Source organism: Loxodonta africana, chromosome 19 (assembly GCF_030014295.1).
Source record: "Loxodonta africana isolate mLoxAfr1 chromosome 19, mLoxAfr1.hap2, whole genome shotgun sequence".
Classification (NCBI taxonomy): domain Eukaryota; kingdom Metazoa; phylum Chordata; class Mammalia; order Proboscidea; family Elephantidae; genus Loxodonta; species Loxodonta africana.
Window position 1 is genome coordinate 10,352,497 of NC_087360.1, and position 239,671 is coordinate 10,592,167.

Genomic DNA, 239,671 nt, shown 5'->3' on the forward strand with positions numbered 1-239,671 from the left:
GCAGGATGAATTGGCCTTTTTCTTTCCTATTCCTACCTCTTGTCCTCAGGGCCTAAGGCTGAGGCAGTGACCCGGCTCCAGGCCTGTCCTTACCTGCTCTCTGGGAGGCAGCTTCCACACCCTTTGGCAAGCCTCGGTTGTTTCAGGTAACAGATGGAATGACCAAACCCCAAAAACCAAACCCATTGTTACTGAGTCAATTCCGACGGGCAAGGGCCCAAAGCCCTCCATCTTGCTGTGTGATTCAGAACTCTTAGCGAGAACATTATGGGAAAGTGCTTGGCATACAGTAACCAACCCTTTGCCGTCAAGTCAATTCCAACTCATAGCGACCCTACAGGACAGAGTAGAATTGCCCCATAGGGTTTCCATGGAGTGGCTGGTGGATTTGAACCGTAGCTGAATTCATAAGCACTGTACCACCAGGGCTCTGGTGCTCATTAAATGGTGGTTTCTGTTTTCTTGACCTAGAACAGGGTACGTCCTTCATTCCTGTCCTCTTTGGTAGCAGATTTGCTTTGGTGAAAAACCGTCTCCCTAAAAGTCAGTGAGACACTTGGGTCGATCGTACCTGAGTAGCTGGGGGGTACCGGGAGGCAGAGGCAGGATGACTTGCGTGTAGTGTCTCCACCCAATGACTCTTCTAGCTTTTGTTTTTCTTTTCCATCTTGATGAACAAATTCTAATATAATCCTAATCCTTCACGGAATAAACAGAACAATGACAGTATCGCAGTTTTCATGGTTGACTTCCTACACTTTTGTCAGTAGAATCAACAGCAAATCTGACTCTGAAATCAAACAGGTTTGAGTCCAAATCCAGGCTCTGACATTTATCAACTGTGACTCTAAGCAACTTTCTGCATCTGTAAAATTATTAGAATGAAAGTATCTACTCATTAAGTTGGATGGAATACAGAGGATATTCTTTCAATTATAAAGAAAATTTAAAAATGGCTGCAGCAGTACATCAACAGGGAACTGCCAGAAATTCAAACCTGATTCAGAAGAGGACATGGAACTGTACCAAAAAGAATTGGTTGACGTTCAGCCATTTCAGGAGATGGCATATGATCAAGAACCGAAGGTACTGAAGGAAGAAGTCCAAGCTGTACTGAAGGCACTGGCAAAAAATAAGGCTCCAGAAATTCACAGAATACCTATTGAGATGTTTCAACAAACAGATGCAGCACTGGAGGTGCTCACTTGTCTATGCCAAGAAATTTGGAAGACGGCTACCTGGCCAACCAACTGGAAGAGATCCATATTTGTGCTCATTCCAAAGAAAGATGATCCAACAGAATGTGGAAATTATCAAACAATATCATACACAAGTAAATTTTTGCTGAAGATCGTTCATCATTCGAAAGCAGTTGCAGCAGTACATTGACAGGGAACTGCCAGAAATTCAAGCTGGAATCAGAAGAGGACATGAAAGGAGGAATATCATTGCTGATATCAGATGGATCATGGCTGGAAGCAGAGAATACCAGAAAGATGTTTACCTGTGTTTTATTGACTAAGCAAAGGCATTGAACTGTGTGGATCATAACAAATTATAGATAACATTGCGAAGAATGGGAATTCCAAAATACTTAATTGTGCTCGTGAGGAACCTGTACTTAGACCAAGAGACAGTCATTCGAACAGAACAAATGGATACTGTGTGGTTTAAAGCCAGGAACGGTGTGCATCAGGGTTGTATCCTTTCACCATACTTATTCAGTCTGCATATAAAAATCAAACCCATTGCCGTCGAGTCGATTCTGACTCATAGCAACCCTGTGGGACAGAGTAGAACTGCCCCATAGGTTTTCCAAGGAGTGGCTAGTGGATTCAAACCTCCAACCTTTTGGTTAGTAGCCAAACACTTAAACCACTGCATCACGAGGGCTCCAAATTTGTATATGCTGAGCAAATAATTCGAGAACTGGCTGTATGAAAAAGAGGGTGGCCAGGATTCGTAGAAGACTCATTAACAACCTGCAATATGCAGATGATACAACCTTGCTTGCTGAAAACAGAAGGACTTGAAGCACTTAGTGAGGAAGATCAAAGACTACAGTCTTCAGTATGGATTACACCTCAACATAAAAAAAAAAAAAAATCCTCACAACTGAACCAATAAGTTATCAACATCATCATAAATGGAGAAAAGATTGATGTTGTCAAGTATTTCATTTTACTTGGACACACAATCAATGCCCATGGAAGCGGCAGTCAGGAAATCAAAGGACATACTGCATTAGGCAAATCTGCTGCAAAAGACACCTTTAAAGTGTTAAAAAGGAAAGATGTCACTTTGAGGACTAAGGTGCACCCGACCCAAGCCATGGTGTTTTCAATTGCCTCCTATGCATGTGAAAGCTAGACAATGATAAGGAAGACTGAAGAACTGATGCCTTTGAATTATGGTGTTGGCAGAGAATGTTGACTGTACTGGGGACTGCCAGAAGAACGAACAAGTCTGTCTTGGAAGAAGTACAGCCAGAGTGCTCCTTGGAAGTGAGGATGGCGAGATTACATCTCACTCTGGACATATTATCAAGAGAGACCAGTCCCTGGAGAAGGGTATCATGCTTTGTAAGGTAGAGGGTCAGCGAACAAAGAGGAAGACCCTGGATGAGATGGATTAACACAGCGGCTACAACAATGGGCTCAAACATGGCAACAATTGTGAGGATGGCACAGAACCAGGCAGTGTTTCATTTAGCTATACATAGGGTCGCTATGAGTCGGAACCAACTCAACGGCACCTAACTAACCTCATAAAGTTGATGTTGAGGGTTAAATGCTATGTTGTTGGGTACCATTGATTAGATTCTGGCAGAGCAGAACTGCCCCATAGGGTTTCCAAGGAGCAGCTGGTGGATTGGAACTGCTGACCTTTTTGGTTAGCAACCAAACTCTTAACCACTGCACCACCAGGGCTCCAAAACAAAAAACAGAAAACCTGTTGCCATCAAGTCGATTCCAACTCATAGTGACTCTATAGGTCGGAGTAGAACTGCCCCATAGGGTTTCCAAGGAGTACCTGGTGGATTCAAACTGCAGACCTTTTGGTTAGCAGCTGTAGCTCTTAACCACTATGCCACCAGGGTTCCCACCAGGGCTCCAGGGCTCCTTAAATGCTATAGTTGATAAAGAGGCAGGCACAGAGAAAGCACCCAGTAATAGGTATTATTATTACCTTTATTATTAATATTACTCTTTTCCCTTAAAACTGCAGAAATTAAAAAAAAAAAAAACTGCAGAAATCACTTCCTAATGCTTGAAAGCATCGAGCAAGGAATTTTACTGAAGTCAGACATGTCTGCTGGTAGGAATACTATCTTAGAATCCCCCACAACACTTAGCATAAAGATCTAAATACAAAGTAGGCACAGAGTTAAAGACAGAAAGAAATCAAGGCACAGAAACCAGAGCTATGAGTTTGGAGAACCTGTGTCATGGTCTTCATTTAGCCAGTAATTCATAGTGTGATCCTGGGCCTCACTTTCCCCATCAGAAAAAGAGGACCTGGAACTGAGACCCCTTCTAGTTCTGAATCCCACTGCGCTGTGGCTGTCCACTCCTGCACTTCCAATTCTTTCCACCAGATGGCACATGCATGCCAAATTGCACAGGCTACTTTCCGAATCCGGAAAAGGTAGAGCTCATTTTAATTGCCCTATTTTTGTTTAATGAAACCTAGCAAATAAGGTGTTTTTACAAGCTATGTTTTTATATTTTCTCTTTTCAGGTTTAAAAAAATTTTTTTTTTTTTAGCAAATAAGGTGTTTTTACAAGCTATGTTTTTATATTTTCTCTTTTCATGTTTTTTGAGGTATAACTTATATATTATAAAATTCACCTGTTTAAAGCCTACAATTAGATTTGTATTACATTCACTGAATTGTGCAACCTTAACAATTAATTCCATTTCAGAACATTCTCGTCACTCTGATAAGATCCCCTATAAAAACAAGGTATATTTTTAAGTTAAAAAATTTATTAAATTTTAAAACATCTATAAAAATAAAGATCATGGTACCCATATATACATATCACAAGGGGCCCTAGTAGTGCAGTGGTTAAGCGCTCAGCCACTAACTGAAACAACGGCAGTTCGAACCTACCAGCTCCTCCTGGAGAGAAAGACATGGCAGTCGGCTCCCATAAGGATTAAAAAAAAAAAAAAAATTTTTTTTTTTTTTTTTAAATCCTAAGGGGCAGATCTACGGTGCTCTACAGGGTCTCTCTGAGTCGGAATCAACTTGATGGCAATGGGCGTACGGATCACACAGATGGAAGTGATGTTACCATTTTACAAGCGTAGATAGACCTGAGACTGCGTGTACATTTCTTCCTGTCCTCCCTGACCCTCGACCTCTCCAGAGATAACCATTATTCTGTTATTGGCTGGTATCTTTCCTTCCATATTTTCATACATTTATTGTACAGATGTGGGTAGATAAGCAAAATATCTTATTGTGGTTCCTTTTAAATTTACATAAATGTTATATTATCCATATGCCTTTGTAAGTTGTTTTTTTCACCTAATGGTTTGATAAATACACCGGAATTGCATTTCACAAAGGGCATACCAGTTTGTGCTCCCACCACCAGCGTGTGAAAACGCCGGTTTCCCTTGCCAACACAGTGTGTTCTCAAACTTCTCACTCTTTGACAATCTGATAATGAAAAATGATATCACAGTGTAATTCTAATTTGTGTTTCTCAGGTGATAAATGAGATTTAGCATATTTTCATCTGTTTAGGACCAAGTTGTGTTTATTTATTTTTTTGATCCCTCTGGTCATATCCTTTGGCCATTTTTTTCATATGGTAGTCTTTTCTCATTAATTGAGCATATATTAAAAATATATATATATAAATTGCATATATATATTAACCTGATATATATACACATATATAATTTCCTTGTACATTAAAGAAATTAGCCCTATTCCATAAAACCCAAAAAAAACCAAATCCATTACCATTGAATCAATTCTGACTCGTAGTGACCCTATACGACAGAGTAGAACTGCCCCATAGAGTTTCCAAGGAGCAGCTGGTGGATTCGAACTGCTGAGCTTTTGGTCAGCAGCCAAGCGTTTAACCACTGTGCCACCAAGGCTCCATTCCATAAAGAGGTGGGCAAATATTTTCTGCAGTGCATTGTTTGCCTTTAGACTTTAGGTGTAGGTTTTTTATAATGAAGATTTTTTTTTTCCTTTCTCCACTCCAAAACTATTTAAAAATTATTCTACGTATTCTTCTAGCATTTTCACGGTTTCACTTTTACCATTCAAATCTTTCATACATTTGGAATTTATTTGTATGAATAATGAGGTGTCCAATTTTATTGTATGTTTTCTCTTTGCTCCAAAGGTTATTTACTAAAGAATCCATATTTTTCACACAAGTGGACAGTGGCATTTTTATCATCTATTAAATACAACAATTTACAGGTTCCATTCAAGAGCAGGGCAGAGCTGGCAGCTAAAAGTAAGGAATCGCATAGCTGGGTGGGTTCTCTGTTCTGACTCTGGACTTGCTCTGCACAGGCTCTCAGCTGACAGGCTCTGGAGACGGCATTGTCAGCTGCATTTGGCTTCTGGATGCCAAGAAGGCAGCCCTGGATTGGAAATTAAGGAGCCTCTCTGGGAGGCAGTGCTGCTGTGCAATCAATTCTTTGGGAGGATAATGCAGAAGAGATAAGAGATTAAAACCAGCCAGGACATTCACAAGCTGATTCTAACATTTTTACGGAAGTCCAAATGACTTAGAATAGCCAAGACAATCTTGAAAAAGAGGAACGGAGTAGGAGGACTTACAGTATCAGATTTCAAGATTTATCATAAAGCTGAAATCATTAAGACTGTGTAATTGGCATAAGTTTAGACAAGTAAATTCATAGAACAGAGAGTCAGGAAACAGATCCTACAGCTATGGTCACTTGATTTATGGCCAAGGCCCAAGTGCAATTCAATGAAGGAAAAATGTTTTTTCTTCCAGTAAATGGAGCAATAGGTTGTTATTTTGTTGTTAGGTACTGTCCCGACTCATAGTGACCCTATGTACAGCTGAACGAAAACTGCCTAGGCCTGAGGCAGCCTCACAATCATTGCTATGTTTGAGCCCATTGTTGCAACCACTGTATCCATGCATCTTATTGAGGGTCTTCCTCTTTTTTTGCTGACCCTCTACTTTACCAAGCATGGTGTCCTGCTCCAGGGACTGGTCCTTCCTGATAACATGTCCAAAATATGTGAGATGAAATCTCACCATCCTCACTTCCAAGGAGCATTCTGGCCGTACTTCTTCCAAGACAGATGTGTTTGTTTTCTGGCATCCATGGTATATTCAATATTCTTCACCAATACTATAATTCAAATGCGTCAATTTTTCTTAGGTCTTCCTTATTCATTGTCCAGCCTTCAGTATGGATTATACCTCAACATAAAGAAAACAAAAATCTTCACAACTGGACCGAACAAATAAGCAACATCATCATAAATGGAGAAAATACTGAAGTTGTCAAAGATTTCATCTTACTTGGATACACAATAAATGTCCATGGAAGCAGCAGACAAGAAATCAAATGATGTACTGCATTGGTCAAATCTACTGCAAAAGACCTCTTTAAGGTGTTCTAGAGCAAAGATGTCACTCTGAGGGCTAAGGTATGCCTGACCCAAGCCATGGTGTTTTCAGTCGCCTCGTATACATTTGAAAGCTGGACAATGAACAAGGAGCAATAGGATTTCTCAAAAAAAAAAAAAGGAAAGAAAGAATCTGACCCCTACCTCACACCATGCACAGATACTAACTCAAGATAGGTCATAGACTTAAATGTAAAAGATGTAAAGGGTACAAGCTTCTAGGAAAAAACATAGAGAATATCATTGTAACCTTGGGGTAGGCAAAGATTTCTTAAAGGAGGTACAAAAAGCACTAATAATAAAAGGTAAAACTCTTTAATTAAAAATTTATTGACTGCCTACTGGACGCTCCACCCTATGCTAGATACCAGAAACACACCCATAAAAATGACGTCAGCTCAGCCCCTCAGGAGCCCAGTCTAATGGGACAGACAGGTGCCTACTCAAGCAACTGTACTGTAGCCTGTGAATGGCGTAATCACAGGAGGCAATAGGGGTTAGGAGGGATCCCATACAGAGTCGAGGGACGTCTTGGAATGTGTGAAATCCAAAACTGATCCTTGAAGGATGAGAACAATCAGACAGGTTGTCGCAGAGAGAAAGAAGCATCATTTCCAAAGGCCTGGCAGGGAGAGGGGTGGGTGGATGGAACTGCAAAATATTCCATTTGGTTGGAGGGATGGGTGGGGGCTTAATATGGTCCCAAGATTGTGTCTGCGTTGTTCATCTTTCTTTAATTGATCATTTAGGGCACAGGGTCTCCGACTTCACTGAGCACAAGAATCACCTGCAGAACTTCTATGAACACTCCAGAGTCCCACCACAGAGAGTCTTATCTGGTGGGTTTGACGCTAGGCCTGGAAATCTGCATTTTAACAAGCACTGCAGATGATGCTGACACCGCCAGTTCTCTGACCACACTCTGCAAAGTACTGACTTAGCACTGAGAGGTTCTTCCCCTGCGGAAAGAGGAAGTACTGTCTTAGACAGTCTGAGGGGGAGAGAGCTGAGGGCTTTCCTGCAAAATCAGGTCCTCCTCTAGATACTAGCAGGACTCTATGCAGGCCTCTGAGGGATCAGGCTTCCTTTAGGGTGGAGGAAGCACCAGCTCCTGGAAGCTGCCTAGTAATCAGGCAGTCTGGAAAATATCCCGGCATGCTCTGAGGACTCTGGTCCAATCCCCGCCTTCCTCATGAATATGCATGAGGACCCAGATATCAGTTGGGTTTCCTAGCTGCCTCCTCCCTTTCCTGCCCAAACCCCACACTTCTACACACACACAGACACACAGACACACACTCACACGTGTCTCAATCTCCTCCCTCACCACAATATTAGTTCTGGCGACACCTCCAGCTCCCTGTCAGAATTGACAAAATAATGTGAAAATACTCAGGGTCTGAGGACACACCCACAGGAGGTTTCTGGGCTCCTCACTTGGACTGGGAAACCAGTTTCTGGCAGTAGTATCACAAGTATTTCTCCAGTAATAGATATACTCACGAGCATGTATAAAAAAATCAAACAAAATGAATGTTTACCAAAACCCACCCTGAACCTTCACATAGCAGAGGCTGTTGATTGCCTCCCTGAGAGTTACACGTGCCCCCTGCTCGCTAGCAGAGACCCTAGTTCCTCTTCCCCCTTGGGGGCGTGACTGCCAATTGTCTAAACCCCACAGGTGGCCAGCTAAAGGGTGAGGACCTCAGATGCTCACTGAGGTTACCCAGAAATACAGGAAAATAAAGGAATCCCAAAACTTGCAGGTAGAGATTAAAAGGCTAGTCAAACAAACAAACCTCCCTCATGAAACAAAACTGGAGCTAAATGTTAATACTTTAGAACTTATGAGAGCCGGAGATACTTAGGTACATCTGGTGCCTGGAAACTTTATAACAAAAAGCTAAATAAATGCAGAGCCTACAGCCCAGCCCAGCAATTCCACTCTTGGGTGTACACGTAACAGAAATGAATGTCTAACAAGAATATTCATACTTGCCCAAAACTAGAAACACACTGTATTGGTTTCCTGTGGCTGCTGTAACAAAGTACCATAAACTGAATTATTTAAAACAGAAAGTATATGTAGAACAACAACAACAACAAAGACCAGGCTTGCTGGTCTGACAGACACTGGAGAAACCCCAAGAGCATGGCCCCCGGACACCCTTTTAATTTGGTACTGATGTAACTCCTGAAGTTCACTCTTCAGCCAAAGATTAGACAGGTCTATAAGGGCCAACAATAACACACATGAGGGATGTGCTTCATAGTTCAAACATGTATAAGAGACTAATGGGGCACAACAGCCCAAAAGCAAAGAGAAGGCAGGAAGGGTCAGGAAAACTGGATGAATGGAAATAAGGAACCCAGGGAGGAGAAGGGGAGATTGTTGACACATCAAAGATTATGTCCAAATCAAGTCACATTCACAGGTACCTAAGGTTAGGACTTCAACGTTATCTTTGTGGAGGACACAATTCAACCCATAGCAAGGTATACCTGTTGCCATTGAGTTGATTTCAACTATAGCAACCCTTTGGGGCAGAGTAGAGCTGCCACATAAGGTTTGCAAGAAGTGGCTGGTGGATTCAAACTGCCAATCTTTTGGTCAGCAGTCGAGTTCTTAACCTCTGCGCCACAAGGTATAATTTACATAAAACAAACAAAAATACCCATTTTAAGTGTTCAGTGGAATAAGTTTTGACAAATATAACCTATGTAACCACCACCCCAATGAAGATACGGAACATTTCCGTCATTTCAAAAAATTCCTTCATACCCCTTTGGAGCCACCCCCAACCACTAGCACCAGGCCGAAGAAGTTGTCTCTTAAACAAAAAAAAAAAAACCAAACCCATTGCTGTCCAATTCATGGGGAGAGTAGGATTGCCCTGTAGGGTTTCTAATGAGAGGCGGATGAATTTGAACTGCTGACCTTGTATGGGGTCGCTATGAGTCGGAACCAACTCAATGGCACCTAACAACAACATTCTCAAGGTCGTATTTTGGCTCTCGTGGACATGTTTTAATTTTCTTCAGCTTCAACTTGAACTTGCATATGAGCAATTGAAGGTCTCTTCTGCAATTGGCCCCTGCCTTTGTTCTGACTGATGATATGGAGTTTTCCATCCTCTCTTTCCACAAATGTAGTCAGTTTCATTCCTGTGTTTTCTGTCTGGTGAGGACCACGTGTACAGTCACCTTTATGTTGCTGAAAAAAGATATTTGCAATGCAGAAGCCCTTAGTCTTGCAAAATTCTATCATGGGATCTCTGACATCGTTTCTATCACCAAGGCCATGTTTTCCAACTACTGATCCTTCTTCTTCATTTCCATATTTCGAATTCCAATCCCTAGTAATTATCAATGCATCTTGATTGCATGTTTGATCAATTTCAAACTGTAGAAGTTGGTAAAAATCTTCAATTTTCTCATTTTTGGCATTAGTGGTTGCTGCAAAAATTTGAGTAATAGTCATATTAACTGGTCTTCCTCATAGGCCTAGGGATGTTATCCTATCAATGGCAGTGTTGCACTTCAGGATAGATCTCAAAATGTTCTTTTTGGCGATGAATGCGAAGCCATTTCTATTCAAGTTGTGGGAAGACATCAAGGATATCACACGTGAAGTAAGCAAAAGGTCATTAAAAAGACAGAAAGAAACAAAAGACCAAAATGGATGTCAGAAGAGACTCTGAAACTTGCTCTTGAACATAGAGTAGCTAAAGCGAATGGAAGAAATGATGAAGGAAAAGAGCTGGACAGATTTCAAAGTGCAGCTCCAAAAGACAAAGTAAAATATTATAATGAGTGTGCAAAGACCTGGAGTTAGAAAACCAAAAGGGAAGAAAGACCTGGAGTTAGAAAACCAAAAGGGAAGAACATGCTTGGCATTTCTCAAGCTGAAAAAACTGAAGAAAAAAAATTCAAGCCTCAAGTTGCAATGTTGAAGGATTCTATGGGCAAAATATTGAATGATGCAGGAAGCATCAAAAATAGATGTAAGGATTACACAGAGTCACTGTATCAAAAAGAACTGGTCAAAAAAAAATTTAATAGAAAAAAAACAAAAAGAATTAGGCATTCAACCATTTCAGAAGGCAGCATATGATCAAGAACCGATGATATTGAAGCAAGAAGTCCAAGCTGGACTGAAGGCATTGGCAAGAAATAAGTCTCCAGGAATTGATGGAACACTAATTTAGATGTTTCAACAAACAGATGCAGCCCTGGAGGGGCTCACTCGTCTTTACCAAGAAATTTGGAAGACAGCTACCTGGCCAACTGACTGGAAGAGATCCATATTTGTGCTCATTCCAAAGAAAGGTGATCCAAAAGAATGCAGAAATTATCGAACGTTATCATTAATATCACACTTAAGTAAATTTTTGCTGAAGATCATTCAAAAGCAGTCGCAGCAGTACATCGACAGGGAACTGCCACATATTCAAGCTGGAATCAGGAGATGGAAGGAGGAATATTATTGCTGATGTCAGATGGATCCTGGCTGAAAGCAGAGAATATCAAAAAGATGTTTACCTGTGTTTTATTGACTATGCAAAGGCATTCAACTGTGTAAATCATAACAAATTATGGATAATGTTGCAAAGAATGGGAATTCCAGAACACTTAAATATGCTCACACAGAACCTTTACATAGACCGATAGGCAGTTGTTTTAACAGAGCAAGGGGATATTGCATGATTTAAAATAAAAAGGTATGTGTCAGATTGCATCCTTTCTTCATACTTATTCAGTCTATAAACCCAGTGCCGTCGAGTCGATTCCGACTCATAGTGACCCTATAGGAGAGAGTAGAACTGCCCCATAGAGACGCTGAGCAAAAAATCTGAGAAGCTGGACTACATGAAGAAAAATGTGGCATCAGGATTGGTTGAAGACTCATTAAGAACCTGTAATATACAGATGACAGACTTGATTGCTGAAAATGAAGAGGACTTGAAGCACTTACTGATGAAGATCAAAGACTATAGCCTTCAGTATGGATTACAGCTCAGCATAAAGAATACAAAAATCCTCACAACTGGACCAATAAGCAACATCGTGATAAAAGGAGAAAAGATTGATGTTGTCAAGGATTTCATTTTACTTGCATCCACAATCAATGCCCATGGAAGCAGCAGTCAGGAAATCAAACAAAGTATTGCATTGTGCAAATGTGCTGCAAAAAACTTGTTTAAAGTGTTAAAAAGCAAAGATGTCACTTTGAGGACTAAGGTGCACCTGACCCAAGCCATGATATTTTCAAGCGCCTTATATGCATGTGAAACCTGGACAATGAATAAAGAAGACCCAAGAAGAATTGATGCCTTTGAATTATGGTCTTGGTGGAGAATAATGAATAAATATACTGCCAGAGGAACAAACAAATCTGTCTTGGAAAGTATACAGCCAGAGTGCTCCTGGGAAGCGAGGATGGTGAGACTTTGTCTCATGTACTTTGGACATGTTATCAGGAACGACCAGCCCATGGAGAAGGACATCATGCTTGGTACGGTAGAGGGTCAGTGTAAAACAGAGAGACCCTCGAGGAGATGGATTGACACAGTGGCTGCAACGATGGGCTTGAACATAACAATTGTGAGGATGGTGCAGGACCGGGCAGTATTTTGTTCTGTTGTACGTAGGGTGGCTATCAGTGGCAATCGACTAGACAGCACCTGAAAACAATAAATGTTTATTATAAAGCAGCACAGAAGCCAAAGTACAAGCCAGAGATAGCCATTATGAACACATCTTGACGTAATTCTGCAAGTATGAGTGCCTCCTGTGTGCCAGAGTCTGTGCTAGGCGCTGGGCCAGGAATTTGTGACTTTCAGCAGCTGCTGGAAGTAAAAGTGGGAGGAAGGGAAGAGGTTGGTGTCTAGAAACTCAAGGAAAAGCAGCATTCAGTTGGGGAAAACCCCTAGCTTTGGGCAGTAGGGCCGGGGACAGGGACGGGAGGGGGAGCAGAAGGTGGTGAGGGAGAGGGTGGTGCTATTGGGAGGGTGTTCATACCGGCTTCTCAGACTTGGAAGTAACTAGAAGGTGGGATTCCCCTCCCTCATCCTGGCTGGGACTTGAATTTGGCTGAGCTGGGAGGGCAGGGCAACACTTCTCCCCTGAGGCTTTATCAAAATTCCACTGATGTCTACGCTGAATCGTCTAGAGCCAAGAAAGGAAGTTTAGGCCAAGCCCCTAGAAATTCAGATTCGATGAATCTGTATGTTAATGGGAATGGAGGTAGGAGTTGCCCAGGACCAGAAATTTTCATTTTTAACGACTCTTTTTATGATTCTGCAAGGAGCCCTGGTGGCGCAATGGTTAAGGGCTTGCTAACCAAAAGGTGGACAGTTTGAACCCACTAGCCGCTCCGTGGGAGAAAGATGTGGCAGGCTGTTTTGGTAAAGATTCCCGAAAGGTAAAGATTACAGCCTTGGAAATCCTATGGGATAGTTCTACTCTATTCTATAGGGTTGCTGTGAGTTGGAATTAATGACAACGGGTTTGGTTTTGGTTTTAGTAAGCCAAGAAGGGTCCCTGGGTGGCTCAAACGGGTTGCCTTGGGCTTCTAAACTAAAGATGGGGACACACTCATAGGCCCTTCAGAAGAAAAGCCTGGCAGTTTGCTTCCATAAAGATTAAAAAAAAGAGCCAAGAAAACCCTATGGAGCCGTTCTACTCTGTTAGAAATGGGATCACCATGAGTCAGAATTGACTTGAAGGTAATGGATTTAGTATGCCAAGAAGTAGGTCTTCCTCAAATCTTATCTAAATCTTTACTACTGTCACTATAATCTCCAAACCCTGCCTGCCCTTTTTGGTAAACTTTCTTTTTTATTTTTGCTACTGGATCAAACTCTTTGCTGTAGAGTCTGTTCCAACTCATAGAGACCCAGTAGGACAGAGCATAACTGCCCCATAAGGTTTCCAAGGCTGTAATCTTTATGGAAGCAGGCTGCCACATCTTCCTCCCAAGGAGCTGCTGATGGGTTCGAACCACTGACCTTTCGGTTAGCAGTTGAGCACTTAACAACTGCACCACCAGGGCTCCTTTGCTACTGGGTAAAGACCGGTAAAAATAAGGTACCCCAAAGGGTTAAGCAAAGTTTGAGTTTGGCATTATTTCTATTTTATTCCTTGCTACCTTGGACCATGTAGAACAGTTGACCATGTGGAGGGTCATCGAAAAAGAGAAAGACCCTCAATGAAATGGATTGACACAGGGGCTGCAACAATGGGCTGAAGTATAACAACAATTGCGAGGATGGTCCAAGACAGAGCAGTGTTTTGTTCTGTTGTACATAGGGTCGCTATGAGTCAGAACCAACTCGACGACACCTAAGAATAAAACCCTGTTGTCCCCCGCTGTAGCGTTTAATTTCAGAGGAACTTCTGGGTCACGCATGCAGGAAAATAAAGTTAGCTCTCCCCAGGAGACAGGACTGCTATTCTCTTGTTTACGTGTTCAAAGCATTGTTACCAATTGCCAATCTGACACAAAGGGTTCTTGTATTTTCCAGAGTAAGAATACATGCGAAAGACAAATTTTATCTTCAGCAAGCTTTATTTTGCTCGAGTCAAGCAAAAGGAGTCAGCAGGGACCTAAGCCCCTCCAAAAGACTGACTCGAAAAGGGAAGCAAGGCTAGGGCTTATATGGGAATAGAGTAATGAGTATTTAGTGGGCTTCTTTCAAGGGGCGGGTACTTCTCAGAATGGCAGTGCATGTTAATTAGGTTGCGAGGGCATCTGGAATCCAAGATGGAACCCGCTGATATTCAAGATGGAGTCCTCTCGGCAGTCCATGGCATCACTTATTATGGGGTATAGCGCGAGCTCACTGATCTTTGGCAGTATATCACCATCTTCGGAGGGCTAAGGAAGGTTAAACAGTAGTCATACTTTGTTCTTCTATGCATGCAGGAGCCTGTAAAGGAGGAAGGGACTAGAAAACCACTAAGAAGGAGATAGTAATTTTTGTTTCAGCTTTATCTCAGGTTGACAGGGTGCGGTTCTTGTTTACCCAACTTCTAGATAGTAATCTTTTAACAGCTCTTTTGTTCCGCCAGCACAGTTAACCCTATCTGTCTCAATTTATTTATACCAAGTGCTGGCAAGCGTGTGGAATAACTGGAACTCTCATGTATTGTTGGTGGGAGTATTAAATGGTACAATCATTGTGGAAAACAGTTTGGCAGCTTTTTGTAAAATTAGAACACAGACTTACCATGTGACCCAATTCCACTCCTCAGTATTTATCCAAGAGAAAGAAAAACATAATGTCCCCAAAAGACTTGAACAAGAATGTCCTTAGCAGCTTTATCTATATTAGCCAAAGTCTGGAACCAACGGCAATGTCCATTAACACAAATTGTGGTATATTCCTAAGATGGGATGCTACTTAGCAATAAAAGGGAAAAAACTATTGATATGATCAACAGCATGGATAAGCCTCAGAAACATGCTGAGTGAAAGACAATGAGCCCTGGTGGCACAGGGGTTAAGCGTTTGGCTGCTAACCAAAAGGTCAGTGGTTTCGAACCCAACAGCCACTCCGAAGAAGGATGTGCCAGTCTGCTTCCATAAAGATTACAGCATTAGAAAACTTGTGAAGCAGTTCTACTCTGTCCTACAAAGTTGCTATGAGTCTGAATCAATTCGAAGGCAATGGATTTTGGTTTGGTACTCTATAGTTACAGAAAGCAGATTATTGGCTGCCAGGGAACAACAAGTGTTTGAAGTGAATCGACCCCAAATAAAATGAAACAGAAACCCTTCAATCATCATGTTGTTTTTTGAAGCAGTATAAAGAAAAGAAAGCACAGTTCTTACATTTATGACTCAGATAACACAGATCACCATTTGTAACTCGTAACGAACATGGGAGATTACCCATTTCTGTCGTGTTGATTCCAACTCACAGTGACCCTACAGGGCAGAGTAGAACTGTCCCATAGGGTTTCCAAGGCTGTAATCTTTATGGAAGCAGACTGCCACATTTTTCTCCCAAGGAGCAGCTAGTCAGTTCAAACCACTGACCTTTAGGTTAGTAGTCAAGTGCTTAACCACTGTACCACCAGGGCTCCTTGTAGTAATGATTACATATATCAAAATGCATTGCACTGTGCCCTTAAAGAAGCCTTGGTGGCGCAGTGGTTAAGTGTTCTGCTGCTAACCAAAAGGTCAGCACTTTGAACCCACCAGCCATTCGTTGGAAACCCTATGGGGCAGTTCTACCCTGTCCTGTAGGGTGGCTATGAGTCGGAATCAACTGGATGGCAAGGGGTTTGGTTTTTGGTTCGTGCACTTAAAATAGGTAGTTTTTTTAATGTGTAAATTAAATTATGCCTCAATAACATTGAAAAATGGGGTAAAAAAGAAAAACTGCATTTATGCCACGGACCATTTGACCAATGAGGCATACGAAGCAATCAGCAAGGTACAAAAAAACCCAGAAAAGTCACTGTTATCAAGTTGACTTTGACTCATAGTGACCCTGTAGGACAGAGTAGAACTGCCCTATAGGGTTTCCAAGGCTGTAATCTTTACGGAAACAAACAGCCACATCTTTCTCCCTTGGTGGGCTCTAACTACCAACCTTTCCGTTAGCAGGCTAGGGCTTTAATCACTGCAACTCCAGGGCTCCAAAGTACCAAAATCTGACTCATAGCTTTCTCTTCAACACATTGCATATATGGGAGAAACAGTCCTTCCTCAAGTCAGGACGCACTTTGGAGAAATGGGGAATTTTCTCTTCTTCTTAAAAAAGTAGCCTACTTACAAAATAATTTGATATAAAAAGTGCAAGTTCTGTGTAAACCCAACCTTCCAGAGGCCACCACTGGTCAGGGATGGCGCCTCCAGGTTATTTCTAAGCCTAGTCTAACGTTTATTATTAGGTTAACCGATTTAACATACCCAACATTATTTAATAATTATCTATTTACAAATACGGAGCCCTGGTGGCACAGTGGTTAAGAGCTCAGGCTGCTAACCAAAAGGTCAGCAGTTTGAACCCACCAGCTGCTCCTTGGAAACCCTGTGGGGCAGTCCTCCTCTGTCCTATAGGGCCGCTATGACTCAGAATCGATTTGACAGCAATGAATTTGGTTTTTCGGCTTATTTACAAACACAGAATCACATTGACATACTTGGATTTTCAACTTTTTTTTTTTCCACAAAACAATATATTTTGCATATCTTTCCACACTCGCATCTTCTTTTACTTTTGGTATGGTTCCATGCAACCATTATTTAACTGGTTCCTTTTTGATGGGCAATTTGTTGCTATTTCTTATTACTGGAAACTGTAATAGACATTCTTGTAATTACCTGGCATGAGTATTTTTATAGGATGAATTCCTTGAAGTTTCTCGGCCAAGTTGCATGGTCAAAAGGCGTAAACAGTTTTCAGGGAGGGGAAACTTCATCCCTTTCTGTTGCTCTGGCTGCAGGATATGTGTGTGGGGGACAGTGACATGTTCTCAGGGATTCAGGTTCTTATGTTTTTCTCAGTCCTAAACCAAAAACCCAAGCCCACTGCCATCAAGTCAATTGCAATACATAGCAACCTTATAGGACAGAGTAGAACTGTCCCCATAGGGTTTCTAAGATCACACAGTGGTTAAGCACTTAGCTGCTAACCAAAAGGTCAGCAGTTGGAACACACTATCTGCTCTGCGGAAGAAAGATGTGGCAATCCATGTCGGTAAAGATTTACAGCTTTGGAAACCCTCTGGAGCAATTCTACTCTGCCCTGCAGGGTTGCTATGAGTTGAAATGCACTCAGTGGCAGCGAGGTTTAATCTTTACAGAAGGAGCCCTGGTGTCACAGTGGTTAAAGCACTCAGCTGCTAACTGAAAAGTTGGTGGCTGGTGGTTCAAACCCCCCACCCACACCACAGGAGAAAGATGGGGCAGTTTGCTTCTGTAAAGATTACAGCCTTGGAAACCCTATGGGGCAGTTCTACTCTGTCCTAAAGGGTCACTATGAGTTGGAATTGACTTGACAGCAATGGGTTTTTTTTGGTTTTAATCTTGTGGAAAGAGATTGCCACATCTTTCTCTCGGAGTGACTGGTAGGTTCAAAACGAAGACCTTTTGGTTGGCAGCTGAGTGCTTAACCAGGGTTTCTTGTTGTTGTTGTTTTTTTTCATTAGATGAGATTTTTAGTTACAAGACATAAAAACCAGCTATGACTGATTTAGCAAACAGCTTTTTGCTGAAATGATCCTGTGTCCTTCAGGAGATCGCTGCAGAGTTTTGTCATAGTTAAAAAAAAGTAGTATCATATGTGTGTAAATTTTTGTATGAGAAATTAACTTGAGCTGTAAACTTTCGCCTAAAGGACAATAAAGAAAAAAAAGATCATCTTTGCTGATTCATGAAAGTAATAATTATTTTTTTTATTCTTTATACTGCTTCAAAATACAACCTGATGATTGGAGGGTTTCTGTTTCATTTTATTTGGGGATTTACTTCAGACACTTGTTAGCTGCCATCGAGTCAACTGACTCCTCTATGTACAACTGAACAAAATGCTGCCCGGGCCTGCGCCATCCCCACGGTCAGCTGGGGATTGGACCGTTGTATTTCATTGGCTGGTTTTTCGGAAGTAGATGGCCAGGCCTTTCTTCTTAGTCCATCTTACGTTGGAAGTTCTGCTGAAACCCGTTCAGCATCACAGCTGGTGCCTGTGCATGAGGATCGTTGGTCAGGAAGAGAATTCTACCACTGAATCGCCTCCTTTTTCAGGTACAGTTGGCGAACAGGAAATTGTCTTTCTAACTGAAATACATACCTGTGTTAGGTGTGGCTCGAAAAACCATTGGCACGATAATAACTACCTTTGGAGAGAGCTTCTCCCAGTCTTCTTTTTGGTGAACAACATTCTAGGCCTGGGAGGTAATTAGGGAAGAGAGGATTGCTGTCTTTTTGTTTTTAAAAATTATGTAATGACTCAAACATACAGAAAAATAGAGAAAACAGAACTCTCTCAATTTGTAATTTATTTCTTTTTCCTTTTCTAAATACAAGAACAATGTAATGTAGAAATTCAACATAGGCATGTCGTCATCGTATAGAGCTTTTCACGTGCATCCCTCCCGGAGCGGTAGCTAGGAAAGGGATAATCACTACCTAAAAAAAATGATGAAATAATGGAAACATACAGAAAAATAGAGAAAGCAACATGTTTTTCTCCTATTTTTAATGACATTTATTCTTTCTTTTCTAAATACAAGAGAGACCCAAATGAAGAATCCATTGCCTGTGAGTTGATTCTGACTCACAGCAACCCTATAGGACAGAGTAGAACCGCCCCATAGGGTTTCCAAGGCTGTAATCTTTATGGAAGCAGAGTGCTGCATCTTCCTCCCGAAGAATAGCTGGTGGGTTTGAACTGCCCACCTTTCAGTTAGCAGCTGAGCACTTAACCACTGTGTCACCAGGGCTCCTTACAAGAGAAATACAATGTAGAAATTCAGTGCATAAATATAGAAAACACAGAAGAGCATATGAGGAAAAAACATGCTTCATCTCGCATTCCAGTCTTTTCTGTCCATTCTTTATTTCTTTTTATCAAATGTTTATTTTTCTGTTTTTTTCTTTGGTGAATCTTTTTTTAAAATTTTTTTTACGCTCTAAGTGAAAGTTTACAAATCAAGTCAGTCTGTCATACAAAAAATTATATGCACTTTGTTATATATACTCCTAGTTGCTCTCCCCTTAATGAGACAGCACGCTTCTTCTCTCCACCCTCTATTTCTGTGTCCATTCAGCCAGCTTCTGTCTCCCTCTGCCTTCTCCTCTCCCCTCCAGACAGGAGCTGCCTGCATAGTCTCATGTGTCTACTTGATGCAAGAAGCTCACTCCTCACCAGTATCATTTTTTTTCCAGGGATCTAGTCTAATCCCTGTCTGAGGAGTTGGCTTTGGGAATGGTTCCTGTGTTGGGCTAAAAGAAGGTCTGGGGACCATGACTTCCGGGGTCCTTCTAGTCTCAGTCAGACCATTAAGTGTGGTCTTTTTATGAGACTTTGAGGTCTGCATCCCACTGCTCTCCTGCTCCCTCAGGGGTTCTCTGTTGTGCTCCCTGTCAGAGCAGTCATTGGATGTAGCCGGGCACCATCTAGTTCTTCTGGTCTCTCCGTGAATCTTTTTAATGACTGTGTTTTGGTAAACTTTTTTATTTGAAATAGAATAAATTTACTCAGTATATTTTTGTTTTATCTTAGTGCGTGTTTATATATATATTTCGTATATTTAATGCATTAATAGAATGAATATTAATACACATATTTTCTGGTTTTCCTTAATGTTTAATAACCGTGCTTTTTTGGTAAACTTTTATTGAAATATAACATACAGTGTAAAGTGCTTAAATCTTAAGTGTACAGTGTAATGATTCTTTTACTGAATAAGTGTTGTTACTTGCTGTTGAGTCTGTTCCAATTCGTGACATCCACATGTACAACAGAACGAAGCATTGGCTGGTCATGTGTCATCTTCCCAGTGGCGTTCGTTGTTGTAGTCACCGTGCATTCTGAGTGCCTCCCAATCTAGGGGGCTCATTGTCCAGCACTACATTGGGCAGTATTTTGTTATGACTCACAGGGTTTTCATTGGCTAATTTCCAGAAGTAGATCACCAGGCCCTTCTTCCTAGTCTGGCTTAGTGTAGCAGTTCCACAGAAATCCGTCCATCATGGCTTACCCTGCTGGTATTTGAGATACTGTTGACGTAGCTTCCAGCATCACAGTAACACACAAACTACCACAGTACTGCAAATTGACAGATGGGTTTACTAATAAATACATCCATGTTAACCACTTTGCAGGTTGAGATACAGAACATTTGCAAGACTCAGAAATCCCACTCGTATCCTTCTGCAGTGTATACCCTCCAAATGTAACCACTATTCTGATTTCTCTCATCTTCTGTCTGTTTTTGAACTCGGTATGTTTGGCATCACACAGCATATACTTCATGTTGTTGTCGTTAGGTGCTGTTGAGTCGACTCCAACTCATGGTGACCTTATGTATAAAAGAAGGAAACATTGCCCAGTCCTGTGCCATCCTCACAATCGTTGCTATGTGTGAGCCCACTGTTGCAGCCACTGTGTCAATCCATCTCATTGAGAGTCTCTCTCTTTTACACTGACCCTCTACTTTACCAAGCATGATGTCCTTCTCCAGGGACTGGTCTCTTCTGATAATGCGTCCAAAGTAAGCGAGATGAAGTCTCGCCATCCTTGCTTCTAAGGACCATTCTGGCTGTATTTCTTCCAAGACAGATATGTTCGTTCTTTGGCAGTCCATGCTATATTCAATATTGTTTGCCAACACCACAAATATACTTCATGTTTAAAGAAAAATATTCTATCCTGTTACAAATATTGCTTTGTAACCTGCTTTTCCTGCTTAGTATCAGCTCATGGACATTTTACGATTATAATCTGCAATAAAATCATGATTTTAAATTGGTGCACTGTTTGTAGTTTTTTTTTTTTTTTTTTTGTAGTACACGCTGAAGTACACTTAAATAATTATTCTCCTGTTTTCATTCATGAGGGAAGAGGAGCTCAGAGTCCATTCAGGGAGCAAGTGGAGAAACTGGGACTCGAACCTGCGTCTCAGGAGGTGGCTATTCTACTGCAGAAAGCAAAGTGCTCAAATATGGTCAGAACCTTGCCGAAGACTTACCTAAGGGTGTTATACCAGAACAAGAATGACTAATAAGTATTAATGGCCCATGACAAAACAAATGCCATTAAATTATCTTAATAGTCATATTAGTAATGTTTGCACAGTATTATTCATGCAGATACTATTAGCCTGTGTGGGGGCAGTTGTTGGGCTGAACATTGGGCTCAAAGCTCAGGTCTCCGCCCCTCATTCCAGATGTTTAGGGGTTGGGACTTTCAGGGGCACGCCCCCATGGGGGCCGAGGAGCCAATCGGCGCGCGGAAGGCGGGGCCCTGGGAGCGACAACTGTGTTATCCAATGGGCCGACAGCCGAAGCTGCGGCTGGGCCAATGGGCGCGCTGCTCGGCGGCCGTCGGAAGTGGTGAGGCGGCTCTGGGGCCGCGGTTGAGCGCTGGGGCTAGCTGAGAAGGTCCGAGCTGTGGCTAGCGGTCGGCTCGGCGTCCCTCCTCGCTTCTCAGGTGAGGTGTAGCGGCGGCCCCGCGTCGGAAGTCGTCTCCCGATGGGGAGGAGGCCGCCTTCCGGGGCGAGGATGTGTGGGGGTGGGGCCCTAGGCCCCGGAGTCGCGGCCTTAAGGCCAGTCAGGGAGGCCGCGCTTCTCCTCAGGGAAGCGGAGCCTCCACCGCCCCGGCGGCGCCGCCCCCTTCCTGGCCTTAGACACCGCGGCCCGGGCGGAGCTGCGTCGGGCCCCGGCCTGGGGAGTTGAGGGACCAGGTGTGCCGACCGTCGGGCTGCCAGCGTTGGGGGTGAGTGGCGGGTGGTCTAGCGCGGCCTGTGGGCCGACTGACCCGAGTTCGAGTCCCGGCTCTGGCCGGCGTGTAACTGCCTCTCTGGATCTCTGCCATTCACCTTAGAGATTCGTGGTCGGGAAGAAAGGATCATACGTGTGAAGCGTTTGGTACTTAACTAAACGCTGGGTGAAGGTTAACCACTATTACTGGAGTGCTGTGCTCTCTCCACGTCCCGCCCTCACCCCTTTCTGGGAAAGAGCACCCTCGACGTCGCAGAGGGAGGGGCAGGTCTGCACCCCGCTGGCAGCTCCGTTCCCCGGGCAGAAAACCAGTACCCGAAACCTGGAGACACCTGGTCGACGCCTAACAGGGGCTCCTTCCATGGTGGAAGACTTAAGGGGCCAAAGCAGTTCCATGCTTTCTCCCGGGGACGCCTCACAACGACGCTTTGAAGTATTAGCAACTGTTAGTGGGAGGAGTCTAAGGCCCAGGGAGGGCAAATCACGCATTTACTGAGTGGCAGAACCAGAATTTGACGCCCAGAGGGGCTGATTCCAAGCCCGGCAGCCACGCCAACCTCCCTGAAGCTACAAAACTGGGCCTTTCCTGCATCCGAGACTCAGGTCTTGGTTTAGAGGTGACCATTTAGTGGGCTGGAACTGAGCACAGCTAGAATCGGTCCCTCAGCCCTGAGAATCTAGGCACTTCCCTTCAGAGAAGTGATTTGTTTCCATAGATAGTTGGTTTTTATCCCTTGTCTCCTAGCTAGCGTTTCATATCAGAGTCGATGTCCTGAATCATGTCACTTCCTGGTTTAAAAAACCTTCCTTAGTTTACGGGTTTGGAATAGAATCCAGTAGCATTTCTGGCCTACACTGTCAGGCCTGTCTTGCCGGGTTCTCCTTGTTTGTTGTGTTCCTCATCTGCCTTTACTTTCTCTTTCCTTGTCTTTTTGCCCTTCCTACTTCCTGAATGGGTTTTCCCCTCACTCCCATCCTCTTCTCAAGGCTGGCTCTTCTCCCTTTCAGGTCTTAGTTTAAATGTCATCTCCGCAAAGAGGTCTTCCCCGACCACCCTATCTAAAGGAGATTTTTCTCCACTCAATCCCCATTTGTGTGTGCTTTCCCATCAAAATATTCACCTTAAGTTTTATTTATTTGCTAATTGTTTTTCTTGACCACTAGGGTTCTCCGTTAGGTCAAACATTATTTTTCTTTAATTTATAAAGTATCCTTAGTGCCAGGGCGCTAAATGTCTGGCAGGTTTTGAACACTGATAGTTGGTTTGGTAATACTGACACCATTCGAGGGCCCAATTCACTGAAAAACAAACCAAACCCATTGCCCTCGAGTCGATTCCGACTCACAGCAACCCTGTAGGACAGAGTAGAACGTGCCCCATAGAGTTTCCAAAGAGCGCCTGGTAGATTAGAACTGCTGACCTTTTGGTTAGCAGCCACAGCACTTAACCACTATGCCACCAGGGTTTCCAGAGCCTGATTACAGAGGCACTATTCAAAACTATTTTTAATCATGCAAAACCTAGTGCCATCAAGTCAATTCTGACTCATAGCAACCCTATAAGGAATTAAATATTGAATGTAAAGTTGCCCTGCTGCTTTCTGCATTGATGTCTTGTTTAAAAAGAAGGAATGACTGACTACCCTGGAGGAGGAACCTGGCAGACACCATCTCAGCTAAGTGATTGAAGTTTACATCACCAGTAATATTAAGTCAGTTGATGTCATGTACCTTCTGATATGATGCACCAAGATGGACACAATATCACTTCTATGGTATTCTTGCCAAAAATGTATAACCTAAATTTAATCATGAGGAAACATCAGGCAGAGCCGTACTGAAGGACATTCTACAAAATAACTAGCTTACATGGTTAAAAAAAAGTCAGAGAAAATAAAGAAGAACCAAACCAGGTGCTGTTGATTTTGATTCATGGCGACCCCATGTGTTTCAGGGTAGAACTATGCTACATAGGGTTTTTGATGGCTGTGGTGGCGTAATGGTTAAGTGCCACGGCTGCTGACCAAAAGGTCGGCAGTTTGAATCCATCAGGCACTCCTTGGAAACTCTATGGGGCAGTTCTACTCTGTTCTATAGGGTCTCTGAGTTGGAATTGACTTGATTTGTTTTTTTTTTGTAGCACAGTGGTTAAGCATTTGGCTGCTCACCCCAGAGTTTGGCAGTTTGAACCTTCCAGCCCCTGAGCAGGCAAAAAGACCTGGCAATCTGCCCCCGTAAAGATAACAGCCAAGGAAATCCTATGGGGCAGTTCTGCTCTATCATATAGGGTTGCTTTAAGTCTGAATCAACTCACCAGCATACGACAACAACACGATCTTTTGGAAACAGATTGCCAGGCCTTTCTTCCAAGGTGCCTCTGGGTGGATTTGAGCCATTAACTTTTCAGTTAGTAGCCAAGTGCTTCACAGTTTGCACCCCGCAGAGCTCATAGAAAGATGGGAGAACTTTCCCAGATTAAACAAGGTTAAGGAGAAGTGACAAATGGCAGTGTGTGATCCTGGATTGGATCCTGGGCCAGAAAAAAGGGTATTAGTAGGGCAGTTGGTGAAATTTGAATAAGGACTATGGATTAGTTACTAGTATTATAGAAATGTTAATCTCCTGCCTTTGATAATTTTACTGTCATTATGATAAATTTCAGGGAAGCTGGGCGAAGGGTATATGGGAGTTCTTTGTACTGTTTTTTACAGCTGTTTTTGTAAATCAAATTATTTTAAAATGGAAATTAAAAAATAATAAGAAAAAACCCAAGTGTGTTAGGTATTAACTAATGCACTGGTTTTGGTGACATATTCTATGCACCAGTGTTCTGTTTTTGCTTTATGCATGTCATCCTTAGAGCAGAAATGAAACTGAAAGTTCACTCTTCTTCCTTTGTGGTTTTTAGGAAAAGCTAAAGATGGCCGAATTTCTAGATGACCAGGACACTCGACTATGTGACAACTGGTAAGAAATTAAATCTAAGAAATGCTCTTGGAATGAGTTGGCTTACTTGTTGACAGGCTAAAATTGTAGTCATATAATATATTGTGCAAATATCTGGGCCTAGAGCTTTTGAACAATTTGGGGTAAGGTGCCTGTTCTGGTAATTTTGACAAGATGGTTGGTTTAAGGTAGCATAGAGTAGGGACTAGAGTGATGAAATGAGCCTGGAGTCAGGATCTGCTTCCTGCCCTTACTTAGCTACTCACTTTTGGCAGTCACTTGGCTGCTTTGGAGCCTCACCCTTCTGATATATAAAGAAGGGAGCTTGCCACCTTTTTGTGTGTCTGAAAAATAACAGCACACATTTTTTGTGGGGGAGGGAAGTGACAACTCTACAATTTCGAAGATTTCTTTCTGGAACAAAATGTATCTCTCCATTTATTTGTATTCTGCTTCTCAGATCGTAAATTTAAAAAACGCAGTGAAGGCACAATGAAATGTACTGTTGGTCAGGTCAGTGTTTTTTCCAAAGTACAGGTAGTCCCCAGTTTATTACGTATTCAAATTACGGCAAACACACTTACGACTGTCTTTATCGTAGCTAATATATACTACGTACAGTGTCGCAGTGCATAATTTGCTGGTGTTATTGTGCTCAGATGTTCACTTGGAGATGTTCAATCTTATGATTTACTGTTCAAAACACTCCTGTATTTATAAAGATACTGATAGTAAAAGGCAAAAATAATGAAAACTTAAAAAAAAAAAAAAATGAGATATTCTATTTACGTCAGAACTGACTGACCAACGGAGTTGTTGGAATGGAACCCTGTCCTAAGTCAGGGGCTACCTGTATGTTTCAAAAAAAGGTCTAATAGAACTCTTAAAGCAGTCCAGGTTCCTTGCTTCAAGATTCCCAAACTGTTAGTGAAGCCTGGGTACCTCCTTGAATGTAAAGCTTTCTATTTCACTTTTTAACCCCTGAGATTGACAAGAAAGAACAGCTCTTTGCTGCTGAAGTGAAACCTAGCAATAGGTTTAATAATCAGCTGGTTCTTGGTGGGTATTTCTCAAGAATTTATCTTGGTATTTTGGTGATAAGCAAGTGCTCTTACTGAAAACTGGAAAAAAAAAAAAAAAAGGCAGAGGAAAGCTGTCAGTGCTATATTTAGCTTACCAAATTGTGGTAGAAAAAAATGGGACATGGCATAAAGGAAGTAGTTCAACTCAGGTTGGTGAAAGAGTCGAGCCAGGTAGCAATTTTTCTTGTTCTTCCTTTTCTTTCTTTTGCTCAACCTAACTTTCAGTGGATTTAGAGTATAATTAGAGCAACAGCATGGAGTTAAGATTTCATTTACTTGAGGGTGTCTTGCCTTATATTTCTTCCTAATATGCCACTTGCTGCCATTTCATGAACTATTTTGGCTTTGTTTACAGAGTAATCAATGAAAGATAATCACAAGAAACATCATTGTGATTTTGTAAGAAAACAGGCATATTGGTTTAGCATTAGTTAAGATATTCTTATTTTTTATTAGTCCCCTTTGAAGGACTCTCAAGCCTAAGCAGGTATGCTGCGGAAGTTTAAAAAAAAAAAAAGGGAGGAGCTAATGAAAAGATTAGTCAAAGCCAAAGCAATTTACGTAAAGAAAAAAGCCGATTAGTTTGCAAGGCTGACTAAGCCGATGGACATCCTATCTAAGTAACCGCGTTTAAAATTCAGGTTTTAAAAATTTTTGTCTTTAGAGCCTTATCCCTACTGTTTTTCCCTAAGAAAAACGAAGGTGATTGAAGATCCTTTGGTACACGTCATCTCTGTTCTCTTGTGTGTGAGGTGGGGGCTGCTGCTGCTATGAGACGGAAATGGCAGCTCCATGTTAGAAGGCTTCAGCTTTTTCCATGGATGAGGAATTGATTTTTGGCTGATTGTGTTTCAGTACTTGGAAGACAGCTGAGAATTTTTCTGGAAGTCTTGGCTTATCTTTCAATCGTTTCTATGTAAAATGAGATTTCATCTTTAACTTGTTCTCCCTTCCTTTTTATCTCTATATGGAGTCGTATACTTATTTATTTCACTATTAAAACACCTTCTTTTATCTATAGGTAAGAAGCAAGTATTAGTATTTCGTCTGGTTGGAATGTTTGGTGGGAATATTTTGGCAGTTATACAGGTAGTCCCCGACTTATGATGGGGTTCCGTTCTGACGACTCTGTTCCAAGTTGGACCTGACAGAAATCGAATACCTCATTTTTTTTTAATGTTTTCATTACTATTGCCTTTTATTATTAGTATCTTTATAACTATGGCAGTATTCTGAACTGTAAATCATAAAATCAAACATCTGTAAGCAAACGTGAAAATGATAACATCAGCAGATTACACGTTGCAACATATTACTGACAATAAAATGTACACAAAAAAAAGGACAGTCGTAAGTGTGGTTTGTCGTAACTCAAATATGTTGTCAGCTGGGGACTACCTGTAGTTAAAAGGGAAAAAAAATCTGTTTTCATGTAATTTTTGTGAATATTGTTTATCTTTTTCTTTCAAGGTGAAAATACGAAAAAGTGAATGTTTGGTGGTCTTACCTGACAGCTGCTTTTGATTCTTGCTTCTTCATTATGCTATGATGATATCGTCCTTAATATTTTAGTATCCTTGTGCTTTATGTCAACAGGTTATCCTGGACAGCCCTGTAAAAAAAAAAAAAACTGTACACATTTATTTTTCAGTTTTTGCTATTTAAAGAAAACTGTTGTCAAAATAATGAAAAAGAAACCCAGAATCTCTGTGCACCTTAATCAGAAATTACTGATTTTAATTGTCTTTTAACCATTTTATGATATTATAATGAGAATTTTTATGTGTAAACCCAAGAGTGAGAGATTACTGAGTTAAACAGTATATAATTTTATGGTTCTAAAAACACATTTTAGGATGTTTTTAAGGAGTTTTTACTACTTAAACAATTAGTGCTTAATGCATTAGAGTACTATTTCACTATATCTTTAACAGTTGGATTTACTAATTTTAGTTTTCATTAATTTGATAGGCTTAAGATGGTAACAGATTTATTTATAGCTCTTTCCACTTGTATTTTTAACATTTTACAGTTTTTAAAAATTTTAACTGAATTAAAAACCAGTGGTTTCCTTAGGAAGCTAGGAATATGGGAGAAATGTGGGAAGTTAACTCTCTCAGGCCCTTGGTAGTTTTCTCTTTGTCCGTTAGAGTTTCTCTGTCAGCTCTCCCAGTTCATTGTTCTTTGGTCACCTTCCAGCTTTGCTGTGAGAACTGCTTAGGGGTCCTGAGCCTGTTAGTTGTACCATTAGATGAACATGAATTTGCATTTTTTGGCATCTTGCGTGGCCTTTCAGATGGAGAGTATGGCTATGGCTGGAGGCACATCAGTCATCATACTAGGAAATACTCCTTAGACTGTATGAAGATTAAAGCTATAAAAGAGAAGTAAGCTATCAGCAGCTTAGCGTGAGAGAGGGTCCTGCGGCACTCAGCTTCAGAGGCAATGTAGGATATCAGAGATTTGCCTGACTATCCTGCTCAGTATTTTATTTTTCTGGAATCTTAGTCTAGGTGGCATGCTTTTAGGCACAATCCTTTACTGCAGTCTGTAGCTGGACTGTGAGATTGAGGTTTTCTGGTGGTCATACCTAAATGAATAAAAGGCAGGCCTTGGAACGCGGTGTGCCTGTAGTCGGAGTATATTGCATTCTTCTCAAGTTGAGGTGGTCCTGCTCTTTCATTTAAGGTTATCACTTCATTTTGTCCCCCTGTTTTCTGCAAGTTGGATATGATGTTTGATTGGATCCCTTAAACTAAAGAAGAATGGCAAAAAGTGTGAGGAAACAGGACTGGAGAAGGGGTTCAGGACTTCATTTTTATACAGTTCTGTGGACTAGCATCCAGCCTGCTTTGAAAGGCATATGTGGGACATAAAGGAGGGAATTTCCCCTTCCCTGTGGATTATCCCGAAAGCTGGTGTCTGTTCCCATTAGTTCTTTTTGGTTTGATTTTTTTATAGAATAAAATCCAATGAAATTAAGCTACTTGAAAGTAAGAGTGAAAATAAATGGTAGTCTTTTTTTTTTTTTTAATTACCCTGGAGTGTATCATTCTGCTTTGGAGCATGGATAGTTCTGGAAAAGCCTAGCTCAGCTCTCCTTGGCAGCTGACTTGGTGTTGTTATGACTGGCCCTGACGTCTAGAAAGTGACGCTGGGCTTTTAGAGGTAGTGCATAGTGCTAGTAGCTCTATGCTAGTAGCTAGTAATGCACCGGCGTCTCAGAGTCTTAGGATTTAATCGCTGTTTTTGAAAAGCAGAGGTGGTAACAACCTTAGCTTGTAGACTAGATAGTCACTAAAGAGAAATAATGGAGACCAAAGATTGGAAAGACAGATTTTCATGTTATACCCTTGTGCAAGAGAAGTTATACATCAGACAGTAATGCTTGCCTTTTTGTCAATTTCTGTAGCAAAAAAGAAATTCCTGTGTTTAACTTTACCATCCATGAGATCCACTGTCAAAGGAACATTGGTGTGTGTCCTGTCTGCAAGGAACCATTTCCCAAATGTGACATGGAGACTCACATGGCTACAGAACACTGCCAGGTGAACCACCGAGCACCCAGATGTTCATCAGTGTGTTCTACTTGCTGTTACGCATTAGCAAGTGAGCATGTTGTCACAAAGCCAATGTACTGATTCTTACTTCTTACCCTAGGTGACCTGCAAATGTAACAAGAAGTTGGAGAAGAGGCAGTTAAAGACGCATGAGGTTAGTCTCCTGGCACTATGAAGGAGTGACTTAGCACGGGGCCAGTCGTACCGAGAGGACAGAGCCACATGCAGAGCAGAAAGCCAGTCTGGTGGAGTCTGTTTGCTAGCAGCCCACATTCACACTGCCTCTCAAAGCCTTACTGTTTGACTGCAGCCAGGTTCAGCTCCGTGGCTCTTGTGCCACATGCTCAGGCCTCAGTCGTTCCTTTGGAACTGAGTGTCTCTCTCAGTTTTGTGGGGGTTTGGCTCTCGGTGCTGCAGTGAGTGCCAAGCCAGGCCTGGGTGGCAGTGTGGTGCAGCCTCTTTGGCACACAAGTGGCTTTATACCTTGTAATTTCATTTTGACTTCTTCGTTATGGTACTTTACACCCAAAGAAATTCCTCAGAGATCATTTGGTGAAAGAGAACATGGTATCATTTTGTCCTTAGTTGAGATAAAACTGGCCATAGTTGAATGAGTGTATTAAATATTAATTTAAAAATCCCAACGACAGGTTAGGTCATGGTTACCCAGGAGTTTGTATACTGGTATAAAAATTCATCAAGCTTTGCAGTTAAGATTTGTGCATTTTACTCTGTGTACCTTAAAAAAACCCTTATTTTATTAATTTATAATTATCTTTAATCTTAAAAAGTAGTTCATGGTCAGTGTAGAAAATTAGGAAAACAGAGGAAAGTATAAAAAGAAAACAAGAACTATTCATAACCCACAGCTCAGAGAAGAACATCTCATAAATACCTTGGCACTCTGGCTTCCATTCTTTTTTTCTGTGCATTTGACCTATGTTTTACTAGCCTCACCAGTCTGGGAGGGTGGGGGGTAATGACTGAGGTCACAGTGACAAAAACAGTCAGTATTTCTTGGACTCCAGCATCTACCTGCTATGTTAAACACCCCCAACAAACTGCCCGCTCTCCTAGCTTTTCTCCCAGCCATTTCTGGGAGTCCGATGGTGATACACCAGTCACTGTCAAGGTACAAGTACAGAGCCTTCCATAACATTCTTGCAAGTCAAGACTAGGATAATTTTAGACCAGAGATTTAACTATTTAGGGTTAAAAAAATTCTTTTTAATAGTTTATACTTCCTTTGCTGTTCTGGGGAGTTGCTAACACGTTCTAGGGTTGTTACTGTATTGTATGATGTGTGCTAATGATTATTTGATCTTTTGCTGCTGAGTATCTTAAAACAGTGGCATTTTTTTTCTGTCAGAAAGTTTTTTTCTTTCTAAATTGGTATTCCATCTACATGGTATACAATTTTAAAGCCACGAAAGGATATATGTAAAAAGTATCTCTCCTCCAGCTACCTAGGCTCCTTATTAGTTGCTTGTGTTTCCTACAAGAGATATTCCGTGCGTGTACAAAGAGTGCTAAAAAAAAAAGTTTGGAGCAGCATTTGAAATAGAACTTAGTTTAATTGGTGTGAAAGGAAATTTTTGCCCTTTGTCACAGTGGTTGTAAAGTACCCAAACTTTTGAAATGATGTTACATGAAAGTTCTGAACTTAAGCTCCCAAGTTTTAGGATGTGCATATCATATAACATATTCCTTTATATCTTCTTAACATATTTAGTGTTTTAGCAACGATTTCCAAGTAAGCTTAAAAGTTTTTGAGTATATTTACATTCTCAGGATTCCTGGCTTAGCTGATCAGTTGAAAGCCAGTGTTAAACACAAATGTGCAGATTAGAAAATCAGTGTTCTTTCCAATTTTCAGTCTCGGTTCCTGCTTACAGGCACTTAAGACTGGAGTACTGAGGGAAAGTTAGGTTAGTGAAGCTTTGATAAACACATCTGAATTGCTAATTTTCTTGAGATTTGCCCCTGGGCTTTTCTGGTTGGTTTTGGGTTACTGTTTAATGTGTGTACAAAATGATGATAGTTGGGGTGACTGAATAGATTCCTTTTAAGAATTTTCCTTCCCTTCGTAGAACCTTGTGGGAGGGACAAAACGGGAAGCCATGGCCCTTTTTTTTTTTTTTTTTGAACATTTTATTGTGGTTTGGGTGAAAATTTACAGAACAGATTAGTGTCCTGTTCAACAATTTATATACATTTTGTTCCATGATATTACTTGCAGTCCCCTCAGTGTGACAGCACTCAACCCCCTTCCTCCCTGGGTTCCCTATTTCCATTCGCCCATCTTTCATGCCCCTTCCTGCCTTATGAACTTTGTTTTCTGGCAGATGCTGCCCTTTTGGTCTCGTATGGTTGATTGTTCTGGGGAGCACATTCCTCACAGGTGTTACTGTTCACTTTATAGGCCTGTCTATCATTTGATCTCTGGGAGTGGGTTATGAGTCTTAAATACATAGAAAAACATGGCAGGTAAAGCTAGGGTTGGGAGAAAATATTGAAGTAGCTGCTCTTTGCCTTCTTGCCTCTTGCTGAAACAGGGCCTCCCCCAGATATGCATATTGACTGGCCTATTCCTCTGTGTTACAGGAGACCGAGTGCCCCCTGAGGCTTGCCCTCTGTCAGCACTGTGATTTGGAACTATCAGTTCTCAAACTGAAGGACCATGAAGATTACTGTGGGGCCCGGACGGAGCTGTGTGGCAGTTGTGGGCGCAATGTCCTGGTGAAGGATCGGAAGACACACCCTGAAGTTTGTGGGAAAGACGGGGAGGAGAAGAGAGAGGTGGTTGCCCTGCCACCTAATGCTGATGATGAGCTTTGGCGTCAAGATGGAATGTGGACGGCATCCCATCTTAGACAGATTGACGCTCTGGTCCCACCCATGAGGCTGCCCCGGAGGCACCTGAGATCCTTTGAATCAGACCTTGTCCACAGTAGGACTACCAGCCAAAGGAACATGCCAACCCAGTTTCCAATTCAGAATAACCTGCGTGAGTTGTATTTGGGGTCAAACTGGAATGGTATCAGAATCCCAGAGAAAACAGAGTACAAAGAGGCAGAAGAACAGGTCTCTGGGGCCAGATTTTAATTATGAAACGAAACTGTAGCTGGATAACACTGGGAAGGATACCCAACTTTCCTATAAAATGGGAATAACAGAACCTGTCACCACTGGGTTACTGTTAGGGTTAATAACGATGATGGTGACGACAGTGCTGTGAATAGCTAACCTTGAATATATCGTATGTGCCACAGGTATATGCAAAGTGCTTTTCATGTATTAATTTAATTCTCACAACAGTCTTATGATGGGTCGGTTTTATTCTCATTTTACAGATCAGGAAGCTGAGGTACTGAGAAGTTAATTTGCGTAAGGTCATATGTAGCCCTGGTGGCACAGTGGTTAAGAGTTATGGCTGCTAACCAAAAGGTTGGCAGCTCAGATCCACCAGGTGCTCCTTGGAAACTCTGTGGAGCAGTTCTACTCTGTCCTGTAGGGTTGCTATGAGTCAAAATTGCCTTGACAGCAGCTAATAAATGGTAGAGCTAGGATTTAAATTCAGGCAGTCTGACTCCTTGCTGTAAACCATTCTTTGATAATACAGAAAATACATGTAAAGTATTCACAGTGCCTGTCACATAGTTATGGCTTAGGAACACTGCCTATTAATAATACAGTTAGGAGGATAACGGAGCTTTTTCTCACGGCAGACTAGTGTTTGGAGCTCTGTAAAAACTGGAAGTCTGTGGGTGCTGGCAGAGCTGGGCCTCTCGTTCCTGCCCAGATGCCTGTAATCCTTGAAAATTTGCTGGGCATGGGCTTAAGCCGCAGGCCAGCAACATCTCAAATGTATCTTGAGTGTTGGTTGTTGGTTTTTTTTTTTTAAGTTGAAGAACAAGAAAGGCAGGAGAGGAATAGAAGCCGCCAGCCCCCCAAAGAAGGTGGTGAAGATAGTGCAAACTTGGACTTCATGTTGGCCCTAAGTCTTCAGAACGAGGGTCAGGCCCCCCACATGGCAGAACAGGACTTCTGGAGGGCGGTATGTGAGGCAGACCAGTCCCGGGGAGGGCCCAGGGCTCTGAGTGACATAAAGGGTAAGTGTCTTTATTCTACACTAGCCTCATGGCTCTTTCTCATTCACATTTTCCATTTCTTTGTCACTCTTTGCTACATTCTGGCTTATTTCTTCTAGTTCACTGATTTTCTCCTTAGCTATTTCTAATGTGTTGTTTTAATATGTCCATGGAGGTTTTTACTTCAGTGATTATGTTTTTTCATTCCTAATACTATTTGATTCTTTTTTCAGTGTGCCTAGTTTTTTTTTTTTTTTCCAAAAAGCTTTGTTCTTTTGTCGTATCTCATTCCCTCTTTAACATGTTTAGACATGTTAAATATACTTACTTTTGTGTCTGAAAATACCAGTATCTAAAGTCTTTTTTTGGTGTGTCTGCTGACTGTCACTTCTGGTGACTTACTACTGTGTGTGTGTGTGCGTGTGCATGTGTGTGTGCGTGTGTGCGTGTGCGTGTGTGTTAATGTCCCGTTTTCTGCTGTGATCCTCTAAGAGGATTAGGTATGCTTCTAGCAGGCACCAGGGATCATGACCAACTGGGGTAAATTTAAGTTTTTGCCTTGGGCTTTTTAAAATCATAAATGTGAATTTATATAAAAATATAGATGTAAAAAAAAATTAAAACCATAAATGTCGATTCTGGCCTCAAACCCATGGAACAATCAAGCTGTAGTTACTGAGCCTTAATAGAAACTTCACTCCCTTCTACCGAGAGCCAAGGCTGAATAGGTGCATTTCCTTACCTCCTCCCACTGTTGACCCTCATTTATTCAGCAGTCTCACTGTTTTGGGAACCCCGGGTTTAAAAAGTCTGTATTTACTGACTTAACTTACTTTTAGTCCACAGTTTTGGGTGTTTTGTACTGGGAGAATGTCTCATAAGATTTGTCCGCCAGTAGAACGTAGAATCTACTTAAGTTTTCTCTGAGGATAAAAAACATGCATGGAAAGCTCTTGGATTAGTGCCTCGGGCTGTTTCACATGGAAGTCTCATCCCTAATTAGAGCAGCAGGTGAACTCCTACTTCCTACCACTCGGGAACGTGCTGACAAGCAAACACCCTGTTCCATGTGGAAGCTTGTGCCTAGGGCTTGCCTCTTAGAAGGTTTCCCTTGGAGGATTTACAGCCCCGCAAATTGCTACATCTAAGGAATATCAGAGAAAGTCAAACTTTTATATCAATCCCCATGAGGGCGATGAAAGGTTGAAGTCCGATCCGTTTTGATTGTTTTTGAGTCTGACCGTGTGGCCTGGTACCTAGGTGCGGCCGGCGAGACCATGTTGCCTTGTGAATTCTGTGAGGAGCTCTACCCAGAAGAACTGCTGATTGACCACCAGGTGCGTTGGGCACTCCTCAAGGGCTTTCAGGAGAGCGTATGTGCAGGCCGTGGTTGGGGTTACAGGCTACCTGAGGTCTTGAGCAAACTATGTTAATACAGTGCCTGTGACAGGAGTAGCAAGTGTGCTTTTCCCCTGGTGTGAGTGGCCGTGGGCATGAACTCCGCCATGTCCCCTCACAGAACAAGTAGTGCTCCCTCCATACCTGTGTCCACCTCCACTGACCATCACAAGCCACGTTCTGATTTACTGGAGCCATACTAAAGTATTTGCAGTTCCCCGGGAGGGTCAGGGATCTTTTTTGCAGATACTTTCTCTGCCTGGAATACGTGTGGCCCTCTGCTCTGCCTTTTCAGCACATCCAACAACGCTGGTCTCTTACTTGTAGGGTTAGTTGAGATATGACTTTCAGGAGACTTTCCTGAGAGACACTCTTGACAGCGAAGTTAGGGGTCTCACCTGTCTGCTTCCCAAAAGTCCTGTGTCTCCCTAACCCTTTTTAGCTGCTGTCCCAGTATGAAGCATTATTAAAACTTGTTGATTTCCTCTAGAAAATGTTTTAGGAATATAGTTTTTTTCCTTAACCTGTGATTTTTTTTTTTAACCTATGTTTTTTGCATGACAGACAAGCTGTAACCCTTCATGTGCCTTACCTCCGCTCAGTACGGGCAGCTCTCCCCTCAAAGTGGTGGAGGACCCTGATGTCATCTTCCAGAAGTTTCTGCAGCAGGCTAACCAGTTAGAGTCTTTGATGGGCCTGCCCAATTCACCCCCTGTGGAAGACAGCATCATCATCCCCTGTGAATTCTGTGGGGTGCAGCTGGAAGAGGAGGTGCTGTTTCATCACCAGGTAAGATTCCTTGACCCCACATTGACCCCGTGTGAACCTGAGGCTTGCAGAGCCTAGAATGCTCTTTAGCCTGTAAGTCACATTCCTGCCTGACCAGGACTCCACATGCTTGCTTCTGGCCATAGCCTGTTGTATGAGCTGACCGAGGCCTTCGCTGTGCTCTGGCGGCTGAAACTGTCACGTCACTACGCTGAGGACTGAGAGCCAGGACTACATTTATGGGGGGGCTTGCAGGGGGGTTAGAGGTGTTTTCCTGACATCACGGGTTGCATCCTTGTTTTGGCTCTTCCTGTGGTGATGGCGATTGAGATTTGAATTCTAGGATGCCTAGAAGGGGTCTAGTTTTGGACAGTCATGTCCCCTCACCGGGGACATCTGTAAATGAGGAAGTTGGACCGGACAATCAGAGGTCCTTTTCCGTTTTACAGTCTAGAATTCCAACCCATTAGTGGCACATACACTTTCTGTCCAGTTTTGTTTGTTCTCGGGAGCTAACACTACAGGTCTCTTTAGGGTCGTTTCCGTAGTCGATGCCATATAGCTATTGACAGAACACTATACATTTCATTTCTGCAAGCAACTGCTTGTCTCCTAGAGGAGACTGTGAAATAAGCAACCACACAAATACTCTGTGGCCAAAGTAAAATGCTTTTCTGGGCTCCCAAGACCCAGAAGCCTTTCCTTCATCCCTGCGCAGCTCACAAAGTGCCACTGTCACAGCCTTAGGTGAGAGAGGGAATGACTGCTCCATTCCTGAGTCCCAGGGCCTTCCTCTCAGAGGCCATCACAGCTCCCTCCTGACAAGGAACCCGCTCTTCCTTCCTCTTCTACTGCCGTTCCCTCTTCCACGAGTGGCTCAATCCAGAGGGACTCATTCTGGTTTTCTTGTCAGGACCAGTGTGACCAACGCCCAGCCACCGCAAACCACCATGTGATGGAGGGGTTTCCCAGACAGGATTCCCGGCCTCGAGAAACCTCACCAGAGCTGCCCAGGAGGCGTGTCAGACACCAGGGTATCAGCCACAGCCACGGGTCCACTGCTGGCTCAAGCCTGCTTACCAGTTCTCATCTGCTCCTGTGTGGGGGTTACCTGAATCCCAAAGTGCCGAGGCCACTAGGGTCTCATGGGGGATTCTCCTGTGGTAGTTGTGGTCCACATTAGACTGAGCTGGCCTTATAGCTGAGTGGGTTTAAAGGGTAATGGCTTTGGGATCAGTCATGGGACAAGCTTGGTAGTCAGTGCTTATTCAGCTCTAGGTCCCCTATCTGTGCACATAGTGGGTTGTTTGGAGATAATCTGCAGACCTTAGTATGGCTGCCTTTGCCCTGCTCCTAGTTGATACAGTGAAACCTGTGAGAGCCAGAACTCCAGGGGACTGCCTAGTTTTTCCAGGTCTCGCAAGTTTTCCACCTTTGACAGAGTGCAATCTTACTACTTTTTTCTCTCTCCTTTTAGTAGAAAATATTGGGGTTTGCCTTCTGACAGGATTTACTGTATGTGCTTAGGGTACTCAAACATATTTGTATTATTATTTCAGGCCCTTAAAAGCCTAATCACTACAAAGCCCACTAGAAGTTATTTTTAAAGCTTGTATGCACACTGTTGTTCACCAGCTTGAGGCTTGAATAGTTAGGAGGCTGTAGGAGGGGCGTCGAGTAAGGAGTGTGCAGCTTTGTCCTGGAAGGGTGGGTTCCTCTGTCCAGCATACTATTGCTCCTGCCCCGAATCCAGCACCAATAGCAAGAGCAGGCTTTTCCCCTAAAGCCCTCATTCTCTTCTTAGGAGACCTGTCTTCTGGCTACATGGATGACACCAAGCAGGAAACGGCTAAAGGGCCCACCTACCCTGGGCCCCCCAACAGACCCATTAACAATATGATGGCTACCTATAACCGACTGTCAAAGTCCATGTCAGGCCCCAGGCCTGGGTGCCAGCCCAGCCCTCCTCGTGTCTTGAAGCTCAACAACTCTGACAGCCAGGACATCCGGGGACAGAATGGCAATGGCCATAATGGGGCCGTGGCCCCTGGGCACATTTCAGTGATTCACCCTGTTCGAAACCTCTACCCAGAGAACCTTGTGCCCTCCTTCCCCCGCGGGCCTGCAGGGAGATACGGAGCAAGGTGAGTGTCAGGAGCCTGGGAACGGAGCTTGGGGCAGGCAGGAGACATGGGAAAAGGTCAGGTCACTTCGGCCCAGCCTGGTGTCAGACAGGTCTGTGGGGAGAGGAAGATCGTGGCTTTTACCTGTGGTGCCTTGTGTTCCCACATCAGCAGCTTCTGTTCCCTTACGAGTTTCCAACCTGTGCTCAGGGGCATCTCAGGAACTATTTCTAATCCTTTTCTTTCAGTGGTAGGAGTGAAGGTGGCAGGAACTCCCGGGTCACCGCCCCAGCCGCCAGCTACCGTAATAGAACTGCAAAGGTAAGCGGAGACCCAGCACATGATACATAGTGAGGACCCTGGGTGGGACCGGTGTGGCTCTGGCAGTCAGAGAAAGAGCTGGGGATCAGGCTGGTTCCGGCTGAAGGGCCCTGGACTCTCCTCTTGGCTTTGGAGGAGGAGGTTTCTCTAGAAGCCTGACCTTTTCAGGGCTCATGGGAAGATGTACTGCTCTTGCACATTCTACATAAAATGTGTTTGTGTTCTGTTGGTCCACAGGCAAAAAGCCCCAAACAGCAGGGAGCTGGGGATGTGGAGGAGGAAGAGGAGTAGTCACAGTGTCGCGAGAACCTTCCCGAGGCTCCTATCTTCCATGCACAGCAGCACTCGCCGCAGTGCAGGTCCCGGCTCTTTGGGCAGAGATTTTTTGGATTTTAACTTTTTCTAGGTTGTGGCCATTTTGTGTCTTTTGAGATTGTGCTGTGGGAGTTTTGGGGTTTGAGGGAGGGTTAGCGGGGAGGCTGTTGAAAATGTTTCAGCTTTAGCTGCCACCTTTGGCAGCAGTTATGTCCTCTCGGCCCACCAGGGCTCCATCTTTTGACATTCTGTCACCACTGCTTCTTGGTGCTGTGTGGTCCTGGTGGGACGTAGCAAGGGTTCTGGAAGCCTGGTACCCGCCGGCGAAGGCAGTCTCTTCTCTCGGGGAGCTGAAATGTGGGGGCTTTGGGGTAACTTCTCACTTATACTGCCCCTCCCCACTCTAGAATTTGGGCCTGTGGTATGTGGGGAGGAGCTCTGGCAAAGTGTCCAGGCCAGTTGCAATATGCAAGTTAGAAACCAGGCTTTTGGAGACGAGTCGAACTAGAGGTGAGTGGACCAGGGGCTTTGTTTGAAGCTGCTTCCTTGGCATTTGGCACCGCTGCCTTGGGTTCCTGGTGGGGAGCACAGCTCCTTTGTCTTCACGGCCCCCTAGTGGTGAAGGCTGGGAGCTCCCTGTCACAGTCAGGGCCATGCTGGGTTCTGCCCTGAGCAGGACTGAGGCCTTAGCCCCATGGCTTGCCCTGAAAACCATGTGTCGGAGCCCCACACCCTCTTTTTATTTTACTATTGTTATTCTTAACTTCCTTGTAATAGAAATAAAGTTTGTACTTGGAGTTCAGCTGCGTCTCCTGACTCCTTCACCTGTGCGCTCTGTGGAGACTTCCGGGAGGCCAGAGTGGGTGGAGGCAGCCCTGAGTGCTGGGGGGCAGTGAGCAGGACTGGGCTTTCTCAGGGTTTCCCATAACTAGCAGGTCCAGCATGAGCTTATTCTCCAAGGCCACTGGACATCTAAGGTGAAGTGTCTCTTCTCTCAAATCGGATTTTTGGGAGACCGACAGGTTTGCAGCAGCTCTGGTGATGATTTGGGGAGGGGAGTTTCTGCCAGCTGAAGAGAGAAAAGCAAATTCTCAAAAGCCTCAGTCCCGAGAGTAGCTGGGCCTTAGCTGAATTCTCCATTACCTCTCGGCACCTCACAGCTTACACAGGACCATCTAACACCTGAGGTCATTCTGAGCTTCCCACAACCTGGTGAAGGGTGGGGAGGGCAGGAAGAATTCTCCCCTTTTCATAGATGGAACATGAGACCAGGGAACTGCAGTGACTTGCCTGAGGCCATGCAGCTCACTCAGGGCAGAGCCAGCATCAAAGCCAGCTCTCAAAATGGTTTCACCGAGTGGAGGAAGCTCCCCTCCCTTCAAAAAAGTACACACTGTGTGATTATGCCTTATTATAATTAAACTTACAATAAAACAAAGTCACCAGGAGTTGATTACTCAGAGACACTCATGTCTCAGGTGAAAGGCGTCAGGAGGAATGAGACTTGCCTGCTGCTGGCCCTGTCGCAGTTCCAGGGGACTGCAGAGGTAGGAGGAGGGCTCCAGGGCAGCCTCTCCCCACGGGGCAGAGAACAGTTCTGTTGTCCTATCACTTTGTATTCTGGGTTGGAGATAAAAAATTAGACCTGATTAAAAGGAAAACTTTGGGTTCCCCCCCGTCCTCTTTTGCTTGGTTAGACATTGAGCGGTATCTCGTGATTTGGGTTCGCATTTCCCCGGTGACCAATGCCCAGCATCTTTTCACGTGTGTATCGGCCACGTGTAGATTCTCTTCCTGGGAGAAATACTCTTTAGATTCTTCCCTCATTTTTTAACTGGGTTATTGATCTTTTTAATTACCAAGTTGTTAAGAGTTCTTTGTATATTCTAAACACAAGTCCTTTATTAAACACATGATTTGCAAATATTTTCTCCTGTAAGTTTTTGTACTTTCTCGATGGTGTCTGTTGAAACACAACAGCAGTTTTAAATTTTGATGAAGTCCAATTTATATTGCTTTTTCTTTTATTGCTTGTGCTTTTGGTGCCATATCTGGGAATCCATTGCCAAATCTAACATTGTGAAGATTCCTCCCTGTGTTTTCTGTAAGGTTTTAGGGTTTCAGCTCTTCCATGTAGGTCTGTGATCCATTTGGAGTTAGATTTGGTTTACGATGTGTTGTAAGGGTCCAGGGTCATTTTTTGCATGTGGAAATACAGTTGTCCCAGCACCGTTTGTTGAAAAGACTGTTCTTTCCTGAGTAGTCTTGGCACCCTTGTTGAAAACTACAGGTGTATGGGTTCATTTCATGACTGTCATTGTTCTGTGTGTTACCTTCGTGCCTGCACCACGCTGTCTTGATTACCATTGCTTTGTAGTAAGTTTTGGAATCAGAAACTGTGAGTCCTTCAACTTTGTACTTCTTTTTCAAGATTTTTTTCAAGATTGGCTATTACGGGTCCCTTGCAATTCCATGTGAATTTGAGGATAGGCTTTTCCATTTCTATAAAGAAGTCAGCTGGGACTCTGATGGGGATTGTGTTGAATCTCTATTATCATTTTGGGGAGTATTGGCATCTTAATGTTAAGTCTTCCAATCCATGAACATGGGATGTTTTTCCATTAATTTAATCTTTAATATCTTTCAACAATATTTGGTAGTTTTAGGAATATAAAATTCACACTTTTTGTTAAATTTATTCCTGGTATTTTATTCTTGTTGATGTTATTGTGAATGGAATTGTTTTCTTAATTTCATTTTTAGATTGTCCATTGCAAATGTACAGAAATACACTTGGTTTTTGATTTTGTATCTTGCAACCTTGCTGAATGTGTTAGTTCTAATAGTTTTGTAGTAGATTCCTTAGGTCTAATTGCTTCTTACATGAACTTCCAATCCCTGTTTTCCCCTGGCACTTGGGGCCTCCAATTCCTTCCCTTTATCCCTTTACAGTTTTTTGGGGGGGGGGGGCAAATAAGTTGCTTTCCCATTATGATATGCTCTTGCTAAGTCGTTTCTTAGTCTTCCACCAGCGGTTCTCTTTCAGAGACTGTGGATTGAAATGATAGAGTTCTCTGAGTTTCATAAAGATGAAATATGTGCCTTGATTATTTCTTGATTTCCTTGGTTAAGGGTACTTTTATTTTCAAGAAACCATCCACACAGTCTAACATCCCTACAGAAAGGTGCATATAAATGTACAGAGCTCAGTGTGAACACAGACCTGTGGCATCACTGCCCCAATCACGACATTACCAACACACTTGACACCCCTCACATTCCCTCTGAGTCACTCCCTCTCCCTCAGCCATTATCTTGATGTTTTATCACTATCGGTTGTTGAAAATTATTTAAGTGAAATCATACCATTAAGCACTCTTTTATGTCTGCCTTATTTTGCTGGCCGTTCTATTTACGACTGCATGTAGCAGTAGTTGGTTCATCTTCCTTCCTGTGTAGTATTCCATTGTGTATCATAATTTATTGAGTCTACTGTTGATGGACCTTCAGCATGTTTATGGTCTGGCTATTACTAATAGTGCTATGAACATGCATTCTTGTACATGTCTTTTGGTGAACATGCGTATGTATTTCTGTAGGGTTTCCACCTCAGAGTGGCGTTTCTGGGCCGTGGGGTGTGTGTAGGAGACAGTACCAGACAGCTCTCCAAGGTCAGTGCAGTTGACATTCCCCACAAGCAGCGTGGGAGGATGTGTGAGGGGTCTGCCTGCTCCACATCTTCCCTAGCCATGGTATGGCCTTTCTAGCTTTCTGGGTTGTGGTGTACCATATTTCACTGTGATTTTAATTTGCACCTCCTTGATGACTAATGAGGATAAGTATCTTTTCATTACTGCATGGTATACTTTTTGAACATAGTTGTTTTTTAAGAGGCAGGCCCAGGAGAAGGCCTCCACAGTAGACAGCAAGAGCACCCTTGCTGTGCTCGGCTGGGCAGAGAGCTTTGATGTCTGTTCCCCAGCTTCTCAAGTCTAACCAGCAGTCTTCTCTTTGCTGTGAGTGGCTGCTTTTGCTCTCTGCTTCCAGCACCCTGAAGCCACAGAGAGAAGGAAGAGAAGTTGTCCTTCATCTGAGAGGATCCTTGCTCTCCTTAAATACAGACTTACCTGGGACCCTCCACTGAAAGTTAGCATTTATTTAAGTACAAGAACTGTGGAGGCACGATGATGAGAATTACAAGAGTTGGGGAGCAGAAGTCCATGGAGCAGAGTTGTTTGCTGTCAATTTGATTCTGGCTCATAGCGACCCCAAAGGATAGAGTAGAACTGCCCCATAGGGTTTCCAAGGCTGTAATCTTTATGGGAGTAGATTGCCAGGTTTTTAATCCTGCAGAGCCACTGGTGGGTTCAAACCTCCGACCTTTTTTTTGGTTAGCAGCTGAGCGCTTAACAATTGCTCCATCAGGGCTCCTTCCATGGAGCAGCAGGAGGTCACAAGCTGGTCAAGGTGACGTGAGTTGGATTCTCCTGAGTAACCTCAGGGCCCCCTGAGGGTGGGTGGCAGCTGTGCAAGAAACACTGACCTTGGAAAGCAAGACTGAGCCAAGTCTTTGTCCCTTACCTGTATTTCCCTTTTGCACAAAGTAGTTCCAAATCCAGTGCCTGCCCTGAAGGAGGTACCTGGCCTAAGAGTGGCCCAGCCTCTCCCAGTGCAGCCGTCTACTTGAGGAAAACCCCTACAGTGGCGCCAGAGCGCAGACCAGGCACCAGCACACAGATGGGCAGGACATGCCGGCTGAGGTGTAGCTTTGACCTTGAGTTTTCTTCCCTTCAGTCCTACTTTCTAAATGAAAAGCACAGCCTTAACGGGTATGGTGGGGGAACGAGTAGTTTGTAAGCATAATGGAATTAGAATCATGTCAAGTGCAAAGAGACCATACTAATTAGAAACACTTTAATTCCCAGCCACTTGGCGGCACTTAAGTATCAGAGCCATCCAAGCGTGTCAGCCTTTGAACTTGCTCAGCAAGAGTAGACGATCACACAACTCTGAAGGTAAATGAAAATTAGGTGAAGGTTATTTATTGGTGCGACTGTTTTCCTGTAGTGAGCTTCCTTTACACAGCAATGGTGTAAATGGCATCAATTGAATGAAAAGTTTGTTAAATGCAACCATAAATAATTATAATAAATATACATCAAGTAACTTTACAGCACACATGTTTTAGGGCCAAGGTCGGGATCTGTCTGGACCTCAATGTGCTCTCTGGGAGAAGCAGTCATGTTAGCAGCAGATACCTTACTCACAGTTGTCACCTAATCAAGTGATGGGCCAACAGAAGCTTCCCAAACCCCTCTTGGGGAGGTAGCTGACAGATTTCCGAGTCTGTTCAAGGGATGGGAAGGACTGGAGGGTACCAAGAATTTAAAGATAAAGGGAGGAAAAGCCACTTCTAATAAACCCAAAGGCTGTTTCCATTCTGCGGAAATGAAATAAAAGGATCCTTGTTGTGAGGAACACATCCTGATGTTCCTCCCGCCCCGCATCGAGCGGGCTCTGGCCCCGGGAGGCAGCAGGCTGGCCACCTTCCTTCCAAAGCAGGGGAACTGCTTCCAGCACTTACCTCCAGAGATGACTCCTCCATCAAAAAGGAGCTGATGCAACAGCACCGACTCAGCCTAGACTGATCTCCTTCTTAGGTCGGGGGACCCTCTACCATGGTCCTTAATGCAATTCCTAAGAGCAGGGAGGGAAGGGGGCTCCTGACAGGCCAGGGCCACACATCCTCCCCCTCACCAGCACTCACTCCAGAGCCGTCTAGCAAGCACGCACTCAGAGCTTCCACTATTCACAATATCATACAATAGATACAGCAATGCAATTCACTGAGGCTGGCGAGGCCCAAATGACAGCGTCCAACAAGATGGCATGTGCTGCTCTTGAACAAAGTACCACTGGACAAGACCGATCAGGGGCACAGATACACTGGGCAGGGGGTGAGCTCGAGGCGGCTCAGCCCTGGCACACACACTGACATGGGGCAGGGAGGGGCTGCCGGGCCGGGCAGGGAGGCTGGGCAGAGCCCCTGGCACCTGCGGGCCCGGCCGGAGGGGCAGAAGCGCCCCCTGGAGTCTCCGCCTGGACTTGGAGGTCTGAGCAGAGCAACTTGAACAGTAGGCTCTTTACAACGGGGTGTGACCCTTTCCTTGCTCCCCACGGCACAGACACTGTGGTGAGGCAGGGCCCGTTTCCAGTATAAAAGTGGGACCGGCCTGGATCCTGTGCTTTCCTGCTCGGTTTGAGGAAAAAGCCCCATTAGAGCGCTGTCCCTCCAACCCTAGGAGTCCCAGCTTTCATCTCAACCCCAGGAGTTGGGATGCATGCAGCGGGCTCCACGAACAACCAAGGTACCCAAACAAACCCTCTGGCCTTCGGCTCCTGCCGAGCACTCCGCGGAAAACTTTCAGACCAGAGGCCAGAGCGACTGTGGGTGGGAGGGGCAGGGCCCCTGTGGGTTTCTTCTCAGAACAACGAAGACCAGAACAACACTCTGAAGCAGGAGGATTTAACACATAAAGCCCCACGTGTGTCTCGTGTCTGGGTGACTGGCGCAACTGTTTCCAGATGGAAGGATGCCTGTGGAGCCAGCCTCACGGAGAGACTCCAGCTGGAGGCAGGTGGGCCGGCCACGGCCTGGTTTGTGGAGACGCTCTGCAGAGAGCCTGGCGCTCTGTCTGGCTGAGGTTGCCTCACCACCAGCCTCCTGCTTTGTGGTTCTGTGACGAGGAACCATCTGGGCCCTGACGGCATGAGAACCCAGTGGCCAAGAGGGACTGTCCAGGAAGGTCAAATTAGACGCAAACTGGGAGCTAAACTATCCTACAAATATACCACAAACAGGCAGCAAAAGAACCCACCCATCACGAAACATATGGATACCAAAGGTTAAGTCTTCCAGGAGGCCCTGGAACGTGGACAAAAGTTGAGAAAAGCAAATGTCTCCAACTCCTCGCACAGGGCCCCGGGGGGATGTGCCCACGGCAGCTCCCCCACGCTGTGTAGCTGGTGCCTTGGTGACCGCCGCCCGGCCTCGGGGCTCCTCCCATCAGCCACTTAGGGGGTCTTCGCGGTAGTGAATGGCACAACGAAGTTTCTCCAGCATGATTTCCAGGGAGGAGTACTGGGGAAGTTTGATCATGAACATGCAGGTCTCCACTCGGATGTAGCGAGAGTCCGGGGAACCTACAGAGAAAACATCAGGCGGCAGTTAGAGGCCCCATGGGGCCTGGGGCTGCATAAGACGCGCCAGGAGCCTGGTGGGCCTCTCTCCCTCAGGTCTGCCTCTCTGGGCAGCTCCAAGCTAAGCCCAGGGCCCAGCAGGAGGGGGACGAGAAGGCTGGGGGAGAAAAGGGGAATCTACAGTTGCTGGCTGGACCACACGAGCACCAAGCCAGTGACCTGTGCGTTGGATCTGGTTGCAGGCAGGTTTTTGGGTCAGCAAGGTGTTCTATTTTTGGTTTTAATTGGATTACTTTCCACATTTAAAAGTTGGGAGATTTAAAAATGTCTGAATTTCAGCTTTTAAGATGTGAGGAGCTATGTCAACACTGGGCCTGTATTTCCACGGGCAAAGCTCAGGTTTGGGAGGCTCATGGTCCCTGGTCCCCGGTTCCCACGGCCCTCTCATTCCCTCTGGGCTTTGGTGGCGGCGACTCTACTCACTGTGCCCCCTCCCTCACCAGGAGGCAGTACCTGCTGTGCCATCTGGGGGGGCAATCTTCATGGGGTAAGGGGGCACGTGGGCCGTGTCGGGGCCCCCATCTTTGCAGGGGCAGGTGAACGGGATACGCTCCTGATTGCAGGCGAACTTGATGAACTTGCACAGTTCCTCCTGGGCGAACATCTCCAGGGCCCCCCAGAAGAATTCGATGTGCTGGTCCGTCTCCATTAGCCCCACCTGGTACATGGTGTGGGCCTGGGGAAGAGAGGCCTCAGGCGTGAGCAGCCCGGCCTCTGCTGCCCTAGTGACCCCCCAGCCTTGAGTGGGCAGGCCAGGCCCAGTTCTGGGCAGAGTGAGCGCCAGGGCTGCACGTGGGCCCGAGTAGGGAGGTCGCAGCCACAGGACACAGGATATCACGGCCAGGCCACTGACCGTGGTGGCAGTCGTGGTGGCTCCTGTTGTGTGAGGGCAGCATATGCACTGGGCCCTAGGTATGTCACCTCCTTGACCCTCTGGGGCAGGTCCTGGGACCGTGCCCACTAGAGGTGAAGTCCCTGAGCAGGGCCTCGCAGCCAGTAAGAAGCCATACTGTGATGCCAGAGTGGGGCTGCCCTGAGGGGAGCTGCATGGCAAGGGGGGCCAGACGGAGGGGCACGGAGGCTTGGGAGGAGCAGACTTCATCAAGATGGCGGCTTAAGGTCTGGGCTCGGGAGGCAGGCAGGCCTGGTACAGGTTTTGACAGCCACCGCTGCCTGTGTAACCCTGACCTGGTGACTGCTCTCTGAGCTTCAGTTTGGCTGAAGAACTGTGAGAGGGGGACCCTGCTGCTGGGGCGCTTGGTGGGATGGGGCGGCAGCTGTGGTGCCCTGCTTCACCCACCTTGAGGAACTCGAGGTTGATGTAAGGGAGGCCGCAGGTGCGCAGCTCCATCTCCAGCGGGCTCAGTGTGGTGAGCAGCTGCAGGGGGATGATGGCGCCCAGGCCGGCGCGCACAGCCGTCACACACTCCACGTTCTGCAGTTCTTGCAGCCGCAGGCTCCGGATGGCCGCTGCGTACGTGTCCTTGTTCTCCCACCTGCCAGGCAAGGGGCAAGGTGAGCGGACCTGCCAGGCGGCGGAGGGGGGCTCCTCGTCACAGGCCCCCGCCCACGTGGCCACAGGCTTAATAATTCCTCCTCCTGCCCTGGGTGGCATCTGCCTCAGAGCTGGTGTCTTCTGAACAAAGGCCTTCAGTTGAAGAACTTCCACCATCTTTCTTGTCACCTGCTGTCCTGCCTCATCTCCCTCCCATTATGAAATCCACCTGTCATCTGGCCTAGACCCTTGTGCTGCTGCCCAAGTCCAGGTGAGGCTGTCGGTCTGGCTGGCCACCTGGTCAGTCCCCTTCCCATGCGCACACTCACGCCACGGGAATGTGCCGGCCGTGGCTGCACAGCTCCACCTCCTCGCCCGTCATAGTCAGGTAGGTGAACCTGCAGCAGGGCCTGTTGGGGCCGTCGGGGCTCTCAGAGGCGAGGTGCTGGGAGGCGATCTCGGCGCACAGGGCTTCCAGCTCTGTCTCATCGTTGATCTGGAAGGACAGAGAGAGAGGAGGCTGACTGCCCACCCTGCTCCCAGAGCCCTCAGAGGATAGACCCTGATCCCCAGGCAGGCAAACACCCCACCTGCCTGGGATGTGATGGGGCCTTGGGAACACCTGCTGAGTGAGTGAAGGGCCGTGAGCTGCCTCACAGGTCCAGCTGCAGCCTGAGCACTGACCACACCCCCAGAAGAAACCCACTCTGAATGTGGAGGGACAGCCAGAAGTTGTGTGGTCTCAGTATCTCTGTGTCTCAAGCACCACAAGGAGAGAATGAACGCCATCCCCGAGGCTGTCCCCGGCCAATCTCAGATGATCTCTAAGGGCTAATGTCCCAAGCTCTCTCTGAGGGCCCAAGACAGAAGCTGGACCCACCTGTAGCAGGGGCCTCACCACCTTTGCTCATTCGGGGGCAGGAACCCTTCATCCCTGGCTCCTTGGAGACCAACGCCATGAGCGGGGAGACCCAGCAGGGCTGACCAAATCACTCCCCAGCCTGCTGCTGCCAGCGGGGAGGGAAGCCACAGCCTCTTGTCCCCATGAAGGGAGCCTTCCCAGCAGAGATGGCCTACACCCCTCATCACTCCTCAGTGGGAGCTCAGGTCTCCCATGGCAGAGACCTCAGCAGACAGCAGGCCCCAGAGGCAGTGACAGGACCCCACAACAAATGTGCCTTTCACTTACACTCTCGAATTTCTTGACGTAGTTGTAGGTGAGTATGTCTGCTTCCTTCAGGTCTAGGTCAGGGTCCAGAGGCTCCCCGACCAGTGTCTTCCAGAAGGAGGGTAGGAGGTCCAGGGGAAGAGGGACATCGGCCCGAATGGCAATACCCAGCAGCTGCCCCAGGAAGTGCAGCAGCTGCTCCTCCCCGTAGGTGATGGGGCTTGGCGTCAGGATGTACTTGCCCTGGAAGTAGAGGCAGGGATGAGGGATGGGCGCCTGCCTCGCTTCCTCCCAGGAACATGTGGCCCAGGGGGAAACCGACCTGAGGCCAGTACATGACAGTTTGCCCAACCAGGAGAGCTGGGCCCAGTCCCACCCAGGCCAGGACAGTTTCTGAAGGGCTCCAAGGACCTGTACCTGTCACCCCAGCCACTGCCCCTTGGGCCCCTGGGAGCACTGGGACACGAGCGTCAGCTGCCCAGCCTCTGGGCCTCACCTTGTTCTTACTGACGGCCGAGCTGGGGCACAGCAGGAGCAGGGACAGCGCAGAGCTCTGTAGCTCTTTGCACACCTGCCACAGGAAGTGGCGGAAAGAACCACCTGCAAGACGAATGGAGACACCTCAGCACCTGGGACCCACCTGGCTGCCCTGCCTGATGGGCCCGTCCCAGGCAGAGAGGCAAGTCTGTGGGAGCGGGGTTCGTGGAGCCTGGGATGGGATGGCCACTTGGGGAGCAGTCCTGGCTTCTACATGGCAGGTAATGAGGAAGTGGAGTTCACTCTTGCTAACAGAGAACTCAGGCAACATAGGCTAAAAACAGCCCTTCCTGGAAGAAACTTGGAGCTGAGGGCGCCTCTAAGCCCAGCCTGCACCCAGCCTGGCTGGCATGGCCTGCGGGACACTCACTGGTGCCGTGGACCTCTTCCCCAGTGAAACGGATGTTGAAGGCGTATGTGGGGTCGCCGCCGCTAGCCAGTTTGACGCAAAGCTGAGAGGACGGCACCGAGGCCAGCTGCCTGGCAGCTTGGCAGAAATAGGAGTTTTCAGATGCTCGAATTTCCCCTGGGGAGAGAAGAGAGGAGCTGACAACAACCTCCTGCTGGCCATCCTCTGCCCTTCAAGACAGGGCAGACCCCTCCCCATGCTTTGCAGGCCCTGCCCTGTACCGTCCACCCTTGCCTTCTCTCTGTTCTTGGGACATCTTAAGATCTTCCACGCCTTAGCACACGTGGTCCCCTCTGCCTGGAACCTGCCTCCCCTGTGCTCTATGTGGTCAGTCCCTCTCATCCTTCCATTTGCCCTCGAGGGAGGTCCTCCAGACCACCTACCTGAAGTCCCTCCCACAGCCTGGGCCACCTCTCTCATTTCCTCTTGAAGTGTCCTTCCTAATCTCTGTCTGTTCACATGCTATACGACTCCTGGCTGCCTCCCCAGTAGCCACTCTCCCCCTCTTCCCGGTGCTACAACCTCAATTTGGCAGGCACGCAGCCCACCAGAATAAAGGCCACGTCTCTCAGTCTCCACTGTAGTTAGGTGTAGCCATGCGGCTAAGTTCTGGCTGTGAGTGTAAAGGAAAGGAGCCCAATTCACGGTGGGGTGCACCCTTCTGCCCTGCCCCTTGCTCCGGATGCCTAGAATGTGGAACTCATATGACGTAATGGTGAAGTTGGAAGCTACACACTGGGATGCTGGAGCAGAATGGCAGAAGCCAGGGTCCCTGTTGAATGAGACCCTGCCACAGCAGCCCTGCGTTCCCTTCCTCTAGAGGCTTCTCTTACATGAAAGAAACCAGCTTGTACTTTGCTGAAGCCACTGCTGGTTTGCTGTCTCTCTTTGTAGCCAGTCCTACCTCCCACAATTTCCAGGGGGTCCAAGGTGATTTCGGGAGCCGCGTGGTCAGCTGTTCTCTGCACGGTGGCGTTCAGCACCCGATTCATCACGGTCACCTTTGTGTCATAAAAGATCAGCCCTGAAGAGAGGAATGTGGGAAAGATGCTTGGGCGGGACTGTTTCTTTCTTTCCTGCGGTCACCCCGGGGCCCAGGGAGGCCAGGCTGTCCCCTCGGGGGTCTTCTCATCTAGGATGCCTTCAAGTCCCTGGTGGGGCATTCACGTACCTTGCTGGTGGGACTATCAACTGTCCTGACCTTCTGGAGGGCAACTGGTGAGTATCTAGACACATTTTCAATGTATATACCCTTTGAGTCTTTCAGGCCCAGGGAGACACCCAGCTTGTGCAAATACAAACCCAAATACATAAAGAAAGAAGAGGTTCATTGTTGCATTTTCTGAAACAGCAGAAAATAAAAACCACCAAAGTGTCTATCAAGAGGGAAATGGTCCCCTGCGCAGACATTCAAGAGGACCAGGCTGATCTGTGTGGGCCGAGGCATAAGGAGTGCTGAGCACATTATTAATTGGAAACAGGAGTTGCAGAGTAGAATGTATGATTAAAAAAAAAAAAAGACAAAAAGTGCATGTATGTCTATTGGTATATAGATAGAAAAATCTGGAAAGGCATACACTGAACTGTTACTAACATCTACCTCAGAGGTGTAGGGACGTGCGGTGCAGATAATAGGAGGCAGCTGTAATTTTATATATTTCTAAATATTTTGAAAACCTTTAAAGGAAGTTTAATTTTTAGGAGCATATGTTACTTTTGTAACTGAAGTGATCTCTCCTCAGTGGAACTGCTGTTTCAAGGGACACCTGGATGTTAAGTGTAAGCGTAGGGCAGGGGGCTATCTTCCTGGGACAGCTGCCTGAGGCTGGGTAATGGCTGATGGCTCTCCCTTTCAGTTCTGGCCCTGAAGATGACCTCTCCGTTCCTGTCCCTCCTGCACTCAGCCCACCTCTGTGGGTCTGGGTGGGGGCACTGACCTTTGGCCTCCTTCAGCAGGGCCGCGATGCTGTGGGTGTACATGGGCGTCTGGCGCAGCTCCACCAGGGGCAGGAAGAAGGTCTCCAGCGTGGTGTTCAGGGACTGGAGCAGGGCGAAGCGCAGGCGCAGGCTCTCGATGGGCACGTCTGGGGGCATGATGGCCGGTCAGGCTGATCTCAGCCAAGTGAGACTGACACTAGGTGGTCCCTATTCCTGGAGAGGGCTACCGGGGTGGGTGTGCCTCCAGTGGGACAAGGAGCTCCCACAGTGGATTCTGTTCCTGGGCCCTAAAGAAGCTGTTAGCTTGTGAGTGCCGCCTCCCCGCCCCTGCCGCCCCGATCTGCCTGAATCTATACTGAGCAGATGCAAAGGGTGAGACCCTAGGCTGGCCAGATGGGAGCCATGCCACGGCTGATGCCCACTATGTATTTTTTAACTTTTTATTCTGAAAGAATCACAGGCTTGTAGGAAGCTACATAACTGGTGCAGAGTCCTGTGTGCCTCTCACCCAGCTTCCCCCAGTGGCGACACCACATACAGCTGTAGTACAGTGTCAAACCAGGAAACTGGCGCTGGCATGCTGCTCTGTGATTGTTCATCCTCACTAGTGGGTCTCCCTCCACTGTGCCCAAGTGGCCCTTCCCAGGATCCAGAAGAGGGCAGGGGCTCAGACTGGTTTGCTGAGGCAGGGTGAACTAACCAGGAAGCAGCCTGTGCTCTGCTTGAGCACTCAGGCCACAATCCAGGACAGTGTGATATAGGCACAGAAAACCCTGGAAGGCCATCTGCCAGCATGGCGTAATGGGTTATTTTTCAGGGGTGGGTGGCACAGCAGTTACACATTTGGCTGCTAACCAAAAGGTCGGCAGCTCGAATCCACCAGCCGCTCCTTGGAAACCCCATGGGGCAGTTCTACTCCACCCTATAGGGTCACTATGAGTCGGAATCAACTCAATGGCAATGGGTTTGGTTTGGTTTTTGGTGTTTTATTTCCTTTGTGCATTCCTAGATTTTAAGAAAAAGCACCTGTGATTCTCTTGTAATTAAGGATAAAGCCTCTAACACAGGCTGTCAGACTCCTCTGGCCCTGGCTCGCTCCCAGAATGAAGACAGGCTAGTGGTGGCCTCTTGGTCTGGCCCGGGCTCGCTCCCAGAATGAAGACAGGCCAGTGGTGGCCTCTTGGTCTGGCCCTGGCTTGCTCCCAGAATGAAGACAGGCCAGTGGTGGCCTCTTGGCAACAGGAAGGAGTGGCAGTGGCGGATCTTGCCTGCCGGCCACACTACTGTCTCTGTTGCTTGACTGTGTTGTAATGAGCATCTGACAAGGCCTCACAGACTTTAATGTGGCCACACTCACAGCTTCTTAGCTCTCCCCCTCTGATGTTACCAGCTCCCTCTTCCTCTGCACCTGGTTCATGACAGGTGTTCCCAGTATTTGCCATCTGGATGGCACATGGCATAAGGCCCTTCTACACAGCCCTGTGCCACCGCAGGGGATACCCCACCAGGTGGCTAAGGCTGTGGTCCATGAAAAGCATACTTGCTGGGGCCACATACTTGAGAGACAGGCCACTCTGGGGTCCGCACTGTCTGCAGGGTCCAGGTACACCTCATGGGGATGGAGCCGTGCGGGTGTGATGGCGAGGTGGCGGCACAACCTATTGATATACTGCACGAGCGCCACGTCCATCTCCAGGGTCCACTTCCTGGAGGCCTTCTGAGCATGTCGGACGTCGATGCAGGCACACCTGGGTAGGGGGAGAAAGGCAGGGTGGGCCAGGGCCTGCTGGGGACTACTGGATTCATTTTACATAGCACCTCGCCCCAGCCCCTGAGGGATATTTGTAAGGTGGCCTTGCCTTCCCAGCATGTGAGCCTTTTCTGGAAAGCAGTTTAGCAACATGAGTCAACACGTACCCACCTCCTGTATGCGGGCAGTCTGAGGCTGTGGTTAAGGGATGGGCTCAGGAATTCTCCACTTGAAATATAGGCCACACTTAGTGACCTAGGGCAAAAAGGTATGTCTACTTCCTGAGCCTCTGTTTCTCTTAAAAATGGAGGCAGAAATGGCATGGGCCTCACAGCACTGTCATGAGGATGAGATGATGCCCATGAAGAGCTCAGCCCAGAGCCTGGCACATTCTAAGGGCGTGGCCAATGTCAGCGGCTGCTGTCACTGAGGTCATCGGCCTCTGATGCAGCAATCCCCCCTGCAGGGACTTACCCTACTGATGGGCCAGAACTAAGAGGCACGATGTGTGTGTGAGGGCGGTCAGCGCACGACTGCTCTGTCACGGCAACATCCATACCACCTCAGTGTCCATCCTAGGGGACTAGCTGAATGAGGCACACCACACCCTAGTAATGGAATGCTAGGCAGCTGCTAGAACGACCTCAGTAAAATAATCCTTAATATCAGATGATATGAAACAAGCTGAGTACAGACAGGATGTCCTGTCTGCTCCCACTTCTACAGTGTTGTAAAAATGTATCTCCAGGAAAATGTGTGGGGGGACGTTACTACGACATGACAACGGTGACTATCTCCAGGCACAGAGTTACAGAGAACCACCGTCTTTGTGTCTGAGTGTACTGTATGAGGTTTTCATTTGGTGTGCATGCCATCGCTCCACAAACAAGAAGCTATTAACCAGAGAAAGGCAGGCGGACAGGCGGGCTGGCAGGCAGGGGATGGACAGGCAGGCGGGCAGGTGCCCGTTGAGCCTATAGCTCCAGAGCCTGTGGCAGATCAGTGAGCCACGTGCCAAGTCGGGTACCTCACCCAGAGAGGGGTGATCGCACGGTGGGGGGGGCGCATCAGGCATCTCTCCCTACACCCACGGGGAGCTCAGAGCACGACCTCAGCCTCCTTGAGAAGGGTTGCCCCTCTGACTGGAGGGTCCTCCCAGCCCCTCTCAGCTGGCTGGCCCAGGCAGGCACCCCTGGCTCCTTAGGCACGTGTGGGGCGAGAGGGGAGGATGTGCGGGCCTCGTCCCTGCTCCGTCACACAGAGCCTGCTGTCTATTACAAATGCCTCCCTACAGCGGTCTGCAGCCCAGTGTGTTCTCTTCCCACTTAGAATGCAGCTTCCATTTTCCAACAAAGACTCCACAGCCAGCCCTCTACCTGGTCTTGAGAACAAAGTTCCTAAAACTTGTTTTTTCCACTGTGATGTCAAGGTCCAACCGGGGGCTGACTCTGAACCTTTCATTAAGGTACAAGATGCCGGCGTCAAGCAGTAGATCATCTCTCATTTCTGAAAACAGATTTCTAAAAGGCCTGCGCTGCTAACCGTTCTGGCTGTGATGCCCGCCCATCTGTCCTGCTGTGGGTGATGGGCCGTGTAGGCCTGTTTATGAGACCGCCAGAGGGAAAGTGCAGGCCGGTTCTTTGGTTATACAAACACCTTGCCTGCTTGGAATTCCTGTATGGCTGGGAGGAGAACACTGTGTTTGGGTAGCCCTGGAGGTGTGATGGGCAGTGGCCTTGCCAGCTTCCTGGGCCACTGGGATTCAGAGGGTGAGTGTGACTTAGGGAAACAGGTTCTTTGTAATAAGAAATCTGCCCTAAGCCAAGAGTCTAGAAGAAAAAAAAGTGTTTGTTTTCAAACAGGTCAGCAAACCCACTTAAACAATTATGAAAAATTAGAAAAAACCTCAGAAGGCATTAAAAAGAAAAAGAAAAAGAAAAAAAGGGTGAACAGAATGGCTCCCCAGAAAGTGTTTACCTTGGTCAGTTGGTAGAAGCACAATTGTCTTACCTCTCAAAATGAAGATCATAACCACAGGATAAAATCGCCCTCCAGACGCTACGGATGTCTTGCTTGGCTCGGTCAATAACAAACTTGTGAAATCCTTCCAAGGTCAGGTACTTTTCCTCAGGGACTGATGGAACAGTGTAAGCAGTGTCAGGAATTTGGTGAGGACTGGGCACAACTTGGCCTCACAATATGCCAAATTCCGGCCTCTCTTTATCATGGCCTAATCCACCTAGTTCCCTCCAAACCAAAAAAACAAACCCGTTGCCATCGAGTAAATTCTGACTCATAGTGACCCTACAGGACAGAGTAGAATTGGCCTGTAGGGTTTCCAAGGAGCGCCTGGCAGATTCGAACTGCCGACCTTTTGGTTAGCAGCTGTAGCTCTTAACTGCTACGCCACCAGGGTTTCCAGTCCCCCCTCCAGGTCCCCATAACTCCAGGGTACCAACCCCCTGCCCCCTGCTTGCCCACACATTATCCCTTTGACTTTATGAGGTATCTGAGGCCTTGGCCTCATAGAATCAGGCTGGTCATCGAAGGGTGCAGCTGTCTTCCCACAGTCCTTTCTTTCTATGTGTCAGAAACATTCTCGGCTGACAAAGCAATTTCTGTGACAACAAGAATAATTTTCTCCAACTCTGCTTGGGTCTTCAGAGGTTTTAGTGCCTAAGCAGATCACTAGCTTAGACATGTATCTTCCAGAAGAAAACTTCCAAGCATTTTCAAATCTTTACTTTTCAGCCACAATAATCTATTCTTCACTGTGGGTGTATGGAATTTCTGGAACTGCTATTTTTACCTACATAAGTGCATGGTCATCAAAGATGGCATTTAATCAGCACTGATAACTAATCGGTGTTGGCCAGGCCTACTTCCCAGGGTCTTTGGAAGTGCTGCCCTACTTAAACTAAAACCCAGGGAGTAGAAGTCATCCCGGTGGGAGAGTGGCCAGTCAGGCATAAGCAGAGGCCTCATCCCCAAGTAAGCTACCCGTCCTCAGGGGGAAGCAAGCCCCGAAACCTGATTCACACCAAGCTGCTCACTCACCTTCTTGCTTTTTAGTGGGTGACTTTTCTGGGTCCTTTTCATCTGGCTTGCTCTTTTCCGGAGACTTGGGCTTCACAGTTGGCTTCTTCTCACTTAAGGCGGTCCTGCTGTAGACCAAATCACCGGAATGCGAATTCTGCACATCCACACTGCCCCCCAGAGGAAGTGCAGAGAACCTCATGTGTGCACCTGTTCATATCCCCCAACTCCCAGCTAATGATTCAGGCAGAACTGGGTTCAAGGTCACCTCTTCTCTGACAGAGAAAAGTTTACTGAGCAAATTAGGAGGACAAACGAACAGTCTAAAATGTGAAACCCTGAAGGAGATGCTTTTCAAATGCCCTTTCTACTTACTTAGGGCTGTGCTGTCCAAAGCCAGATGTAGCTACTTAAACTTTACATAAAATTAAAAACTCACTTCCACAGTGGCACTAGTCACATTTCAAGCGTCCAATAACCACACATGGCTAGTGGCTACCATACTGAACAGAACATTTCCATCGTCACAAAGTTCTCTTGGACAGCACTGCTTGAGAAGCACCATTTACACACAATTAATAAAAGACACCTTATTTTTCTGATTATTAACAGTCAGTCTAGAGACTCCTGCTAAGTGACACTTTGCTATCATAGCTTCTAAGTGCTCGAGAGTCATAAACTTACACATAAAGAAAATTCTGTTAAATATATATGCATATCCCCATATGGAATACTACGTAGCTGTGAAAAAACAGGAAAGAGCCCTGGTGGCACCATGGTGAAGCACTTGACTGCTAACCGAAAGGTCAGCGGTTCAAACCCACCAAGGCTCCATGGGAAAAAAGATCTGATGATTTGCTCCCGTAAATATTACAGCCTAGGAAACCCTATAGGGCAGTTCTGCTCTGTCACACAGGGTCACTACAAGTCAGAATCAACTTGACAGCACACAACAACATAAAGGAATGGAGAAGCCTTTTTGTACTGATATGAAATAATCTCCAAGATTATTGTTAAACAGAAGTAGCAAGGTACAAACATTGTGTACGGTATCCAACATTTGTGTTTAAAAAACATACATGTATACATATATATTTGCTTATACCTATAGAAGAGCTCTGGAAGGCTATAGAAGAAACTGGTAACAGGCTGGGGAACCAGGAGGCTTGAGGATGGAGGAGTAAGGAGAGACTGTTCACTGTGTCTGTTTTTGAGTTCTGCACCACTTTAGCCATTCAAGAGTTAAGAAAATAAGATGCCTATGCATAAATAAAGGGCTATGCGTGTAAATGTTAGAAGTATTTTCTACGTGTGGGGGAATGTATTTTAAATATGCATATAAGCATTTTCAAATCTTCCTACAATAACTATATATTTTTTCTGTAGTCAAAAGAAGTTAAAAATATTTTTTAAAACTCTGGCCATTTTACTAATTCAGCCTGGTCTGCTTTCCAGTCTACACAGGCCAGCTTTTACTCCACTTCTGGGGAAAGGGAACTAGCCCCCTCCAGTGGTGGAAGCTGAGGCCTGAAAGAACCCCGGCAGCAGGGCCGAACAGGGCCCCGGGTCAAGCTCCCCCAGAGGTCTAGGAGGCTGCCACCAGCCCCCCCGCCCGCCAGGCGCCCCTCCTGGGGCTGCTGGGCCCCACCTGACACTGTTGAGCACGGCCTTGTCCTTGGCCGGTGGCTTGGAGATGGGCCGCTTGGTGCTCACCACCTTCACGGGGTGCTGCTCCTTCCCGGCCTTGCTGTACTTGCTCTTGTCAAACTTGGGCTTGGGCACGCCGTATTTCCTCAGGATCTGCAGAGCACACAGCGGGAGGGGTTTCAGGCTCGCCCTGCAGGACACCCAGGCCCAGGTGAGGCACGCTGGGGCCGGGCATCTACCTGGGTGAGCTGGTCCTCCAGCACCTTTTTGGGAGGCCGGACATTGGTGAAGAAGATGTGCAGGAGGTTCCCTGGCGTCTGGGAGTTGATCTGCTCTTTGCTAAGGTAAATGTCAGAGACTTTGACGGGCTTAGCTGGCGTCAGGCTCGTCATCGGCTCGGAGTGGGCACAGCTCTTAAATATCTCCGTCAGAACCTCTCTGGCCCCGGGTACCAGCTTCTCACCTTTGCAGAGTGGAAAAAAAAATTGCAGAGTGGAAAAAAAAAAAGAGGGGGTCAAAACAATTCTGCCATGAGCATGCTATGTCAGGAGAAGCCCTGCCAAGGTTTTGTTTGTTTTTCATAAACACGTTTTTTCTTTTTTAAATTGAGGTGAAATTCACCTGACATACAATTAGCCATTTTCAAGTGAGCAACTCAGTGGCATTTAGTACGTTCCCAGGGCTGTGTAACCGCCACTTCTGTCCAGTTCCCAAACACTTTCATCACCCCAAAAGGAGACCCTGCACCCATTAAGCAGCTGCTCCCCATGTAAACAGTTTATTTTATAAATGAGTAACAGACCTTTGGTGGAGAGGGCAAGCTATTTGTCAGATCCCACGCTCCCCTCTTTGGGCCACACGTGTTACGTTCTCAGCCTTCCTTGTGGTAAGGTATGCTGGGGCCGCTATTTTCCCGTGTGGGGCGAGAGCAGGAGGGATGGGAGCCAGGTCAGGGCCGGGGCCTCTCTGCTCTGCACTCATTCCCTTCGACTGGCTGCATGGAAATGATGAGCCCCTGGGATGGATTTCACTTCCATGTGCCAGAAACAGACTTCCACTGAGCTGGAGTCCTATACGTTTGAGTTGGTTTACTGCAGTAGTCTAGCCAATTTTACCTTAAATAATACGTATATGCTGGATAATCCCAAAGGAACAAAAGGATAGGTAGCCAGCAAGTATTTTTCATGCAAGGTACAAATTATTAAAGACATGACTGTACTATTTGAGAATATGCTTCAGAACCAGCATAATCAGCAGGGAGAGAACATTTTCTCAGATACGAGAATACAGCCCACAAACAAACAAGTCCTCCAGAAAGGAGTCCTGATGGCGCAGTGGTTAAAGCACTTGGCCGCTCACTGGAAGGATGGCAGTTTAAACCCACCAGCGGCTCCTGGGGAGATAGATGTGGCAGTCTGCCTCCGTATATATTACAGCCTTGGAAACCCTACAGGGCAGTTCTACTCTGTCCTACAGGGTCGCTAGGAGTTGCAATTGGGTTTGGTTTGGTGTTTAAGTGCTCCAGAAGGTACTCTGACCTTTGCTGCGAGACCAATCATGACAAAGAATGGTGCTTCTCGACTAGGGAGCTGCACCAACTGGCCTGTCATTTCCACCTCCTTCCGCCCTTTTCTTTCCATCTTTCTCTCACACTGCTCCCCCTGAGGGTCCTGGTGCACCAAGGACAAGGCCCAGATCAGGTCCAGCTGTGGCAACTAGAGCACAAAGGCCTCACAGACATCTATAGGAAAACTTGTGAAAGCCGGAACTCGATGGGACCACCTTGTTTTTCTTGATCTTGCAAGTTTTCTGCCTTTCATAGGGTTTGGCCTTACCACTTTTCTATCGCTATTAGCAGAAAATGAGTTTTCCTTCTCTGACAGGTTTCTGCCTCACACAGGTCTGGCTTTTGCACGTTTTACTGTATGTGTGTGGACGAAGAGGGCCGGGCCCCAGGAGCTGACTCAACAGGGTCCACCATAAAAGAACCTCACATGCAAATGGCATCTGACAAATACACGTGCTGCAAAAAGACCAAGCACCTTATGTGGAAGGCTTTAAAGTCAGGACTCAAAACCAAATTCAGATTCAAAGTCTGAGAAGACTGGTAAAGTGTTAGTCATGGTGGAAAAAGGTCTCAAACTAGCGGGCTACCCCATGCGCAGCAGAGAGCTGAGCGGGCAAAGCCTCCGCAGGGGACAGGGCTGGCGCTACAGTGAGGGCATGAGGCGCTGGTCACCAGTGCACAATTTGAGGGGTGCTGAAAGCCTCAGTAATCAAGATATATAATGTTTTACTCACTATTTAAAAAAATCAAAATTAATGCAAAAAACCCATGATGAACGAAATATCAACAATGCCAGTTGAGCCACGATGGAGCCTGAGGCAAAAGGAAGATCAGTGAGACTGATCCTGTCTTTGTTTAAAACTTTAATATTCTGTTGATTTTTACAAACGCACATTAAAATATCTTACTACTGAGCTTTTTGGCAAGCCCCTTCCCCTCAAATTTTCTACCCAAGGCTTCACTTGCCACACCCTTGTCCTGGCTCTGAGGGAATATTTCAAAATTTCAGGGTTGGGGTATAATAATTTGAAAACAAAAAAAACAAAACCTTATTTAATATTATATGGTTTTACACTTGGAAAATATAAAACAACAACTCTATTACATAATTTCAAACAATATTAAAAAATTAGAAAAAGGGACGTGGATTAAAAATTTTGAGAGAGACGGATAAAAACTGAACGAGGACACAAAGAACTACTGTAATTTTTAAAAGAATAAAGGAAATCCTGGCCGCTCCTGAAGTGATGTTTGAACCTGCCGGCATCTTAGCCAGAGGCCCCTCTGCTGATTCAGCCCTGGGGGCATTCTAGCACGCTGGCCCAGGATGAATACCGGGTCTTGTACAAAAGAAGTGGGGACACCAGAAAGGGTCTCCCCACAAATGAGCAGCTAGATGACGAAACGGATGGGAAGGGGCACTTTGAAAAGGGAGATGCAACTGTTTCTTCCCCAAGAATCAGTTTAAGAGAGTGAGGTGTCAGCTGTCCTCAAGCACATGACAAAATCATTACCAGCCTTCTACTTGCTACATTCTAGTGTTCCAGCGCCACAGGACAGGACAAAAGAACACACTTGGACTCCAACAAGGAGAAGCCTGGTTAGACAAGGGGAAAAGCCACTTAAACGCAGGCCCACATTCCAGCCTGAAGCAGGCCGGGCAGATCATTCCTGGAGGTCTCCAGTAGTGGGAACACGCCTGCCTGCAGGCTGCCCCATGGTCTTCAGAGACCTGACAGCTGGGAGAGGACAGGAACGTTCTCTTCACGTCACACGGAGATGCACGCAATCAGCCACTGTAGCAGGCAATGAGCCTCTTGTCTCATCTCCCCAACACCACCTGACTGGTTTTCAAAATCTGCAACCTACCTTTAATTGACTTATCATTGAAATAATCTTCTAACCCTGGGCTTCCTTGCGTATCAAACAGACTTTGATTGACCACAGATACAGTTAAAATCTCTTCTGTCGACATTTCCATCAATTCGTCTTCACCATCCAAACTTGACAAACCAATCAAGTCATTATTGTTAAACAAACTTGCTCGAATTTTCTCGATTTTGGCTCGGGATCTTATCTGCGTGAACATGGAGAAGGGTCAGGCAGGATTTGAACAGAGTAACCAGTTGTTCCATTATGAATAAACTTTTTTCCTTCCTGCCTTTCCCTGGAAACCCTCTGCTTGTCTTGAGTGTTGTGTAGCTCCCCAACTTGGACTAGCTTGCTTTCCTGGTAAAGTTCCTCCCGTGTTTCAACAATAATAACTTTTAAGGGAACAACTGAGCTGGAAATCTCTGCCGCTAAACCCGGGCCAGGGCTGTGGCCTGATGCCCGTGAAGCTTAAGTCCAGGCCTGGCTCAGAGGAAACCCCCAGGAAGGAGGAAATGAGCAGTGCAGATGGGTCAAAAGAAAGTGATTCCATGAAATCCCAGCCCCTGGGAGACAGCAGAGCACTGCAAGCTCTCTCCTCGAGCCCTTTCCACAAATCCAGTGAAGCAGAGGCCAGGTTCTGCTGCTCAGACTAACTCTGTTACACAAGGGTGCACGAAGGCATCTGTTTGGTGTGGGATTTCCAAACAAGGAGGCACAGGAACTGATTGGTTCTTGCAGTAGAAATATGACTTGGTAACACACACATCATTTGAAACTCAGAGTCACTTGGAACCAAAATGGCAAGAGTCTATTCTCACACTGCTCAGAGCAGACCCAGGGAAAGCACCCTCCTGCCAACAGCACCATTTAAAACAACCCAAAGCACTCTTGGAGATGCTGCCTCAGAAATACACCTACGGGTCTTGATAAAGACCATCCATCTCGGGGGGTCAACTCCCTGGGCTGCCCGGCCTCCTTCCCACCACACCAGTGAACTGTACTTACACCATGACAGCACACTCGGCAGCACTCTGGGCATGCTGCCTCAGACACAGAACCGTTATGCCGTTGCCCTGGATGCCCCAGGAAGCCCCCAGGTGTGCCCCAGCCATCCCTTGGAATAACTTTGGGGATTCAGATTGGTCGTGATTATAGTAGCTGCCCAGATTTGAGAGCTGTTACCTCCACGACTGCGAAGCCTTTGATGGGGCGAGCCGTGAGAGGCTGGTTGTCCAGGGATGTGACTGCATACATGGAGCCCACGTCCGACACCGAGGCTGTCTCTGCGTTGTCCAGTGGCTCCCCCAGGCTCCCTAGGCTTCCAAGGCTGCCGGTGCTGCACAGGGAAATGTCCAGGCTCTCCTGGCTGGATACCACGTGGGGCTCCACCAGGCCAGGCGGGATAGGCAGCTCGAGGCCCGAGGGCAGTGGGTCCACAGAGAGGTCGCCGACCGTCTGCGAGATGCCCTGGGAGCTGCAAATGGAGGCCTGGCTGGTGGAGGCGGATGCGCTGATGCTCATGGCGGGGGTCAGGCTGCTGGATGTGCTGACCTCCAGACTGTCTGTGCCAGGGAAGCCGAGTGTCTTCTCCGGCTCAGCTTTCCTGTCACCGCCCTCTGCCTTGTCTTTTGGCTTCTTGGGGTCTTCTTCCTGCAGGGGAATGTAGATCTCATCTTTGAAGACCCCACCGTGGGCATTGCAGGCCTTGCGGATGGCCCCTCTGACGATGCCCTCGTCCAGGTGGGTGGGGATTCCGGAGATCACCAGCAAGCGGCTGTGGGCAGTGGGGCCCACCAGGGCCTGGCAGGCGTCGGCAATGGCGTCGCTGGTCACGCCCAGCCCCTGCGGGTCCTTCTTGGTGAGGTGCCGGAGGATGATGAGCAAGGTCAGCGCTCGGTGGAACCACAGCATGTCCTCAGGCTTGCTGCCCCCGATGCTGAGCAGGGTGGGGTCGGATTCCATCGAGTGGGAGGACGAGCGTTTCCCGGATGATGATGCCTTTTCCCGTTTCATCTTGACTTTTTTTCTTTTGGACAAGAGGCTGGGGCTCTGGGGCGTCTGTCCTGGAGAGGATGATGAGGAGGAAGATGAGTCACTGAGGTTTGGGGTGGTCGTTGAGGTCACCCCACTGGCTGTGACACTCATGTTGGTTGGCAGGGTCACTTCGGCGACTGCCAGGCAGCCTTCCATCAGTGCGTGGAAATACGTGGAGAACCTGCCCTGGTCGGCAGCCACCACTGCCCCAGAGGCCCCGCAGGTGCTGCCTGAGACCCAGCTCTGTGTCTCCTCGTCGTACAGCTTGTGGAGCTCTGACTGCAGGGCCATCAGCATGGCCAGGCAGGGGTTCAGCTGGAGGGCGATGGAGGAGGACAGGCCAGCGGGGTGCTTCCTCTGCTCTAGGGCATGCACGGTGCGCAGCAGCTCTGCCAGGAGATGGAACACTTGCTCCTTCACGCAGGCCGCCATGTCTGTGGTCCACAGGAAGTTTCCTGAGGCAAAAACAAAGTGATAAAAATAGTGGTCACTCAGCGTTTATTACGTGCCAAGCACTGTTCTAGGCGCTTAACCCTCACAATAACCCTGTGAGATTGGTACTTCGTTATTCATCCGTATTTTACAGATGACAAGACACAGGCTCAAAGAGCTGGAGGACTGGCCCAAGGTCATACAGCTACCGGAGGGAGAGCTGGGATTCAAGTCTGCGCAGCCTGGCCCTGGAGGCTGTGGTCTTGCCCCTGTGCCAGTGACAGCATACTAGCCTGCTTCCGTGGCGCAGACAAAGAAATCGTTATTTTCTTCCTCAGAAGACTATCAAGCAAATTGGTGGTAAATCACCAGAACAGTGTTTCCTGAAGTGTGGGATGCTTACTATGGGGGGCACGCAATCCAATTTCATCAAATAGCAGAGAAACAAACTGAAAACGTACTCTTTATTCCACTCCTCTTTTCAGTCCTGATTTGTCGACAAGAAAGGCTCACTTCGGGGCTGGTATAGTCTTCAACAGCTTTGTAATACTTGCTAATCTCCATTTTTGACAGAGACTAGGACAGAGACTCAGAGCCTCTGACAGGCTCAATTCAGCCTTTAGCTAATATTCTGTAACAGTGCTTGTTTTCCTGGTATTTATTTTTCATAGTTATCTTCTCATTCTGGCAAACTTATAATAGTGATGCAAATTTCCCTCTAAAACTAAATTTAAATTTAAAAAAAAAGAGGAAGGAGTTGATTGCAATAAAAATATTAAACAAGTAAGTGCTAAGGGGCGTGATTCGTGGGCATGGCAGAAATCACAAGTTTGAGAATTTCTATCTAGAACACAAGATGGGGCACACATTTGTACCAAGGTTCCCCTTCCTACCAGACATTTCTCTTACATTCGCCTACTCAGGTTACCTGGAACTAAAAGGAAGTAGAAAAGCTCTTACTAAGTGAGAAGGTATTAGGGATCATAGACTTTAAGGAGGCCCATGTTCCTTAAAGCATCTGAGCCCTCACCCCCAAGACAGCAAGCTGCAGCTTGTTACATCCAGATGGGTCTTGTATAAGGTCAAGATCACCGGACAGAGCCTGAAGAGCTAGGTCTGGCTAACTTACTGAGAGCCTCCAGTTAGGTCCAGCACCTACCAGTAAGGAGGCTAAGCTTCCTGCTCCCCAGTGGTGACGCTGTTTGATTGGAAATAAACGTGTGATTGTCATGGGACATGGACTCTCACAGAGCCTTTCAAAGAAGACAATTGCCACTGTCCCACTCTACCCTGGTCCTGGTGCTCTTGCACCTCCCTCTGTTGTCTGACACTTTGTATGAGAGAATTCTCCACCGAAACCGTAAATGGTGCCCTAGGACCTGAGACTGGCCTCAGCCATCTTGTTTCCACAGCTCTGTTTTAAAGAATTTGAATTAGTTGCCAACATTTAAAAATTATAGGATTCACAATCCGTAAATTTCTGGCTTTTCAGAGTCTGGATTTCTGCCTTTTCTTGGGGGGAAAAAAAAAATTTGGCAGGGTGAGGCCATATTATTCTCACACAGCAATGGGCAGGAGGGGCCCAGGGGCTACCTGACAGGGTGTGTGCCTTTCAGGTCACTGACGTCCCCTTCCCCACCCTCATTTCTTTGTTTTCTTTACCTGCCTGACCCTGAGAGCATTTGCGTTTGCAACTTTTTTTAAAATGGTGGCAAAATTTACATTGTAATCACCTTTTCCCTCCAGCATTTGTTTCAAAATTTTTTTGTTTTAAAAAAAAATTCAAACAGAAAAGTTGAGACAATCATACAGGAAATACCTACATACCTACTGCCCAGATTCTCCCATGAACGTCTGGCTGTACTGCTGTTTCACACAGCTACCCATCTACCCATCTCTCCAGTCATCCATCTGTTCATCTCAGCTTTTGATTATTTCAAAAAATGTTGCAGGCATCACTTAAGCACGTCAGCAGTCATATCATGAATTAGAGTTCAATATTGATTTCAATTTTTTTTGTGGTAAATTTATGTGTGGTGAACTGCACAAACCTCAAGTTTACAATCCCATGAGTTTTGACAAACGTACTCTCTTCTGAACTATTCAGGAGCTATGTAGTCACAATGTTTGGTTTTGGACCACAGTTCACTTCTATGCCATGCTACACCCCTCAAGTTACAGTAATGGCATACATTTATTTTTTTTAAGTAAAAAGTATGATAAAATTAATCTTCTTTTCATGATAATGGAACTACCCTGCAAATCATGTCTTTGGAAGTCTAAACCTCACCTTAAAATCGATTCCCCAAGCTCATTTCAAACGACAACGGGTTCAGGTTGCAGCTGCCTGGGCAAGTGTGGCCCACTCCCAGCCCCATTTGCCAAACTCCTCAGGTCCTGTGACAGCCACCCAGCCCCCTTATCTTGAGGGGAAGGTAAGCCTCACCTAGTAGCTCTACTACTTGCAGGAGAACGGATGTCGGAATGGTGTCAGGTTCATCTTCACACTTCCCTTCGCCATCCTCTGATCGCCAGGACAGCAGCTGCTCTGCAAAGGCCATGGCCAGTGGGAACTCCAGGGGCAGAGAATGCAATACCAGCACAGCTCCGGGAGGCGGAGACACCCCTAGAAGAAGCGCCAGGAGGAATCACCTGAGAAAATGGCCTGCCAGGTGCGTGGCCGAAACAGGGCCAGAAAATCTGCTCGAGTGGGAGGAAATGTAACTCCCAACGCTTCAGACAAGTCAGCGGCCAGGTAGGGAGGCAGGATATCCCTCTGAGAGGCCCACTTACTGGGATGGCAATGGGACAATAGCAGTGGGAACAGGGAAGGGTGAGCATTCCTCAAGCAGGAAGACATCAACCAACCTTCTGATCCAGACTGGGAATCCCATCGGAGTACTCCAAGCTCTTTTATACACCTGCTATCCCAAAGGCCATTAAGCTTAGACTAGGCTTATAGAGTGGACCAGCAAGGTGCCCGCAAGATGAAGGCACTTCCAAGGCTTTGTGTCTTGATTCTTTTTTATTACCTTCTGCCATTGCCATGGTTTAAGTCTGACCGAAAACACCAACAGTGAGAGGAAAAAGGTCGCCTGGGCCCTGTCCACCTCACGTCCTGCACTGCCTCCAACCCCATCACACTGATCATCACGGGTCTTTGGAAGATCAGGAGGTACCATCTGGCCCATCTACACTTTGGGGTGACAATTAGGGAATGACAGGTAAGATGGAGAACCTCTGTTTTTAATAGTTTAAAACCTGAGCTAGCATAGGCAAATTATTATATTCATCTATCCTAGAGCAACTGAGGAAGTAGAGCCTAATAAAAAGGGATCAGAAAGATATGTAGCAATAACCAAATCACCAAGAAATACCCTTTTGATTTATTCCCAAAATATGCAACGTCTAATGAACTGGGGCCATGGAAAAGCTGAAGTCCATTTCTGGGGCTGAGAGTTCAAATATACTTTATAACAGTCTCTAGGAAACATGCCTCAGTCTTGTACACTTATACACTACTGGTGTGAATGTAAAATGGTACAACCACTTTGGAAGCTGATTTGGCGCTTCCTTAAAAGGCTAGAAATAGAACTACCGTACGATCCAGCAACCCCACTCCTTGGAATATATCCTAGAGAAATAAGAGCCTCCACACAAACAGATATATGCACGCTCATGTTCATTGCACCACTGTTTACAACAGCAAAAAGATGGAATCAGTCAAGGTGCCCATCGACAGATGAATGGATAAATAAGTTATGGTATATTCACACAATGGAATACTACACAATGATAAAGAACAACGATGAATGGGTGAAACATCTCATAACATGGAAGAATCTGGAAGGCATTATGCTGAGTGAAATTAGCCAGTTGCAAAAGGACAAATGCTGTATGAGACCACTATTATAAGAACCCAAGAAATAGTTTAAACACAGAATATTCTTTGATGGTTACGAGGGTAAGGAGGGAGGAAGTGGGGTATTCACTAATTAGAGAGTAGACAAGAACTATTTTAGGTGAAGGGAAAGACAACACACAATACAGGAGAGGTCAGCACGACTGGATTAAACCAAAGCAAAGAATACAACTGAACACTTCAAAGGCCACAGTAGCAGGGCAGGGGTCTGGGGACCATGGTTTCAGGGGACATCTAGGTCAACTGGCATAATAAAATCTATTAAGAAAACATTCTGCATCCCACTTTGGTGAGTGGAGTCTGGGGTCTTAAATGCTAGCAAGTGGCCATCTAAGATGCATCAATTGGTCTCGGCCCACCTGGAGAGAAGGAGAATGAAGAACACCAAAGACACAAGGTAATTATGAGCCCAAGAGGCAGAAAGGGCCACATAAATCAGAGAATACATCTTCCGGAGACCAGAAGAACTAGAGGGTGTCTGGCTACAACCGATGACTGCCCAGACAGGGAACACAACAGAGGATCCCTGATGGAGCAGGAGAACAGTGGGATGCAGACCTCAAATTCTTGTAAAAAGACCAGACTGAGACTAGAAGCACCCCGGAGGTCATGGTTTCCAGACCTCTGTTAGCCCAAGACTGGAACCATTCCCAAAGCCAGTTCTTTAGACCGGCATCGGACTAGACTATAAGACAGAAAATGATACCGGTGAGAAGCGAGTTTCTTGGCTCAAGTAGACACATGAGACTATGTGGGCAGCTCCTGTCTGGAGGCGAGATGAGAAAGCAGAGGGGGACAGAAGCTGGCTGAATGGACACGGAGAACACAGGGTGGAGAGGAGGAGTATGCTGTCTCATTAGGGGGAGAGCAACTGGGAGTACCTAGCAAGGTATATATAAGTATGAGAGACTGACTTGATTTGTAAACTTTCACTTAGAGCATAATTAGAAAAAAAAAAAAAAGCCTCAGTCTTGAGGTGACCAAAGAAGAGCAAGGGAGCCTGTGACCAGGTTTTAATTTCCTCTCTGAGTCTACTCAGAAGTGGAGTCAGCTGGCCCTGGTGTAAAGGGGATAGGCATGCCAGCTGAAGCCATTATCTCAATCTAAAATACGTAGGCTTCATAAAGGATGCCAGGGAAAAGCAGACAAAGCAGCCTCCCAGCCCATCCATGCAGCTTCCTTCACCACAATAGCCATTCACGGTGGCCAGTGCCCCAGGGAGCCACATTACACATCAGAGAATTCAGTTTTAATGAGAACTCGGCAAAGGAGCTGGGTTATTACAGCTAAATGAAGAGGCTGCTCTGTTCAGATCATTCTGTATGGTATGCATCCCAAAGCACATCTGTGAACAGAAAGGAAATCCCCACTGAAATCTGGGCAGCACCCGCCAGGCCTTTCCCAGGCAGGAAAACTGGTCTTTTCATCTATGGCCTTGGAAATACACCGCCCAAGCAGTCCTAGTCTTTAAAAAAAAAAAAAAAAAACTTTTTTTTTTTTTTAGTCTTTACCAATGGGAAATCAGGCCTTGGCAAGGTATAAGGTATTTTCTTTCTCCAAGAAGAAGGAAAGAAGAGAATGATCTCCCACTGTTCTATTTATCACCATGGGTTCATTAAGAGATTTACCCAGTTTGATGTGGACCTTGTCTGTGGAGAGGATCACAGAAGGGTACTGGTTCGTGGTGGGAGGAGGCGTGAGCCCGGTGTTGGCTGGAGATGCATCCCGCGGGTAGCAGACGGCCTCGATGAGGTTCAGCTGGCCATTGCGCTTCACTTTGTGGCCCAGGCCGTACACGAGCACCCGTGCCCAGGGCGCCTTGTACAGGGAGGAGCTGAGGAGGAGGGCTCAGTGTTAACAGAGTCGAGCCACGCACACCCGGGAGAGTCAACACGTGCTTTTTGATGAGAAAGAAGTTTAATGAGAACTGGGCATAAATCATTTCTACTTCATTTTAGAACTCCTTTAGGTCGCTTTTTTCAGAGTAATTTCCAAAACATGCAAATGTGTGAAGAAGTACAAATGATTTTAAAATGTCGTTGTTGTGGTGTGCCGTCCAGTCGATTCCGACTCATAGCAGCCATATAGGACAGAGTAGAACTGACCCATAGGGTTTCCTAGGCTGTAATCTTAATGGGCACAAACTGCCAGGTCTTTTCTCTTGCGGAGCAGCTGGTGGGTTTGAACCACCAACGTTTCGGTTGGCAGCCAAGTGCTTAACAATTGTGCCACCAGGGATCCTTTTTAAAATACAGTGGACATTTAATAATAAAAACCAATTTCAGTCTCTTCCTTTGCCAATTTCAGCAGAATTCATTTTACTTCTCTTTCCCCATCACCCGCTTCTTGAGAGTGGGCCACTTACTCTTTGCGGAATCCAGACTGACTTTCTTTACAAGACACGACGACAAAAGCTGCCCCAGGGAAATTAACGTCCATATTAACTTTGGACTCAGAAATTGGGAATTCTTCAGAGGGGAACTGCTCCGGTGCTGTCTGCAAAAAAAAAAAAAAGTGAGACATTTAATAGGGAAAGCCATGGGCTAAACACCAAAGAGAGCATTTCATTTTCTCATCTCACAGAGCGAGAGAAAACAGCCAGAGCACCCACTGTAAGAGGTTCAGAAGGACAAAAGAGCACTCCAGGAGGACGACAACACCAGATGGGACAAGGCAGAAAAGCTTCTGAGGAAGGAAATCAATGGCGGTGGGGGCTTGGGGAAGGAAGGAATGTGATATCTAGCAAGACAACAAGACTTCCAATTAAAACCCATCCCCAGAGTTGAGGGATGTTAGTGCTTTAGACGTTTACCTGCAGGAAAGAGCAGATCTGCCTGGTCAGCTCCAGCAGGCTCTCCTCGCCCTGGTGCAGGGTGCGCGTGATGGCCACGCTGAGCCACTCCCGCACCGTCTGGGAGTTGCCCTGGTAAAAGAGGTCTGTGGCTGAGCAGTTCTGGGAGCGGATGCAGTGCTGCAAAGACTGCGCCAGGAGGATCGAGCTGGAGCTGATGGTGCCGTCTGCAGGCAGGGAAGAAAACACCAAGTTTTACAAGGACCAAAGCAGCCAGCGGTGATGAAATCCTAAGTAACAAAAACTTAGTAACATGCCAGAGACAACGGACATTACCAATGGACCCTCCGGGGGGGATTCTGATCAACGGTTTTTAACTTTTATTTTCTTTTTAAAAGCAGCAAAACGACTTCTTAAAGTAAAATCTTAAGTCGAAGCCCCGAGTCTCTTAAACAGACGAAAGTGGGGTCAGCTGCTTGGATTTCGGGGCTGCCCCGGCCACCCTGAGGCGGCACCAAGGAGCTGCGAGGGCACCCTGGGGCAGCGGGGCTGCCCGGGCCACCCTGAGGCGGCACCAAGGAGCTGCGAGGGCACCCTGGGGCAGCGGGGCTGCCCGGGCCACCCTGAGGCGGCACCAAGGAGCTGCGAGGGCACCCTGGGGCAGCGGAGCTGCCCGGGTCACCCTGAGGCGGCACCAAGGAGCTGCGAGGGCACCCTGGGGCAGCGGGGCTGCCCGGGCCACCCTGAGGCGGCACCAAGGAGCTGCGAGGGCACCTTGGGGCAGCAGGACTGCCCCGGCCGCCCTGAGGCAGCACCAAGGAGCTGCGAGGGCACCTTGGGGCAGCGTTTGTAGAGCAACGTGTTGGATGATCACGGCAAAGCTCTTTGTGCAAACACTTCAAATCTCTCGCAGGCACGTATCTAAGCCTCTCAGTTCTCGCGATGGGCTAGCAGACCCCAAGCGCTGAAATGACCAGTGGAGAGATAGCACATGCGTGTACACACGTACAGACAGGCGTGTACGCGTGCACTGCCCGGGACTCTACGGCTTCTGGCTGGAAGGCAACTGCCGCAAATGTAGGATGCGCTCAGAGTGCTGCCTGCCCCACCCCTGCTCCCATCGCAGTGGCTGGCAGACCCCGGGGAGCAGGCTGGAGGCTGAATGGCAGAGGGATGCAGGAGGCGCCTCTCAGTCTTGAACTGCGCTGAGGGCTGTGCCTACCAGGGGAGCAAACACAACGCACTGACCCTCACCCCCAAGAGCCCCCAAGTTCACCACATGGGCACAAGGTGGCCCATTAAAACAGCTCTACCTGAAGCCTCGATGATCTAATGGGTCTGCTTTGGAGATGTCTGATAGCAGGAGTTTTACTTTCTTTACAACACCAAATACAATGTCTGTGGCAAGGGCGCAGGAACTGTTTTCATAAATAATATGTAATTTCCCTTGAGTCACAATTCATTTGGGAAGCTCAATGAATGCTTAAAAGACTGATGACTAAAATGAGTAACACACTTAACATTTTTCAAAGAGGGAGAGAGATTGGCTAAGGCAATCCCAGTGTGTCAGTGGAGTTTATGTATAGCAGCCTAAAGGTACTGTGCTCAAAGCCCCTCTGTAGGTGGAGAGTGGGTGAACTCAGCACAGATCAGGCCTGGCTCAGTCTCAGGGGTATTCTACCCTGAGGCTGATTTCTGCGGTGACTATAGCAAAGCCTTGTTTACCTGGGAGGGGAGGAGCGAGGAGCTGATTGGACAGCAGCTGCAGGTGCTCCAGGGTAATGTCTCTGATGGCAGGGATGTGGAAGAGGCGGGTAAACAAGTGAGGCAGCTTGGGAGCGAAGATGTTGAGCAGGGCCATGCGGCAGTAGAGCCTAGCCAGTGCAGCCTCGCATCGGAGCAGCTCTCTGCAAGGGAAAAGGCTGGTGGGAGGCACCCACGTGGGTACCCGGCCCCACACCTGGGATAGACCGCAGGGTTCTGAGGGGCAAGGGCCACACCTCAGGCTTCTCTTCTGGCTCCATGTTCTGGACCCCAAGTGAGTTTTTTTTTTTTTTTTAAGTCACATTTAGTTATGTTTTTTCCCCAACTCAAAAATCCCTGTGGAAAGAGAAAAAAACTTGTACACTAATGTTCATAGCAGCATTATTCACAACTCAAGTGTCCATCCACAGATGAATGGAGAAACAAAATGTGGTCCATCCTTACAATGGAATATCACTTAGCCATACAAATGAATGAGATTTTCATACATGCTACAACATGGACAGACCTTGGAAACATTACGCTAAGTGAAAGAAGCCAGATACAGAAGACCACATGCTGTATGACTCTGTTTACATGCAAGGTCCACAACAGCAAATCCACAGAGACCCAAAATACACTGCAGGTTGCCTAGGGCTGGGGCACTGGGGAGAAATGGAGAGTGATCGAAAGGCCAGCACCGCTGAAGGACGATGGAGAAGCAGACAGAGGCCAGATCACACAAGGGCTCTGAGCTAGGCTAAGGGTTTGAACTCTATTCCCAGGGCCATGGAAAACCACTGGGAAGGTTTGATTCAGAGGAATGAAATGAATGATCCAGTTTATGTTGGTATTAAGATCACTCTGCTGTTGTGAGGAGAAGAGAGTTGAGGGAAGCAAGGAGTGGTGGAAATGGAGAGAAGAGGACAGATTGGGAGTACGTGGGGATGGATGAGGAGGAAAAAGGAGGACTCAGGATAATCTCTGGATAAATGGTGGTATTCCTCACAGATATGGGGAAGAGAGTGAAGGAGGAGGAGGTTCTGAGGAAAAACCCAGAATTCCACTTCACGTACTGTATTTTCAGGTGTTTATTAAATTACCCTTTCCTCTTCTACTTGAGAACTGACTCTGGATTAACCTGCTTCTAGCTCTCTTCCCTGGAAACCTGACAAAGAAAGAACGTCAGCAGCATTACTAGGCACACTGCTTATGGGAGACGTGACCCGGATTGGCAAGCTGCATCTGGACTGGGGGGACTTGAAAGAGGAACATTCTTGGCGGGAAGCCACAGTTTCGAGGCTTCCCAGAGTGCGGTGACTGTGATAACTGGCGTGTCTCTTGCCAGAATCCCTGGAAGCTATGCCTGTGGAGTTGTTACTAGAGATACTGGCTCCTGTTTGGGACATGGGGCTGCTCAGCCACCATGTGAACCCTGTTGTGTGAAGTCTCCCTCATGCTTGAACTGCTTCTTGGGGAGAGGGTGAGAGACTAGCTCCTCAACTTCTGTGTGGACAGTTGTGAAGACTCCTGCTGAAGAAACCTGCACGATGTTGCCCAGGGGCACACCATCCTTCCCATCCTGTCTCTTTCTAAGTGAAGCTAACGCCAACTTGGGCTACTTTGATCTTGCAAATATGACTGTCTGCCTGAACTTGAGATCACCAAAACTGGGCCATGCAATATCCGAGTAGAGATGTCAAGGAGGCAGTAGGACACACATATCTCAAGTTCCAGTGAGAGGTCAAAGCCGGAGACATACTCAAGTGAATAAGTGGTTCAAAATTGATAATCTAATGAGAGACTGTGGTGACTAATGGGTGAGTAGCATAAAAAATAGTTTACAGAAACCTTTTATCAGAGAACTCCATTTATTATTATATTTTCCTCTGAATTGCTGCAAGAGTTTTTAAGACCAAAGGAAACAATTCACTGGGGAATCAGTAAGGATACACATGAGGGATTTTTGCTAGAACTTTAGGTTTTGAACCACTGGGGGCAGACATGTGCCGTTAGCATCTTCTGTTCCCACACAGAACCCCATCCGGTGCAAACTAGCAAATTTTAGTTGTTACCAAGCCAGTTAGCTTAACAGAGAGTGTAGCTGGCTGCTCACATGGCTCCTGGGCCTCCTCTTATCATCTCTTCTTGATTCAGTTTACTTCTATAACTTTTCTACACTCTTGAAATGCCAGCCACCCTCAGTCCCCCACACTCAGCAGAGAATGCATGCGACATAAGCCAGGGGATACTGGATCCCCTAACTTTTCTTCCCACCTCCACCCATTTGGCTGTTATCTTTACTAGCTGCCTTTTCTCCCTTTAACTCTTAGCTTTGAAGGAGAAGCCTCTTGTCTTTTTGTCAAGGACAAATGGTACATATGGTAGGATATGATGGGTGGATTTCCTCAGCCCATTAGTAAGAAGGCTCACTTTTACCTGTGAATTTGAAGGTTGGTATTGTCCAGTGTGACCAGCCCGTTGGTGGCAGTCCTCCGGTAGCCGGCTGGGGGCCTTTCCAGCATATCAATAGGATACCAGTATCGGACCAGCACACCTTCACTTCGGAGGTACGTTTCCACCTGCACCAATTCATTTACCTACAACGGTGAGAGAAAATATCTTTTTGTTTTTCTCAGCATTGACTTTGTTTTCCAAGCTAAAAAAAATTAACAAATATACATTAGAAATTATATACATATATAAATTAATATATATAATTTTTTAAATTGTATGCTTTTAACCTGCAATTTCACGGCCATTTCAAAATAAATGAATTAAAAAGGAATTCACAATACATTTCTGAAGCACATACTACAAGGTAAATTTACACTATATAGTTTTCTGAATAAATAAAAAATAATAAACATTAAGAAGCATGGAGATTTTAATAAATTCTTAGATATAAATGTGAGTTAATTAATCAGTTACAAAAAATCACTTCAATTAAAATAGAAAAAGAGAAGTACAGGCTATGACCAGCAACTACTGCAGTAACCACTAGTTTCTTGCCATCGATTGAGTCTAAAAGTTCAAAGACATTTGGTTAGTATTTACAATGGGTTTTTGGGTTTCCATACCAGACAGTGGATTTTAGCTGTTACGATAAATGAAAGACCTCCAACGTCATCATGAGTAAACAATTCAAGGAGAACAGTGCTGTATTTTGGCACGCGTTGCTGCCAGGTAAATTTACGTTGTTTTTATGTCGTCCTTTTTTGAAAGAAGGGAGCCTGTCTGATGGCTCTATTTTATTGCTGGGAAAATAAGAAGTTTAAGTTCACGCCTCTATGCACTCTGGATCCAAATGCCAATGTAATTTTTACTAAGGGATTATTTTTTAAAAGGAAATCAAATTACTTGAGGAATAACTGAATTATTTAACAAAGTTTCTGTTTTACCTTCACGCAGTTCTATTACTGAAAAATATTGTGAGTAACGTATTTTCTGATTGCTAGGGTTAGAAGTTTGTACTGCAAGGCAGTGGGCGGCTGACCGTATTACTGATGGCACTTTCTATTTGATAGTTCACCTCAGTCAACCATAAAACAATGGCCCCTCTAAAAATATTTAATGATTTCTGGTAACATGCAATCCACTGAAGATGTTAGTTTTTAAAAGGTAGATTTCAAAGCATTATCTGTATTTCTAGAAAGAAACCAAAGCCTAGATCTAGGTAGTGAGAGATGACTGTTAGGTCTAATCCATGTATTATTTCATCAGCTCTTCTGGCATGGTAACTTCTTAAAGGCAAGAATGTACATGCAGCCTCAGGATCATGCAGTCATAGTTTTCAAACAAGACCCTTTTGTCAAGAGAAAGCTTCTACTTTCCTTTCTCCCACTCCCTTCTGTTCCTTCTTTACCATTCACACCCAAATCACTGCTGAGACCCCTAAGAGGGCTCTGCAAAATGGAGAAGAAAACTATTGCTCTAGTTTAACACACCCATTTCACAGATAGGGAAACCGAGGCCAAGGGAACCAGTGAGATGATGTAATCAAAATCACAAAATGATTTCTTCGACTGTGTCTGTATAACAATCACAACAATGGCAGATCATCCGCTCATTAAGGACAAACTCATTGCCATCGAGTCAATTCTGACTCTTATTGATCCTACACGACAGAGCACAACTGCCCCATAGGGTTTCCAAGGAGCAGCTGGTGGATTTGAACTTCTGACCTCTCGGTCAACAGCCAAACACTTAAACACTGAGCTACCAGGGCTCTGAGTTAAGAGCCTATAATCTATCACAAGCCTTGACCTGGGTCCATGGAACCATCGCTGGCCAGTCAGTTGGCATGACAGCACTTTTCCTTGGTTTCTTCGATCCTAACTTGAAGAGCAACACACTTGTGTAAACACTTTTTCAGGTTCTTGGAGTCTGGGCATGAAAACCTCAGTATAAAAGGGCTTACAAATCTGAAAGGCAGTTCACTCACTGAATCAACATCTAAGACAACTCCATGAAGCCCAAAGGTTTTCAGCATCCCTCGGATGGCAAATTTTGGCAGAGCAGTTCCAACTGTAGTGCTGGCTACATTATTGCTGTCTGGAGAGCGGGTTACCACCGTGAGACCTAAGGAGGTTGGAAAGAGAAGTTTTTTTGGGGAGCATGTACCATTATCATCCTGGGACCCTATATTTTAGGGTCTCAAACAGCTCTTATAGCACTTAACAATAGCCTCAGTTATAATTAAAATGGGACACAGCTCAGAGGTAATGCAACGAAATGTAAGAACTGTTACAATTCAAAAATAAAATGACAACCCAATTCAAAAATGGGCAAAGGATTTGAATAGACAATTCTCCAAAGAGAAATGAAAAGATACACATGAAAGAATGCTCAACATCATTAGTCTTTAGGGAAATGCAAGTCAAAACCACAATGAGATACCACTTCATATCCACTAGGATGGCTAGAATTTAAAAAAAAAAGTAAGTGTTGGGGAAGATATGGAGAAAATGGAACCCTTATACACTGCTGGTGGGAATGTAAAATGGTGCAACCACTTTGGAAAACAGCCTGGCAATTCCTCAAAAAGTTTAACATAGAGTTGCCATATGACTCAGTAATGGTAAAGAGAATATAAGTATTCTCTTTATATATCCGAGAAATAAAAACCTACATCTACACAAAAACTTGTACATGAATGTTCATGGCAGCATTTTTCATAATAGCCAAAAAGTAGAAACAACCCCAGTGTCCATCAACAGAAGAATGGATAAACAAAATGTGGTTTATCCTGACACATGCTACCACATGGATGAACCTTGGAAACACTGTGTTAAGTGAAAGAAGCCAGACACAAAAGGCTACATAATGTACAGCTATTTCATTTATATGAAACCTCCAGAAAGGCAAATCCATAGAGACAGGAAGTTGATTAGTGGTTTCCAGGGAATGAGGGAAGGGAGGAATGGGGAGTGACTGTTAATGGGCACAGGGCTTCTTTTGCGGGGGGATGACAAGGTTGTGGTAGATGGTAGTGATGGCTTGGTGGTTATGTCACTTTGTGAAAACACTAAGTCCACTGATGGTACACTATCCTATAAAAGGGTGAATTTTGTGATATGTGAATCGTATCTTAAAAAAAATGAAAAGAAAGAAAAAGAAAAAACAAAAGTAAATAGCTATCCGTGGCCCTGCCTGTGGTATTCTGGTATTTTTGTGTAGGTCATCTGGTGACTCTAACAGTGAGCAGCTTTAAATTCTCTTTTTTGTGCTTTTCTGTAGTTACTTCATTTTCCCAAAATGTGCAATATATGTAAACTAAAAATATTGTGATAAAATACATATAACATAAAATTTGTCATGTGTACAATTCAGTGACATTAATTATATTCCCAATGTGATGCAACCATCACTACTAATTCCAAACCTTTTTCATCACCCCAAATAGAAGGATGCAAGAGATTTTTAAAGAAAAGAAATACATTCTATTAAAATTCAAAAATGCACAGTAAAACCACGTATGTAGAGTGTATTAGCTCAGTAGCCAGGACTAGGCCCAAGGGCCTCTCTGGAATCCTCGGCCCAGGCCCACTTCCTTCTGTGCACAACTGCCCTGCCAGAGAGGCCTGGGAGTGCGGAAGTGGCCACCAGAGGCCAGATAAACGTTGACTTTTGCCCCACCAGGAAGCTGTAGGGCCACGGACAAGCCTGGAAGAGTGCATGGAAAGCTATCTGGCCTCAGGACAAGTCACTCCTAAGGAAGGAGAGTCACCCTGAGGAAGGAGAGTCACCCTGTGAGAGCCAGCAGCTGCCCGGCTCAAACTCATGCTTGGGAAACCTCAGCTTCTCATCTCATAGGAAATTCCCTAAGTGAAATGAAGAAGAAAGCAATACCTTTTCGAACTTTATCAATTGTGAACTTGTTTGCTTCATCTTTGATGTCTTCAATGGTGGGAAGATAAAGGTCTCTTGGGATGCCACCATTTTCCTCATAGAGAAATTCAACCGTCTGCCTGGCAATATCCACCATGCCTAAAAAAAAACAACAGCACTGGGTGACTTTCCAGAGGGTACACAATCTTCTCATCAACCATGACACCTACTTAAGCCTAGAATGAAAAGGTAAGAGAAGCCTTCAAACACTGTTTGAGGGAGTATGCAACCTTTTGGGGAAGGTGATTACACAGTGTCTACCAAGTTTAAAATGTCCTCTAACTCAGTACTCTACTTCTAGGAGTCTCTCCCACAGAAATACAAGCACAAGTGTGCAAAGGCACACATACAAGAACACTCACTGAAGCTCTGTCAGTAATAATAACCAAACACTTGGACAACCAAAGTGTTTATCAATACCAAATGGTTAAACAATGGTGGTATCTCATTAAGCTGTCACTACATTTTAGTTAACTCGAAAAAAAAAAAAAAAAAAACAAAGCATAGGACAACTGGGGAATAAGATGGGAGTGGGGCTAACTTTTACTTTTTAGTTTATACAGTGAAACCTGTGAGAGCCGGAACTTGACAGGACTGCCTTGCTTTTCCAGGTCTCATGAGTTTTCCACCTTTGGCAGGGTGCAGTCTCACCATTTTTCTATCACTCTCTATTACTGGAAAATACTTGAGTTTTCCCTCTCTGACAGGTTTCCACCTCACACAAATTCTGGCTTTCGCAGGTTTTTCTATATACTGTTGTACTGTGTTTGATTTTTATTACAACAGGCACATGCTGCTTATTTAAGAGAGACATCGACTTTTCCCAACCACTACTGGAATTCCCACCTTTCTTCCTTTCTAGTAGGAGAACACACTCATTTTGTTCAACAGCAACAGCCACTATCAATGAATGAACCAAGTAAGCAAACATCCAAAGGCCTGAAAACGGCAACACTGCAGGCACACAGCAGAGGCGGGGCGTAACATCTCCGTTTGCTGTGGCTGCCCTGGATCCCACAGGGCTAAGGAAGTTGTGGGCAAAAGAGTGGGTGCTGACAGTGTCTGCTTTTAAACAAAGCCTGCTTCCATCACATTGGGTTACCACTCGATTACTGCCCTCACTGTAATAAAAAGGTGTAGTGATTTTCTGATCATCATTGAAAAGAGGGCTACAGTTTGAGAAGGGTGCTTAGGAAGAGACGTGCCAGGGAGACTAAAAGCAGAAATTTCGTGGCCTAATATTAGAAGATTATGGAAAAATAATCTCTGCAGCACTTTCCAAAGGAATAGTAAGGAGAAGAGGGAAAAAAAAACAAAAAACCACGCTGTACTGTCTGTCTAACAAGCAGGAATCAGGGCCCGTGAGGAGAAGGCCACGTTAAAGCAGGCCCAGAGTAAGAATGGTTGTATTAACCTTCTTTGGAGGACTCAACAACAGACGCTGGTCCACCTTTGCAGAGTCGCCCTTTGGCCTGCATCACTGCTATACTGAGGGGTTTGGAGTTGAGAGGTCAATGTTTTATGTTTAAATCAATACAGTTCAGATGGTTGGCCATGGTCAAAAGGATGGATCCCAAGAGAACGGCTTTGGCAAGATGAGATCAGGGGCCGTGGGTGCTTTCTGTGTGGGTCATGAGGCTGGGAGTCCTCAGTCTGGCTCTAATCCAACTGCTACCTTTGGGTAACTGGACACAGACATTCAGGACAACGCCAGGGACAAACAGTTAAAAAAAAAAAAAAGGAAAAAGAAACTCTAATTGTAAGTGGAAGAACACACATGAAAATAAAGGCACGGCACCCAAAGGTTGCACAAAAAAGCTGCTATCCAAATACTGCAGCCTCTTTTCTCCTTTTCTGTCTCCCACAGCAGTAAGAAACACCAACCTCCCTAAACAAACAGTGTTTCTTATTTCTAAACTTAGCCCTGCTTTTACCTAGTTAGCTCCACGTCTCAGCTTACAGACCACATCTGTAGAGAAGCCAGAAGAGACTGGGTCGCTCTACTTACCTACAATGATTGTAACCACAAGGTGCTTGGTTGCTAATTACCTGTTTCTCCCACTAGAATGTAAGCTCTGTGAGAGAAGGGACTGGACCGTTCCTGTCTTGTTACCTGCAGGTTCCTTATTCCCTCGCACAAGGCCCGACACCCGGGGGGACTTGAACGCGTGAATGAACAAGTACATGAGTCAATGGCTGAATGAACGACTGACACCAAGCCCTCCTAAGTGAAACAATGACCTGCACCAGTGCTTCAAGGCAGACAGTAACCAAAGTGGCGTCACATTCAGTAAGTGTAAGCTGTCTGAAAACAAGGTAAGAGCTGTTCTGCAGCCTAAAAGGACACAAAAAGGGTATTTTCTCTCAGATGCTGAGACTGGATGGAGGGCGGCAAATTCTCTCTGTATCTTTAGGATCTACTATATAAGATTACATTGCTCCTTTGCTCAACGCCGCCTGCTGGCTTCCTGTCTTACTTCCCGTCTTACATAGAGTAAAAGCCAGAGTCCTCAGGACTGCTCCAGCTCGTCTCCATTCCTACCACCTTCTCTTCACACCCTCCTCTTCAGCTACGCTGGCTTGGCCTTACTGCGGTTCCCTGAACAATCCAAACTCACTCCCTTCTTCCTAATATTGCTCCTTCTTAAGGAGGGGGAGGAGGAGGAGAGGGTGGTGGGGGGAGGAGAGGGGGGAGGAGGAGGAGGGGGTATAATAATTAGCCGCCCCGGGATTTGGGTTGGCAGCTGACATAGGGCTCTGATAAGACAGCAGGAAGCAATCATACCACATCATCATAGGATGTAAGGCTGTTCCCAGAGGTTGAGTGACTGTCACAGGTCTTAGCTTTGGGGATAGGACTGCATGAAAGGAATCATACACATATGATTAGTCATATCTGTATATGTCCTGATTCCAAAGTCCAAGTGCTCATGTATCACTGGAATGTATGGACTCAGCACACACAGGGACTAAGAAATAAAGGTGTCTTGGTGGCTTTTCTCTTTACTGGGTCCGACTCTCAGTCAGGACAAAAGTCAAAATAGGAGAAAGACTGCTGACAAAAGGAGAAAATCTCTTATACTATCTCTGACTGCCACATGGTAACAGAAAGCCCAAATTAACGTTCCACTGGAAAGGGCAGCTGCGTCTACTAGGAAAAGGCATTTCTGTATTTCAAAAAGCAGGTGTTTTGGAAGATGAGGAAAAGTCTTTAACAGAAATGAGCTATCTGCACTTAAGACACTTAAGACTCATCAACAATTTTGAGTTAGTCTGTATTATTAAATTTAATTTAAATTTGTATTATTCTTAGCTGGAGGAACAGTGAGAATTTTAGGAGACCAGTGGGGCAAAAGTATCATCATCATCACTGTGACCTCATGAAGAACGATATCATCACAGGGGAGGAGGTTTGGGGACCATGGTTTCAGGGGACATCTAGGTCAACTGGCATAATAAAATCTATTAAGAAAACATTCTGTATCCCACTTTGGAGAGTGGCGTCTGTGGTCTTAAACGCTAACAAGCAGCCATCTAAGATGCATCAGTTGGTCTCAACCCACTTGGAGCAAAAGAGAGTGAAGAACACCAAGGACACAAGGTAATTATGAGTCCAAGAGACAGAAACCAAAACCAACCAAACCCGTTGCTGTCAAGTCGGTTCCAACTCACAGTGACCCTATAGGACAGAGCAGAACTGCCCCGTAGGGTTTTCAAGGAGCGCCCAGTGGATTTGAACTGCCGACCTTTTGGTTAGCAACTGTAGCTCTTAAGCACTATGCCACCAGTGCTTCCAAGAGACAGAAAGGGTCACATAAATCAGAGACTACATCAGCCTGAGACCAGAAGAACTAGAGGGTGCCTGGCTACAACCGATGACTGCCCAGACAGAGAACACAACAAAGAATCTGTGAGGGAGCAGAAGAACAGTGGGATGCAGACCTCAAATTCTCATAAGAAGACTAGACTTAATGGTTTGACTGAGACTCGAAGGACCCCGGAGGTCATGGTCCCCAGACCTTCCGTTAGACCAAGACTGGAACCATTCCCAAAGCCAACTCTTCACACAGGGATTGGACTGGACTATGAGACAGAAAATGATACTGATGAGGAATGAGCTTCTTGGCTCAAGTAGACACATGAGCCTATGCAGGCAGCTCCTGTCTGGAGGGGAGATGAGAAGGCAGAGGGGGTCAGAAGCTGGCTGAATAGACACGGGGAATACAGGGTGGAGAAAAGGAGTGTGCTGTCTCATTAAGGGGAGAGCGACTAGGAGTATACAAAATTTTGTATGAGAGACTGACTTGATTCGTAAACTTTCACTTAAAGCACAATAAGAATTAAAAAAGAAATTCCTAAAAAAAAGAAAAGAAGAACTACATTAATTGAATGCTTACTATGTGCCAGGCACTGTTCTAAGAACTTCACCTATATTAACTCATTTATTTCTTATATAACGTATGAGGTGGTTACCATCATTGATCCCATTTTAAAGATGAGGAAAGCCCAGAGAAGTTAAGTAATTTTCTGAAGGTCACACAGCTGATAAATAACACAGCCGTGACTTCAGAGCCCAAACTGTTAACCACTAGCTATGCCACTTCCCATTATAACCACCCCAGCTTCATACCTGCAGCTTATCAACTCAAAACAACGAGTTCAACTGACAAACAAAAGCCTAGCAATAAAAACATAAAACCAGAGTTCGATAAAGGTACAGTAAAAGGCACTATTAAGTCTGGTTCAACTTTAGATAAGCCCCTCTTTCCAGATTTACATTCTGATTTTCATCGAAAATACATCTCTTCAATTCATGAAGTGGGCTCCAAAGTAAAACAAAAAACACCAGACCTAGTTGTAAAGCACCCTTGATCTGGTCCAGGCCCGACTTCCGCTCAGCTTCATTGCGGAAGCGTCTTCGGATCGTAGGAAAAACTTTGGTCTCCCATGCTTTCACCAGCAGGGCATAGTGGTCCTCCTGGAAGGGGAGGCAAACACGTGATCAGGGAAGCAGCACCCCGTGCAGGCCCCGGTCCTTCCCAGCCTGAAGTCTTCTCCCAACTCATACGCCAGTGATGGAAACACGGTGTGCTGACTACCTCCCACAGATGCCTAGGGAGGGAACAGCTACACTGAGCAAGCTTTTCCGTTCCCGCTAAAGCAATACAGGCATTTATATGATTCCCAGTTTTCCTGCTGAATTACTATCCAAGTACTTCAGTTCTCCAATGCCTGGATATTTATTGGGCAAAAAAGCCCAATAAATATTGCTACTGATACGTGGTATAGAAAACTAACACTTCAGAGTCTCTGTGCAAAGACAATTGCATAATTGAAAGTGTACCAACCCCGACCTGGAACCCGCTGGTCCAAACCGTTCCCTGTGGTCTCCCCGGTCAGGGAGCAGGTAAGCCACACCTGCAGGTGTCTTACCTGTGGGATGTCATCATCGTCATCATCATCACTTTCGTCATCTGCAATGGGAGGTGGGTGTGGGTCTGGGCCAGAGGTGATGAAGTTTTCATAGCTGAGCTCTACTTTATAATGGCAGGAAGTGTCACTGTCATACTCTGTAACAAAGCACAAGGACAGTGAACTCTAAGCAAGAGCAGGCCAGAGAAATCACTCACTTGTCACTCTTGGACAAACCAGATTCTTTTAATTTATGTGACAGAAAAGGTTCCTAGTACTTTGGGGTTTTTTTAACCCAGAGTCAAGGAATAAATGATTATCCATAATTACCCTGAATCCTAAAATAATTCTTATGGGTAAAATTCATTCAACTCAGAAAAGAATTTGGGAAGTTCTTCATCATGAGAAAGAATTAGACAGACTCGTAGAAGAGTTTGCATCCTGGAGACCACCTTCCAGCGAAACAATAGACAAGCCCATAAGATAAAGAATAACACCTGAGAGGAACATACTGCTCAGAACAATTAATTACAGGAGATCAAAAGGCCAGTATCTGCCCAAAAGCCAAGATGAGAAGGTAGGCAGGGGTAGAGAATCAGGGCTAAAGGAAATGGGGAGCCCGGGGCAGAAATGGGGACAGTACTGACACATTGTAGGGAATGAAACCAAGGTCACGAAACACTTTTTGTACAAACTATCAAACAGGAAACTAATTTGCTCTGTAAAACTAAAAAAAAAAAAAGTTTGCAGTATCTCATGGGCCAGATATGACCTAGAGACATCTTTCATATGGTTGGCTGTTTTTTTTTTTTTTCCATTTTATCATGCAAATTTTCAAATAATCAGAAAACTTTTATAGTGCACACCTATATACCTAATACCTAAATTCTACCGTTAGTATTAGCATTTCACTATACTTGGGTGATCTCAGTTTTAAGACATCTTTTTTTAATGATCAATATTTACATATTAGGAGATTTCACATGAAATTCTGGGGTTCTACTAAAACCACTCCCGAAGCCAATTCTTCAGACAAAGAATAGACTGGGTTATAAGACATAAAATGATATTGGTAAAGAGTGTGCTTCTTAGTTCAAGGAGATACATGAGACTAAATGGGCAGCTCCTGTACGGAGATGAGATGAGAAGGCAGGAAGGGACAGGGGCTGGTTGAATAGACACAGGAAATACAGGGTGGAAAGGATGAGTGTCCTGGCACATTATAGGGAGAGCAACTAGGGTTACATAACAATGTGTGTATACATTTTTGTATGAGAAACTAACTTGGCTGTAAACTTTCTCTTAAAGCACAATTAAAAAAAAAAATCAGTAACAGCTGGACCATTGTCCAGCTTGTGTTGCTACGTAGCCATATTCTGCTGGCACTGAAATACAGGCCTCCGGTATGTGGGAAGGCTCCTTCCAGGCTCATGTGCCTCCTCCTGCTCCCCACTTCCTTTCCCCAGCCTCTCTTCCCATTTACCAACCAGCACTTGAGTTTCCATCCCTGATTGTAATCCTGATGCTCAACTGAAACGGATTTAGAGAAATCAGAGCTTCCACTTCCCAGGAAGCAGAGGGGCCCTAGGAGGAGGCGGCTTACGCTGCTGAGCAGTGGCCACAGCAGCGATCCGGCACGGAGGCCCATGAGTGCCTGGGTCTGACGCAATACTGGTGCCAGCATCATTGTCACTGTCAGATGCCATGGCAAAGGGCAGGGCCTCGAAGTTAGCACTGATCTCTTCTGCCAGGTCGGTGCACAGGTCAGCAGCATTGCGGTGGGCCTGCCCTTCCGCATAGGCAAATGGGCGGGAGCCAAAGTTAGCCCGAGTTTTGGTGTTCTGGAAAGGAGATCAAATAAAAGGTTTGAAAGGACCTAGGTTTTTAAAAATTTTATTGATTTTTTTTTTTTTTTAACATCCCCAGGTGAACTTCACTAAATATCAAACCAAAAGAATGGCTCCTGGATGGGACAGCATGTGACACCAGATGGAGGGGCCGGCAGAACTGCGAGCACTTGGACGCTGCATAAACAGCCTGGCCTGCCTTCTCCCCTCACAAGCTCCTGCTCTTTGCCACGCAAACACGGTGACCTTTCTTATTTCCAACACTGTTCCCTCCTACCTGTGGCCATTGCACATGCTGTTCCCTCCAACTGGAACATTCTTTCCCCCAATTTTGCCTAGTTAAGACCAGTTAATATTCCAGACCCGGCTCAAACATCACTTCTTCATGGTGACAAGGACATGATCAGATATGCTTGATGCTTGCTTTCATAAAGTCTTATATAAATCTCATTCATAGTATTTATTACAGTTTATGATTATACATGCACACATATTTGTGTGATTATTTGATTAATGTTCAACTCCTCCAACTCCCCCTATGATTATAATTCCATGAAGGCAGAGACTATATCTGTTTTGCTCAATATTATAGCTCCAGAGCTTAGCTGAGTGCTTGGCATACAGTAAGCATTCAATAAATATTTGTTGATGAATAAATATGACAGGTTGAGAAATGCTGTCTTAAATTATTGGCATCTTCAATTAATTCACTCAACAAACAGAGTGATAAAAGATGGTAGCAGCGGCGTATATAGGGTCAGTCAGATCCTACAGGGTCTTGTAAACCACTATAAGAACATGGCTTATACATGCGTGGCATGGGAAGTCACTGATGGTGTAGAGTGGGAAAGTAACACCATCTAACATTTTTAAGGGATCACTGTGGCTGCTGAGTTGAGAAGACATGTCAAAAAGCAAGAACGGGGCAGGGAGAGGAGTTAGGAGAAAACTGCAATAAGCCAACTGAGAGATGATGGTGGGTGGATGGGCCAGGGTGTTAATGGCTGAATGGGTAGGCCAGGGTGTTAATGGTGGAATGGGTAAGTGGTCAGATTCCGGCTGCATTCTGAAGGCAGAGCCAATAAGATTGCTGACAGATTGGGTATGGAGTTTGAGAAAAAGGGGAGTCAAGGAGGCTCTAGGGTTTTTAGTCTTAGCAACTGGAAGGATGGAGATGCCATTTCCTGAGATGAGGAAGACTGGGAAAGAAGCAGATTTGGGTGTGGGACCCAGTTAGGCTCAATTTCGGACATATTAACTTTGGCATGTCAGTGAGACATCTATTTTGAGATGCTGTTTAAGAGGGTGAAATAGTTAAGCACTTAAGTTCCTTGATAATACATCATCCAAACAGTCTTGGGTTTGATGCAAAGAGAAGTTGAACCCACTCACATAGGCTCGTTTTGCTCTTCCTTTTGTTATCGTGCACCATGTATTATTATGTACAATTAGGGCACATTTGATGGCTTTAATTTTTCAATTCCTTTTAGGAACAAATTACTAAGGAGAACTCGTTTTCCTTTCCAAAGAAGATAACCTGCCTTTTTCTGAATGTGAACCACAGGCCACATCCCACCAGAGACATCTTCAAGATAGGGAGAGAGGCGATGCCCGCAGTAGGTGAAGTACACGCGGCCCTTGGCAGGCTGCCCAGGAGGAGGTGGAGTCCCCTCGGTCCTCTCCCAGCCAATTCCCGCCACATCACCTGCGGCAGAGAACAGGAAGGAGAATACTTTTTTTTCCCACTTATTGGCTATTAAATAAACATCAATTTGCAAGTGGTAAAACGATGCCACATATCATTAATTATCTTTTTACTTACTTATGTCCTCAGTTAAATTAATGTATTGTATTTAAATAGATATAAATTAAGACAATAGAAATAAACAATTTAAAAAATGTAAGTCAGAAACTACATTGAAGGAGAAAAATACCTAGTGTCTGAGTTAATTATTGCAGCCTACACATAAAATTTAGCTTTTATTTTCCTGGTAGTCAGCATAAAAAGGGCAAGACACTGAGTACAATTTTTTAAAAAAAATAGAAGAATACAAGTTTTTCTGTGGAGACACATGGATTCTTTATGGAGGCTATTATGTATACACAGGGCATAAAGGTAAAAAGGTAGCATCTTCTCTGTAAACTTATGGAAGGTTTAAAAATGATCTTCAAAAATGTATTTTGAAACTCAACCATCAATGTAAGCTGAAGGTACACTATTCCGTAACATCATGTCCCCTCACTTACAGGTATTTAAGATGTCTTTGCAGGCAGCTAAGATAATACGGGCAAGGCTTCTTTCTGATTAGGCTACTGGATACTGCAGTAGAAGTGAGAGAGCCAAGGGGGGCGTGCCCATTCCATCAGTTCTCTTCCTTAGCTGCCTCAGACAAGTGCTATAACTAGCCCTTGAACTCGCCAATAAGTGCATGAAGTTCTATGATTCTGTTGTGGATCAGAGTCTCATATACTTTAGATTCCACTAGAATGGAAGCTTTGAGATGGGTGGAGACTTGACCAGGGCATCCCCAGGTCCTAGAAGACCACCTAGCATGCAGGAGATATTCGAGAAGTATCTGATGATGGATGAATACCGCAAGTGTTGGTCCAGAGGCTGAGATTCTGTTGTAAAAATGGGCTCCTGATCTCTATTCTTAAACAGACTCGCTTCTCTAAGAAGAGGGCAGTATGTGTGCCTGAGGTCTGGTCCAAAATTCTCTCAAAAGCCCAAATGTGATAAAATAAAACAAACAACAGTAACAAACAAATAAAAAACCTGATTATGCTTCCCCTGGCTCTCCAGAGCCCCTTTGTGCTTAAAGCGCTTAAAGAAACACTCAGCTAAAGCAACAGAGAAACAACTTGGTCCTGAATTTACTTCCAAGTCACAACTTGACCATAACTGAAGGTGCCCCACTCCCCAGAAAAGTGCAATATAACAAACAGCTCCCTCAAGGATAGGTGACAGCAAAATCACCCTGCAGGCAACTATAAAAGGCTTAATATTCCCAACCTAAACACCCCACGCCACCTACGAGATAAAACAATTTAAGTTTTCTCAGAGATGATGGGAAGATGTTCTCTCTGAAAATAAGTAGCCGACATGTGTGATGGTGTCTACTGTGAAGAAGACAACACTTCTGTTTTGCCACTGCTGGAACACCGGTATTTATCACACCCTCACCACTGCTGGAACACCGGTATTTATCACACCCTCACCACTGCTGGAACACCGGTATTTGTCACACCCTCACCACTGCTGGAACACCGGTATTTATCACACCCTCACCACTGCTGGAACACCGGTATTTATCACACCCTCACCACTGCTGGAACACCGGTATTTATCACACCCTCACCACTGCTGGAACACCGGTATTTATCACACCCTCACCACTGCTGGAACACCGGTATTTGTCACACCCTCACCACTGCTGGAACACCGGTATTTATCACACCCTCACCACTGCTGGAACACCGGTATTTATCACACCCTCACCACTGCTGGAACACCGGTATTTATCACACCCTCACCACTGCTGGAACACCGGTATTTGTCACACCCTCACCACTGCTGGAACACCGGTATTTATCACACCCTCACCACTGCTGGAACACCGGTATTTATCACACCCTCACCACTGCTGGAACACCGGTATTTATTGCACACACCCTCGCCACTGCTGGAACACCAGTATTTATTACACCCTCACCACTGCTGGAACAACAGTATTTATTACACACACCAAGTTATTTACATGAAGGCTGAAAAGAAGGGGGGATTGATTTTTGTTATCGAACCGACTGTGTAACTGAAACATCTGGGCAGATGCTCAGGCCACTGGGTGCAAAGTCTACAGTATGTATGTACCAGTAAAGCACTTCATGGCTAGCTGTAGAGTTCCCTTTTTTTGAAGCTTTTTACCTGCTCATCAGCGAATAGCTGGTGAAAGACTAAACTTCAGAGAGAGGCAAAATCTCGGAATTTTTTTAATGATGGAAGAACGAAAGTAAATATGACTCCTAAGCTACTAAATGGAGAGGTCTCATCAAAAGGAAGGGTTTGGTGTAAACTAGGGGACAGCTATGACAAGCGTTTGGTTGTCACTGAAAGACAAATTGTCCATTTCAAGTTGCTGAATTTATTTCATTTTAACCTATTTAGAATGAAGCTTGGGAAACAGAAGTATGCAGGGGGAAGAAAGCTCCCACTACACTTACCAGGAGAGAGAGTCACATCTAAACGAACACTCTTCCACTGTAATAAACTGGAGCCATTGTAGTGTACAGCTCGGCCATTGCTAAGAAAAAACAGAGGGAAGTCAAGACAAGGCTAATCGGCCAACACAGAGGCAGTTACCTAGCGAGTGGGGAAGGGGACAGGGTTTCAGTAGCATGAGAGTAACTAGACGAGAAATTATAATAGGTACTCTCTTTTCCCGAAACACTAATATATTGCCAACTGGTACTTTATACATTTTGGGAGGTAGAGATTTTACTCCTTTAGTATTAGTACACCCACAAGTGTATTTGCAGAACAGAAGAATTCAGGTTCAAATACATTTGAGAAACAAGATAAACAGGTCCTTCCTGTAGGACAGCTAGGAATCAGTGTGCAACGTGCACTATAAATCTCCAACATAGGAAAGGAATACATTCTATTTCCCCAAACTTATTTGAAGACAGAATCCTATTTTTGTTTCCTGAACACCTGTAATATTTTTATTTCTTGAACATCTACTGTGTTTTTATGCATATAATGTGTGCCTTCTACGTTTGTTTGCCAACCATTCCCTCCTCCTGTGAGGTATCTTCATTACGTGCTTTGCTAATTTTTTTTTTTACGGCAACATGTAAAAAAATATTGGAATAGTGGTGATTATGAAAATACTTTGAACATACCTCATAGAGGAGGGAGCGGTTGGCAAATGTAGAAGGCGAACGTTATCTGCGTAAAAGTACATATATGCTCCTTGTGGGAAGCTATTGTTCTGAAATACAGTTTGTTTGGGAAATAGGGATAGTCTGATCTACTTCATTTCTTCTCTTAAATAAAAGCAATAGTAGCCACTTACTTATGGAAAAGACAAGTGCCCACTGGATTAGTCCAAGCCCCATCTCGCTTCTCTGCTTCCGTAGCAAAGCCAAAGGAAACGATTGGTCCAGTGTCGTCATCAGTATCTCCATAGGAAACAATTTCAATTTCCCAGTAAAAAGATGGAGCCTGAAGAAACACCACAGGAGGGCAGACAATCAGAGAGCTCAACCTGGGCCCTTGAACTTGCCCCTGCTTTCAAATTTCAAGGAAGGAGACAAAAGACAGTATCGCTTCTGGTTTCTCACCTGAACTGGCAGTGGTGAGGTGGCATAGATAAAAGTGCCCCGGGGCAGGCCTCCCCCAGCACTGGGGTCAGCCAGAAAGGTGACCGAAGTGAGGTGAGATGAGAACATGCAGGCTCGAACAGGTGGAAACACTCGCGAGGGGCTCCACGTAATCTCTTTGGGCTACATTGAAGAAAAAAAGCAAAATCCTCAGTCAAAAGAAATGCAAATAGGAATCCTTTCATTCTCTCAAAGAAGAACAGTAATTTTTATTTCGTGGTATTATATATTGGTATATTCACAAAAAAGCCTATCTTTTGGCCCACCAGTTTCACTTTTTTTATCCTAATAATTCAAACAGGCATGCGAAGATATAGCTCCAAGGGTGTTCATCAGATCACTGTTAATGGCAAAAATTGGAGACAACTCAGATGTCCAACGATAAAAGCCTGAGTGAGTAAACTGAAGAACAGATGGACACTGGACTATTAAGCTGCTGTTGGTTGACATGAAAAGATAGTCACCATCTACTGAGTGGAAAAAAGCTAGATACAAAACAGCTCAGAGAGTGGAAACCCAATTTGTTAAAAAAAATTATACGGAATACATCATATTAATATGTTGACAATGGTAACCAGAGAGGTTGAAAATTCAGGTGACATTTCTTTTCCTTTATATATTTCTTTTTATTTTGAAATAATTTCAAACTTACGGAAAAATTACAAGAATAATACAGCAACTCCTGTATACACTTACCTAGATGTACCAATTTTTCTAAAGTTTTATTGAGATATAATTTACATACCATATAAATATGTACAACCATCACCACAATCTAATTTGAGAACATTTTCATCCCCCCTAAAAGAAATCCCATACCCATTAGCTTGCTCCCTATCTTCTACTCTTCTCAGCCCCTGGAAACCACTAATCTACTTTCTGACTCTGAATTTACCTCTTCTGAATATCTTATACAAACGGAATCATATAATATGTAGTGTTTTGTGTCTAGCTTCTTTCACTCAGCACGATGTCTTCAAGGTTCACCCAGGTTGCAGCATGTATCAGAGCTTCACTCCTGTTTACAGTTGGATCGTAGACTACTGCGTAGTGGCTAGACCACATTTATCCATTCATCCATTTTTTTTTGGCTATTATGAATACTGCACCATGAAATTTTGTAGATACACTACATTTTTAACATTTTGCCACATTTGTTTTTAATTACTCTCTTATTTTCTCTCTATATATACTTATTGGCACTGGGTATATACTTATTATTATGAAATGGACTATAAACCTAAAACTAGAAAACCAGCTCTTTTCTTCTTTCATTGACAACAAAAAAAAATGATTGACAAATTAATGAGCTCTGCTCCTCTGCTGTAATTTTTCAATATCGAGAAAGTCAAATCAATGTGCTCTGCTCTGACATTCAAAGATGATAACATGGCATTGCAGACACTGTACCTCAAACGAAATGGCTTTGTGAACCCTCATTCTGATGATACTATTACGAACGTACTCTACTGGTCTGTATTTCTCAGTGACTGCTACTCATACGACACATGTTGCAGGCCGGCAGGAGGTGTGGTCCGATCCAGAGGGCTCACCTGTCTCCGGTCGGCCTGCAGCGGGGGCGGTGGGGGCCGAGCGCAGTCCCGGTAGAGCATCCTCAGCCGTTCACACTGCACCTCCACAACCGCAAGTCGCTCTCCTGGTGGGGTACACACCATGCCCATGAGAACAAGCCCTGTGATCCCCCAGGTGGGTTGACTCCTTGGTAGTAGGGTCAAAGTAATAACCCGCACTTATAGAAATCAGTCAAGGTTTTATAAAAGAGTAAATACCATGGGACAGCTTTGTCTACTATGTGTAGCTCAGTAGCATAGCAATGGGGTCAAGGATGTAAGTCCTGCAGTTGGGCTGCTTGGATTCAGAACCTGACTCCATCACTCGATATTTAACATCTCACTTCCACTATTGGGGGTAATAACAGAACCTTTGCCTCAAAGGGTTGTTGTGAAGATGAAATGGATTAACACAAGCGGAGCCCTTAGCCAAGTCCCTGGAAAGGCTAAACACTCAGTAAATGAAAGCTTTCATTTTTATCATCTAATAAATAAAGGCCATTTTTCTTATCATATAAACTGATTTAGAAAAATCTAATACCTATTGAACGCCTCCTATGAGCAAGGCACACTGCTAGATACTAGAGAATACAAAGACACAGGAGTTAAATCTCCTGCCCTCTGGGACGGAGAAAAGATATGCATGCATGCATGCGCACACACACACACACAGAGATGACAGAGAATAATGGACAAGGCTGTACTGTGTGATTACAGGATACGAGACACAAGTACAGGCCCAGGGGCATGAGGCAGAACCTCACTCCAGGATCTAGAAAAGTATAATAGAAACAGTGTTAAGTTAGATCCTAGAATAGACATGATTCCAATAAGCAGAAAAGGAAGGGGATTCTGGGTCCAGAATTAGTGAAGTGCAAGATGTCTGAGGAGTATCTTGTACCATATATAAAAATTAACTCCAATAACCTAAATGTAAGAGCTAAAACTATAGAACTCTTAGAAGAAAACATAGGTGTAAATCTTCAGAAATCACCACAACATGAAACAGGAAAAAAATGTAAGGACAGAAAAGAGATTAGAGAGTTACTAAAAAAGAAAATGGCATGAGAAATAATAAGTAACATAGATAATAAAAATGACCAGGAAAAAAAAAAGGAAGTTAAAGATATCCATTTCTTCCTTACAGCAGTTTGTGGAAATGCTGGTACTAGTACATTGGAGGACTGCTAATCTAACTGTGGACAATTTCCAATAGAGATCGATTACATCCTTGGAGACAAAGGGTACGTTTTCACTTAAAAACATCCAGGCCAACTACCAATTTATAGGATATACGAGGACCAAAGAACATGTTAAATGACACCACAGGGATACAATCAGCAGAAAACCCTTCAACAAATAAAATCCAAAGAAAAAAAAGAGACTGAGGGGGAATCTGTATCTCAAAAAGAGACTTAAAAGACATAATAAGAAATTACGACATGTGGACTTTATTTGGATCCTGATTCAAATTAACAAATATAAAAACCAGTATGACCTTTATAAGCAAATTAGAATTTAAACACTGACTAGATATTTAATAATATTAAATAATTATTGTTAGTTTTTAGATGTGATAATAGTGTTGTCATTATTCTTTTAAGGGTCTTTACTTTTTAGAGATATTTATTGATTGATAAAGTAATATCTAGGAGTCTCTTAAAAATAATCCAGAGGGGTACAGCATAGATGAAACAGGATTGGCTATGAGTTGCTAATTATTGAAACTGGATGATGGAAACACAGCGGTTTACTCTTGTAGTCTATTTTTGTATTTGTTTGAAGTTTTCCATCAACACATGCATACGCACACACATGCACACTCATGCAAAACCCTAAGAGTGGATCTTAGCGCAAACTCTTGACTTTGAACTGAAATACAGTCAATGGTGATGGTCAGAATGTATATGGCACCCTTACGGAGGGCTCATAAATAGTTCTAATAGAGAAATAAAGCCAATGAATTAACAGGAATAGAGAAGAGAAAACACAGTGACATGGTCCTGAAGTTAAATTGAAAAACACTGAGCTCATAGCTGGTCTACACTGAAAGCTATTTATTGACATTTCCAGGTCTGGGATGAAAGTGGGTTGTGATGAATGTTGTCTTTAGAGCTCAGCAGTTTGAGATGCGTGTGTACGAAAGCAGTGAGCACTGCATTATGAAGTCGTCAATGTACTGATGCAACACAGTGAAATATGGTGGTAAGGAAAATACAGGTACTCACCAGCACTGCATTCCTGGGCTACCAGGTTAAGAACTTCAACAGCTGCTGGACACTGTTGTATGAATTCTTCACAAAATAAGCTGTCTTCTAGAAGCTGGGCCATGACCAGGCATGCTCTTAATGTTAAAAGATTTACAACATTTCAAAGTCATCAGTGTTCACTCTTCAAAAAGTCAACTGTGAAAAACATTTCAATCAATTTTGTCCCCTGATTTACAAAAAGGTTCAACTCCCCATTACTTTGCTTTTTCTCAGCTGGATTGGCTTGAAAATACGTGGATAACTTCTCTTTTCCCGCATAGTAACTGTTGACACTTCATGGACAATCAGAACAGGGAAAGACGGTTGCCATCTCCACTAAATGGAGACCAAAGTACCAGGTGAGAAATCAGCACTTTGTCTTAAGAGGCTTTCCTAAACCGTGTTCCCGAGGGCAATATTAGTTCTCTGGAACAAGAAGGTTCCAAAAGCTCGGGAAACTGATCACTTGCGCCTGATTCAAAATTTCTATTAGAACTTTATAAGAAGTTCCATTGCCAGAAGAGAAACTTGTTACTGCTATTTGATGGTAAACAAATAACTGCATTTGCAGGGAAAGAGTGGTTTTCCCTTCCAACACCAACACTTGTGAGCATTCCCTAGGTTTCTTGTCGTCAATTTGGAAAGCGATGAACCGGATATGTATGAATGTCATTTATAAATGAAAAGGCTTGGTGGCAGAGGAATTCTGGTGACAGAACAAGGTTCTTTTCCCAAAGTGAATCAGTGGAGCCAGCCTTATGTATGTGTTCCATACATCGCATTTCAATTGTTCGTTCATTTTCTTAGGTGAAGAACTAAGCTTTATTTCAAAGGACAGAAACTGGGGAAAGCAGCAAACTGTGTCAAACATACTTTAACAGAATGGCTTCTGTCACCTAGCTTGGCATGAGCTTAAAGCTATGGGCCCACTAAGCTGGGGTGGGGGACCCACGTAGGGGCCTGCACCACCAGAGCACATGAGGTGATCTTGGGAGGATGCTCACCTTGTTCTTATCTCAGCCAGGAGCCGAACGACTGCCATCACAGGAGCTGACCCGTCTCCTGTTGCAGGAAGTGAGGTATGAATAGAGAGACTCCCCTCCTGAGGAAGCAACATGGACTGGACTGCCTGTACTACCTTCTCAGTAATGGACAGTTTATGAAGAGGCAGTGCCTGGGGGAGGGGGAGCGTGGCGAAAAGTTAAATGCAAGTAGTTAGTTTATAAGAAATGAGGGTGTTATTATTACCTGGAGTTAATTCTCAAATTTTCAGTTAAAAAAAAAAAAAAATTCCCACACAGAACATTGAAAACCAGATCAAAACAATTAAAAATACAATATAGTATGGAATATCCCTAACCCACAAAGAAACAAATTTTGTTGATTAGATGATAACTTTCACACAAATGTTACTATTAAATAATTATAATGAATATATAAATATCTCTCACAAATCCATAAATACACATCACAAGTAAAACTTAAGATAACCGAGCGTCTGCACTTGTGCGGGCCCATCATTCATTACTGTACAGTTACCACTTGCAGTACATTTTATGACGCATTTAAAAATCACCTTACCTCTGATCTTGGAACACAAAGTCTAGACAATGGAATAGTCAATGTGTCTGATGCTTGCGAAGTCTTTCTACAGTCTATGGGTGGGAATCTGACCGTAGCTATACCTTCCTGTTCGTTGATGGAAGCCACTACTCCGACACTTGCTGATATTCCTCTACCTAAAACCTAGAGACAAAGATGGATTAGCGCTGCCTGCCAGCTCTGATGGTGCAATTGGCTACCGCGTGTGCCGGGTGGGAAGGGTACATTTCCGGCTGTCATTATTAATGCTACAGTAATAGTCTACCGCGACACAGACCTTGAGCCCTCAATATGAGTGAGAATAATAGGCCCTAAAACCTCATGGCAAGGTCATCACAACATTCTACGATCTCAAACTTTCAATTCTAAAATAGTGCTGAGGTTAATGACACGGCAGGACACAAGCAACATAGTTAGCATTCTACAGTACTGCTGAGTCAAAATCAAGTCGACGGCACCTAAGTGCCACACGGTATTGCATGAATTTTTGAATAGTTTGCAGAACAGTGTGGATTAGAATTCATACATTTGTCAAATTCCTTATTTAGCTTGAAGGAACAAGGCTTTTCTGTCTAAGTGGACAGTACCTTGTCTTACAAATGATCAATTAATCAAAGGCTGTTTATATACAGGGGAAAGCAGTGACCTGGGGAAAATAAAGATAGCTGGTTACCTGAACCTCAGACCCTATCTTGATTGTCTCTTTGAAGCCTCCAAGTGCACACAGTGCAGCTACGGCCTGTCGGGCAATTCTCTGCAGTTTGGCGAGCTTCCGGCCACTGCTGCTGCCATTTTCCAGAATGCTTTCTGCATACTTCCCCAGTTGTGGGATGTACATCAGCGCACGAGACAGAACCTAGATAAGAGGCAGCCCACGCAGTTGCTGTTAAAGATTTGGTTGTTTTGGTAGCAAGGTTGATGACATGCCTAAAATGGTGCCTGGGTCCTAGGTACTGAAGGAACTCTGGACACGGGAGGGGCCCAATAACTATCAGGTTCAATCAGTGGCATTTTGCCCATATTTGCCTTCTACAGTCTGACAGAACTAGAAATATGCAACCTCAAAATATGAGCGAATCAAACATTGTGTTAATAAAATCCCTAAAACAAAACAATCATTTATCTGAAGAAAAATCATCGCAACATACTGCCTGCATCTCAACACCCAGTTGCTTTTAGGGCACGAAAGGAATTCACTTGAAGAATGACTGCAGGGAAGGGGGACTTGATTGCAGATCTATAGTTTTCAGGAAAGTGGGCTGTTGTTCATCATGATGTATGACCTCCTGACAGAGCACTCAGGGTAATATAAATCATACAGAGGCCGGCTGTCCTTAGGGCCTAAGGAAGTACACTTAATAAATCCATACACCAAGGCTGGGTGATTTCCTAATGCCAGGACCAATCTAACACAAGCAAGAGGAAGAAACAAGAACTGCCTTTCCTTCCCCAGGTGTACTGTCCTGTTGTCTGCAATATTAGAACTGGCAGCAACAGGAGATACAGGTTAACAGAGTTGGAACTGCTAAATCCAGAGGAAACACAGTTAACAGGAACATGTGGCCAGTCTGGGAAACCTCTTCACTAAAACATCCCCTGCTATGCGTGATTCCAATGCAAGAATGGAGCGTGAACCTCCTTCTCACATGCTCAGCTCAGCAGCAACATGGCACTGACCTTTTCTGCAGTCGTGGTCCATATTTGGGCGGCATTTGACTCAGGAGCCATCAACAAACTGTGAAGCAAGGCAATCACTTCGGCAGCCATGCTGTTAGCCACGTGCCCACTGATGAACGGTCGCACGGGATCAGTCCTGCAAGTGTCAACATGGCAAACTTGTGGGTGCCCAGTGATTGGTAAGAGTGCAGACAAGTGGCTTGCAGGGTTAGCATTAGAGGGAAACAGCTCCTGTTTATACTAAAGAGAAGTGGGTTTCGTTGACTGAGAAAAAAAAGAAAGCCAGTTATTACTAGGAAGAAATCCCTTCTCACTTTCTGGTATCTGAAGAATCCCCTGACACAATGGACCTCATCACACTTTTTATCAAAGAGGCCGCCAGGATCAAGGAAAGACACTGTGCTGCACCTACTCCTGGCTTGCAAGCACAGAACACATTGCACCTTCCCAGAGGCAACACTCACTCATCCCTTCCAGCCCTAGAAAGAAGGCGACGTGCACAGCTGGAGCAATGGGGAAATTTCTTTCAAAAGAAGTCAAGGTAGCAAGACCAGAGTTTACTAATACTCAAAAAAAATTGCCACTGGTGTTCCTGGTGGTGGACTTCCTAGAAAAAAACAATCCTCTGGCTGTAAATGTCCGCTTGGCCAGCACCTCCCTACTCTTATAACCTCAGATCTACTTGGACGAGCATTCCTCAGAGATCCTCACACTCCGCTTGGAGAGCAATTACTACCACAGATGGGTAACTGTAAGCCCCTCCCTTCATTTCCAGCAGGCCAAAGGGGATGGTATAAAATTAAAACCCTAAAAACAAACCCATTAAAGAATAAGTGTGGGCAGGGCTTGGAAAGGTTCTACTGTGTGAAAGGTTTTACCTTGCAAGCTCAGAGTTCCTCTCACGGCAAATGGAGGTTTGGGCGGTCTTCTTCTTGTCCCCTGTGGACAGTCCACTCACAGTCTCTGGGTTGACTGACTCTACAGGTGGCCCAACACTGACAATGAGGCCTGACTGTGCCCACTTGGTTGCCTTCCGAAGAGCAGCTACTGCTTCTTCTGTAATCACTTCGCAACAGCCACCCTGGGGGTCAGTTTGAATACGTACAGGATATTTATTTTATTTTCTCAGAGTGACATTTTTTTTCTTAATATTGTGTTTTAGGTGAACATTTGCATAGCAAATTAAGTTCCCATTTAGCAATTTTTGTAAAAATTGTTCCAAAACATTGGTTATAATTTTCGTAATGTGTCAGCATTCTCATTATTTCCATTCTATTTGTTCTGTTTCCATTTATCTAGCAGCCCTGCCCCTCTTTGCCTTCTCATCTTTGCTTTTGGGTAAATGTTGACTGTTTGGTCTTCCACAGTTCATTGTTTAAGGGAGTGCACGCCTCACAGTTGATATTATTTATTTTATAAGTTAATCTGTTACTTGGTTGAAAGGAGTAGCTTCGGTTCAAAGTTTGAAGGCTATCTTAGGATGATAGTCTTGGGGTTTCTCTAGCCTCTGTAAGTCCAGTAAGTCTGGTCTTTTTCAGGAATTTGAGTTTGTCCTACATTTTTCTTCCCATTCTGTCCGGGATCTTCTGTTGTGTCCCTGGTCAGTGGTAGCTGGGCACCATCTAGTTCTTCTGGTCTTAGGCTAGAAGAGGTCGTGGTTTGTTTATTAGTCCTGTGGACTAGTTTCTTCTTTGTGTCTTTGGTTTCCTTTATTCTCTTTTGCTACAAATGGGAAGAGACTAACTGTTGTATCTTAGATGGCCATTTGCAAGCTTTTAAGACCCCAGATGTTACTCACCAAATTAGGATGCGCAACATTATCTTTACGCACTATGTTTCGCCAACGGACTGAGTCGTTCCACGAGGCTATGGTCCCAAACCCTTTAACCCCATAAACTAATTCAGCGAGGTGTATGGATATGTCTAGGAGGTCTCTGTAACTGTGCCCCCGTGAGCTTTATTATATATGTGAATACATATGTAGCACACCCAACCACGTATATACTTATGCCTACAAATATACCCATATATACATGCATGTGTACTCACATATACCTTCCTGTACACATACACCATACATACATACCTCTGTAACCACACTCATATTTTTGGTTGTTATTACAGTTGTTGCAAAATTGTATATAACATTTACTGTAATGTTCTTTATTCTTGTGTACCTCTCAGTGTCTTCATTCACCTTGGTCAAGTTGTGCTAACTTCCCCCATATTATGTACTGCCTTTCCCATCACCAGAAATAACAGCTGTCCACTATCCAGTGAGTTATTTTTCTCCCCTTCCCCAGCACTACGCTTTTAAAAATCTGTTTCCCCCACCACCAATTACCAAAGCAATCCAGGCTCATTTTCAAAAACTCATATAATAAAATATTATCTGCAGAAAGTTAAATTTCCATATACATCCCAGGCCCTGACCCAGTCAGAGATCACTGTGAGCTCTCTAGATGTTTTTCCCCATACACGTTCCAACACACATAACCATGGGATGGCACTACATACACAGCTTTTCAATTTGCTTTCATCAGTTATCAATATACCTGACTACTTTTCCATATCAGTATATACTAGAGCTACCTCATTATTTTTAAGAGCTGCACAGTATTTCACTATATGAGTGTAACAACTTCTTCAACCAATCCCCTACTTATGGGCATGTGGATTCTATTTTGTTTGGTTTTTCAAACAAAACTGTGATGAACATGCTTGTGTGTTCATTTCTGGATACTTGAGAACGCCTACTTATGTCATCTTAACAGTGATGGTTATTATCGATCTTCCTGAACTTTACCTATCTGACAGGTGAAAAATGATACATTATTGTTTTTATTCCTTTGTTTTACAGTAATTAACTAATTGTAAACCTGGGTGTCTTTTTATGTTTTTATGGGCTATTTGTCTTTCTTTCTTACTATCTCTTGTTCTCTTAATAACCTCATCACTTTTGAACTGTATTTTTAGGCTGTAAAACTTTCTTAAAAGAGCTAAGAAAAAATTTCTAAGTTAAAACTGAGAGCTCTCTTTTACATTTTAACATTAATGACAAATGGATTTTTGACTAGCTCTTTTTGAAATGGCCTCAGTTAAGCCACTGACTTCAATTTCTCACACTGCCTCTTTGTGGGAACTTAAACTAGTGTTTTCTTTTTTGTTTGTTTTTTCTCCTGAGAACCTGAAGCGTGGTAGATGCTCCTCAAGCACAGGTTTTGTCAGAGCAGGTGTCTCCACTTTGGGGTTACCTTGGTCATGTCGCGATCCATTTTCACAACTTTCTCCATGTTGGCGCCAGTACCAAGCCGGAAAGGCCGTCCTTCTGAGCTACTACAAAAGGAAAGACAAAAAGCAGTGCAGACTTACAGATACCATCAAAGGCGGGGGCTGCGTGCTGTAAAGCAACCCAGTAACAGGTAGGCCAGCATTAGATGCTAAATAGGCTTTTAAAATTTCAGTAAGACTCTCAATTTTTCAAAAACAAAATGATTTACTATTGCTTAATGATAGCACTGTTACGGTCTGAAATAACGATTGTTTTTAGAGTTGTAATGACATCTAATAACCTACCTGAAAATGATGTCTAAACTAAAGAGCTGAACAAAAATGAAAATCTGAACTTAAAATAAATGGAAGGCCTGGCATACAGGAGGAACTCAGCAAGTTATACATTCCAGAGTGAGGGAATTTAATGCCTTGATATGCATGGCTAGTTCTTCCTTTCTGATAATTCAGTCTTCCCAGATGCCTAAAACTGGCTTTCTAAACAATCTTTCACCCAATTTGTACTACGACATTTTGCAATGGCCAAGAATGTTTCTTGGAGATTTCTTCGTCTAAGCACTGGCCTGCCCTGACCCTGCTTAGTTCATGCCATCATCTCACTAGTTCTTTCAGTTGCCATAATGGTAGACAAGGGATCCAATTATGGGATGATGACATCATCAAATCATTTATTTGAAGAGAGCACTCCTCTATGTGAGACATAAGCTACCTGTCCTAAATTCCCTTATGCTACGTGGAAGGTTTCCTGTTGTCCTGGCTCTCATTAAGAAGGCCCTGTAGGGTTGTAACATAAGGACAATAATTACATTTTTATTTCCTTGGTGAGCAATGAAATAAATGCTCAACAAATTAAAGCTTTAAAAAAGTTTCCCTATTTCTCCACCTCACAGTCAATGGTTTCCCCAAATTTTCTGGGGGCTGAAGGACGCCCATAACTGAAACCAAGCCGCACTATTCCTTCTCTAAGCCCAAGGAATGCCGTAGAGTTTCCACAGGAGGCAAACAACAATACATTCTCAGCAGGGCTTTAGGCCTCTGTTAGGTTTGGAAAGAGAGTTCTGAGTTTTGTTCAGCGCTCGGGCTCTGCGGTCACAGAGGCCTATGTTTGCGTTTCAGCTCTGCCTCCCTTTCTTCACGTGTAATGCAGCAGCAGCAATGACAGACCAGTGTCCACCTCCTCGGGCTGTTCAGGGAGCTGAGTCAGGTGACATACATAAGGGCCTTACTTATCAGCCCAGTGACTGCCTCATGGTTACTGCTCAGTGACAATAGCTACTACAATCATTACAGTTACCTTAGTAATGGCTGAAGAACTTCATGGGACGACTGGTCTTCCCGCTTGTGGATAAATATAGAGAGCTTGCCATCCACTGCTTCACTCTCTTCTCCAGGATCTTTATCTCCTTTTAAGGAACTCTTGGGACTGGTTTTTGTTAATGTGGTGTCGGGTTCAGAAGCGGTAGGAGAAAGAACTGTTTGACATCCTTCAAGAAAAAAGCAAAGCCCATTCAGAAAAATGCAATGTTGTTTCTGTGGCTCCTCTGCGTGTGGAAACCCTGGCTGTGGAATCTCTGCTCCGCACCCCCTCCGTCCCTTCTCCGTCTCTATTTTATCAGAGGAAGCACAGTGGCAACTGCGAACCAGTCAGGTCTCTCGGGCTGACTGTCACAGAAGTCCACTTCTCCATCCGGGAGCTCCTCACCTGGGACCACGTAGTCTGCCAGCTTTGCCAACAGCAGTGATGCGATCTTGGAAGCTGGGTCGCTGGGATCCTCCTGTTCACTGTTTAAAGAGGGAACGGAGTAGCTCCATGGCGGGAGCTCCACATTCCCACAGTCCTCCACGCTCATCAGTGGCAGTGCCGCCCGGCACAGCTGAAGAATGATGAGGACCAGCTTTGGGGACGGGCGTTGGTCAAGCAGCAGGGAGAGGAGCTTGGACACACACGCTGGCTGGCTCAGGATGGCTTTACCGATGTGACTCCTGGGAAGAAGTGAAGGTAAACAGCGCTAGAAGTTTTGATCTACAGAAACTTAGAAACAAGAGCTTCTTAAGCTGAGGCTAAGCAAAGTGAAGAAACCAGATTTCATGAGGAAGACATGGATCTGGCACTATGTTTTGATGAAGGAGAATTAAGGTTTTTTATAAACGTGATGAGAGCTCATTGATGACCAGTAACACTTAAAAAATGATTTTTAAACATTTTCTAACCCCTGATGTTTATTTAATTGAAATCCTATAGCTTAGTGTGATTGACAATGAGCCCTGGTGGCGCAACGGTTAAGTGCTCGGCTGCTAACCGAAAGGGCGCAGTTTGAATCCACCAGCGGCTTCTCAGAAGAAAAGACATGGCGATGTGCTCCTGTAAAGAATACAGCCTAGGTAATAGGGAACCCAAGGGTTGAGAAGGGAGTCTTAATATGTCGTGGGGTCGGTAACCAATGTCACAAAACAACATGTGTACTAATTGTTTAATGAGAAGCTACTTTGTTCTTTAAACCTTCATCTACGCTACAATAAAAAATAAAAAAGATTACAGCCCAGAAAACTATGAGGCAGGTCTACTCTGTCCTATAAGGTCACTATGAGTCAGATTCACTTGACTGCACACAATACCAGTGTGATTCATGGAGCACGGAGACTTAGAAAATCAAACTATAAGCTTTTCTGTTTGAGTCTTTTATTTCTTTTTTAGGAGTAGTTCAAGGTCAAAGATATCATACAGCATTATACTGCCTCAACATTCTCAGATCTGTGACAGCTGAACTTGTTGCATTTCACTAAGAAAACTTACAGTCCAGCAGAAGCCAAAAGAACAGTCTTATGGGGGCCAAGCTTTTACATCACTGCTCACACACGATGGTACTAAATCATCACAGAGTATTTTCTTTTAAAGACACAGCATGAGAAAGCAAGCACAGGTGCTGAATGATTATTCTTTTTTTTTTATTGTGCTTTAAGTGAAAGTTTATAATTCAAGTCAGTTTCTCATACAAAAACTTATACACACATTGTTATGTGACCCTAGTTGCTCTGCCTACAACGTGACGGCACTTTCCTCCTCTCTACCCTGTATCTCCTGTGTCCATTCAACCAGCTCCTGTCCCCCTCTGCCTTCTCATCTTGCCTTTGGAAGAATGATTATTCTTTAACGTTGCTATAAGGCGATAAGGATTTTGGTTACTGAATGAAACTGTGTCTACTTGAAAGGCCAGCAGCTATTACCAGCAAATGGTATTTCATGATCACCTAAATAATTTCCACGTTTTGGAACTTAAATACTTACTATGTTTCAATGACTTTATCCTCTATCATTTTTCTTGAGGTAGAAGCATATGAAAAGGGCTTAGTAACTTACATGATTCAAAACACCACCACCACCACAAGGAAACCCTAGTAACTCAAGAGGGAGGCCAGCTCACCCCGTAGCTCCGGGCCATCATACCTAGAGAGATCGTTGAGAAGACTAAGGACATCCTGGAGGGCGTCATTCCCAGCAGCCTGGTTGCCACAGCACTCGGTGGCTCGGGCAAGGTGGTTAGTAAGCAGGCTGGACACCTGACGAGCCAGGCCAGAGTGCACGGCCTCTGTGGAACCGCCTTCAGAAGTAAAGAGAGATTAAAGCGCAGTGAAAAATTTCCTGTCTTAAAGCCCTCGCTTTGCCCAATTTGTCTTTATTTTGCTCAGTATTTCATTAACCATCTGCTTAGTGCCTTCTTATTGGATGAAATCTGCACATAACGAAGTGTTGGGGGGAGACATTATTCTTAATTAAAACTGAATACAATTAATCCATAAGTAACCAAGGAACATACTTTGATTGACAGGGAAGAATCACCATTTTACTGGTGATGAAAACACCTTGATTTTTAACTCCTACTATACCTCTTCTAAAACACAATGAAAGGCCTTTCAGGACCTTTCTATCTCCACTGTAGTTCTAGAGAGCCGTACACATCCCTTGTAGAAGCCACAAAAGATTGTCATTTCCTAACTTCCCACCTGCCAGGGTTGGATTTCTGCACGTACCCCTCCTTCAACAACAATTCCCACTTCACCTTCTCTGGGAAGCTTTCCTGACCCCTGGCACAGCTGCCCCTCTTCACAGAGTAATGCAATCCCTAATGGCCACATATGATAATATAAGAAATTTAGGTGTCTGTCAGCAGGCAAGCTTGTTTAGTCAGAGTGATAGTGTCACTGGATAATCAAAGCCCCAAATCCAATTTTTTAACTAAAAAATATCTTTACTGCAGTACAACTTACACACAGTAAGTCTGTATAATATACTTAGGGCCTGCTATGCTCCCACTGCACTTTGCATGCAGCTTGGCTATGGCATTGGCTGCACTGTTCATTATTCATTGGTCTATTTCCCCCATTGGACCATGTCTTAAAGGGAACAATGATGTCTTATTCAACTTCAGCCATATAACAGGACTTCAAGATATTAAAATGAATATTGAAAGAATAGGTACGTAAACAACTATATACCCAGACCTTAGATATTTTAGGGAAATTATCCTTCAGTTCTACTTTTCAAATTAGATTGGTGACTAAAATTATAATTTGGAAATATCACTTTGAAAATGCAACTGAAAAACCAGCTCATAAAAACATTTATTTGAAGACTGTTGGTAGTATTGATAAGAAATAAATTGAAAATATCTTCTCAATTTTTTGGCATTAGTATATAGTTTCAGGGTGTTAGGATACTGTTTTGTGTCATGGTGCAGTTACAGATTCTCATGGAGGCATACTGACAAAAGGCCCTCATTAAGTCATTAACTGATTAAACCCATCTGGTTATGCAATTTAATTTAGCTCCCCCCACCACCACCATCCAGCCCATAAACTTAACACACTGATGGAAGAAATCCATGTGCTCTGGGAAGGAGGCCCACTTCTTACCCTCTTCTTTTTCCCACTCCACACAGCGGTTGGCGAGCACCTGGAAAGCTGCCCAGGCCATGGTGGCCACCTTCTGCTTCTTGGTTTGTTTCTCACTGGAGCTGGACTCAGTCTGACTGCTCAAGCTACACAGTCGATCCATGAGCTGGACAAGGCCACTGCGGACCAGACACTTCTCTTCACTCCTGGGCAGAGGGGAAAGGGTTGTATGAAATAAATATAACTGACTGACCCTCAGGAAACTTTTATTTAAGGTCCAGGTTGTCAAAGGAGCATAAGACATGTCAGTATAGTTCTCTGTGTACAATGTAGGATACTACCATGCACAAGTAAGCACAAAATGTTTTTTATGATGATGGTTTCCTTTATAAATAAAAAGAGAGTGCAAATTCCGGTTTGTTCATACAGAACCAAACCAAACCAAACATACAGCTGTTGAGTCGATTCTGACTTATAATGACTCTATAAGACAGAGTAGAACTGCCCCAGAGGGTTTTCAAGGCTGTAAACTTTATGGAAGCAGACTGCTACATATTTCTCCTGGGGAGCGACTGGTGGGTCCCAACCGCCGACCTTTTGGTTAGCAGCCAAGTGCTTTAACCACTGCACCACCAGGGCTCCTTTTATATGAAACAGCAAAACAAAAATCAATTAGATCAACTCAAGATTGCTATAATGGAAAAAGTTATATATTTCACGGGAAGGGAATTCAATGAATGACTCCATGAGTGCTTGACATCTTTAGGCTATTAATCAAATGAGCTAAAAAAGAAGACAAATGTGCATATGTAGAATTTTTTTGCTAAACTGTGAATAATTTCCTAGGGAACTTTTATTTTCCTTCAAACCTGCCCATCTTTACAGTGTAATGTAATCCCCTAATGGCTGCATGTGATGATGTAGGAACTCACTAATCAGGAACTGACATAGGAATTTAGGTATCTGTCAACAGGCCAGCTTGTTTAGTCAGAGTGATAGTGTCACTGGATAATCAAATTCAAAATCCAATTTTTAAAATTAAAAAATAAATAAATAAAAATTTATTTAATCAGCTTTATTAGGGAATAACCTACACACAATAAAAGGCACTTCCTTGCTTACCTGGTATAAGGTATGGTACATAAAAGCCCGATGCTATTTGCACACGCAATAGGGTAACGAGCGCACAAAGACACTACGGAGGTCATGGTCTCTCCAAAGGCTTCCTGGACCTGCTCAACCATCCCACCGCAGGTAAGTTCTTCGATTCTACGAGACAGAAACCAAAATGCAGGCTTCCTGAACCATGTCAAGAACAGTGTCAGTGATCAAGAGAGCAGAAGAATTCTTTTGAGAAACCCAAAAGTGTGTTGACAAATCCAGGACTGCGGAATCTTGGAGATCATAACCCGAGTGTTTACCAATCTGTGGGACCACAGAAGACTGTTGCAGGATTTCTAGGTGTGCGTTAAAGACAACGGTCCACACTCAAGAAAAGTCAGGGAAATCTGGGTTAGGTAAAGTTAAGCAGGCTTCTCTATTGTAGGACTTCTCAGAGCCTTTAATAAGGCTAGTCTACAGCATCTCCAAGAACAATGGTATCCAACATTTCTAAGACTTATTTGATAATGTAGTCATTATTTGAGACACATCTGTAATATTCCATGCAACAATGAATACTGTAAATGTAACTTTACTAATGAGAAAACCAAGGCCCAACTAGATTAGCTGTCTTTTTCAAACCCACATTCAGATTGTAGCAGAGTGTAAGAAACCAGTTGACATGAAATTAAGATTTTCCCGATGTAAAAACACAACATGAGGCAGAATCTATAGCAATCAGTTGAGAACTGAAGCTAACAGGGTTTATCTATAAAGATATGCAACGAAATATTACTTAAAATTTATACAAAAAAATAAATACAACTAATTCAGGGTTGAAAAATAGGGAATTGGTTAAACGAAGGCTCAGGAATATGATGTAATGTTATACAACCATTAACAACACTATAGGAAATATTTATGATTAGAACAAACACACTAAAATGTTAATAGATATTAAGATGGTGGGTTTACAGATAATTTTTATTTTATTCTTCAGGATTTTCTGCAAAAATAATTTCAAATTTTTCTACAATTACATTAAAAATTGGGAGAAAAGGAATAAAGCTGCCAGTGTTATGCAGAAATTATTTGTGAAGTAAGCTGTGGTAATCATTAGTGTTATTCATCAAATATTTCCTTCTGGGCATGTGGTAGGATTGCATTTCCCGGCCCCCTTGTGGTTAGGTAGGCCGTGTGACTAGTTCTAGCCAATGAGACCAGGGGACTGGCAGCTTTCAAGATGGTAGTCTCCTCTTGTATCCTGGTTTCCTGAGGGATCACCATGAGCCAGGATAGACTCAATGGACATATGGCACGATTGAGAACTAAGCCTTTGTTGTTTTAAGCCATTGAGGTTTCAAAGCTGTTTGTTTCCAAAGTGTAAGTTGGCCTCTCCTGACTGACATGGACATTTCTCAAGACATTAACTTCAGGTCTTAGTGAACACGCTTCCCTCCAGCTTGTGGGCCAGAATTCCTCAAAGAATTGCCAGGAGGTATAAGCAACTTTTAGTAGTTCCAGTCCAGGACTTGAACACAAATATCTTTTCTATTCCTACCTGAAGATCTCTGAAGCCCAGCTAGGAACTAGTATAGAAAAACGCCTCACAAATAAATTATAAAACCTTAGTCAAAGTTAACATCTACAATTACATTTTTAGGAATTGATCCAGTAAAACTAATCTCAAAATTATACAAAAATACAGGTAGACGGACGATGACTACAGCACTGTTGTTAACGTAAAAACAAAACAAAAAAGAACCTATGTGTCCATCAGTAGGGAATACATCAAATAAAAATAAAATATGGTCATCCATATGATGGAAATCTATGAAGTTCTTAAAAATGATAAAGCAGGTCTATTTGTACTAACATGAAAAGATAAAGAGATCCAGGACATGTTGAGGAAAGCAACCTGGGTTGCAGAAGGGCAGGCAAAATATGATCTTAAGTAAGTAAAAAAAAAAAAAAATTACACACATACTTCTATGTGTATGAAGAGAATTAAATAGCTCTTCGTACATGTACAGCTAATACAACAAGCTCTTAATAAACAGATTGGAATTTAGGAGGCAGGTGGTAAAGAGACTTTTATTTTCTGTTATATAAACTGGGTTTTTTGCAAAACCATATACCACTTTTTTTTATAAAAATAAAAATACGGTATTTTTGGGGAAAACCTTAGCAAATACCATGCCTATGTTTTGGCTTGAAGAATGATCTTTGGAATGGCTTTTGTCCATTGTAGACAGGACAGCATAAACTGACAGAAACCACTGACCTGGGTCCTCCCTGAAGGACCATCGTCACCGGGCCTACAAGATGTGTCACCCCCCCAACGCGCACGGCAGCTGTCAGCAATTCCCGCATGTGCACCAGGGCCTGCTTTCGAGTGTTTCCTCGCCGCCACCTTGTCTGCGCTGCTAAAAGAAAGCTGCTGCTGGACACCTGAAATGCATAACAAGGAAATACACCTGACTCCTTCTAACTGTCACAGGGCCATTCAAGCCATGTGCTCGTCTGTAGCTGGCAAAATATGACATACGGCTTGGTCGGGGTTGGTGCCAATGAAAGCAAACAGCTGGCCCAGCAGGACGCTGTAGGTGGGCTTGTCCCTGCTGTCCTCAATGGCCAACGACTGCAGGAGTGTGAAGGAACTACTGCGGTGGCTGGTCACATGGCGCCGCCTACAGGGAAAAACAAGGGACTTTAGATCAGCAGCCCAAGAAATACTCTCGGGGAGTTTGTTGGGATGAATGCACTCAGCTGCATGTGGAAATCCAACCTTGGCCATTAGCATTTACCTCTGGTTGGCTCTAGTAAATTCCAAGTCTTCACTACCAATCATTTCCAGGTCAGAAGGGGCCGACACGCTGCGAAGGAAAAGAGGCTGCCGGGCAGCATGAGGGATCACCTTTGTTTCGGAGGCTGACTTACAAGCTGGAAGACAAAGGGATAAAAGGCTAACGTTGCTGCTATCCAATCTGTGAGGAGGTACAGCCAAAGCTAAGCCCAACACAGAACTACCCAATAGTCTAAGCGTATCTTCTATTGAGTTCAGCTACCAGTCCAGCTAGCATAGCACATTGATGGCTTTTAGGCTAATTTTTTAAAAAAACCTAAACATTAGGTAATCAATTTTAACTTGAAAAATTAAAAATCTTTTTATTAAATTGGTTTTCCAAAGAAAGGTTGAAAAAATTCATCTAATTTCACAAACCATCGCTTTTAATATAAGCATTCTAAAAAGCAAGAAAGGACAGAGAAAATAATTCCTGGAATTCAAATAAATCCAGTTTTGTTTTTTTGTTTTTTTTCGGAGATAGCTTTTATCCCCCTTTAATCCCAGATTTATTTAATTGACCTATTGCCATTTGGTGATCTCTCTGCTTTGGTCATGGTTGGTGGAATAAATACCGCCCCTGAGCGGGAATCTGAGCAGCCTTTCCTATCAGAGTACTCCTTAACCCTGTCCAGGGAAATAATTTTTCATAAAAGAACATTTAAATGGAAGAAAATAAAACTGGCATGGAAAGCTCAGCTAAGAAAAAAAGACGTTGAGAAAGTGGAGAAGTCATTTTGTATCTGCCTTAAGAGTAGTTACACAGCTTAAACCTAATTTATAATTTTTGAAGATGATGCTATCTCTCAGGATACTACCAGTTCATTATTCCTGATGCCAGCAGGCTCTTGGGATGGCATCATCAGCCTTACTGAGTGGCTAAGTCTTTATATGGGATTTTTAATTAACCAAGGGCTCACGTAGCCAGGAATGCGGTGAAGCAGACCATCTTGGCACGGGACTATACCACACAGTCAGCAAGGAGTGGTATTCTATCACTAGAGTCAGATATCTGGGAGTCATCCTAAACTCCTGGTTCCAAATGAGAGGAGCGCTGGGTGATCAGCTGGGATGAAAACAAGTTTGCTTGCTCAATACCGTCCAGCAGGAAGTGGGGCTAGACTATACGGACTCTTTCATTTAAGAACATGTTTATTCAACCTGCTCCCTCAGGTTCAGAATTAGCACTGTGGGTTACACCCAGTGTACGGCTCCTGTCCTAAGTAGGAGCACTCATTGGTCTCCCTAAGAGACTTATTTTCATGTTAACAATTAAAACGTAAATAGGAAAAAGTTAATTCACAAAAATTCCCGCCATTCCACATAATTACTGAAGATGAAATACAAACCCAGAGTCAAGTATAGAGAAAAAAAGGTATGTTACAAGATTCACAATGTTCACTAATTATATTTGTTGCTATGAAAATGATAAACCGGAAACTAAAAACAAGAGGTGCTTGATTGTAAAAACAGATGTCACTGGGGTCCTGGGATGCCCCCAGAAAAGATCGAGGCAGACAAGGAAACACCACTGCAACTTATTAGTTGACACACAAAGTGACACATGAATTCAGTTAAATGTATTTCTTGACCGAAAAAAGAAAAAGACAAAATTTAAAAATGCTGAAATTTCCTTTTTTTTTCTTTCTTTCTAGTAGTACACGAGTGATTTTTTCAAAGTTGCTGATGTATACTCTGTGAATAGATGGGAGCCGGATGGCCTCAGAAATGCCCTCCTGAACAGTACCTGGGGTTTCCGCAGGCGTCCCGGAGATGCTTCTCGTGAGGCCCGACTGGGCCGCGATGGTGACATGCAGCAACAGCTCGGCTCGATTCATGAGACTCTTCACTAACGCCTTCGTTTTAGCCAGTGGGTGTGAGGGTTTCTGAATAAGAGAATTCACTTCATGGAGGAACTTCTCCCTATAAAGAAAGGCTGATGTGCATTTAGTCGTCCTTCAGCTTCCCAAAAACAATGTGGGTTTTTTTAATTACAAGGGCTATGAGGAGAGAGAGGGGAAACTAAGCAAAACTAACCTAATACGTAGGTTTCTCGCTTTCCCCCTTTCCCCATCCAAGGACAGCAATGTTACAAACTGTGGCCTGTTTTGTTTTCTGTTCCCCAGTTTCGAATGCCTATATGCTAACTTTTGATGGTTAAAATCTTTTTACTTCCAAAAAACTAAGAGTTCCAGCTCTAAAATATTTAGTAAATGCACAAATTGGAAAAAAAAAAAAAAAAAAACTATTAAGAGACTAGATCTTTACACTTGGTTTTGAGCATCAGGGTAATAAATTAACCCTAGGTAGTTATTAACATCACTAACCTCAGTGATAGGACCATGTTTTCAAGATCATTTCCATCAAAGGAGACTTCCTTCATTGAACACAAAAGTTCTAGTTCTTTCATTTTGTTCTAAAGAAGGAAAAGTCAAGAAAAGGTGGTATGCAGGATCTGTCAAAACCAAGTTGTACTGTACATATGTTTATCAGAACAGGAAATTTCAGGGGGAAAAACGCCACCTTTGGTCCACATTTCTATGCCTAAAGGACATCTGTCCGTCATTCGTTGATATTTTAATGATTAAAATGGTATTGGCTACTTTCTGGGGATTTTTGTCTTTTTTGTTTATTTTCTAAGGCTTGAAAACAAAATCTGATAATGACTTATTTTGATTTTGTGGGTGTGGGGGGGTGTGTGTGTGTGTCTGGGTGGAGACATGTTTTATTTCACTTGAGTAAATACATAGTAGTTCAATTACTGGGTTGTATGGAAAATACATGATTAACTTCATAAGAAACTTCTAAACTGATTTTTAGTGTTTGTACCAATTCACATTCCTAACCGCATGATGCTTCACATGCTTGCCAACACTTAGTATTGTCAATCTTTTTCATTTTAGGCATTCTAGTGGGTACGCCACGGTGTATCGCTGTGAATTTAATTTGCATTTCTCTGACGATTAATGATGTGGAACATATTTTATGTGCTTATTTGCCATCTGTTTATCTTCTTTAGTTAAGTGTTCAAATCTTTTGGCAATTTTTTTTTTGGGGGGGTTGTCTATTTTTTGGTTAGAATTCTTTATTCATACAAGTCCTTTGTCAGATATATGTACTGCCAGTACTTACGTCCAGTCTCTGGCTTTTGATTCTTTACAAAACTATTAATCTGATAAAAATCAACTTAATGAGTAATTTATTTTTTGTATTACTGACATGTTGATCTACTCAATTTTCATTTAACCCCTTCTAGAGAGTAAGTCTGTTTTAGGGTACGCAACATTTTAGGCTGTGACATTATTTTATCGCTACACACATGTGGTATACACCTTGACTCTATAAATAGCAATGCCTCCACGATAAATCATACAATTTGCTTACCTCATTAAAATGGTAATCATAAAAGAAAGGCATGTTGTTCTCCAGTTTCCCCTGGATGGCATCATCAACCTCACTTTGCCACTTCTGTTCCAATTCTGCAACACTCTGATACATTAAAATAAAACAATGTGTAAATACATGGGGGGAGGCAGGGAGGAATGTCATCTATGAATTCCGGGATTCTAGTTGTAATAAAACCCATTGCTGTTGAGTTGATTCCAACTCAAAGCGACCCTACAGGACAGAGCAGAACTGCCCCATAGGGTTTCCAAGGAGCAAGTGGTGGATTCAAACTGACAACCTTTTTGGTTAGCACCCAAGCTCTTAACCACTGTGCCACTGGGGCTCTGCTCTAGTTGTACTAGTAACTAAAAAAAAAAAAATTCAAACCACATTTTAAGCTTCTTTAAATTTCCAGAAAAGAAATTATTTCTAATTATAGAAATTATTTCTAATTATAGAAATTGTTTCTAATTATAGAAATTATTTCTAATAATAGAAAGCTAAGTTTGTTAGGTTTTATTTACCTGTAGCTGTCTCTCCATGGCATTGAGTTTCTTAAAGGTCTCTCCCATAATTTTACATAATAAATCATATTCCTCGGCATGTTCTTCTTGATACTGGAAATTTATTAGGGACTGCAATGCATCAACCAAGTTCAAGTGCTTAATAACACATGATACTACCATTTCCTCCATCACGTCTGGCTGAATCACTTCCCTGCGATTACAATGGAAATTAGTCAGATGTCTGACATGCCCACAACCCACCAATACCATAGTTTAGAGATTTAAGAAAGGAGGTATTGATTTAAATACGCTAAATATATTCATCACACCATCTTCATTACAACAGAGTAAGAACATAATGATGGCTTTCACATCAAGTTGGCAATAATTTAGTAAATTAGCTGATAATTGAAAATTAAAGAGGCTTCATTTCCATGATGTGTCTATTTTCAGCTAGAGTCATATTAGAGCTAGAATAGGTCTAAGGCTAAAAAAAGACCTTCGGCACTATTTATCTACCAACTAATTTGACATGGTATTATGGTGTGTAGTGGAGGCCTGGTGGCACAGCTGTTAAGCATTCATCCGCTAACCAAAAGATCAGCAATTCGAATCCACCAGCTGCTCCTTGGAAACCCTATGGGATAGTTCTACTCTGTCCTACAGGGTCACTGTGAGTCAAAATCGACTCAACAGCAATGAGTTTGTAGGTTTATGGTGTGTGGTATTTAGTGCATATGGATGTTGGCTGAAAGTAATGGCATTTCTCTATTCTTTCCTTTTAAATTTCATCCGTTCTCTAAATTTTTCTCTCTCAGATGGCCACTCTTGCTTCAGAAGGCAGAACAGAAGTAAAGGAATTAAAGAAAACTTTAAGCAGGAATACCACAAAGGCATTCGTAACTTTAGGACTTCATGTTCTAGATTAAAAACCTCTCACCATCCCTCTAGGCGTCAAATATAAAGAAATGTCTCTAAGCCAACTACTAGTAGAAGATCAAACCACCCGAGAAAAACCCAGAATCAGTCAAACGTTAGTGTGTATCAGAATCACATGGGAAACTTGTTAAAACACAGATTACTGGATGGCATCCCAACAGCTTCTAATTCAGCAGGTGTGGAATGGGGCCCAAGGTCTGCATTTCTAACATGTTCCCAAGTGATGCTGATGCTGCTGGATGGAAGACCACACTTTGAGAACCACTGACCTAGCATACCACCAACTGGGCTTGCCAGAGAACTCAGTTAGCATTCACTAAGAAAACATAAAATTAAAGGTTTATTCAGTAGACCACGTGAAGAAATACGCCCTCTTCAATTGTTTAAAACCGTTCTCATGTGAAAAAAGAAAATGCTATATAGCAACATACTTTATACTTGGTCTAAATTGAGGTCTAGCACGCCCAGAAATTTCCCTGAGCTTTATCATGATTCCTGGAGGCAGCCTGATCCGGGGCAGGTCAAAATAGTTTCCCACAGGAGGGACGAGGACGTCAGAAGGGTAGGTGAATTCTCTGTCTTCCTCTATGGTCAGAGGCAGTGGCGAGGGGCTGGGCGTAAGGGCAGGGGAGATCACTCCATTGGCCTCCACTTGCCACTGGCACCTGGACAAACACAAAAGAGGCTGTCACACTTCACTTTTAGCAAGCTTACGGGGGAGCTGTTTCACATTTTCAGATTTAACAAAAACATGAAGAGATTATGTGCTAAATTATTCATCAAACCTTCTCCAGAGGTTAAAGAAAAATGTACAGTGTATGAAAGCACATCTTTGGGAGACTACTTCTTCTCAAAGTTTTATTACAAAGACTTTTAAAGATACAGAATAGTTGAATGACATGGCCGACACCTATATACTGCCACCTAGATTCCATAAGAAACATTTTGTTATATTTGCTTTATCACACCTCTATCCATCCTTTGCAGGTCCTTTAATCTAATCATACAATATTTGGGCTGGGGAAAAACTTATGCAGTCCAAGTTTGCAATTTCAAATTTACTAAAGTAAGGACCAGAAGGCACTTTGGTGTAATTTTCATCTTCTTAGACACAATGACTCCTACGAGATTGTCAGCCAGTAGTAGTACAATCAGCTGGGAAATGTCCTGAAAGTACTTTCCCACAGTTAAAGTCCTTTTTCCTTATTGAGCAAAACTAGATCTATTTGAGCCTTTTTGTTACCTTTGTAAAAGTTTGGACCGCAGTAACTCCTGACAGGCTTCTTCTTCTTTGGTAATTTCTGGTCCATTGTATAGGATTCTTAACATGGAACACGCTAATACAGACAGGCCTAGAGCCAGGTCTACCAGAAAGGGCAAGCCTCCTGAGACATCCTCCGAAGATTCCTACAATGCATACAGGGGTAAAGCACACTGGTCATTCTGCACTGGCGGAGCGCGTCCACCTGTGCTGCCCCACACGGAACTATCCCCAACCACAGGGCTTCACAGAGCAGCAGGGAGTGCCACTGCTATGGCACATATGTACGGCACCCAACATCACGAGCAGATGGTGGCACTGGAATGACCACAGTGTAAAGTCTCAACAAAACTCTGGGTGGAGAAGAGCCAATAAGACTCCATGTTAGAAACGGCAAAAAGCATATGCAAGAAGCGCAGATTCTTTGGGTAACTTCCTCTCTGATGTGCCTATCCAGGAATAAATCACTATTTCATTTTGTCACCTCTGTCTTGTGCTTGAACCATGATGTTGTCAATGACTGCAATGAAATCATTCAATAAATATTTATTGAGTGCCTAATGTGTACCAGACATTGTTCTAGGTGCCTGAGATACATCAAGAACAAAACAGAGGTCCCTGCCCTAATGGAGCTCACATTCTAGCAGATAATTCCACTGCACTGATTCTTAGCTTGGTTAAACTTAAGCAACCTCTTGTCTAAAAATAAGTTTTCAAAATTAGGCCATTAGAGGGGTTAATAGAACTCCTACTACTCTTAAAACCCAGGATCCAAGTGCTTATTTCTGTTAAGTGTGCAAGTCTTCTTTGCCCCATGGAAGTTGTTGGAGCCAGGTCAGCTATCCAGGTTTTGAAGACAGAGCCCCATCAATGGATAATTTCTGTACTGCTGAATTGGTTTTAGGCTGCAGCTAGTGCTTATTCATAAAAAGAAAAGAATGGTTGACTACTGCCAAATGGAAGAGATGAATGAAAGAGCAGCTCATATTTTGCTCTGTTTTCAAGACAAGTATAATGTATGTAACCGAGACACATAGGAGAAAGTACATTTTGCCCACAGCAGTTGCTAGATGCAAGTACCTGAGCGCGAACTGTGCAAGCAAAGCCCCACATGGCTTTATCAGGAGTGTTGTGTTCACGGCCACTTCTCATTTCAAAGGAGAAGGTAACTGTATCTCCTTCCACCTTAAAATTTAAGGGGAGGGGGGAGAAATGCACTTTAAAAATTAGACAATTTTTATGAGAGCAATGAATTTCAGAGACTCACTTTCAAGAGGACCACAGCAACATTTCACTCCTTTTCTCATCCACTGTGTAAATTCAAATTCCATCCCCTCTCATTCAGACACCAGCCTTTTAGGTGTCACCCCTGACCAGGGAGCCTTTGGCACTAGGCATCTGTGAAATGAGCCACAACTGCCCCATAGCAGGACCATATCTTGAGTATAGTTTCCAATAAATCCCTCAGAGTTCTATTCTTTCTGCCTCCCTCTGTCCTCTTCATCATCTCACTGGTGTCAATAACACAGGCAAATGGCCAGTACTCTTGAAGAGCACTGACCAAGTGCTGGGAGACTTTGCTGTGTTGTATCACCAATACCATGAGTGAGAAACAAAATGCAGTAAACCAGGGCACGATTAAAAGTGTTGTGCTGGTCCTGATCCCTTTAGGTAACTTGCCTATGACTGAGTTAAAAGAGGGTACAGAATGTGTGTAAAATAAAGGTCCAGAGAACAGACTCTGGAAAAGTTGTCAGGTTTTAGTGGGCGCTTCAGTTCACATTCATTTTCTAGGCCAATACGGAGTAGCTCAAGAGCCCATATTATGAAGCATTGCTCGAATCTCATCAGTCTGACAACAGATCATTATCTTTGCTCCAAAGGCCCAAATTACTTTGAAACTAATTCAACACTTTTAAACTATAATGGCTCTGATTCCAGGCTACTAATCATAAGGTAGTGTAGAGAAGAAGTAAGCTGAAAGAACTAGCAGTCCTTTTAATAGACTGGGAAGAAAATGCTATGACAACCTCAGTTCATGGAACAAATACAAGTTCTAGAAAAGACAAGGGTCTGATGCCCTACAAGTGAAAGGAGGATCATCCTGAATACAAATGGTGAGCTTACAGGCCTGACAAGGCAGTCCCACTTCAACAGAAGACTCCCTGGCAAATGTGTTCTGAAATTGTAGCTAATACTTGGGCCTGTGATGAATTTAAGAGCTCAGTTTTCCTTTCTAGGAAGTGATTATGACTGGACACCATACCTTCACCAAGTCTTTCGGCCAGCCAGTTCCTAAGACACTACGGCTGCCATATCCCAGTGCATTGCCTCCATATTCAGCAACCTTCCTACTGTTTGTGTTAGGCCCCGCGTATATCACCAACTTCAAAACAGAAAATATACTGTTAGACTGTAAAAGAAAAACAAAAACAACATCTACAAATAAAAAGGCTGCAAGAAATATTTGTTAAAAAACAAAAAACATTCATAACCAGGCATTGGTATCATTATAACTAATATTTCCTTTTTTTTGTTTTTTTTAGATACTACTGATACCAGTTTGGATGCAATCAGCCATTGGCACTTATAGGGCAGCCAAAGGGTAATAATGATTAAAATAAAAACATTTTAACATATATTTTAGTTTTTTTTTATATTTTCACAATTGAATTGACTTGGGGATCTCACTTTAAAATAGTTATACTCAGCTGTCATACATATCTTTTTTTTTTTTGAAATAGCTATTTTACTCCTAATTAATGACATATAACATTAATAGCAGGCACAGTTTACCCCCAGAAGTCCTTTCCAAAATTAATAAAGTGAGCAAATACAGATGAAAAGATATCTAACAACAACAAAATAAAAGCACCAAAAAAATTAATAAATGAAAAAAATTTTAAATGCAACAAATTGAAAATAAGCCATATAGTCTTAGAATGTTGCTTAATGGCATCAAAAGAAATTGACACAACTTTGGGTCAGGAAGGGGTCTGCTGTTGCTTGGGCCGGTTTTCATGTAGTGATACTTTTCTTCCATGAGGGCTGTTCATTTATAAGCAATCAATCAACTTTCTAATATGCAGGAGGAACATTCTCAGGCCACCTGGCATTCAGATACTTCCAGAAGAAAGAGAAAGCTCTGGCTTCTGCCAATACGAAATCCTGTCTTCTAATGTGCACTCTGACTTCTTCTGACTGGGTGAGAGCTAAGCTTGGGACTAAAAGTCAAATTTTTAGTTCTGGATGCTTCTCATTTTGTGATTTCTTACCCTTTTGGACCTTTTGCTGACACCAGCCAGGGGCCGCTGGAAAAGTAAATGTTATTTTATCCATGCAGTAAGCCTCTTTGTGCTTCATCACTTAACACTAATGTCTACTGCAGGTGGAGGTTAGCGTACATCAGAAGATGCAAATTACTGTCTTTAAAAGAGAAACAAAATGACACCAACTAAAATGGCAGCCTCTTCCATTTCCACTTTAAATAATCATCTCTAGGGATCTAGGAAATGGGGGTAAACACGATGCTAGGAGACATGAAATGGGGTAGACTGATGACAGGAGATAGGTGGTCTGAAAGGCCCAGAGGCCATCTTCTGTATTCTCTTGCCCCCACCCAAGCAAGTTTTGGGGGCAAGTCTTAAACCCCTCCAGATGTCTAAGAATCTTCCCTAGCCTAAACTATTATGGGGAAGAGGATGTTATACCTTCCCCAGTGAGTTTCGCCATCTCATAGTGTGTACAGTCAAGAAGTCCTTAATTTTTAACCTAAAAATCTCCCCTGAAGGGATCTAAGACCATTTGCCCTTACATAGTTCACAGAGGAGAGATGTAACAGATAGCTAAAAATCTACATAAAACAATCCTTCATATGTCCAAAGCCATTATATAATCCTCCAGTTCTTCTTTCACATGTTACCTATTCCAATTTCTTTAGCCTTTCTTCCTAAGTCCAACATGATTAGAAGTCAAAGAAAATCAACAACAATTAGGGAAAAGAAAAATACATCAGCCCTATAACATTTCCTTTTATTTATGATTGTTAAGCCGCCAGATTGGAAACTATTCTTTCTCAAAATCTATGTGGGCCCAGAGGTAATAGCAAACAAGAGCAAATAACTGAAAGAAATATAAACCAGATCCTAGCACATCTGATACCCTTCTAAATGGCCACCTTCTCTCAGAAAATACGTGAGAAGTCTTAAGAATTGGGCAGTAAGACACTTCTATATAAATGGACAACACACTCCTACAGGAGTGCCAAGCACAGAGGAAAGGCAGGATGTAAGCAGAATACAAAGGAAATTTTCCTTCGATTAGGAGCTATGCTTTTTGAAAGCTTACAAAAGTATACTTTCAAAGTGTCATTAAAACACCATTCTTAGACCGCAGAGGTGGTGGCTGTTCACCTCCCTCAATCACTACCCTTCAAGGTATTGTCCTAGGGCAGTTCTCCTCAGAGATAGCTGCAGACGGAAATCAGTCAAGAATGGCGACCAGCAGCAAATTAAAATAAGAAGCATCTAAGAAATTAGCTTCCTAGAGGTGGAAACAAGAATGAGGCAGTTCTTGCTTACTTTGTCATAGTCGTATTGTGAAGAACATCTGCTATCAAATCTAAGATACAGGCAGCGAGCTCCGGGGATGTGGACGGTTTCCTTAAACTTATAGTTGTCTCTGACGGGGTGCACTGTTTCCACAGTCTTCCCAGCCGCCCATGGGGCAGGAATCTTTAAGCCGGTGAGAAAGCCTGGCTCTTCTTTCTCTTCTAGCATTCTAAAACCAGAGACAGATAGTGATCCAGCTTAGCATCAAGGTAGGGAAAAACAAAATGTACACGTGCTAAAATACAAAAGGTTAGGAAATTGCTCATTAATTTTCTGCAGCATGCCGTGTAAAACTATCGTGGTTTCTAAACGCCTGATATCTGTGGTGATCAAAAACATTTTTAAAATCCCTATATTTAAGGTGTTTTATTTTTTTTCTTTTGGCTGTCTGACATTTTTTCAAGGGAGAAGCTCAACTGATATCCAGGAAAGGATCTGCCAATTCTCATTTAGAATTAGTCCGGAAAAAGATACCGTAAAGGACTGTCATGGCTGATCCCTTTCCAAACCACACAGGTTTACGGTCTTGTCAAAGTCCCTTCCATTGGTATCTACAAGTCAGCTGTTGAAGCCTCCATGAGCAGACACAATGGCAAAATTTGTCACTGTAATTTTTACTAAAGAAAAATGTTTTCAAGGGTCCTCTCTTAACATACTATATTTGAACTCTGAAGGACTTCACAGAGCCCATGGTTAAAAAAAAAAAAATTTTTTTTCTTTTTTTTTTTAAACCTAAACTTCTCTGTTATTCTCTTTCGATTCCGCATATCCTTTCATTGAAAAGGCTCTACAACTGCATTGTCCCATATGGCAGCTGCTAGTCACACGTGGTCGCTTAAAAAACTTTTTTAAAATAATATTTTATTGTGTTTTCAGTGAAGGTGGGCACAGCAGTTTAGCTTCCCATTCAACAATTTCTACACAAGTTTTTCAGTGACACTGGTTACATTCTTCACCATATATGAACATCCTCATTCTGGTTGTTCCATTGTGGCCACTTAAACTAAATAGAATTAAAAATTCAGTTCCTCCTTTTCAACTAAAAAGTAAAATGTCAGGCCCTCAGTAGCACTAGCCACACTAACCCAACACCCGTGCTCAATAACAACATGTGGCTACAGCTGACGGTATCGGACAAAAGCACAGAGCTGGGTAGCTCTGTTCTAGAGAAACCCAGGATCAGTGGTGCACCCTAGATGGTCCCCCGACCCCGTAGGGGGAACTCCGTGTTATAGCACTAGGTGACACCAACCCTAGTGATGCCACTGCCCAGGACGTCCTTCCTTCATGGTTAATTTTTTTAAGATCACTTTAATGAGATAATATCCATAAATTACACACATTTAAAGCAACTCGGTAAGTTTTGGCACATGCATACATCTGCGAAATTTCCTCCTACCTATTTGAAATTCCTGTATTTCTCCCCCAAATAATCACTGATCTACTTGTTATCACTAGAGACTAGTTTGCATTTTCTAGGGTTTTATATAAATGGGATTATATAGTATGCACTTTTTTTTTCGGTGGGGCTTTTTTTTTTTTAATTGTAGTAAAATATATATATCACAAGAAATTTGCTGTTTCAATCCGTCTTTAGTGCACAATTCAGCGCCATCAATCACATTCACTATGCTGTGCAACCATCACCACCACCTATTTCCCAAAAAAAAAAAACTTTTATCACCCTAAACAGAAACCCAGTGCCCCATAAGCTGTAACTTCCTATTTCTCCCTCCCCTCCCCGCTGGTAATAATGATAAATTCTGGTTTCTATGGATTTCCTGTCCTAGATATTTCATATATGTAGAATCATACAGTATTTGTCCTTTTGAATCTGACTATTTCACTCAGCATAACTTTTTCAAGGTTCATCATGTCAGAGATATATCATGACTTCATTTCTCTTTATGGCTGAATAATATTCCATGTATGGATATATAGGTTTTGTTCATCCATCTGCTAATGGACACTTGGGGTGTTTTTACTTTTTGGTGATTGATTCTGGCTTCTTTGACCCAGGACAAGTATTTTCAGATTCATCCATGTTGTTGGACGTATCAATAAACAGTTTATTCCTTTTCACTGCTAGGTAGGGTTCCCTTGTACGGATATACCACAACAGTTTTTCCATTTGCTTATCGATGGATATTTGGGTTGTTTCCAGTTTGGGCTACTATAACGAATGCTGTTACAAACATTCACGTACAGTCTTCCGTAAACACCTAGAAATAGAACAGCCGGATCACATAGTAGGTGTACGTTAACTTTTTGAAAAAACGCCAAACTGTTTCCCAAAGTTGCAATATTTTACATCCCACCACTTTACTAGTGTATGAGAGTTTCTGGCCAGTTTTGAACTAAGCTCTTGGATCTGTGGGGAAACTTCTTCTGACCTGTTTCCATACATCTATAAAGCAATTCTCCAATTATCTCTTTCTTTTCCCAGTTAGCTAATCCTTGCTAGAAATCCTGGTCGTAGAAGGAGTGCTAGGCTTTCACTAAACGGGAATGAGGAAGGGGTTCCGCAAGGAAGCAGCATCCATCACCTCTCATCGGGGAGCAGCCTGCCCTTCTGGTCGGATGCGCCACATGGGGAACAGCCCACCTCGGCAAAAACTGGAGACTGGGTTTTAAGCAGCAAAGCCGTCTGAAACACAAAACCATCGTCAGGTCTTAAAGTGCTCATCGTTAATTATCTGGATGGTACTACAGCCAACCTTGGAATTCTCACTTAAATAGTCTTTTTACAATTCTAGTCTGCCCTCCTTCATTAAGAAGTGCTTTGCCACTCAGACCATTTGACATAATGTTACTTGATGCTGGACTGGAATACATCATTTCTATTAGTTACCAATAGCTGGCAAGGACTCGGGAGACGATATGTGATCTTGAGGTTTCAATGGCACACCGTATATTAGCATTTTGACAGCTAAGAGATGGATAATGAAACCTGGCTAAAAGATTGTCATATGCAATTTAGTCAAACAAACAAAGAAAATGTTCTCCCTTAATATTCTAGTTGATTTTTATGACACGATATGTCTCTTCATTCAATCATTAGTTCCCTTGGTTTCTGAAAGATATGGTTATGCTTGTTCTGCCTTCAGTGAAAGCACACAGTGGTGACGTGAATGGGTTGGCCAAAAAGCAGCTCCCTTCAGCCCCTGAGGCCCATACCTGACTGGTATAGAGCACCAGCTGCACTAGCTGAGGCATCAGGGCATCGGCCATGGTCAGAGTCTGCAAGTTTGGATGCATCAGGGAGGTCAGTAACACTGGAAGAAGGTGGCCCAGCATAGTAGCCTTAGTAACTTGCTCCAAGCCTTTTAACCTACCAAAAAAATTCAAGAAAACACACAGACTAAGCAACTCCCAATCACGTGAAGAAGCAACAAAGTCATCTTTCCCTGATAAATTCTCTTAAACAGCATCTCCTTGAATTAGCTAAGCACTTACAGTAACAGCAATTCAGTCCCCAAATTTCCTACCTTCTACCACTGAGGGAAAAGGGGAGATCAGACACTTGTTAATGGATTTCACCTGTGACTCTGGCAAAAGTTTACTCAGTGCATTTCCTAGCACCTTCAAAGCACTTTATAAACGAGTTCTAATATGTAAACAGCTACTCTAGCTGGGAACTGCAAAGTCCCTGGGCTCTGGGGCTGCTGGTCACGCAACTGCACTGAGACTCTGAGGTAGGACATGAATGGCTATAATATTGCTGCATCTGCCTGGAGCAGTGAACCCACGTCTGGCTCACAGAAATCAAGTTTGATGTGAGGCAGGCAGTCTTTAAATTTTTCTTTAAAACTACACTTTTAATATCTCCAGCCTCTGCTAGAAGGATTCAGGTCTGAGGGTCTCCCAGGGCAACATAAGGGTTATGGTAGTTCTCTGAGACTGCTAAGGCTATTGCTGTTGGAACAGAGAAGACCTCACATCTCCGTGGCTCTTGCATTGGACTGCACCTCCTCCCCACGACAGATCTGCACGAAGTGCCACAGTGGACACTACATGCCTTTTTAAAAAATATTTTATTGAGTTTTTGGTGAATATTTATATAGCAAATTAGGTTGCTATTTAACAATTTCTATCCATAATGTTCAGTGACATTGGTTACATTTTCCACATTGTGTCAACATCCTTAATATTTCTGTTCTAGTTGTTCTACTTGCATTAATCTACCTTCCCTGCCCCCTACATGTCTTAATACACCCAACGCAACACCCGTTTGAATTATACTGTTAACCGTCCCAACCTGTACCTATTCTCTGTGAGTGGGCAAGAAACAGGGACACAGGGACAGACAAGGTTACTGAGGCAAAAATCATACTGCAGGATGGCTTTAGATTGGCAGCACTAACATTAAAATCATCAAAAAACACAGAATGTACCTCATCCCTAAAAACAAACCATAGCCAAAATTTTAATAGGGAGGGCTAAGAACCAGCTTGATTACTGTGAAGAAGTTTACCCTCTATATATATTGGTCACTCCTGTATCTGCAGAGGTAAAATTATAGTAGAATCACAAGGTTATCACGTCAGTGTCATCTTCTATGAAGCAACTGATTATCTGTGTCACCAAGTCCCTTCTCCCTCCCTGAAGTATTTACCGTGAGAAAATAAAGTGCACGTGGTGCTGAGCTAGACACTTTAAGGAAAGGCCCATTTGGGAATAATGATGGTAGAAATTCCAATGTCAGAGACAAGGCTGTCCTCCACAACCTTGCTAGCCCTAGATCATGGCTCTCAGCCCGACCTAAAAGCGTCATTAAGGAGTTCAACTGCATTTGGCATTGTAACACTTGCCATTTCAACCTATTCTCACAAAAATCACTCTATACCAAACAAACATTTGAAGTCATGTTCTAAAAGATTTCGTGTTTGTAAGCAAATTCTTCTTCCTGAAGCAGCAGGTCATAGCTGGCATCTACTCCCTCACCTCTGCTCGCGGTCCACTATGTCGCTATTGATGAGGGCAGTTGTGACCTGCTGTAGCATTTCCAGCACTTCATCACACCCAGTCAGAATTTGGGTGGCAAGAGCCAAAATACTGACCTTCAGCTCCTAGGCAGAAAATATCGTAACGTTATTTTTAAGCTTTGTGATGAGTATGCACTCACAATGACAACATGAGGTGATGTACTTAATGATGCATTTCCAAATTAAATGGTGAGGTGGCCAGAATAAGCCCAAAGCAGTAAATTCCACTAGGATGGCAAGTGGCAATTTGATTTGGGAGGCTAAGGTCAGGAGTGCTGACAGAAATACGCAGTATTTCACAGGGAGCACACCGAGTCCCTAGGAGAAAGATGCATTTCTCCCTTCCCCTCCAGCACAAGAGAGCTCCTGGTGGCCAGCCCAGAAACTGTCCAGGTGGGAGATTGCCTTGGGTGGTATGAGGATAGCTAAAGAGAAAAACAGAACAGTAAAAGGCGCATGTATAGGCGGTGAATAAAATGAGACAAAAACACAACATTCTGAAACAGTACAAGTGACCTTTTCATGTCTTAAACCCATTACAGGCTGTTAAACATTAAAACTAACTATTAGAGAATTCATGGGAGTACAAATACCAAATAATGTGTTAAGAAAATAAGATCATAGAAATGTTTAGTTTACAACTAGTTTCTACTAAAAAAATACAGTCAAATTAACCCTGTAGGTGAAATCTATGTTTTTAATTTTTCCCAGAAGCATGAGGCAACCAAACCTATTCCGCCTGCCTTTACTAAGAATTTTTCCCTTTCTTTCTATGGTTTAATAAGGAACTTATTAAATTTAGCCCTTTCAAATAAAATAAATTTTTTTGTTGTTGTTGGAATTGTCTGTTTTGTTTCGTGTTTTGTATTATTGAGATATTTTTTTATCATTACCACAAAAGGAATTCTGAGCTTCCTAGACAAGCTGAATCGTGGTATAAGCCATACCAATAATACCAGCTATCATCTATGGCCTGCATCCCATGCATCAGCATAGTGTCAGATATTTGACACACCTTGTCTCTAATCCTCACAGCAATCCTACAAGGTAGGTGTTAATGTCCCTTTTTACTGATTAGGAAACTAAGGCAAGAGAAGTTAAATAAATAGACTCAGCAATTTAAACTATGAATTCATGCATTTCTGCCTATTTAAGAAAATTGATTATATAATGAAGTAAACTCATAAATATTGTATTTATGCAGGAAAGAGTAAGAAAAGGGCAAACTATGACAGCTTTTACCTTTAACTACGGCTTCCTTGTTTTTTTTTTTTTTCCTCTCAGTACGTTTAAGTCAACATTTTAAGGGGGAATAAAATTCTTATTGATTTCTCTAGCTCTCCCACAAAGATGAAATTCTGAAGAATAATGCAAACAGCAGCCTGAAGCATCTGTCAAAATTATAACCACCACTGCTCTAAAAAAATCTTTGGACTGCTATAAATTGCCATGTGGGAACAAATTATTGAGTTTACACAGAAGCTTATTTAAAAATAATTATAGCAAATGAAATGAACTGTAAATCGAGAATTTAAATCGTTAATGTAGAGACTGTGAGACAATTGTCACCTTGTTAAAGTTACTTGAACAAGAGAATACAAAAGAACATCCAAAACATCAAAAGTTTTTTAAAATGTTATGCTCCACGGTAAATATATATATATACACACACACACACATATATATAAATATATATATACATGTTATGTATATACAAAACTTTCAGGTGTGTGTAAGATCACCTGTAAGTGCCTTATTTTATAGGTCTTAAAAGAAGATGAAAATAAACGCAGGCACAAAAAGACTGGCACACAAGGATGACACGTTATGAGAGTGTCACAAATGTGGTAACAACTGTGTAATAACATAAAAACCTATGAAATGGGTGACCTAATATTTCCTTTCACAAAAGTATAAGCCACATGGTGAAATCTGACATCATAATGCACACAAATTTAGCCATGTAAGCTATGTTTTACACGCTGGGTAGAAAGCATCTTTCAAATAAAGCTTGGTGTTTACCTGTACCTTCAATGTCTCTCCCTGCAAGGAGTTGTCACTGTCATCGCTCTCATCAGGTTTAATCAAAATAGTGTTACTGAGAAGGTGGTTCTGAACTGCCATCAGATAGCGCAGGCAGGAGGATGCAGCCTTTAACACAAATAAGGGCATTTAAATGATCGAGACTCTACGGAAAGGAGGATCATGTAATCCTCATGTTTTTAAAAGATCTCAACAAGGGAAACAAAAAGAGAAAATGCAGAAAACAGACCAAGTTAGTTTCTCAGGTGACTTATTTCCACGTGGCTCTCAACAGATAACTTGATACATTTACCGTAACCTTCACCCTTTTGCTACATAATTCTCACTAATCACTCCAAATACTTACTTGCCTCTTAGTATTTCTGCTTCCCCTCACATGCTTCTCCCTTAAGGAAGACGCTACCCAAACCCTTTAAAAAAAATCTTCTAGCTCCTATTAGTTTCTGTAAACTACTGATGGCTTAGAAAACAGTGCTAAATTAAAAATCGGTGGGGAAAAAAATCCTCACTGAATAAATGAAAATGGAAACACGCAAACTGAGTCAAACACTTTACTGTATAAAGAAAATTTAGAAGGAGGAAACGGTTTTTAGCGGTGCTCAAGGGGACTTGCCTAGTGCTTCATTTCTACCACTGACTCTCATAAATTATTTGATGTCTATCCTGTAGAGCGTGTATGTGAGTGTGCGTGTCGACACACACACCTCAATACAGTCAAGCAGAAAGAGGGAAGCCTGATCTAATTTTTCTCATTAAATACATTTTTACTTACAGGCACAGTTGAGAGGAGCTTTTGAAAATCATCTTTAGAGACAGTCTGGCACTTGGTGATTAAGATACAGGATTCTCGAACAACGATCTTCAGAATGTAGTGTAAAAGTTCATCATTTAGTCTTTAAAATGTGGGAAAAATGTAACAATAAAATATGCATGGTTTATTAGCAAGAGGATAAACTGTATACAACTGGTACGAAAGGACAAATAGAAGATACGAAATTAACTGGTACTGCAAGCAAACCCTCTTACTCAGTAATGACGCTAACAACTAGGTGCAATATCTAAGTCAAATGTATGGAAACAAAATGGCACTCAACCACCTAGTCAAAGTATTTTATAAATAACACAGAAAACTAACACCCCCCTCCCCCTCATCAGCTCTAACACACACTCATCCATTCTCACATTCCAGCAATTTGGATGGAAACCTCCTCCAAGATTTCTTAAATAAGTCCCATCCATTATTTCTCCCCAAATTACTTTATTGATAAAATTGAAATGTTCTGTTATCATTTCTTAGGGCAACTGTGGGATTTATTATCTTTCAATCAATCCATGGCTTAGGCTTTAACATGCTAGTCATCATACTAGATATGATAGGAGACTAAATTGGATCAAACACATTTACGTGTAAATCGATGACTTAAAAGAACAGGAGAAAAGGCTAGCAGTGCATAACATAACTGTGTCACCTGTAATGGTCATCCTCGTCACTGCCAAATCTGTTGTTCTGGAGCTGTTCTGCTAGATTGGTTAGGATCACATCGCGCAGCTGGGAGAGGCCACTGTTTCTCTCTCCTAACACAGAACAAAGTGCCGTAAACTACCCTGGTGATTGCGTTTAGGAAACTGATGCTATTAAAAAAAAGTTTTTAAACAAGTAGAATGTCAACATTTTCTGACAATCTAGGGGGACCAGGTACAAGTACCTGTACAAACAACAGCAACAAAATCGACATCACAAGAAGTCCGACTTTTTAAAGCAGTACCTATTGATTTAAGGGTTACCACCTTCCTGATGGGTCATGAAGTGTGATCTCTAGTTCCTTAATTAACGTTGCTTTTAATTTTTTTTTTAAATGCAGAATGGCTTTAGCGTTACGTTTTTCGTTTTGTTCTGTTGTTATTGTTTTTTATTCTAACTTAAACAGTTGGGTTCTAATGTGTTTAAAAAAAAAAAAAAAACCTGGCTTAGAAATAACCAAGATAGTATTATCATTAATCACATTAAACCTTCATTAAATATTTACAGTCAGGTACATTATGCTAAGCAGTAGGAAGAGGTTTACAAAGCCTGAAGATATATACGACATGGTTTCTGCTTTCAATATGGCTGAGGTGTTGGCAACATAAAGATACATTTTTAAAATAATACTGATTAATAGATATGAAGAAAAGAAGTATCTATTATCTTAATATCCAGTTGTTTCCTTATTGTTGTTGTTAGTTGCTGTCAGGTTGATTCCGATTCATGGTGACCCCCTGAGTGCACAGTAGACCTGCACCATAGGATTTTCAAGGCTGTGACTTTTCGGGAGCAGGTTCCCAAGCCTTACTTCTGAGGTGCCCCTGAGTGGGTCTGAACAGACAACCTTTCAGCTAGCAGTCAAGAGCTCAACCGTCTGCACCACCCAGGGACAAAAATAGGACAGTTGTTCAAGGATAGTGAAAGGACAATTCTCACCTTCTGTTAAGACAAGCTTAAGTAAGTTATTGATTTCCGTTTCACCTGGGTACAAGATATTTAAACCAGAGCTGAAATGACAGAAAAGTAAAAAAGTTCTTAAACAAATGTTCTAGAAAATCCAAACTCTAAATATTTAAAATTTCTATTTTTATTAAAGATGTCAGTTTGATTATAGAAAACTCTAGGGTAAGTTGTATGACTAAAAAGCACTTGAACCTAAATTCAAGCTTGTGATATCATCAATCACTTTCCAGATAAACTCCATTCGTCTCCTCCAATCTGTGAATTGCCAAAATGATAAGCTATCTGCAGCTAGAGGTAGAACCAGTTTAAGGGAACGAGCGAGCTATAGAAGGTGAGCATAGTCAAGCCAGCTATACACGCAGACTGTGCCAAAAAGTAATTTGAAAAGGAGAATTTCTAATTCTCAGCTTTTCCATTTCTTTGGAAAAGAACATGAATTACTTTTAGGCAATAGTGTGATGCCACAAGACACAGCTTCAGAAACGGCCTTAGAGTCCAAGGAGAAGGAAGTAAGTTCATTTAAACTTCCAAAGGACTGTCAAAAGGACAGGAAGAATACCAATTGCAAATGGCACGAGAATTTTTTCCTTTTTCTTTTGTACTGAAGTTTAATTGACATACAATAAACTGTACATATTTAAAGTATACAATTTGAAAAGTTTGGACATATGTGTTGTCATCATTGTTAGGTGCCGTCGAGTCAGTTCTGACTCATAGCTACCCTGTGTACAACAGAATGCAAAACACTGCTCGGTCCGGCACCATCGTCACAATTGTTGATATGCTTGAGCCCATTGTTGCAGCCGCTGTGTCAATCCATCTCACTGAAGGTCTTCCTCTTTTTCGCTGATCCTCTACTTTACAAAGCATGATGTCCTTCTCCAGGGACTAGTCCCTCCTGATAACAAGTCCAAAGTATGTAAGACGTAGTCTCGCCATCCTTGCCTCTAAAGAGCATTCTGGCTGTACATCTTCCAAGACAGATGTGTTCATTCTTCTGGAAGTCCATGGTATATTCAACATTCTTCACCCACACCATAATTCAAAGGTGTCAATTCTTCTTCAGTCTTCCTTATTCATTGTCCAGCATATGAGGCGATTGAAAATACCATGGCTTGGGTCAGGCACACCTTTGTCTTCAAGGTGACATCTTTGCTTTTTTGACTTATGTGCTCACCCATAAAACCATCACCACAATTAAGACGGTGAACATTTCCATCACCCCCCGAAGTTTCCCCATGGCACTAGATTTTAACATTGCCTCAATGTTCTCAATAGAAAGAGAACCAAAGCATAATCAATTATGGAAGGGAAAAAAAGTCCCCTGCTTCTATGCTCACCTCTCTCATATGGCTCTTTCAGACCAAGCACTCAGTGCTCTCTGAGCCACAGATTTACACTTGGTTACATTAAGGATAAACGTTCACTGCACTCCAAAAAAAAAAAAAAAAAAGAGAGAGAGATTAAATGATAATAAATAAAAAATGGTCCATAAATTCTGCCCTCTTGTCTAACGAAGTTTTAAGCAGACTAAGAAAAATAATAAAGACTAACACTGTTGAGTACTTACCTTGCGTCTGGCCTTATCTTACTAAAACCTGTAATGTAGGTGCTATTTTTATGCTCATTTTACAGCTGAGAAAACAGAAGCCTCAAGCTAAGGTCACAGCCAGTAAGGGGCAGAACAAGGCCTAGAACCTAAGCCTGCTTGTTGCCAAAGCCTGCATTCTTTTTTTTTTTTTTAATTTTTATTGTGCTTTAAGTGAAAGTTTACAAATCAAGTCAGTCTCTCACACAAAAACCCATATACACCTTGCTACACACTCCCAATTGCTCTCCCCCTGATGAGACAGCCCGCTCCCTCCCTCCACTCTCTCTTTTCGGGTCCATTTTGTCAGCTTCCGACCCTCTCTACCCTCCCATCTCCCCTCCAGGCAGGAGATGCCAACATAGTCTCAAGTGTTCACCTGATCCAAGAAGCTCACTCCTCACCAGCATCCCTCTCCAGCCCCAAAGCCTGCATTCTTAACCGCCACACCATTTTAACATTTTAACAGTATATAATCCCACTCTCATTCTCTCTCAAATAAGAAGAGCATCTGCTTGTCAACAATCAAAATATCCACTTAAAGGTTTTTTGGTGTTTTGTCTTTTAAGAGATCCAAAAGAGGGCAGACTTTTGGTGAGATGAGGAATGTGGAGACCACAGGTGGTTTGGGTCCTGAGGGTGGGGCCACAAACCTTTTTCCAATTAAATTATCCTCTGTGCATGAGGTCCTGACAGCCAGAAGGGTAAAAGACATCTCTGCTACTGGCTTGCAGGGAAGATTACAAAGCATTTTGCAGAGGGCACAACGAAAATCATCTGCTGTTTACCTGATGGCAAGGCAGACTTCCTTCTGAATTTCAGGGCAAATTTGATCTTTTGGTGCCATCAACAACTGCCAAAGAAGCAATCCTGACCGTCGAATGATGTCTCGATTCCTTTCAGTTTGTGGGCTGAAGAAAAATTTAAATACCACCTACAGAAACATAAGCGTGAGATCAAAAAATGCTAATTCTACTGGGGATAAAATTAGCCTGATGAAGAAAGAAATGGTAGATATTCTTTTGAATAAATACCCCAGTGGATTTTTAAGTATAATCTTGTCCATTGTGTAATGGTATAATTACAGTAAATATTTTACATATATTAATTGTAATGAGCTACATATAGCAATACTCCATTAACTGCAATGCAATGAATATGATGATAATTCTAATTACAGGATTTGAATGTGATAAGATACCAAACAGGAATGTTATTATATTTTCTTTCTGGTAGAAATTAGCTGGGTAAAGCCAAGGTTTGAGGTTTTTTTTTTTTCCCCTCTTATTTATCTCAAAACAGTGTATTTACCTGAAAGACCACAAGAATGCAGCGTATAATACAGGTATCTCCATTAACCATGGCCTTTTCCATGATGTCACAGATACTGCTAAGATGGTGCGCTTCAATCGGATGCTGCTTGCCCAAGACACTTGTGATTGGAAGGTTGGGGTTGGTAGCAAGAAGATTGAGTTGGTGTATGCACATCGCACCAACATGGTGCAATAACTGGTTTATAACCTCACTCGTGGTTATAGCCTCTTCTAGAAGATGAAAAGGAAACTCAGTGAGGAAAGACAGCTCTACAGGTGGTCCTCAAGGAACAGACCTGTGACTTACAAAAGGTGCACACGCACTAGGAGAGAGGGACTTGGCTCCAATCTCTTCCACTACCTGCCACGGAGTGCTGGGGTGAAATCACTTGGGAAATATTTCTAGACCATAATGAGCTACCACTTTGTCTATGCTGGGCAATGGGCCAAGTGCTTTACATGCATCACCTTACAACAGTCTTACGAACTTAGACATGATTTTTAGCCCTGCTTTGTTCCCTCCTATAAATTTTGATATGCTGTTCTTTTGTTTTCATTCACTCCAAAATATTTTCTAATTTACCTTGGGGTTTCTTCTTTGACCCATATATTTTTGTAAGGCCATTAGATTTTATGGTACAATTAACCTAATATTAAGAATCCTAATAATACCAAACAAAAAACCAAACTTGTTGCCATCGAGTCGATTCCGACTCATAGTGACCCTATACCAATATTTAAAAATAAAGGTCCTCAGTGGTAATTCTATATAATTTGAAGCTTGTGTGTAAATAAACCATTATCAATGTAAGACATTTTAACTGTATATAATCCCATTCCAAGTACAAAAGAAGAATCAATTTTTGCAAAAAAAAAAAAAGTTCTGAAAATTTTAGCAGGAACATGTCAATCTTCTTTTAAAAAAAAAAAAAGTCTATAGACCATTTCAAAGTTCTGTTTATTTACATACTTATTTACTTAATCATAAACCAATCTTTCAGGGTTACAGATAACAAAAGATTTTTGGCTTTCTAAACTCAAAAAGGGAAGGCTACTGACTCATTTTGTTACTTGGTCTATGTTCCCACTTACAACTGCCGCTGTACTCTCTCAGATTGCGGGGGGAACATGTCTTCCTCCAAGGCTGTGGGTTCAGCTCACCTTTGGGCTCAGTGATGATGTGGCTGACTCCCAGTCTCTGGCAGACATAATGGAAGGCTTGATTCCCAGGATTACACCACTGATCGATATAGTCATTCGAGCATGTCCACAACATGTTGTTCACTGTATCGTAACAGGCACCTGCAAAAAGAGCATACTTTACTCAGCTGTCATGTCACCATCGGCCTGCAGACATATTTCTCACAAGCACTGCTACAGAAGGGAAGGGCGAGGACCTCCCCCAATGCCAACAGTCTACATCCCTACTCCCGTGTATTTACCTGGCAAAGCACTAGGCTGGGACTCAGCAGCAAGAAGCCAGGATTCAGTTTCTAACTTTCCTTAACTACTATGTAAGAACTGAATAAATCCCATGGAATTATTAGTTCTTACCAACTGATTTATATCTGTTACTTCCAAAAAGAATTTCAATGGCTTACATCAAAAACGCAGGCACAACAGGACCGGTTAACATTAACACACAATAAAAGTTTTAGTAACTGAGTCCAAAATGTAGATATGAGCTTCTTAGCAACTAGGGCAAAGAAAAAACCCAACATATTACGTACCACTCATTGTCTAACAATAAGAAGCATACCAATTCCTCATGGGAAATAAACTTTTTTATGGCACATGCTTTGAGAAGAATATATTATAGGCATCATCACACAACACGATGGACAATTTCTTCAAAAGCAGTTTATACAGAGGAATTTCACACGTGGCAATTTTTTATACTGATCCTCAAAAACTGAACAGGAGTATTAAATTTTTTTTCCTTTTAAGGAAATACAAAGCCAAGGGAAATTGGCAAAATTTTTCAAGAGAAATAGCTAAAATGCTGAATTTTCCAAGGAAATGCAAGCATTTGTTTCTTACCCAATCCTGGTACAAGAGCACCACGTCCCAGGGAGCTTCCGGCAGCATCAATGAGATCCGCACGACTTGTGAACTGCCCGTCGGAAATATTATACACCAAGCTAGAGGCTAGGACTTCGGAAACAAACACTAAGTTGTTTAACAAGCCTTAAGAAGATGGTCGTTCTACTCTTCAAAGTTCAAACTCTAAGCTCTTAACAAGATTTTCATTAAGAAAAAAAAAGTCATCCCTTCATTTTTGTGGTCTGTTGGGGGTAACAATGAGGGTATATATACAGAGGACCATAAAAAGAAAAGCATCACCAGAATACCTTCCTAAATTTAACAGTGAGCCATATATTTTTTAATGTGTCTTAAAAATGGCAGTTTTTGCATGAAGGCTTTTTCAGTATAGGTTATCAAAAGGGTAACTGCAAGAGGGATTACAAATTTTTTTTTAATATAATTTTTATTGTGCTTTAAGTGAAAGTTTACAAATCAAGTCAGTCTCTCACACAAAAATTTATATACACCTGCTGCATACTCCCAATTACTCTCCCCCTAATGAGACAGCCCTCTCTCTCTCTCTCCACTCTCTCTTTTCATGTCCATTTCGCCAGTTTCTAACCCCCTCTACCCTCTCATCTACCCTCCAGGCAGGACATGCCAACATAGTCTCACGTGTCCACCTGATCCAAGAAGCTCACTCCTCACCAGCATCCCTCTCCAACCCAGGATTACAATTATTAATACCACAGAGTAACGGCATTTACTGGAAATATTTTATATATAGTTGGTGCTCAATAAAGGTTGATGGACACTCAAATGCAGTTCAGTTCATGTCCTTCCAAGCACTGGCTCTAAAACTTGGAGACACGTTGGCCCTTCCCCTCAACACAGGATAGTGTAGGGATGAAGGGTATGGGATTCAGGTTTCTGGGTTTTAATTCCACCTCTACCACTTATGGGTGACCCTGGGCAAGTTACTTAACTCGCGGAGTCTTGGATTCCTCATTTGTAAAGTGCAGACAAGTACCAACTTAATAGAGTTATTGTGGAGATTAAATGACTTAAAATATAATATGTCAAGGACCTACAACAGCACATATGTGTTAGCTGCTACTATTGATACTGTTATTTTCTTCCCTACTTTCAAACATAAAATCCTAATACTGTGTCTCTTGAGTTTGTTTTTTGTTTTTTTTCTTCTTCTTATTTCCATTGCCAGATGAGCAGTCTGGGCCCTTATCATGTCTGTCTTCAGTTATAACCAAAACTGTTCTCTTTATTTCTTTCCTATTTTCTACTGTTCCAACCTACATACCAACAGGCTGATCTTCCCAAACTCTTTTTTAAATTGTGTTTACCATACATATCCCTTTTTCCCCCTTGACCACTTACACAGAAGACACCTGTTTTTCTCAATTTAAACTCAAGAAGTTTAAGTCACTCCTTTCCTCAAGGAGTCACTCCTGTCCCTCCCTCTCCACAGTGATGTCTGCATCATTCTGAGTCTGTAGCATTACAGTCAGCTCTGCGTGGTTCAAGCACTGACGCGGCATCCTATGCCACTTTCTAGTTGTTTCATACTCCTACATCGTTTCTCACATTGAGGCTATGAGCTCCTGAAGGCGAGCACTATTTCTTTCACTTTCTGAGGAGCCAGCCCCATAGTGATCAACACAGGACAGAGCATAAACCTGTTGCCCTTGAGTGGATTCTGACTCACAGTGACCCTACAGGACAGAGTAGAACTGCCCCATGGGTTTCCAAGAAACAGCTGGTAAATTTGAACTGCTAACCTTTTGGTTAGCAGCCGAGCTCTTAACCACTGCACCACCAGGGCTCCACCGGACAGAGCATAGAAGGTATTTAAGCATTTTCTAATTTGCAGGCCTGTTTTAATCAAATGGGGCCAATCTTAATTCAGTGAAAAAGCCATGCCAAGGAGACTAAAAACGAACTCTGTGACCAGCACTTGGAAAAACAAACAAATCGGTGTAGAGCTCAATACGACTAGTGGTCAATAAAAAAACAAATGACCCAGTTTAAAAACAGGCAAAGGACTTGAACAGACATTTCTTTAAAGAGGATATACAAATGGCCAATAAGTACATTTAAAGATGCTCAACATCATTGTTGTTGTTAGGTGCCATTGAGTGGATTCCGACTCATAGCAACCATATATGTACAATAGAACGAAACACTGCCCAGTCCTACACAGCAACACACAAGCCCCCGCAGTACGATAACCTGACAGACATGTTGGGGTATTCAACATCATTAGTCATCAGGGAAATGCAAACCAAAACCACAATGAGATACTACTTCACACCCACTCCCAGTTGCCATTGAGTCCACTCTGACTAAAATGACAGACAAGAACAAGCGGTGGTGAGGACGGTGCAGTTTAGAGCTCCTCAAATGGTTAAATGTAGCTACCATACAACCCGGCAATACCACTGCCAGGTGTACACCCAAAAGAATTGAAGACATACGTTCACATAGATTCTTGATCCTGAATGTTCACAGCAGCGTCATTCATAACAGCCAAACGTGGAAACCGCCCAAAGGCCCATCAACGGATGAACAGATGAACAAAACATGGTAAATACGTACAACAGAATATGACTCAGCTATGAAAAGGAATGATGTGCTGACAATATGCTACAACGTGGATGAACCATGAAAACGTTATGCTAAGGGAAAAACGCCAGTCACAAAAGGTCACATATTATATGATTCCACTTAGATGAAAAGTCCAGAATAAGGGAAATCCATGGAGTCAGACAGTACGCTGGTTGTTGCCAGGGGCTGGGAAGGAGGGGCAGATGAGGAGTGACTGCTAATGGATACAGGGTTTCTTTCTGAGCTGATGAAAATGTTCTAAAATCAGACAGGGGTGATGGCTGCACAACTCTGGATACACGACAAACCACTGAATTGTACGCTTTAAAAGGGTGAATTTAATGGTAAGTGAGTTCTATCTCAACGCTGCTATAAAAAAGAAGACTAAAGGTGAAGTTACAAGGGCTAAAGAGGACATACTGGTCGCACTCGGAGAACGGCGTTGTTAGAGAAAACAGGCTGTTGAGAAAAAGATCAACCAATCTGGTTTTAAGGGAAAATGAGTTTGGAGTTAAGAGTATCTGAATTTCAAGCACATCCAACTTCTTGGAATGAGCTAAAGGTTAAGTTGATGCTGGATAAACAATTTTAACTGCTGAAGTCAAATGTCTACCTGATGGCTTAAGTTTAGAGTAAGAAATGCTTTTATATGTGGAATATAACCCTTTCATGTAATGGCTGTAAGCAAATTAAGAGGGCAGAATATGAAATACTGGGAAGTTAAAACAAGTAAATATTTTAAAACTTTTTAATTTTTTGTACCTAAACAAATTTGAAAGAAAAAAAAGAATGCAAAAATAAGCTATTCCTATATGTGAGGAGGAAACCCTGGTGGCATAGTGATTAAGAGCTCAGCTGCTAACCAAAAGGTTGGCAGTTCAAATCCACCAGGTGCTCCTTGGAAACCCTACGGGGAAGTTCTACTCTGCCTTATAAGGGTCGCTATGAGTTGGAATCAACTTGATAGCAATGGGTTTTCGGTATATATGAGGAATGTTTTTATCATATATTTTATTCCGCTTATTTATTTGCCTACTCCAAAGCCAAAATCACTTTAATTACTGTAGTGTAACCCTCTGTTTTATAAAAATACATGTACATTTATAGACATTAGTGAATTTTTATATATGTTATATTCTTTTTTGGGGGGGGGGCAGGGGGGAAACCCTGATGGCATAGTAGTTAAGAGCTACGGCTGCTAACCAAAAGGTTGGCAGTTTGAATCCACCAGGCACTCCCTGGAAACTGTATGGGACAGTTCTACTGTGTCCTATAGGGTCGCTATGAGTTGGAATCGACTTCATGGGGGCGGGTTTATCTTTTGTTTGTTTGTTTAACATTTTGTATATGTGTCCCAAAATGGAAGCATTTCACATTTTTTAGATATCTTTATGAAACTCTATCATACAGGGGTACAGCTCTTGCTGTGTCATCTGTAAATCATGTGGCAAGAGATTATTTTATTTCATAAAACTTTACTGAACCCATTCTTATTTCTAGTAACTTTACAGGATGATAGTTTCAAAAGTACACAATCATATCCTCTACAAAAATTGCATTTTTAATTCCCCCAAGTCGATAACTATATTGATTATTACTATTTTGGGTTGTTACCAGAAATAATAGGAAAGCTTTAAATTTCAGAGTTTAGGGCAAATGGAGAAATATGCCACAGATAAAATTCACTTACTTTTTAAAGATGACAAACCACTTGTTCCACCAAAAAGAGAGCGGGTGGCAGAGCTGCCTGACCCTCCTGGAGGTGGGACCAGCATCACTAAGTATGTGCCGCAGGTATAGATGGGCGTCTTCCGTAGCATTTTTAGAGGTAACCCACAGCTAGTGTTTGCTGGCGAAAGGAATGAAAATGCTGAGTAGAAATATTTGACACTCAGATTAATGCAATTACCAAAAGAGACTAGGGTATAATAAGGGGGCCCCAAACTAAAAAAGGATATACCCGGATGAGGAAAACAGAGTGAGAAGTAGAAGGCTAAGGAAAATTTAATGATCTTCTGGCTCTACAGCCTGACTCCAAGCCCCGTTATATGGTGTAAACATTTCTGGAAGGTGCTGCAAATCTGCAATACGTTCTTATGTCTCTAAGAATCCTTCCGAAAGAATGAATCCTCACAGGGACTAAATCTCGAAATAAAAGCAGAATCTTACGGTTCCACTTCCCCTAGGAAACTGTTGTATTACAGATCTTTTCTTTTAATTTTACATAGAACAAAGTTTTCACAGATTTGTGATACTACATTCATTACAAACAGCTTTGAACGTGAAATCAGTCAGAAAGCTTAACCTATAACAAGTTAGTGAAAGCTTCCACAGTATCTATCATGAAATAATTTTATACCTAACCCAGTGCCGTCGAGTCGATTCCGACTCATAGTGACCCTATAGGACAGAGTAGAACCGCCCCATAGAGTTTCCAAGGAGTGCCTGGTGGATTCCAACTGCCGACCCTTTGGTTAGCAGCTGTAGCACTTAACCACTACGCCACCAGGGTTTCCAATTTTTTTTTTTTAAATACCTACATTATAATAATCCATTATATGGATTTTTTAGGGTCAGTGACAAACTATCATTAAGGAAATAATTATTGTTTCTAATCAAGAGGCATAAAATGTGCTTTAATCTCTCTTACTGGCAGATCTGAAACATGGAGGATACTCCAGGATTTTCTGTACACTAGCTTAGTGAGGACTGATGAAACCAATAGAAAGTCAATCAGAGTGCTTTCCTTAGGAAGCTGTTAGGCTATAAAAGATAATTTACCATTCATGGCCCAAATAGATTGTCTTTAGAAGGTTTGTCTGAGATTAGAAAATTAAGAAAAGAGAAACCTAATCTGTTGGATATTTGTTTTGAATGTTTATGGTTCTAAAATGTTCCCTTTTTAAAAGCTCTCAGCTCCCAACCAGAGTATACTTCATTCAGAGTATAAATTCAGGAACATAAGTCCACTTCTGTAGGTTAGAAACCCAAATTAAAATGGCAAAAAGGACAACGATTAAAAAATTAGCAATTTTGTGAGCATAACATTGTTCACCAAGATGTTTTTAATAGGCATACGCTAATTAACGTGGTAGTAAATATTAGTTTATCACTTTGATTTTAGGATTAAAAATTCTAGTCTCTCTGAATGTTCAATGAATTTTCACAACTTCACTTATCCTATAACTGGTAAATTTTTTATGTAATAACATCATGTTAAATGAATACATAGAGAATGTTTGCAAGAGTACAACGAGATCACAGGTTTAGAAAACAGACAGCAGTTTCTGCATTCTAAAAATACTTTTGCCTTCTGAGGTCTCTTTTTGATATTGCCCATATTTTCTTATCCAATAAACATTCCCTTAGTTTCTCTACTGTTCAGGGTAGGATTCAATTTTCTCCCAAGGGACAAATCCAGATCAAGCCTTTAGCTTGTAAAATGTTCATTTCGATAAATAAATGACTGTCCTCTACAAAGTATTTCCTACAACTCAAGTTATCCAGTAACCTAAGTTATAACAACTATTAACAATTTCCTCACTTCTGTGTGATACAATAGAGGCCTGTGGAAATAAAATAATATTCTTAAATTCTAATATGGATTAACACTATCTTTAAATTCTAATGTGGATTAGAATTTGATTTGGTAGTCTCATAATAAATTAACCACAAATATTTTCTCTTCATAGCATTTCAGACTATAAAGGGAATAAAGTATAAAACTGCATTAAATTCATTAAATGCATATTAATTCAGATATATTTTTTCTTTACATGCCATCTTTTTCTGGCTTTATCTTTTTCTGTAGCTTCATGGTCTGTTATAAATTCAAGTGGTTGGTGTATAATCTATACAGTCTTCTACAATAATGGTTCTTAGCCTTTTTTTGAGTCATAGATGACTTTGAAAATTGATGAAAGCCATGATAGATACATATAACATGTTATTTAAAACTTTGGGGGAGCATATTTAAGAATTCCTTAGAGGGTTATCCTGGTTAAGACCTCTTTAAAACTGCAGAACGGTGTATACAGTATGTTACTTTTTATTAAGGGAGAAAATAAAAACACATATATTTGTCTTTAATTGTATTTGCATAAAGAAACCCAAGGATAAATAAAAACTAGTCAATATAGTTGCCTGTAGGGTGTGGGGTAGGGGCAGAATATGAAATATACCAAGATGATGGGAGTAAGACTTCTCTGCATATATGAGGGTAAGTAAAAAAGTATTGCTACAAAATCATAGAAACCTTCATTAAACAAAAATATCAAAATGTGATGCTACTGTTTCTCAACATATCCTTCACCTAGGTTTGTATACTTCTGAAGGCGGTGTTTCCATCTCTCTAACCCTTCCCCAAAGAATTCTACGCTCTTCAATTTACACCATGTCGAAACAGCAATTTTGGCATCCTTGAGGGATACAAATTGTGTTCCTTCTAAATGTTTTTTGAGTTTGGGGAATGAAAAGAAGTCTGAAGGGGTAAGATCAGGGCTGTAGGGTGGATGGGGTAGGGTTTCCCAATGAAATTGTCATGGAACAGCCCTTGCTACGCTTGAAGAATCAGCAGGTGCATTGTCATGATGGAAGAAAATTCCTTGGTACAACTTTCCAGGCCTTTTTCTCACCAATGCAGTTTTCAATTCTCTTAAAATTTCTTCATAGAAAGCCCCCATGATTGTCCTGTGTCTTTCAAGAAAATCTATCAAGATTACCCCTTTGGAATCCCCAAAAACAGTCCCCATAACCTTCTGAGTGGTCTTTCCTCTCTTGGCTCATCTTTGAGGTCTTCCTGATCTTCCCTAAAACACTTAATCCATCTAGAAACTGTTGTTTTTATGTGGGGTAGCATTCCCATAAGCTTGTTGCAAAGCTTCAATGATTTGGGAAGATGTCCCCTTGAGTTTTGTTAAAAATTTGATATTAGCCCTGACCTCAAAATTGTTTTTTTTTCATGAGACAAAAAGTATCCTTTTTTTGAAGGCACCCTAACAAGACTATGACAAGTGTGTTACTGAGAGAACCACAGCCATCCACTGATCATAGAGACATGTTTAAACATGTTTTGTTTGCAGGCATGAACTGGAACTGGAACTCTGTTGTCGTTGTTAGGTACCATTGAGTCAGTTCCGACTCATAGCAACCCCATGTACAACAGAACGAAACACTGCCTGGTCCTGCACCATTCTCACAATTGTTGTTCTGCTTGAGCCCATTGTTGCAGCCACCGTGTCAATCCATCTCGTTGAAGGGCTTCCTCTTTTTTGCTGATCTTCTACTTTACCAAGCACGATGTCCTTCTCCAGGGACTGGTCCCTCCTGATAACACGTCCAAAGTATGTGAGATGTAGTCTTGCCATCCTTGCTTTTAAGGAGCATTCTGGCTGTACTTCTTCCAAGACAGATTGGTTTATTCTTCTGGCAGTCCGTGCAAGATTCTTTGCCAACACCATAACTCAAAGGTGTCAAAGCTTCAGTTTTCCTTTGTCATTGTTCATCTTTCACATGCATAGGAGGTGGCTGAAAACACCATGGCTTAGGTCAGGCACACCTTAGTCCTTAAAGTGACATCATTGCTTTTTAACACTTTAAAGAGGTCTTTTGCAACAGATTTGCCCGATGCAATATGTCATTTGATTTCCTGACTGTTGCTTCCATGGGCGTTGATTGTAGATCCGAGTAAAATGAAATCCTTGACAACTTCAATCCCCTAGTAGCAATACTCTTTGACTTACCCTTGTACCTTTTTATACTGTGTTCACTTTCAAACATTGTAAATGTATTATCTGGTTTAAAATGTTCAATTACAAACACTAAGTGATAAATTTTTTAAAAAGAAATACCTGTTGTAGAAGATGTGTCTCTTCCTTGCTTGATCAAGATTGTATTTAATGAAAAAAAAAAATTTTTTTTTTTTTGAAGATGATGCCAAATGTTGGCTTTTGACACTCAAGATGCATACTCTCAATGTGAAGTCAATTAATTTATACTGACAGTAATGACGATAAGGTATCAACGGTTAAAGATACAGCGGTTTCCACTTACTGTAGCTTCATGCTAACTCACTTCCATAGCCCACAACATGTATTAAATTGGAACAAATACAGGCACAGTAAGTGGGAGGAGATAAGATGAACTACATAAAGTGCTTTATAAGGCACCTAGTAAGTGCTCAGTAGACAGCTGCTGAACACAGTTACACAGGGTAAACAGATCTGGTAAGTGAACACCAGCTTACCTGCTTGATCCTCTTTCAGAGTGTTGGAGATGGTGGAGCCAGTCAGTGCAGCCAACGTGGCCGAAGGGGAAGCTCGGTACCGTGAAAGTCTGCTCAGAAGCATCTCATTAATGCTCTTTGCAGACTCTCCCTCTTTTCTCATTAGAATTGTGCGTTCCTGAAGAGGGTTGGCTACAAATATGCCATTTTCGATCTAATATCGAGAGAAAAAGAGGTCCTTAGCTGATATCTGCTTCCATTTAGCTAGCAAATTTCTACCTGAGAATTGTATTATTGTGATCAGGTTGCTCAAAAACATTTTCAAAACTGTACCTGAGTAGATCTATACTTAAAACTTAAGTGCTTTCTAGAAACTACTGCAAAGAAAACAAAGAGTAAGCTAAATTTGAGTGCTTTAATTTTTCATAACAGCCCAGGGTCTAAATGTAATCAGCCAAGTTTAAAAAGTTGTTGATTAAAATTTCTTATACTGAATTCCACAGGCAGCAGTCACAAATTGCAAGCCTCTGACAGGTACAAGTAAGATGAGAGGAAAACAAATCAATCAGTTTTTGACTTGCTATTAAGTACAACTATGAGGATAATACTTTCTTGAAATATAATTGTGGCTAAAATTCAAACTCTATTAACAACAACAAAAACACCATTGCCATCACATCGATTCTGACTTATAGTGACCCTATAGGACAAAGTAGAGCTGCCCCACAGGTTTTCCAAGGTGCAGCTGGTAGATTCGAACAGCCAACCTTTTGCTTAGCAGCCAAGCTCTTACCCACTGCGTCACCAGGGCTCCAATATTAACAACAGTTAACATTAATACCAGCTATTTGGGTACTGGAAACCCTGGTGGCATAGTGGTTAAGTGCTACAGCTGCTAACCAAGAGGTCAGCAGTTGAAATCCTCTAGGTGCTCCTTGGAAACTCTGTGGGGCAGTTCTACTCTGTCCTACAGGGTCGCTATGAGTCATAATCGACTCGACGGCAGTGGGTTTGGTTTGGTTTTTTATTTGGGTGCTGGCATAGCAAGTCTGGAGAAAGGCAGACTTTGTCTGCAAAAAATACATGCCAACTTCTCCTGGATCCTTGCTGATGCTTGGCAATTCTTTCATTCATCTTTGATTATTCCCCAAGAAAACCTCCAGAGCAGTGATTCCAAAATTCTTTAACCAATTTTGAGTGTGACTTCAAACAGATCACCTTGCTTTTACCCACCATAAGCTTCTCCCAATCATGTCTCTTCCAACCAAGAATCTTTGTATCCAACCTCCTTCGTTCTTCCTTTCCTCTTATTTCAGAGGAAGAAGCGTTTCACCTCGTATTATTTAAAGTTAACTCTTCCACCTCTGTCTCTAATCCCACATTCTCCTGCTTCCTCTCTCTAACCACTCCTTCTGCCCCTCCATCATCAATGTGTCCCTCTCTACTGCCTTCCTGCTCTGTGATTTCAAATATTATCAGGTCTCTGAGATCTTCAACAAAATCCTGCTGGCCCATCAAAATATGATCCCTTTTTTCCCACTTCAATTTGCTGTCCAGTGTCTCAACCGTAAGTGTATCTCATGCAGCCTCTGAATTCCCTGGCCCCCTTGTAGAGCCTGGACTCCTAGATCAGGCTGGAGTCTCAGCAATTGGTCCCACTACTGGAGGTAGGAAGGGCTGTCCTGCAGCTCCACTACTGAAGGTAGGAAGGGCTGGCCTGCAGCTGTGGGGTGTGGAGATATGAGAGGATAGGAGTGCAAAGCTACAAGTCTAGGGAAGCAACCAGAGAGCAAAGAAGGAGTCAAAAGAGGCAGGGTGGTAACAGAGAAGAGGCAAGAGAAAGCAAGTAAATTCAGGAGCACAGCCAGGAAAGCTTCCCATAGGCAGCTACGGCACATGAGGGCCGGGAGTCTCTTACGACACATTCACAAATGATAAGGGAAAGGGTTTCTTAGAGAATCCAAAAGTGCTGTTTCTATTTCCTCACCCCTTGCTTCTTAACCCTGTGCGGTTTGGGCTCTGCACTAGGCACTCTCTAATGAGCAGACATTCTTGATGATCCACGGGAAACCTAAAATCCAAACCATCTACCGCCTCCCCGACTTCCTTGGATGCTGTGCCATGGTTGCCAGACTTTTGGGGATTCTTGTTGGTAAAATGTAATCCTGGTTCATATGTTTTTAATGAAAGCTCTGCACTAGTGGGCAAAGGCAACACAGCCCCTGCCCTACTGCTCTCTCTCTTCTTTGCTGGTTCTGCATCTCCATCTGCTGAGTGAGAGCTTTCCCAGGACTGAGAGCCAGCCTCTGGTGTCTAGGACCTCTGTCTGGAACACTCTGTCCCATCATTCAGGCCTCAAAGGGGTCTTCCCGGATTACCAATCTAAAGATGACCCTCCCCCAGTCACATCACATCACGTCACATCACATCACTTCACCCTGTCTGTTATCTGCACAGCACTCATTCTCTGAAATGATCTTACTCATTAATTCAGTTATTGTTTGCCTCTCTATCTCCTCCTACCCCAATCGAATGCCAGCTCCCTGAGAGCAGGAATCCTGCCTACTTTGTTCACCATAACATTCCCAGCACTTAATAGGCATTCAATAAACAGTCGATGTTTCACTGAATAAACAAATCAATATCCTCCCTCAAATTCAACTATCATCTCTCCGTGGCAAATCTCAAATTTCTATCTATAGACCATTCTTGCTACCAAGATCTTGTCCTAGTTTTCTGTCACCCAACCCTCCACATTTCTGCTTGAATATGCAACTGTCGCCTAAAATTCAACACATCCACCTCCCACCACATCGCTTTACCCCCACCCTCCTGCTAGATTAATCTTTAGCAAGCATAGCTCTATTTATGTCACACAGCTCTAAATACAACCCCCAAAGGCATCCAAGATAAAAACCAATCACTTTAAGCTTAGCATTCAAAAGCACTACCCAATTTGGTACTATGATAAAATCAATGGGTAACTTAAAAAAAAAAAAAAGAAAAGAAACTATATTATTGTATTCAAATACTTTTAAAATATAGAAAATAAAAACTGATAAAGCACCTGTGAGAAGCAATAAGGTCTGAGGTTTGGTGCACAAGTGGCAAATCTGCTAGAAATCGACTTCAGTAAAGAAGCTATTCGGGATTAAAAAGCTACTGATTTAGAAAGGAGAAGACGAAGGAGCCGCACAGTTAGTAGTGACAAGGGGCTTCCCTCCTAGCTACCATGGTACCATCCTGGTCTAAGCCACTGTCATCTTCAGGCTGCTGTCTAGACCAACCTCCCAACTGGTCTCTCTGTTTCCACCTTTGTAGCCCCATAGTTCATTCTCCACACAGCAAAAAGACAGGACGTAAAGACAGCAAGAATAATCTCTTCCAAGAGTTTTGCTCTAAAGAGGAAAAAAGAAATAGGGCAGTGGCTGGAGGGGAGCATGGTCAAGGGAGTTGTTTGTTTTTCCAAGATGGGATACACTATGTATAACATATTTGTATGCAGTTGCGAATGATCCATTGAGAGGGGAAAGTTGTTAACGTAGGAAAACAATTCTAGAAGGCAAGCCCTCCGCTCCCAACTTTTATTACTCAGCTGGTAGCGAATACACACAGTATTCTAAACCTAGTTTTCTGTATTAACAACATACCTTGGAAATCAATCCACTTCAATATATGCAGATCTGCCTCATACTTTTAAAGGCTACACAGCGTTCTATTCTGTAGAATTACCACAGGCAGTAAACCAGTATCTGTGTAAAGCTTCCCAAGTTAGCATTTTAGAAGCTGCTAAGTTAGTGGCCTGTGATGATTTGAAAAAAATTTTTTATGATGAAAAATTTCAAGCATATACAAAAACAGAGAGTAGTATAATGAACCCCTAGCCATCATCCAGAATCAACAATTATCCAGATATTGCCATACTTGCTTCACCTAGCCCCTCCTTTTTTGGCTCAAGTATTTTAAAGCATATCCTAAACATCATCAATTCCACTCTCACTTACTTCATGAAACATTTCTAAAAATATGGACATTTTCTTACAGAACCACAATGCCATTATCATAATTAAAAGATAAATTAACAATAACTCTTTGGTTTCATCTAATATCATTTTACATTCAAATTTCCAATTCTCTCCCAAAAGTTCTTTTACAGTTGGTTTACTTGAATCAGACTCCAAAAAAGGATTCAAAAGTTGTTTTTTTAACCTAGCGCAGGCTCCCCTCTTCCCAACTTTTATTTCATGCTGCTGGCAGAGGCTAATTTTAGTTGTTCTGCTTCCACCACGGAAGGTACGGGCTTTTGACTGTATAACTTTACCTCTAAAAATATCTTTACGTTGTCTTTACCCTTGATTGATACTTTGGTTGAATACTAATTTCTAAGTTGAAAATCAATATCCCTTAGAATTGTGAAAGTACTGTTCCGTTTTTGCGTCCAGTGTTGATACTGAAAACTCTGGTACTTTTCTAATTTCTCAACATTTGTATATGATTGTTTTTCTTTCTGAAAGTTTTAGAACCTTCTCTTTATCTCTGGTTGTTTGAAAATTCACGATGATATATCTTGCTGTGGGCATTTTTCATTTCATTGTGCCAGATACCTAATGGGCCCAATAACCTTTGGTCTGAAAATTTTCTTGTATTATTTCTTTGATCATGTCATCCTCTTTATTTTCTCTGTTCTCATTTTGGAATCCCTAAGAGTAAGATGGATTATTCCTCCACATCTTTTATGTTTTCTCCCATGTTTACTGTTCTTTATCTATTTGCCCTACTTTCTGAGCGTTTCTTTTTATCTTTCAACCCTTTTAACGACTTCTGAAAAATTTTGACTATCATAGTTTTATATCCAGGAGCTCTTTCTCATTCCGATTGTCCCTTTTTCATGATACCCTGTTCTGTTTTATAAATGCAATATCTTCTATCTCACAAATTAAGGTTTGTGAAGTTTTATTCTATTCCTTTTACTAGCTGCTTCTTCTGATTTCTTTTTCTTACTCTTAAATTAGAAAAAGAATTTGAAAATATTGGAGACTTCCCTATTTGTCTAGGGATCTTTGGTTGTCTGTCCTTTTTTTTTTTTTTTAATTTCTAACTCTTTACCTGGGAAATTTTAAAACGTACGTTAAAAAAAAAGAGAGAGAATGGTATAATGAGATCCCTATGTACCCATCGGAAACTCTGGTGGCGTAGTGGTTAAGTGCTACGGCTGCTAACCAAAGGGTCAGCAGTTCAGATCCACCAGGCGCTCCTTGGAAACTCTATGGGGCAGTTCTACTCTGTCCTATAGGGTCTCTATGAGTCGGAATTGACTCGACGGCACTGGGTTTGGTTTTTTGGTTTAAGTACCTATCACCTAGCTTCAATAATTACCAGTATTTTGCCAATCCTGTTTTATCTATCCCCCTCACCTCACACATACACACACCCCTCCAAAGCTTTGGTTTTTTTTCTTGTTTTGTCTGCTCTTTTTCTTACACCAGTTCGGCCTTACTTAGGGATTCTGTGCACATGGTTGAGGGTTGTTAATGGAGACTTTACTTGCAGGTGATTGACCAGGAGCAAGTCTTTTCCTTAGCCGAACCTCAAACGTCAGTACGTAGAGGTCTCTAGGGTCATGCAATTTCTTCAGAAAATAAATGTCTAGTCTTTTGCCTGGACAGCCAGCATCTGACTGCAAGTGTTCTGTGCATCGGGAGGGCTGGTAGTGACTATTCTTTACAGTTAGCCTTATCTCACAATGGCTCTCCACCATACCTGACGCTGCCAGTTCTTAAGACTCTCCAGGGTTTTGTGTGGGCAAATCAACTCTCTTCCTCTTGGCATTCCTCTGAACATATACTTTTAGTTTTAGCTTTCTTCATGAAGGATAGGAAGGGACACTACTATCTCTGTCTTACAAAAAAGGGGGCAAGAGAGCCTGCCTAGAGTTGGTGAACAAGAAACAAAGGCTTAACTGTAAGTCACAAAGATAACCAAAAGAAGAACAAAGATCAATGCCATAAAAACATTAGGAGGAAGAAGAAAAGAAAGAGGAAGAGTTGATCCAAATTCTCATCTATCACAGCAAAAAAATCAACAGATGATATTTAGAGTTCATAACTGAAGAAAGAGCAATATAAGCATTTTATTGAGAGCTATGAAGTAAACACCAGAAGAACCAAAAGCTGAAACCATTAAACCAACTTCCTATAAGAAGCATGCCAGGGGATGGAAGGACAGGACATGGGACTCAAGGTTTTCATTATGAACCTGTGATACCAGATGTTTTAAACCATGTGCATGTATTTCTTTGATATAAATTTTCTTTTAATATGGATGACATAGGAGGGAAAGGGGGAAGTCTTCAGTGTTTTCCCACTATTCTTAGAATGTTGATGTTGTTAGGTGCTGTGGAGTTGATTTTGACTCATAGGGACCCCAGAGTGGAACTGCTCCACAGGGTTTTCTAGGCTAAACTTATATGAGCAGACCGCCAGGTCTTTCTCCCGCAAAGCTGCTGGGTGGGTTCAAAGCGCCAGTCTTCCAGTTAGCAGCCTAGCATTTAACCATTGTGCCACCAAGGCTTATTCTTAGAAGAAACACCTAAATTCTTTAAACAGCCAGTGACTGTCTAAAAACAAATCAACAACAAAAAAAGCTTTTCTGACAACTGGTTTACGAACGTGTGTTCAGGTAGTCAGGTAGTACAATCTCTAGCAGACTAATGCAAAGATACACTCTGGCAGTGACATTTTATGAGAAAAGATAATGGATAGAGAATCACTGTTAGACCAGACAGAAAAAGAAAAGAATGCATGGTTACAGGTTAGCAGGCTCCTGACTGATAGCTGGCGGGATGGATGACTGGGTTCCCAGAAAAAGCTTTATTCCATTAAAATTTATCTGAAAATTGCTTCAGCGGGTTTTTTTTTTTTTTTTTTTTTGGTGGTTGTTTTTCAGGAATGCTAATTTCTTCCCAGAAGGAGGCTGTAAATTATATCATATATACTAAAAAAAAAAAAAAAAAAAAAAAAAGTTCTGTCATAGGCCTGTTTGGGGACAATTTTCTCTTTTCCACGTCCCTATAAGTACTTATCTAGACCATTGCTGCCTAATAGAACTTTCTGCAATGATGGAAATGTTCTCTATCTTTGCTGTCCTATACAGTAGCCACTAGCCACAAGTGGCTACTGAGTACTGGCAATGTGGCTAGTACAAGTGAAGAACTGAATTTTTAATTTCATTTCATTCTGATTAATTTACATTTAAATTAAAAGGCCTGGGGCAGTGCAGGTCTAGGCCCTACCTTAGCTCCCAGTCTTTTCTCACCCCAGCCTCTCCTTCTCTTGGCATTCCAGCCACTTGGGCCCTCTTTGTGTTTTCGTTTTTTTTTTTTTTAATAATATTTTATTGTGTTTTCAGTGAAGGTTTACACAGTAGTTTAGGCTCCCATTCAACAATTTCTTTATAAATTGTTGAGCATCATTGCTTACCTTCTTCATAATGCATGAACATTCTCATTATTTCCATCTGGTTGTTCTTTTTCCATTAATCTAGTTTCCCTGCCCCCTTACATTCTCATTTTTGTTTTAAAGTAATTGTTCAGTCTCACATAGTTCATTTTTTTTTTTTTTTAAAGGAACACAGTACTTACAGGTGATATTATTTTTCTGAGCTAGGCCCTCGTTTATTTCCTAAAACACATATGCTCACTCCTGCCACAAAGCCTTTGTACCCTTTGTACTTGTGACTCCTGCTTCTTAGCATGTTCTTCCCTGCCTGTTCTCCAACTCCTTCATCTGGTTAACTACTACTTTTCCTTTTGCTATCTAAAATTATCTTGTCCACTTATTTGTTCACTTGTTAAGGCTAACATTTTGTCTCTCCACCACCACCACCACCACCACCACCCCTCCCCAAAATCAGCCACCAGGTAGAATATAAGCTCCACTTAAGCAAGGACGCTGCCCGCCTTGTTCATCACTATTATTTCTAACAGCTAGAACTGTCAATACACAGTAGACATTCAGCTAATATCTAATGAATGAATGCTCTCACAATTTTAACTGTCAGCCCCTCAGAGACCCCCAACTTCTATCTACACAGATCCATTCCTGCTGCTACAATTTAATCCCACATTTCCAACTGCCCCATGAGCATTTATGCTTAAATGCCCCATTCACTACACATTAACTGGTGTTATCTCCACTCTGCTGCCAAATTAACCTTCAGAAAGCTTGTGTCACACAATTTCAAACAAACATTCAAAGACATCCAAGAGAAAGGTCAATTTTAATAAGGAAACACTGAACACACTACACATACTGCAAAATTCTTAGGTTCTTTGTATATCAATACAAAAAGAAAGCAAACAGAAACATTTCTGCAAAGACATAAAATGAGAACCTACCACAAGTTCAAAGATGTCCATGAAGACAGAATGTCCCTTGGGTGTCTTCTCATTCAGACTGGCAGGAGACCAGATCCAATAGAAGTAAGTGCCATCTGAAGAAAGGTGCACAGTGCTCATAGTGCTGCCGACAGGGAGGTGATTGGTTGGCATTGGCACCATCTGACACACCTGGACGTGAATTGGAGGAAAACTTCATTAGTGTAACAATGAAATTCTGATTAAGGCCCTCGGCCCATCAGCAATGGTATTAAATCCCAAAATGAGAATTCACTACACTTCCCTGTTAAAATAAAATTGATATTCATCTCTAAGAACAGTATGTGAAAATTACATAACAAGGATATAAAAGTTCATAGAATGGGCAATAAAATAATATGAATAGCCATGAAATAGATAAAATGATTCTTGAGATTAACTCGTTATATTTTAATAGAAAAAATATTTACTTAACACTTTGAATCTCCTATGCATGTGTGTTTTATCTAACATTTATTAAAAACACAAAGTTTTAGAGAAATAATACTTCCTGAAATTTCCTTAGTAAATAAAATTTAAGATCATTAATTATATTTAAGAGATAGGAACTATATCTTATTCATCTTTATATCCCTAGCACCTAATTCAGACCTAACTCGAAATTGTTTAAGAAATATGGAAACCTTAACCTCACTGAACATGTATCCTTATTTCTTAAAATGGAGTAAAACGTAGAAGTTTGCCTGCAAAAAAAAAGAAAGAAAGAAATATAACCAAAAAAAAAGCCATTTGCTGTTGAGTCAATTCTGACTCAGAGTGACCCTAGAGGACAGAGTAGAACTGCACCATAGAGTGTCCAAGGAGTGCCTGGTGGATTTGAACTGCTGTCCTTTTGGTTAGCAGCCGTAGCACTTAACCACTATGCCGCCACGGTTTCCAGAAAGAAATATGGAAAGAAGTTAAAAAGAGAGGGCAGAAGGAAGGCAAGAGGGAAAGAAGAAAACAGGGAGAAGGAGGAGGAGAAAGAAGTCTGAAAAAAATTAAGGCATACGAAATATCCTAACTCGGCACATGAAGGCTCATTGAAATTCACCAAGTACATCGGGGTTGGGGGTGGGGGGGACAAACACCAATTCCCTGTATTTAACGTGGAGACACATGTTTCTAATACTAAACACCCTTCATTTTCAGCATAATGAGTTCGTTTTGCACCATTTCACATTAAATGTGTGGTTACATACTAATTTTTTACTGCCAGAGATCAGCACTTAAAATAAGGGAAAATGAGAATGGAGAAAACAGCTGACTAGGTTTTTAAAAAAAAATCCAGGAGTAGGAGAAGAGCTGCAAAACCCGGAATAAAAATAATTAGAGAAGGTCAGATGCCTTCAGGGAAGAGTAAGAACTCTCTTCAGTTACTCCAACTCTTTTGATGAGTCACAAATTTTCCTAAGGCTGCTTTTGACCCCTCGACTCATTCCAGACGAACTTCTGCCCAGACTTGTTTTGCTGTGATCACACTTTGAACTTGCAGTGCCAGGAAATCTACAAAGTTGACAGCTAATTGGTTGGCCTAAGCTACCCCAAATTGCTTCCAACGCACACATCTAGTTAGTGACCTACAGTACTGCTTTCTTGGACGGACAACATGAATTTTTTTGTAACAACATAGAGGAAACTAATGTAAACCTATTGTTTCAAATGTAAATCATGTTCTGAAATTTGACATCTGTTGAACTTCTAGGCTTATAACTTCTATTTCAAAACAATATGAGACACTTCTCATCTGTTTGCTTTAGCAACAAGAGATGAAGTCAATTGGGCATCGATTCTTTAATTCCTTCATTTCACTCATTCAGTAATCATTGAACACCTAATATGTGCTCTGGAGATACGATGATGAACAACAGTCAGTGTCTGTTCTCCAGGCAAGGCAGAGTTGAGTGATGGACAAAAAGAGACGAAACGACCCATTTACTTCCTGGATATGAGTACTCTCAGGGCTCTTACTACTCCAAGCATTCAGTTCAACTTCGGTTGAAAGGCATAAAGTTGTAATTTAAAGAACTCCAACTCTGGAGCTAAGAACCATGGGCTCAAGTCCTGGTACTGTGGTTATTGGTTGTGTGGGCCTGGGCAAGTTACCTAACCTCTCTGAGTTGCATTCATCTATTCAACACTGAACACTTACGGAGTGCTTCCAACGTGCCTAGCCTCAGCTGCCTTACCTGTAAGATGAGCCTATCACAGTTACACCTCACAGGTAGGGAGAGGAAGTGTATGTAAATTGCCTAGGCCAGGGCCTGGCACAGGGAGAGACGCTGATAATGTTAAAAAAAAAAAATTTTTTTTTTTTTTTTTACTGTCAATGTTATTATTATCCATTAGATATTCTGTGACAGGGATATAAAGATGAGTAAGACAGAATCTAGTCCTAGAAGGTCTATCGGATCTGGTTGGGGAGCCAGACACGAGAGCAGGTAATTTCAGTATAATGTAGCAAGTGCTGTAAAACAGAGCACTAAAGATGAGCTGTTAATCCCTAATACACAATTATTTTATTCTGAATTCATTTCAAAGCTCCCTTTCCCACTGAAAGGCTGCTTAGAACAAATTGAATAGGGAAACGACGCCATCCCAAAAGAGATCCAGTAAAAAAGAAAAAAAAAGCTAGTATTTATAATTTATACCATCTTTGACTCGCTATAGGTTTTTTTTTTTTTAAATAAAAAAATAATAATTGTTGGCCTTAGTAACTCTTAGAGAGCATATTAATGGAGGGGGAGGGGAACTGAAGACACTAGTGAGAAAACACAATACTAAAACTATGAAAGTTAGAAGGATGCCACTCTGGTGGGAAAAATATATCAATTGTATTATTATTGCTTCTGATAGTGTGAGAGACTTCCCTTACGCATACCAAATATGAAAGACAATGCCTTCGTTTTCTGTTTACCTGCAGAGTATTCTGGTCGATGACCTGGAAAAGGGAGTGAGGCTTATTATCAAATGACACAGGCCTGTGGAGAAGGCTCCCGCTGCCAAAAGCAACCCATCCTGGCTCCAGCTCCTCGTTCCGGCAGTACACAAATCCTCTGTGGTAAAGAAGGGGACACAGGCTGAGTTAAACCCCTTTCTCTGCAACCGGCACAGGCAATATTTTCTACCTCATCTGGAAAAATGACCAAAGGATGCAAAACATCCGAAGGAGAATGGGCGTATTACGTTAACTTTCGGGCTGACAAACTAGGGCAAATATTAAGTTTCCACCACTAATTAGAGAGGAGGAAAGGCCTAATGAAATATATACCAGGATCTCAAACTGTGGTTTCTTTTGGCAGCAATTCATAGATCTTATATCACAATTGAAAATCATTGCTAATCCAATGTCAAATCCAAGTACAAAAAGGTTGAATTGGAAAATCTTCCATTTATCAATATGGAGAAGTCACTGATATTGTTATAGGAATTCTGATCATAAAGCAATTCCTGGCTAGAAACAATGACTGTAGCATTACCAAATGCTGTCAGAGTCAAGACAAAGCTAAAATGCATTAAGAGAACATGAGGAAGAGGGAAGATGACAATAAGAGAAAAAGAACGGATTTGTGCGACTTAATTCAGATTTATTAGCTACTAATCTACAGGGAGTCAGCACGCGCTCCCAGGCGTTTTCTTCACAGAGATTAACATAAAGAGGAAAACACTCCAGCCAAATCATTCAGCAAGTTCCACGCAACTGACCTGAGAGTACCGTGTAATCCAGACCCCAATTTGCTCACTCCTCTTCCAACTGAGTTAGTCGTATACAGGTAAAGGCCGTCTGCTGTGAGACAGCGTCCCAGGTCAGCGTCTGAAAGCGGTTTTCACAGGTCAATTATACACATGCTTTTTCTAAGAAGTTGCAAGCACGCTTTTTCTAATGAAAAAGGCTTTAGAAGGTTGAGTGAAAGATAATCTCCCACTTCTAAAATAAGAGCTTCAATGTGACTTCCAGGCAAGATGGCTCGTAAGCCCCCAAATCAAACATTCAAAATGCATGTGGGATCAAGGACCAGGATCAAGCACAGAGGTTAAGAAATAGTTACTAGTGGGACAACAAGGTTCAGCCTGTTTTTTTTTCTTTCTTTCTTCTTTTGAAAAGAAAAATACTGAGTCCATTTTAAGCAACCCTCATTCTAATCGGAAAGGATGAAGAGCATGGTACTTTTATCAGTGATGGCGAAGCAGGGAAGGCTTGAGCTTTCAACTGCGTTGGCAACTTATCAGGTGACCTTGGGCCTCTCTGAGCTTCAGTTTCTTCATCTGTAAGTTGAGTACAGTAATATATGCTTCAAGGATTACTGTGATGGTTAGGTGAGATAATACAGGCAATACACCTGATGCAGTTTGGTACAAAGGTCAGTGCTCCATGAATGGTAAATGACATTATGCTGATATACTGATGATACACATTGAGCTAAAATCTGCTTCTGTGGAGTTTCCATACAGACATCCTAGTTTTAGTTTCTGGAGCAACGTAACACAAAAGAATAATACCACTTCTATTTTAAAATAGCAATTACTTCTCCCCTTAGCTAAGTCTTCCCCAAGTGAAACAGTGTCTCTCTATATGATAGTAAATGGTTTGCTAACTATAAAGAATTTGCCTTAAAGACAGCTTACACGTAAAACTATGAGTGTTAATTTTTATTAACATTCCACTCACAATGTTTAGTGGTGTTAGTCACCTGAAGCACGTCGCATTTGTTAGAGGAAATCGAATGTCACATCACTCAATACGAGTATATTGTTATCTTGGAGCCCTGGTGGCACAGTGGTTAAGAGCCTGGTTGCTAACCAAAAGGCTGGCAGTTCAAATCTACCAGCTGCTCCTTGGAAACCCTATGGGGCAGTTTTACTCTGTCCTATAGGGTTGCTATGATTTAGAATTGACTTAATAGCAACGAGGTCTTCTTTTTTTTATCTGGTATGCATTATCTTAAAAATTCAGTTTACTGATCTGAGAAAACTGGGACCTGTAAATACTGGTTCTGAAAAAAAAAAAAACTAAAGTAGGTAATAATTTTTTAAATATTAATTTCATACCTTAAACATTTTATTTTACTTTAACCTAAATTCATAAATATACATTTATTCACCAATCTTTAGAGGAAACCCAAGACCTTTTGAGTTTGGGTCTGGCCAAGGGTGGCAGTGAAGGGGCTAGATTAAACAGACTAGCCAAGAGTATTCTCTCAACTTCTATATATGTTGAATGCTTCCATATTAAAAGTTAAATAAGTTAAATAAGATTATCTTTAAAACTTTCACTTAAAGCACAATAAAATTATATATATAAAAAAGATTATCTTTAAATTGTTATAAGAAAAGCATCCTCTGCCAAGAAGTAAAACCAAAGATACAGAAGAGTGAAAAACAAACAAATCAGCTAAGCATCATCGTCTTCAGTGAGAAACTTCCCAGAGAGGCACTAAGCACAATAAAGACGGAGAATAAAAAAGTTTTTGAATTTGCATGAAGATATAAATTTGAGCCTGTAAAGTCTGAGTACTTCTTGGGGACCACAGACTTTTGCTTCTCCTGATAACTCTGGTAGCGTCCTGAAGATAATAAATCACCTCCACAAAGTCCTGCCTATTCTTCTCACCAGCTTCACGTGACTGTCTAGAAGAAATGGCAAACTGCGAAAATACACAGGTCCCGGGATGAGAGGTGCAAGGGCAGCATGTTGCTTAGACTGAGCTCCATGCCCTTACAGCTGCGAAGGAAGGTCACTCCCATCAAGGGTGGGAAACAATAAGGGTGGTCAGGACAGAAAAGGCTATCGATGACACACCTAATTAACATCAGTTTTCTTAGCGACTCATCTTTGTTGAGTCTTTCTTAAAACATTAGACTTTTTTAATGGAGGCAATTTCCTGGTTTTTTTTTTTTTTTTTTTTTTTTTTTGCATTCCTATTTCATCAGTTATGCAATAACAAGTACCAATGACAATAACAAACAGGTTTTGGAGCAAGGCAGACTCTTGGTAAGCCTGCAGCTCTGCTGGTGGGAGTAGAAGTGCACAGAGGTGTCAAGCGGAGCCTCCTGGCCCGGTAAGTCTGGCGTGCCCTGGCATTGGTATGTATGTTTTCACCGAGCAACTGCAGAGGCCTGATTCACCTGCCAGGTCAGTAAAGTGGAGGTCAATTAAGAGAGTCTCTGCCATGTTCACTGAGAAGTACAGTCACGCACCACACGACGTCTGTTCGGGCAACAACCAACCACATATATGTTCGTGGTCTCACAAGGTTATAACAGATTTCGGAAATTCCGACCGGAGAACGGGACGTAGTGGATTTAAGCATGTCGCACTGGAAATCACGATGATCTTCAAAAACTAAGAAAAAATTCTCCAAGCCATTAAAGGATTGGTTCCACTGAAAGCCACCAGGCTAACGAAGAGGGACCTATATCAAAAAGGGGAAATTTCTAACGACGTGGGTTGAGAACCAAACACAAAAGCAAATCCCTCTCAGCACGCTGACGATCCCGGCTAAGGCACAAAGCTTGTCTGAGATGCTTAAAGAAAAAGCAGGACCAGACTACGATATCGACTTTAGTGCTAGGCTCTGGGTGGTTCAAGTGCTTCAATGGTTTTCGAGCATAACGTCAAAGTGAGTGGTCAGTCTTTGCGTCCTGACGCAAAGGCAGCAGAAAAACTTGTTGAAAGCTTAGATAAACTCACTGTAAAGGGAGGGTATTTGCCCCAGCAACCTTTTAATATGGACAAAACCTCCGTATTCTGGAAGCGAGTGCCTAAAAGAACCTTCATCCGTAATACGGTGTTCCCACGATGTCCAAATCACATAACACCCTATTTCACAGAACATACTGTGGACACTAAGTGACACGTGTCTGTATAATAAAGTGGCCTGAAGTACTGTGAAACTGTGTAAAAACATTTCAATCTGGTCTGCTGTGTTTAAGAGATACGAAAGAATTTGTGTTCTCTTGAATCTTCTCATTTTTTTGCTTTCAGGACTGAAGGGCTCATAAATACATGCAATAAATTACTAAAAGAAACTGTATCAAGCAGCCAGACCTGATACTTTTATCAGCAGACAAAAACTTTCAACTTAAGGCTCCCGCACCCAAATGCAAACGCCCAGAAACCAATTTAAGTAATTCATGCCTCCTTGGCAGGGGTGTATGGATGATACCTTTCTTTCGATAGTAAAACCTATCCATTTCCTTACCTCACAGACTATCAACTTTTATACTTTTCCTGATAACACAACAATGAACACACTGTACAGGAATCATGAGCTTTTAATTAAAAGGAACACACAGAGTCCTGTCTAAATTCTTTGCCACAAGGATCTAAAACCATGATTTTTACATCTTAATTGAAATCCCAGGACAAAAAAAACCCTTACATTACCTTTATTTTCAGAACTGGAGCCAGTGTTGCTATCCGGCGCTGGTAACATATCTTCATACCCCCATGATACTATGTGTTTGCCCCCAAGCAAACAGGAAGGTGATCCAGGTCCTCCTTCCAAAAGCAGCAGCCTATAAGGGGAGGAGGAGAGTCACAAAGCCTCTGAGACTGTCTATTTTGGCAAGAAAATAAAATTCTACCTACCACCTCAAAGAGTAGAAAACTCAGATAGTTCTACATAAATTATACATCTGTAAAGATATTCACAATATATTTTAAATGAAAAAAAGGAGACTACAAAACTATTTGTAGAAATGTTATGATAATTATAATTCTGTGTAAAAATTTTTTAGAGTCGCAATTATATATAACATAAAGATGATACATATGTATGTTATATATAACTACATATTTACATATATATTAAGAGTTATAATTATATTAGAACACATATATAATGTGCGTGTGTGATATGAATGGATTAGGAAGCACATACACCAAAACACTAGGAATCTCTGGTGGTGAGATTATGGACGATTTTCACTTTCTTCTTTACGCCTCAGTATATTACGATTCTGAATTTTATAACCAGCTTTCAACTCATTACAAGTTATTGCATTTTTAAAAAACAAAAATAAAAAAGAATGAAAAATACCATGTTCTAGGAACACTTTCCAAAAAGGAAGTATGATACAAACATAAACTTTGTACTTATAATATACTTATTACAACATATTGTTGCTAGGAGCCATCAAGTCGGTTCCAACTCAGCCACCCTGTGTACAAGAGAATGAAACATTGCCAGGTCCTATTATGTTATCTGCTAAAACATATTTATTAAAAATACAAACTGGACTTTTTATCATTATATCTTCCCCGTTAAGTGATCTGAATTTATTAGCAATCTACTTATTAAAAGAGCCTTCAGGCACAGATCTGGCATGTTGGGGAGAAGGTTAGGAGTCCCAAGGGACAACTTACCTATATAGTACATCAGCTACAGGCAGGGACCCTAGATCACTCTGTTTCTGTAACAGATGCACTGTGTGAACAAAAGTTTTCAATGATCCCCTAAAAACGAAAGGAGGGAACAGAAAATTGTCAACACTGACTGTCAAATGGTTTAGGTTATTAATGTTAGTTTTATTAACTACATGGGAACACTCTAAAATTTGTCTATGTGCTTCTCCCAATCAGAAGATGCATCGTACAAAATATACTTGATTGTCACCTACAACCACTGGCTCATACAAAAAGCTACTATGTGAGTGGCACCCTGCCAATTAGGATGTTCTCCATGCTCTGTAAGGCTAAACCATTTTCCCTTAATACATAAGTTGAAAACATAAGCCTCAGGCACAAAGAACATGTGACTATTAAGTTTGGATGCTGTTATCATTATCAAGACACCCTCTAGTCTAGAAGAGAGGTTTCACAAAGTGAGGTTATGTTTAAAATCTAACTGTATTTCTAGGCTTGATTTTTTTTTTTAACTATGCTTGTTAAGTTGATCGATTTCACGTAACATCTGACTCTACTCCATCACATGAAATATGACAAAAAGGAGTACATTTAAACAGCTCATGCTTTGTTCCAAGAGGTTCTCCTGCATCCTACTGCTGTGAGCACATGACTGTGATACCTGCAGGACTTACCACTACACACATATCCTTTTGTTTCCCAAGGATCGAGGCTCTAGGAAGTCTGTAATATGGTCAGCAGGATCTAAAAGAAGGTGTTTTTAAGATGCACAAGACTTACCTGGCCAGATCCCAAGCATAAATCACCACAAGAACACTTCCTGAACTAAATGATCGCCTGTATCAGATGGACTGATTCGGACTGCTGCCTTATTATCTCGGCCAAGGCTTTAATCACTAGGTATCATATGCCTAAACCCCAAAAGAAATGGAATACCTAGCACTGGACCGAGTAAGCCTAAAGTCCTCCTCCTAACTGCCCCTTTCGCTCTCTCTTGTGTTCAAAGAAGAAAAACCAAAGAGCTATATAAGGCAGGGAGGCAGCAGATAGGGTATAAAAGTACAAGCTGGGAGTCGGGACACATGGGCTCTGAAACCTAGCTCTGCCACTCACCAGCTACACAAGCTCAGTCTGTCATCTAACTCCTGTGGATTTCTGCTTCTTCATCTGTCCAACAGGGATACCTCCCCGGGGCACAGCTGGGTTAAAATAAAGGGAGTAAGAGCACACTGGGAAGTATAAAACCATTAGCCAACTAACCCAAAAAAAACTCAGTGCCGTCGAGTCGATTCCGACTCATAGCGACCCTATAGGACAGGGTAGAACTGCCCCATAGAGTTTCCAAGGAGCGTTATTACCTGACAGAGTAAATCAGGTTTTAAGATTTACTCCTAAGGCCTTACCTGATCTGGGTCCTGCTGACTTCCTCTCCTCCCTCCTTCTCTGGTCACTCACCACATTCCTGCTGCCCTGCCTGCTCTGCTATTCCTCAGCTACCCCCAGTGAAAAAGGAACACCAGAACATTGCCACTTGCTGCTCCCTTTGCCTCAAAATGTCTGTCTCTGGTTTTTCTGTATGGCTGACTCTTTCTTGACATCCAGGGCTCAGTTCAAACATCACTTTACAGTAAGGCCTTCCCTGTTATCTCTAGCTAATGCTGTCGTTCTCCACCACCACCCCCACCCCCACCTCTACTCAATCATTGTCCAACAAAAGTTCCTGGTTTGTTTGCTTCATAGTGCTTATCTCTCTCCAAGATTATCTTATGCATGTATTTGTTGCTTGTTGTCTGCCTCTCTTGCTCTTACGTAAACTCTGCAATTTCAGGGACCATCTGCCTTGCTCACTGCTGTATCCCTACTGCCTACAAGAACCCACATGGTTAAGTGAGCAATAATTATTTGCAGAATTAATTACTCGGGTCCATTCAAGGGTAAGCTCCATAAGAGTAAAGATCATGACATGAATCAGTATATCCCTAACACCAAGGAAGGTTCCTGGCACATTAGAGATGCTCAATAACTACTGGTTGGCTGAATGAATGAACATCTTCATAATAATTTGTGGGAAAAGTTGTTTTGTCTTTGAAAGCATCAACCCCAAGGTTCAATAATTTGACCCTAATAACTTCACTAAAAGGGCTCATCTAACATTGAAAAGTATGTGACTTCTGAAGTAAATTAAGTCTAAAACAAGGTGATAATATTCACAATAGACTAGAACTATCTTAAAAAAAAAAAAAAAACAAGAAGAAGAAAAAAAAAATTCATTTCAACACTTCTGAATAGAATTTGGAATCTCAAGCGCATGAAGCAATTCAATAACTATCTGTGGTACACACTTAATTTGGACACATAATAAAAAAGTGAGTTTTATGGTCCAATGTTCAATAACTTTAAATGTTTGAAACTACAGAGTTGATGATTATTCCTAACAACCTAAATCTGTCTGAAAATCGACCCATTTGTCATGGATTGAATTGTGTCCTCCAAAAAATATGTGTCAACTTGGCTGGGTCATGACTCCCAGTATTATATGATGGCCTACCATTTTGTCATCTGATGTGATTTCCTTATGTGTTGTAAATCCTATCACTATGATGTAATGAGATGGATTAGTGGCAGTTATATTGATAAGATCTACAAGATTGGATAGTGTCTTAAGCCAAACTCTTTTGAGATATAAAAGAGACGAGAGAGCAGAGAGGCATGGGACCTCCTACCACCAAGAAAACAGTGCAGGGAGCTGAGTATATCCTTTGGACCTGAGGTTCCTGCACTGAGATGCTCCTAGACCAAGAGAAGACTGGTAACAAGGACCTTCCTCCAGAGCGGACAGAGAGAGACAGACTTCCCCTGGAGCCAGCACCCTGAATTTGGACTTCTAGCCTACTGGAGTGTGAGAGAATAAAATTCTCTTTGTTGAAGCCATCCACTTGTGGCATTTCTGTTACAGCAGCACTAGATGACTAAGACACCATCTAAAACTTTCTCAAAAGGGGATGTTTGCACTGGTAACAAATCTTTTTAGAGCTCAAGATTGTCTTTTGCATATGTAAAAAAAAAAAACCAAATTACTTATAAAGCATTTACAGGGAAACCTATTTCAGTACCACTCAATAACATATCCAGAATTAAGCTCATGTCAGGATTTCCACAATCAACCACAGTCTTCAGGGATTTAAAGCTAGGCTATGACAATTTGCTCAGGGCAAAGAACCTGACAGTAAATACTGGTGCCATTTCGCCTTAAAAATACCTTGAGATTCAACCATTTGAAGGTCACCTTTGAAGCCATAAAGAGAAAAACAGAGGAAGAAGTCCTATAACTAAAAACTTCATAATCCTCCAAGAAGAATTTTCTCACATACACTTTGCTCAAAAAAGGAAGATCCATAGAAAAAAATCGAGGGATGAGAGACAGACTAGTGACCATGGTCAGATCATGATCTTAATTGGTCTCTACACCATGGTCCTAACTGGTCTCTAGAACATGGCCCTAAGTGGTCTCTAGACAACTAGCTTAGAGGAAAGTTCTCATGAATACATGCCGGTGATCACACAGGTTACTGGCAGGAGACTATATACATACTTGCCTGGAAAAGCCACTCCAAGCACATTTCTTATTGACAGTAGATCAATCACATCAACTTGCACATGAAGGACAGCACACTATTAAATCTTGAATATACATAGAGAAATCTTTGATTTGAATTGATGGAGGCAAGCATCAGGGTCCAGAAATTAGTGGCAAAGTCAGTGTGAATGAGGCCAGGCGAGTAATAAACCATTCACTTGCTGATATGCTCCTTATAGAGAAGCACGAAAAAAATTAAAAACTCTCTAAACTTTCTGACTGTCCTTATAGGAGAAATACATCCTTGATAACTACCTCATCTAAAACACCAATCATCTAAAGGGTGAGTAGATAATGGCAAGGGTTGATTTCCCATTTTAAGCTGTTATTGTGGCACAGCAGAAAGAGAAATCTTGAACTTGGGTTCCAGCTCAGCCATTGGTGCCAAGTTTTGGTGAAAGCATCTTAGGCACTGTCCAGTACTGTGGCCTTCAATATTGAAAACAAAGAAGGACTGGGGAACGTTAAGACTTCCATCAAATATGTCTGCCAAGCCAGGCAGCAGCAGGCTCAAAGCAACCAAGCTGCACATTCAATTGTCCTTACCTGGCACATGCCAAAGCCACCAGGGCGGCAGCAGCATTTTCTTTTTGCTTATGCGGGATGTATCGGCCTGTGTCAGAAGTCTCCTCCAGCCAAGAGCACAGCAAAGTTTCAATTCCATTGAGACAGTCAGCAGGCTCCTTGGTCAAGCTCAAGGGCTGGCAGTCGCGAAGGCAGTTCAATAGCACCTCAGCAGTTATATTACAGAGAGAGGGGTCTGTTCTACTCTGGGACTGAATAAGAGGGAAGACCAGCAGGAGCCCCATCCGCGAGGTGAAGGGAGCTTGCTCAGGCTGCTGCAACAAGCCCTGGCGTTTGAGCAGAGCCAGAGTTTCTTCGTCACCTGAACTTTCCCTTTCATGCTGCTCTTCCAAGGCCAGCTGGCGCTGGGCATTCCACAGTCCTCGCAAGGCATTCAGGCGGTATTCAAGCAAGCGGGCATAGGCATTGCTCTGATTCCCACAAACAGAGCGCAAGCGTTCTGCTAATTCCGTTGGGTTCTTGGTCTCAAAAGTTAAAATCTAAGGGAAGAAACAGCAGAGAAGTTGTTGGCATTTAAAAGGCATGTGTTGCTTTCACCAAAGTCATCTGTAGAAGAAAACAAGTGCAAAGGTATCTAAAAATAGTCTGTACCAAAAATCATTTTAATTGCAACCAAATATGAAACCATGTACTGCAAAGCCATTTATTTATTGATGAAGAATTTCCCCCTCTGGCATTTCAGCTAATGCACCTATTAAAATTGGCATTAGACCTAATTGAGAGAATTCAAATCATAAAAGAATATAATTAAGCATAAAAGTCAGAAATTAACGCAAGTAATTTATTTTTTAAAAAAGGAAGTAGAAGGAAGAATGAAGAAAACTAAAGACATAAGGGAAAGGTTAGTCCAAAGGACCAGTGGACCACATCTACCACAGCCTCCACCAGACTGAGTCCAGTACAACTAGATGGTGCCCGGCTACCACCACTGACTGCTCTGACAGGGATCACAATAGAGGGTCCCAGACAGAGCTGGAGAAAAATGTAGAACAAAATTCTAACTCAAAAAGAAAGACCAGACTTGCTGGCCTGACAGAGACTGGAGAAACCCTGAGAGTATGGCCCCCAGACACCCTTTCAGCTCAGTAACAAGGCTACTCCTGAGGTTCACCCTTCAGCCAAAGATTGAACAGTCTCATGGAACAAAACAAGACTAAAGGGGCGCACCAGCCCTGAGGCAGGGACTGGAAGGTAGGAGGGAACAGGACAGCTGGTAATAGGGAACCCAGGGTTGAGAAGGGAGAGTGTTGACATGGCGTGGGGTTGTTAACCAACGTCATACAACAATGTGTGTACTGTTTGATGAGACACTAGTTTGTTCTGTAAACCTTCATCTAAAGTTCAATTAAAAAAAAAAATGAAGTAGAATCTTTATTAAAGACTGTTATAAATGTGAGTATCTTAACTCCTATTTATTAGGTGGACTGTCAGTGAAAACAGAACACAGTTTATCTCTGTTCTTCAGAGCCTAATACACCTATTAATAAACGGTCCATTATTTTCTGCTCTTTGATTTTGAAGAATTCTCCATTCTTACGACTTTGAATCCATCATTCAGTTTGTGACATGGTATTTATCCAGTTCATATTTCTAGAGGAATCACCACTATTTTCTTGCCAAAATATATAATTACCAGAAAGCCTCACCTAGATGTTCAGTAGCTGGAGGATAATAAAACCATTAAATCCTCCACCAACTAAGAAAGAATCGGCTCTCAAGATGAAGAATCAAACCAAATTCATGACGCAAAGACTTTATGTGCATAAATGTCACTAGGTGAGAATGAACAGACTATTATAACCAGCGACTAAAGGAGGGCAAACTGGGAGCAAGTTCATTAAAATGGATTATTAGACACAAGTGGTGTCTAGACCCAAGAGTCAGGGTGGGAAGAAGCTTGGAGTAAAAGCAAAGCAAATTCTGTCAACTCTTTGGCACTGACATTCAGAAAGGTCACAGTTCACTTTATTTCTTTTACTCCAAAAACAGACTTTCTTCTATTTCAAATTTTTCCTTTAAAACTCTGTTAGCCCAATAAAATAACAAGGACTTCCAGAAGCAATGTGAACACTCTAAGTGCCTTGCTTAGCTATATATACAAGCCAATGAACTTATTTTTTAAATGTTTGCAGTTTAGAAAATGAAAAATACCAATTCAAGAAATTCGCTACATATATATCTCATTGAACTGATTTTTTTTAAGAGTTCATAGTTTTTAAAAGAATAATCAATTCAAAATTCAGTACCAACCTATCAGATCAGAAATGATTACAAATGTCATAAAATTTCAACCAGCCACTTATTGTTACTGTTGTTAGGTAACATTGAGTCGGTTGCAACTCATAGTGACCCTATACACAACAGAATGAAACACTTAGTGATATAAAAAAATGAACTGTTGACACACAATAACTTCAATGAATCTCAACAGCATCTTGTTGAGTGAAATAAGCCTATCTCAAAGGTTACATTCTGTATGATTCCATTTATGTGACTTCCTGGAAAAAAATAATATTATAGTAATGGAGACCGAGTCAATGGTTGCTATGGTAGGGATGATACGGATCACAGTTCTTTGAGGTGAAGGAACTGTTCTGGAAACCCTCATGGCGTAGTGGTTAAGTGCTGTGGCTACGAACCAAAAGGTCAGCTGTTCGAATCCACCAGGCGCTCCTTGGAAACTCTATGGGGCAGTTCTACTGTGTCCTCTAGGGTTGCTATGAGTCGGAATCGACTCGATGGCAGTGGGTTTTTTTTTTTTTTTGGAACCGTTCTGTATCCTAATTGTAGTGGTAGTTACATGAATCTATACATGTGTTAAAGTTCATAGAACTAGACACCCCCAAAAAGTTCAATTTTACTGTATGATAATCTTAAAAATAAAAGAAAAAAAAATCAGATCACAGTTGTATTCAAATAGTTATCACTGGGTAAAGCTTTATTCAGAATCATATTATTAAGAATAAGAAATAGGGACACTTTTATAAAAAAATAATTTTTATTGTGCTTTAAGTGAAAGTTTACAAATCAAGTCAGTCTCTCACATATAAACTTACATGCACCTTACTACATACTCCCATATACTCTCCCCTAATGAATAGGACCGCTCCCTCCTTCCAGTCTCTCCTTTTGTGACCATTTTGCTAGCTTCTAACCCCCTCTACCCTCCCATGTCTCCTCCAGACAGGAGATGCCAACATAGTCTCAAGTGTCCACATGGTGCAAGTAGCTCACTCCTCAACAGCAACTCTCTCCAACCCACTGTCCAGTCCAATCCACGTCTGACGAGCTGGCTTTGGGAATGGTTTGAAACAGCGACATTTTTAATTGACCACAACTACCACAGCCTCTACCGGACTGAGTCCAGCACTACTAGATGGTGCCCAGCTACTACCGCTCCTGCTCTGACAGGGATCACAATAGAGGGTTCTAGGCAGAGCTGGAGAAAAATGTAGAACAAAATTCTAACTCAAAAAAAAAAAAAAAAAAAAGACCAGACTTACTGGTCTGACAGAGACTGAAGAAACCCCGAGACTATGGCCCCTGGACACCCTTATTATATAGCTCAGTAATGAAGTCATTCCTGAGGCTCACCCTTCAGCCAAAAGTGGTGGTGGTGGTTGTGTGCCATCGATTCTGTTCCAACTCATGGCAACGCTCTAGACAAGTCCATAAAACAAAACGAGACTAAAGGGGCACAGCAGCCCAGTGGTAAGGACGGGAAGGCAGGCGGACAGGAACTGGCAAGGGGGAACCCAAGGTCGAACAGGGGAAAGCTGTCATGTCATGAGGTTGGCAGCCAATGTCACAAAACAATATGTGTATTAATTGTTTAATGAGAAACTAATTTGCTCTGTAAGCCTTAATCTAAAGTACAATAAAAAAAGGGACATTTTTACCTAGTTTTACTACGACAAGCAAATAATGGTTAATAAAATGTCCCTCATCATCAAGTCATAAAGAACTGCATTTCTGTAGCCTTTTGTCTGGATTTGCCAAACACAAATTACGCTTTTGATTATATTTAAGACAGCACCAGATAAAATAACGCAAGTTCCTTTAAGAAGGATCACACGTCATCTGTCTTGAAACTGTAATCGTACCCAAGGTAGCTACACTGTCCTTTTTTCAGGAGCCACCCCACCCCCCCAAAAAAAATTAGTAACCAGCCTCCACCATTACTACCAATGACCAAAGATTACTGAGATATTTTCAATGACGTGAAAAATCACAAAATTTTAAAATTGATCACCCTCCCAGGAATTTTTGAGGCACTTGAAATTCCTTTTCCAAAATTGGCTTTTGTATTCGTCCACCCAGTACAACTCTTTCATATACAAGACATGTGTTCCACATACATTTTTACCTCTAGGACACTGATCGTCTACTTATGCTATAGGAAACAGCCACTAAAAAATTCAGTGTGGGCTTTTGTTACACTCAAGAGTTGAAGAACAACTCTGTAACATTGAACCCAGCTATTTATTTGTATTATCAATCTCGAACACAAGTGCTTCTGAAATACGGTATTTCATAGTTCCTAAAATTATGTATATCACAGAATCTGTAGCTAACTCCAAATATTAAGAGGAGCTGAGAATAACTGTATAATTTTTTCTAACAATTCTATTTTTTACAAGCACTTCACAGTTATATTTAGCATTCCACTTAAAAGACAAATATTCTGAAAGAATTCGAGTTATAATTAACCAAATAGTACATAATAAACACACTTAAGTGACTGTTATCTTTATTGATTTAGCAATACCTAAAGCGCACTATGCTTTCAGAAATCCATTAGGCTACTCAGCATTTTACCCACTTTCGATGGCCCTTTATGAAAACTAAGATCTGTTCGCTATGCTGCTGTTTTTTGAATTCTAAAGTTGCAAGGTCATGGCCTAAAGTCACTTTATAAAGACATTATACCTTTGGGTTTTAGTAAGTCAGCTATGGAGGATCTATTCTGGTACTTATGAATATTAAATGATTTGTCTCAGATCCTCTTATGAAACCTCTGTTCTCAGTAACTGCTCTTGACCAAAAAGATAAAACACCAAAATGTCATTAGAAAACTAATATTTTTCTCATTAAAAAAGGGGATAGCTATTTAAGGAAAAAGGAAGATCCCTGTCATCCGTAATCAGAAGAATCAGTCACAGTACTTTGGTGAAAATTCTGACATTCCCTCAATTAAAGGAGGGACACTTTAAAATAACGCGCAACCTTAATGTAAAAAAAAAAAAATTTTTTTTAATCATACTTGACAAATGTGTTTTTAAGCTAACACAACAACAATCATCCTGAACAATCTAATAAAAAGTAGGCAAAATATTCTTTGCTGGGCAAATCTGGCTTTGAATAAGACTCCAATATTTAATATAAGAATAGTTAAAGAGAAAAAAATAAATAGTTATAGATGATCATATCACATTAGCCAATTTATTTCCATTTCCCATCTGGGGAAAAAAAGAACATACACCAGCCAGCCATGCTGTGAAATGTGAAATGTGACCTGCGAGCACGCATTTCAAGCAAATGGGGTAGTGAGAATGAGCATATAACAGGCATTTGAAGTGGCAGAGAATATAATACGGTGAGACCTGTGAGAGCTGGAACTCAGTGGGACTGCCTTGTTTTTCCGGGTTTCACAAGTTTTCCGCCTTTTACGGGTGCAGTCTTACTACTTTTCTATTGCTCACTAATAGTAGGAAATAGTTGAGTTTTCCTTCTCTGACAAGTTTCCACCTCTCACAGGTTCCAGCTTTCCCCAGTTTTACTATACATACATAATACATATAAAGACAATAATTAGCCTGATAACTAGCAGGGAAGTCAAGACCCAAGAATTCATGAACTACTGTGATTTCCTAAACATTAATATCAATTTCCACCTACTTTGCTGTTCAGAAGAGCACAGGTAATATCCTCTAAGAGGGTCAAATAAGCTAAAATCACCTTACATTACAGCCTATTCTGAAATAGATACAAAGTAACCTCGTTATCTAAGAATTTATCCTCAAGACACATTCTAAAAACAAGGGAAAAAACTACATGCCCAAGGATGTTCACTGTAGTATTATTTATTATACCAGGAAGAGTGGAAGCATGTAACTTAATGCAATATCATACAGTAACTAAAAAGAATAATTAAAACCACACAACATAGAAAAGCAGTAGAAAAACTGTATTTTCCCCATGGTTACCAAAAACCAAATCAAAGCAAACCATTGCTGTCAGGTCAATTCTAACTCACAGTGATGCTATATTAAAGCAAAAAAAAAAAAAACCAAACCCAGTGCTGTCGAGTTGATTCCGATTCATATCAACCCTACAGGACAGAGTAGAACTGCCCCATAGAGTTTCCAAGGAGCGCCTGGTGGATTTGAACTGCAGACCCTTTGGTTAACAGCCATAGCACTTAACCACTACGCCACCAGGGTTTCCAATGACGCTATATTAGGACTACGTAAAACACACTTGTTCATTTTTGAAAAATCGTAAGTATTACATTTGTGGTGAAAAAACATGTTTTTTTCCCTCTATTTAAAAAAAGAAGCGAGTGATGACAAGTTAAACTGCAGTTATAACTAGAGCTTTTATTATTCACGAGCAAACACAACCTTTAATCAGCAGTCAAACAGTGACACAACTGATACATTTAAATATGGGGGGACGTAGCTGACAAAGAATAATCACAAGCATCATAGGAAACGCTTTCCATAAACGCACTTCACTTGTCCTGTCTGTTGTACTTCAGCAGCGGTTTATCTCAAATAATGCAGGGTTGGTTATGTTCCTGGTTAGAAAAGAAGATGGTCGCAAAACTGGGAAGACCATCAGATCCATCAAGAGTTATCTATGAACAATAAAGCCTTTCACTCTCTGAAAATAAATCATGTTTAAAACTCAGGATCACTCAAGCTCCAAATAAAAAACAAACAAGCTCCAAATAGATGCATTATATTACTATAATCCCTAGTATGGGAGGTACATTAACGGATTCAATTCATTATAGGAATCCGTCAAAATAAAAGAAATTTACACTTGGATTATTTCAACGCAGATTAACTGGCCAGATTTGCAACCCCACCACAAAATGTTTAAGTAAAGGCAGTATACTGTAACCCTCTCGAAGAGGATTTTTTGAACCATTCTACAGATTTTCCTACTATTTTTCACATTATGAAGTTGGCAATCATGGCTAAATTGAACTGCATGTGGCAGTTCAAAGAAGGTTAGAAAGACTTTATGCAAACCAAGAAAGCCAACTGCGAATGAAAGGACGGAATTCTACCTCTAATAGTTGAGCCTAAATCAAGAGCGAATGACTTAAGAATTAAATTAGACTCTGAAACTACACGATCTTATCCAGTCTTGGAAATAAGTGGCCATTCAAACTCCCTTTCAGCAACTTCTATTTTAACAAGGGTCTTTAACTGATAATCACGATATTAAATTTCACACTTTAATTTATGAGTTTTAGTCCCTAGATTGGTGCCAAAACTAGGAATGAGCCCTGACTTGGTAGATGATTTAACTTTGACTCAGCCCTGTAATATTTCCTCTAGCGCATGCTGATTTTCCCAGATCTTGGCACAACTGCTGTTTGGGGCAGGATTGTTCAAATCGGGAGGACGCCCAAGCATTAAAAAAAAAGCTAATCAAGTTCTTTTTGCGTGGAAGTCCTATCTTGTCCTAGCCCCTGCCTACTCACTACTATTGTTGCATGAATATTCATCCTCTCAGCCGAAAATTTTATCTATCATTCAAAGCTAAGCTCTGCACCAACACCACCTACTTTGAGAAACTCAGTCTCTCTTTCTCTCCCTCCTCTAATCTTCTTTCTCTCTTCTCTTTTCCAGAATAGCTTCTCTGTGTTTCCACAGTACCCTGTACATACCTCTATCAGAGGGTCAGCTATGGTCTATAAGGAAAAATGCTTCAGCTGTTTCAATAGGCACACATTAATAATTAATTTTTAATAAATTATATCCATAAAGGAAATGCGGCAGTTTGCAGAGTGGCTCCTGAAAGTTGATCCAAGGCATCAAATCCACATCTAAAAATTTCTCCGTGTTCCAAAATTATTTTTTCACCAATATAAAATCTTGACAGAACTAATACAGATCATCTTCCTATACTTAGGAATAAACGGAATAAAACTTGGAGAAAGATGTAGAAACGAACTCCTCGAATGGCTTGAACACTATCATAAATTTTATTATTAGGAGAATTTAAAGAAAAAAAATCTCCAAAAATAATACCTTCATTTTGTAGTTGCTGGAATTACACATTTAATGGAAAGCCTACCAGAGTGATATAGCAAATGTTTAGCATAAACATATTTTAGTGAGAAAACCATTGCTGGTAATTTTTAAAGATAAAAACAAATTGAAGAAGGGAATTATGCAGCTCCATTATTTATAACACTTACCAAATTCTACCGTAATGTTGTTTATTTAAACTCTGCACCCTTCTCAACTGTGAGCTCCTAAGGAGGAGACAATGTCTTATTCATATTTGTATCACCAGAGGTTAGCACAATGCCTGGCACATAAACGTGTGATAAATTAATGAGAAAATGCATAAATCCCAAGACTAATTCTCTTAGAATTTACATCTGGTTCCCACTGTACATATCAGTAACCGTCTGCCGCTTGGACTAAGTCTAACTCTGCCTTCTGGAGCAACGGAGAATAACTCTTCCTCTTCCACACGAGCCCATTGCTGTTGAGTCGATTCTGACTCACAGTGACCCTACAGGACAGAGTAGAACTGTCCCATAGGGTTTCCAAGGCTGTAATATTTACTGAAGCAGACTGCTACATTTTTCTCCTGTGGAGCGGCTGGGGGGTTCGAACAGCCAACCTTTAGGTTAGCAGCTGAGCATTTAACCACTGCGACACCAGGTGTCCTTTTAATCATATGAAGGAAATACATTTGATGGTGGTTGGGGGGCACTATAGTATGAGCTACACAAAAAACCCAGGGCCGTGGAGTATGAGCTAGACTAGTTATTCTCATTCCTGGCTGAACACCTAAATTGAGAGCTTTTAAAAATTGCTAGTTTGATCAACTCAGATTATCTAGGAGTGGGGCCCAGGCTTTTTTTTTTTTTTTTTTTTAACTCCACAGATGAATCCAGTGTATAGCCAAGGTTGTGAGCCACAGACTTAGGGGAACTAGGATCTACAGTCTGGCCTCCACAATTGACTGTCTCTCTTTAGGCATTGTACTTAAGCTTCCAAGTCTGTTCCTACAGCTACATAATGAGAGCGACATCTGCCTCCATGTTACACAGCTGTTGGATCAAAGGAGATCACGTAAGGGGAATGCTCCAGAAAAATGGAAACTGCTAAACAACTGTTAGAACATTAAAAATAGTTCCGTATTTTAGACCAGATCACCATCAAGAAAGGGAATTTTTCCAGATAATCTTACCAGAAGGAAGGCTTGAGTAGACAAGAGCTGGGGGTGAGTAGGAGTGAGCTAAACAAGATTTTTTAATTAAGCACAAGTTTAGTTTCAGCCGACCCTTTTAAAAATTGCTAATGCTTTCTTAAAACTCATCAGCAGACTTCCCATGTCAGCGGCAAGGGAGGTCATAACCCCATCTGTATTCTGCAACGGTCAGGCTATAACCGGAATATCCTGTTCAGCTCAGAGCACCTCATTTGAAGAAGACATTAACAGACTAGAGTGAGCCCACAGGAAGGTGATTTGGCCAACCTGGAAATCATGGTTAAGGCCTGCAAAAGAAGTAAGTGGAAGAGGGAGCTGCTTTTGTAAGTTTGAAGGGCTGTCATGTGGAAGAGGAAGACTTAGTTTCTATTGCTCCAAAAGCAGAAATAGGAAGTTACAGTACTTCCTAAACAAAGAACTCTGATAACGATTCAAACAGCGCGCATCAGGATTCCTGGATGTACCATGTTTTTACACAAGTAACGCGTGCGTTCTATTTCTTTTGCCAACTGTACAACCTCCTGGTACATTATTTCGCTAGACTCACTGTGCACATTATATATGTGTGGGTGCATCATTTGTGGGAAAATACGGTACTTATCTTAAATAAAACTTCCTGGGATTCACTTCTAAAGATTGTTTCACGAGGGCTGGGATGTGGCCCTGGAATCTGCATTTTAAGCATGCTTCCTAGTCCCTCCTCTCTTTTTTTAAATATAATAATCTTTACTGAAGGTTTATTGCAATATAATTCACATACCGTAAAATTCACCCATTTGAAGCATACAATTCAGTGGTTTTTATATTCACAAGGCTATGTAACTACTGTGACTATCTGATTTTGGACCATTTTTATCACCCCTAGAAGGAGCCTTATACCCATTAGCAATCTACTTTCTGTGTCTATAGATTTGCCTATTCTGAACATTTCATATAAATGGAATCATGCAATATGTGGTCTTTTGTAACTGGCTTCTTTCACTCAACGCAATGTTTTCATCATTTATCCAACGTTGTAGCAAGTCTTGGTGCTTTACTCCTGTATATGGCCAAATAATACTCCACTGTACACATATGCCACGTTTTGTTTATTCACTGGTTGATGAACATTTGAGTGGGTTCCCATTTTTTTGGCTATTATGAGTAATGCTGATGTGAACATTTGTGCACAAGTTTTTATGTGGACATGTGTTTTCATTTCTCTTAGTGTATACCTAGGAGTGGGGTTACTGAGTCACATGGTCACTATATGCTTCACTTTTTGAGGAACTGCTAAAATCTTTTCCCAAGTGACTGCACCATTTTACAATCCCACCAGCAATGTGTGAGGATTCCAATTTCTCCACATCCTCACCAATGCTCGTTATTATGTCTTTTTTATTATAGCCATCCTAGTGAATGTAAAGTAGTATTTCATGTGCTTTTGATTTGCGCTTCCCTGATGGCTAATGATGTTGAACACAGTTTCGTGGACTTATTAGGCATTTGCATGTCTTCTTTGGAAAAAGAGTAGTCTGTTTTAAGAAACAATTATTTTGCCAAATCAAAAAGAACAATAACTGCAATGGACTGAAACACAGCAAATACGTTTAAATCCATGAGTTCATAATGGTATTGCAAAAAAAAAAAAAAAAAGTCACCATTGGAGGATGTAGGCAAACCAGCTCATTAGTTTGAAAATTGGTTAATAAAAGGAAAGACAAAAATACATATCATGCCTTTCCCATAGAACTAAACAAGTAGGCAAGCAAATTGTTGAGATAAAGTTTCTCTTTACAGAATCATTCTACCTAATAAATGAAGAAGGAATAACAAACTGCCATTATTTTGAAATCTCTAGTGATTTAATAGAACAAGGCATTGAGTGGCTACAGACATCACCAAAAAAGACAACCAGACATTATGTGCCTACTGATGAAAATACATGCCATCTCCCACAAAGCAGTCCTCCCCCACCACACACACAAAAAATCCAACCTTGATTTGATCAAGCCATGGTCTAGATATCCAAATACAAACTTACAGGAAACAGACAGGATATAAAAACATGTTTAACTGTACCACAGGGTGCAATAAGCAAAATCCAGACTGTGAGAAACTCAAACAATCCAGTTTCCTCAACAAATAAAATGCAAGGGGGTAAAAAAAAAAGAGAGAGAGATGAAGCAGAAACCTATAGGTTAAAAGACTTCAGCCAAACTCAATACCTGATTCAAGTAACTTCAAAAAAAAAAAATTATAAGATGACTGGAAATTTGAACATTGTCTACATATTAATTATATTATAGAATTATTATTTTTATTAATGTTGGTTTAATATTGGTCATGTATTTTTAAAGGAGTCATTACCTTTTGGAGACATAAACAGAAATATTTATGGGTAAAATAATCTGATGTCTAGGGTTTGCTTCAAAATAATATGGAAATAAAATGGGAAAGAGGGAAATAGGTGGGGGTATTTTTTTTTTAATAAATGTAGTAAGACTGGCCATGAGTTGATAATTGCTGAAGTTGGTGATGAGTACATGGGGGTTCATTATACAGCTGTGTCTACTTTTACATATGTTTGAAGTTTTCCAAATCTTTCAAAATAAAAGGTTTTTTAAAAGTTGTCAAAAATGAAACAGGATATATTGATAGGTTGTGGGAGTCCAATCGGTAGACACGATCAACAAGAGACTAGGTGGTGCTTTAATAGAATTCTTGTAACATACACGACACACAAAGACTTCATCTTCCAAGGCTGGGAGTCTATGAAAATGAGCAGTCTTTTCAAACTGAGATCCTGGCCTAGCTAACACCTCAATTTGCCACTGCATTTTGCTGAGGGAGACTTTTTCCTTGGGACTCTCAAAACTGTTTACAACTAATTATTAATCCAGTTTCCTCAGTAGGCAAACATATCTTTTTAAATGACTTACCCCTAGGGTGCACACCAATGAGGAAAAAAAAGGAAATTAATCAAATGGGAAAATGCATTTTTTTTTAATGAAAATTATTTTTTCTTTTGTGTATGTGTGTGTGTTTTATTACTCTTATTGTGCTTTAGGTGAAAGTTTACAGCTCAAGTTAGTTTCTCATACGAAAATTTATACACACATTATTATGTGACCCTAGTTGCTATCTCTACAATGTGACTGTATGTCCTTCCTTTCCACCCCAGGTTTCCTGTGTCCATTCAAGCAGCTCCCATCCCTTTTGTCTTCTCATCCAGACTCCAGACAGGAGCTGCCCATTCAGTCTCTGTACCTTGCTTGAACTAAGAAGCATGCTCTTCGTGAGTATCACTTTATGTCTTATAGTCCAGTCTATTCTTTGCCTGAAGAATTGGCTTCTATTTTTCCTTTTTCTATTGTATTTTAGATGAAGGACTATAGAACAAACTACCTTCTCATTAAGCTGTTAGTACACATTGTTATGTGACATTGGTTAACAACCCCATGACATGTCAACACTCTCCCTTCTCGACCTTGGGTTGCCTATTACCAGCTTTCCTGTCCCCTCCTGCCTTCTAAGTCCTTGCCCCTGGGCTAGTGTGCCTCTTTAGCCTAGTTTTGTGTTTTGGGCCTGTCTAATCTGTCGCTGAAGGGTGAACCTCAGGAGTGACATCATTACTGACCTATAATGGTGTCCAGGGGCCATACTTAGGTTTTCTCTAGTCTCTGTCAGGCCAGTAAGTCTGGTCTTTTTTTATGAGTTAGAATTTTGTTCTACATTTTTCTCCACCTCTGTCTGGGATCCTCTATTGTGATCCCTGTCAGAGCAGTTAGTGGTGGTAGCCGGGCACCAACTAGTTGTACTGGACTGAGTCTGGTGGAGGCCGTAAAATTACTTTTTAAAGGACTAAATGTAATTTACTTCTAAGGTATAATTATTGTTAGTATGAGCTATATGTTTATCACCAAATAATATACTTACTGAGACAAGGGTGCAATAAGTTTTCTGTGATTAATGACTAAACATCTTTTGCCTCAAAATATATGTACAAATACCCTATCTTATTAGCAGACAGGTATCAGTTACCAAAAAAAAAAAAGACTATTTTACCAATCTATGTTTAACCAAAAAGATTTTGTCGGACGGGATGGAGTAAGGAAAATACAAATAAACCAAACAGAAATGAAAGAGCATGGCAATTCATATAATGAATGCCAATGAATCAGTGGATCATTTTCTAGAGAGAAGAACAAGTGTACACAGAAAATATTAAGTTTAGAGGTTAGGAGGTGAGGCAAGAGAAATACTAGGTGTAACAAATCACGACAATTTGTAAGTTTAACCAAATCCTTCAACTTTATTATTAGATATAACACTCAATACGTTAACATTTTCACATTCCTATTAATGTATCCAATTAAAAAAAATCTGAATTGGATTTTGTAAAATTTGCACTCATTTTACAAAATCGCTTAGTACTATCTCCTACTCATAAAATGTGAAAGGACCATATGTTAACAAGAATGTGAAAGGACCAAATGTTAACAAGAATGTGAAGCAGCAGGAATTCTTAGACACTCCTGGTAGGAAACAAAAATTGGTATATACACCTTAGAAAACAATTTGGCATTATCAAGGTAAGCTGAAGATACAATGTCTTAGTTTCTGGAGGCTACTGTAACAAATTACCACAGATCCGGTGGTAGCTTAAAACAACAGATATTTATTCCCTCACAGTTCTAGAGGCCAGAAACCCAAAATCAGTATCACTGATGTAAAGCTGTCAGCAGGACCCCACTCTCTCCGGAGGCTCTAGGGGAGAATAGAATTCCTTGTCTCTTCCAGCTTCTGGTGGCTGCCACCATTCCATGGCTTGTGGCCGCATCACTTCAATCTCTGCTTTTGTGGGCATACTGCCTTCTCCTCTTCTGTGTTTAATCTCCCTCTGCTTCTGTCTTATAAGGACACTTGTGATTGCATTTAGGGTCCACTCAGACAGCTCAGGATAATCTTACTATCTCAAGATCCTTAACTGAATCACGTCTGCAAAGACCCTTTTTCTATATAAGGTAATATTTACAGGTTCCAAGAATTAGGACCTGATACCTTTGGGCGTCATTATTCACCCTACTGTATGTGGAGCTTGGAAACCCTGGTGGTATAGTGGTTAAGTGATATGGCTGCACTGACCATAGTACCAGGCGCAGAGTACACATCAACATCAACGTTCTGAACTGTTCTGAAATAATCCACAGAGCACCACACCTGGCATGTAGTAAGCATTCAATAGCATTAACTAATATTATTTGAAAACAGCATTTTTTCCAACTAAATTACATTTAGTCCTTTTTCAAACTCTGTCAATACAACGTAAAACTTTGTCTATTTTGTTTGCTAATATATCCCAAGCCCCACAGAATGTGGCACAGAATAGATGCTTAGTATTTATTGAATGAGTGATGAATAAAAATCCTACCTAATAGTGCTCATACATCCCCCTCCCCCCCAAAAAACCCCACCACAATAGCAATGAAACGACGCACACTGCCTAACACATTCTCAGCTCAGCACTTCTACTTGAGACCTCTGACCCCTGCTTCATCTTCCTCTAGTCAGGCTGCAGCGTTATCCATACTTGGATTATAAGATCCATCAAAGATATTCTAAACCCGTGACCTGTGTTAACTAAGAGTGTGAATATATATATACCCAGTGGCTACTCAATAAAAATCCACTGATGACCACAGCTGACCACTAAGTACCTCTGCCTCTAAGAAGCATGAGAAATGCTGCCTATTTTATGTCACTGAATCGTCCCCTTCTCGCCAAGTCCTGCTCACAGCTGTGCCTGACTAATTAAAACTGCCTGGAAACCTCGTCTATCACTTTACTGGCTATTTCTTCTACTAAATCAAAAGACTCCACTTTAGAATTCAAATCCATCTGTCTCCCTCAGTTTACAAAGAACAAATGTTCAGAAAAACCAACCAACTAGCTAAAATTAAGTGTACTTTTCCTAAAAAAACCTAGCTAAGACTTAATTTTTTAAGACTTAATATGTTTTTGGGGGTAGGGAGCAAGGTCCAAGGATAAACCATTAAGAAGGTACCGCAAAGGTTAACCATGTTATATACTTAGATATTCATTCATCTCCTGTCCTGGCAGATCAGGGACAAATCCAGAAACTCTTGGCTAAAATGGATTTACATCTAAATACAGATTTTCTGGTTAAATATTGCTCACCCAAAAGTTTGCTCAACCTTTTTACTATCATTTGGACATTAACCTGTTGCCATTGAGTTGATTCCGAATCATAATGACCCTGCAGGACAGAGTATAACTGTCCCCATAGGGCTTCCAGGAGTGGCTGATGGATTCAAACTGCCTACCTTTTGGTCAGCAGTCATAGCTCTTAACCTCTGCCCCAGCAGGGCTCCATGTGGACATTAGTAAGCCTAAACTGGCTCATAACCTATAGCGGCAGGCTTTCATGTCTGAAATGAACAGAATGCATTGCTGAGCTACTGGTCCTGATCTATGAGCAGAAAAACCCAAGAAAAGAAATCCACTTTTTTATATAGGTTTACTCAGGTTCCTTTATCTGGAATCTCTGACTTGAAATTTCTAAGAGTTTTATTAATTATTAAGGCTAAATACAGAAATGCCTCCTCTTAATACTGCTTTAACTACCAGTTCTAAGGTATAAAGTCCTTGCCCAGAAATGATACAGGGTAAACACAAGAAAATATTCTACAAAACAGAAAAGAACTAAGTTACGGATTTCAGCAGCTAGAAGTTGCTTCTGTGAGATTTGATTAAATCTTTGCTGCCAAAGCCACATAAACCAAATCACAAAACATATAAAGTTCAATTTTTCTTTCCAACATTACTTTTTACCAAACACATGCTTTAACCAGTAAGCAACAGACAATAAAATGAAGCATAAACCACAACCAAAAAATTTTACATCTTGAAAAGTTATTTTAAAACAACTGAAGTTTACCACTTTGCCATATATTTAATTTGCAATACTCTACAAAATAGGGTTTTGGGGTATAATAGCCAGGGAAACACTGGTGGCATAGTGGTTAAGTGCTACAGCTGCTAACCAAGAGGTCAGCAGTTCAAATCCACCAGGCGCTCCTTGGAAACTCTATGGAGCAGTTCTACTCTGTCCTGTAGTTTTGCTATGAGTCAGACTCGACTTGACGGCAGTGGGTTTGGTTTGGTACAGTATCCAGAGGTTACTGATAAAATTAAAATATGAGGTTCCTCCTTTATTTTTCAAAATCATACAGCTGTGCCATTTTAGAATTTCACTCCCACCCCAGTGCCGTCGAGTCGATTCCGACTCATAGCGACCCTACAGATTCCAGATAAAGGAACCTACAACTTCTAAAACTACAGGCAAATCATCTCCAAAGGCCCATCAAAACTTTTATCACACTGGAAACCTGTATCAAATGTAAGAAAATAAATTTCCACCAACTAAGGATTAAAAATATTGTTGCATAGAAAGCTTGCTATAAATGGGCTCAACCTGCATCCTTGATGTTCCAGAACACAGAAGTAGCTAGCAATACCGTGGCTCTCTCAAAACAATGCTTCAATTTTTTTTTACAAGAACACAATTAAATTCTATTTCTAAATAAATAAAGAAAACTACACTTTGCTAATTCAATTCAACAAGCTTTATTTATGATGAGGCTTCTGATGTACAAAGTACTGATAACCACTGTAAGGATTCAAAAACATTTGGAGGTACAAAGGTATTGAACATGGTTTGTAATAGAGAAAAATAAAAACCAAACTAAAATGTGGAGAAGGGCTAAATAAACTGATCTGTGAGGAAATTAAAAAGAATGAGGCTGAGCAATATATGTCATTGTTGTTAGGTGCCTCTGAGTTGATTCTGACTTATAGCAGCCCTCTGTATAACAGAACGAAACACTGCCTGGTCCTGTGGCACGCTCACAATCATTGTCAGGCTTGAGCCCATTTTTGCAGCCATTACGTCAATCCATCTTGCTGAGGATCTCCTCTCTTTCGCCGACTCTCTACTTTATCAAGCATGATGCCCTTTTCCGGGGACTAGTGCCTCGTGATAACACGTCCAAAGTACGTAAGACATAGTCTTGCCATCCTTTCTTCTAAGGGACATTCTGGCTGTACTTCTTCCAAGACATATTTGTTCATTCTTGGTATATTCAATATTCTTCTCCAAAACCACAGTTCAAAGGCAGGGATTCTTCTTTGGTCTTCCTTACTCGCTGTCCATCTTTCGTATACATATGAAAAAAAAAATTTTTTTTTTTTTTTTTTGTATGAGGCAACTGAAAATACCATGGCTTGGGTTAGGCGCACTTTAGTCCTCAAAGTGACATCTTTGCTTAGAACACTTTAAAGAGGTCTTTTGCAGCAGATAAATACTTACATGAAAAAAGCTCCAAGATATGAATGGGAAAAAAAACATGTTGCAGAAACATGCATATAACAATACCAATGTTAAACAAACAAACAAAACAACGTATCTTCTATAGATAGCACGTTTAGGCTTGGTCACTGAACAAAGTAAGAGCTGAAATGAACGTGCCTGGAGGAGACCAACTGTGTGGGGCAAGGCGGACAACGCAATGGGCTTTGAACAGGGCTGCATTTGAATCTTAAATAATCTCTTCAAAGGTCTCCTGAGGTCACTTAGTAGATCATTTAGCAATTTTTAGGAATAAGTTTTTATTTCTGTTTACTTAGAACTGTCACTTTGGGAAAAACTTTCCAAAAATGTTTTCACTACAAAGTATTTCCAACTCTCAATGGCCTTAAAGAGAAAAAGCACGAATCATAGAAAAATCCAGAGTGTTTTGTTTTAGTGAAACAACTGAAGTTATAAACCCAAACCTGAAAGGATGTTAAAACTGGTCAGTGTTTTCTGAAACAACGTGGATGTGTTTTAATCAAAAAGAACACGACCTGGTATACAGCCACGCACTAATTACGGTAATAAACCATCAACACCTCTCTTCAAAATATAAATTGCAAAAGTAGCTTAACACAGTAGAGGCACACAGGTAGTAATACAGAAGAAACAAGACTGAAGGCAAGATACCAGTGGATCTCAGCATTATCTTGAGTTTTTTCTATCACACATGCAATTTTTGAAGTAAGAAAAGAAATCACCAACAATGAGATAGTATGAAAGCAACACAAGGCTCTAAACCCTAACTATAAGAACAAAAAAAAAAAAAAAAACCAGACAAACAAAATTTTAATAATATGAGACCTATACACTGACAAAGAGAACTTCAAAAAGGAAATCAGGAAAATAATACCATTTATAATAGCCCCTAAAAAGATTAATGTTGTTGTTAGGTGTCGTTGAGTTGGTTCTGACTCATAGCAATCCCACTCCTAGGAATATATCCTAGAGAAATAAGAGCCATCACACGAATAGACATATGCATACCCATGTTCATTGCAGCATTATTTAGAATAGCAAAAAGATGGAAACAACCTAAGTGCCCATCAACAGAAAAGAAGATAAATTATGGCACATACACACAACGGAACACTACATAAATTGTGGTATATTCACACAATGGAATACTACGCATCGATAAAGAACAGTGACGAATCTCTGAAACATTTCATAACATGGAGGAATCTGGAAGGCATTATGCTGAGCGAAATGAGTCATTGCAAAAGGACAAATATTGTATAAGACCACTATTATAAGATCTTGAGAAACAGAAAAAACGGAGAAGAACACAGACTTATGTGGTTACAAAAGGGGGAGGGAGGGAGGGAGGGAGGGAGAGGGCTTTTTATTGATCAATCTGTAGATAAGAACTGCTTTGGGTGAAGGGAAAGACAACACTCAATACAAGGAAGGTCAGCCTAATTGGACTGGATTAAAAGTAAAGAGGTTTCCGGGATAAAATGAAAGCTTCAAAGGTCAGCGAAGCAGGGGCTGGGGTCTGGGGAACTTGGTTTGAGGGGACTTCTAAGTCAATGGGCAAAACAATTCTATTCTGAAAACACTCTGCATCCCACTTTGAATTGTGGCGCCTGGGGTCCTAAATGCCAAAAAGCGGCCATCTAAAATACATTAATTGGTCTCAACCCACCTGGAGGAAAGGCAAAGGAAGAACACCAAGGTCACAGGACAACTAAGAACCCAAGAGACAGAAAGGGCCACATGAACCAGAGACCTACATTATCCTGAGACCAGAAGAACTAGTTGGTGCCCAGCCACAATCGATGTCTGTCCTGTCAGGGAGCACAACAGACAACTCCTGAGGGAGCAGGAGACCAATGGGATACAGACCCCAAATTCTCATTAAAAGACCACACCTAATGGTATGATTGCGACTAGAGGAATCCCAGAGACAATGCTCCCCAGAACTTCTGATGGCACAGGACAGGAACCATCCCCGAAGACAAATCATCAGGCATGAAAAGGACTGGTCAGTGGGGGAGAGAGAGATGCTGATGAAGAGTGAGCTAATTAAATCAGGTGGACACGGGAGAGTGTGTTGGCAACTCTTGACTGGAGGGGGGATGGGAAGATACAGAGAGAGGGAAGATGGCAAAATTGGCACGAAACGAGAGACCGTAAGGGCTGACTCTATAGGGGGAGAGCAAGTGGGAGAAGGGAGTCAGATGTATGTAAACCTACTTGTGACAGACTGATTGGAACGGTAAATGTTCACTTGAAGCTTAATAAAAAAATTTAAAAAATAAAAAAAAATAAAAAAATTATGACGAATCTGTGAGCAAAACATCTCACAATGTGGATAAACCTGGAAGGCATTATGGTGAGTGAAATAAAACAATCACCAAAGGGCAAATATTGTATGAGACCACTATTATAAAAACCCAGGAAAAAGTTTACACACAGAAAAACACAGTCTTTGATAGTTACGAGGGAGGGGAGGGGAAATCACTAACTAGATAGCAGGTAAGTGGTAACTTTGGTGAAGGGAAAGACAACACACAGTATAAGGGAAGTCAGTACAACTTGACAAAGGCAAAGTCATAGAAGCTTCCTAGACATATCCAAACACCTTAAGGGACCAGATTACTGGGGCTGAGGGATGGGGACCATAGTATCAGAGGATATCTGTGTCAATTGGCTTAAAGAAAATGTTCTACATCCTATTTTGGTGAGATGCATCTGGGGAGCTTACGAGCAGCCACCTAATATACATTTATTGGATCCATCATGTTTGGAGCAAAGGAGAATGAAGAAAAACACTATTAATCCAAAGGACTAATGGCCCACATGAACCACAGCCTCCACCAGCCTGAACCCAGAAGAACTAGATGGTACCCAGCCACCACCACTGACAGACTGCTCTGAAAGGAATTATAATAGAGGGTCCCAGACAGCGTTGGAGAAAAATGTGTAACAAAAGTCAAATTCACAAAAAAAAAGACCAGACTTATTGCTCTGACAGAGACTGGAGGAACCCCTGAGACTATGGCCCCCAGACACCCTGCTAAGAACTGAAGCCACTCCCAAAGCTCACCTTTCAGCCAAAGATTAGACAGGCCTATAAAACAAACAATAACACACATGGGGAATGTGCTTCTTAGTTCAATCAAGTATACGAGACCAAATGGGCAACACCTGCTCAAAAATCCAAGGCAAGAGGCAGGAAGGGACAGGAAACTGGACAGATGGACATGAAGAACCCAGGGTGGAAATGGAAAGGGGGAGAGTGCTGACACATCGTGGGGATTACAACCAATGTCACAAAATGATTTGTGTATAAATTTTTCAAAGCGAAAATAATTTGTACTATAAACTTTCACCTTTTTTAAACACAATAAAATTAAAATAATAATAACAACATCAGAAACATAAAGGTAAATAGCAGAATAAGCAATCTGAGGACAATTAAGTATTTTACAAGAGAAAATCACTAGCTATATATTGATCACACTATAGCATTTGTCTACGAAGACTGAAAGTAAATTAATGAAATAGTAGGTTACAAATAATTTTTATTTTTTTCTTTTTCAAATTTTCTCCAGTGAACACATATTACTTTTTTCAGAAGTTATCTTAGAATGGAAAGCAAACATCAGCCTTTCCTGAAGGCTCTAGAAAGCTGTAGTCTGAGATCTCACAGGAAGCCTGGTAGTAGGTGAGATAACACTTAAACCAAATCAAACCCACTGTCATGGCATCAATTGTGACTCATGGCGACACCTTGTGTTACAGAGTAGAACTGCACTCCATAGGGATTCTTGGGTGTAATCTTTACAGAAGCACATCACCAGGCCTTTCTTCCACAGCACCACCAGGTAGATTCAAACTGCCAACCTTTTAGATAGTAGTCGAGCACTTAACCGTTTGCACCATCAAGGGACCTTGAAATATACTTAGGAAATGTTTATTCCATGCCAGAAACTGCTAAGAAGCTTCCATTCACCATGGCCCTTAATATGGAAAACCACAGCATGAAGTAAATAATACTACCAATTCCGTTTTACAGATAAGGAAACTGCTGGCTTAGAAGGGTAAGCAACATGCCAAGGTCACTTCACTAGCAATTAGTGAACTGGGATCCAAAGCCAGTCTCTAAAATCAGAGCCTACACTCCGAACCCCACCACCAGCATGTCCACATCTGCCTGTTACAAATCACCTTGAGCATTTGTTAGAAAGACATACTCCCACTATACCTTCCCGGGTCCTAGAGGGTCTATATGTTGAATAGGCAACCCAGTAATTCTTATCACGTACAACTTGGAAAACCTCGCACATCCTCTACTGCCATCCAAACTTTCTATTTAGGATGAAGCCTCAAATTGGCCCTCATTGCTAGAATGAACTGTTTAAATGCCAGATATTGCATTCTCCCCTCCCTCCCCGTAGCACCTACCCCCCTCAAAAACCAATGTAGTGGTTGATGTTCCTCTTGGGTTTCCAGAGAGAAATGATCACTTTACAAATATGAAGCAGAAGATTAAGCCTTTGTGTTGAGGCTGCTGTAGTTCCTGAATCTCTACAACGCCTCTGAAATTGCTCTGAAGTCATAGGTGGCCCATCCTGCTCAACAGTGAACTCAGTGGTTGGGGGTGGGGGTAGGGAACGATGTGTTCAGTAACAGGCCTACTCTGTTGCTCTCATTTTTTAAAACAGGAGAGAAGGAGACATGGAACTTCATATTCCTAAATAAGAGTTTTCCTAGTAGAAACAGGCCATCAATGAGTTGGATTAGTATTTCATATACGCATATACACAGGGAATGGTGGAGCCCATGGCAAACTGGAGCGTGCACGTCCTTCCCAAAGGAATTCAAATTCAAATCTTTTTGGAAACCTCTGCATTGCCAAACAAAACCCATCTGTGGATTGAACTTGGCTTTTGAGCTATAGTTTACAATCCCTATGGGCCCAAATTCTTCATACCTCAGCTTCTTCTTCCATGAACATAGACATTTATTATATAAAAACATATAAGGGGAGAGGCAAATGTTGAATTAAAAAAAAAAAAATCTCTGATGATAAATGAGTTGATATCTGTCAAGTAGGTACTTTGAAAAATGAAACTCCAGGGTAGGGAATAATCTGATGATTGAAATACAAAGCCAGGTAAATTTGAGCAGTTGATTTGCACTTCGGTTACCCAATGCTAACCCTAAGTATGCATTCTGATACTAGGAATAATCTCTGCAGACCCCTAGTGGATAGAATTTGGAGCTATGATGCACAATCTTTTTTCTGTTCCAACTGATCTCAGAGATACAGCACACTCCGCCCAATCACTGTAGTTTACTAAAGCAGTGATGCTTAGGGCAGAAGGAGTGGGGGCCACTCGGCAGGTGTTAAGAATCACTGACTTACAACATAAGGACAGTCTGTTGGCCCAAGCTGTGTTTGCTCACGTGCCAATTGCTTGCCATATGAACTATAAACACATTCCGTTTATATGGATGCCATGTAATATGACAACACAGGCAGTCCCCGGATTACAAATGAGTTCCGTTCCTAAGTCTATCTTTAATTTGTACGTAAGTCGGAATAGTTAGGTATGATTCATATCTAACAGCAGTTAGTCAAAGGTTTGACTTAGGATATAGTATACAGTGTGCATTTCTGTGCACGAAAAACATTAAAGAAAGACTTCCGGATACACTAAAACATCTTTAACATAATAATACCAAAATAATAATAATAATGTTTTGATGGGCATCACAAAGTAGCATCTGTTTGTTATTACGAACCATTGTATGTACCTGCAATTTTTAACATAATAGGGTTGGTTCATAACTACAGGTTGTATGTAAGTCTGACGTTTCTAACTCAGGGACTGTCTGTACACAGAATTCCATGCTTGAGATTTTTCAGGCTGTCACCTCATTAGTTCTGTCAATGTCCTTGCCCCGGGCCTGAGAAGAAAGTTTACTTCTTAGTTGGGATGGGCCAAAGAAATCTACCATAAAATAAAATGATGGGGCACAGTGAGTAGAGAAGTTGAAAGTTAGAAAGACCAACTATTATAATTGCAGGTGGAAACACTTTTTAAATTTTTTGATTTAGTCAAATCACTGCAGCATAAAGAAAGGTTACGGTTGCTTTCAAATTAACTCGAGTTGGTCTACAAAGGGATCTAACCAAAAGACCAGATACTTTGTCTGGGTGACCGTAGCATGTTAAGGAACTCTTCAGTTACATTGTTGAGAGAAATAAGCTTTATCAAGCAGATCCTAGTACGCCCTTGAAATAAGTTTTATGGTGCTACAGAATGTTGCGTCAAACAGAACTATGGATCTAAAACTTCTATTCACTAAAACTGTATATGAAGCATGATCCTATTTTTGTAAAAACCTGTGCATATGTACGCTATATATATATGTTTGTGTATGTATATATAATGCGTATTTATACAGGGAGTGAGAGAAAGGGAAAGAGAAGGAGAGAGAAGGAGGAAGCTCAAAATCTTACCAGTAGAGGAATTATGGTTGATTTTTATCCTCTGTTTTTGTTATCTGTGTTTTACAAGTTGTGTACAATAAACACATATTACACCTTTGAATGGGAGGAGGGCATAATATCATGGGAAATACTTAAAATATAATAGATGAACAAAGCAGGCTACAGAATAAAAATAAAATACTCTATTTTTTTTTAATTATGCATGTTGTTGTTAGGTGCCATCGAGTCGGTTCCAACTCACAGCGACCCTATGTACCACAGAATGAAACCCTGCCCGGTCCTGTGCCTTCCTCACAATCGTTGGTATGCTTGAGCCCACTGTGGCACAGAGAAGCCTAAAAAGAAAGGTGCCAAAATCAACATTTAAAATATCTGTTGTATGAAATTTTCATGACAAGTTAGTGTCCAGCGAAGAGTCTAATTGGCAAAGACAAAGCTGCGCTTCTGGGGAAGAAATACCTAGTTTCTCCTCTCTCTCACTGCTACGTGAACCTAAACTTATCCATGCTGAGAGCAGATGGCCAGAGAAACTGTCCCGGAGCTCAACAGTGGCAGTGTGAACGTGGTGGTCAGCAGGAAATGCATCATTCTTGAACTGGACATTTTCCTGGAAACAGTGCCTGGCGTGTAATGGAGTAACAATGGGAGAGCAGGTGTAGGAGGACTGTATTTTTGGCAAGGGGTGAGGGCAAAGTAGAAAACTGAACTTGATGAAAGAAGCCTACTGAATTCTAGAAAAGCAACAGACAATACAGTAGGTTGCGAATACCTTGAATAATTTTATATTTCTGAAAAACATATCTTAAATATTTTTTGGAAAGGCTATTAATAACAAAATACAGCACTTTTTATTTTGGTAATAATTTTCAGAACTCAAGACCCACAGTAAACATGCCATTCTCACAATACACTAATGAAAAAAAAGCCAAACCCAGTGCCGTTGAGTCGATTCCGACTCCCAGCAACCCTATAGGACAGAGTAGAACTGCCCCACGGAGTTTCCAAGGAGCACCTGGTGGATTCAAACTGCCGACCCTTTGGTTAGCAGCCGTAGCACTTAACCACTACGCCACTTAACAGGAGGAAGGTCATAATCAGTTCTGAGGAAATAGCCTCTGTTACTAGACAAAATGCTATAACTACACTCTTACTCTGGTTTCCAGGATTTTTGAAGTAGTATCATCTCTTTTTTTTATCATCATGTTCCCAAAACGTCTTAGTCTGTCTATTCAATACGAACTCCAGAGTTTGTTTTTAAAGGTGTAAAGTGCCTATTTTATTTCTCTTTATTGAGAATACATTCTAATGCTACCCATAAAGCCAATGAAGTAAAATAAGCCCTCCCTAATCTCTCATATATTTTTATCTAATAAATTTTATGCTTTAGTGATCTTGGATGAATTCATTCAAAAAAATCAAACATTTTTACAGTGTCCCTCAGTAAATAAGACTTTTCTATTTCATCACGATAAAAAATAATCCAACTAACAACGCTTAAGACTGCCAGCAAGACACACCCTCAGTTTTAAGTCTGCTCAGGTGGCTGTGGTTTGTGATGCCAGAACTTCTGGCCACACATCACACCACCATTTGTTCTCCTGGTTATTAGGCCTTTCGGGGAGAGGGCTGGGTCACCTCTTCTGGCTGACACGGCTAGCTCAGTAAACTGTAACCAAGTTACTAGAAATGATGGTGTTTTGGGTTCAATCTGTATAAAGGGCCTATGAGCCTCCCTAAGAAATAGCTCCATTCTGAGTCAGAAAACCAGCCAACTGTGAATGACAAACACCTCCATTCAAAACGGCTCGCACGTTAGGCCACCTTCTTTCATATCCTACAGAGGGCGTGCACCATCAGCTGGGTTTCAGTAAGGGCTGATTTTCTCCATCTTGCAGATCTCAAAGGCTTGTACCTAGCTTTCTGCATAGATACATCAAGTAGCCAGTCAGCCCTTACACGTCCCTCCTGACTCACTCAATTAGTGCGGACAACTCATTTCAATCCCCGGCTTCCGAAGTAACACAAGCTTACTGTAAAGACAGAGGTCACCCAGGCATGAAGGAGACAGGTTCATCATCGGGTCAGAAGTGGGGCTCTAACGTTGTCGTTTCTTGCCAAACATGCTGGGGTGGGGTATGTTCAGTGTCTGCCAAGACACAGATAAGGTGGCGCAGCTGGCCTTCTCCAGCGCTATCTCAGACGGTGGCTCAAAAAGCATGGAGATCTTCTCTAGGTACCCAAAGTAAATAATCTTCTAACAGCAGAAAACCAGGGGAGTGGTTTAGGAAAAAAACTCTTTAAGCAGGTACCACAACAAAAACAATTCTGTACATTTCTAGGTCTGTCTACGAACTATTCATAGTGGCTAAACAGATAAAAATGAATCTCGTGTTTTAGCAAATAGAAATTTCTAGGCAAAGGGGTAAAAGAGAAAGGTTTTAATTTAGTTTGCTTGGTCCCCCCTGCCCCCCCCCCGCCCCCGCCGCCCCAGTTAAAGCTACAGATAAATCATGGAAGATCTTAACAGAATTTTTTTTTACCTTTTTTTACATTACACTGCCTGGCTTAAATCGTGCAAACACATAAGAAAAAATTCTTTACCAAGGAAGCATCGTATCTGCTTGTTGTTGTTGTTAGGTGCCACTGAGTCAGTTTCGACTCACAGCAACCCAATAGGACAGAGTAGAACTGCTCCATAGGGTTTCCAAGGTGCAGCTGGTGGATTTGAATTGCCGACCTTTTGGTTAGCAGCCCAGCTCTTAACCACTACGCCACCAGGGTTCCTGTATCCACTTAGTAACTTGTAACTTAATGGATAAAATGCTGGTTACCATGTTTAATAGGCAAAAATTCTAATCCAAGGTATGTCACTCACTGTGATCTTCCTATCCCTCAGTTTCCTAGTCTTTAAAATAAAGACAAAACAACCCATTATCCAACTACCTCTCAGAAATGCAGACAAATAAGCTAGGTGCCTAGCATCCCCATTCACTTGAATGATTCTGGTGTTTTAGTTCAGTTTAACAAATATTCAGCAAACCTACCACACCGTGAGTAGTGAGAAGGCTAAGGAGTTCTCATTCCCAAATGCACAATCAGCTGTGAAGAAATTGAGAACTTCTCCCATTAAGAAGCTTTCTGGTTTTGTTTTTACACAATGCCTAACTCTCAACATATACTGGGGTATATGTCATAGTGTCAATATGGCTTGGAGAAAGGAAAATCATCAATAAACATAAGATATATATTTAATTCTGGGCACACCAGATCCCTTAAAGTAAAAACATGGGCCCTTGTACACCCTGCTAACTCAGAACTGAAGCCACTCCCAAAGTTCACCCTTCAGTCAAAGATTAGACAGGCCAATAAAACAAACAATAACATGCATTAGGAACTTGCTTCTTAATCATGTATACAAGATCAAAAGGGCAACACTTGCCCAAAAACAATGATGAGAAGGCAGGAAGGGAAAGGAAAAATGAACAGGTAGAAACGGGGAATTGAGGTGTACATGGAGACAGTGTTGACACGTTGCGGGGATTGCAACCAATGTCAGGAAACAATTTGTGTACAAATTGTTGAACAAGAAACTAATTTGCTCTGTGAAGTTTTACTTAAAGCACAATAAAAGAAAAAACAAACAATAGTTTGGCTAAACTAGTAAAGAAATGTCTGCCTTGAGTATTGAGCACTTTTAAGATCTATCTCTATGGGATGAAACTTAGGGGCCAGTGAGTTTATGTTAATGGGGGAGGGACAATTCAGAAAAAAAAAAAAAAAAATTTTTTTTTTTTTAATTCAGAAAAGGAGGGTGAAAATGGTTCCATGACTCATAAAAGGTAATCAATGTGACTGAATTGTACATGTAGAAACTGATTGGTGTATGTTTTGCTGTGTATGTTCTTAACAACAACATAATAAATAAAATTAAAAAGAAAAAAAAGAAGTCCAAAAAGGAGAAACATGGAAAAGGAAAAAGAATAACCCACAACAAGATCACTAGGCACAACCCTTACTAGCCAAGGAGTTTAAACTATTTACATACATTCACCGAAGTGATGGAAAATCCTAAGACTAGAAGGGCTAGAACAGAAACATTCAGAGAAAATTTACTATGTTAATGAGTAAATTACTGTCACTAAATATTAACTTACACAGAAAAAGAAAAGCTTGTGAATATCCTTTTTTTGTATGTTTTGTTTTCGTTGTTGTTTTGTTTTTTGGTACGTTGTTACTTTGCGAAGGAGCCACGGTTGATGCGGTGGTTAAAGTGAAAACCTGCTAACCAAAAGGTTGGCGGTTCAAAACCACCAGCCACTCCATGGGAGAAAAAGATGTGGCAGTCTGCTTTTTTTTTTATTATTATTAACTTTTATTACGCTTCAAGTGAACGTTTACAAATCCAATCAGTCTGTCACATATAAGTTTATATACATCTCACTCCCTACTCCCACTTGCTCTCCCCCTCTTGAGTCAGCCCTTTCAGTCTCTCCTTTCGTGAAAACTTTGCCGGCTTCCCTCTCTCTCTATCCTCCCATCCCCCCTCCAGACAAGAGTTGCCAACACAATCTCAAGTGTCCACCTGATATAATTAGCTCACTCTTCATCAGCATCTCTCTCCCACCCGCTGACCAGTCCCTTTCATGTCTGATGAGTTGTCTTCGGGGATGGTTCCTGTCCTGTGCCAACAGAAGGTCTGGGGACCATGGCCGCCGGGATTCCTCTAGTCTCAGTCAGACCATTAAGTTTGGTCTTTTTATGAGAATTTGGGGTCTGGGATAAAAAAAAAAAAAAATTTTTTTTTTTTTTTTTTTTTTTATCCCACTGATCTCCTGCTCCCTCAGGGGTCCTCTGCTGTGCTCCCTGTCAGGGCAGACATCGATTGTGGCCGGGCACCAACTAGTTCTTCTGGTCTCAGGATGATGTAGGTCTCTGGTTCATGTGGCCCTTTCTGTCTCTTGGGCTCTTAGTTGTCGTGTGGCCTTGGTGTTCTTCATTTTCCTTTGCTCCAGGTGGGTTGAGACCAATTGATGCATCTTAGATGGCCGCTTGTTAGCATTTAAGACCCCAGACGCCACATTTCAAAGCGGGATGCAGAATGTTTTCATAATAGAATTATTTTGCCAATTGACTTAGAAGTCCCCTTAAACCATGTTCCCCAGACCCCCACCCTTGCTCCGCTGACCTTTGAAGCATTCATTTTATCCCGGAAACTTCTTTGCTTTTGGTCCAGTCCAATTGAGCTGACCTTCCATGTATTGAGTATTGTCTTTCCCTTCACCTAAAGCAGTTCTTACTGATTAATCAATAAAAAACCCTCTCCCACCCTCCCTCCCTCGTAACCACAAAAGTATGTGTTCTTCTCAGGTTTACTATTTCTCAAGATCTTATAATAGTGGTCTTATACAATATTTGTCCTTTTGCCTCTGACTAATTTCGCTCAGCATAATGCCTTCCAGCTTCCTCCATGTTATGAAATGTTTCACAGATTCGTCACTGTTCTTTATTGATGCGTAGTATTCCATTGTGTGAATATACCACAATTTATTTACCCATTCATCCGTTGATGGACACCTTGGTTGCTTCCAACTTTTTGCTATTGTAAACAGAGCTGCAATAAACATGGGTGTGCATATATTTGTTTGTATGAAGGCGGCAGTCTGCTTTTGTAGAGATTTACAGCCTTGGAAACCCTACAGAGTCACTATGAGTCATAACTGACTCCACGGCAGTGGGTTTTTTGATTTTTACTTTGTGAAGTTGCTGAGGATGTTATTTTTATTTTTAGATATTATAGAGATATAAAAAAATTGATATAGATATAGCTTTATATGTACAGAAACTACAGTCAATAATAAGGCGATATTCACGCCAGACCCTTGCTAGAAACTCTTAATTGATTTCTCTCTACTGTTCATTTTCATCTATTCAAATACATAAGGCAGAATGACAATGAAAAGGTCTGAAGAGAAAATGAGAGAGACAATAGAGACTGTCAGAAATCTCTGAGCTGCCAAACGACAATCTGGAGGCAAGAATACACATCTCCCTCATTACCTCGGGTAGATTATGAAATTCTCAAAAGAAAATTAATTCAGATTAACTTAAATTTTTTAAAGTCTTCTTAAATTTAATTTTTTTTTTAAGTGACACTTTTGGGGCTGTGTTGTGAAATGTGAACAGGATGGGATATCATCTAAAAAAAGGGAAGAAAAACACCCACTTTGAGAACATTGAACATCATTAAATCAAATACTAAGAACCAAAAATCTTCTGATGGTTCCTTGCTAGAAAACATTAACACACCAAATTCTTGCCTTAATATCAGTTGTGGATTGAATTGTGTCCCCCAAAATAGTCCCTTGTATGACTGTCTATCATTTTATCTTCTGATGTGATTTCCCTATACATTGTAAATCCTATCACTACGATGTAATAAGAAGGGTGAGTGGCAGTTATATTGATGAGGTCTACAAGATCAGGTAGTGTCATAAGCCACTCTTTTTGATATATAAAAGACAGAAGCAAGCAGAGAGACATGGGGACCTCATACCACCAAGAAAGCAGAGCCAGTAGCAGAGTGTGTCCCTTGGACCTAAGGTTCCTGAGCTGAGATGCTCCTAGACCGAGGGGAGACTGATGACGAGGACCTTCCTTCAGAGTCGACAGAGAGAGAAAGGCTTCCCTCAGAGCCAATGCCCTGAATTTGGACTTCTAGCCTACCAGGCTGTGAGAGAATAAACTTCTCTTTGTGAAAGCCATCCACTTGTGGCATTTCTGTTATAGCAGCACTAGATGACGAAGACAATATCCAAGAGTACAATTAGATACGTAAGAAAAAGTAACCAGTGATGGTGAGAAGAGGCCAGGTAGCTGTACTCTCTCCCTTCTGACCCTTTCAGACTTCTATCTTCTTTCATTTGATCTAGACAATCTTTCTCTATGTTTTTATTTCTTCAAGAAACATGAGGTTCCTTTATATAAGCGCTCTGTTTTTCCTTATTATGGTTTAAAAGCTTTGTTCAATCTTATGGTGAATCCTTCAAAGGCAGAGCTTTTTGGAGAAAAAAAGCTCAGTGTAGTAAGACCTCTACTTTTCTAGTTTATGACACCGAATTGGTTTTATCACAAAACTGCAGGTTTTTCCTTGCCTTCTCAGAAGACTGAAACTTCCTTTCCCTTTAGAAAGTAAAGAAACTATGCCATAATATGATGAAAAGGCACGTAAAGCACTTTCTGACTAGAACCACATCTTTTCTAGATCTAAAAGTATAACTAACACTCAGTTTCAAGGTTTATTTGTAGAGAAACTGGATTGTGAATGAATTTTGTTTAGAAATCAAGAGGGAGGTGGCCATCTATATAACCCTATCAAGACAGGAAGCTCGAGATTTCTTAGAAAATATTTTATGTCGATTTTACTAACATTTCAAATCCTAGGTAGACAGAAACTAGCTATAATCACCCAGATATAAATAAAAGTTGGAGAAGTTGAGTTTAAACTAAATGTTTAAATCAAAACACGGCCACCACAGTCTCCCCAGTGGCTGCTAAAAACATCTCTAAGGAATGAAAAAAGGACGTAGGTATGGAAGTGGACTAAAAGCCAGAGGCACAGCCAAATTCATCACAGAGCTCAACTTCATTCAGGTCACCTATAATAAAACACACAAAGCCCCACCGGCATTTGCCCATAAAATAACAGTCATGTAACAAAAATCCCTGCTCCACTCAGGTACTTAAAAATACAGGAAGCAAAAGAGAACTTTAAAAAACCAAAAAACTACCAATTTGCTTGAGTTTTAAACACAGAAAACATAATTTCCATTCATTCTCAGAAAAGTAGCAGAAACTTGTCGCATGGATTTTGATGAGACCTCGTCTGCCATGAAGAAAACTCCAGAATTCCTACAAGATGGTCAGTCGCCAAAAGGCTGGAAGCTTCCTTGTTTTCATGTTAGCAAACCATCCATGACAGAGACTAAGTCCTTGCCTTAGCCCAGCCCCAAACAGAATGACAACCCTATGGAAACAACGAGCAGAGGGATTTCCTAAGAACGAAGGACCTGACTGGAAAGCACATTAGCAACCACCACTGCCAGGCGAAAACCGTGCCTGACCGCCCTAACAGCATTATCTCGACAGCTGTGCAGTTCCAAGGACCAGCACGTGGCCTCCTTACAGTCAAGGGGCACAACAAGTGAGGGCTTTTTTTCTTCCGGTGGACTAGGTACCTGACTTTGCATAGGAGCAGAGTTGCTGTGCTGACAGCTGCCTGGCATGGAAAGATGTATCAGAAAGAGACTCTGACCCTAAAACTTAGTAACTGACACCAAAACTTGAAGACGTGTATGTAAGCACATTGTAGGAAACTTGAAGACGTGTATGTAAGCACATTGTAGGTTAATGGATATTTCATCAAACCTATGGTTACCCTAAATTCCAAACTTGTTAAATGAGAGGAAAGGCTCTAAAATTACTAGCTCACCTACAAACTAGTTTTTATTGTCTCTCGTACAGAAGAACATATATAAGGAATATGGATATCACAGTAAAAAAGAATACAAGATTCTCATTTGTCTTTCATATTTTGCAAAATGTGGTACTTCCTGGGGTTTCAACAATGGCTGCTGAACAGAGATAAACGGAGTTATTTTAAGAAAATGCTACCAGATCCTCTCATGCGTCAAAGCAAAAACCCAAAATAAACTCTTAACTTTAACTCGAAAAAGTTAAACTAAAAAGACTCCTCATTTCCTGTCCCCTCAGGATCCACCTGCTTGCTAATGGTATGACAGAAATGTAATTTTTAAAATGTGAAGGGTAATTTTAATCTCATCAACCAGCATTTGCCAAAATGGAACATGCACTCGACAGCATTAATAGCAGTTCTTTGCACAGCGGTCTGAACTTTTTAGAAGATACAGAAAGAGAGAAAAATCTGGGTGTCCTGTTCAGAATGTTCCTATTCAAGCCAGGAAAGCCACTTGGAATCTCAAATTATGTGGTGTCATCACTACACAACTATACTCTCAACCATGGTCTAGGGGTTATTTCAAATCCTACTTTGATTTCAAACATCACAAATACTAAGAATTTGGGCTCTGTAAGAACGAAAACAAGTCTCAAAACAAAGAGGAATGCTGCCCTATAGATTAAATATTTATCCAATATTTAAATATGCACAAGATTAAGGCTTTGCCAAATGGGATTTTTGTGAAAAAAAAAAAAAATGTGTCACTTTCATTATATGGATAAAGATTTATCCAGTTAACATTACGTGAATGTATCACATAGAGGTGGATGGTGTCACCGAGCAAAAGGCAATTCTGCCACGTTTCTTAACATTCAAATAATTTTTTTAATTTGCCAAAATGAAATCTAGTAAGCCAACAAGATCTTACTTCTGAGGATTCTTGGATTATAAACAGAATTTTTGAAGTGGTGACATTTGGGGAGAGTCACTTGGCTCAGTCACTGACCTTTCTTTATCCTTAAATAGGGAGTGATAATTTCACGATACTGAGAAGTATGAAGAATACAACCCTCAAACCTGTAAACACCACAGCATGCTAACAGCCTTTGACAGTCTCTATATTTATTGTGTCAAACATAAACTCAACCACAATTTGATTCAATTAAAAAATCAGGACAAGGCCACTCCAATTCCAGAGAATATCAAAGGGCTGATAAAAATAAAAAGGCCATAATTGTACATACACCACATCAAAAGGGGGCCACTGAACAATATTACAACTACTTGCTTTCCAAAAGCTGACTGACACGAGAACATTGACAAAAGCCCGTCTCCCTTATACAAGAGAATGACATACAAATATTACCATCGTAGGTTCAAATACTTATGGCTATGGCTAGAATTGACTCGACGGCACTGGGTCTGGGTTATGGCTAGTTACCAAAAAGTTTAAGTTCCTTCAACCTTGCTGAGTTGGGGGGATAGCAGCACATTAAATGTTATGAAGTATCTACAAGAATCAGTACAAATGTATATCACATTTCTGTGTGTCTCTCTTCAAAGTAAGGCTAAGTTTAAAAAGAAAACTGGGAGTTATTTTTAGTTGAAAACCAGCAGTACCAATTTCAATCACCACCTTTCTATAAAATAATACTTCATTTATCTGTTACTCAGATGTCTGGCATCCTCACCCCCCAAAAAATGCAAATTTTAAAGACAGTTTTTGAGACTCTACTATGTGCCAAACACTACGTGAAATATTCTACAGCAGTTCTTCTCAACTATCTATAAGGAAGAACCAACTTTGTTTTTGTTTTTCTCCAATCCATTCTTGTACATACTTTTGTAAAATGCAATAAAAATCATTACAAAATAAAATGAAAAAAAAAAAAGACATACAAAAATACAAATTCAAGTTTTTATTATTAAACAGATATAAAACTACTCTATCAAACTGTAATGAGGTTTCTAAACTCTCGCTTTCAGCCTCTGGACTTAGCTTGTCGCTAACGGGTAACTGACAGTTGGTGGCACGCAGACTACATTTTGAGCAGCACTGTGCCATGTGCAACTTATTTAATTGTCCAAAGTAGAATAACTTTTCAAAGTCTCCGTGCTCTCGGCAATGACCACAAGAGGCAAAAGGAACTCAGCGTCTTCTGAGAAAAGAAGGGGCTGTATTAAATGATCTCAAGGTTCTTTTCAGCCCCACAAGTTCTATAAGCATGAGAGCCGAAGAGACGATGTGACTGCTAAGTAAAACCCTCGTTGCCTAAAAATGACAAGCTGTTTTTGTCACACTGACAGAGTGGCTGAAAGAGGAAAGGAGATAAAAAGCAGGAAAAATAAGCTCGGAGGAGAGGAATAAGAATTTAAACCAACACGGTTTAAATTTTTTAAAAACAATAAACATATTAGAAAAACGTGAGCAAATTATTTTCACATTTTAAGTACAGTGTTATATAAATACGCTACTATCACTTCCACTTCAACAATGAAACTGGCGCTACAGCCCGCACTATTGCTGGTGGGAAACACACAGGGCCAGTGGTTCTCAAGGCGTGCTCTGAGGAGAGTCTGCATCAGAATCATCAGGGGTACTTATTGAGAATGCAGACACCTGGGCCCCACACCCAGAAAAACCAAATTGGAGTCTCTGTAGTCAGGCCTGGGAACCTACATTTTAAGAAAGTCCCAGGTGATTCTTGTTTTTGTATGCTGTCCAGTCAATTCCGACTCACAGTGACCCCACATGACAGAGGGGAACTGCCCCAGGGGGTTTCCTAGGTTGTAATTTTTACAACAGCAGATCGCCAGGTCTTTCCTCTCACAGAGCCACTAGTGGGTTTGAACCATCGACCTTCCAGTTAGCAACCGAGCACTTAACCACTGTACCACCAGGGCTCCCTGAGGTGATTCTTAAAAAAAAAAAAAAAAAAAAATTTTTTTTTTTTTTATTCTTAGGAATGCTAAAATTTGAGAGTCACTGCTGCAGACACATCAGTGATACCTGATTCTGGTGCTATAACGTTTAACATTTCCAGGCACTTCAACTCCTCAAGAAGAATTTTGAGTTCTTTTTTTTTTTTCTTTTTTTGTGAGTTCATTTTTTAAAATATTATTACATAAGAATATAATTTAATCTTTTCTTGAGGATCCTGAATGTCCTTCTGGATTTTAGACTTTCAGCATTAGCAAAGTCCATAATCAAGGCACTAAACTTACATCAAGAAGAATTTTGAGTTCTGTTTTTTTTTTTTCATTTTTATTATGCTTTAAGTGAAAGTTTACAAATCAAGTCAGTCTCTCACACAAAAACTTATATACACCTTGCTACATACTCCCAATTGCTCCCTCCCTCCCTCCACTCTCTCTTTACGAGTCCACTTCGCCAGCTTCTAACCCCCTCTACCCTCTCACCTCCCCTCCAGGCAGAAGAGGCCAACATAGTTTGAGCTCATTTTTTAAAATATTACTACATAAGAATATACTTTAATCTTTCCTTGAGGACCCTCGATGTCCTTCTGGATTTCAGAATCCCAGCATTAGAAAAGTCCATATCAAGGCACTAGACTTATATCAAGGATATTTTTGGTTAATAAAATATTGAAAAATAAATCAACTTTGACTACAAGACACATTGTACTTCAAAAGTATACACACGCACGTATATATACATACATATATATATATATATATATATATATACGTGTGTGTGTGTAGCCAGATTTTTTAAAAAGTTTAGGATCTGCTGCTATAATGGACTTGAGTAATAAAATAGTAACTAAAAACTCCAGATTATTAAAAGACAAAAATTGAGCATAGTATCTTTAAGGTGAGGAAACATTCAAACGCTATCCCCACCAGAAAGGCTTCTCAGATCCCTGTGACTAACTGTGTGTGGTTTTGCTAACCTCCAAACCTCCTGTTGCTCTCTACACTTTTTAAGTATAATATATCTGTAAGTGTGTTGCCTGATGGTCTCATACATGATTATGTATGAATACCATGATGAACCAAAGAAATGAGATTCAGTTCATGATCAGAGAAAGAAGACTTAAACTAACACTTCAAATTACTATTGATGGTACCAAAAGGACTCATTCAAAACATGTATAAAGAAAATTAATAGGAGATACCAGTTTCTTAGTTATAAATAATGCCAGAACAGCTCATAAGGCTATAAGAGAGATAAAAAAAAAAAAAAAAAAGAAGGAAAGAAAAGACAGAGATCCAAAGCTACATTTCCGAAAGAGAAATGATTTGTGGCACTGCCCATGTGGTAAGAAAGAAGCTTATTCATTAAACCGTCTTATAGATTCTAGAGTATAGAGAACAGCTAGCTACACAGTACGGTCAGTGGACCAGCAGCATTGGCATTACCTGGGAGCTGGTTGGAAATGCAATCTCAGAACCCACTTCAGAACCGCTGAATCAGACTCTACATTTTGACCAAATCGTCAGATGACTGGTATGCGCCTAAAAGTTTGAGACACCCTGCCACAGAATCCAAAGAGAATTCAGAGATGGGAATGTGCACAGGTTCAACAATTGGTTTGTCTCATTGGTGGAATAGGGATGGCCTCTGCTTTGGATGACAATCACAAGGAAAAGATGTTGCACTGATTATTTTCCTCCATATTCTGGGAAATATCTAGTGTGTTGTTGTTAGGTGCCGTCGAGTCAGTTCCGACTCATAGCAACCCTACGTACCACAGAAGGAAACACTGCCCAGTCCTGTTCCATGCTTACAATCGTCGTTATGCTTGAGCCCATTGTTGCAGCCACTGTGTCAATCCATCCTGTTAAGTGTCTTCCTCTTTTCCACTGACCCTGTACTTTACCAAGCATGATGCTCTTCTTCCGGGACTGACCCCTCCCCGACGACATGTCAAAAGTATGGAAGACACAGTCTCGCCATTCTTGCTTCTAAAGAGCGTTCTGGTTGTACTTCTTCCAAGACAGATTTGTTCGTTCTTTTGGCAGTCCATGCTATCTTATATTCAATATTCTTCACCAACGCCATAATTCAAAGGCGCCAATTCTTTTTCGGTCTTCCTTAGTCACTGTCCAGCTTTCACATGCATATGATGCAATTGAAAATACCATGGCTTCTCTTCAAGGTAACATCTTTGCTTTTCAACACTTTAAAGGGGTCCTTTGCAGTAAATTTGCCCAATGCAACGTCTTTTGTTTTCTTGATTGCTGCTTCCATGGGTGTTGACTGTGGATCCAAGCAAAATGAAATCCTTGACAACTTCAATCTTTCCTCCGTTTATCATGATGTTGCTTATTGGTCCAGTTGTGAAGGTTTTTGTTTTCTTTATGTTGCGGTGTAATCCATACTGAAGGCCGTGGTCTTTGATCTTCATTAGTAAGTGCTTCAAGTCCTCTTCACTTTCAGCAAGCAAGGTTGTGTCATCTGCATATCACAGAGTGTTAATGAGTCTTCCTCCAATCCTGATGCCTCGTTCTTCTTCATACAGTCAAGCTTCTCAGATTATTTGTTCAGCATACAGACTGAATAGGGATGGTGAAAGGATATAACCCTGATGCACACCTTTCCTGACTTTAAACCATGCAGTATCCCTTTGTTCTGTCTGAAAAACTGCCTTTTGATCGACATACAGGTTCCTCATGAGCACAATTAAGTGTTCTGGAATTCCCATTCTTCACAATGTTATCCATAATTTGTTATGATCCACACAGTCGAATGCCTTTGCATAGTCAAGAAAACACAGGTAAACATCTTTCTGATATTCTCTGCTTTCAGTCAGGATCCATCTGCCATCAGCAATGATATTCCTGGTTCCACGTCCTCTTCTGAATCTGGCCTGAACTCCTGGCAGTTCCCTGTTGATATACTGCTGCAGCCGCTCTTAAATGATCTTCAGCAAAATTTTGCTTGTGTGTGAAATTAAAGATATCGTTCGATAATTTCTGCATTTGGTTGGATCACCACTCTTGGGAACAGGCATAAATATGGATCTCTTCCAGTCAGTTAGCCAGGTAGCTGTCTCCCAAATTTCTTGGCATAGACAAGTGACCACTTCCAGCGCTGCAAACACTTGCTGAAACATCTCAATTGATATTCCATCAATTCCTGAAGCCTTGTTTTTCACCAATGCCTTCAGTGAAGCTTGGACTTCTTCCTGTATTACCATTGGCTCCTGATCATATGCTACCTCTTGAAAAGGTTGAACATCAACAAATTCTTTTTGGTATAATGACTCTGTGTATTCCTTCCATCTTCTTTTGATGTTTCCTGTGTCATTTAATATTTTCCCCATAGAATCCTTCTGTATTGCAACTCAAGGCTTGAATTTTTTCTTCAGTTCTTTCAGCTTGAGAAATGTTCTTCCCTTTTGGTTTTCTATCTCCAGCTCTTTGCACATGTCATTATATTTTACTTCATCTTCTTGAGCTGCCCTTTGAAATCCTGTTCAGTTCCTTTACCTCATCATTTTTTTCTTTCCTTTAGCTGCTCGACATTCAAGAGCAAGTTTCCCAGTCTCTTCTGACATCCATTTTGGTCTTTTCTTTCTTTTTAATGTCCTCTTGCATTCTTCATGTATGATGTCCGTGATGGCATTCCAAAACTCGTCTGGCCTTTGGTCATGAGAGTTCAATGTGTCAAATCTATTTTTGAGATGGTCTCTAAATTCATGTGGGATATACTCAAGGTCATACTTTGGCTCTCGTAGACTTGTTCTAATTTTTTTCAGTTTCAACTTGAACTTGCATATGAGCAACTGATGGTCTGTTCCACAGTCAGCCCCTGGCCTTGTTCTGACTGATGATATTGAGCATTTCCATCGTCTCTTTCCACAGATGTAGTCGATTTGATTCCTGTGTGTTCCATCTGGCAAGGTCCGTATATATTTACAGTTGACGTTTATGTTGGTGAAAAAGATTTTTACAATAAAGAAGTCATTGGTATTGAAAAATTCAATCATTTGCGATCTCCCGCATTGTTTCTATCACCAACGCCATATTTTCCAACTACTGGTCCTTTTTTGTTTCCAACTTTTGCATTCCAATCACCAATAAGTATCAATGCATCCTGACTGCATGTTCAATCAACTTCGGATTGCAGAAGCTGGTAAAAATCTTCAATTTTTTCATCTTTGGCCTTAGTGGTTAGTGCATAAATTAGAATAATAGTCGTATTAACTGGTCTTCCTTGTAGACGAATGGATATTATCCTATCACTGACAGCGTTGTACTTCAGGATAGATCTTGAAATGTTCTTTTTGAAGATGAATGCAACGCCATTCCTCTTCAAGTTGTCATTCCCAGCATAGTAGACCATATGATTGTCTGATTCAAAATGGCCCAAACCAGTCCATTTCAGCTCACTAATGCCTAAAATATAGATGTCTATACGTTCCATTTCATTTTTGACGATTTCCAATTTTCCTACATTCATACTTCGTACATTCCACATTCCAACTATGAATGGATGTTTGCAGCTGTTTCTTCTCATTTTGAGTCGTGCCACATCAGCAAATGAAGGTCCCGAAAGCCCATGACATTAAAGTCGACTCTACTTTGAGGAGGCAGCTCTTCCCCAGTCGTCATTTGAGTGCCTTTCAACCTGGAGGCTCACCTTCCGACACTATATCAGACAATGTTCCATTGCTATTCATAAGGTTTTCACTGGCTAATGCTTTTCAGAAGTAGACTGCCAGGTCCTTCTTCCTAGTCTGTCTTAGTCTGAAAGCTTAGCTGAAACCTGTCGGCCATGGATGTCCCTGCTGGTATCTAAATAGCAGTGGCATACCTTCCAGCATCACAGCAACATGCAAGCCCTCACAGTACGACAAACTGACAGACACTTGGGGGTCTAGTATAGGTTTAAACAAATAAAGATAGCAAAATACTATTTTTACCATTCACAAATGTCTCATCAGAGAATGGTTATGTTCCAAACGGTACATCAAAGAACGTACCAAAAAGCCTTTCTGTTTGAAGCATCCATCATCCTAAGAATTAAGTTCTCCCGAGGGATGACTCTCAAGAACTAAATACACTGACCTCGTATCTCCTAAACATTCGTAATGTTTTAAGCAAATTATGATTAACAGTCATATTATGCTAACCAGTAGACAGATTATGCTATATACCCTATTATACCACTTATGTGACAGTTCCAGTCTTCAAAGCACTGCCGCTCAATAAAAGATGGTAAACGGACACATAATACATTCACTGAAAGTCCTGACAAATCTCTACATGGAAAGGTTCAAAACAAACAGAATAATGTTCAAGTTTACCAAACTGTAGAATAAATAAGTTAAACAAAAGTTCATTCAAATTAAGAATTTCAAAATGATGATCTTTATTTCAGAATAAAGAACGAGTAATAATGCAGGATATTTTCAACTAACTCCATCTAATCTAGCTGTTTTGGGGAATCTCTCAGGAATTCATTATTCTCTGTGCAAAACTCTATATGCTGTATACAAAATCAAAGGTCTTAACCCCCTCTTGAGAAAGTCCTGGCAATTTACTTCTGAAAACTCTATGGTGCACAATGGTTCAATCCCTTTGTGCATGGGGTCGCCACTAGTCAGGCACCCACTCGACTACAGCTAACAACAGCAGCCCATATTGCTTACCCACATTCCAGCATTAACAGCATTAATTCAACTGCTGGGATATATTCTGTCTTATCTAAAATGCAAAGTATAACCGCAATTAAAATTCCTAAAGGCTTACCTAAACTACTTTAGGTCATCAAAAATAATTATTTACTCTTACCTTAGTCTCCATTAACTATTTCCTGACCTATGTCTTCAAGTCATGATAAGTGTAGGCGGGGCTGTGTAGCTCTTATTTAAAATAGCTGCCATTTAACTACTGTCTCAGAGCTCACAGGTTATCAAGGTCAAGTGCTACCTAAAGCAGAGGTAGAGTGGAAAATCAGTCAGAAATTATGAACTAGAGTCCTAATCCTAGCACTAACCGATTATGTGACCTTGGACACTTCTCTAAGCCTTTTTCTAAAATAATATGCCCTCTAACTTGCCTCACGGAGCCATGAAATAAAAATAAACCAGTTGCCATTGAGTCAACTCTGAGTCATCGTGACCCCATGTGTGTCAGAGCAGAACTGTGCTCCATAGGGTTTTCAATGGCTGATTTTTTGGAAATAGATCACAGGGCTTTCTTCCAACGTGCCCCTGGATGGACTAGCATCTCTAACCTTTCAGTAGGCAGCCGTGTGTTAATCATTTGTACTACCCAAGGACTCCTGAAATTAAAATAGTATATAAAGCAGCCGGCACAGGGCCCCTGGAAGGATTGCAGGCCATGTGGTTTCTTGCTGTAATTTCTCAACTGTGTTGTAGCCTGAAAGCAGCCATAGACAATATGTAAATGAACAGGATGGCTGTGTTCCAATAAAACTTTATTTACAAAAAGGCAGCTGGCCAGATTTAGCCCTGAGGGCCATAGCTTGTCTACCTCTGTCTACAGCAGCACATCTAATAGAAATACAATGTGAGGCACATACATAATTTTTATATTTTTTTGTAAAAACATTTTAAAAAGTAAAAAGAAAGAGATAAAATTAATTTTATTATATTTTAATTTTAATGATATATTTTATGTAACCCATTATATTAACAATATTATCATTTTAACATCTAATAAACAGAAAATATTATTGAGATATTTCACATTCCTTTTTTTCATACCAAGTCTTCAAAACCTGCTATGTATTTTATACTTTCAGCCCATCTCAATGGTGACTAGCCACATTTCAAGTGTTTGAAAGCCATATTTGCTTGTGGTTACTGACCGGACAGCACAGCTCTGGAGTATTTAAGTAAAACTGAACCTTGATACTGTACATGTAAAATAACATTTTGAACAATAAAGGAAATCAAAAGAGTGTAACTGTATCTATAGAGAAGGTGAAAGGAAATACATTTCAGATTTTTTAAAACAATGTTTCTCTCCTGGGATAGCAACTGTTACAACTTGAGCCCACCTGTTTAAAATGATTCTTTATTGGTATTATGAAATACCAATATAAAATATATTAATAGATTTTTATTCATGTAACTCCAGCTGACCAACATGTTCCCCCAACAAGGATGTAAAAGAAACCCCAAATTCTGGTGAGTAAAAAATTTGCTCAATTTCCCTAAATTGCTTGTCACTTTTTAGCAGATTTTTAAAAATAGCATCCTTATTAATGATACCATGTTTGGCAAATGAAGAAAACTAAGATCACCCAAGTAAATCATTACCAGCTGATAGTTTTCAGTCAGTAGGTAAGGGAAAAAATTATAAGACAGCAATATTTTCTAACACAAAAATATACAGAGGCTTTAAAAAAGTGTGGTCACTTTTACTTCAGACAAACGCAAACTACGCTGGTCTTCAGCAAGCTTCAACTAAAAAGGAAGAGATGCTGGGAGACAGTCTACCTCAAGGGCCCTAAACCTTTTGCAGTTTGGTGAATAGCGTGGAGCCTTATCAGATAACATTTTCAAGTGCATAAAATAAAAGACATAGGATTACATGCAACCAATTATACTGAAATACAGTTACCAAAACACTTAAACAAATTTATGATATAAAGGTTCAATTATCAACATATTGAATAACAAGATCAAACTATGAGTCTAATAATTGTGATAATTTCTATGTGGTGGTGAGCATAAATAATATTTCAAGATATACACAACAATAGATATGAAGATATCTATTATTTCTCTTGATGACAAAGCCATAGGTACTGCCAATACTACTGGAGTTTGTTTGTTGACTATATTTATAATTGAAAAAAGTAATGAATTTCAGCTAAAGATTAGTGAAAATAAAAGTATAATTTTTCTCAACCAAATTTACATACCCTCTGAATTCTATTCATGGACCCTTTAGAGCCCATGGACTCAAAGTTCAGAGGCCCTGAAGGGAAGGAAACTTTATTACAAGTTCATCCAAAAAAAATGCTTCCTGCAAAGTTCCCCAAATGTATTTTTACTTTTTGATCCATTTTGCTCCTTTCTAGACTAAATAAACCAGTATAGCTATACTACAAATGGATGATTAGGAAGCAATCAGTATCAAAAAATAAGGACCGTAATTCTTGTATTCTGTACCATTGTTTTGATGAAAATATGTTGACACAGGTACTCCTTTAATATCCTAAATTATTTTATTTCAACCATAAGAAAAGCAAATATACCAATAGGGATAGGAGGTCCACACTTCCTAGCCTGTTCCATAAAAAGCTACATTTATTGTATTAGATTTCATTCATCTGAAATCTGTATTGCAAACTACAGACCACAAAGCACATACAGTAAACACAGAAAAGATCCATTACAAACACAAGCTGAATGTTAATATTTCGTTGGTATAAAACTACTATTTGAATGATGCATCTGTGGTTATTAGTATTACTAAGCTTATAATTTGCATAAAATAGTCTGCAAAGTTAATCTAAAATCGCTACACACTGTGCTATGACCTCATAATTCAGCCAACTGCAGGTTTTGATAGAAACACTAGGGATCCAAATATGTCCACTCCAAAGTGTCCCATCGAGAAACATTAATTATTCTACAATTGTGCCTAATAGCACTTTATAAGTTCCATGCAAATATCAATCATTATTGGAAGAGGAAATACACAGTACAATTAAAAACTTCTTTAAATTATATAACTGTCAATAGTAACAAATTATAGAAACATATTTTAATAATCACCACTCATTCATAACTTATCAAACTTCATCAAATAGCACTCCAAACACTAAAAATCACTTAGCTTCCTATAAACTAGAATTGCCTTTAAAATAGCAGATTTGAAGAAATAGCAAAAATGTCTAATAAGACATTTAGTACATCCACAAATTACTATGCAGCCATCAAAATCATGTTTTTGCGGTCCCAACCCACCTGGAGCAAAAGAGAATGAAGAATAGCAAAGACACAAGGAAAATATTAGCCCAAGAGACAGAAAAGGCCACATAAACCAGAGACTCTATCAGCCTATGATCAGAAGAACTAGATGGTGCCCGGCTACCACCAATGACCACCCTGACAGGGAACACAACAGACAGTCCCTGATGGAGCAGGAGGAAAGTGAGGTGCAGAACTCAAATTCTAGTAAAAAGACCAGACTTAATGGTCTGACTGAGACTGGAGGGACCCCAGAAGACATGGCTTCTGGGCTCTCTGTTACACCAGAACTGAAATCATTCCCAAAGCCAGCTCTTCAGACAAAGATTAGACTGGACTAGAGGACACAAAATGATACTTGTGAATACAGTGCTTCTTAGCTCAAGTAGATAAAAAAAAAAAATTTTTTTTCAAGTAGATACATTAGACTAAATGGGCAGCTCCTGTCCGGAGGCAGAGAAGGCAAAAGGGGATGGGAGATGGTTGAATGGACAGGGGGAAGTCCGGGGTGGAAAGGAGGAGTGTGCCTTCACATTATAGGGAGAGCAACTAGGGTCACATAACAATGTGTGTATAAATTTTTGTATGAGAAACTAACTTGAACTGCAAACTTTCACTTAAAGCACAATAAAAAAAATCATGTTTTTAATCTGACAAAATGCTTTCGATAAGTAATTAAAGGATATAAAATGGTATACAGCATGTAAACCCAATCCACTGCTGTCAAGTCAATTCCGACTCAGAGCAACCCTGCAGGACTGACTAGAACTGCCCCATAGGGTTTCCAAGGAGTGGCTGGTAGATTCGAACTGCTGACCTTTTGGTTAGCAGCCAAGCTCTTAACCTCTGTGCCACCAGGGCTCCCTATAACATGTAATCCCACTTCTATATATATAAAAATATATGAGTTGAAGGGAATAATAAAAAATTAATTAATTATTTTAATTATTTCTGGATAAGGAGACTTGGTGGCACAACAGTTAAGCACTCGACTGCTAACCAAAAGGTTCGTGGTCAAGCCCATCTAGTGGCTCTGCAAGAGAAAGACCTGGCAATCTGTTCCTGTAAAGATTACAGCCAAGAAAACCCTATGGGGCAGTTCTACTCTGTTCCATGGAGTCCCTGTGAGTTGCAATCAACTCAACGGCACCCAACAACGACATTATTTCTGGATGAGGCGATCGCAGGGTTTTCTCTCTTACACTTTGAGGTGTTTTCTGTATTTTCTACAATGCCCATGTATTCCTTCTTTATAATCCAAAAAGTTTTACACAGCATAAAAATATAATCTGCTTTATGTCAATAATTTTTCATATAGGTTAAAAAATGTAGAGTTACTCATTATATTAGCATGGAAGACAAAAAATGTTAAGGGAATCTGAGTCCGCCTACTCTGCCTGAAAACTGCTGTGTACTCTGAACACACTTCAGAAGCCAACACGTTTCTCCCCATGCACGCAGCTCCCTGGCTCGGCTGGACTCTGGCAGCATACCCAGACCATCTCAGAACAAGGAGCCGTGGCTCTCTCCTGCCTTTATATGGGCATGGTCTGTATTAACTGGATTACTGACCAAAATGAGTTTATGATAGGAGATGGAGGAAATCAAGCCACAAGAGAGGTCTCCTGAAGTGAAGTAGGAGCCACACAGCACTGACAGAAAACTCTGGCTTCTTTCAGCTGACTGTGGTCCGGCATGTATCTCCAAATACCCAATTACACCTACCGGACTTGTCTTTTAGGAGAACAGCCATCGGTTTAAACAAACACTAAGTTTAAACAAATCCATGAATTCTAAAGCAGCCTCTATGAGAATGCGAGGTAAAGGGGTCCTATCAAACACTATAGCTCGAGCTAAACTGTACGGTCACTTTAAAGTGCAACTGGGTAGTATCTGTCAAAAATTTTTAATGGTCACCTATGACTCAGCACTTCTAGTTGTCAGGATCCACCCTAGAGAATCACACGTGCACACAGAGACACACAAGGATATGCGCTAAAGGACTGTATTTAACAGTGAAAACCTGAGAACTACAATAGCCACTATCGTAGCCTAAATAACGGTCCCCAAAAATATCCAGGTCGGCTTGAAGGCTAGGGACCATAACCCTGAAGGACATCTAGATCAACTGGCATAACACAGTTCATAAAGGCAACGTTCTACATCCCAGTTTTGGCGAGTAGCGTCTGGAGTCTTAAAAGCTTGTGAGCTGCCATCTAAAATACAACTGTTATGGAACACAACAGAGAACCCCTGAGGGAGCAGGAGAGCAGTGGGATGCAGATCCCAAATTCTTGTAAAAAGACCAGACTTAACGGTCTGGCTGAGACTAGAAGGACCCCAATGGTCATGGTCCCTAGACCTTCTGTTAGCCCAGGACAGGAACTATTCCCAAAGCCAACTCTTCAGACAGGGATTGGACTGGACAATGGGACAGAAAAAGATGCTGGTGAAGAATGAGCTTCTTGGATCAAGTAGACACTTGAGGCTATGTTGGCATCTCCTGTCTGAAGGGCAGATGAGAGGGCAGAGGGGTTAGAAGCTGGCGGAATGGACATGAAAAGACAGAGTGGAGAGAAGGAGCAGGTTGTCTCATTAGAGGGACAGCAATTAGGAGTATATAGCAGAGTGTATATAAATTTTTCTATGAGAGACTGACTTGATTTGTAAACTTTCACTTAAAGTACAATAAAAATTTAAAAAAAAGAAGAGCCCCCCCCCCCCGCCCAAAATACAACTATTGGTCTCTTTCCATCTGGAGCAAAGGAGAGTGAAGAAAACCAAAGACTCAAATAAGCAATTAGTCCAAAGGACTAACAGACCACAGGAACCACAGCCTCTACTAGCCTGAGACAAGAAAAACTAGATGGTGCCCAGCTAACACTACCAACCGTTCTGACCAGGATCACAATAGAAGATTCCGGTTACAATGGGAAAAAAATATAGAACAAAACTGAAATCATAAAAAGACCAAACTTACTGATCTAATAGAGACTGGAGGAACCTCTGAGATTGTGGTCCTTAGATACCCTTCTAACTTGGAACTGGAGCCACTCCTGGAGACCACCATTCACCCAAACAACAGACAGACCTATATAATAAAGAATAACTCCTATGAGGAAAGTGCTCCTTAGAACAACCATCTATACGAGACCAAATGGGCAACATCTGCCCAAAATCAAAGATAAGAAGGCAGGAAGGAGCAGGAAAACTGGATGAATGGGAACAGAAAACTCAGGGTGGGAAGAGCAACAGGGAGAGCGCTGACACATTGCGGGGACGGCAACCAATGTCATGGAACAATCTGCATATAAATTATTGAACAGGAAAATAATTTGCTCTGTAAACCTTCACCTAAAGCACAATAGAATGTTCAAAAAAGAATAAAAATCCAAAAACCAAACCCTTTGCCATCAAGTTGATTCAGACTCATAGTGACCTTATATGACAGAGTAGAACTGCCCCACAGGGTTTCCCAAGGAGCAGCTGGTGGATTTGAACTACGGACCTTTTGGTTAGCAGCTGAACTCTTAACCACTGTGCCACCAGGCCTCCTCAAAAAAGAATAAACACATATAAAATGCTATTAAAAAAAAAAAAATCCAGGTCCTAATCCTAGGACCTGTGAATGTTACCTTTTATGGAGAAAGGGACTTTGCAGATGTAATCAAGGTGAGGATCCTGAGATGGGAGCATTATCCTGTAGAATCTAAGCGGGCCCTAAATGAAATCACAATGTCCTTATAAGAGGGATGCAGGAAGCAGCAGAATAAGAAGAGAAGGGGATGTGATGAGAAAAGCTGAGACTGAAGTAATGCGCTTTAAAGACAGAGGGTGCAGCCAAAAGCCAAAGAATACAGGTGTCCGCAAAAGGATTCTGCTCTCAGGACCTTGGCAGGAACCAGCCCTGCCAATGCCCTGACTTTAGCCCAGTGACAGTGATTTTGTACATCTGACCTCCAGGACTGTGAGAGAATAGATTTGTGTTGTTTTAAGCCACTAAATTGTAGCAATTTGTTACAGCAGCAGCAGGAAACTAAGACAACCATCAAGAGGAAAATGGCTAAATAACCTGTTGTGTAGCGCTTTAAAAGTATGAGCTAGATCTATATATAGTATAAGGATCCCTGGTGGCACAGTGGTTAAGCACTCAGCTGCTAACCAAAAAGTTGGTTTTATATGCACACACACAAATATATACACATGCACTTTTTTAAAAAAAATCTTGAAGAATATACACAAAAAATTATCACTGGTTTAACTTGGGTGTGTGGGTTGGCTGGAAACCAGGATTTGAGATAGTCCAAAAGGAATTCAGTTTTATCTGCTGTTTCCATTTTTCATAAGAATGTATTCATGTATTAGGAGCCCTGGTAGTGCAGCAGTTAAGAGCTCAGCAGCTAGCCAAAAGGTCGGCAGTTTGAATCCACCAGTCGCTCCTTGGAAACCCTACGGGCAGTTCTACTCTGTCCTATAGGGTCGCTATGAGTTGGAATCAACTCTACAACAAAGGGTTTGGTTTTGGTTTACTCATGTATTACTCATAGTTTAAAAACTTTAATGAATATGTAAGCTACGTTAAAAAAAATACAGGATCAAAGTAATAGTCATCCAACTTCTTCAGACTTCTCTCCTTTTGAAATAACTATGCATTTGTTTCATAGTTGATCACCTGCTGTTATTTACATTTGTCTACAACCATTGGCTAAACAGCTGGCAAAGCATACTTTAGTCCTTGTGTTCACCCTAAAACCACTGTTGTAAAACAAGATGGGAAGAAGGGGAGGGAGGAGAAAGTAAGGGACACTTTCAGGGATTAAGGTTCCTTTCCTAATTATCACCCCAGGTACCTTATGACTTAGGAAGGAACAGGTACACGACAATCTACCAAGTAGCCCTGGCCAACAGGTGGTATTTTATGACAGTCAATACGGAAGCCAAGAAGACAAATAACCATAACTGATTTATTTAAAAAGACTTTAGGCATACAACTAAAGAAAAACTGAAATGAAGACTATCTACCTAATATGTCATCTGCCTAGTCATACTGCAAGCAAACTAGGAAGAAAGAAAATTCCAGATGTATCACTGAAAAGATGGATCATCTCTACTACCAAAAAAAAAAAAAAAACAAACCCATTGCCATCGAGTCGATTCCAACTCATAGCGACCCTATAGGACAGAGTAGAACTGCCCCATAGAGTTTCCAAGGAGTGCCTGGCAGTTTCTGAACTGCTAACCCTTTGGTTAACAGCCATAGCACTTAACCACTACACCACCAGGGTTTCCTCACCTCTACTACTAGAGAAAAAAAAAATCAGTTGATGGGACAGCTTTGCTTTCATATTTGATGGGCAGCTGATAGAATATGCATAAAATAACTTTTTAACAACACAGAACCTTTAAAGAGTCCATATACTTTAAATACATAAGCACATTCATCCTTTAAATAACCTTGAGAATCTATGATAATTGTTTTCATTTACTGAGCATTTACCATATACCAGACATTGCAGGAAAGGTACTTTACATCTAGGTTCTTACGCTAACCCTATTATTAGCCCCCTCTCATAGATGATGAGGCAGTCCAACATAATGGCTTAAGAGTATGGACCCTGGGCTGTAGTCAGACAGACAGACAGATCTCCTTCAGCCTCTGCTCTGTCACCAACTATATGACCTTTGTCAAGTTACTTAATGTCTGTGTCACATTTCCCTCATGTGTAAAATAAGGATAATGACAGCATAAGGTTTTTGTGAGGATTAAATGAGATAATGGGTGTGAAGTGCTTAGCACAGAGCCTGGCACGTTTGGCAGCACGCGATATGCTGATGCTGTTGTCACGGTGGTAGCAGAGGTAGTGAAATGATGACAAAGAAGTTGCAGTGGAAGAAGAAACCAGAGCTTACTAAAGGTATGGAACTTGCCCAGGGTTACAGCTAGTAAGGGGTAGAATTGGAATTTCAATCCGATCTGACTCTAAACCTGATTTTAGGATCTAGAATGAGCCCTGGTGGCACAGTGGTTAAGCATTCGGCTGCAAGCTGAAAGGTTGGTGATTTGAATCCACCAGCTGCTCCCCGGGAGAAATACGTGACAGTCTGCTTCTGTAAAGATTTACAGCCTTGGAAATCCTATGGAGCAGCTCTACTCTGTTCTATAGGGTCACTATAAGTTAGAATCAACTCCAGACAGTGGGTTTTTAGCATCTCCTTGGAAACTCTACGGGGCAGTTCTACTCTGTCCTATAGGGTCGCTACGGGTCAGAATTGACTCGACGGCACTGGGTTTAGTCAATAAATACTGTCTCCCATACTCCCCAGGTATAGGAGGACTATGGCTAGCCAGTCAAGCCTGGGAGCTATTGAGCCACTTGCCCAAGCTCACACCAAGAGTCAGTGATTCGTATTTCAGTGCTCTGTGGACTACATGATAATTAATTCTGCTGGTGAAGAGGGCAGTTTATGTATTTTTTCCTTAATTCCTCCAAATCTAGTCTGGCAACAAAGAGAAGGTTCCAATAGTGGAACAGAATTCCATTAAAGTACATAAACACTTTCCAAAAGATTTTGCCTAAAAGATAAATAGGCTGGTATTCTCTAGGAGAAAAGATCAGTATAAATTTAACCAGTGTCTCAAAGCCTTACAGCAAGGGCCACATAAATCAGAGACTACCTCAGCATGAGACCAGAAGAACTAGATGGTGCCTGGCTACAACGGATGACTGCCCTGACAGGGAACAAACAGAGAATCCCTGATGGAGCAGGAGAGCAGTGGGATACAGACCTCAAATTCTCATAAAAAGACCAGACTTAATGGTCTGACTGAGACTAGAGGAACCCCAGAGGTCACGGTCCCCAGATCTTCTTTTGGCCCAAGACTGGAACCACTCCGAAAGCCAACTCTTCAGACAGGGGTTGGACTGGACTATGGGATAGAAAATGATACTAGTGAGGAGTGAGCTTCTTGGCTCAAGTGGACACATGAGGCTATGTGGGCAGCTCCTGTCTGGAGGGGAGATGAGAAGGCAGGGGGGACTGGAGCTGGCTGAATGGACGTGGGGAATACAGGGTGGAGAGAAGGAATATGCTGTCTCATTTGGGTAGGACAACTAGGAATACATAGCAATGAGTATACAAATTTTTGTATGAGAAACTGACTTGATTTGTAAACTTTCACTTAAGCACAATAAAAATAAATAGTGTCTCAAAAGATTTCACTGAGTGTATAAGTATTCAAAGCCTTGGCTATTTCATTTATTAGCTCCAAACTGAAATGTTTCCTTCTCTAAAAAAAAAAAATTTCCTTCTCTAACATGGCAAAAAACAAAAACAAAAAACTGCTGAGCTTTTTTTTTTATTATTCCCTACATATTATTAGTAAGCATTCTGAGTCTGTGTAAGGTTTTCCCATTTTTAAAAAACTGAGGTATAATTGGCATATAATAACCTCTATTACTTTATATAAGTAATTGCCCTATAACTTGATGAGTTTTTGGCGTATGTATACACCTGTGAAACCAAAACAGGGACCAAATCGGTCACCAGAAATCTTTACTCGTGCTCCTTCGTAATCTTTCCCTCCTATTCTTTCCCCTCCACCCTAATGCCCTACCCTAGCCCCTAAGCAACCACTGATCTTTACAGATTAATTCGCATTTTCTAGAATTTCGTATACATGGACGCACACAGTATGTACTCCTGTTTGTCTGACTTCTTTCATTCAGTATAAATTCATGTTATATCAACAGTTCATTTCTTTTTGGTGCAATGGTTAAGCCATCAGCTGCTAACTAAAGAGTCAATGGTTCAGCCCACCAGCCCTCCATGGGAGAAAGGTGTGGCGGTGTGCTTCTGCAAAGAGCTCAGCCTTGGAAACTCTATGGGGCAGCTCTACCTGTCCTACAGGGTAGCTGTTTCCAGTTTTGGGAAACCACAAATAAAGTTGTTGTGCACATTTGTGGTTAAGTCTTTGTATGGTGTGAGTGTGTGTTTCATTTTAAGCAAACACAATGAAAAATGAGAAACACCGATTAAAATACCTCAGTTCAAAATTAATTTAAACTACAGGGTAAGAAGTGGCTCGGGCATCTATGACCCTGGGCCAGTCAATCAGCTTCTCTTGTCCACATCTATATTATGAAACCTGTCCCCAACAGACGTGTGTACAGAAAAATGAGATAGGAAGCAGAAATTTTTTGTACCTTCCACAAATATGCTATTACATTTTATTTCTCTTGAATTTATATCTATCTCAACACTTAAAAACTAATTTCTTACGTGCTTCCCCTTTCTGCTAGCCACATAAAATTAAAATAAATACAGATAGCTATTTTCAAGGCCAAGGGAAAGCCATTCTGCATTTTTAATTCACTCAGAATAAAAGCCAAAGGCCTCAACCACAAGACCCTACCAGGTCAGCACACGCCCCACTTTCATTTTCCTCTCCCCCTTTGCTTACTGGACTGGAGCTGCAAACATGCTAAGGGTGCTCCTTCTCAGAGAGTTGGCTCTTGCTGTCCTCTCTGGAATGCTCTTTCCCCAGCAGCCATATGGTACGCCCCCTCACTTCCTTCAGGTTTCTGCTCAAACGCTACCCTGGGCCTTCCTTTCCTGCCCACCCTACTTACACCACAACCTTCCCCCCATTACTGTCCTTTTGCTTTATCTAGCTGTTTGACATCGTATGTGTGTCATATTCTACATTTGGTTATTTATTGTCTATATCCTCCCACCAAAATAAAAGCTTTTTGAGGGTAAGGATTTATGTCATCCACTGCTATACCCCCACCACCCAGGACAGTGCCCAGCATACCCCTGAATTCCACAAATACTTGTTAAATGAATTTGTTGACTAAACATTATTTTTTAATTTTTTTTTTTTAAGGCCTGTTTGGAATTTACTGGAAAGAAAAACTTTAATGCAAATACTCTGCTCTGGCCGAAATTAAAATGCTAAGTCAATGTTGATCTATTTCTTAGGAGTCTTTTTCAGTTTGACATTTAACTTTGAGCAGCACTTTCAGAGTGAAAAGAACACTGGAATTTAAAGGCAGGAAAGCCAAGCTCCAGTCCTCTGCTCTCCCATAACTAGCTGTGTAATAATGACCAAGTCATAATCTCTCCAGGTCTCGGATAACTTCTCTCTCAAATGAGGGAAACAATTACCTCTAAGGTCTTTTCCTGCTCTAAAATTCTGAGGCTCTATCACAGTCTTATGCATGAAGGTTGCCAGTCATCTACTTACTGGCTGGCTTAGTCTGAGTCTCATCTTTCACAACTCAAAATTATTAACTGAAGGATTCTACATAATTAAGAAACCCTATGAAAGATGGCCATTATTCACCCAGATGTCCACTGAAGGAGAGGTTGGAAAGAGTGTACTTCATAGGGATGGCAACATTTCAAAAGGCAGCCTTTAAAAAAATTGATGAACTCCTAATCTTCCTCTAATATGAAAAAGAAAAGAGTTACTCCCAGTAAAACCCCTAGGAAGGAAAATAAAGATATCTGTTCTATGTGTATCCAGTTGGGAAAATAAAAAGTTACAAATATGAATATGATAATACAAGGAAACAGTAAAGTATTATGATTAGGAGCAGATGTGTTTGAGACTGTCAGACCTGAGTTCTGCCCAAGCTCTCCTCTCTAAGTTGATGAGCTTGAGCAAGCTGCATCCCTGCTCTGCACTCGATTTGCCTCATCTGTACAATGGGTACAATATTTATCACTGTTACAACAGGTAACAATATTTAGCCCCTAGGGCCCTTTTGAGAATTTAATAAGACAATGCCTGACACACAGGAAACATTTAATCAATACTATTATTAAATAATTAAATGTGAATACACCCACACAAACACAAATTTAATAGCTGCAAAAACACTTTTAGCTATACATTTCTCCTGATGCTACTATGCAGCCTGTATAAGAAGTGAAAAAAACATTCTTCACTACTGCCAGTCACATATGCTTATCACCCATATGCATATGGATTTTTGAGAGGCCAGACCATACATTAAAGAAAAAAAAATTTTTTTTTCACCTACCAGGCCAGAGAGGTTATTTCCTTTAAAATTTTTCTTCTATAAAAATAGCTGACAAATTCATTCAATACATTTATACAGAAAACATCATAAGACAGCCAACTTAACAGCTCAGGTATTTTTAACTACTCCTATTCTTTCTAAACCTAAAAATAAATAAATATAATATGTATGTGTGCATATACGTTATATATATATATGTAATTTTTGGTTCTGTGAACTCAGATTAGTCTCTAAGGAACAAAGAGCATCCTCTTCCCACCTCTCACACACAACAGAACCAATTAAATAAAAGATTCCACCATCATAGCATACATACCAGTTTTCAAGCAGACAAGACAGACACAACTTGCTTTTTATAGAACAGGTCCAAATGAGGCATAACAAAACTGTGATTCAATGTAGGAATTCCCTACCAACTTATATCTTCCTTTTTTAGGTGGGCCGATTGTAAAATAAGTCAATTAAGAGTTCACAATAGGAATGCTGAGGCAACCTCAAAATCCAGACACAAAAATACAGCGGAACGAATTCGCAACTCAAGCACGTCCAAATGTCTCAGCCAACGTGATCGGATCGTTGCCGTTTCCAGAAACACACGGTAATGGGTTTTAATGCATTTTTATAAATGTTCGTTGTGCTGAACGCCAAAGGGCATGCAAAACCGAAAAACACACAGATTCCTCGCATTCTGTTTACAGCCCTAAGACAGGCCATCCTCTCTGTGCCCTACCCCGGGGAACTCTCCCTGCGACAATAAGAATTTCATGACACTCCATGCTACCTACACATCAAAATGTCATCCCACAAGGTGGGGGAGGGGGGACACTGTCAACATCTGCCGGCCTCGATGGAACCATACCGCCAGCATTCCCACCTCTGGGCACACATGAAGCCAAGTAAAGTCGGTGGAAAGTTCCCATCAGACGAGCATATTCGGTTTCCTTCTGCACCAAGCCCAGCGGCACAATTGCTGAGATTTGCTTTTGCACCTGCCAGGGCTCCTAAACCCGGACTTCTCCGCGACCCCCGAGCTCACAAAAAGGCCCTGCGGCCTAAATCGCCAGCGACCCTGAGCGGAGAGCCCACGGAGGAAAGAGGAAGCATCCCTCTCGCTTCACTGACAAAGGCCCCGTGTCACTCCGAGGCACAACACACAGAAGTTGCCGGATGCCCACTGCCAACGGGCAGCTGCCACCACCCTCCCCTGGGAGGGGAAAAAAATCCAGCACAGAACTGGAGAAGGAACGGGGGGGGGGTGCACAGCGTTAAAATAAAAATGTCTCCAAAGCTAGGCACCCTGGGTGTGCCCTGGAAGTGAGTCCAGGGGGTCAGGGGGGAGGCAGGAGAGGGCCCGACAGGCGGCGGCTGCTCCTTGGGCCATGAAGGCCGGGCCCGGGGAGAGTCTGATAAAACGCCGGGTGTCGGGACGTTCAAAAGGAAACCGCAGATGAAATCCCCGGCGACGCGAGGCCAGAGGAGCCGGGGGGCCCGCCGTCTGCAACCTGCGGCCACCGCCCCACCTGCCCGCCCCCCGCCCACACACCTGGCGGGCAGCGACGGGGGCCGGCGGGGGCGGGGGCGACCGAGCTGCAGGAGCCGAGCCCGGGCGGACCGATGACGGCGACCGAGGGCACCCTCGCTCACCTCCAGGTCGGTGTCGGCGGCCTCCGGGGCCCCGAGGATCTCGCTGGGCAGCTCGGCCAGGTCGGTGACCCGGATCAGCCCGTCATGCAGAAAGATGGTCTCTTCCTTCACCGAGAGCCACTGCGCCGAGTCCGCGGCCGCCGCCGCCGCCGCCGCCGCGGCCGCCGACGAGCCCATGGCCCCGGCTGAGGGATTGGCGGCGAGGAGCGGACGCCCGGCCCGGAGGAGACGCGAGAGGAGCCGCCGCGATCACCAGTCCATGGCAGCGGCCGTCGCGCCCGCCCGCCCGCAGCGTCCCGCTAGCTCGCAGCCTCGTCAGTGCAGCTCCGCCCTAGGCGGCCCGAGCCGCCATCCCCCACCCCCCGGCCCCGGAGACCCCGGCCGGGCAGTCACCGCCGCGGCTGCCCTGAGGAGCAGGACCCGCCTCTGCCTCTCAGCAGCCAACTGTCAGGGAGGCGCCATGTTGGGGGCGGGGCTCCCGGCATGCCCCGCGGAGCGGACAATACAGGCCCCGCCCGCCGCCGCGCGGCTCTCACGCCCGGGTCTGCGGGGCCCCTTGTGAGGCGCGGGCGGTCCATCTTGTCCGCAGACGGCCCTCCTGGGCCAGTCCGTCTCTAGCCATTCGGGGGCGCCTGCGTCTGCAGTACCCAGGGGGAGGAGGCCACCGCCTCCCATTCTCCCCCGACTCAGGTGTGCACCCCTCACTCGGGCCAGGTCCCCCACCCCGGGCAGGGCATGGAGGTTGACTCACTGCTTTCACGTTTAAATGAGATACATGCAGAAGTCTAGCGCAGGAGAGGCGCTTGTTCATAAGCACTTGGTAGTTAGCACAGTGCCTCCCCCACATCCAAACGAAACCCCTTGCCCGCGAGTCGATTCCGACTCATAGCGACCCTATAGGACAGACTAGAACTGCCCCATGGGGTTCCCAAGGAGCACCTGGTGGATTCGAACTGCCGACCTTTTGGTTAGCAGCCGTAGCACTTAACCACTGTGCCGCCAGGGTTTCCTACCCCGCATAAGTGCCTAACATTTACTGGAAAATATCCAATATGCACTCAAAACATGGTGAATATAAAACACTTGCCACAAAGCTTGGTATTCATTCCCCAGCACTTAAAAAGTATCCCGTGAATGTCAGTTGTAACAACTATATTCCATCATTATTCAACGCTGATTGGTACACCATAAAATATTCACATCATCCCATTTCTACAAAAGTAAGAAAGGAAAAACCTTACGCGTAGAGAAAAACGTGTAGAATGCACGGCAGATTATTCATGCGAGCTGCCATGGGGGAGTGGGACTGGGCCGCAAGTCTGTTTTAGGGTATGCAACATTTTAGGCTGTGACATTATTTTATCGCTACACACATGTGGTACACACCTTGACTCTATAAATAGCAGTGCCTCCATGATGAATCATACAATTTGCTTACCTCATTAAAATGGTAATCATATAAGAAAGCCATGTTGTTCTCCAGTTTCCCCTGGATGGCATCATCAACCTCACTTTGCCACTTCTGTTCCAATTCTGCAACACTCTAATACTTTAAAATACAACAATGTGTAAATACATGGGGGGGGGGAGTGTAATCTGTGAATTCGGAAATTGTAGTTGTAATAAAACCCATTGCCATCAGTCGATTCTGACTCATAGTGACCCTATAGGACAGAGTAGAACTGCCCCATAGAGATTCCAAGGAGCACCTGGTGGATTCAAACTGCTAACCTTTTGCTTAATAGCCGTAGCTCTTAACCACCGCGCCAGCAGGGTTTCCTGTATGACTATAGGTGTAGAATAATAGACTGGGAAGGTATCATGCCTCTTAACATTTTGGGGAATCTGAGCAATGCATTTACAGGTGCCTGGGGGATTTGGGGAAACCCTGGTGGCCTAGTGGTTAAGTGCTACGGCTGCTAATCAAAAGGTCAGCAGTTCAAATCTACCAAGTGTTCCTTGGAAAAGCTATGGGGCAGTTCTGCTCCCTCCTGTAGGGTCACTATGAGTCGGAATCAACTCCACAGCAACAGGTTTGGTTTTAGGTTTGGAGGATTTTGTGGTTTGTGGGAAAAAAACGTTGTAAACAATTTCCAAGTTTTCTTCCTTGAGCACGTATTACTTTTGAAAAAAGCAAAAATTAAAACTAAAAATAAAATCACAGAAAGTATTTATTGAACACTTAGGAGTCAGAGTACATCCATTTATTTATCTACTGTAACACTCCACAGAGTTTTCGTTGTTGATGGGTGGCGACAAGTCAATTCCGACTTATGGTGCCCTCATGTGACAGAGTAGAACTGCCCCATGGAGTTTTCTAGGCTGTAATCTTAACAGAAGCAGATCACCAGGTCTGTCTTCTACAGAGCTGGATGGTTTTGAACCACCAACCTTTGGTTTAGAAGCCCAGCTCTTAATCGTCGTGCTGCCAGGTCTCTTGAGTATATATTATTGGCCTCATTTTACCAAAAAAAAAAAAAAAAATTGAGACTCAGAAGAATTGACTTGTGTATGGCTAGGAACCAATTTGAATCCATAGCTGGCTTCACCCTGCACTGTCTGCCTCCCAAATAAATAATTCTTATAACATTGCACTGTTACAATAATCTTCTGCTCCTTGCAATGATTGTTAATTTCATTTTCATGCTGTTCATTCCACCAGCATTTGTTAAGCTCCTAACCCCTTAAACTCGATGCCACCAAGTGGATTCCAACTCATAGCGACCGTATAGAACAGAGTAGAACTGCCCCATAGGGTCTCCAAGGAGCAGGTGGTGGATTTGAACTGCTGACATTTTGGTTAACAGCCGAGCTCTTAATCACTACACCACAAGGCCCCCATTAAGCCCCTGTTGTTGTTGTTAGGTGCCGTCCAGTCGGTTCCAACTCACAGCGACAGAACAGAACACTGCACCGTCCTCACAATTGCCATCAGGCTCGAGCCCATGGTTGCAGCCACTGTGTGAATCCATCTCGTTAAGGGTCTTCCTCCTTTTCACTGACCCTCTTACTTTACCAAGCATGATGTCCTTCTTCAGGGACTGATCTGTGACCGGGAAGGTATATACAATGAAGATATATATGAATATCTGAAATAATGTATGAAAAATTGACTCTCTGCTCTCAGAGAGCTGGAGAGCTATTCTAACATACATAGAAAATATCCCAAAGGGACATGGCTGTTCTTCTCTTATTCATTCAACACATACTTCTGGATTCCTGCTGTATGACAGACATTGTTCTTGGTAAGGTTGCAGGGATGAAGAAGGCAGAAAAAGTCTTCTCTCAAGGAACAGACAATCTAGTGGGAGAAACAGTCAAGAAGCAAGGTAGACAATAAACCCAGCACATCAGACCAGATCAGTGCTGTCAAAACAATAAAACAGGCAAATGTTATACAGTGGCCATTTCAGCAAATCCTCACGAAAACCCTTGAAAGCAGTAGTATTATTATCCCTGCTTTCAACTGGGAAACTGAGGCTCATTGTCAGATAATTTTCTCAGTGTCACAAAGTCAGTAAATATCAAAGCTCAAGATAGCAATAAAGGTTGCACAAAGTGAAGAATGTAATCAATGTCACTGAATTGAACCTGTGAAAGTCACTGAACTGGTGAAGGTTTTTTTCACCACAGTAAAAAATAGTTTCACCACCCTGAAACTATTGCCCTGAGATAATCTTTAAAACTTAACTCCAAAACATCCCCTGAAATCTCCTGAAAACCAAACAATGGTTTAGCTTAAAGTAAAAACGGCTGGGGGCAGAGGGTGCACCTGACCTCTGACTTCAGAAAAAAAAGAAAATCATTATCAAAACCCAAGGCTGATTGCTATGAGGCAGAGGTCAAACATATCTCCACCCTCCAACCTTTTTATCAGTTCTGAGGTCAATATCCCACAGCACTCTCTACTCTTCTGCTGGGTTCAGTAATTCATTACAATGGCCACACAGAATTCACAGACCATACTCACAGTTATGGGATTTATTCGGGAAGTAACAGGTTACCATTTAGGGTCAGGAAATACTCAGGATACAGTTCTTCTCAGCTATGTTCAGGACAGTTTCTTCTCAGCTATGTTCACAGGCAGGCCTCTCTCTGGCCAGGAAGCCCACAGCGCCATCTCCTCCCAGTCTCCTGCTTCTTGCTCTTCCTACTGCTTTGCCGCCGTCTTGTGCTGTCTTCTGTGTTTCAGCTCTTCTGTCTCCTGGGTCTAGGAGACTCCCAGTGCAGGGATCCCAGCTCCAAAGGACTCACTCTACTCTGGGCTCTTCTTTCTTGATGGTCACGAGGTCTCCTCTTGCTCTGGAATTGGCTCTCAGTTAAGCCTATCGGGGTGGCAAAACTGATCAATCCCCTCATTAGGGTTCCATACACTATATTTGCATGGTCCCACCCCCACAAAGGTGCCATCCACCTTATTTACATTATTAGCAAGCTATCCAATCCCCTTGATAGGCCACAAACACCTCATTTGCATAGTCCCACCCAGTCTTTTGGTGGGAGTTACAAGACCAAGGTGAGAAAGGCCATATAAAAGTGATCCAGACAGGGCGGGGCCAAGATGGCGGACTAGGTACACGCTACCTCGGATCCCTCTTGCAACAAAGACTCGGAAAAACAAGTGAATCGATCACATACATAACAATCTAGGAACCCTGAACAACAAACACAGATTTAGAGATGGAAAACACTCATAACAGGGAATCACTGAAGTCAATATGTAAAAGATCACAATAATCAAAAAGAGGGACTAAATACAGGTGGCATAGAACTGCCATATGGAGAGTGATACAAGGCGATATAGAACAATACAAGTTAGGTTTTTACTTAGAAAAATAGGGGTAAATAATAAGGTAACCACAAAGAGGTATAACAACTCCATAACTCAAGATAAAAGCCAAGAAAAACATAACGACTCAACAAACATAAAGTCAAACACTACGAAAATGAGGATCTCACAATTTACAAAGAAAAACGTCTCAGCACAAAAAAGTATGTGGAAAAATGAAATTGTCAACAACACACATAAAAAGGCATCAAAATGACAACACTAAACACTTATTTATCTATAATTACTCTGAATGTAAATGGACTAAATGCACCAATAAAGAGACAGAGAGTCTCGGACTGGATAAAGAAACACGATCTGTCTATATGCTGCCTACAAGAGACACACCTTAGACTCAGAGACACAAACAAACTAAAACTCAAAGGATGGAAAAAAATATATCAAGCAAACAATAAGCAAAAAAAAAGAGGAGTAGCAATATTAATTTCTGACAAAATAGACTTTAGACTTAAATCCACCACAAAGGATAAAGAAGGACATTACATAATGATAAAAGGGACAATTGATCAGGAAGACATAACCATATTAAATATTTATGCACCCAATGACAGGGCTGCAAGATACATAAATCAAATTTTAACAGAACTGAAAAGTGAGATAGATACCTCCACAATTACAGTAGGAGACTTCAACACACCACTTTCGGAGAAGGACAGGACATCCAGTAGGAAGCTCAATAAAGACACTGAAGACCTAATTACAACAATCAACCAACTTGACCTTATTGACTTATACAGAACTCTCCACCCAACTGCTGCAAAGTATACTTTTTTTTCTAGCGCACATGGAACATTCTCTAGAATAGACCACATATTAGGTCATAAAACAAACCTTTGCAGAATCCAAAATATCGAAATATTACAAAGCATCTTCTCAGACCACAAGGCAATAAAACTAGAAATCAATAACAGAAAAACTAGGGAAAAGAAATCAAATACTTGGAAAATGAACAATACCCTCCTGAAAAAAGACTGGGTTATAGAAGACATCAAGGAGGGAATAAGGAAATTCATAGAATGCAATGAGAATGAAAATACTTCCTATCAAAACTTCTGGGACACAGCAAAAGCAGTGTTCAGAGGCCAACTTATATCGATAAATGCACACATACAAAAAGAAGAAAGAGCCAAAATCAGAGAACTGACCCTACAACTTGAACAAATAGAAACTGAGCAACAAAAGAATCCATCAGGCACCAGAAGAAAACAAATAATAAAAATTAGAGCTGAACTAAATGAATTAGAGAACAGAAAAACAATTGAAAGAATTAACAAAGCCAAAAGCTGGTTCTTTGAAAAAAATGACAAAATTGATAAACCAGTGGCTAGACTGACTAAAGAAATACAGGAAAGGAAACAAATAACCCAAATAAGAAATGAGAAGGGCCACATCACAACAGACCCAACTGAAATTAAAAGAATCATATCACATTATTACGAAAAACTGTACTCTAACAAATTTGCAAACCTAGAAGAAATGGATGAATTCCTGGAAAAACACTACCTACCTAAACTAACACATTCAGAAGTAGAAAAACTAAATAGACCCATAACAAAAAAAGAGATTGAAACGGTAATCAAAAAACTCCCAACAAAAAAAAGCCCTGGCCCCCCGGACGGTTTCACTGCAGAGTTCTACCAAACTTTCAGAGAAGAGTTAACACCACTACTACTAAAGGTATTTCAAAGCATAGAAAATGACGGAATACTACCCAACTCATTCTATGAAGCCACCATCTCCCTGATACCAAAACCAGGTAAAGACATCACAAAAAAAGAAAATTGCAGACCTATATCCCTCATGAACATAGACGCAAAAATCCTTAACAAAATTCTAGCCAATAGAATTCAACAACATATCAAAAAAATAATTCACCACGATCAAGTGGGATTTATACCAGGTATGCAAGGCTGGTTTAATATTAGAAAAACCATTAATGTAATCCACCACATAAATAAAACAAAAGACAAAAACCACATGATCTTATCAATTGATGCAGAAAAGGCATCTGACAAAGTCCAACACCCATTTATGATAAAAACTCTCACCAAAATAGGAATTGAAGGAAAATTCCTCAACATAATAAAGGGCATCTATGCAAAGCCAACAGCCAACATCACTCTAAATGGAGAGAGCCTGAAAGCATTTCCCTTGAGAACGGGAACCAGACAAGGATGCCCTTTATCACTGCTCTTATTCAACATTGTCCTAGAAGTCCTAGCCAGGGCAATTAGGCTAGACAAAGAAATAAAGGGCATCCAGATTGGCAAGGACGAAGTAAAATTATCTCTATTTGCAGATGACATGATCTTATACACAGAAAACCCTAAGGAATCCTCCAGAAAACTCCTGAAACTAATAGAAGAGTTTGGCAGAGTCTCAGGTTATAAGATAAACATACAAAAATCACTGGGATTCCTCTACATCAACAAAAAGAACATCAAAGAGGAAATAACCAAATCAATACCATTCACAGTAGCCCCCAAGAAGATAAAATACTTAGGAATAAATCTTACCAAGGATGTAAAACACCTATACAAAGAAAACTACAAAGCTCTACTACAAGAAATTAAAAAGGACATAAGTGGAAAAACATACCTTGCTCATGGATAGGAAGACTTAACATAGTAAAAATGTCTATTCTACCAAAAGCCATCTATACATACAATGCACTTCAGATCCAAATTCCAATGTCACTTTTTAAGGTGATAGAGAAACAAATCACCAACTTCATATGGAAGGGAAAGAAGCCTCGGACAAGCAAAGCATTATTACTGAAAAAGAAGAAGAAAGTTAGAGGCCTCACTCTACCTGATTTCAGAACCTATTATACAGCCACAGTAGTCAAAACAGCCTGGTATTGGTACAACAACAGGCACATAGACCAATGTAACCGAATTGAGAACCCAGATATAAATCCATCCACATATGAGCAGCTGATATTTGAAAAAGGCCCAGTGTCAGTTAATTGGGGAAAAGATAGTCTTCTTAACAAATGGTGCTGGCATAATTGGATATCCATTTGCAAAAAAATGAAACAGGACCCATACCTCACACCAAGCACAAAAACTAACTCCAAGTGGATCAAAAACCTAAACATAAAGACTAAAACGATAAAGATCATGGAAGAAAAAATAGGGACAACCCTAGGAGCCCTAATACAAGGCATAAACAGAATACAAAACATTACCAAAAATGACGAAGAGAAACCAGATAACTGCGAGCTCCTAAAAATCAAACACCTATGCTCATCTAAAGACTTCACCAAAAGAGTAAAAAGACCACCTACGGACTGGGAAAGAATTTTCAGCTATGACATCTCCGACCAGCGCCTGATCTTTAAAATCTATATGATTCTGTCAAAACTCAACCACAAAAAGACAAACAACCCAATCAAGAAGTGGGCAAAGGATATGAACACACCCTTCACTAAAGAAGATATTCAGGCAGCTAACAGATACATGAGAAAATGCTCTCGATCATTAGCCATTAGAGAAATGCAAATTAAAACTACGATGAGATTCCATCTCACTCCAACAAGGCTGGCATTAATCCAAAAAACACAAAATAATAAATGTTGGAGAGGCTGCGGAGAGATTGGAACTCTTATACGCTGCTGGTGGGAATGTAAAATGGTACAACCACTTTGGAAATCTATCTGGCGTTATCTTAAACAGTTAGAAATAGAACTACCATACAACCCAGAAATACGACTCCTCGGAATATACCCTAGAGAAACAAGAGCCTTCACACAAACAGATACATGCACACCCATGTTTATTGCAGCTCTGTTTACAATAGCAAAAAGCTGGAAGCAACCAAGGTGTCCATCAACGGATGAATGGGTAAATAAATTGTGGTATATTCACACAATGGAATACTACGCATCGATAAAGAACAGTGACGAATCTGTGAAACATTTCATAACATGGAGGAACCTGGAAGGCATTATGCTGAGCAAAATTAGTCAGAGGCAAAAGGACAAATATTGTATAAGACCACTATTATAAGATCTTTAGAAATAGTATAAACTGAGAAGAACACATACTTTTGTGGTTACGAGGAGGGGAGGGAGGGAGGGAGGGAGAGGGTTTTTTACTGATTAATTAGCAGATAAGAACTGCTTTAGGTGAAGGGAAGGACAACACTCAATACATGGAAGGTCAGCTCAACTGAACTGGACTGGACCAAAAGCAAAGAAGTTTCCGGGATAAAATGAATACTTCAAAGGTCAGTGGAGCAAGGGCGGGGGGTTGCGAACCATGGTTTAAGGGGACTTCTAAGTCAATTGGCAAAATAATTCTATTATGAAAACATTCTGCATCCCACTTTGAAATGTGGCGTCTGGGGTCTTAAATGCTAACAAGCGGCCATCTAAGATGCATCAATTGGTCTCAACCACCTGGATCAAAGGAGAATGAAAAACACCAAGGCCACACGACAACTAAGAGCCCAAGAGACAGAAAGGGCCACATGAACCAGAGACCTACATTATCCTGAGACCAGAAGAACTAGTTGGGGCCCGGCCACAATCGATGACTGCCCTCACAGGGAGCACAATAGAGAACCCCTGAGGGAGCAGAAGATCAGTGGGATGCAGACCCCAAATTCTCATAAAAAGACCAGACTTAATGGTCTGGCTGTGACTAGAGGAATCCCGGCGGTCATGGTCCCCAAACCTTCTGTTGGCACAGGACAGGAACCATCCCCGAAGACAATTCATCAGACATGAAAGGGACTGGACAGTGGGTGGGAGAGAGATGCTGATGAAGAGTGAGCTAATTATATCAGGTGGACACTTGAGACTGTGTTGGCATCTCCTGTCTGGAGGGGGGATGGGAGGATAGAGAGAGTTGGAGGCTGGCAAAGTTTTCACGAAAGGAGAGACTGGAAGGGCTGACTCATTAGAGGGAGAGCAAGTGGGAGTAAGGAGTAAGATGTATATTAACTTATATGTGACAGACTGACTTGATTTGTAAACGTTCACTTGAAGCTCAATAAAAGTTAATAATAAAAAAAAAATTACTTACATTAAAAAAAAAGTGATCCATTGTACCACATTTGGGATCTAAATAACCATCTTCAGTAGCTCAGAGAATGTTTCTCCTGACCAGGAGTCAAGATACCCAGGAACTATTGTCCTTCACCCCATGAAAATGAAAACAGTGCAGATCTGGGGCGTAAAGTCTTTAGTCTGCATAATGAATAGTTATTTAATATTTTAGCAACAATAATTAATTAGTCATAGGGCTGCATGGCTGCCACTGTACCACGATGAGACAGCTGATGAATTAATACTTACAGAACCCCCTCTGGAAAGAAGACCATTTAGTGGGCATTTCTAGCATGGATCAGCAAGATAAAGAAAGTCCCTGGCCAAAAGAACTTTATCCTTGAAGCCTGGAGGCAGAGAATCCATATTTAGTCAGGACGACACACATGGACACACACACTACACACACACACACATACACTACACACATGTACCTGAGAAAGAAACATCCATTCACAGAAAGAAAAGTTTTGTGGTATATGACTTTTTTTTTTTTTTTTTGGAATTGTCTTTTTCACTTACCATTTAAGAATGGGAGGTAGAGATGGGGAAAGGAGGAAGAGAAAGTCTTGGCTGGGCAACCCTAAGTTGGAAGCAAAGATGAAGGATGAGAAAAGCCTTAAGAACAGTTATTAATAGGTTGGGCCTCAGTTCCCCCCTGGGAAGTATACCCCCAGGAGGGAGCGAGCTTGTTGATGGAGACCATCTCCCTGCTGCCCCAGCTGCTGACGTGATGGTGATGTTCACTGGCCTTGACTCGAGCTGGGGCCCCTCTGGGATTTTGCAATCTCTCATTCTGCTGGCTTTTCTGCACCAGCTGACTGTCTAAAATGAGTCTGTAATCCTTACTGCGCCCACAGAAATGGGAGTGTGGCGTGAAGATAAGTGGTAAGCCTTAATAAAGCTCAAAGATAGTTTTAGGCAAAGTGGCCATATTAATTACAAGGCCTTTCTAAACACCAGGGAAAAGAACACACATAGGTATCTGCTAACTAGAGATGGACACATGGCCAGAACCTGTGGGGAAGATTGATTATTTCCATCTCACTAATCACAGTCTCAAAGAGGAAACACACACACCTACTCAAAATCTTTTTTCCAAGTGATCTGCTAGGCCTCGTTCATTTTTCTTCTGTCAGGGAAGCTTATTTCAGTTCATGGGTGGATCCGTGAAGCAGCGGGGACAGGAAATCAGAGGAAAGGGATATTTGAAAACAAGGAGGGAGAAATTCTCCTTGGAGCGTCACTGGATTATGGTAACTAAGGGACAGGACTCCACATTGATAAAGCGCCCAAAGAGGAAGCACCATTCAATGCAGCCAGCGCTCCTCGTTGCAGAAATCAGCACCCTGGAGCTCAGAAAGACAACCGAGTCCTCTTGCGCCCCCTGGTGGGGATCTGATGCTTCCTTGCACCAGAATTTTCAATTCTGACTTGTAAATTTGCAAGCACTCCCATCTGCATAAACTTAATGAGTAGCTGCCCAAGGCAGAGTGGGCAAAAGACATGATTGCAGAGTTTGAACAAGAAAAAAAGCAATCACTGTATGTTTTCATTCATTCCGTATTCACTGAATGCCTACTTTGTGCCTGGCAGTGTCAGGTTCAACTCTCAAGAAGTCAGACAAGTGCCCTCCCTTGTGAAGCTTAAGATGGGGAAAAGCAACTTGGAACTAGTAACCCCCCCTAAAAAAAAAAAAAGCCCCAAAGGGGACAAGAAATCCAGGGACCTGGTCTGAGGGTTGGGGAGGCTTCTTGAGGATGTCGTGTTTAAAGCCAGTAACTGCTGTTACGTGTGTTTTCTACATGAACAGGGAGGCTATGGGGAAAACTTCAACAGCCCTAGCAGCCAAAGAAAAATATTTACATGAAATGTAGCGTATGTAGTGCTGGGATCATGAATTGCCTGAGTTTGGGTCCCAGTTCCTTCATGTGTCACCTTGAACAAATTATTCCACCTGTCTCTGCCTCAGTCTTCCATCTTAAAATGGGGATGACAGTAATGTACTGACCTCATAGGGTTTTTGTGATTGAATAATTAATATGAGTGCCATGGATTGAATTGTGACCCCCCATAATATCTGTCAACTTGGCTAGGCCATGATTCCCAGTATTCTGTGAGTGACCACCATTTTGTCATCTGATAAACGATTTTCCTGTGTATCGTAAATCCTCTCTATGACATTAATGAGATAGCAGCAGTTATTCTGATGAGGCAGGAGTCAATCTGCAGAATCAGGTTGTGTCTTAAGCCAATCTCTTTTGAGATATAAAAGGGAGAAGGGATCCGAGAGACATGAGGACCTCATACCACCAGGCATCAAGAGCCAGGAGAGCAGTGAGTCCTTTGGACCTGGGATCCCTGCATTAAGAAGCTCCTCAGCCAAGGGAGACTGATGACAAGGACCTCTCCCCAGAGCTGACAGAGAGAGAAAGCCTTCCCTTGGAGCTGGCACCCTGAATTCACACTTGTAGCCCTCTAGACTGTGAGAGAATAAACTTCTGTTTGTTACAGCCATCCACTTGTGATATTTCTGTTATAGCAGCACTAGATAACCAACACAATGAGCAAGACCACTAGCACCATGCCTAGAATGCTGGAAGCTCTCAGTGTTAGCTGATTACACATGGGGTCACCACAAGGCAGCATACACTTGACGGCACAGGGCAACATTATTACACGTGACGCCATTTTCACCTAATAAGTCAAGTAAGATTTTAATTTGTACTCAGGGATGGTAAAGCTCTGGGGTTAGCCTATCATCTAATGCTAGCGGCACTTTAGGTCAGCACAGCCTTTGCTGGAAAGCACTTCGGCTGCACATATTCCAAAACGATAGAAGGACCGTGCTTTTTACCCATCATTCTTCGACTCCTAGAAATGCACCTGTGGAAATCTTTCATCCAACAAGTAGTTACGAAGTTCCTACTCTGCTGGGCTCTTACAAAGAAGTCATAGTCCTTATCGTCAAGAAGCTTCAAATCTAATGAAGGAGGAAAACAACTAATCAGGGCATTAGACTGCAGTGCCAGGGGTCTGTCTGTGATGGGGGAAATTGAGAATACCAAGCAGAAGCACCTAACCTATATTCGGGGTGACGTTTGAGGGGCCAGGAGATCTAGAGTAGTGACAAGAGTTGATTTTGCCCACCGGGAACAGCTGGCAATGTCTTGAGATGATTTTTATTCTCATGATTGGTGGGGGTGGGGGGTGGGAGGAGGAGTGCTACTGGCATCTAGTGGGTACAGACCAGGGATGCTGCCGAACATCCTACAAAGTACAGGACAGCCTCCACAACAGAGAATTATGCAGCCCCAAATGTCAATAGTGCCAGGACTGAAAACCCTGATCTAGAGGGATGACTAAAGTTAGTTAAATGTGCATGTTTTGTTTTTTTGGAGGGGGGGAAAGGGTAGCAGCAGAGGGAAATGTTTGAGGTGTTCAGAATAGCATGTGCAAAGGCCGGGAGGTGAGAGAAAAGGGTAGATTAGAGATCAGAATAATAGAAGTTAATATTTATTGCTATCTGCCAGGGATCTTCTCAGTAGTTTTCATATATTCACCACACCCAATGGTGCAGCACTACTCTTTATCCCCATTTTACAGATGGAAACATGAAGGCACAGAAAGGTGAAGATCTCACAGATGGCAAGTGGCAGAGCTGGAATCTAAACCAAGAAGCTAGTTCAGGAGCCCGAGCTCTTAACGACAAATCACCATCAGTAGAAGCCCCGTCAGGCTGGAGAATTGGGGGGCAGAGATTGGAATTGGAGCAGATATTGGAGAGAAATGAGGCTTGAGAGAAAAACAGGGGTCTCTTTCAGAAGCTAAGTGAAAGGAATTTCTCCCAGAGGGCAGTGAGGAGTCACTGGTGAAATGTGTGCAGGGGAATGGCAGGATTGGATTTGCATTTCAAAAAGAGCAGTCTGGCTGCCTTATGGAGAATGGCTCAGACGATAGGCTGGGCAACTACTTATGGCTGTCGTGGGAACTCAGAAGAGAAATGGTGTGGTCTTGAACTGGATGTGTGGCTAGAGGCATGGAGTGAAGCGGGTAAATACTAAAGCAATGAAGGAAGTAGAATTGACTGAATAGTCTTAGTACTTGAGAAGCTGTGAGGGAATAGAGAGGTTGAGGGGGGCTATGAGGATTCAGGATTGGGCACCTGCCTGGGAGATGAGCTGATTCTCTGAGACAGGAAGTATAAGGGAAGCAACACGTTGAGGGTTAGCGGAACAGGGCCAGAGAATGTATCATTCAAAGGAAATCAGCTCCATTGAAAAGGATATTTATGAAGCTTTGATGGCAACTAGAAAGTGGTAAGAAAATCAAAACACGGAAGCTTATGTCCATTGATAGAACTACATTTGTGCACAAGTTTTTTTGGTTTTTGTTTAATCACCTCAAGGAAACACTGAGAAGTAAACAGTTGTGTTAGTAAGTGAACACATGGATAAAAGTTTTCAATATCCTTGTCATGAAGGAATTCAATCTGCAGCAAGACTAAGACTCGAGGGTTGCACACCTTGGTTTTTCACAATTCTAGGATTGTTCCAGGCTCTACCTTGGAAGTTACCTATTATATCAACTTGTTTTTCATAAATATTCCCATTGAATATCTCTCAGATCTTTTTCACTGTGCATGTACACACACACACACACACACACACACAATTAAGTCAAAAAAATCAAAACCAAACCAGTCACCATTGAGTCAATTCCGACTCATAGCAACCCTATAGATCAGAGTAGAACGGCCCCATCGAGTTTCCAAGGAGTGCCTGGTGGATTTGAACTTCCAACCTTTTGGTTAGCTGCCATAGCACTTCACCACTGTGCCACCAGGGTTTCCATTAAGTGAAAGAGTGACTTTGAACAACCACTATTTGTTTTATACGCTAAAAGGAGCCCTGGTCATGCAGCAGAGTTAAGCATTTGGTTACTGCTAACCAGAAGTAACCAGTTGCTCAGAGGGAGAAGGATGTGGCCCAGTTCTACTCTGTCCTACAGGGTCGCTGTGAGTTGGAATCAACTTGACAGCAATCGGGTGGGATTTTATGTGCTTACAACTCTGGGCAGCTCTTGCTGGGGGTTCACTCACGTGGCTGTAGGCAGCTCAGCTGGGGCTGGATGGCCTCAGGCGGCCTCACTCACACTCACGTATCTCGTGACTGGAGCTGGCTCGCTACCTCTTGGCCTGGCCTCTTGTCCCACATGGTCTCTATTCTCAGGGAGGCTAGCTGGGGCTTTTTCACATGGCTGCAGCAGTGTCCCAAGAGGACAAGCATGGAAGCTGCAGGGCCTAGGCAACAACACTTATGCTACAATGTATTGGCCAAAACAAGTCACAAGGGGTAGGGAAAGAGACTCCACTTCCTGATGGAACATTGCCAAGGGGCTAGCACAGTGATTCTCAAAGATGTTCCTGGGATCCTTAGGCACTCCTGACATCCTTAAAGAGGAGTCCTTGAAGTCAAAACACAAATTTGTCAGAATACTAAGATGTTGTCTTTCCGCTGTCATTCTCTCCTGAGTGTAGGATGGGGTTTTCCTGAGGCTGTAGTACATGCGCTATCGTAACAAACTGAATGCAGCAGATGAGAATTCAAGTGTCTTCTATAAAACCAGACATTAAAATCAGTTTTGCAAAAATGTAAAATAATGCCATTCTTCCTATTGTTTTGGAAGTTACTTTCATAAAAAATATTATTTATATTAACATATTGGCATTTTAAATATTTGAATTTCTTGGTTTTAATATATCAAGACAGAACACCCACATGAACAAAAAACTTTTAGATCTTCAGTAATTTAAGACCAAAACGGTTTGAGAATTGCTGGCCTAATGCAAAGATTTCTTATGCGTATTTCTGCACTTTACCACTTATTTTTTTTTGAGATACCATACATTCTACCTTGTGACCTTTCATTTCATTGAATGCTTACCATCTCTGTGTCATCAAGTTTTCGTCGTACCTAATAGCCTGTTCTTATTCAAATGTCCCTGATTATCCCAAAATTCCTTTATAGTTGGTTTGTCAAAACAGCATCAACCCAGGGCCTTGTATCACCTCGGGTTACGTCCCCAACTTGTTTTTTCTACTCAACATGTCTTGTTGGTCTCTTCCTAACGGTTCAGATTGAGCTGCCTCATTCTTTTAAACCACGTTATACCCCAGCACTATGGATGGGAAATACTTTATCAATCCCCTACTGATGGAATCTTTAGTGTTGCAATGGACACCCTTGCACACGTACCTGAGAACTTGTGCAAATTTGCAGGAAAAATGAGAAACCTAATCTTTGAACACACCCTAAGCTCACACCAATTCAATCACGCCGTATTTTCCTATATTATGATGAATGTACGTCAAGTGGACCAGATGCTTCCATTGGCCTAACACTTTTCTTGCGTCTGGCCAAGCCACCTGGGAAGTCAAATTATCTATAACTTAATTCTACTCAGCACAATAGGAGCCAGTGAAGTGGTGGGCCAGGAGGCTGAGAGGATAGGAAGAACAGGCAGGCAGGCCAGTGTAGCAAGGAGCACATGCAAAGGTTCTGAGGCAGGAAAAAACAGCCCATTTTGACAACTAAAAGAAATGCAGTAAAGTGGCAGGGAAACTAGATTTATGAAAATAGACCAACCAGAAAGGAAATAAGAATGTCCAAACATTGTGAAGACTGTAACCGATGTCACTGAACTTGTGTAGAAATTGAATGAGAACCAAAACTGCTATGTAAACCTTCACTGAGGACACAGATTAAAAAAAAAAAAAAAAAAAACCTTAATATGGCAATTACAAAATCGGGGCGGAATGGAACGCACAGGCAGGAGAAATGGGCATTGTGACCGTGACCATTTTGGAACTGATCCTAAGGGAAACTGGAAGCCATAAAGGATTGTAGACAGATGAGTGACATGTCCACATTTGTTTTAACAAATGCATCAGTCTATCACTACGTGTTTATCTGAATGGCTAAAACTGAAAATACCAAGTGCTGACAAAAATGTGGCAAATTCTCACTGATGGCTGGAGGGAATGCAAAATCGAAGTTTATCTGTTTCTTATGGAGTTAAACACCAACCCAGTAATCACCGTTAGGAATCTAACCAAGAGAAATGAAAACGTGTGTTCACACAAAAACCTGTACACAAAAGTGGCTTTTATTCATAACGGAGTCCCCCAAACAGTGCAAACTGTTTACATACAGCAAAATTCATGCATTTTAGTGTGCAAATCCATATAAATAAGCCTGATTTAGAATCAGACCTGTTTTCGCTGTTCTAACGGCAAAAACCCAAGTTTTAAGACCTGTTTAGCAAGTCTAGGGGGATAATAGGCACTCTTGTACGGTCATGAGTATGAACCAGTACAACCCCTACAGGGGACCACTTGGCACTAGCTACGCTAAAATAAAAATGTACGTAATCCTTTAAAACAGTGACAACCAATTCTTACTTGGGTATTTTTCCCACAGGTACTTGTGCAAGTTCAAAATTATGTCCAAGGTTATTAACTGCAACATTACGTATGACTGTCAACAACAGAAAGTGAAAACATCCCTAGAATACGCAGCTCTAAAAAGGGACACTCTGTATGGAACGATCAAGAGACAGTTAAGTGTATAGTACACAGACTTTTTGGTTAAAAAAGATTATATTCATATGCTTAAATCCTTAGAAACAAACAGCAGTGATCACGGGGGTGGAGCAGAAGAGAGTAAGAAATGGATGTTAGGGAGGAAAGTGTTTGTGGTCTGCGGAGCC

At 42.1% G+C, this 239,671-nt stretch overlaps 2 protein-coding genes across 9 annotated transcripts; one reads left to right on the forward strand and one right to left on the reverse strand.

Moving 5' to 3' along the window:
• The first annotated feature begins 21,697 nt into the window (after positions 1–21,697).
• TRAFD1 (TRAF-type zinc finger domain containing 1) lies at positions 21,698–39,512 on the forward strand. 3 transcript variants are annotated; one of them, XM_003420315.3, is made up of 12 exons: positions 21,698–21,816; positions 25,015–25,073; positions 29,547–29,682; positions 29,795–29,848; positions 32,299–32,701; positions 33,600–33,806; positions 35,046–35,122; positions 35,748–35,972; positions 36,865–36,985; positions 37,756–38,095; positions 38,323–38,395; positions 38,633–39,512. In XM_003420315.3, the coding sequence occupies exons 2-12, from the start codon at positions 25,027–25,029 to the stop codon at positions 38,684–38,686; spliced, it is 1,737 nt and encodes a 578-aa protein (XP_003420363.1). In that variant the 5' UTR covers positions 21,698–21,816; positions 25,015–25,026; the 3' UTR covers positions 38,687–39,512. The 3 variants fall into 3 exon arrangements, with proteins under 3 accessions (XP_003420363.1, XP_010598185.1, XP_064128293.1); XM_010599883.3 differs by lacking the exon at positions 21,698–21,816 and adding an exon at positions 21,986–22,101; XM_064272223.1 differs by lacking the exon at positions 21,698–21,816 and adding an exon at positions 22,123–23,881.
• HECTD4 (HECT domain E3 ubiquitin protein ligase 4) lies at positions 33,560–222,183 on the reverse strand. 6 transcript variants are annotated; one of them, XM_010599885.3, is made up of 76 exons: positions 221,999–222,183; positions 165,523–166,040; positions 161,340–161,429; positions 160,359–160,489; positions 156,677–156,785; positions 155,889–156,027; positions 152,954–153,124; positions 144,580–144,772; positions 140,026–140,184; positions 135,729–135,842; positions 134,850–134,990; positions 133,687–133,919; positions 133,164–133,309; positions 130,761–130,831; positions 129,769–129,874; positions 129,072–129,192; positions 128,285–128,407; positions 126,216–126,340; positions 124,449–124,602; positions 123,818–123,918; positions 121,242–121,440; positions 118,928–119,047; positions 117,742–117,846; positions 116,644–116,807; positions 115,832–116,065; positions 114,480–114,672; positions 113,953–114,057; positions 112,896–112,984; positions 112,316–112,491; positions 110,531–110,666; positions 110,272–110,413; positions 110,008–110,174; positions 107,745–107,891; positions 106,644–106,828; positions 105,178–105,331; positions 103,435–103,715; positions 103,027–103,216; positions 101,696–101,777; positions 99,320–99,522; positions 98,442–98,577; positions 97,438–97,620; positions 96,744–96,908; positions 96,167–96,336; positions 95,142–95,257; positions 92,896–92,999; positions 91,304–91,465; positions 91,036–91,184; positions 90,182–90,261; positions 87,502–87,665; positions 85,717–85,954; positions 84,135–84,271; positions 83,553–83,679; positions 78,663–78,800; positions 76,756–76,892; positions 74,751–74,911; positions 72,294–72,475; positions 70,590–70,795; positions 70,143–70,273; positions 69,406–69,611; positions 66,302–66,481; positions 62,572–63,878; positions 61,387–61,594; positions 58,190–58,413; positions 57,952–58,103; positions 56,325–56,431; positions 55,278–55,401; positions 53,075–53,265; positions 51,517–51,663; positions 50,484–50,603; positions 49,541–49,696; positions 49,130–49,233; positions 48,655–48,876; positions 47,795–47,961; positions 47,271–47,466; positions 46,424–46,646; positions 33,560–45,913 (listed from the first exon to the last, which is right to left on the reverse strand). In XM_010599885.3, the coding sequence occupies exons 1-76, from the start codon at positions 222,173–222,175 to the stop codon at positions 45,777–45,779; spliced, it is 13,251 nt and encodes a 4,416-aa protein (XP_010598187.2). In that variant the 5' UTR covers positions 222,176–222,183; the 3' UTR covers positions 33,560–45,776. The 6 variants fall into 6 exon arrangements, with proteins under 6 accessions (XP_010598187.2, XP_023395092.2, XP_023395093.2 ...); XM_023539324.2 differs by having other exon boundaries at positions 118,928–119,074; XM_023539325.2 differs by having other exon boundaries at positions 128,279–128,407.
• Positions 222,184–239,671: the final 17,488 nt, after the last annotated feature.

Bases quoted from the DNA above. Each gene is read 5' to 3' on its own strand.
- HECTD4 (XM_023539326.2), bottom strand. From the start codon at position 222,175: ATGGGCTCGTCGGCGGCCGCGGCGGCGGCGGCGGCGGCGGCCGCGGAC. The intron at 123,919-124,448 runs GTATGGGCCTCA...TTTGTGTTTCAG, and splicing joins TGGTGCTCTATACCAGTCAG to ACGGCTTTGCTGCTTAAAAC. The intron at 96,909-97,437 runs GTAACCAGCTAT...CTTTGTCTCTAG, and splicing joins AGATAGGGTCTGAGGTTCAG to GTTTTAGGTAGAGGAATATC.
- TRAFD1 (XM_064272223.1), top strand. From the start codon at position 23,846: ATGATGCACCAAGATGGACACAATATCACTTCTATG. The intron at 23,882-25,014 runs GTATTCTTGCCA...TGTGGTTTTTAG, and splicing joins GACACAATATCACTTCTATG to GAAAAGCTAAAGATGGCCGA. The intron at 32,702-33,599 runs GTGAGTTGTATT...TTTTTTTTTAAG, and splicing joins TCCAATTCAGAATAACCTGC to TTGAAGAACAAGAAAGGCAG.